This window comes from Felis catus, chromosome B3 (genome assembly GCF_018350175.1).
Source record: "Felis catus isolate Fca126 chromosome B3, F.catus_Fca126_mat1.0, whole genome shotgun sequence".
Taxonomy (NCBI): domain Eukaryota; kingdom Metazoa; phylum Chordata; class Mammalia; order Carnivora; family Felidae; genus Felis; species Felis catus.
This window is the reverse complement of record NC_058373.1, coordinates 55,694,369-55,982,726: the sequence shown is the minus strand read 5'-3', so window position 1 is coordinate 55,982,726 and position 288,358 is coordinate 55,694,369. Positions and strand designations below refer to the sequence as shown.

Here is a 288,358-nt window from a genome sequence, read left to right as displayed (position 1 = left end):
GATACAGAAGGGGAGTGGTCTATGATGAAATAAGTTTGGCACATGATTGCTATGTTAAGCAGGCTGCTTTACAATCAGACATTTTGGAGCCTTCATGCTACTTACGTGTTCCAAGACAAAGCAATGCATGTAGCGATCCAAACGCACACGAACATATAGACCTTTACTTCCAGATCATCTTGCATCTTGGAAAGCACTCCAAGAAAGGATATTCACTGGTGTATATGATACCCACTGTTTGGATATTTGGCTGATTTCTGGTACTGAGGAAGCATGACCTACTGTTCAAATTATTTCTGTCACCAGTAACTTAATGCCTCGGTTTTGTCTGTTTTTTGAGTACGTGCATGCCTATATGCCAGCGAGCCCTACTTTGTTGCAATATCATGAGTGTCATCTCTAGCCCTTTGTCTTTGAAAGCTTTGCCACAGAGGACAGAGAGACGACTCTTGCAGAATTGATTCAGATCTCACAGTCACAAAGGTTGCAGTGGGCTAAAGGGGCCTCCTGATTTCGAACAGTCTGGGCAATCAGGGTACACCACTCCTGAAGCAGCTTGTAGTATCTGAATATTAAACTTTATCCAAGCGGCTTTCCCCCAAGAAGCTCCACAGCCCTCCCAAATAGGTTGACCACCATCTATAACTACAAGCATGTAATTATCCACGTATAATAAAATTCCAAGGACTCTCATCATTGTCTCTATATAGACATATACTTCTTTCAATTAAATAGCCAAGTACCTGTGTTCGACTCAGTTTATGTTCCTCTCCAGATTACTCTGCCCCTCACATCCCTAGGTCTTGGATTTTGCTCAGTGGAGAGTCCTGGCTATTGCCACCCTGCTTTCTATCACCACCAGCAGTAGCTCAGGTGCCCTAGACAGACTTTAGTGGATCCACCAAGGGTCAGTCCCTCTTCATTTTGAGGCATGGATTAAACACCACGACATGAGGCAGGGGGTTGGCCCTCTCTCAGGAGGGCTAACACAACCTGGTAGTGCTTGTGTGTGTTCCTGTCGGGGGGAGGGGGGCGCTGAGGTTGGCGGGATTAACACCCAATAAGGCAACACATGAGCAGGAAGAGGCAGGAGGCAGGAAGAAGCCAACAGGAAAACTCTGCTTCTGTCCCCACCTCAAGAGATTGTTCTAAAATGCAGTCAGTGGTTGCTTTTGACATCTTGAGAGCCCTTTGTAGCAACCAGCTGCGTTTTCTTGTGGAGCTGTGGTCTGTTCAGAAAGCATCACCCTTGACTTGTTCTGCCTGCTTCCCTTGCCTTACTTCCTATGCCCTGCAGTTGTACCCCCCTGATAAAATGTCAGCATTTAAACCCTGCCTTAAGCTCTGTTCTAGGGGACCCAGGCCAGCAGTTCCACATATATCCAAGGGTTTTCCCTATTTTTAAGACAATCATCCTTATAATTGTAGCTCAGGCATACTGAACCTTACTCTATAGAATTTTACACGTAATACCCCTTACTTGCCCATTTGAAAAGGATAAAATTGGGATAGGCCACTACTTACAACCCTTTGTTTACTCTTAAGGGTGCTAAAGTGGATCTCTCCCAAAGCTTCTCCTGCAGAGCACAGATAGATGTAGAAGTTCATTAAGAAAATAATTATGCTCTAGAAAATGCTGCCAGGTTTTATTACTGTTGAATCATGATTGGCCATGATCTTCCACCTCAATTCTGTGCAAGGGATAAAGTGCATTCAGATAACAAGTGGAAATAGCATACACACACATGATGGAGAGGCTGTAGGTTGAACATAGGCCTAGAAAGGAAGACAGATTCACTTAATAGTAAATTTTAACAAAGCCACAGGAAAAAAAAAACTAGTTAATTTTCTATCTTTCCACAGTAACATCACATAAAGCTGAAATTTTTTATAGAACCTTGGTTCTTTCTTGCGGCCCACATAACATATACTTTCTGGACTGGAAGTGAGAAGGGTTTTTTCCAACAGTCATCTACAAACATGTTTTTATGAACTGGAAACATGATTCTTTCTGTTGGCAGCCAGAAGCCCCCCTCTTCCCAGAGCTTAGGAGAGTCAGGTAGAACAGAGCAGGCCATGCTGCCATAACAAGCAAGGCAATTCTCTTACTCTCCCTGTATGTCCATCACGGGTTGGCAGGGGCTCGGTTCCAAGTCATCCTCACTTTGAAACCAGCCATCACCAGACCATTGCCAGTCACCGTGGCAGGTAAGAGAAGAGGTTCAGTAACTTTAAAGCTTCAACAGAAAGTGGCAAAATTATTTCCACTCAAATTTTAGTGAGGAAGGCAAATCAGATGGCCACAGCTCATTTCAAAGGGGCTGGCGGAAAATAGTTCTGCCAAATTTCCTAACGGAGTACTGGAATATTTGCTTTCAGCCCTAATGACTAGCTCTGTGCACTGTCACCAAAGAAAGCAATCACATCCTGGGAAAGGAAAGTCAGTAAACATTTTGTTCTAAGTATAGCTGGCTCTCTTTGAGGTCAGAGTAGATATCCAGGTGTTCTCACGTATTGAAAGGTGCTACCACGCAAGCATAACATTACCGCTATGACAACATACACACGCTCTTCCTCAGATTGCCTCGTGTGTGTGTGTTTACTTAACCCTCCATATAAGAGGGAGGAGAATTGGACACCCCCACTCTGTGTTGAAAAGCTAAGAAGGGGGAAAAGTAGAAGCTTCCCAGTCCCCTTTTGGAGCAGAATGGTGTTCAGAAATCATGCCCTGCTTGTCTTCCGCCGTGGCGAGGACTTCCTCCTCTTCCTGCAGACTTAGCCTTGGCGGTAGAACAAAGTCCCTAATGATCTGACACCCAGAGTCCATTGCATCCAGATGCCTCAGTCTCCTCTGGAAACCTTTGTAAATGCAATCCCCGAGATCTTTATAGACAGCTTCCAGTCAACCTGGGAGTTGGCTTGTTTTCTGTGGTGCTTTCTTAGCAAAAAGCAATTTTCCAGTGGGTTCCTGTGAATGGTTCCCATAAACTGGAGTTAAAAGACACCATGGCCAGAGGTCTTTTAAAGAAATTTCTGTTCTTTCTTCTCCAAGCTTTTAGAAGATCTCATCTTCAGAAGCCATTTTCTCTATCTATCTATGTCTAAGTAGAGAATTCTATAGGACTGAGACAGAAGGAGAATTTTCTTTATAAAAAAGAAAGGAAGAAAGAAAGAAAGAAAGAAAGAAAGAAAGAAAGAAAGAAACAAATCATAAAGCATTTTTAGGTACAGGAACCTGGAAGCTTTGATACTGGGCATATTTTTATCACTCTATAAAAAAAAAAATCTTTGTTTCTTCTTCAACTCCATTAAATGGGACAAAGGAGAAAAGTACATTTCTCATTTTCTCCTCTGAGGTTATCCCCCCATAACGCTGCCCATGTGCCCAGAGGTTAGTGCATTAGCATCACTGAGACCCACAAAGGTCTTGCCTCCCCCTGCTCATCACCTTTCAGATCCTCTCTGGCTGCTTGGAAAGCAGGCAGCAGTTTAATGAGACAAATCCCCCTTGGAGACTCCTCTTCCCTCTAGGAATTCAGTAAGTGCTTTATATAAAACAGTAATAGGATGGCTCAGCCAGACTCTCTGACTCACATACACTAACTGGTGTTCCCTTTGGGAAGAAGGAGCAGGTAGCCGAGTGATAAGGCCATTAGGACTGACTGCACCCTGTGTGCTGCTAGTCCCTGAAGCCACTTTTCTTGCCTGTTGTAAGTATGAAAAGAAGTCGGTGAACGGCTGATCAGAACAGACTTCCTGGTGGGATATAAAGATGTCCATGGGCAAACTCTGGATAATAATGGGCAGAGAGTGATTTAGTACTGTGATTATTGCTCAGCGCAGGCCGGAAGCACTGGGCCCCGGAAGCTCAGAGGAACCGCAGAAGAGTGATGAGTGAGAAAGCAGACGCGCTGGCCCCACACAGGTGAGAGTGTCTGCTCCCATCATTAGAAGAGGGGATCCTCTGGGAGGCCTTAGCCACGCCTCCCAGAACTCCAGGATCACATCTGTGAGAATTTCTCTCCTCCTACATATCACTTCACCTTTTTCCTCTGGATGCATAGGTTTTATGACTCCAGACTTTAGGGGTACCTGGGCCTCTGCCTGTGTCGAGTTCTTTTCCCTAAGGAGCTGAGAGGTCTCCATGTTGTAAGATCTCAGCAACCGTAAGATCGACAACTGGAGTTAAGGAGAAAGCTAGTTAAAGCCAGTAGCAGTGTCAGAGTGGGGTGAGGGCTGGGGATGGAGCTTGAAAGTTAGTGGAGGAGAATAAAGAGTAACATGAATTGGGGCACCTGGGGGGCTCAGTTGGCTAAATGACCAAGTCTGGATTTTGGCTCAGTTCGTCATCTCACGAGTTCAAACGTCTGAGCCCTGTGTCAGCCTCTGTCCTGCTTGGGATTGTCTCTCTCTCTCTCCCTTGCTCTCTCTCTGGCCCACCCCTGCTCATGCTCGCTCTCTCTCTCAAAATAAACAAACAAACAAACAAACAAACAAACAAACAAAAAAGAGTAACGGGAATAGAGCTGTGCTTTTCTTTTTCTTTCTTTTCTTCTTCTTTTTAAAATGTCTGTTGTTTATTGATATCTCCATATCAACTGCACAGATTAGAAATTCTGCTCAACCAGTGAGATGATTTTAAGATATGTCCACAAATTCATTGACACCCCTCCCTTTCAGAGACGGAGACTAATTCCCTTCCGCTTGAGTGTGGACTGGACTTAGTGCTTGTTTCTAACAAATAGAATAAAGCACACGTGTGACTTCAGGGACTAGATCATAGAAGGCCTTGTGGCTTTATGCTTATTCTTTTTCACTCTCTCACTTGGAGCATTTGTTCTGCAGGAAGCCAGTTGCCAGGCCATGAAAACTCTCAGGCAACCTATGGAGAGGTCCCCACTGCAAGGAACTGAACCTTCTGCCAACAGCAATGGGAAGCGCCATCTTGGAAGCAGATCTTCCAGCTCCAGTCAAACCTTCATTGTCTGTAGCCCCAGCCAACATCCTGACTGCAACCTCACAACAGATCCTGAGCTAGACCACCCAGACCGTTCTCAAACTTCTGACCAGCAGAAATTTGAGACAGTATGTTTGCAGGTGTAAGCCACGAAGTGTTAGGATGATGTATTATTCAGCAATTGATATCTCCAGCAACTGGGACTATAGTCACTGTGACACCGACTGTGTCCAAAGTAACAGATGACCATTATAGGGTGTACCAATATTTCTCTACTTAATGCCATAGTTCATTAACACATCAAAAATCTGATGAGGATGAAAATGAGCCAAAACTTTTCCATTCAGTACTTGTTCTGGCAACGTGAACTTGTGACTTAAAACATCTTAAGATTTGTTTCAGTGTAGTTTTCCTTGGGCCAGGTGAAAAAGTCCTCACACCCAAAGCTGTGGTTATTTATTCATGTGATCGTCCTTCAAGTAGTTTGGAAGACGTATTTTCCTATTCTGGGTTTAGAGAGTCTTAAATTGGCAAAATTGGAGCAGAAAGGAAGAAGGGAAGGAGGAAAAGAGGAAAGAGAAATGCGTAAAAGTAAGATCTATAGTTTATATTAGCTTGTCTGTGAAGCACCAAAAAAAAAAAGGAAGGAAATTTCGTATTCCAGCAGCTAGGGAAAAGGTGTCCTCCCGCAGTTCAAGCTTTTATGAATTTTGTCCCTAAGCTTTTCATACCTACCTTGATTTATTAGCCTTTCTCAGCATTATATCTTGTAGACCTGCCAGAAGAACACAGTGGAATGAAACATCTGGCAAATTTTCCCAGATCCTATTATGAAATATCTTCAATTTTCAATTCAGTGAAAAGTAAACAAGTCATTGTCTTTCCCAGAAGTGATTCACTCTGCTGTCAGAACCCATGGGCCGTAGGCGATGGAGGTTTCTGAGTCCCTCTTCGGGCTGATGGGCACGTGGGGCCCTGTCTCTTACAGTCTGGGTTAGCTGCAAGGGTTAGGTAACTCTTGGATGCTTCACCTAAACAAATACATCTGCTTGCTCAGTGAAGTGGTTATTTTTTTATATTTCCAAGTGATTTGCTTTGATGCTATTAAAAGGTCACTTATGAATTGACATTATATCAGCAAATAGTAATTGCTTAATTTCTGCAAAAATGTCTAGTTTCATATCCATTCCAACTTTTCAACCACACACACACACACACACACACAAACACACACATATGCTGCTAGGCTTAAAGAAGGCAACGAAGATAACATGGCCATCTACAGTGGCTTGTGATGGTATCACATAACCAGATTCTTTCTCAAAGGGAAGAATTCCAGCAGACCTTTTCAATGTCGGTCTGTCCTGAAGGCAAATTTAAATGCACAATATTTCTGAAATATTTAAATTCATTAAACAGAAAACAATGCCAGATTACTGGAAAGGAAACTATTATGCTGTATTTCCAGGGATTTTTTTTTCCAATAAGGCATCTTTATAGATATAACACATGCAGATACGAAGCAGATACACCTGACAGGGAGGGCTGAACGATAATGGCTTGAAACGAGCACACCCTAGCTTTCAAGTGTGCCGAGCCCCTGCCAAGACACTGAATGAGTTAAAACTAGATGGTTCTGTAACTACGCACAGGGAAAAACTGAGGTCGAATATGGGAAAGCAATTTGGTCAGTGTTTCATGTGAGTGATGTCACTATGGTGCAAAGAGTTCAGATATAGGATGTTGGGGGAAAAGGCAGAGATACACAGCTCCCAAATTAGAGTGGATGAATGAGGTGGACCTTAAAATCACCACAGCAACCCCACCGCAGAGATGCAGGAATGACTCACACCAGGACACTAGTTAAAATGTTGCTAGCACCTGATCTGTGTGGATCACCGAAGGCTGTCTCAGCAATCCCAGAAGTGGAAGGCCTTCTTTCACAAAGATGAGCTCTAGTTCATTCTCAGAGAGAGTCAATTATAAAGACGCGAAGAGGGGAAGCTTTTTAATAGTTGTCTCATCGAGCACAGGGCTGGGCACATGCTTGGCATTCAATAAATGTTTGTTGAGATGAAAATATAGAATAGTTCCCTTCATTTTGGATCGCATCCTCTCCGTTAGCTACGTCCTTCTTCACTCCTTCTTCTTCTTGATGCTAAATGAAGGCAGAAAGAGGCTCTAGCACTCCCCGAAGTGCTTTTCTTGAAGCAAACAAGCCAGTGGAAACCCTCAAACTCTAGGTCTCTAGGAATATTGTTCATGCTGTTTCTCTGTCTTTCTTTCATTTTGATTTCATCTTAATAAGCACTAAGCCTATTAATGCTTCCACCCAGGGTAGCAAGCAAGGGAAAGAAGAAGGAACACAACCAGCATTTTGTTTTTCCTTGTCTCAGAGTCAAATTATGTAATTTTTGTAAAAGCACCTCTCCTCTTTTCCTATCATGAGCTAAGGTCATCTGGTCATCTGGAAGAATGGCTTGACGTGGGGCTGCTTATCTTGGTAGGGGATCTGGAGGTGGGCCTTTCAAGTTGCCCCAAGCTGAGCTGGATGTCTGCAACTCCTATTGCTACTTATTTTAAATTAAAAAAAAAAAAGAAAAGAAAGAAAAAAATGAAGAGTCATGGCTGTCTCCTCTGGTGCACTGGTGTAGAAAATGCTAGTGAACATTTTCATTTTCAGCTCCGGTTTCTTATTCTTTATAATGGAAGAAAATACAGGTGAGTCAGCTCAGAGCGTCACAAGTCCCATGTTCACGCTGCACTTTTTTGTATTTAAATATTGTTAGAAGCACCTGGAAAGGAGGATAAAGGCATGGGAGAATGTCTAAAGGCAGTCTAAGAGGGCTCCAACTAGTAGTATTTTCTTCTGTCCCGAATACTTATCCTTTTTATGGAGGTTGTTTGAAAATGCTAATCCAGGTTTGTTTATAGATGGCCTCAGCCTGTAGCAAGGCAGCCCCAAGTAACCCTGTTTTCTGTTCCAGCCTCATCTATGGGTCAGAAGTCTTATAGAAAAAGAGTTTGCCACAGTGTAAAACCAAGAGCAGTTGACGCTGGTGCTAACAGCAAATGGCCTTGGTGCTATCTTATTTTCCATGAAAAAAAAAAAGGGCAAAGCTTATTCCCAAACTGCTTTAGGAGACCAGCCTTTGGAAAACAGTGGTCAGGAAAAATCAGATCAGGCTCTATTCAGTAGTAAAGAGAATCTTGGTTCCCTCACCAGGTGCCTCACACAAGGACCAGAGAAGAGAGTCTGCGTGAAAGCCACCGACCAGCTGCCAAGCACTTAATACAGATGCGTGGACTCATTGTATGCTTCTGAGCGGGGGCAGCTTGGCTGCCCATGGTGGCCGCCCCTTCCTTCAGTTCATGTGCCTGGTGCTCCTTGGCCTGGAGGAAAGGCCCCAAGTGACAGAGGCAGACACTGGCTCATCTAATCCCAGTGCTCAGAAAATTGAGAAATTAAGTGCCTCCACAGCCAGGCAAGAGGATAGACGCAGGCAGTGCTCAGAGAAGCTGCCTTCTCCTCCCGGTCATCTAACCCTGTGTTATGCTGTGTTCTATAGGATGCTGAGCTTCTTATACAAACCAAATGGTAATCACAAATCAAAAACCAGTAACAGATATGCAAAAAATAAAGAGGAAGAAATCCAAGTATATCACTAAAGAAAGCCAATTAACCATGAGAGAGGAGAGCGAGTGAAGAAAGGAACAGAGAAGAACTGGGAACACAACCATAAAATGAGCAGCAAAATGGCGCTAGGTATACACTTATCAATACAAGGCAGAGCATCCACCAGCATCTAGCCCAAATGGCACCAGCGTTAGGAAAACTAATTAAAAGCTGAAGACAAAAGAGCTAAAGGGAAGGAAAAAATACTATTTTGTGAAGCTGAAGACAGTTTTTCAGCCTAACAGGTAGAGGGTTTCTATGCATGCAGAAATCATGAGTGAGGTCGGACAGGCACTACTCTTTTATTTAAGGGGTTTTTGTTAAGGAGACAAGGGCAAAGGATGGGCTTGTCAAGACAAAGAACCTAAACTATTATGCACAGTAAGGCAATCGTGAGATTGAGAGCTTGCTTTCGTGTGAAATGAGATTTTCATTTCCTCTGTCCCAGCCTCAGGAGCAGAGCGGGGCAGGGATGGAGGGGTTCAATAAGGCTAATAAGAGGAGGAAGCCGGGCCTGAGGAAACAGCTGCTACGAAAGGTCTCCCCGTGATGGGGAACCCAACACTGAGAGAGAGCTCAGCAACTCAGATGTTCCACAGCCAGTAGCAGTCTATCTCCAGAATGTGCCACAATCCCTTTCTGTGTTCCCACTCGCTAGTTCTAGAGAGCTGGAGGAGCCATTAGGTTTAGGTCCGCCTGATGAAAACACTGCTGCAGTGCACTGTGCTCACAGGTCCCAAGACCCCAGAGGCCGAAAGGGATTGAGACAGTGAGCCAGGTTTGGAGAGAGTGTTCAGGGGGACCACTGAGGAATTCTCTGATATGTCCAGGGGGACACTAAAGGTGTGGCAGTCAAGATGGGGGATGGGCTGGAGCCATCTTCCTTTAATGGTAAAACCAAAGCTAACCTGGAAGTCTAAGACTGGAGGGTATCATGTCCCTTGACCCTGTGTGCTCCTCCTGGAGATGGAAGACACAGAAACCACTTCGTTCTGTGAGCACAGTGGTGGCCTCAACCCCAAGCACAGCAGGGTGGACTAACCACATCTGGTTTCAGACTTGCTGATTTAGCTACCTCTGCCATCATGTAATTCCTAGGCAGACTTCCTCAACTCCCTGACTCCTCTCCTCTAGGCTCTTTCTCAGGTCCCTGTAGCTGTACAGCAATTAGCAGGCCTGTTGGGTGCAGGGCCTGCCAAGCCCAGCGGCTACACCGTCAGTCAGCAACTTACCACCGGCCAAGACGTGTGGGAGGCTGCGATGATTTATTAGATTTATTATTTCCACCAATATGAGTAAACAGGCCAAATGATTTTTTTTTAAGGCCAGGAATGAAACTACTACTCCTGAGGTACCATTAAGCTGAAATAAAATGATTGGTGGAGAGTTTCTTGTAATATCACGCCAAATGTGTAATGGTATGAGGTTAAATTGCGTTCTGCTCTCTGCTCTTTTTGTCTTACAGTCTGATACTCTGTGTGATATCATCTCCTGATACATATTTTCCATCACTAAAAGCAGAGAATATCTGACTTCAGTGTCCTGAGACTTGATGAACGTCAAGTGGTGTTCTTTAAGTTGCTATATTGGGGGCATATTTCTTTCTGTTCTTCATCTTATTGAATTGAATTTACATACAGATGGTGAGTTCTGACAAATGTATATACCTGTGTAACCATTTCCTTAATCGAGGTATAGAAAACCTCCATCATCCCAGGGAGCTGTCTTTTGTCCCTCTCTAATTAGTCCCAACCACCTCTATCCCCTGCCTGGGAAACACTGTTCTTATTCCAAAGGTTTGTATTGTCTGTTCTTGAACTTCATATCAATAGAAACATACTGAACATGGCTTTTGGCGTCTAATTCCCTTACTCAAAAAGTTTTGAATATTCATCCATGTCGTTATATGGCATGTACACATATATGTACATGTATACATAATTTGTTCATTTTTACCTCTGAGTTGTATTCCATTATATAAATGTACTACAATTTGTATATTCCTTCCCCTGTGGATGGAGTGTTGGGTAGTTTCCAGGTTGGGGTTATTGTGAATAGAGCTACTCTAGACATTCTTATGCAAATCATGTGGGTACATTTTCACTTCTCTTGGGTAGAATAGCAAGATCAAAGGCTAGGTATATGTGTAACATTATAAGGAACCGACACGTAGTTTTCCAAAGTGGTATAACATGTTCCATTTCCACCAGCAGTAGTTTGAGGGCTCTGGTTGTGCCACACCCTGGACACATTATTTTCACTTGGACCATTCTAGTCAATGTGGAATGGCATTTCATTGCGGTTTTAATTTTCATTTCCCTAATGATAACAAGGTTGAGGGTTTTTTTCATGTGATTACTGGCCATTTACATATTTCTTTGGAGAAGTGTCTATTCAAATTTTTCCCCATTTCACTATTAAATTGTTTGCCTTTTTATTATCTTATTTATAGAAGTTTTTTATATATTCTAGATACAAGCTCTTTGCTGTATTATGAATATGTTCTCTAGTCCTGTGGCTTACCTTTTCATTTTCTTAGCAGTATTTTAAAATGAGTTTTAAGTTTTTATAAAGTCCAGTTTATCAACTCATTTGTGTTGAGCAATTTTGTTTCCTTTAGAAAATTTTTGTTTCCCTGTTGGGGTGGTTTTTTTTTTTTTTCTGAAACTGTTTAAAGTACATTTTCTAAGTATTCTCAATAATAAAAATTTCCGATCATCTGTGTCCACAAAATATGTCTTTATTTTCATTCTTTTCTTTTTAATATTTTTTATTTTGTTTTTAATTTATGTTTGAGAAAGAGAGAGAGAGGAAAAAAAAAAGCATGAGCAGGGGAGGGGCGGAGAGCGAAGGAGACACAGAATCTGAAGCAGGCTCCAGGCTCTGAGCCGTCAGCACAGAGCCTGACGTGAGGCTTGAACTCATGAATGGTGAGATCATGACCTGAGCCGAAGTAGGATGCTCAACCGACTGAGCCACCCAGGCGCCCCAATTCTCATTATTTTCACTTTAATTACCCAAATGCCATGGTGTCTAGTAACCTGGCTTTTGGGGGTGGGGAGAAGCCCTGATTTGTGTAGCATTTGCTAATTTCCATGGTGGAAACACTCCCACTATGATTTTATTTCACGCTACCAACAGTTTAACAAGTGGCTTACAAAATTCCTGAATAGTTAGCAGTCAGCTCTCACTGGCTATTATGATTCCCTCCAGCACATCACTGCAAATGCCACAGGAAAACCAGTGGTGAGAGATAAACCCTGAGGTAGAGGGCTGTTCCCTGGGACAGTGGAAAGATGCCATGTTTTGAGGGACACCTGGCCACAAAAATAGGAGAGTCAGTGGCCATGACTAACAACCTGACATGACTTTCAACTGTGGCTGATATAAATAAAAGTGCAGATATGAGTGTGTAGGAGTTAAGAAATAAACGTTTCAAATGAGGAACTCACAGTCCAGGAAAATTGGTATAAAAGCAGAGGCTCTGCTGATATTTTTGGAGGGACCTCAAGAGACACCTTCATCCTGAAAATGAGTGGATGAGAATGGAGGTTTATTTAGGCTGTAGACAAAGGGAGCAGAATAGACACCAACAGGGAGTAACTGAAGGAGTGACCCCTGGATACATCTTGTATAGCCTGTTCATTTGGAGTAGGAATTAAACAGTAAATAGCACGAGCCCAGTGAGATGGTAAATGAACACATTTCATCCACAGCTGCTGTGGCCAGGTGGTATGCTTGATGTTGTGACACAGGGAATAGCCAAGGAATCAGGACCTCTGAGTCATAAGAAAGAGTCCCACAGGTGACTTTCTTTTTCCCCAAGAAGGCAAGAAAATTTACAGTAGCGTCCGACCACAGCAGTAAGCAGAAGGAAGCTTTTTGTTGCAATTGTTCTACACAGAATTTTCATATGAGGGTAGAAAAACCTGGATATTTGCAGCTGTGCATGGTTTTCTGTAGGAGCTATAATGGAAATAGAGTAAGGGAAACACATTTTAAAATCTTTATTCTCAAAATTAAGCTTTGGCCAATTTTACATATTAGATATTAAATATATGTATTATATGTATGTTTTATTTATTTTACTAAGTATATCATATATGCAGACACACACATTTAACTTAGTTCAAATGATAATAATAAAATGAATGCACTTATGCTCACCATAAAGCTTATATACTAAAACATCACTGCCAAACATCAATGCCAATACTTGATAGCCATCCCTTGATCCATTTTCCTCACTCCTTCCATCATAAAGGGAACTCTTCTCCATTTCAAGTCGCAGTGGTTTTCCTAACTTTACTGCCTACACAGCCGTTCTTCAGAGAGAATTTAATGCAGGGAATTGGTAACCCAAGTGATGGAGCAGCTGAGTACCAATCAGGAGATAATGAGATAACCCAGAGACTAGCAACAGCAGGGAGCCAGTATCATACCCAGGCAAAAGAGACAAAGGGAGGAGGGGAGGGGTGGTACTAGAGCCTAGGGGTGGGGTCATGTCCAGGGGATCCTATCCAGTGAGAGCTGAAGACAAGGAGGAGGCATAGCTACTGCCAGAGAAACTATCCAAAGCAGAGTGGAATGAGGGGAAGTAGCCTGGTATCTTCTTTCCACATGTCCTGCAACGTTCTGTTACTGTCTTCCACTAGGTGAATTCAGCCCACAGCCAAATGACCCTGGGGCCTGCCATGAGGAGCAGAGCAGAGGGGGATGGACATAAACCTGAGCACAGACCTGGTGTAGTGTGGCAGCAAGGAATGCCTTCCATCTTCAGCAGAGTTAAATAACCATGCGTATCCTGTGTGCAAAGTCTAAATGCTCGACAAGAGATAAATGTTTAATTAATTGTGAAGTATTACGTGGGCTTTGAAAAACACTATTTAAAAGAAATCCAAAATTATATGAGAAAAAAAGTTTAAGTAAAAATATAGAAAAATATTGCACATAAGCTCAAATTATAATTTGAAATAAGTGCACACTAATGTAATAATATGAAATATTGTGCATTATTTCAACTACTTAAACTATACACAGAAAAAAACTGGAAAGATTAATACCAAAAGGTAAGCAATGTTCTGCTTTGAAATAATAGGTATTTGTATTTTCTTATTCATGTATTTTTGTATTGGGCAAATGATCAACACCTATTGCTTTCATAATCAGATCTAAAGATTTTCCTCCTCAGCACCTGGGATATGGAAGCTCCCAGGGGAATTATCTGCCATTTGGGGACATTACTATTAGAGTAGTTATGATGCTTTCATGCTTCTTATCATATTTATATTTTGTAAAGCACTTTTAGTATTTTTTTTGTAATAACCACATGACCTAGGTTTTCCTTCCATACAGATAAAGAAATAGAACAATGCAAGGTAAGACTGGTGGTAAAAGGGAAACCAAAGTCAGAGCATGGGCCTTGATGTCCCTTGTCGAAAGGACACTATGGGAGTCTTTAGTGTTCTTCTCCAAATATTTCATACTTCTTTCAAGACATGTGGTAGAGATTCTCCATCTCCTGGAAAGTATGATTATGTGATTTGCTTTGGCCAGTGACATGTGAGCAGAAAGGATATGTTTCACATCCCGGTAGAAACATTAAAAGCCAGTGTACAATTAACCATAGTCTCTAACCATAATCTCTTCCTACAACTATGGAAATCATGAGAACACATTTTTTAATGTTTATTTTTGGGAGAGAGAAAGAGACAGCACACAAGTGGAGGAGGGGCAGAGAGAGAGGGATACAAAGGAGGATACGAAGTGAGCTCTGTGCTGACAGCAGAGAGCCTGACGTCGGGCTCGAACTCCCCAACCCTGAGATCATGTCCTGAACTGAAGCCGGATGCTCAACTGACTGAGCTACCCAGGTGCCCAACGGGAGTACATTTGGAAATAAAGCCTCTAACAGTCTAGGTCTCCGAGATCTCCATCTTTCCACCTGCTTTGGGCATGCTGCATGAACAAGAACTAAGCTTTTGTTGTGTTAAGCCACTGAGATTTTGGGGATACATGTTTGTACAGCCTAACAACCCATTTTGATCAAAGAGAAAATTATTCTCTTCACAGCCCTAAACGGGGTGTCTTATATTCCCATCTATTTTCAAAGACAATTGACTAGTAACTATTTGTAAAAAGAGCAACACACATCGACAAAATAAAAATATTGGAGCAAAATAGTCAAAGATACATTTTTAAATTATTTAAGATTGTTCCACAAATAGTAAAGAAGTAATTGTCTAAGTTCAAAGAGACATGGAAATAACACACGTGGTTTGGATACAAGCTCTTAGCACTGTGCTTTTGCTTTTTCTCTTCCCTTCTTAAAAAATATTTCTTGGTTTATTTATTTCCTTTATCAAAAAGATACTAAGGCATTCACAAGTATGTAGGTTATCTGAAGGAGGCAGGCCCAAGAAGGAGCTGGGCTCGCAACAAGCAGCATAGCAGCCCGGTGAGGTCAGGAGATTGGTTACATACAGGGTGATGGAAATCCTGAAGCCAAATTTCTCACTGTCACGAAAGGAAGTACAAGTATAGAAAGGAGGAAAGTTAGAATAAACCCTGTGGTGTTGTACTAGAATCAGAAGAATCAGTGGGTACCCATGGTTTTCAATATAGTTAGAAAGAGAATAAATATAGAATATGTATATATGCATGTATGTACACACATATGCATATATATACACACATGTATATATGCATACATACATATATATACACATATAAACATACACTCGATCTTAGCCAAAAGGCCAAGAAGCGATGTATACACATATAAATATAAATGACTGATTCCCCAGGGTTGGGTCAGGCAAAGAACAAAGTGAGTCTGGAATATCTTTTTAATGACAGAAAGTAAGGAAATTATGGAGGAATGATGAAGACATGCCAAAAGTTCACATATATAAGGACTTCCAATGGCCAAACTTGGACATTTTGAGCATGAACAAATAGATAATAATACGGGAGTGCATTACAACATGTTGAATAAACTAGGAAGCCATGAGCCCACACTGATATAAATAAATGAATGAATAAATTAATGAGTTGAGAGACAAAGTCTTTTTTTTGGGGGGGGGGATAGGAAATCAAATATTGCATGTAGACGGAATGATAGTATTGGATAAATGCAATTTCCATCACAGTAATAATCAATTCAGGCAAAAAACATACCCAAAGGATGCCAAAACTTGTGGGCAAAAATTGGATGAGAAACAGCTTTTTACATAATCTCTTACATCTATGATATTCCCTCCACAAAATATATCATTGTGGCCTAAGCTTGAGGAAGCACTGGAAAACTAAATTGATGAAAAGTCCATAAAATGACTAGACTACAGTTTTAAGAATGTGAAGGTCATGGAGATTAGGGAAGGCTAAGGAACATTCCAGGTTAAAAGACTGGGACACTGATAACTGGCTCAGTTGATACTCCTTTTATGGACCTTCTGCTAATAAGGGATGTTGATGAGACAGTTAGCAAAACTTGAATGGGGCTCTGAGTCAAGAGGCTATGGGAAGTTCTTCTACTGTTTATGTAACTTTTCTGTAAGTTGAAACTGTCAAAATAAAATATTACCCAAATCTCTTTGCATAGTAGGTTCCCTGTAGCCAATAAAGAGATGATGAGAAGCAGGGAGAAGAGAGGGGACACTGTACCCGGGAGAGGCCATGAGGCATTTCCAGTATTGCTCACAGTATTGTCCAGCTAAGTCAATCTCTTGTGAGCAACCACTGTTTCACTGCAATGAGCGGTGATGGGCACTGGGGTTGGGGGAGGGTGGGTACAGAGACTTTCTAATTTCTGGCGATCGTGTTTTGCACAATCAGGTAAGAGAAATTTAGTGAGCATAGGCAAGAGAAGGAGGAGGGTAAGGGCACAGCGGTAAATGAACAGCATCTGAGAAAAGCTGTGACCCAGGCAGCTCATCAGCACACAGACCCCTGGTGAGCAAGGGCAGGATCAGTAAGCAGCAGAACAAGAGCCTGGGGGTGGAGGGGCCTCTACAAAAGAGATGAAGGGGAAGGTGAGGGTCTGAACAGCCAAAATTAGGTAGCCATGGTACTGAACTGGGTGAAAAGAAGCCACACCAGAGAACTGAGGCAAAAATATGTAAAAACCGAAGACAAAAAATAAAAATGTATCAAGTTGATAAGAAGCAATAGGTCAGCAAGTCCTCAAAGTGATAGGTGGACTATTTATTGATGTTAGAAGCTGAGATTCCAGAAAATTGAAAGAAATTCTCTGCCCAAGCATTCATGGGAAAGGCTGGCAGATAGGAGACAGAAATACATTTTAGGAGGGGAGAAGGCACAGTCAAAAAAAGTAAGGGATATGATAAGACCTAAGATTTGGAATGACCACAGCCTAGTGTTCAAAAGTGGCAGAGAGAAAAAAAAAAAAAACAAGAAACAAAAACAAAAAACACAGATATTTCCCTTTGAAATTGCATCCCAATAGAAAGGAAACCTGTTCAATATCTCGCTCAGTAACTAGATGAACACCAAGTACTCAAAACATCATTCTGGAGTTGCCTGGGTGGCTCAGTCAGTTAAGCGTCTGACTCTTGATTTCAGGCCAGGTCATGATCTCATGGTTTGTGAGCTCCAGCCCCACATCCAGCTCTTGCTGACAGAGTGGAGCCTGCTTGGGATTGTCTCTCTGCCCCTCTCCCACTCACATGCACACACACTCTCTCTCTCTCTCAAAATAAATAAATAAACATTTTTTTGAAAGTTACATTAAAGCTACCTTTTAGCTTTCATTTTAAAACATTTTGAAACAAATGGCTGTGAAGATTTTAGCCAGTAATTTATCGCTCTAAATTGCAGGTCTGGTAACCATTTCTAGCCTGTCTTAAGAGAGTGCTATATAAAATTTCAAATAGACCCTGACTATGGAAAAGAAAATAAATGATTTTGGAAAGATATATATATTTTTTTTTTCAAAGGCAAAAGTGGAAAGCTGTCCTTTTCTGATAGGAAAGACTAAGTTGCAAGGAAATCAGGAAAGATAGAATCTTGAAAGTCATAAAGAATAGTAGACCATCCTGAAAGGTAAAAAGGCAGACAGGGCTATCAATTTGATTACTTCTGTTGACCTCTGTTGATGGGGAAATGCTGGAGGTCGAAGATAAATGGCCAGAAGGGACCAGATATCAAGTTGTCCTAAAGTCACAAAGCCACAGTCACATCATGATAAGGGACTGTAATAGTCAGTATTCTCCAGAGAAACAGAATCAAATGGATGTATATAAAGAAATTTGTTACCAGGAATTGGCTCACGTAGTTGTGGAGGCTGGAAGATTCCACAACTTGCCATCTGTAATCTGGGGACATAGCAAAGCTGGTGGTTGTAAATTCCAATCTGAGTCCAGAGACCTGAGACTCTGGTGTAAGTCTCAGTCTAAGGGCAAAAGGCCAATGTTTCAGCTCCAGCGGTCAGGCAGAGAGAGAGAGTGAATTCTGCCTTTGACCACTTTTTTGTTCTGTTCAGGAACTCAACAGATTGGATAATGCCTACCAGCACTGAGGAGGAAACTGGCTTTACTCAGTCTACAGATCCCAATGCTAATCTCATCTGGAAGCACTTTCACAGACACCCAGAAATCATCTTCAGCCAAATATCTGGGCACCCTGTGAACCAGTCAGTTGACACATAAAATTAGCCATCACAGGGACGGATTCAAAGAAAGTGAGTCAGAGAGAATCTGAAAGATACATTGCGCTATAAACTGAAGTTAAACATACTAACCTTTAACTAACAATAAAGGGTGCAGAATTATAGATTAAATAATGCTTCCTTTAAAAAAATATTCCCTAAGTGAAAGAAAAAAAAAAAACAGCTTCTTATTTCTCATTGATTTGGCTGGGGAATCAAACCAAAACAAAAAACTATGAGGGCATATACTGATTATAAAAGACCTTTAATACTGAATTCTACAAAACCAGAACTCAAATCAATGGTGACAGGAAAAGTCATGGTGAGAACAAGTTTCATTAAAAACCTAAAATATTAATTGAATTCCATTCTGCAGAGTGGAGAGCTCTCAAGATGAATGAATCAATATAGAACTCAATCTTCTCTTTCTCTTCCAAGCAGAGTTCACTCCTTGCCACCCCCTCACTGGATTAGCTTTGTCTTCTGAAAATCCAACTCTGGCCCATAGGCTGGATGGAAGATCCAAGCAGATAGGAACTTAGTGTGTTCTAAATGGCTGAGGTGGACTGACTCCTTTGGTAGCCATACTTCAGGAAGGAAGTCAAGGAAGACACCAGGGAGCCAGAATTCCCTGCAGGATCCTATAGCAATTCTCATGGAAAAGCCTTGATTAGATACGACTTTGAGACACTGAGGTGGAAGGAATCTCTTGCCTCCATAGCAGTTATGGAGCACCTACTATGTGCGAAGCACTCTTCTTGACACTAGGGCTCTGTTTCTAACTTGGAATGCCAAGTGGATGTCATTGTCACCAATGAAGTATATAACTGGATCATAGGGAGAAGACAGCAGACAGTGAAGGCTAAGGTGAAAATGGGAAAATAGCTGTTCTCTCTCTGCTAAGAACTAGGAAAATTAAAACTGGAGTGTTAGGGTACATAGATGTGTGCAACATGCATTGATTAGGTGAGAGACTTCTCTGCATTTTGAGACCAGTTTTTTATTGGCTTTCTATTAGAGTAACTTGCATACCACTACAAGACAGAATGATGGGGTGAAATTTTGAGGTCATTCCAGATTAAAAATTCTGTGTGCTTATATTTTCTATCTTGCTTTATTTGTAGACTGTTTCTATGCTTAAATATGCATAATACTTATGAGGGACAAGTCACTGAGCTAAGCAACTTGAGGCCCAAAGAATGAATGAGTCATGGCCTCTGACTTTAGGGTCTTAAAGGAAGACAAAAGCAAGTGCCCAAATAATATTCTGTTTTTAAATTGCTATCAAAGCAATAAAAATAAATCAAAGACCACTTCAGACCAGGCAATCAGAAAAGTTGTGGTTGAGTGATTAAAAAAAATTTTTCCAATTTTTCATTCTTTCTCTCCACGCCCATGACAATGTGATTTTGCAGTCCCTTCCAAAAGGGGTAGAGTCTAGTTCCCCACCCCTTCGAATTGAATTGACCTTGTGACTTGCTTTGGCCAACAGAAAGTGGCAGAAGTGACTGTGTGCCAGTTTTGAGCCTATACCTCAGGGTACCTTGCACATTTCCTCTGTCTCTCAGATGCTGTCACAATCACGAGACCAAGCGCAAGGTAAGTTTCTGGACGATGAGAGGTCATATGGAGGAAAGCACAATTGTCCCAGAAAGGCTATCCTAAGCCACCTCGCAGACAGCTAACCACCTCATTCATATGTGAGAGAGCCCAGCCAAGATGACCAGACCTTTCTGTCATCACATAACTTCCTGCAGATACCTGGGTGAACCTAACTGAGACCATAAGAACCATGCCGTTGACCTCTACTTACAAGGAACAATGTTTACTGTAGTTTGCTATTCCTATATGATTATTTGTTTGTTTCTCAGCTTTATCATGGCAGTAGATACCAAAGTCTTCATGAGGTGCAGTCTTTCAACAAAGCCATAAAGAATGAAGAGGATTGTGACAGGCAGTGTAGATAGGGAGGATTGCAGGCCAAAGGAATAGCGTCAATAAAACCAATGAAAGAGAAAGCCCAAGATATGGTCCCAAGATATGGCAACGACCCAGTTTAATGAAAAGGGCTCAGAATTTCAAAATGACCACTATCATAATATCAACTACAAGAACTGATCCGGAAGCGGTGGCTAGCCTATGGAGAAGTCGTTCTGTCAAAAGAGGGTTCATTCTGACACAAGCCCCCTTCGATGCTGGGGGCTGTGGGATATACTTTGCACTCCTTGTTGAGCTGGGCCAAGGAGGCGCAAGAAATGGAAAGCTTCAAATCTGGTAGGTGCACCTGTTTTGACACATGCATCTGAGCAGGGCAGGAAAGCAAACACTTTCTTGAAATGAAGATAACATGACTGGATGGTGGAACAGAGAACTGGAACAAGCGAATACAGATGTTTTCCCTGAGACAAATTTTTTATTTCCCTGGAACTTAAAAGCACACAAATCATATTCTTGTATTGGCTCGTTGTTATTTTGCCACGAGATTAAATTTAGGAGCATGCAGGTGTTACTGAGATGCTCTCACATTGGACTGCCTCAAAAATCTGTGGGGAAGTAGGCGGCAGGTGAATAATCAATACATAACTAATCCCTTTGTAGAGAAACTGGAAGAAAACACAAAAACACAGTGTTGACTTTCTCATAGTGATTGTTTGTTTTTACTTTATGTTTCCTCCCTCCCATTTCCTGTACTTGCCAGGATGCTAGGTGACCTTTCTGTGTTTAATTACCCAAAAGAAACATGCAAGAAATGAATGCCAGAGGAAGAGGGAGGTCCTTATTCCTGAGTGTTTTGTCAGAATAACCACCCTTAATCTTTTTCTGTGGGACATGTGATGCTTATTTGAAATGAAGAGAAAATGAAATGGATAAAGCGTAGGGCTGGGAGCCTAGAGAAGGTGGAATAGGGTGGGGGACAGCTAAGCAAAAACATGTCTCCGCAAGTAAGAGTCTCAGTGTCATTCTTTGGAATACAGTGGCTCCTAAATAGAACATTCCTGGGAATTCTTAAAACAGAATTCTCAACTCAGATACTTCTATCAGAGAGCTCTCAGTAATTAGATCCAGTTATCTTGCCCAACCACATGACCCTTTGAACCTGGTTATTGCATACACAGAGACTCTTGCATAAACAGTGCTGAAGAGAATAAGGAAGATGTTTCAAAGATATTGCTTCTCAGTCAAGTGTCACACACCACTGTTTCCAACAAGCACATAGACAATAATATTAATTTCCTCTGTCATTACTTTATTTGCATCTGATGCCTTAGGTGCCTAATAAAAGCTACTTTACTGCCCTGGATTATTTCTTGACTTAGTGACTATTTTATTTCAGTATTACGGGGCTTGATAAGGAGTGCAGGGAGTGACACAGGAGAACTTCAATTTGAATTGTAAGATTTCTCATCTGCAGTTTGGGCACTGAGACAGAACAGCTCGGCTCCATTTCACAGCCCTCCAGCCAGAGTCCACACGGGCAGGGAGACAGTTCAGGCTCCTTGAGCGTGTGGCTTCCAGGGGGCAGTAAGTCTGTAGGAAACAACTCAAGAATCAGGAATGTTTAGTGGGAGTTAAAAGAACAAAGGAGTTTGGGGAGCAGGTGAAGGGACAATGGAAAGAATTATGTCTGTGTTAAGGAATCCAATACTTGTTTGAGCAGGCTGGAGACTTTGCCTCGTATCCACTCAGAGTGCCAGAGCTAAACGGGTCTTAGGGATTATAACCTCCAAACTCCTCATTCCACCAAAGAGGAACTGAGGCCAATAGAGGAAAAGATGTATGCCAAATGTCGATCTCCCATCTCCTATTTCAGGACACCTCTACACAGTGAGCTTTGTCTGGAGTCATTTATGTTCCAGCCTAAGGATGTGCCTTTCACTATCTACCTCCACATACACACACACACACACACACACACACACACACACACACACCAGGTCCCACTGGCCTTAGATTTCTGAGCACTGACATATTCATCCCCATCATGCCATTCCCGAAGCCAACAACCCAAAAGGGCACACCTCAGTTTATGTGTTTGATTTGCCACCTCAGTGACTAATCTAGATTGATAGGCTCCACCAAATGGATGCCCATCACAGCCAGGCTCCTTGGATCAGAAGGCTCTTAAACTCAGACCCAGAACACTGCTTGACCTACTTCACATTGCTTTCCCTTTATCTCAGCAGATTGCCTGTTGATTGAAAGGAAATAAATATCCTCATCCTTTCTGTATTGGACACTTTCTTCAGGCTCCTGTCCACTGGCGGGATGATGGCCATAGGGTTTCCTCACGAAACTCGTAATCCCAGCTGTCTGATCAAAAGGCCTGGAAGTTCAGTCTTCAGGTTCTAGCTTGAAGAAGGAACAAGTTCCAAGACTTCTCATGAAATAAGGCTTCTTCTTTTGCTCACAAAAGGGGCCTCATAAAGCTAGTTGACAATATGGTTTTTGGGTTAGTGATTCTTCACCTGTACAAGGGAGCAACTACTTTTTCCCCCAATCTTCTTTTGCCAATAATCATTTGACTTCACCTATGGAGGACAGATTCATAGCAACCTTCTTTGGACACGTTAGAAGCAGTATTGGGAATAAGCTTCATAGTATCTACCTTCTCGTCATATCCTCTTTGACAAATGCCTCCTTGTCTCCAATTTCCATGTGTAAGAATATCCATTTTCATGTCTCAGCTTGATTTAAATCCCTGATTTATTTTTACTCCCATCCCCAGTGCCAGTGTGAGAGAGTTCAGACGTGTTTTCAAATGCACTGAGATGTCAAAGAAATTAAAGAAGAGGCAGATTTTTCATATCAGTCAAAGACTAATTACAACTGTGCTTTCCAGCAAACCAGTGATTGTAGGCTAATTTTCAGTTATGAAACAGAAACGGAGGTTAATGAGGCTAATTGTGTTTACCAGAAATTTTGAACAAAAGAAAAGAAGCCAACTCAATTTTGAAGAGAGTTCTTTGTCAGGAACAAATTGGGGGAAATTGCTACAGTTGTATCAGCATTTCCTAAAACTGCTTAGTGCCTTGCTTGAGAAACGAACATCCTTGAACACAAGCTAGCAGTCCAGAAAGTCAAGTCCTTCCTTCGTCAGTGAGTCTTCCGCGATCCAAAGAGCATTGCTGCATGACAGTGATAACTGAAATCTTGAAAACAATGTCATGAAGATTCAAGTGGCCAGCCGTCCGTTCTGTTCCATTGTGCAAGGGGGGAGAGGCATAGGAATCTCCATTTGCTGATGTCTGATAAACCAAGATCTGCTTTTGCTGACTTCTAAAGGTTGAGGGAGGTGACCCAGGCCAGGAGTCACGTGGAAGAATACTGCATCCAATTCGAGACTAACGTGGCCCTGACATCAGTGTGAAGTGATGACAGTACTGACTGCCTAATGTCTGGGGTTGCCCATGAATGAAAGGTTCATCCATCCTTTCCAACAATTCTATCGAGCAAGAAGACTGGCTATAACAACTCCTAGGAAATATCGTTAGCCAAGAAGCCTGAGCTCCCCCAAGTGCATGAACAGTTGTGCCATGTAACAGAACAAGCATCGGCTGAATGCCAGGTTCATGGAAGAAGGAAAAATGCTTCTGTGATAAAATTTTGCTTCAGTCTGGAATTGGAGGCAGTGGGACTGCCCCTATTTCCCACATGGGCTTTGCCCACTTGCTCTGAAGGCTCCTCCCCTTTGATCATAATGGACCACTGGGCAGAGTTAGCTGTGGTCTAGACAAGGCTGATATGCTCCCACCAACATCAGGTTACTTAGGTTCTAAATTTAGGTTCTAAGACCTCGGTATCTCTAAAGAGGCCTCTATAGAGGGTTCCTGGGGAGAATCAGGCAGGCTCTAGTGGTGCAACAGCTTTAAAGAGGACAGTAGTATTTTGAAACACTCAACTGGCCTATTATGATTCGAATTTTTTTAAACGTTTATTTATTTTTGGGAGAGGAAGAGAGAGCATGAGCGGGGGAGGGGCAGAGAGAGGGGGACACAGAATCTGAAGCAGGCTCCAGGCTGCTTCAGCACAGAACCCGATGTGGAGCTCGAACTCAGAAACTGTGAGATCATGACCTGAGCCCAAGTCAGATGCTTAACAGAGTGAGCCGCCCAGGCGCTCCTGGCCTTTTGTGATTCTAAACAACATACCCTGTTTTAAAGGAGGTCTTGGGTTCTTAACTCAGATTGTTTGAAGTAACCCAATCTATTGATACTCATCATGAGGATGATGCTGTGTCTATGACCAGGCCAGGGCTAATTGAGCACATGCTGTGTCCCTGAGGAATAAAAGTGAAAACAATGACAGGGCTTGCACCAAGGGGGTTTACTCCCTGCCTGGGAGAGAGCCATCCATGGGTGACAATATTGGGCATGAAACAGATCCTATATTTTAAAAGACTGTCACATTATGTTTAATGAAATACATTGTATTAATTAAATTCTCTGGTGGAAGTTACCGCAGGTAGTGAAAGCGATCAGAAATCAAAGATTTTCACATTCAGCAAGGCTGAGTTCAAACGCAACCTGTGTGGTGTCCCTCATCTCCAGTCTCAGCCCCATTTTCCCTAGGGTCCCCAAAGTACAGGGTTGCAACTTTGTTTTGGCATTTACTTCACCACACCTTATTGGTATACTTGTCTACCTCACTGATTTCTTCTTTAAATTGAAGCTCTTTAGGACAGGGACCCTAGCCTACCTTCATGTTCTTCACAGCACACAATACTGACATAGAGTAGGCACTCGATAAATATTTACTAAAATGAAAATGACAGAAGGGGAGTTATTCGTGTTTTCTGGAGATTGTGGGGGAAAAGAGTTCCAGATAATATGAAAAACAAGGCAGAGCCACAAGAGTTAGAGGGAGAAGGATTTAGGGAAGAGAAGGAGAGGCTGACTTTTTAAGCAAGGGGGACTAGATTGAGCAAACAAAGTAACAAAGTGAGGATGAATGGAGGGGGTGGGGGAGGGGGCAATAATGGGAGATCTGATGATAGACACAGATGGACAAAAGCTGAGACTGGTTTTGGAGACTTTGGAGAAATTAGTTTAAGTATAAGAAGCTTAAGTTTGCCAAAATTCAATTCATTGATCTCTTACATCCCTTTCTGAAGTGCATGAAGGTGATACTGGGGTGGGCTTATGTGAGCTCAGAAAAATGTTTGTAGCTGTGAGCTTACAAGTCTGTATGCCTGCAACCCTGGTCCTTTAGAGGTTGGAGGAGTAGGGTGCTGAGGTCAGCAACAAAGGCTTAGAATTAACCCTATGTACAATGAAGTGCTTTATCAAAAGTCAGGCCAAGATAGTATTTATTGTTGGAACCCAGGCTGTGTCTGTATGCACAAAATAACTTGGCCACTCTGATTAGTTTAGTCTGACTGCATACTAATGTGGGTTTGGCTCTTAAGATCCGAGTAGCAGCTCAGCAGTCAACAAAATTAATCAGTCATTTTCCATCGTGGTGGCTTTTCAGATACAACCTGTATAGAGCACAAATTTCACATTCGATTTTTCTACTTTCCCATGGGATTTACAGCCTCAGTTCGGGAGAAAACACGCCTATGATTAGGCTGGATTGCAAAGACTACATAATCATCTAGGGACAGTGGATCAGCTCCTTTTTCTGTGGCCACAGACCGGAGTGTGAACATCCCCATTCATGCTAAGGGCCATTTGGTCACAATGGGGCTTTGAGGTCACTTGAATTCTGACATTCTACTCAGCAATCTCTAGAGCTCTCCATGGCAGAGCTGGCCCATGGGTGGCTCCCAGTGGGCACAGAAACTCAGCTCATTAACATTTTATGTCTATGAGATAACAGCATTTTGTTTTTGAATAGAAAACCAGTACAGAGTGGTACCCGAATTTCCGTATGTCTAGGCATTCTATGCACTATTGTTTGCAAAATTATTACAAAAAGATGCATTCTTACTATTTTATAGAGAGAGGAGGAGGAAGAAGCCACCCCTGCTGCCACCGCCACCAAAATGAGCCATGCTTGTTTCTCATATTTTCCAGTCTAGAATTCTGGAAGGCTGTCTAGTCTCCATCTTTGGACCTAGATTTAAAAGCATTCCAAAGGTCAAGAGAAAAGGATGCAAGTTCCCAGGGCAGGTCCAGCCCTGAGGCACTTCACAACCTGCCCACTCTTGGCTCTGTGGCCTTGACTCCCAACTAGCCAGTCAGTGCACACCACCTGTTGCTCCCCACACATGCCCTGCGCTTTCCTGCTTTGTTCACTCTGGCCGGGCTGCAGCCCCCACCCCCTCTGCCAAGTGCCAGAAGTGCACAGCATTCTTGAAAGCCTGGCCCAAATACCATCTCTTCTGGGAGGTGGGTAGAGTTCGTCCCTCCCTCCCCCGAACGCCCATGGCATGGTATCTTGAACACTTGTCCATTACCTAATTTGTCATGTGGCAGTCAAGTCAGTGTTTCGATAAATGTGTCCCCTTGCTCACTTGTGAGTTCAATAAGTATGGAATGGGTTTACTCTCCTCTACAGTGGCTGGCATGAAGCATGTGTTGAGAAATAATGTTTGCTAAATGAGCGAATGAATAGGTAAATTAATTAAACAGTAAGGTTTAAAGAGAAAAGAGCTCTCCATTTTTACCTGAGTAAAACCCTTTCTAAATGAGACAAGGATACCATTTAGCACTCTGTGGATTCTTCTAAGGCCTAAACTACTCTTTGACCATAGAACTAATGTCTTTGAACTGGCTTCGGAGGAATCTGGTAACTGATAGGACGGAAAGAACCCAAGAAGAGAAAACAAGTTCTAGAGGCACTCTGTTGCCTCACCTGGGAATGTAGACAGCACATCTGTTAGAAGAGTGGATTCTGCTATTGCTGTGTGTGTGTGTGTGTGTGTGTGTGTGTGCATGCATTTATGTGCACATGAGGCCATGAGGCATGTGTGAGGGAAATGTGTGTATATGGGGTAGGAGGCAGGCATGAATGAGGGGTGTAGAGCACACAGAGGACAGATTTGAGTAGACAGAGTTAGTAAGAGAAGATCCGTAAGTATAGAAAGTACTTACACATCAAAAATAATCATAACACAAATATCAAAATTAAACCTTGCAAATTTCTAGAAACAGCCTTAACCTTAGTAATTTAAAAAAATAAATAAAAATGAATGCTTGTTATTACAAAATACATTATCTCACTCTTCTCTATCAGCTTTATTTCTTTATATGCTTATATGTGTTTATTTATGTATTTTAATTCTAGTTAGTTAACATACAGTGTTATATTAGTTTCATGTGTACAATATAGTGATTCAACACTTCCATATATCACCCTCTGCTCATCTCAACAAGTACACTCCTTCATCCCTATTTAACCAACCTCCCCAACCCCCCACCCCTGCAGCAACCTCCCCTCTGGTAACTAACCATCTATATATAATTTTATTTTTTAAAAATGTTAATATTTGTCTCCCAGACTAAAATCAGGGAGAATTGCCAGCTGTCTGGCTGAACTGAGTTCTGTTTTGCCAGCATTATGGAGGTGAGTGTTCAGCACCAAGCAGGCCCAGACTTCATGAAAGTTTATTTATTCCTGGCAATAAACAGGAAGCAAAGTGTATTGATTTAGTATTTATGGAGAAGTGATTATCATAAGTCAGCATTTTCCAGGTCCACTGAGTTCCACAGTATAGAAAATCTGTCTATTTGCAATTTGTAATTTCATACATAAGAGTTATAATTTCATTTAAAAAAATGAGCTACCATTACTAACATATATCATTCAGTCAAAAAAGATCATAGATGAGTCTTACATGCTTATAGAGGGTGAAAATTTATTTAGCCTAATTTATACTAACAAATAGTTATACCATTAAGCCTTACTTCTAGTCAAGAAATAAGGGATTAAAGAGATTATTTCTTCTTCACTGCCCCTCAAAAATATTTTCATCACTTTTTCTCTAAAATTATTTGAATGGTTGCCTAAATTCCTTAATTCTCTCTGTATGTGTAGCTATAGAGGAAAACTTGTTTCTCTGAAAATAAAATGCTTCCTAAAGCATTTTTTAATTCTTTCTAAATAAAGGCCAAAAAAGAAAAAATACTATGCTTTGTTGGAAGAATGTCTCAAGTTTAATTCAATTACAGAATCACATGATTCAAAGGAACTTGAGAGATCATCTGATAGAAGCCTTCATTGAATTATTGAATCCTAGAGCAAGGAGACATTAGCCTGCACTTGGCTCTTCTAATGACAAGATGTACAAGACAGGGCATCTCATGTGTTTCCAGAAAGTTCTTATTGTTTCAAGTTTTGAGTACAATCTGCCTCCTTGAAATTCAGTTCTTGGGGCGCCTGGGTGGCGCAGTCGGTTAAGCGTCCGACTTCAGCCAGGTCACGATCTAGCGGTCCGGAGTTCGAGCCCCGCGTCAGGCTCTGGGCTGACGGCTCAGAGCCTGGAGCCTGTTTCAGATTCTGTGCCTCCCTCTCTCTGACCCTCCCCTGTTCATGCTCTGTCTCTCTCTGTCTCAAAAATAAATAAACGTTAAAGAAAAATAAAAAAAAAAGACGTGTAAAATAAGGAAAATATTAATTTTTCACCCATACTGATTACATGTTGGAAAGTAGTATTTTTGATATGCATAAATAAAAAATAAACATATTTTTATTAAAATTAATTTCACCAGTTTTTCCACATTTTTACATGTTATTAGAGAATTTAAGATCCTCCAGTCATAAAACTTTCACCATAGAATTTACCACAACTTATACCAGACGTTATTATACATGCAGGTATGCATGTGTGTGTGTGTGTGTGTTTATGTATTTGCTTAATACCTGTCTCCCTTGTCAAGTATGAGCTCCATGAAGGAGGAGATTCCACCTCATTCACTTTTCTATTCCCAATAATCAGCACAGTACCTAGCATATCATACCTACAAAAAAATTTTATTGTATGTTTGAGCAAACAGAGCTTAGCAGATCTAAGGCCAGTTTGTGCATCATTAGAGTTCTCATACAGGTAGTTCTGAGTTCTGAGTATTCAGCTGAGGAGCCATATAAAAATTTGAGACTTTGTTGGACAATAGTGAGGATAAAGACAAGACATGCTACCAAATGCACAGAACAAGGGACATGGGCTGGTAGGATTGAGGAAAGACAGAAGCAGGCAAAGACAAAGCAGAAACTAGGCTAGTATTGCATTTGCCACCCCCTTATAGCTTTGTTTCCTATAAAAATACAATGTTAGGGACCCCTGGGTTGCTCAGTCAGTTGAGCATCGGACTCTTGATTTCAGCTCAGGTCATGGTTCAAGGTTTGTAAGATTGAGCTCACATCGGGGTCTATGCTGACAGCACAGAGCCTGCTTGGAATCCTCTTTCTCCTTCTCTCTGCCCCTCCCCTGCTCATTCTCTCTCTCTCTCTCTCTCTCTCTCTCTCTCTCTGAAAATAAATAAATAAATACACATTAAAAAATACAATGTTAGCCACATATGTGAGCTTATAGAGGAACTCATAAGAGGACTTTTAAGAAGTGCCATTAAAGGGAAGATCTGGAAGTAGGAAGGAGTCATTCAGGTAGAAACAAAGAAGGAATTTTTCAGCAGTGTGAAAGCCTTACAGTGAGAAAGAGTGGTCACATTTAACTAATTGCAAGAAGGTCAGCATAACTGGAGTGTGGGAATCAGGAGGAGAATGGGCCACATTCTGGAGACTGAAGAAGGAATCAAGGGCCATATCAAAAAGCCTTATAAAATACATTAAGAAACTTGGACCTTAAGCTCAACAGTGACATGGTGAAATCTATGGGTTAGGGTTTTTTAAAGATCATTCTAACAGCCATGTGCAAAATGAACTGCAAAGGTACAAGAAAGGGATCAGGGAGACCAATGAGATTATCATTGTCCAGGAAAGAGATGTGGGTGGGCATTCAGACCTGAGGGAATGGGAGTGTAGACTGTGAATGAACTCAAAATAAGGTTTATAGAATTTGGAACAGACTGGATAGCATGTGTGATAAAAATATAAAGATGAAGGACTGCTCACTGGTTTCTGATTTCTGCACTTGGAAAGATGAAGATACATTCACTGAGTGGAAGAGGCAGATGAAGGAGCAGTGGACAGAAAGGTCAAGAGTTACGTTTACAAAGTCCAAGAACTCTGTTATTAGCAAGTTGCACACACTACGGTGAAGAGGTGTTGGGGACGGGGTGGAAGTCAAGGGTATGTGAAAAATGGTCAGTAATAGTCACCACCCTCACAGGTGAGAATGAACAATCCTCTGGACCAATCCTGCAGTTCTGAGAAGATTGCCTAATTTTATGACCAAGGGAACATCTGCTCATCTGATTGTAACAGGATTGGTGGCACTGAGACCATCCAGCAAGCTTTGTATTTGCTTTCAGATCTTTTTCTCAAATGTTTATAAAAATGATTTAAAAATTCTGTGAGGCATCTAGGTGGCTCAGTCGGTTGAGCATCTGACTCGTGATTTTGGCTCAAGTTGTGATCCCAGGGTCATGGGATTGAGGCCCACGTTGGGCTCCTTGCTGAGGGTGGAGCCTGCTTAAGATTCTCTCTCTCCCTCTGTCTGCTTCTCTCCCCTGCTCATGCTCTTTCTCTCTCTAAAATAAAAAAAAAAATTTTCAATGATTTTCTGAATGTAAGGGCACCTGGGTGGCACAGTTGGTTAAGCAACCAACTCTTGGTTTCAGCTCAGGTCATGATCTCACAGTTCCTGAGTTGCAGCCCGATATGGGTCTGACAGTGTGGAGTCTGCTTGGGATTCTCTCCCTCTTTCTCTCTCTCTCTCTCTCTCCTTCTCTGCCTCCCTACTTGTGCTCTCTCTCTCTCTTTCTCTAAATAAGTTAAATAAACTTAAAAAAAAGAATTCTTAATGTAACATTGAAGACACAGTATTAGGTAAAAGTAAAAATATTAGAAGCATGAGCCTCCCAGGAAGCTTATAAAAACCAGATCATTGTGTGTTTTCTGGTTGGTAACAGGAGTAAATGTCTGCCTAACATACCTAGAGGGCTTCCTAATCACCACACTGCTGTACATACAGGAGATCCAGTGAAAACAGAGCAAGTCCACTAACCTCCCAGGAAATCAAATATAGCTAAGCCTGTTCTGTCTTTCTTAGAGCCACAAAGAATGCCCCATGGGAAGAAAGAAGCAGCATAAAAACTCAATCAGATGGAAGGTGATGGAAGACTTTTAATGATGAAAAAGGCAGGTACCACCCTGTATGCATAAGGAGAGCCTCTCTGTGGGTCCATTGCCTGCCAAATCCTAAGTTCCTATTGGAAAGATGCCCCATCACTTAGGTTCCTCTCTGCTTTTGTTCTTTCTCAAATTCTTCAGTGAGATACTCACCAGATTCTCATGTCTTTTGGAGAGAGAATGCTGCCCCACCCCCATACTTTCAGTTACCAGTTCCCCTCCCCACATGCCCTGCCACCCACCTCATATTCTAGCCATATTATTCTAGAATCTCCGAATATGAATGCTGTTGTTTCTTATGCTGTGTTAACTCCTTGAGTTAACTATGCTATCCATGTTCTACACATTCACATCTCTTAAGTAAACATTTTTTAAATAAGCAAAGATTATTTAAAATTGTCTATGAACAATTAAGAAAGATGTCAAGCACACAATAAGGGCTTGTCAAGATTGAAATAGTACCAAGGAAAAGTGTTTCAAGGCAGACAAACTGACCTAAATTCATAGTCAATTGTTCTGTATTGTTAGGATTTCACTAATGATTGTATTTGTTCCATCTTGTCAAGGTTGATCCGCCATTTATGCAATGCATTGATCTACAGACAAGAATTAATTATGGAATTCAACAACTTCTGTCAAAGTAAGGTTCTTTGTTTGAAAATATAGTTTTCTTTGGCAGATCTTTATTGGTGGCTTCTAAAATTGAAATTCAGGAGATAACAACATGAAAGAAGAAAGAAAGAAAGAAAGAAAGAAAGAAAGAAAGAAAGAAAGAAAGAAAGAAAGAAAGAAAGAAAGAAAGAAAGAGAAAAGGAGAGAGGGAAAGGGGGAGGAAGGAAGAAAGAAAGAAAATCACTCTATGCAAATCTATATTTGCCAAAAGGAATTTGAAAACTTATTTGTCCTATATTTCACAATGATCTCACATATATTACATACCTAAAATGTCTCTTTAACATCTTTATGGGAATAATTTTCAGTAAAATTAAAATAAACCATTGCTCTTTAGTTGTGTACCTGACAGAAATAAAAAAGGGGACATGCCATAAGCTATTTTTTAAATAATCCTGGTTTTGAATCTGTTTTTAATATCATGTTTTTCTTCTGATAAAACAAAGGAAATAAATGAATGTCATTTTGGTAATTTTTCCATCAAAGATGCTTATTTATTTAGTTTTAATTTAATGTTTATCCAAGTTACATATACACATAATAACAACTCAAGAGATAACGATAGAAAGCAGGACTCCTTATCTTACGTCCCTTTACTCCAGTCCCACTCCCCAAAAGCAATCCCAAATCTAGTTGGTTTTCAGTTGTTCTGAGGTCATCATCATACCTCTAGAGAGAGGCTTGTCACACCATGTCTCAATTTGTTAAATTTAGAAACTTTTCTATTGACTTCCAAATATGAAAGATGAGGATCGGAGTCACTTACCCTGTCCCCTTCTCTTCTTCTGTTCCCAAAATCTGATAGTTAAATTTGTTTTAAAAAATGTCTAGTGTTGCGGTGCCTGGGTGGCTCAGTCAGTTAAGCGTCTGACTCTTGATCTTGACTCAGGTCATGATCTCAGCAGTTCATGGGATCAAGCCCTGTGTCAGGCTCCGTGCCTACAGCATGAAACCTGCTTGGGATTCTCTCTCTTCTTGTCTCTCTGCCCCTCCCTTGCTTGTGCATATGCTCTCCCTTTCTCTCTCTCTCTCTCTCAAAATAAATAAATAAACACCTTTAAAAATTTTTCTAGTGTCTCTCTTTGTAGCTTTAAATGTTCTCCTATTTCTTGTCCCACTGACTTCCAGTATATTACTTATAAGGTTGAGGATATTTGTGTCCCACCTTTTCCCCCACCCTTTCTCCTACTCTCTACACCTCTCTTTCATTCACCCACACTTTGGCATTTACATTTGCATTCTGTGGTACAATCACAAGCAAGTGTACTTTATTCATAAACTGATGGTAAACATCAAATGTAACAACAAGGAACAAACAAGATTTTCTTCCTCCCTGTGTCACATAGTACTGGAGGATTATGTTATTTCTTTGCTGATCTCACCTCCTGATCCCTGAGTCATTGGTAGGAAAATTTCTAACATCGTAGTTTAAAAGCACTTTATTCCATTATACGCAATCAATTACATAACATCAAATATTCTACTTTGCTTTATAGTGCGACCTTTATGTTCCTTTGCTTTTGTTTGTTTTCTTGAAGTTTTCAATTTTAGTTTTTATTTTAGTTTGCATTTTGGCCTTTAAGATATCACCAAATTATCTTGGGAATTTTTTAAACTCAGAATATAACCTCTCTTTTTATGTATGGGGAATTTTCTAATGGTTGAGGCTTTGGGGAGTCAAAGCCCAAGTTCCTCTAATGGACCTCAAAATGCCTGCAACCCACTTTTCTAATCTCCTCGGCATGGACAAGTTACCTATGATTTACCTTCAGATTTCCCTACTCAGCACTTTCAATTGAAAGCTAGTGACTCAAAGAAACAGAGACCCTGGAGAATTTGCTCTGGATGGGATGGTGGTATTGGTGGCAGTGGCCAGTGTACTGGATTCCAGTACTCTACAGTATTCTGTGGATTCCAAGATAGAGAGTGAGGGTCCAGGGTCCAGCGCCAGCAGCAGCAGTAAGACAAGCCATGTGGTCAGTGTCCCATGATGTCCTACCTAACTAACTTAGTTGTCATCTAATTCGGGCAACTCTCTGGTTGCTGTGGAGTGCCTCCTTCCCCTCTAATTTTCTCAGGATGATGCTTCAAACTTGCCAGTCACAAGATATACATTTTCTGAGTCTTTGATACCTGAAAAGGTTTCTGTTTAGACCTCCCACTTGAGTGGGCATAAAATTCTAGGTTGAACATTATTTTCCTCAAAACTTTGAAGTTGCTTGCTCCATTGTCTTCTTCCATCCAAAGTTGCTTTTGAGAAGAGTGATGTCAATCAGATTCTTTTGTTTTGTTTTGTTTTGTTTCGTTTCGTCTTGTAGGTTTAACAAAAATTCTGAAATGCGTAAGGGTCTTCTTTTTATCCTTGGTGTTCTGGATTCACAAGGCTATTTGTAGATAAGGATTTCTTTCCATTATTTGGTCAGATCTTTGTGTGCTTCCAATTTAATTGGAAGATCCCAGTATTTTGACTCTGGGAAAATCTCTTTTCTTATTATGTACTTCCCTTTGTTTTCTCAATTCTTCCTTTCTAGGAAGCTTATTGATCCAATGAACTCTCTGGATGTTTCCTTTCCCTATGTCTCTTACCTTTCCTTGTATTTTTCTCCCTCTGTCTTTTTCCTCTATTTTCTGAGAAATTTCTTAGGCTTAATCCTTTTATTGATTTTTCCTTTACTTTAGGCAATGTGTTTTAATTAGTAGGAACCTTTTCCTTTTTCTTATTCTCTGAGTGTTTCTTTTTCATAGGATTCAAATCTTTTTAAAGTATATTTTCAAATCTCCCTGAGTTTATTAGCTAGGACATTTTTAAGCTATTCTCTTTCATTTCATGACTTATTTCTTTTCTCTGTAGATTTTCGATGGTTTGGTTTCTGGTTGTTCTCTGTTGCTTTGTGCTTTTTAGCTGTCTAGTTACTCATTACACAAAAGATTGGGTAACAGCAATGGTGTTCTTCTGATATAGTGAAAGTAAAACCATGACTTGCCAAGATACAACACAATTTAAATTTGCAAGACTATCTCATTTTCTCCCATGAGAAATCTGTGAAATTATAATTTACATATGATGAAAGTGAGGTGCTTCTCTGGACAAATCTTTTTCATAAGAAACACAACACAGGATGGAAGGGTGAAGACTTTATGAAGCCGAAACACAGACACAAAAACCAAAATACATTCTCTCTGAGCCAGGTTCATGTTATAATGTTCATACTTGCAAGTGGTCTGAGAATCACCCCTTACTGCTGACAGATCTTCCCCTTCTCTCTCTCTCTTTCTCTGTCGCTGTCTCTCTCTCTCTCATTACAATTGACCTCTAATCTCTATCAGTCACCTATCAGCTACCAAATTTAAGAAAACTTTGTCTAGATCAGTGGGTTTTAATATGTTCTGGGACACTGACTGCTTTGAGAATCTGATAAGAACATCAGTTCTTTTTCCTAGAAAAATATACGTATCCAAAATTTCTCACATATAATTATAAGGATTTCAGCCCATTCACTGAAAGTTAAAAGTTGTTTTCTATGTTCTGTAAAGTCCAAGTTAGAACACTAATACAGAGGCATCACAAATATTAAACTATATCAGAAAGGCACTACCAACATTACTCTGCGAAAAATGAGCAAAGAAGTCTGATATAGCACTTTATCAAAAGATCTTCTGATAAGGATAGCTAAAAAATAAACTAAATGTCTGGAGCACAAGGGTTAGAAATTCCAGGCCTTCCCTGTCAAGGAAATTTAGACTATGTGAAATGTGCTTCAGAATTAGTTCCCAGTCTGATTTTGTGCCTCTGGCCTGAGAATAAACCAGCTATCTGGTCCAGTGACACAGGGACATCTTTCTGGAATTGGTGTGAACACAGGGCTGAATTTGGTTCACAGAAGAAGCTACGCAGGGTGGGAAGCCAATTCCACAGAATTGCTGTGGGTCTGACCCAGATCACTGTTCTCTATGAACTCTTGTCCCTTGGCTTGTCCTTCTGAAAAGAACATTCCACCCAGTCTGCCTTCTACTCTGGGTGCTGGGAGATAGTCTTGTAGTCCAGAAGATAGAGTTTCATGATAGAAAATTGCATCTAGGTCAAGAGTCACTATTATCCTTACAGGTAATGTTAGGGGATATAATTTCTCTTCTTGAAGTTTGTGTGAAGGCAGCAAGATAAACAGGTACTTGATACTGAATATCCTTGCCCACTTCCCCTTCTACCTGGAGGAATGAGTTCTCTACAAGCCACCTAATATTGCTCTAACTAATACACCTTAACTTCTGTTAAGTACTTGGAGAAGTACATGACCTTTGAAACTGATTCATTTAGAAGTAACCACTAACTAGCTATGAAAACACATTTTGAATTGCTAATAAAAATGCCCACGCAACTTACTTATATTAAGATATAAGTGATAATTTCCCGGCACACACCTTGCACGTTAGAGCTACTTAACCATTATGTTACAAAGGTGTCTGATAGCCTTGGGTCACTGCTGAATGGCGAAAGCAAAGGACCTCCATGGGGTTATTTTGGCTATAATTTACCACCTTGCTCAGGACTTGCTTGTGCCAGAATCAGGAGATGTTGACCTTTTATAATTGAGGCAATCTCCTCAAAGGTCAATCCTGACAGAAAATGCTGTAATTGCTGTGGTTGGAATTGCTGAATCCCAGGGCTATGTCTACTTACAGGGTGTTTGCTGTTTCCTTTTACTGCTCCACAGACAGCAAATCTACTTAGGCCACCTGGGGTTTTTATATCACCAACTAGGGGGAAAAATGGGTCAAACACAATAGCCACCACTCCTTGAGGGCAGGGATTGTGTCCTTTTCCATCATGGTGTCTATAGTATTTAGTCCAGTGCCCAAGGTTTATTAAATATTTGTTCTCTCCCTGACTGAATGAACAAATGAGCACATGTTCTTATAATACCTAGCTATGAAATGTCGGTACTTCCCTGGAATTTTCCTGGAGGGATTTCACCATTTCCTGAAACACCAATGACTCTAAGTTACCTGTGCCTAAAAGCAAAACAGGGAGATAAATTTTCTCACGGTCTCATCCTGTGCTCCCTTTCATGAGGAAGAGCCTGCTTTGTACCTTCATAACCACCCCCTCAATATATGTCATGGTTCTCATTTTACAGATGAGGAAAGATAGGCTCAGGAAGATGAAAGAACTTCCGAAGAACATACGGATAAGTACGTGCAGATCTGGGATTTCAAATTCCAGTCTATCAGAATCTGACATCTCAAGATTTCTTGAACAAAACGCAATACTGAGGTAGCCTTCTGAGTGGTTCTACTTGTCCCCAAATGCCTTTAACTTCATCCTAAATTCCTATCACCAACAAAGATGGAAATGATATCTCCACTAGGCTACAGGTCAGATACAGCATAACGTTTACCTAATGGTGGGCCTGTAGCCTTTTACCACTGGCTCTTTATTAAGTCAAATTTCAGTTAGGATGAACTCAAGTGTGCCATGCTCCAGATTAGAACGAAGACTGAGGGTGCAGAGCATGAAATAAATGCCTGCACTCACAGACAGCTTCTTAGATGGACAACACCATAGACAATCTTCCATTGCTAGGGCAATCATAGAGCCCAATCCAGTGCATCTTCAGCAACCCGATCCTAAATGCATCCAATATCCTTCAGAGGAAGAGGTCCTGTGTAATAGGGAGTGTTCTTGACTCTACCAACAGAAGTCCATGAACTGCCATGAGAACATCAGAAACCAAGATCAACAAAATGCCTAGGAAGAGGCACCATGCGCAGAAGCTCATCCAGGAGGCTGCACAGCTCCAGGGACAGTGGGGCACCCAGGTCAGCTGTGGGTCCCGAAGGCTGCTGAGTGGCCCAGATACTCAGTGAACTCTTTCCCAAGGTATGGGTGCAGGTATTTCACTCCGAGGGACCTCTTACCTCCCCTGGCATTCAGCAACGTGTAACAGGAAGTCAGGTGCTCCTGGGAATGACTCATTAGCTCTCTTGCTACCAGACCGGGATGATTTTGTCTGGTTCCAGTTCAACCCAAATACACTTCAGTAAACAGTGTTTTTTACTGAAGATTGCCTATTCCTGTCTTTTACCTCTCTTGCATGTGGCAAGGAGAAATAAGATAATATATGTGCAATGCTTTGAGCTCCTTGGGAAAGGAGCTCTCTCTAAGTGCACGATATTAATAATAGCAATATTTCTGTTACCACGAAGACAGGCTGAGTCCATCTTTCATGTGTCCTTTCAAGTCATTTTCCCTGCGGCTGCCTCTTCTGGTAAAATGGTTCTGAATGAGCCATACAAATCTCTAGTTTTAAAATACTCATTGGGGAAAACACTAGTTAGGCTCTGTATTACCTGGAAGGGGAATATTTAGATATTTGTTTCTTGAAATGATAGGGCTTTAGTAGGTCAGGAATGTGAGCACAGTCAACCCCTAGGTAACAGAGCTGTGAAAGAGGCAAGTGGTGGTGAGGGAAATAGAAATCCATGGAAGCCCTTTCCACCGTGGTCAGAATCCCAGGCCCACTCTCTGCAGAACAATGTGGTCGAGGGACAAGAAAGTCTTTTCTTGGGAGTCATGAAACACAAGTGTTCTTGCCTTAAGAAAATACGCCCAGGTTCCTACTGAAAGAGGACTTCAGTTACCTCCATTTTGACCTAGGTCAGTACTTTCCAACTGATTAAGATATTCTTTCCAGCTTATCTCTTTAACTCAGGCAAAGGACCCTGCGGGCAAAGCATTCTGCGGTGGGTGCAGGAACTACCTCCTCAAAGCAATAGGGACTGGTGTTACCAGATTGACCCCAAGGCAATGATCCACCTGACCTTTCTTGCTCACCTGCACGTACCCATGGACCTTTGTCCCACATTGTCCTTATGTAAACCTACAAGTATTTTCAGAATTTGGAGATAGTCTTTGAGATGTTGGGCCACTGTCTTCCCAGTATTGGACTCACTGAAATAAATCTCTTTCTTGTTTCAACACCACCTTCAGATTGTGTTGGTGGTGAGACACCCTTGTCTGTTTAGGACCCTTGGGAGCCAGGTGCTCTTGCGCCTTTGGGCTCATTACACCACAACTGGTTAGCCAAGAGCCTCATTCTATTACAAACCTGCCTGAAATTACCATTGCCAACATTGGGAAAATACCATGATGGTGACAATAATGATAGCCACCATTTATCAAAAGCCTGCCCCATCCAGAGACTGAGCTAAACTTTTTATACTCATTGTCTCATTTTATTTAATTATCTCAAGAAAATTGCGTGATCATATGGTTATTTTTAAAAGTCATAGACATTTAGTACCTTGCTCAATGCCACACAGCAACAACTTACAATTTGAGGTTCAAGCTAAAAGAACTAAGCTACGGTAATTCTTCTAAAAAAAGTGGGACCTACTCCTTTGCAGTGATCCCCACCCCTCCCCATCACTGCCTTCCATCCATGCAAATGCATTTGATGCTTTTTGCACATATGTTAGGTAGTGTTAATTTCAGGGAATACAGTGATGAATCCATAGATGTCTGCATCCTGGAGGAGCAGGAAGCAACCCCAAATAATAATGTGAGGGCTTAAAGTGAAGTCTGTGAGCTTGAACACAGAAGCGAAGTCTGCGTTTCTTGGTTCGCTTCTGGGAAAACCCCCTGAAGGGCAGTCTGTAAGCCTGTGGCTTCCAAGCATTCAGCTTCTGTGCCTGGACTCTGCTCTTCTAATGCCTTCCTTCCTTAGGAGGCTGCAAACATATCACACACACACACACACACACACACACACACACACACACACCAGGGTGGAGCCTTGGGCAGTGAAAAGCACAGGCTTCAGTGTAAATTAAAGTTGAATTTGAACTCTGGGTCTGCCACCTACTTGCTGTGTATCTGTGAGCAAGTCACAACCTGAGTCTCATCGGCTCATATTTTAAATGGTGATAATACTACACATTGCAAAGGATTATTGAAAGCATTAAATGAGCTATTGCTTACAAAGGGCTTGGCAGCCACAGGCTCCTCAATTATAATAAATGTTCTTTCTGTTGTAAAATCCAAGAAGACAACGTTCAAAAACAACCGGGCTTTAAGAGCAAAAACCTACTGGCAACTGGCAAAGTGCCAGTGTGATCATTCTAAGGCCCTGTGAAGTTTGTAACATAACCTCCTTCCAGCATCCACACTTGTCCGAAACTCCTCTGCGCAGGGAGATTGCTAATAAAATGGGAACAAAAGAAATCATGAGGAAACCATCCATTCAGGCACTAAATAAAGCCAGTGTAAAACCACCCACTGTCCCCTACCACAACAGACTGGTGGGCCACAAGGCAGGGGGCCAGGGGTGGCTGGAGAGCCCCTTATTAAACAGAGCCCTGAAGAGAGGGCATCCATTCACTGGCTGCAGCCCCTGGGGTCTCAGGATTTTTCCCCCTTTCCTAACAAACATCACGTCATCCATAGAGGATTGACACAGCACTGGGAATAATTAACCATCTTCTAATTCACCCCAGTCCTGGGCCCTGTTCTTAGGAAGCTGAGAACAACTTTGATATTTTGCCTTTCATGGAGGAAAACAAGCTCAAGTGTGAAAAAAACCCTCCGAGTTTCTTGTGTCACTTGCAAGTGTATCTGGACTTACTCTTTCACACTGACCACAAACTCTATTTTTCTTTCCTTGCCGAAGGATGTCATTGTGAGGCAGACCAAGTATGACAATTTAAATGTGTACCCCGGGGCTTAAGTAGCACAATGTCAAAAATTCTCGTGATCCTGGTTGATACAGACAGTCTGACCCCCAGCTGCAGCCCTTGGAAAAGGAAACTCTGCTGCCCAGAACACAGAACAAATAAGACCTTTTTTATAAAGGGTTCTGTCAAGTGTCTTTTTTATTTATTTTGCCTTTTGTCACACTCAATCAGAAGTCTGAGTATTAAAATTCTTTCCTGCTGTTCTTGGTCTATTTTCCTTTTCTCATTAAAAATATTCAGGAGCCTGGGTGGCTCAGTCGGTTAAGCGTCCCAACTTTGTCTCAGGTCATGATCTCGCGGTTCACGAGTTTGAGCCCCGAGTCGGGCTCTGTGCTGACAGCTCAGAGCCTGGAGCCTGCTTTGGATTCTGTGTCTCCCTCTCTCTCTGACCCTCCCCCACTCATATTCTGTCTCTGTCTCTCTGTCTCTCTCTCTCTCTTAAAAATAAATAAAACATTAAAAAATAAATAAATAAAATACAATAAAAATTTTCCATGCTTCCTTGGGAAAAAAAGATACACAAACAAATAAAGTTAATTATTTTAAGGGAGAGCTTTAAAATGACGACTGATTAAAAGGAAATGGATCATACTGACCTACGTACTGGCAAAAATAGTAGCAATCTTAGGAAGTTCCACAAATACACCAAAGATGCTGAAGCGGATCTCTAGGTATTAATGGCCTTTCCTCCCCACTGACAGGGATGTAATTTGGTTTTGGCATCTACTCTTTCCTCTCATGAGTCATGGACACATCCTGAATTGCATAAACCAGTGATGGAGATACCATTTTCCTTCATTTAGAGGTGGGCAAGGACGCCAGTCCTGGTCAATGAAATGTGCAGAGAGGCCTGCTGGTTGTCTTCATGGGAAGGTTTTAAAAAAGAATTAGCAAGCCTAAGAACCATCTTACTTTCATTTTCTTATGTAAGATAATTTTTTCCCATTCTTTAAGCTTGTAGAGTTGGAGGTCTCTTATCTGTCACTGAAAACATTCAAACTGATAAACTATAACTACTCAACTCATATGTGATCTCCTCCATGGAAAACGCTGTCAGAATCAATGTAACACCATCACAAGGAAATTTGTGTAACAGTTACCTGTTGTCACTGTTCAGCATCCATTCCCCTTTCTTAGCTATCAGTGCTTCTCAAAATCGAATGTGCAGATGAGTCATCTGGGGGTCTTGTGAAAACAGATTCTGATTCAGTAGGTCTGGGTGGGACCTAAGACTCTGCTTTTCTTCCTGGTGAGGCCCACACACCACCAATCTTTTGTTCAGCTAGAGTCTGTGTTTCCTTCTCCACAGACGCATGAGCTCTGACATGTTTGCCTAACTCACGTTTTCCAGGTCCAGCGGTCTGCAGATACACCTCGTTAACAGAAGCTCAACACAAAATTTTTTCTGGCTCCACCTTGCCACATTTATTCCACGGGAAATTTGTCCCTCTTCAAATCCTCAAAGGGTTCTTATAGCTATAACCTCTGTGGGCTCTGGATATTAGTCCTTGTGGTTACATTTCCAAAAGTTCTTGCCTCTGCTTCTCTAGATTTCTGTGGTAATAACAAAGATGACAGCTAGGCCATGTCAAGGGACCATCATGGAAGCACATGGTTCTACCACTGTCTTCTAAGTTCAGGTACTGAGTCTGAGGTCAATGGCACTGATATTACAGCCATCAGCACTATATCACGTGCATCAGTGACTAATGACGACACACTGAAGCTTTGCTGCTGCCTCACTTTTGCTCCTGGGTGCTTATTCTAGTCTACCGCCATCTCCACTTGGATAAAATGGCTTGGACTTTTCAAGGTAATTTCCTCCTTGACAATCTTATCACAGCTTCCTTGACCTACAATTTAGGCATGAGATTTTTGCAGTTGGGCCTAATGGTAGGCCAAACAATGATCCCCCAAAGATAGACAGGCCCCAATCCCTGGCCTCTGTGAGTGTTGCCTTGAATGGCAAAAGAGACTTTGTGGCTATGATTAAGTTCAGGATTTTGAGATGGAGGAAGTATTCTGAGTTATGTTGCCAGGCCCTAAATATAATTACACATGTCCTTAAAAGAGGGGACAGGGGGCACCTGGGTGGCTCAGTTGGTTAAGCGTCCCACTCCTGGTTTTGGCTCAGGTCATGATCTCACGGTTTTGTGAGTTCAAGCCCCGAGGTGGGCTCTGCACTGACACCACAGAGCCTGCTTGGGATTCTCTCGCTCTCTCTCTCTCTCTCTCCCTCTCTTTCTGCCTGTCCCTCACTTGTGCTATCGCTGTCTCTCTCAAAATAAATAAATAAAATAAAATAAAAACCGGTATTAAAAAAAATAGGGGGCAAAGGGAGATTTGTTTAAAGAAGAGAAATTGATGTGACAGAGATTAGAGTGATGTGGCCACAGACCAAGGAATGCCTGCAGCCACCAAATGCTGGAAGAGACAAAAATGGGATTTTCCCTGAAAGCCTCTAGAAGGAACCACCCTTAACTTGCTCTTGACTTTAGCCCCACAAATTTCAATTAGAACTTTGGACCTCCAAATTCTCAGAAATATACAGTACGTTGTTATTTTAAGCCCCTAAATTGTGGTAATTTCCTACAGTGGCAACAAGAAACAATACAGGCCTAGAGATGGTCATCCTTGTATTCAGAACTTTCCATTCCTTCCAACATCCTTGGATCAGATGTTTCCTTAGGTCGCTTTTATTAGGATACCCCTGGCAGGCCCATCCTACCCTTCCTCTGAACATAACCACATATACCTAAATCCAAGCTTATGCAAATGCAAGGAAATCTTGATACTTATTTCTTTATAAGTTACTCCTATTACTTTTATAAATGGCCCTAGGATGGTAGCATTTTGAAATATCCTATCATTATTTTTCTCCTCAGTTCACTCACACTCAAGTTAAATTATATTAGTGAGAATAAGGAGAGAGATTGTCCACCCACATTCTAAAGTTCTCTGTAGGTCAATGTTGCTATGGTTCTTTCATAAAGAGAATGCAAAACAATAAATGTCATACGCCTCAAGGGGGGTCATCTATACCATGCAATGCAGAGTGGTCTTCTAGGAAGAGGCACCCTGCTGTTACAGAGAAGGACCCCTAGTCAATTTGGCAGAATGTATCAAAAGACTTTAATAAATATGTGTAGATTTTCACCCAAAAAGGTACTCCTAGGAATATATTATAATCAGATTAACCCAGATGTGCATGAAGAAGTGTCTGCAAGGATGTTTATCACAATTTAGTTTGACATTACAAACGGGAAGAATGAAAAAAAAATAGGCAAACATCTTACAACAGGAGATCCATTAAATAGATCATGCTACCACTTTATATGCAGCCATTAAGATGATGTTATAAAAAATTAATGACATGGGAAATCTTCACATGAAATTATAAAGAGAAAAAAACAGGCTGTAAAACAATGTTTATATTAGGTTACCATGTATACACACACACACACACACAAACAAAAAGACTGGGATGACATACATTAAAATATTAAAAGTGTTTATTCCTTGGTCATGGGATTAAAGGTAATTTTCATTTTCTTGTACATGTCTGCATTTTTTTAGGTTTTCTACAGTGACGATGTTATTTATGTGATCTAAATGAAAAACGTGAATTAAAAAATAAAAATATCCCTAATCTGAGTCAGAATCCTAAATTCCATTCCTATCTCCATCAAAAACCAGTTGGGTGACCTTAGATAAGTCATTTAATTTCTCTGGAATTTAATGCCTCATCAAAAAGAGCCCCAGGGTTGCACTCAGGTGTCTGAGGGGAGGTTGAGTATATAGACACTTTGGAACCCCCATCCCTGCTTCATCAGATCAGTTGTCCTTTTACCTGCTCTCCACTTGGGTCTTGGATCTTATATTTTCTTTCCTTTCTTTTTTTCTTTCTTTCTTTCTTTCTTTTTTTTTTTTTTTTTTTGGATCTCATGTTTTCTTTGAGAAAAACAGGTTAAGATAATTTTTTTAATGTTAAGAATTACTGCTTGAGATAGCTTCCAAGATTCCTCTCAGCGATAATACACTTTGGCGTAGTGAGATACTTGTAAGAATTTCCCAAAGTATGCAATGATGATCGGGAATTCAGACCATGTCCTCCTTGACTTGGAGGCAGCTACCAAGTGGACCTGAGATAAGGTAAAAGTCCCAGAAAGAAGAGTAAGAAAGTTCATCCGCAGGGTTCGGGCATGGGGATGCAGCATGGCAAGACCATTTTGAGTGTGGATTTGATCATCCATCCTATAAGCCCACCTCCGCTTGGCACCCTCCATGAGTGAGGTCTGTAGCTCACTTTTGGCTCACTCTGCCAACAGTCTATGTGTTCTGCGGATGGATGATCATCTTGGGTCTTTTTCGTCCTTCTTAATGACAACCAACATCAACAGCCGGACATGTGAGTGAAGATGCTTCCAGATGATTTCAGCCTCCAGCTGTCAAGTCACTGTCAACCTTTGATTTCCCCAGCTGAGGCCCCACACACTACGTCTCTGCTGCTGTCTCTCCACATTCCTGACCCATAGAATATGTAAGCAAAATACAGTGGTCGTGTTATGCCACTAACTGTTAAGGTGATGTGTTGTTCAGCAACACTAACTAGTGTGTCTGTAGGCCTCATCAGCTATGGATTCCGATGAAATTGTATTACCTTTAATAAACCAGCTCCCCTGCTTTTGCACTCACCTGTTTAACACAGGCCCTCCAACCCCTGTCAAATCCCCTTGGAGTCTCCAGAGGAGCGTCAGGTGTCTTTTACTGGCCTCTTCCCAGGGCTCGGATGATGATCAATCCTGTCCTCTGGGCATTCACAGTGTCTGGAGAGTATCCACCATCTCCTCCAGATGCCCTGCCACCTCTGCTCCCCGTGCAGGTGACTGCTGTCCTGTTCTGCGCGCCCTCTTATCTTCTGGACAGGAACTGAAGGTGCACCTGGGTGGCCCAGTCAGTTAAATGTCCGACTTTGTTTGAGGCTGCGATCTCGTGGTTCTTGGGTTTGAGCCCCGCATTGGGCTCTGTGCTGTCAGCCCGGAGCCTGCTTGGGATTCTGGCTCCATGCTGAGCCCCCAGAAGCTAAAATTGTAACCACAGTGCCTACTACCTGTGTTTTAGCTCAGGAGAAATCAGTGGCTGGTAGTTGACAATGTGTCCCAGGCTGGCTCACCAGAAGAGGGGTGGGGGAAACTTTGACCCTCAGTTTTTGTTTATGATTGAAACTGTCCTCTGGAACCTCTGCTTACAAGCTCCTCAGCCTCTGCCTAACAAATACAAAGCCACCATCTGCTAACTCAGAGAGAGCCCAAAGACAGGAAGTTGGCATTTGGGTTTGGCCTCAGGTTTGCCGTGTGATTTTGAGAAGGCTCTTTCTTCTCATCTGTACTTGGGACTGATACCACCTACCTTAGGTTTGTTGGGAGAAGCAACGTACTATGAATCTCTGCAATGTCTGAAAATGTAACACCATTATGTATTACCAGAAAGAAAACTTTCATTCAACAGTCACACATACACATGGAATCCAGAGGATGATGTGAAATGTGTTTTGTTATCTCTCACCCAGTTGACTTCTGGCCCAAACAGACCCAAACCTGGATAACATCTGGGAGCCTTTTCTCTCCACGGTCTCCCCCTCTTCCCTTTTCTTCCTGTCTGCCCTCACCCAGAAATTCCTGGCCCCAGCAGGGGTATCTGCTGTTTGCTGAGAGCCACACAATCAAACCATGGTGACCATTTTCCTAACTCCAGCCTGGTAGGATGTGTGAATGCAAGTTCCCTCTGTCTCAGGATGACCGTAACATGCCAGCAAGTGCTATAAGCAACCTCGGATCATTCTGTCACTCTCTGTGGTCCCCTGAAGTGTTCCCTCCTGGCGTCTCTGACTCTTTTTCTTTGCAGGGATTGCTCCTCTCCTTGTTTAGCTGTCCGGTGCATGACCCCACTTCACCCCAACACACTGGCATGTGAGTCAGAGTGGTCAAAGAGAACCTATCTTAAGGGATTGTTAAAATGCTTAAGAGAAAGGGAGAGGAGCTCTCCTCATGTAGGGAGACCATGTACAACTGGAGCTCCTGGGGCTCATTTTGATGCCACATGGAAAGAATCAGTCTGAAGACAAAACCAAGACAGAGAAGCATGGAGAAGCTGATGGGAAGTATCTGAGATTGGACTGGCTAGAAGAAGAGCCTGAGAAGAGGATCCTTGTCCAAGTTCTTTATTAAGGAACTGCCCTCAAAAAAAGGAAGGTAGGTGGTGAGGAAAGGAGACCAGGACAAGGAAATAAAGGTAAGCAAAGATGTTATCTCAACTGAGACCTGGTTCTGCAAACAACTCTGGAGCAGGAATTGCATGTGACAGGTGGTTATAACTTGCGACAAGGGGGGCTTTCGTACTCCCAAGCTGGCCAATTAGTGCTACGAGCTACTCCTGGAATTGAAGAGGCAGGGAGGGGGTTATTACCTCCCGGGGGTTGAGAAGGCCATGAACTGTTAACAGTCAATACTGACAGTACTTAGTGGGTGGTGCACTGCCTGCTAAAGGGGTATCTGCTGTAGAGAGGGAGAGAGAGAGCAAATGTTGGTAAAAAGGGCAGGGATGAAGGGCGTGAGCTTTAGGGCCCATATGCCTGGATTTGCATCACACCTCCTATACTTGCTCTCTGTATCACCTTGGGAAATCACTTAACTTTTTGTGCCGTGGTTTCTTTACTTGCCAGACGGGAATACTAGTGATACCTATATAATGAGAAAATGTGAATCAAACACAAAGGCCTGTGCTTGCCACTCAGAACAGATGTGTATCCCTGCACTGGTGCAAGGCAGCCCCTAAGACAGCCAGTTCCCAGAACATCTGATGAACTCCTAATGGGCCCCCGAGCCTCCCCCTTTCTTCCTATCCATGGAAAGGGAGGAAAGAAGTAAACAACAAAAATATCCAGGAGTCTCCTGCATTACTGGGGTTTGATAATACCAGGAACAAGTGTCTCTAGAGAGGCGCTTTTCGGAGACACTTAGCGGAATGAGAGGGAGGGGGGGAAAGAAAGAAGAATTGTTCATCGGGCATTCCCTTGAGTGATTTCTGAGGGTTCATTTCTAAAGGCAAATACAATAAACTGTCCCCCTAAGGAGTGACCCAGTGTACCAGAGGCTCAGAAAATATGCAGATGGAATTTCTGGGATTCGCAATGTTGCAATCGTTGTTTTCCCTTTTTTCAAGAGGCAGCCCCAGGGGAGCTGGGAGCAAGCTCTTCTCAATACCAGAGATAAGCAAAAAGCAGCCGAAAGAGACTCTCTTGCCAGTCCCCAAGGTACAGACAGGCTAGTGACGCAGCAGAGCACACAAAGGGACACAATTGGCATTGACTCTAACGAGCCACGCAGCTCTAATCCTGTGCCCTTTGACCCTGCACTATATTCCAATAGGTCAGAACATCCTTGCTCGGCTTCCCTAATGCATATTATCCTCTCTGGTCAATAAAATTCCCCTCTGTCTCTGCGCTGACAATAGATGTGAAGGTCAGCTTGCCCCTCCAGCTGCAACAGTGTCTGAGCTGTCAGTGGGAATTTACATTAAGGACATAGGTAATCATTTCCTTGCTTTTACGTAAAAACGGAAGAGTCTGTTGCTTTGGTTGCAATCAGATTCTCGAGAGAGAACTGAAAAGATCTCTAGGCTCCGGAGGGAAAAGTGCCTGAAGGGGTCTTAAGCACACAGTGGCCTTAAGTGGTAAATTTCCTACGAGAGAGACTAGCCGTTTCATACTGAAAGCTGCGACCAGAAAAGGAAGGCGAGCGGAAAGGAAGACATGGCTGGAGAAGTGGGAAGGGGCGGGACAGGATGCAGATCTGGGGGCCTAGGCTCCAGGCCCCCTGCAACTGACCATTTGTGGGACCTTGAGCAGATCTATTAACCTCCCTGGAATTCTGTCCTTACCAGCAAAATGATTCGACTGAGGTTAAAAGTTCTCAAGGATCCTTTAGGGTCCCAGTATTTCTTAAGCTTAAAACTCATTTCAGCTTAGAGTTGTGTAGTGTGCACTCATCTTTTTTAGAAAGACAGGATGAGAGATGTGGTTTGCCCTCCAAATCCTCAAATCCCATAAAACTGAGCTGGAACGGAGCTCCACAGATTATCCTGTCCAGCCTGCTCATTTAGAAGATGGAGAAACCAAAGTGACTTTTCTACTTAGCTTTTTAAACCAAAAATTTCCCCTTGATCTCCCTTTTCTCTCTTCCATGTCTCCCTAGCTCTCTTTTCTTGACCTCTACTGATGGAAGATCTTCAAACTCAGTTTAGATTTTCTCAAGAAGTCAGTGAGAAATAGAGTAAAACGACACAGAGAGAAGGAAGTCAGTTCCCACTTCTTTAAAAAGAATCAGAAGAAGATTTCTATTGCACACTTTATATAGAGAATTTCCAGGATGACTAAACATTTAATTGCAAAAATCAAACAGCAAAATACTAGATTAAAACGCAGAACAAAAAAATATTAACCTTGCAATATGGGTAAGGATTTTTGAACATGACACTAAAGGCAGAAACCAAATATATTCATATAGTGTAGTCATATAAAAATTAAAAAGAATTGCACATCAAAACACCTACACACAATTAAACGTGAAAAGAAAGTCATGGGGAAAAAGGTGCAATTTGGCTGATCATGTCAGTCTTCTCAATACATAAAGATTTCTTACAACTTAACAAGAAACACACGAGCACAGAGCAAAAGGAACAAAAGGTATAAATTGTAAGTTACAGAAGAAATGTAGATGACCATGAAAATATAAAAATGCCCCACCCTAATAATTTCCAAATAGATAAAAACTTTAAAAGCTGTCAGGTGTGCTTTGCTGATGAAGTTAACAAGGTTTATTTTGCTTTCATCTTTTATGGTAATAATAGCCAACATTGGTAAATGTGGTCAAATGAGTACTTTAAAAAACTCTTAGAAGTGTAAATGGGCATAGTTGGTATACTGGACAACACATATAAACAGTCTTTAAAACTGAATATACCCCTTAACCCAGAAATTCTACGTGAAGGAGTAGGACTCTGTACTTCTCAGGGACTCTGTACTTCTACATCAAGGAGTTAATTCCAAGGGAATGATCAGAGATGCATTACGAAAGCCCCTTTCCACACCTACTGCAGGAGGACATCACATCTCAGCCTAAGGATAAATGAGCTCTGACCTACGCAAACCCACAGGGGCTCCCAGAATAGACAAAGTTTTCTCTCCATCCCCTTATCATAACCTCCTCAACAAGGCCATGGAAGAGAGACCAGTCTATTCACCTGCTTAAAGAAGCTGGAAGTCCAAGACTGAGGTGCTAGGGTTGGTTTCTGGTGAGAGCACTCTTCTGGTGGTGTAGATGGTAACCTTCTCACTATGCCTTCCTTCAAAAGGCCTTTCCTCTGTGTGTGCATGTGAAAAGAGAAGGAGATCACTGGGGTCTTTCCTCTTTCTTATAAAGACACCAGTCCTATCAGATTAGGGGCCCAACTTTATGACCTTGTTTCACTTTAATTATGTCCTTCAAGGCCCTGTCTCCAAAGGCAATAACATTGGAGTTAAGGCGTTAATGTATGAATTTTGAAAGGACAAGATTCAGTCCGTAACGCCCCAAGGGGGCCTCATTATTAGGTCATTCAGTTGTTCGTTTTGCCATTATTTACCAACCAGCAATAATTTCCCAGCAGGGTGCTACATCTGGGGTGTGCAGTTAATACTCTTGTCTTTCTTCCTTGGTCTGTGAGGTGTGGGAATTCCGGTGGAGTTTACCTAACCCCAATTTTCAAAGTTCCATGCTAAAAAATAGTGTTGACACAAAAACCTGCACATGGATGCTTACAGCAGCTTTTTTCATAGTTGACAAAACTTGGAAGTAACCAAGATGCCCTTCACTAGGTGAATGGATAAATGAACTGTGGCACATCCAGACAATGGAATATTAGTGGGCAATAGAAAGAAATGAGCTATCAAGCCATGAAAATACATAAAGGAGCCAACTGGATATTACAAAGTGAAAGAAGCTAATCTGAAAAGGCTGCATTCTGTATGATTCCAATTATATCACGTGCTGGAAAAGGAAAAACTATGGAGACAGTAAAGAGATCAATGGTTGCTAGAGAAGGGAGGGACACACAGGCAGGGCACAGAAGATTTTGAGGGAAATGAAACTATTCTGTATAATATTGCAGTGGAGGATCCATGTCATTATACATTTGCCCAAACCCACAGAATATACAAGAACAAGAGCGAACCCTCCTTAAACCATGGGCTTGAATTCATACTTGGGTATGGCTCATCTGTGTGGCCAAAAACACGACACTAATGCAAGATGGTCATAATAAGGAAAACTGTGGGGGAAGGTGAGGGAGTATATGGGAGTTCTCTATACTTCCCACGTATTTTTCTGGAAACCTAAACCCCCCTAAAAATGAGTCTATTAATTTATTTTTAAAAGGGAGGAAAACAGACTGTCAGAAAGAATTCCTCTCTGTACCCTTTCTCGAACTCTCCATGTGCACTTATATATGTTCATTCAGTGTTCAATGTTAAGTGAGAAGGCTTAAAATCTGAGTATCTTCACACTTGGGACCCTGTCCCAGCCTGCCTGTCCGGGTTGCTCTTCCTTCAGTCTGGCACTGTGTACACTCATTTGTCTACATGCTAGAGAGAAATTCAGCCACAGCTACTTTGTTCACTATTCTCCAAGTTCAGTCTGGGAATGCCAAAACAACTCCATGACGCCCCTGGCGTGGTAGGTCAGCCCAGGAAACTTGTCCGGAAAGGATGACCCCTCTTCCCTACTGCTGCCTTTTGGTTCTCAAAATCACTTACAGGCAGGAGAGCTCTGTCAAGGCACAGTGGAGTTAAGCTCAGAGGTCAGTGGTCAGGAGGAAAAAACTGAAAAGGAGATTGCTGAGGATTTGGGGTTAGCCGATCTTGGGATTTTTTTTCAACTCATGCAATAGAAGCCCCTTGTCTTTTAAGAATAGTGAAATCTGCATCTGAAGCTTGATGGTTTATGAATGGGTTCAGAAATCTGTTACATAACACAAAAATTAGCATGTCAAAGAGTTTTCTATCCAACTCCAATGCCCACTGCTCTGCCTGGTCATCAGACCTTCACATGGATATCTCAAGGCATGGCTCATTTCCTCATGTCCTGTTGGCAGCAGTGGGCGCTGACCACTGGCTGGCTCTCTACCCCATCCCCCATGTTCCATGGTTGGTCCTGTGGACAGTGGGTGAGAAAATACTTAGTCTTATCTGAAAGAACAGAGGACAAGGAGCATGGTCCCACTTCCAAATCTCTCTTCCCCAGAGAGATAAGGGCATTTGATTGCCAATGCAATTCTGGCCTTAAAGGAAAGAAATACACCTGATGACAAGCAAAAGGAGCAAGTGATGCTTTCAGATACTGTGTCCAAAGTGGTTTTTAATTACTAGAAATTTACTGTCAGTATTTGGGACTTTAAAAAAATACTATAATTATAAAAGCCCAAATTTATGTCTTAGTTAAGTGCAAGTTGCCTCCCCTGCCCCACAGTTGACAATAATATATGGAGCTACTCTCCCTGGAATTGGCATGACTAGAGATGGTTAGGAGGATGTCAGAGGCCAAGTTTAACTGACATTTCTCCACCTCCCACAGAAAGGGCCATTCTGCTCCCTTGCAAGGGTAAGAGTGCATTACTGTGGCAATAATGGCAATAATGCATTAAATCATATTCTGCATGGCCTTAAATAGTTAATAGGCCTCTTTAAGCACCTAACTTGTTCTTGGGGAGGGATTCAGACAGAGGGGATGATGGCGCTTATAGCTTATTATCTGTACCGCACAGGCTTCAGATGACCAATGAGAGCTCACGTTCTAGCCCCTTAGTAATATCACTGCAAATTGGAATGCATTGAGCATCTCTGTCTGTAAACTACTTAAAATTGAAGCTGTGTCTAATCAGCTGGAACGAAAAGACCATAGAGCAATAGAACCCGTCACTTTGGATCACTGTGGCCTGTCTACTCAATCCAGATGGATGTGTCTCATGTGCCCCGACCACTCAGAGAGTGATGCCCTGTTAAGATGGTGCCGTGGCTGGCTCGGTGATGCTTCCGGATGGTTGTTTCACTGCCCAGAGGCATGACCTTGAATCAAGCCATTCATTCTAACTGTCTGGCAAATAGTGTTCAAAGATATAAGTATTTAAAATTTTAAACTGATGGCTCTTCTCCCCTCCAAACGATATGCCAGAAAAAAATAATTATGTCTGAAAACTAACATTCATCTATCCTAAGGGCTGCTAAGTTAATGTCTTTATGTGAAGGTTTGCTTAGGGAAAAGGGAAAGAGCTTTCTGTCCCTTCCACAGGCCCATCCAGGCCTGCTGGATAAATTGGCCCTAACTGGCCCCCACCAGAGCCATGGCCTTTTTCTTTTTTCAGTCTCCAGCATCCATTGTCCATTTGTCCAGTTGTGCTAGTGGGTAACAGACTGGAAGGAGAATGAGGTTCTGCCAAATGTCCTGGTTTTACGGGTCTGGCTTCTTGTGCCAGTCGATTTTATTGACATAATTGTTTGTCCCAGTTTCAGTATATAATTGGCTAATTTTTTATCTGTGACTGTGAGTCACTCATTTCTCTTTGATGTTAATTGTATGGAAAGCAGTTGAAAGGAGAGTTCTGTGTTTCTCCTCTATCTAATAGGAAGCAGGGCTGAAAGTCAGAAGAGAGGAAAATGAGAGGATCTGATTAGTCAAATGTGCCTTTGGAAGATAAATGGCAGTCATTGATTGTGTTAGAAGATTCGATTTCTGAATGGTCCCCAACGCTCAGAAGTGCAGCACAGGGCTAACGCCATTTGACGTCACATTGCAAGTCAGCGATTGATCAGCTTTCAGACAAAAACCAACTCCAGATTCTAGTCTGCTGAATTTCAGCAGGAATGTCTGCTGAAAATGTGACTCAAAGTGCATTCTGCTTTAACCAAAGGCCATCTCTTACTTCAGTGTTCACAGAGGGCCTATTCTGATTTGGGAACTATCCAAATGAGGAGTACCAAGTGTACAGAACATAAGACATTTTCCACTTTCCATTCAGATAAATAAGTGTCATTGAAAACTGATATTTCAGAGACCATACAGAAAAGCCTGGAGAAATGGGCAGTCAAACTGCTTAAAAGACATTTGTCTTTGATTATTACTATGCTTATCTAAAAAAAATATTTCCTAGCCTACAGAATTCAGGTCTTTGACTTTTAAACATGTTCCATGATCTCTGGCTTGTCAGTTATGTCAGTCTTTTCCTGAAGTCTGTCTGACAATACCCTCAGAAGAATCCTGTAAAGATAATTCCACCATTCCCTGGCAACCATTTCAGGAAATTTTCAACTGAGAAAATGGTGATTGGAAATTGAAATAAGTAAATCTGTGGATTTAAAAAAAAAAAAATCTAAGCCCAAGTCATAATATTCTTCATGTTTCAGATGCAAAGATTTAACCTGAGTTCAAGTATATATTAATGCTTTTACAGGGAATCTTTAATTGTTTTTTAACGTTTATTTATTTTTGAAGAGAGAGAGAGAGAGAGAGAGAGAGAGAGACAGAGCATGAGCAGGGGAGGGGCAGAGGGAGAGGGAGACACAGAATCTGAAGCAGGCTCCAGGTTCTGAGCTGTCAGCACACAGCCCCACATGGGATTTGAGTCCACGAACCTTGAGATCATGACCTGAGCTGATGTTGGACACTTAATAGACTCAGCCACACAGGTGTCTCTACAGGGAATCTTAAAGTAATAGAATAACTGTTACAGTATATGAGGACCAAGATAACTATACATAACCACAAAATTGATATAAGCCTCATGTTCATTGTCATGTAACGATCACACTTTTGCCTAATTATCATATCTAGTCTATTTTTGTTTGAGCTCACATGGTATATTGAGTGCTTGATTGACTAATGATTTACACTATACAATTGCTAAGGATCATGATAGTAGCAATTTAGAAGCATATCAGTGCAATTTGTTTGTTGTACTACATCAATCAAAATATTGTTCCCAGTTTCTTTTTAATGGTTTTACTGAAGTAATTTAAAACATTCTAGCTATCCATCTTTGACACTTTAATTTTTGAAGTTACCAAAGAATTTCAGATTTAGGGTGTGGGTAGAGATCTATGGAGCTCCATACACAGAAATCTGTTCTTATTTTCATTTAAAGCATTTCTATTAACTTTGTTCTATAGACAATTTCCTTACAGTATTGCTTTGAAATAGGAAGTGACTTGATGAAGTATAACAGGGCGTTTGGCTGGGCTGGACTTAGGGGTCAGATATTTCTGATCACTAACTTGTCAAGTTAACACTTTTTACTCCCTAATATAGATATTATATATATATATATATATATATATATATAGATAGATAGATAGATAGATATATATATAGATAGATAGATAGATAGATAGATATATATAGAGAGAGAGAGAGATACAGATATAGATATAGATACAGATATAGATATGTATTTATCCCCTGCCTCATGTAGGGAATAGAGATAGTCCTGGCAGTGGGCGGGTGGTGGCGGGGGGGAGGAGGCAATGAGCAAAAACATAGTGTAGGAAAGACACATTTAATCAGGGTCACAAAATGAATTTATAATTATAGACTATGATTAGTGCCCTTACATTGAGAACACACTAAAAGAGGTCAAGAAAAACTTTCTGGAGAAGTGATGTTTCAGTTCACATCTAAAAAAGAAATAGAAACAGGTGAAGAGGGGCAGTTTGGAAATAGAGGTATGTGGACAGAAAAAACTATGTGAGCAAAGGCCATGTTTTAGGAAGGAGTAGGCGGCATCTAGAAACATGGAGAAGTCTGGTATGGTTGGCTCACAGAGAGTGCCGGGAGGGCATTGATGAGTGAGGCTAAGGAAGTAGGTAGAGGCTGGATTATATACTGCCTTTTCAGGGATTCTGGTCTTAAAGACAAGAAAAAGCCACTAAAAGTGTCCTTTAAGCACTGTCATATTTGCATTAGATTATTCTGGCTCTATGTAGGAGTAAAGTAGAGGAAGCCAGTTAACATAGTAAGCTGTTTAGGTGAAAGACAATGTAGCTGGAACCAGTATAGGAGATAGATGGAGACAAGTTGACAGTTTCAAGGAATTTAGGGGACAGAATATCAGGCTTAGTGATAAAACCATATGGTAGGGAGATAGGTGAAGCAGGTGGTTTCTAGTTTGTCACTTGCATAACTGGATGGTTGTGATATTTGCTAACTAGATAACCCTCAAAGAGGACCAATTAGGGAGGTGGTGTGAATTTGTTTTTGGATAAATTAAACTTGAGATGCCCTTGAGACATCCAAGACATCCAAATCAAGATGTCGTATAGACAGTGGACTGCATAGTCTAGGGCCCAAAGAAAATGTATGGGCGATAAATATATTTTCTATCACTGGCATATAAATAGTAATTAAAGGACATGAGTATGTTTCTTAGGAGGAATGTATAGAATGAGAAGAAAAGAAGAGCAGTGTTCAGCCTTGAAGAACTCAAGTATTAATCACCAGGTGAAAGGAGATATCAAGGAGAGTCTTTGGACAAAGAGAAGCCAGATAGCCACCAGGAATATATGGAAAATATGGTACCACAGTGACCAAAGGATAAAATACCTTCACGAAAAAGGGATCGTGGTCAATTGTAAAAGAATTGCCAATCAATTGGATATAAAGGACACTGAAAAATATTCCATGGTGACATGAAAGCCATTATCAGAACTGCCCCTAGCACCTAGCAGGATGGAATCAGAGACCAGGCTGGAGCAAGTTAAGAAAAGTGAGGAAATAGAGACCTCAGGTAGAGAAAACCTTGTCAACTTACGAGTCCCTGTGTGGATTCCTAGGAGTGTATAAGGAGAACTATAAAAATATGTCACCCTACTAGAAACTCAGACCAATAAGTACTAGGTGTTAGTGTCTACATTAGTTTATCTGTACGGACTTCAGGCTGAAACTTTATTAGTATTCCACAAAGCTACTAATCCTTAAACAATTAACCAAAATATGATCAGATCACATTTTGCCACCTTAAAAGCTAAATTACATCACTGAGCACAGCAAACCAGTTGATTACCAGTTGACCTCTAAAAGATCTATCTAGGCAAACATAGTCTTTGGTTCTGAATTGCATCTACCATAAGCACAGTTACACATCTATTCATGGGGGCATTTGGTCCTGACCAATGTGGAAGAAGGTAAACAAATGGTATCTCCATGAGAAAGATGTCCACGGAGGACACACAGGTAATACAAATAATAGAAAAACAATTGTGGGAAACTGGAGAGAAAAACTAAACTAAAGGGTCAGCTGCCATTCTTTTCAAGGTGCTTATAGCCATGGGAAATTGCCAGACGTCCAGGGTTTTACGTGAAATCTGCCAGTAGGCGACTGTGTCAAAAATTTAGGTATTTCTGGCCTGTGGCTGGCCAGTTTGTAACTTCTGTTGCAGGACTACAAATATGAATTTCATGGCTGTTTCATGAGTACCTGCTATTTGCAACCCTAGTGCAAGAGATGGCATGGCCCCTGTCCTCCCAGAGACCATTATCTAGTGAGAAGATGGCATGAAACAGCTATCATATGAGGCAGAGGGACAGAAATGCTAGAAGGAGGTACAAATTACAAGTTTCCAGAATGTGGAGAATTGAGCTGTTAATTTTGGATGGAGAGAGGGCTGTCAGAAGACTCCATGAAGGTGACATTTGTGCTTGGCTTTGAAAGATGCAGTGGGGAGGAAGGGCATGGGAGGAATAAATAAAACTTCTCAGCAGTACCCCAAACCTCCTTTATAATATGAAATGTAACCTTCAGAATCAAAACAAGTGCCAGCACAATGTATAACTTTAATAGTTGCAAAAAGCTATGCTTTGACATGGTAATAGTGCCAAAGCAGGTAGAATCCTTCCATCAAGAGATGATTAATTAGCAAGTGACATCACCTAGTAATTTGCTGATTGCTGTTAATGATAAGAGTAGCAACTAACACACGTACTGCTTTATAATTTATCTACAGCTTTCACCTCCTTTTACTCATTCAGATACAATTTAGCCAAGACCATCCCAAGCCATGATGGCTACCTCAGTACCCAACTTATCTTAATTGTTCCTGGCCAGCACACCCTGCTCTCTGGTTATGTTAATGGAACAGTGTGATTTGCAATGCCTTGCAAGAGCTCACCTCCTGGTAAACAGTTCCCAGGGCTTGTCCAGTTTGGTTCCTTGTACTCTTTCTAGGTCCTTTTCCGTGGGAGGGGCCAGGTATTTTTTCATGTACGGAACAAATTCTTTATCCAAGTAAAATTCAGTGTGTGCCTGGATGGTGCAGGAGGGCTGACCTACGTGCAGGTTTTTAGGAACAGCATATTCTCATTGGCCCTAAATCTCTGAACTCCCATCTCACTCCTGGGGAAGTTTAGCCTATGAAGTCTCGGAGTTGAGCCTGAGACAGAATGTATAGAGTGGGGTCGGTCTGGGATGGTATAGTCCTGCCCTGCTACCCTTCCTTCATCTCCCTGGTGGGCCCTGTTTTTAATAGTTCTCTGGAGCCCTGTCCAGAAGAGAGAGACATATTTCCTTCAAGGTAGTGGCTCAAGACCCCACCAGCAAGGAAACGTCAGGAGCTTCTTGGGCCCAGAGTATCTGCTTCACGTGTTTCATCATAAGAGCAAGACCAGCTTGGTTTAAAAAAAAAGTTTGGATTTAAGACTGGTCAAAATGTCCCTAGTGGTTCCCAATCCAGTGAATGATTCAGATGGTCCCAAGCATAGAAGGTAAGTAATAAAAATATGGCCATTATAACGTAGTATTTCCACAGAGAATATGGGTGACAACCCTTAATCCCAACTCATAGCTCGGTGGTTCTCAAACATTGCTGTGCCCCCACATTCACATAAGCCTTGTAATAAAAGCAAACTCTGGAGTCTCACCCAAGGAATGTTGACTCAGAGGTCTTAAGTGGAACTTAAGAATCTGAATTTCTAATGGGAATTCTAGATTTATTCTGAAGCAAGTGATAGTTCAGGGACTTACCTTTGAGAACCACTGGTAAGAATCACCTATTTCCTCCAGTCGCTCCCACTCTCAGACCTTACTCATCATCATGAACAGGTAGAAATGAAGCCAGGTGATAGACTATCAGGAATGTGCAAGCAACAGAGGTCCTTGTGGCCGGGGTCTCCCATTCCATGGTTGCCTGAAATTTAGATTTCTGACATTATCTCCAAATGAAGTTATTTGTATATGTAATTACAGAGATGAGCTAACAGGATTGGAAAAGATGACATTCATCGAATAATTTTAAACTTTTGTTCCATTACCAGATTATACTACTTATAGGCGACAATAATTTAAGTTTTAAAATAAATCCTCTAATTATGTTTGAAATAGTACAATTATATTAAGCTCTATTTTCTGTGTTCAAAGTGCTAATATCTTAAATGCAAATATTTAAATTGTATCAGCTTTTGTAATTTTTATTTTGGCATTTTTTAAATTGTATAATTCACCAAGGGCTCCCCACCCCCGACCTCTGCCCAAAATGTGGTAGTGACCTGGATATCTCTCAATGCCTGTATAGAAGCCATCTTAGGAGAGCAGAAAATAAACGATAAACTTTCAAAAATGCTGCTTGGTAGGATTTTAAACATGCACCACTAAATTGTTGTCATTTATTTCATCTCAGAGTTTCAGCCTTAGTGTGGCCAAATTCCTTCTCAACTGTACCACAGTACAATAGGAATGTATCTACATTAAGATGAAGAAAACAACTTATCATTTTCAAAAACTGAACCAAAAGAAACCTTTCCATAGCGATTACTAAGCTGACCTATCCCTTGACACCTTGTAGTAAAATATTTATTCACAATTAGAAGATCCAGAATGTTTGCCTACTCTTACTGCGTGTTTACCATCTATGTATGGTCTTGTGCTCTCTTGCCTACTCTCTCTCTGTCTCTGTCTCTCTCTTTCTCAATCACACATACACATAGCCCACACCCAAACATGAAAACAAGTCCTTCAGTTGGTAGAACTGGTGTGTCGATGGTATATAAGCCATTTCCCACTTCTTATTTTATGACTTCCAGAATTCTGATGGGGAGTTCATTCCACTCTCAGTTTTCTTAGCACATTCCAGAGAGGTGCCCATGGTGGATATTTAGCAGAGCTGTACAGTTAATGAGCTGCTGGGCAATTTTGTCAAACTGGTTGTTTTCTGGTGACTTATCTGTAATACTGAGGGAGCTACACAATGTTATCTGTTTGTAAATAATTGGAAATCCTTCCTGAGTTTGCAGAGGGAAATGCTTTATGGCTAAATGGAGTTGATTCCCCTGGTAGTTTAGTTTTCTCACATAAATCTCCTTGCTGACCTCAAACCAATACTTACCTTTTCTCATCTTTTTTTCACCCTGGAGGAGGAAAAAAAAAAAAAAAAAGTCAGACTTGTTAGAATACAATACTTTGTTAAGAGTGAGCTAGATTAGTAGGCGATTAGTGTTGTTTTAATTAAATAGGATACAAAGATGGAGCCCATGGGAGGTTATCTACCTTTTGAGGAAATAAATTTGGAGTGAGAGATTATTATTGAGCTTCTACTGGGGAAGAGTTTTTGTTTTGCAGTTTGGTGGTCACTGGTTTTTTAGGATTACACTGGATCTGGAGACCAAGAGCGTTTAGATAATTTTTAAACATTTAATTCCTGGAGGTCATTTAAAATAACAGTGTTTTACATTTGTGCCATGTTTTACAATTAATAGTATGCCTTTAAATAGACACGTTTTTCTTTCTCAATACCCTATCTTGAAGCATCAAACTGGGTGGCCTTTATCCCATCCAGAGCAATTACATCAAATAATAGTCCCTAGTTGAAATCTTAAAGTTCTTTTTTTTTTTTTTTTTCAACGTTTATTTATTTTTGGGACAGAGAGAGACAGAGCATGAACAGGGGAGGGGCAGAGAGAGAGAGGGAGACACAGAATCGGAAACAGGCTCCAGGCTCTGAGCCATCAGCCCAGAGCCCGACGCGGGGCTCGAACTCACGGACCGCGAGATCGTGACCTGGCTGAAGTCGGACGCTCAACCGACTGCGCCACCCAGGCGCCCCTTAAAGTTCTTTTAAATGAGTTTCAATGGAGTAGTAATCTTCAAAAAATATTTTTAATTTTTAATTAAAATGCTCTCTTTAGGTTGGTGTATATTTTCCATTGTGTGACTTAAAAGTAATCTACCACCTGAGGGGCACCTGGGTGGCTCAGTCAGTTAAGCATCCGACTTCGGCTCAGGTCATGATCTCACGACTTGTTGGTTCAAGCCCTGCATAGGGCTCTGTGCTGACAGCTCAGAGCCTGGAGCCTACTTCAGATTCTGTGTCTCCCTTTCTCTCTGCCCCTCTCCAGCTCACACTGTCTCTCTCCCCTAAAATTAAATAAACATTTTTAAAAAACTTAAAATAATAATCCACCACCTGAAAACTGTATCTGTCTATGTTCTGGACACAACCCAGTGGAGACAGAAATAAAGACACCCTTCTCAGAAGCCCTCTGCTTCTTCATGACTCTGAAGAGCAGGCAGCCAGAAATTGTGAACACACTGGTAATTTTCAGTCAGGAAGAAGGGGGTTGGTATGAAAATATGCATCCAGATAATCATCAAATGAATTCAGCCCACAGTGTTAAATAACAGCTGGAAAGAGGAGCCTCCTTCAATGGGTCCAGACTGCAAAAGGACTGTCGTGTGTGTGTGTGTGTGTGTGTGTGTGTGTGTGTGTGTGTGTGTGTGATAGAGCTGCGATTGAACAGAGGCCATCGAGGAGGGGAGTGAAGCAGAATCTAGCAGCCCACTTGATTCTCCTGCCTTGAAGAAAGGCTGGGAGCCCAATCAGGAGTTTCTTTTGCATGAAGAACATTTTAGAGAAAAGTAAGAATTAATGAAGGCTTTTTAAAATTGTAAAATAGAGGCACCTGGATGGCACTGTCAGTTGAGCATCTGACTCAATTTCTGTTTGGGTCATGATCCCAGAGTTGTAGGATTGAGCCCTGCATCAGGCTGCACACCGAGTGTGGAGTCTGTTTAGAATTCTCTCTCTCTCCCTCTGCCCCTCTCCCCCACTCTTGTGCTCTCTCTCTCTCTTTCAAATTAAAAAATAATAATAATAAATAAATAAATAATCAATAAAATTGTAAAGTACCCAAGAAGATGTAAATAAGCTAGAAAGGGGGTCATGGAAGGGGAACCCAGACCTAGAAATACATGTATTTAGTTGAGGACACCCAGAAAGTAAATAATCCTCCTTCAGAGAAAATTAGCTTCAAAATCACAATATCAAGAACTCATCAACATCCATCTCCCAGCACCCTCCTTTCATGTATCTCTCTGCCTCTTTCTTGCACCAGAGGTTGGCAGTCAACCCAAGGCCAGCAGTTATGGCGGCAGACACATTCCAGATGGAAAGATCATTTCATTTCTAGACACTGTAACAAAGAACTTGGCAGTTGGTGAGTAACCCTCCTGCTGGGAGCAGGTGTCTTCCCTTTGACAAGATTGCATTTTATACAGAAGAGCTTAAAATGGACTGTAACTAGGAGCAGGTCAAACAAGTTGGGATTTTTGAAGAGGCTTGGCTAGCCAGCTTGAGGTAAAAAGCAATGACATGGGAAATGAATTACCTGCTTACTAACTAATGTCACAATAATTCACCCATTCATTTTGACTGGAGTATGCAGTGTTAAGGCTCCTTACTGTCGTGCTCAGGTTCCAACCACTGAAGGACTCAACAGAAACTGTTGGTCAGGAGGACGGTATGTCCAAACACACATGCACGCACATACACACAGAAAAATATAACCTAGATTTTGGAAAATAATTCCTTAATTCTAAAGCTCCCACACTTTTCAAAGGTGAATTTATTATCTTTGAGTTAATGTTTTCTGCAACCAATTCAACACAATCAAAAATCATTAGGGTTACTATCCAAACACCCAACAAGAACAGAACATTAAATACATGTGATATATTTGCACCATGGATGAATTACAAATAAAGGCAATGCTGTGGGTGATCCCCACAAGCACAAGATTTAGCAAAAGAATTCAGACCTTCTAAATACATACTGCATCATTCCACTTATATGTACATAACAGGAAATATTAGTGTAAGTAGTTACAAGAAAGGAGGGCGGGTACTCTGGGGACAAGGGTGGGGTTGTTAGGGACTGAAAGGGGGGCTGCAGGGGATGCTTATATTGGGTTGCTTCTTCACCTGGGTGTTGCTGAAATAAGTGTGCTCAGTTTGTGATGATTCATCAAACCAAAACCTTATATGCACTTTCTTTTATGTATATTGTACCTTAATTCAAACTTAGAACATGACATTTTCCTATTACATAAGATGTTCTGATTAATAAAATCTAAACAACCTATTGAACTGCTTGGCAAAATAAGTCAGCCATCAGATTTCACTCTTGACGTGTGATGGCTGTGTCTATGGCTCAGAGAGTCCTGGATCATGAATGGACTTGAGTCATGGGGCATCTGAAACAAGCAATGAGTATATTGTAGTTAACTTCAAACATGTGTTTTCAATTCCCTTACCAACAAAGCTATAACCGTGACCTATCTTGAGTTAACCTTAAATTGGTAACTCACTCTACTTCTGTCTCATGTTGAATGTAAAATTGTGCCCAACATATAAAAGTGAATTATTTCAAAAAAGTATATATATGAACTTGGAGAAGAAAGTCGAATTGAGCCTTTTTCCCCCTGGATTCTTCTACTCCCTATTACATGAATAGCCATCTACCAAATCTTTTTCCCATTCCATGGATTGGAAGTTGCTACTGTAACTTGAGTTTTATTAAATGGTGAATTGCATCGCAGAGATGGGATCATAATGAACTCAGACAGGTACCGAGAATTGATGTTCAATCCCAGCTTTTCCACATTCTCACACTGGAATCTTAGTAAACCACTTCCTCTCTCAGAGTCCTCAGTTTCTTCATCTGTAGAATGAGCTAGTTGAACTGCAAAACCTCTTTCTTTTTTAAAAAATTTTTTAATGTTTATTTATTTTTGAAAGAGAGAGAGACAGAGCAAGTGGGGAGGGGAAGAGAGAGAGGGAGACACTGAATCCGAAGCAGGCTCCAGATTCTGAGCTGTCAGCACAGAGCCTGATGTGAGATCAAACCCATGAACTGCGACATTACGACCCGATCCAAAGTCGGATGCTTAACCAACTGAGCAACGCAGGTGTCCCAAACTGAACAACCTCTTGAAGATTCACGAATCAACACAAATAAACAGACAAAGGTTTGATTAAGGTAGGTATAATGCACTAAAACTATCCCACTGAAAGGATTTCTCAGATTCTTTTACTGGATGATTTTTAGGGGTTGAGGGGAAGAAAGACCCTAAGATTGATTGGATTATGACAGAGTTTTCTTGCCTATCCTAGAATAGAAATTATTTTAAATTGTCTTGGGGTGGCAGTGGAAGGTTCAGAAGTGATGACTAGATTTTTTCTTGTGCCTCAATTCTGTCTTTATCCCTGTCCATTATTCATTATTGTCCTTACTTAAAACACTGCGGTTCTAATAAAGAGAGAAGAAAATAGCCCCCAAGAATGGAATATGTCAAGCCAGAATGACCTTTGTCCTTCAAAGTCAAGGAAGTAAGTCTTAACCTGAAGCTCGGGTACCCTATAGTTATAGTAAATCCACCCCATCAGCTTATAACCAGGATCATAGTATTGGGTTGGGCCATACTCTCATCCCCTAGAGGAGAAGTGGTTTATGATGGACTGGCATGTTTGAGGTTAAGGGAATGCTCTTGGCTCAAATAGATATTGAACTGAGCAATACCATTGTCACAAAGGGGCCATTTTCAACACTGTAAATTTTCCTTATTTCTTCTAAGACTTAGAGTTGGTATAAGGTACAAGGCTATCAGAGGAGAGGACCTAAGTCCTTCTGGGCATATAATTCAGGCATAACATGAAAAATGTCAAGTTTTGGATGTGAGAAGAGCTGCCATGTCAAATTGGTTCAAACCTATTTCCATCTGGCAACATTGACAATTGGCTGCCGCTTATCATTTATTCAAAGAAAACCAGAAACAAACAAAAAGCAGAATTTCTTGGGGCCATTTTAATCAGAAAAGCTACCTCTCATCTCCCTGCAGTTTGATACTTGGAAGCAATTTCAAGGCATCCCATTCAGCTCATTTATTACAGTTTAAAAAAAGTGAGGGTGACTGGCTCTGATTTTTCTCAAGGTGGTAGCATGTCCATGAGATTAGCCTCCTTACTTCTTGGAGTTTTCTTCTTAGAATTAGAAATATCTCCAGAAGAATTGCCTGTGTGACTCTTGGAATTAACCCAGAATCCTGTCTGCTGCAGGACCTCATAGAATGTCCATAATGCATCTTTTCTGATATGTGAAGGGAACACAACTGAAAACAGTCCCCTGAGTAGTCATGGTTGTTTTTTCAAAACTCTTGTCAGGTTAGGATTTTGAACTCCCTACTGATGATACTTACAAGGCCTAAAAAGTAGGCGTTTTACTTTGTCCAAGTTACAATGGCTTATTCGGTTTGGGGGAGAAGAAGGGCTGTTATTGGTTTATATCAGGGTGAAATTAAGTCAATTCTCCCACTTGTATAATATGAATCTTATACACAAAAGATGATGACAACATTGGGCTTGAAATCCCAATTTGTGTTCAGTTTTGTTTTAGTTGTTCCTAAGGCAGTTAGCTTCCCCCTTAGGGTGAATTATTTGCATTCAGTAACATATTTAAGTCAGTGCACGTGTTTAAAATGTTGGATGGTAATTTCAGCTTTACATCTGTATACGCCCTATTCATTCTTTCATTCTGATCTCATTAAATGAACTCTTTTTGTAAACAACTTCTACATTTGATTCCCACATTATTTCACTTAGGCTCTATTTAGAGTATAGCTGGACTCTACTGGATTGTTAAACAGACCTTATACTTTTTAAATACAAAATGAGATGCTGTCTGGCTCCCAGCACACATTCTTCCTTTTTAATAATAATCCTTGAAAATGAGCTATACGTGTAAACTTCATTGTCTGAACTAATCTCATCTGAACCAACATCTGAACTAATTTCACATATAGGCTCCAAAGATACCCCATGTAGGTATTGTTTGCTTCTAAAGTAAACATGACAATTAGTACAAATGGTACATTACTGAAATGGTGTTGTATGTATTGGATAAGAGGTGTTATAACTGGCGCCTTTATTTGTGGTTAGAGGAAACAGGACTTTCAATTAAGGAAAAGTAAACAGAATTTGAGTCCTGTGAGGTATGCATACATATTCAAAGGGTTGTAACGTGTCACTGGGGACTACCCATTATTAAAATATTGAAATACTTCCTCCTTACCAATTGAAACACAGCCACTCCCCCCCAGCGCCAAGGAGGCTGCCCCCGCTCTTTCCTAAGATTCCAGAACTTGCCTGTGATCTAGCAATTAAAGGGGTTTAACTGGCACAGCAAGAGGCCTACAGGGCTCAGTGGAGCATTATCACCTTATCTGATTGAATTAGGGATTGCTGATAAGCGAGAGCTAGCAAGAATGTATGAATGTGCTATCAATTAATAGCATGGGCCTTGAGCCAGCATTCTGGCTCCTCAAATTATTAGCTGAGTGACCTTGGGCAGGTAACTTAACCTTTCTTCTGTTCTTCAGTTTCCTTACCTATAAAATGAGGATAATAATAGCGTCTACCTCATGGAGTTGTGGATACAATTAAACTGAGTTTATGCAGGTAAAATGCTTATAACAGGGTCTACAATAAGTGTTGGGATGATTATGCTGGTAAAGTTAATGAAAATGGTGACTGGTCTGGACACAAACAAAGCCACCTGACCATGAGGCAATCTCTGATTTAGTGATGTGTTTGACACTGAAAAGTGAAAGCTAACTCAATCATATCTTCTCTCTTGGGAGTTATGATTATTCATTTGCACTGAGCCTAAGCATTCTTTGTTTGAGCAATATTCCAAACAGTAGAGAGCTACCATTCTTATTCTCCATGAGACTGAGTGGATATACCACAGGGATTGCAAGAAACCCCCATTTTCATATTCTGGAATTGTACCCATGTTGCCTTAAAAGAACAAACATGGTACAAGTAGATGAAGGATAGTTCTGACTGATAAATTACATACCTATGCAAAATGCTTATTACTGGAATCTTTCAAGATAACAGAAATTCCTAGAGCAATGGTCTCACTCTTTAGAATGTCTGCTGGTTTTCTAGAGTCCTCCAGACTACCTATAGAGAAGTATAGGGTGATAGCTTTGGTCTGGTTGAAATTCATGGACAGTCTAAGTTTTAAAAAAGAAGAAGAAAGGAGAAGGGTAGAAAAGAAAAGAAAAGAAAAGAAAAGAAAAGAAAAGAAAAGAAAAGAAAAGAAAAGAAAAGAAAAGAAAAGAAAAGAAAAGGAAGAGATTGTGTAACTTGTGTGTTTATAGCAATTTGTTCCCAATAGATGGAGAGTGCTCTGGATAGATTCGCAGTGATGTCCCGATTATTACTGGTTTGTACACCATAAGGTCCTTTGAGACTAAGGCAAGGAATACTGTCCAGAGGTTAGGAGTAAGTGTGGATGAAAGAAAGTACATCTGATGGGCTAGCCTAAGCCCACTTTATATTTAATTCCCATTCACTGTTCCCCTCCTCTGCATCCCCTTTTCCTTTTCAGTGCTCCACCAGTAGACACAAGCCAAAAATACAGTAACAGAGCATGACCCCAATAAGCATGACTGGAGTGGACTGTCTTTGGGACGGAGACTACTGAAGAAATCACCTGCCCCATGACTGTTTTTATGCCCTCGGTCCATTTCCTCTACAGTACTAAGCAGGTTCACAAAAGAATACAAGAACTTTGTCTCAAAGAAGTCCATGTAGTCCAAAAACTGGAGAAGGACTCTTCTTGAAAAATCAAAGGGTATTTTATGGCTCAGTGCCATCCCAGATAGCTAGATAGGGAAAACGCCCACAGGGAATAAAGAACAACAAACGTGTGTCATTCAGATGTTCTACCTACACTGTATTGCCTGCTCTAGTCATATTCCTCATATGCAGTGAGATTACATCTGAAAGATGAAAAACAGTGGTGCAAATGCACTCAGAATATTAATAGCATTTTCCCCTTTGCTCTGTACCTCTGTTTGCAAGAGAGTTCTTTGCCAAATTGTCAGGGAGCATGTGATTCTGCCATTGATCTTGCTTATATTTTTAAAGACTTAACCCACAAAGAGAAAATAAGTTTACTTTTGGTGTGAACAAGAATTCTATTTACTAAATAGTCTAACAGTACAAGTTCAAATGGGAGAAAAATGCAGGTGCCCTGGAAGATTCTGATCAAGAGACTCGCTTGTTGCCGCACACAGCTTTTCTCATTTATCAGAGCAGAGTAAGAACATAGTTTTCTTATTTTCCCAATTCCCAAAATATGTCAAGGGTAGGGAGCCCACAGAGCAATATGAATGGCGAAGGAAATACAGTTAGCAGATCTCTAATTCAATACGTAGTCTTGAGAGCCCTGAACATATTATGGAACGTTGGTCACCAAGCTCAGAACGCTGAAAAGCAGCAGAACTGATCCTTAGGCAAGGTAAAGATCCTTATCCCTAAATGTTTTGTCCATGTTGGAGTCTTTGTTTCATCAAGGGGCTAAGGAATGAGGCAAAGCTGTCAAGAGGACATAAAGATTACCCCCAATTGCTGACAACAGATGGTGGCTAATGGCAAGTGTTTTTAACGGAGCTTTATTGTTCCAGGTTGAGGCGTTTACGTGTCTCCGTGGGGTTTTTCTGGCTTTATTTATTTATTTTCTATTTTAAAAAGTCACTTTGTAAAATGACAGTGTGACATGCATTGTAATTTCTGCCTGCACCGGGCTCCCGTGTCAAATTTGTCTTCTCATTTTCCTGATGTGGGGGTGGTATTTGGGATCCAACCAAAAGCAAATTTGTGTTATCTTGGGCCTTGACAATTAGTAAGGAAAGCATCAGTTCTTCCAAATCAGAGCGAGGAACTGTTTCCGGTTTTCAGAGCAATTGCAAGAGCTTTGAAATCAAAGTAAATATAGCTTGTTTCCACACGTGAAGTGGGCTTTATATCACTCAATGCAGCCCCAAACCTGTTAGTACCAACTACAACTGTTTAGTAGCCTTAGAAGAAAAAGCTTCTTAACACTTTTATTTCCTTAACAAAGCAACTTTATTCACTGCAGATTTAAATCTGATTTCTGGGTGGTTATCTTTTTGTTTGATTTTAAATCCCAACTCTTTGGTTGGACTCCAGCAAGTTGTAACTAAAGCAAAGGGCAGTTGATTAACATAGACACAAAAGAAAGCTGAAAATGGAGAGTGTCTGAGACTCTTAGACCCTTTTTCACACTTTCCTCCCCTACGGGAGCCCATCCCAATTACCAACAGAAGAAAATCATAACAAGTGAGAGAGAGCCTCCCTTCCACCCTCCCTGCTCCAGTCCAGAGACCCTGCAAGTCTCCGACTCAGCAGCCCAACTGCAGATGTAGAACACTAGTGGCAAGTTAGGGACCGCAGTGATACTAAGGGAGCATTTTCCGAATCTCTCATAAATAATTCCTGGGCACAATCTGATACATGTTGCTCAGTTCTAGAATATTCCTTCCCTTCTCCCCCTACCTCCTACTCCTGACCCTTCCCCTCACTCCCCCTCCTCTACCAAAAACTTAAGACATGTCTTCATGTCTGAAAAACTAGACGCAGCAGAGTTGTGATAACAAGTACTCTGGGATCCTACCTACAACCAGGTGTCTCTGGTTGTTACAACTGATTGGAGGGAGTAAGGGAAGGAAGGATGGCTATCTGTCGCTCCTGGGGTATTTTTCTGTTTGGGCATGAACATTTAGAGCATGGCCTTCCTAGGAAGGAAATTCTGGCATGAATCCTTCATTCTCGGGTAGATATCTTCCCTGCTGCACGGGAATTTGGGCAGCCCCAAGGACCTGCCTCAGTCTGTCCAGGAAGGTTCCACAGTTGGAAGCCTGAGATCTCCCTGGCTGTCAACCGATTCCAATTTTAAGAGGAAATACCAAGCAAACAAAACAAAACAAAAGATAAGGTTCTTATTTGGCAGTCATCAGCTGCTTAGAACTGTTGTATTCACTCAGGAGAAGTTGGAGAAAGTCGCCCGCTCTTTTCAAACTGCAAAACAAGCGTCTCACCCTCTTAGACTTCAATATTGCCCCAGTGTGAGGGTGCCAGATAAACAGATTTTCCGCATCCCTCTTTCCTCCCTGCAGTGTCAGGCATCTTGGACAGTGTTTGTACCACAGGAGAAAAGAAAGAAATGGAGAATTTTGTACTTTTGATGCAGGCAAGAGCCCCATTACTAATTAAACCACAGCAGCCTGAACATGGAATGATCAGCTAGTGGGTACCTCCAGCAGAGTTAGAAGGTTCTGTTGAAATGGGTAATGGAGTTTTTGCACCTCAGATAGAATTCTAGAAATAGCCTTGATGTTACACCCTACAGCCTCATCATTTCACATCTATCATCCCTCCCCACACTAGGCTGTCTGGGAAGGAAAAAGATCTCTCAATGCCTTTCTGCCCCTGTCCTCCAAATCTTACAAGGGCCAGTTGATTGGTGATTAAGCCAAGACCTTTCAAGATTGCTATTGTCTCAATTAGGATGACTTGGGCTATAAATATTAGAAAATCCTACCTCATCTGGCTTAAACAGTAAGGACAACTACAACCTTATATAACAAGAAATCCTAGCATAAGTTGGCTCTATGGTGGCTCAATAAAGCTGCTCAAGGACATCAAGACCCTGGTTCATTCTTCTTTCTACTATTTCAACCTCAGTTTGCCTTTGACAAACTCCTCCTCAAACTTGCAAGACGACTTCCAAAACTACAAACATTATCGGCAAACAATAATGTCTGGTCAAAGGAGAGTGTTATTTAGTATCATTTGTCCTTTTTAAAGAAAGATTCCTTTGCTAGAAAATGCCCACCAGATTTCCTCTTAATTCTCACTGGCTGAGTCACATTCCCTAACTACCTCTACCCATTTACTGGCTGGGATAATGGGACTGGAGTGATTAAGATGAAGCAGGATTTTTACCAGAGTCACATGGGGAAAAGGTAGGAACCTGAATGAGATTAGAGATTTGTGAACAAAGAAGAGTAAATGGCTGTGGGTTGTGTAACCACCATACTTCAAGAGCCAAATAACCTCCTGAATGCCATTTAACCACTATTCCAGTAAGTCTTTTAGGAGGAAGGCCCTCTCTGCCAAGGGTAGGGATAAAAGAAAGAAATGCTTACCTATTCACGTTATGTGGCTCCAGTGCTCAAAATTTCAAGATGTAAGAATATGTAGAATGATTAAGACTAGAACAGAAACACATACGGTACATATTATTTATTTCTCTAGGTTTATCTTTTTTCACATTGAAACCTTTGCGGTTTCAGAGACATGCTTTTGATGCTATTATCTTGTTTTCAAGATTTTTTTTCCTTTCTTCAAGTTTCTAGAGAAGCAAGTTGTTCTTTCTGTCTACTGAATAAATGCATTTAGTGTATAGATGGGAGCCTCTATTCTTTTCAACGAGGATGTGTGGATCTTGCCTGGTAGAACTTTTCTATACCATTAAGGTCCACACACTTCGCATCCATCTTTTCTTCTAGGTGGTCACCAATTCCTGAATTAACAATTCAGAATGGGGCACAATTTTGACTCAGCTACAGGGCATTGTCATAGTGATGGGAGACAAAATACACATGGAGCTGTGAACTGATCAATATTAGTATTTTTAATAAATCCCATAGCTTATAAGTCCCATGCCAAACGGGATGATTTTTCTTGACTACCAAGGCCATACAGAAGAATTTCTTGTGTCTGTTTTACTAAACAATAATTATATTTTCTACTGCATGGCATAGTTTTAAAAATAATGTATAGAAATGGTGAATCATGCTGTGATGGTTAATTTTATATGTCAACTTGTCCGAGCTAAGGGATGCCCAGATAGCAGGTAGAATATTATTTCTGGGTTTGTCTGTGAGGGTGTTTCCAGACGAGATTAGCATGTGAATTGGCATACTGAGTTAAAAAGATTGCCCTTATCAATGCAAGTAGGCGTCATCCAATCTGTTAAGGCCCTGAATAGAACAGAAGGCAGAGGAAGGGGGAATTCGCTCTCCTTGGTTGAGCTGGAAATCCATTTTACTCTGTTCTGGGACAGTTTCTTGGGCCTTTACATTCTGACCTGGACTTACACCACTGGTGCTCTGTTCTCAGGTCTTTGGACTTAGACTGAATTACACCACTGGTTTTCTTGGTTCTCCAGCTTACAGAGAGCAGATGTGGGACTTCTTGGCCTCCATAATTGTGTGAGTCAATTCCCATAAAATATCCCTTAAAATTTTTTTTTAATGTCTATTTATTTTTGAGAGAGAGACAGAGACAGAGAAAGAGAAGCGGAGGGGCAGAGACAGAGGGAGATACAGAATCTGAAGCAAGCTCCAGGCTCTAAGCTGTCAGCACAGAGCCCGATGTAGGGCTCAAACTCACAAGCTGTGAGATCATGACCTGAGCCAAAGCTGGATGCCCAACCGACTGAGCCACCCAGGCATCCCTAAATCCCTGTATGTATGTGTGTGTGTGTGTATATATATATGTATATGTATATATATATATATATCCTGTTGGCTCTGTTTCTCTGGAGAATCCTTGCCAACAGATACAAATTTTCCAGTGTCTGTTGTTTGGCAAATCCATCTACCAGAATCGTTTAGAACTCTCTGTACTTATGGACTTTATAGACTATGTTGCTACCCGGCCAGGCAGGCTGGTAAAAACTTGTAATGGGAGGAGTTCTGGTCTTGGCAAGATGGTTGATGAAGATAATATGACCATCCCCCCAGCTGTAAAGAAAGAAAATGCTGCAAAAATATAACAACACAAAATGTTTAAATGCACAGTGAACTCACACGTAAGAACACCCAAGTTGCCTAAAATAAAGGAGGAGCTAAAACAACATTTGGAAGCACACAAGCTAAAGGATCAGGAGTATCCTCCTGTGCAGGGACAGGAGACAGAGCCTTGGAACCAGGTGAGAAGGGAGTAGGAACCAAGACTCTAGAAAAGAGGTGGGAGCTCCCAAGGGTGGCAGCTTCATTGGAAGAGTGCACTTGAAGATGATATCCTTGTTAGGGGCTTAACATAGAAGCTTATCTGTCTCTGCCTGAGGTTTTGGTGGGAAAACAGTTCTTCCCTGGGACAGAAAAATTGAAAGCAGCCCTTTACTTAGGATTATCAGTTATCACAGATTGCCTGGGACTGTCCAGGCTTTGCATTTGAAAGCCCTGCATCCTTGAAACCTCCTCAGTTCTAGGCCAACCCTTACCCTACCTGTACCTTGTGCTGTCTAGGCATCCAAATTCACACTAGCCCATTTCCAAGATCCCCTGCACCAAGTAATTAACATAGCATAGTCTGAAACCTGGTACTTAGCAGAAGCAAATGCACCTCTCAGGTCTCACAGCCCGAGCATTGGGGGTTGCTGGGGAGGGGACAGTGTCCGTTTAAGATGAGTCTACAATGAAAATCATTATAAATACACAAGGAGTCAATCTACCATGTGCAAGAGTCATCAGATAAAACAGGACTAAAGCCCCAGAAACTAGAATAACAGGACAAGAACATGGAAGAGAATATAGGTAAGAATGTTCAAAAACCACTAAAGATAATGTGTATGTGTATATGTGTGTGCACGCATACCCTAAGAAAATCACTAGGTGCTAAGTAACAGCACAGGTAGATTTGAAAAGGAAAAATATGGTTGTCTACGTTTTATTTTCACTTTGTAACTTTGTCAGTTTTCTTTTGTATATTTTGACAACATGTTGGGATTACAAATCAGTAATATATATATATATATATATATATATATATATATATATATATATATATATATAACTCCTGGTAAATAATTCCTTTTATCATAAAATTATGGCTTTCTTTAGGAATTCTTTGTGCCTTGCCATCTTTTGCTAACATCAACATAGTATAACAGGTCTGTTTTTTTGTCATTTGATAATGTTTCATGTTTGATAATGTAGGGAGGTACAGCCTACAAGCCCAGGCCCTGCATACCTCCAAGATGCTATTAAACATGCAAGAAATTTATTTTTGTCAGAGAAAATGTTGAGAGAACTGGGAGAAGCTGAAAGCCTACAATACAACCCTGACCCTGAGTGGAGGAAGAGGAAGGAAGGAAGGGAGTGGAAGCATCTTAGATTGCAGTCCAGCCTAAAAAAGGTTTGACAAGGCCATTAGAGGGTCCTCCAGCAAGTCACCTGTCAGAGGACACCCATGTCTCCAGGGAATTGGCCTGTTGATGTATACCTGCCATATGGAGCCAGTGGCTGGGAGTAGCCTTTGGGATGCTTGGATCCGGAGCACAGCTGCCCTTGCCCTTGATCAACTACTCCCCCTACAGTGAGAGATCTGACAGGTGCACTCTCATGTCTGCCAAGGTTAGTATTGCACCAGTATTTTTGTATTTATCATCCCTTTATTTTCACTTTTTCACAGCATTTGGAATGTGTCAGTTGTAAACAGTTTATAGCTGGACTTTTAAATTTCCAGTCTGAAAGTCTCTATTTTACAACTAGTGAGTTTAGTTCATTTACAATAATTATAATTTCTGATATAATTGACTTTGTTTCTTCTATGACATTTGTTCTTCTAATTTACTATATTTTTTTCTTTGCCTCTGTTTCCTTCCTAACTGCATTCAAATGATGATTTTCAGGGTCTGTAAAATAAAGGTACTAATAAAATAGTAAAATAGAGGCGCCTGGGTGGCTCAGTTGGTTAAGCATCTGACTTCGGCTTAGGTCATGATCTTACAGTTCATATAGGCACTGTTGTCTGTTGTCTGTTGTCGGCACAGAGCCTGCTTTGGATCCTCTGTGCTCCTCTCTCTCTCTCTCTGACCCTCCCCCACTTGCATGCTCTTTCTGTCTCTATCAAAATAAATAAATATTTTTTTAATTAAAAAAACATAGTAAACATAACATGTAAAAAAAACAGTGTATAATTGTGAAGATGTCAATTTACAAGACTGTGCTTTCTTTCTTTCCTTTTTGCTTTGGATTGGTTTAGAAGTTACATGTTCCATTTCTAGTTTTTAACGGTTACTCTTGGAATTTTAGATTGTATTCTTATCTCAACAAAGTCTAAAGTTAATCAATTTTCTCCAAATTAATCTTAATTCAATGCAATTATGAGAAAAACACCAGCAGGCTTTTTCTGGAACTTAACAAGTGTGCATTAGCAATTGTGATATGATTCTAAAATATATATGGAAAAATTAAAAGACTGTGAATAGCCTAGATAACTTTAAAGATAAAGAAGAGGAAGCAGGGAGAGAGGAAGTATTCACCTTCTCAGATAAGAATTTCTATAGAACTAAAATAAAGTGGTATTACCACAGTGATACACAAACAGAACAGAATAGAGAGCCCAGAAATAGTCTCTCCCTTACTCCCCTCTCCCTCCCTTCCCCCACCACAGGTACACACACATGTACACACACACACACACACACACACACACACACACGCTTGCACACAACACACACACATACACGGCACACATATACACACAATATTGGGTTTTGACAAAAATGGCATTTGAAGACAATGAGGAAAAAATAGTCTATTTAATATATGATGTTAAGACAATTAGATGTCTAAATAGATATCTTTATAGAAAAAAGGTGAAATTTAATTTTTTTAATGTTTAGGTATTTTTGAGAGAGAGAGAGAGAGAGAGACAGAGTGTGAGCGGGAGAGAGAGAGGAAGACACAGAATCCGAAACAGCATCCAGGCTCTGAGCTGTCAGCACAGAGACCGATGCAGGGCTCCAACCCATGAACTGTGAGATCATGACCTAAGCCAAAGTTGGATGCTTAACCCACTGAGCCACCCAGGCACCCCAGTGAAATTGAATTTTTAACTCATCCCATGACAACATACACACACACACACAATTCCAAATGAATTAGACTTAAATGTGAAAAAAGCAAAACTTAGCACTTCAGAAAAAAGTACAGGAGACTAATGTAAGATTGTGAAAGGAAACAATTTTTCTAACTAAGATAAAAAATATATAAGTTATGAGGGAAAACTGATAAATTTGATATGAAAAACTAAAACCAATGTGTCATGAAAAGCATTTTAAAAGTTGGGAAGCATTTGTGGCAACATGGATGGCCTTTGAGGGCATTACACTAAGTGAAATACGTCTAACAGTGAAAGACAAATACATATGATCTCACTTATATGTGAAGCCTATAAAAGTTAAACTCAGAGAGTAGAATGATGGTTGTCAGGAGCTGTGGGGTGAGGGGAAAAAGGGAGATGTCAGTCAAAGGTACAAACTCTCAGTTGTAAGATAAACAGGTTTTGGGGACCTAATGCAGAGCATGATGACTATAATTAATAATATTGTATTATGTACTTGAAAGGTGCCAAGAGAGTAGATCTTAAATGTTCTCACCAAAAGCAAAAGTTAAATATTTTCCACCAAAAGCAAAGTGGAAATGATGAGAGGGGATGGATGCATGCACTAACTCCACTGTGGTGATTATTTTACACTATGTAAATGGATCAAATTATCACATTCTATACCTTCAGTTTATACAATGTTTTTTCAATTACATTTCAATTAAGCTGGAACAATTTTAAATTAAAAAAAATTAAGTTTATTTATTTTTGAGAGACAGAGAGAGAGACAGAGCGTGAGCAGGGGAGGGGCAGAGAGAGAGGGAGACACAGAATCTGAAGCAGGCTCCAGGCTCTGAGCTGTCAGCACAGAGCCCGATGCGGGGCTTGAACCCATGAACCACAAGATCATGACCTGAGCCAGACGCTCAACCGACTGAGCCACCTATGTGTCTCAATCTGGAAAAAATTTAATTTTTTTTTAAGTTGGGAAAACACTTTAGACCAGAAGATATCTGCAATCTTGTTTAACAGATATAAAATTAATATCTGAAAGGGCTCTTACAAATTAATAAGAGAGAAACTATAACCCAATCAAGAGCATACAAAAACAATAAAAAGGCAATTCACCACATAGCAAATGGTAAGAACCAGTAAACACAAGAATATGCTCAAATTCACTAATAACAGAAAAATGCACATTGGACCAAACCAATGAAATACCAATTCACCCTTATCACACTGGCAAAAAATGGTTGCCAGATAACACTGCATTTTGGGAAAATGTGGAGAAATAAGAATGCTTATCTCACTGGTAAATGTAAATATGTTTGCCTCAATATTGATGAGAAATCTCACAGTATCTAGAAAGATTCCAGATGTGTTCACCCTCCACCTACAGGGGTCTTCTCTTGAGAGTCCCTGTGTTTTCACAAAGAAGCACATATAAGGACACCACTGCAGCACTGCGAGCCAAAGACAAGGAGAACAAATCACCAAACTGTCCATTAGTAGGAGAAGAGGGAAATAAAATGAGGCCTATTAATGCAATGTAGCACTATAAGGCAGTTCCATCAACTGGATCTACATGTATCAAAACCTAGTGCTGTGTCCTAGGAATATACCCAAGAGAAATGAGAACAGCTGTCCACAAAACAGTATGTACCTGAATGTTGATAGCAGCATTGTTTATAATAGCCAAAAGATAGAAACAACCCATATGCCCATCAACTCATGAATGGATCATTGTGGTATGTCCACATAAGGAGATTTTACAACATGGAAAACCATGAAAATGTTATGCTAAGTAGAAGTGGCCCGTCACAAAAACTAGAAACTAGCTTAATGGCTGCTTACAACTGGGGACAGGGGAAAGATTGACAAAAGAACAGGGGTGGTAGCTAAAGGGTACAGGATTTCTTTTTGAGGTGATTAAAATATTATAAAATTGACTGTGGTGACAGTTGCAAATATCTGTAAAGATGCTAAAAGCCATTAAAATGTACACTTTGAATGAATTATGTGTTATGTGAATTGTATCTCAATAATTTTTTTTAAAAAAATACATTTAGGGAAGAAAACAAAAGTAGATGTATAAAACTTTACAACACATATTGCAGTGATGTACATCAAATTCAACATAAAAGGTGCTATTGTGGAGGGCAGGAGGAGACAGATGGGAGAACGCTTGAAACTATCTATAACATAGCATTTCTTTTAAAAAGGTATATCAAAAAAGGGGTGCCTGGTGGCTCAGTCAGTTCAGCTTATTAACCAATAGTCACTACTGGTTTTGACTCATAACATGATCTCAGGATTCATGGGATTGAGCCCTGGGTTAGACTCTGAGCTGACAGCATAGAGCCTGCTTGGGATTCTGTCTCCCTCTCTCTCAGCCCCTCTGCACCCTGTCTCTTAAAATAAATAAATAAACTTAAAAAAGTATATACCAGAAAAAATGTAGAAAAATGTAATACAAGTTTACTCTTGACTATTCATACGTAGATGCTATTAGATTATTCTCTGGGTTTGAAATCTTTCATAATTAATTTTATAAAATTTAAAACAAAAACCAATTTCTTATAGCCTACTGAACTCATTGAAATGAAACTTGAACCTTTAAGAATGAAACAAAATATTTTATCTCCTTGCTCTAATCTTGTAGACAATAAATCCATCTTCTTTCTCCCTTTGACTATGTTTTAAATTTTTATTATTTTTTAAAAAGTTTTTAAGTTTATTTATTTATTCTGAGAGAGAGAAAGAGCATGTGCAAGCAGGGGACAGGGATATATAGAGAGAAAGAGAGAACCCCAAGCAGGCTCCGTGCTGTCAGCACAAAGTCTGAGGGCTCCATCCCACAAATCGTGAGGTCATGACCTGAACTGAAACCAAGAGTTGGACGCTTAACCAACTGAGCCACCCAGGTGCCCCTACGTTTTATAATTTTAGAGGGTGGTCTCAGATTATAGACATTTCAGCCCATAGAGTGATTTTTATATGTATCACAGACCTTTGGGGTGAATGTGGTGTAATTCCAGCAATAGAAAACTACAGAATGATGCTTTTTGTCCATTTGGAACAGATTTTTGTTATCCCTTCAGGAACAATATTAATTAAATCATTCTTTCCCATGATAATATGGTAGCAAACTTTAGCCTCCTCTTAGAAAGGAATCACATTGGATTGTTTTTCCAAAATGTAGATTATTAAAAGGTGGTGATAAGAAAAAAAATCAGGCATGTGGACATTTTTGTAAACGGAAGAAGAGTCAGGAGTCTCTTTGCATTCAATCTGTCAAAACGGGAACTTGTTGGTTGTGAAAAATGTAAATATTTTGTAGTCCAACTGAATCCAAGTTTGAAATGTGAAAGGCACATAAAAATCAGTATCGTGCTCTCTTCTCAGAAAGGACTTCTTTTATTGCAAACTGTAAAACAGATTCAGCTACTCTAGTCCTTCTGAAATGGCATCTTAAACTGATATCTGCGCTGTTCTGAGGATTTCATGAATACAGGAAAGAAAATGATATAAATCTGTGCAGTGTAATAAAAGAAAACTAATTGTAAAATGTACACCATTCAGAATTATTTTTGTCAGAAGAGTCACTGGGTAGATCTTGTTGGGGGAAGTATTTATGGCCAGTCCCTAGAGCCTCTGGATTCACTGTGTAAGATGCTGGCAAAATCCACTGTGCTTACTGGCTTAGCTGACCATCACACCCAAGAGGAAAGATTTTTATGGAGAGAAGTCTTTTAAATATGTGGCTGACTGCTAATAGACGGAACCAATTACCCAAGAAATTAAAATGAATAGATGGTTAGTCATCACTGCTTGGATTACTATAATAGTCTGTTTGTGACTAAGACTTCTTTCTGCATAGACAATGATATCCCCTCTTAGGACAAATACCAAAGTCCTAAAGATCATTGATAGCTCATAATTTCCTTCTGGAAATCACTCATGGTAGACTCTTTTGCACCTCTGTAATCCACCAACATGTTGGTTTATAATGAACTTCAGCATACTCTGTATATACCCCTTGAACCAACCAGCATAAAGTCTATTCTTTTTTACTGGACCATTTTCAAAAGAAGTTTTTGAGCAATTGGCTCAACCTTATAATCAATATGATGTGTTCTTAAGGCAGCCTAAAACACTGGATCAAGTATACTTGGAGCTAATGTTTAAAGCACATAAACATTCCCCTGATCAACGAATTAATAGAGCAGTCCCAAGAGTGTGAATAATTCGCTTCAGATGCAGTACATGAAGGTATTGGATTCATTCATGCTTTCATGATTGACATCAAATTCATATTATATCAGTGAAAAAGCAGAGAGGAATGCAATTTCTTAATGCATGTGGGAAGTTTCTGAAAATGTTCTCTAGGCTGGCAACTTGAGAATAGAAGCCAATAATATCCTATCAAAATAACTACGAGTTAATTATCCAGTTAATAATTCAGAAATTATTTGGATCATCTTTTCTCAAAACATGCTCAATATCATGCAATCCCCAGGAAATTCTACTAAAGTGGGGGGAGGATCAAAGGAGAGGGGCTCTGTGATCAAATTTTTTCAGAAATCAGCATATTCTGGTCTTTGTGGAGAGTTCCGGTATATATTAGGAGATCAAGGACTCTGAGAAGTCTTGTAACAAAAACGGTAACCCTATCTCAGCATTATCCATATTTATTTGATCAATGAATCCTATTTTCCCCTAACACTTATTCCACACAGTACACAATGGAAAATATCAATACAGGCCAATCTATCTCTTAGGGATAAAGGCCTAGAAAAGTTCAACCTACTTACCCAAGACCATGAGCACTTTGTTGAGTCAGGAGTCCTGGCTCTCAATCAGGACTACTTCCTTGGATGAGCCAGGTAAGGTAAGGTTATCTAAAAGACACTCCTAAATTATATGAACATTTTGAACAACAAATCAGAGTGGTTTAGGAGTTATTAAGAAATCAAAGAATATTTTGGTATTGTCCTCTCTGGTTTAGGATTAGCTTGGTAATAGGTAAGACAAATGGAGTAGAAATCCTACATTATAGAGCAGATAATACCATCTCACTCTGAAGCATATCTCTCTCCCTGCTTTCCTCTACTTTTTCATCATCCATATGAATACTGCAGATCCAAACACAGTTCTCAACTGAAAAAAATTTTTTTTTTTAAATTAAAGAGCTGCCTCAGATCGCAGAAACAGTGACGGTACTGAGACCTTGATAACCCAGAGGCTGAGCATGGCTCTGGTTCTCTTTCTTACATCATGCTTCCATTTATACATCAGTATTGTAGGAGACCCTCAGGAAAGTCCCCTTCTGTGCCTGAGACCCTCTGACTTCACCATGTAACCATTTTTCCTTCCCGTCAGAAGCAGATGGAATTAATGGACTGTGACAATTGTCTATTGTTCTAAGCAAGTTACGCCACGATCTGTATGCCTCTTTCCCAGAAGATGGACAGCGGAATGTAACGAGGAATGAGAATGTGTCACGTCTGCAACTTTCTTGTTAAATGTCCTTCTTTGTTTGGAGATTATACTACTTTGGCTTTCTGTGTTCTATCAGATAACAAGAATCGCGATCCTCAGTGTCCCAGATGAAATTAGACTCATGATTGGGTGTCACCAAAGTCTCATGTTTTTTGGCCTTGAGGAAGAATAAAACGGGTCAGAACATCTCCTCCCTGGAAAGGAGGTCTGCAGACCACCCTCATCCCACCACAGAGCCAGGTACCCCATCTGTCATTCTGTCTGCCCCCTACAGAGAGAGCCAAGTCAGCTGGGGCTCAGAATCACTCAGATAATTGAAGAACCCACCTTCAGGCAGAGGGCTAGAAGCTGTGTAGGTAACATCTGCATGTTCTCACCTTCGTCTTTGATAGCTTAATCTTTGGTGAGGAATAAAGATTGGTGAGGCCCTTTGCCTTTGGGTTTCTTTGAAATCTTGATCTCATTTTAGACGGCCTGGATTCAAAAGGATGTCACCCCCAATTCATGCAGTTTCTAAGTCTGCATGATTACATTTTTTCCACAGTGATTAGTTTGTATAGTTCATGCTTCTGTTTTAATAAATAGTGCATATTTTAATGGGAGAAGTCTGGCTAGGGAATATCTGCTCATATCAATTATTAATGCCTGTTTACCCCTTGCACTTACAAAAATTGCCTGCCTAGAGCTCCATAAGAAACCTAGGAAGGTGGAATAAAATAAACTAGTATTTATTTAGCATCTACTGATGTCAGGCACATGTGCTAGGTCTTCCACATAACACCATTAATGTTAATTTTCAATCCAACATTGGAAAAGGAAACTTCATTGCCATCACTACTATAAATGATACAACTAAGAATCAGAAAGTGTCATTCATTCAATCAGCATTTGTTACCCACTAATTTGGAGGAGGAGGAGAAATAAGAGGGGAATTTAAAGAAGCAGAGAGGCTATGGGGAGCCTGGGTGGCTCAGTCGGTTAAGTGTCTGATTTCGGCTCAGGTCACGATCTCACCGTTCATGAGTTCGAGCTCTGCGTTGGGTTCTGTGCTGACAGCTCAGAGCCTGGAGCCTGCTTCGATTCTGTGCCTCCCTCTCTCTCTGCCCCTCCCCACTCATGCTCTGTCTCTCCCTGTCTCAGAAATAAACATTAAAAAAAAATTTTAAAAAAAAGAAGAAGAAGCAGAGAGGCTTAAGTAATCTACATTCTTGCTCCCCAGAGTGTAGCACACATCAACGTCACCTGGACACTTAGAAATGCAGACTCTGGGGCACCTGAGTGGCTCAGGCAGTTAAGCGTCTGACTCTTGATTTCAGCTCAGGTCATGATCCGATGGTTTATGAGTTCCAGGCTCAGGTCATGATCTCATGGTTCGTGAGTTCAAGCTCCACATTGGGCTCTGTGCTGACAATGGGGAGCCTGCTTGGGATTCTCTCTCTCCCTCTTTCTCTGCCTCTCCCCCACCTTGCATGCATGTGCACATGCTCACTCACTTGTGCACTTTCTCTCTCTCTCTCTCAAAATAAACTTAAAAAAAGAAATGCAGATTCAGGGTGCCTGGGTGGCTCAGTCGGTTAGGCATCCAACTCTTGATCTCAGCTCAAGTCTTGATCTCAGAGTCATTAGTTCAAGCACCACGTTGGGCTCTGTGCCAGGCATGAAGCCTACTTAGAAAGAAAGAAAGAAAGAAAGAAAGAAAGAAAGAAAGAAAGAAAGAAAGAAAGAAAGAAAGAAAGAAAGAAAGAAAGAAAGAAAGAAAGAAAGAAAGAAAGAAAGAAAGAAAGAAAGAAAGAAAGAAAAGAAATGCAGATTCTTGGGCCACTCTTCATCTGTGTCAGAGTGTAGTTTAACAAGATCCCAGGTGATTCATATGCCTTTAAAGTCTGAGAAGCGGTGTCTACCCAACTAAAACTGATATAGAGGGAAGGGTGGAGAGAGGAAAAAGAAAGTCTCCATGGGCAAGACTGGGAGAGGCACAGAGTTGTGAGAAATGTGAGATCAAAGATCTTGAAGGCTGTTGTGTTATGTCTAGGAGACTGAGAGGTGGTTGGGAAAGTACCATTCTAATATTTTTTTTTCTGTGCTGTTTAAATTAGATTCCCTTTTAATGTTTCTCATTAGAAAATAATACAATTTTGAATTTTATTTTCAATTATTCTTCATTTCTGGTCTGACCCTGGCCTTTCACTGCACCAGGAAGCTGACTGACTTTCAAATAGGTTGTCACTTAATCAAGCTTGTTGAGCTGACTGGAATTGAAACACCAGATGAGGGGCACCTGGCTGGCTCTCTTCAAAGAGAGTGCAACTCTTGATCTCCAGGTCATGAGTTTGAGCCCCATGTTGGGTGTAGAAATTAAATAAAACTTGAAAGAAAGAGAGGAAGGAAGGAAGGAAGGAAGGAAGGAAGGAAGGAAGGAAGGAAGGAAGGAAGGAAGGAAGGAAGGAAGGAAGGAAGGAAGGAAGGAAGGAAAAGGAAAGAAGGGAGGAAGAAAAGAAGGCCCAATGAGATTTGCTGATTCTGCAAGAGGAGAACGAAGGTTATGATGCTCATGTCCTCCTTATCTTCCCTCAGTTTATTAGATGTGGGACGTTTGGCCCTATAAGCTTGATTTCACCTAGAAAACCACAGAGGAGTCCAATTTGGGGCAGCAAATTGACATCCATGAACTGCTCAGAGTCTAGGGAGCCATGTCACTTAGCATGTCCTCTGGCTGCCCCGGGACTCCACAGAGCCTTGTTATTTGATGTATGAGTCAATGGACAAGCAGCACTGGCATCACCAAGGACTCTGTTAGGAACGCAGCATCTAAGCCTCTTCTTAAACCTACTGAATCAGAATACCCATTTTACCAATATACACTCAGGTAATCCATGTGCATGTCAGTCTGACAACCCTGCCCTAGCAGTAATTGTATTATTTTTCTTAACCTCTTCCCTTAAATTAACCCCCTTCCCATCTTAGTTCAGGCTGCTATAACAAAACACTCATACCAGTAAACAACAGAAATTTACTTCTCCCAGTTCTGGAGGCTGGAAGTCTAGGGTCAGGGTGCAGCGGGATGGGTGAGCATTGTCTTCTGTCTCAGACATCTCCTTGTGTCCTCACCTGGTAGAGCCCTCTGGAGCATCTTTTACCAGAACACCAATCCCGCTCAGGAGGGCTCTGCCTTAGAGACCTAATCACCTCTTACGGGCTTCACCTCCTGGTACCATCTCCTTGCTGTGGGTTTCAGTATGTGAATTGGGTGGGAAGGTACATTTAGACCACACCACCTCCCAAAGCTCTCTCTCTCCCAAACCTGTCCTAGGCACATACATGGGAACATGGTTATTTTTTTTTTCTACAACTATTTATACAAATTTTCTATAATTATCTCCCAGGCCAGATCTCTCAAAGTGCCTCAGGAGAGATTGTGATTCTGAACACATGCCAAATGCAATTTTTGGCAGAGGTAGAGCAAAAATCCTGGATTATCTACTCTGTGCCGGAGGGCAAAGGGATGTTACTGTTCCTGGGTTTTGTTTACTTAATTATAAAGCCATTTATGCTGTGGCTATTCCAGCAAATCTGACTCCAAGTTCTGAATCTAAATATAAAAGATTTTGCCACTATCTAATTTGGAGGCTTGGGGATTTTCATATTCAATGTCTGCTTTGGTTTGAGTGATGTTGATAACAGGGACTTCTTTTTGTAGTGATGCAGACAAATGACTGGCTTTACCATATGACCCAGAAACTCCATTTCTAAGTATATGCCCAAGAAAAACGAAAACATAGAACCTCACAAAACTTTGCGCGTGAATGTTCTTAGCGGCGTTATTCATAATAGCCCCCAAATGGAAACAACTCAAGTGTCCATCAACTGATGAGTGGATAAATTAAATGCAGTATATACATTCAATGGAAGGTTATTTAGCCATAAAAAGGAATGAAGTACAAATGCATGATACGAAATGGATGAGCCTTAAATACATTATGCTAAGTAAAATAAGCTGGACATTAAAGGACAAATATTGTATGATCCCATTTATTTGAAATATCTAGAATAGACACATCCATAGAGACAGAAAGTAGATTAGTGGTTGTCGGGGGTGATATGGGGGGGGCACTGGAGAATGACTGCTAATGGGTATGGGATTTTTTTCAGGGGCGCTGAAAAATTGACCATAGTGATGACTGTGCAACTCTATGACTATATTAAAGAGGTACCAATTTGTACACTTTGAATTTTATAGTATGTGAATTATAGTACAATGAAGTTGTTTTAAGAAATTACTAGCAATGAAACAAGAGCAGCTCCACCTCGGAGGGGCAGTCTGCTGGAGGAGGGTGTACAGGCCCCACCCAGAACAAGGGATGTGGAGAGGAGCAGCTCACATGGCCATCAGCTTGTATCCTACAGGCCCCAGCACCGGCCACTGAACATGGGAGAAGCTTCTTAGCACCCAAGATCCCAAGATCCCAGAGATGGGGGCGTTCTCAGTATAACCTCCTCCTCCCTGATTGAGGCAGGTGTTTCTGACACTGATTCCTTTTCTTTCCACAAAATTGAACCTCACTTAGTTTTTCACTAAGTCGCTTTGCCAGGATGTAGATGTCTGATGCGGTAATAGTAAAGAAGATAATCTTTACTGGAAATGTGCTATTAATTCTCCTCTATTCTAAGTGTAGCTTAAGCCCCATTGTGGAGAGTTATTAGACCCTGCAGAGAAATTGCTCCCCAAATGAATCAACTCTGCATCGTGAGGTAGGTCCCATCACAGACTGAAGACAGGCACAGCATAATTTGTGGGTCCTCGTGAAAAATGAAAACGCAGGATCCCGTGTGCATAAATTAATAATTTCAAAACAGTGACAGCAGAGCCAGCAGAGAGACCTTCAAGTATATGATTATACAAATCTACCACGAAGCTGGCCCTAGATATTTATACAGATGAGAGAGAGAGAGAGGAAGTTCCTGTTCTTCTGTACTTGAGAATAATTCCATGTCCTTTATTGGGCATGCTATTTCTTGTTAATAAAAGCAACTTCAAATGGTATATTTCTAGGGAGTGCCTGGAGGTAATAGTATGAAATATAATCTGCTTTTTAAGGAACTCTCCCAATATTTTATTAAAATAGTCTTTTCGAGGGTTTTAATTTGCAAATTATTTTATTTTACCTCCCAACAGTACTGTGATGTTGAAAGAGACAAAATTTCAGCATCCATTTTACATATAGAGAAATTGTGATGGAAAGCATTTTAGGGGGATATCCAAAGGCAAGGGAACACAGAGGAAGGGGAAGCATTTAACATTTCTCCCCTATCTTTTTATGATAAGCTACTCTGTCCGTGAGAGTACTATGGAGATATTTCATATTAATTCATAATACTGACGTGTGAGATATTAATAATTAATTAATAACATGTTATCTAATGTTCATCATGCACTGTGTTAATCCCTTTATATATTTTATAGTGTTCATTTTTCAATTTGAAACTCTTGCCCAAGTCGATCATTTGTGAACTGAGACGTTAAGTAGTTGTCTGTGTCAATTTGTATGTGGGTTTGCATGTGTGTTGTTGTGTGTCAGCAGAGTGCAAGCCTAAATGAGCTTTAGTTAGGAGTAATTCTAACAGAAATATTTTATGGAAACGGTTCCAAAAATTATCCTAAAAGTCGACCACTGATAATATTGTGAACCTAAAGTGGCCTCCTGAGTCAGAGAGGCAGCATAGCATGATGGTGAAGAATGTGGACTCAGGGGTCAGAATATCTGGGCTTCAAACTCAGCCATCGCTCACGAGCTGCGTGACCTTGAGCACGCCAATTACCCTCTCTGTGAAGGGATTTGCCTCCTTATAAGAATTACAATAGTACTCAGCATAGGGTTGTTATGAGGACCAAATGAGTGTATATCTAAGGTAGAGTATATCTGCGTTAACTGTTGTTGCTGCTGCTATAATTTTTGTTACATAGAAAATCAGATATTAACATCACAAGTTATCAGTTGATATTGTCTACCAGCATTGTTCTTATGTACAAAGTATGTCTCGATAATTGATTAAATTGTATTTAAGTGCAATGTATGAGGATTCTCCAAGAAGCAAGATAACCAACTGCCAGGGCAAAATGAGTGCTGGGAGAATAATGGGGCTGAGTGCTGGACTAGGAAGAACACGTAAAGAACAGTACCAAGCCTTTTTAAACAGTGTTTAAACCAGCACCCATCTTGGTCACAGTTTAAGGGACAGTTGGTTACCAACTGGGGCTCCCAATCAGCAAGGGACAGTGGCCCAAAATCCAGACAGCAGAGCATTAGTGAGACAGAGGACCATCTTGCAAAGCTTCTCTGGGAAATAAAATCCCAGCAACTGGGCAGGGGTCAGGGGTAAAACTTCCCATCTCACAGAGGAGGAGTGATCGTCAAGAGTGAGGCGCAGCCATGAGCCCTGAGTCCAGGGACCTGAAAATAGCAGGACTCTGGACCTAGAAGAGCAGGGAACTGAGCAGGAAGTAGGTTGTAACTTGAAGGCTGTGATTTCAGGCATCGCTCCACACCAAGTGGTCTGTAACTGGTTCGTGGATAAAGTACAATGTTAGGGTCCTACAGGTGTGTCTGGGTCAGGTCTGTAATGGTGACATAAATCTAGGTGGACAACTCCTGTGGGAGAAAGAGAGCATGGCTATAGACATACTTTCAGTCTCCATAAGGACTGACAAAGAACAGGACGAAGATGGAAACTACAAAAGAGGAAATCAGTGGTCTAGTTATGACCAAATGGGGAGCCAGAGGCAGAGGAAACAAGATAGAAGCAGCACTACCAGCCTGCCCTTTCTTGTCACCTGTGCCCACCTGACCTCTGGTCTCCACTCATATCCTTGTGACTCTGTGAGCCCTGTGTGTTGTGGTCCCCCTGGACAAGAGCAACCTCTCTATTCCTCTCCTTTAAGAAGAAGAGCACTTGCTTTCAAGGCCAACCTAAGACTCCACACACATATGTGTTGACCTTCCCTGCTTTCCCTTTTCTTTGGGGAAGCTCTGCTGAGTACCAGCTAGTGACTTAGACAGGATGCAGGTGAGGAATGATGTGGGGGCCGTACAGTGGATGCCAAACTCCTGAGTTCTATCGGTCATCATAGAACCTCCTTTCCTCTGTTCCCCATAAAACCCAAAGCACACATGGGTAATGTGAGTCAGTCCTTCATCTTTACATTTGCTTTGCAGTCTGCAAGCTGTCTTTATGCTACTCTTTTTTATGTCCCACATTGAAATTAAGATGAGCTTAATATTGCCTAAATAAAAATATTGGAGAGAGGAGGGTACAATTGGAAGAAAACAATGTAATTTGCTTTGGACCTGAGTCTCTGAAATGGCCTGAGCTAGATCTTTGTACCGCAGGCACATAGTAGGAACTCCAAAATGCTTCTTAATAAGTACATGGATAAATAATTCTTATTAATATTCTGAGTTCATAGTAGGCTGTCTAATGTCTAAGGGCTCTGTTGAACAAGAGAAGAATCAGTGTATTAGGGTAATGCATTTACATAATGAGGTTTAAAAAATGCTTAGAACATCTTCGAGCAGAAATCACCTTTTCCTTAGATGCTGTGTCATCATGCCCACGCTTCAGCTTAAGTCTAACGGGAAAGGCAGTGGTGGGGGGTGGGGGGGGAGATTCAAGGCCCCGATCTAGGATGGAATCAGGAGAATGGGAGCCCTTGGGTAAAGCACATGTGATGTATATAAATGTGTATTTTTAATTCCCCAAATTGCTTAGACAGTGTGCCCACATGTCTCATGCCAGCTTATGTAAAGCTCACGCCCCACACCACAAAGGGCAGATGATCCTGAGCACATCCACTAACTTCACAGTGACAGAAATGAAAAGTGACAGCAGCTTCCTGAGAGCTTTGTGAACTGACACATTAAAACCTGCCTATTGGCAACAACTGAAGTGGGGGGTGGCAGTAAGCAATCTGAGTGTGATGTTTTGTGAGCAACAGTTTTAGCAGGCTGCTTCTCAAAAGCAGAATGTGCTAAAAATGCCCATGCCTGAGGTTTACCTCAAACAGCCAAACCTGAGGTCATGAAGACTAACTTTCAGAGAAGTTGGGGAACTTCTGCAATATCAGCAATTTAACCTTATAGCCTAGGAACTCGCAATGAACATTTGGGGTTCAATAAAATGATGACATAACGAAAAACACACATACTGTTTTTAATGAACTATGGTCAGCCTGGGGTGTGTTTCTGTCAGTCAATAGGTCAGAAGTGATATTGGCTCCTGCTCTCCAAGGGAAAGACTTGAGACTTTTATGAGATGCAGAGACTCTATCTGGTGTGTAATGAATTCAGATGGGAATTACACCAGGCTATGAGTTGAAATCAGCTGTGTAAATTCAGCTGGACTCTCTTTTGCTGATTCCCATAATTATGGTCCTAATGGTTTCTGTTTTCCTTTCACCTCCTAAAGCAGAGAAACATTGGCACGTTCTATGACATTCAGAGGGGAAAGCTTTTGAACTAGCCGATGTCATCGCCCTCCATGTGTGCTGCTGAGATTTTAGGAGTTACACAGAAATGAACTATTCATGATTTCTCCTGAAGTCTCTAACTTAGTATGGTTTTCCAGGAGCAGCAGTTTAGAATCATTTCTGTGTTCCAGAAGGGTATGATGTACCCTAATAAATGACCCCAATGTGTCCCATGAAATTACTAAATCATTGACAATGGAGATATTTGTGCCTAAGAATATATAATGTGTTAATTAATCTAGTCAATAAATATCTAGCCATTAAGAGAGGCATAATGAAATCCCCATGCTTTAAATCCCTAGACACATCTGTGCAAAACCAGAATATATAAACATCATCTTAAATGCTCATCAGCAAAACCAAACACCCACATATGTGAAAGCAAGGTGAACAGAGTTCTGTGAGCAAAAACATCAACAACAAAAAGTCTATAGACAGTTTGTATAAGTAGAGTAAATATGCTAAGAAATAGCCCAGTTTCCCTGATCCAGGCAATTCCAGGTGGATTCAGTTTGCTTGAACTTCACTGGAAAAATTCCAGCTAATTCCAGCAGTTATATTTTCATCATCTCTTTTTGCAGCAGCCATTGGTCATTCTTGTTAGTCAATGACATCAGGGTTGGCCAGAGCTACTGGCATAGAAATCCCTCTCTTATATAATACACAGCAAGCACGCACAAGCCTTGTAACATAATCTGAAGAAGACCACTGGTCTCCCATTCTCTAGTTACCCATCAACATTACAGCTCCTTGCTTCTCTCTCCAAAGCATTCACAATGAATCAGGACATCCCTAAATGCAAATATACACTAAGGCCTAGAGTATCACAATCCCCTGGTAGTTTTACAGAAAAGAAAGAGACCCAAGTAAAAATCCAGGCTGACAGAGTCCTTGTCTTTTGGAGACAGTCCACATTTGGATCACTTGGAGCTGGACCTGGACAGCCAGCTGTCGATAGAAGAAGCTTAGAAATTCACTCCAACTCTGCTTTCTTGAGGGAATAGATTGTCATCTAATATCTTAGCCTAGGCTCCCTTATTGCACAAAACAGAACTCCACGTAAAATAGGTTAGGCCAAGCAGTCAATTTCATTGATAGCAGCCTCTCCTAAGACAAAACAGTGAGGGTCAAGAACTGAGGCTGCTTGTCTGCCTGTCTCTAAATGAACCCCATGGATTTTGACTTGTTTTCTACTCTTCTTTTTGCAGATTGAGAAGCTTCTCTGTTTCCCCCAAAGTTTCAGCTTGCATAAGATTTTGCTTGGCCCCAAAATGACATGACTTCAGTCCACATTTCCTCCGTGACATAATTCTGGCCCCCTCAAATTGTGTCCACAGACCATCTGTGAAAGATTTTTACCATTCCGTATAAGAAAAGAAAAAGCACAGAAATTGAGAATAAATGTTAAGAAACTCTCATAGCAATTTGATCTTGGCCCCCCATCCAATCTGGGGCATGATGAGTGGATCTGCCTTTTTGGGTAAGATCGAGACTAGTGTGGGTGTTAACAAACTGAAGTTGGGAGTTGTCTGAGACACACATCATCTGCAGCAGAACCATGTTACAACATGTGACAGTATAAGGTGATTTTGTCAACTGTAACCCGAAAATGTACAAAATCCCAAATTCCTTTAACTCATGCAAAATTATATTTAATTGTAACTTAGTAGGTTTAAGTTTTGCGAAACGGGCTACTGAATCAAACTGAAGGTAACACTTAAAACTACACTACCATCTCCTTCATTTGGGATAAAATTAATATCTTGAGCTTGTGAAAATCACTTTGAAACATCTTCCATTTCCATCCACCTACTTTTATAAGGCTTATTTCTCTACTATAAGCACTATTAAAACAAAACATGGAAGCAACTGAGACATATCATCTTTTGTAAATGGTGTCGTCATCAACGCAACCCAGGTTACATTAGTTAACAAGCAAGAAGTAGGCTCATTTGTTACATTAAAAACTTTAAGTGTTGATATGCATGGTGTTTATTAAAACAGGTATGCACTATGGAGCATTACTATTACAATCATAACCTTTAGTTTATCTAAGATTCTGAAACACCCAGAAATTACAAGTATAACAATGACTGTCTATATTAATTGCATATATGTGTATTTCTAATGAATCATGAGCACAATTTTTATAATTATTTTTCCCTATATGTTATGTTTGTTCTATTTATATTTGTTGAAAAGTAATTTTATGTCTGCTGAATCTAATAATAAAAATTGAGGTCTTGGGGCACCTGGGTGGCTGTCGGTTAAGTGTCAGACTTTGGTTCAGGTCACGATCTCACCATCCCAGAGTTCAAGCCCCGCATCAGGCTCTGTGCTGACAACTCAGAGCCTGGAGCCTGCTTTGGGTCCTGTGTCTCCCTCTCTGTCTCTGCCCCTCTCCCACTCATGCTTTGTCTCTCTCTCTCTCTCTCTCTCTCTCTCTGAAAAATAAATAAACAATAATTTTTTTAAAAAAATTGGGGGCTTATGGTCTGCATATCATTCAATTGATTTTTTTTTTGGTAATTCATGTTTACCATATTTTATAATAATATTGGTCCACAGTGCTTCAGAAATTAAGGAAATCTCTGAGGATGTCCACGGAACTTAAGAAAGTATATATGTATTATCCCCCCTGTCATACATAGTGTGAGGGTAGGTCTCCATAACAAGGGACAGGGCTCAAAAAGCAACTTAATCATTTAGGAAACATGTGCATATTAATTAGCTGCTATAGACCATTCTCTATGCTATGTTCTTTTTAAAAAAACAAAAAGGAAAATAATAATGGCTTTTTTTTCCCTTCAAGGAGCTCAAGATCCACTTGGAAAACAACACAATATGTAAGTGCCTAAGGTACACACGGTGATGCAATACCTTGATTCCCCTTCGAGGAAAATCTTATGGCCCAGTTGCAGATTATGTGCTCCCAGATGGCTTCCAGCTGTCAGCTTCTACAGGGTCAACCTCAGCTGCAAAGAGCTGCCTTGCCCAAAGTCACACCCTTCCTGGGGCACCCACATCCAGTGATTGACTCAGACAAGGATATAAAATCTTGGCCATTTTGGCCCCCAAATAGACATTCTGATGGGCAATGCCCTTTCCAGAGTTCCCACTGGGTTGGCCAAGGCTTTATCAGATCTGAGTCATAGCTTAATGTCTTTCTCTACCCCATTTGCTTCCTCCGTCTTCCATTCACAAATGTTGACCTTGAATAAATATGTTGTACCCCAAACTCTGTATCAGTGTCTGCTCCCAGAGAATTGACCTGCACAATGTCACTTCAGCCTGACATATAAGGGGCATGTAAGTCCAGAGAAAGAAATATGAACCAGAGCAGCTCAGAAAAGACTCTCTAGGAAGGAATAACATTTCAGCTGAATCTGGAAAAATAAGTACAACATTGAGGCAGGGAGCAGCATGAAGTAACCACATTCCTCTGGGTATACAGGTAATGGTAATGGTACAAGGAGGCATGGTTTGGGCCAGTGGGCTTTTGCCACTTGGGTCTCAGCTGAACAACCTCCTCTAGAAGTCTTTCTTCTCTGACCTTCTAATTTAGAGTAGCTATTCCTGTCCCTGACTAAATCACTCTCACATCCCATGGAGATGTTAAGAAGCATATCTGGAATTATACATGAGGAGTAGACCAGAAAGGGCTGAGAAGTCAGGACTCAGTTCTGAGGGCCACAGGAAAACCTTGGAGGATTGGAAGTGCCCTTCCTGTACCGTCTGAGTTTTGCCTTAGAAATGCACACGGTAGCCAAATGAAGACAGAAATAAGTGGAGTAAGAGTGGTGACAGGAGATCAATTAGTTCAAAGGCTTTTTCTGTGACACAGATTTACAAGATAGAGCCCAAAGGAAGGTGTAACAGACCACAAAAGCAATAGACCCCAAATGTTAAAGTATATTTGAGTCATGTTAAATATGACTCATGTTAAAATACACGTTCTGATGCAGGAGGTCCAGTTTCAAGATTCTGCATTTCCAACAAGCCTCCCAGTGATGATACCACCACTGGTCTACAAGGACACCAAAGATCTCTTTGGGAAGTTGTTAACCAGTAGGTTATGTGGACTGAACTCACATGGAGAGAACTACAGATGTTCATAATTCTGTAAGGCCTGACCACCCTCTCTGATACCAAATGACCAGGATAGATATGCACAGGTCTTTGATGCATAGATGGTTGGAGACATACCAGTCAAAGAGATATCTATCTCATCTCAAATGACATAACTCCCCAAGGGTGATATTCTGCTATGTTGTTCATTTAACTATGGCTTCATGTTGCCCGCTATTGACCAGGGATTAGATCATTTAACTACGAATGGATTGAGTCAGCTTTTGGCTTCTGGTAGAGCCCTAGATTCATTACAGTTTCAGCTGTTGTTAGTTCATCAAAATGGTTTTCACAGAAAAAGAGAAAACAAAAAAAACAAAAAAAAAAAACACTGCTAGCTGAATTGTTGTCTCAGTTACTATAACACAACATTATTTTTTTTAATTTTTTTAATGTTTATTTATTTTTGAGAGGGAGAGAGAGACAGAATGTGAGTGGGGAAGGGGCAGAGAGAGGGAGACACAGAATCCAAAGCAGGCTCCAGGCCATGAGCTGTCAGCACAGAGCCAGATGCGGGGCTCGAACTCACGAACCACAAGATCATGACCTGAGTCAAAGTTGGACGCTTAACTGACTGAACCACCCAGGTGCCCCTAAAACTTCTTAATTCTAGGGGCACCTGGGTAGCTCAGTCGATTAAGTGTCCAACTATTGATTTCAGCTCAGGTCCTGATCTCACGGTTCGTGAGTTCGAGCCCCACATTGGGCTCCGCGCTTACAGCACGGAGTCTGCTTGGGATTTCTCTCTCCCTCTCTCTCTGCCCCTCCCCTGCTTGCTCTCTATCTCTTTCTCAAAATAAATAAAATAAACTTTAAAAAAATAAATAAAAGTCCTTAATTCTATACACACGTGTGTGTTCATATGCACATATATTGCTGTAATAGGATTTGGATTCACACACATCAAAATATTTTAACTTTAAAAATAAGACTTTTTAAACTAGGGACTTTGAGGTAAGGATCAATATATTTACATGCAATTATGCAGGTATTGTTTGGGTTTTATTTTTTCATCGTCTCTTTGGGGAAAAATGAAAAGCACATCTTGCTATTTTCAGTTCACATATAGCAACATAAATCTGTAAAGAATAAACACTTGCAAGTACTGTGAAGTACCACTAGGACTGACAATTTCACACAGGGAGGAAGGACAGGAAATATTAATTATAAGGTTCTGATTCAATTCGGAAGACTCTAAGGATATTGTCTAAATTTAGAATGAATGTGCCATAGAGTGTTAGTAATCTGCCCCTCGCTGCTAGTCATTTCCGCTTGTATCCTGAACTTGGTTTAATTAAGATTGAACCTTGTGAACTGAACAACATATAACATTGTTAAAAGAGCAAACTGGAAGGATCACGGGGTTTTAGGATGAAATTAGAAATTCTATACAGAGCTAATAGCTATTTCTGAGGCAAAAATAATAGTCCAAGCAAATGAATGTATATGAAAACTGCTTTGAAAGGTACACAGTCCTATAAATGTAGAGGATTATCACCATTATTACTTAAAGGAAGGCTGTGAGAGGGAAACAAGCCTCTTGGTGGGAGAATCACAAATCTTCAGGCTGGGAAAATAAAATAAGTGCATACCTCTGGCACAAGAAACAATACTAAATGTGAAAAGCAAACAGCAGCCAAGTGATACCCGTTCACATACCCATGGCTGGAGTGTTTTCACGAGTACCAGTTGAATGTTGTAGGCCACTGGAGCTCAGCCCTGCTGTGGCTATCACCAAGGGATTTTTCATTCCCACAGAATATTTCCAGAGGACCCAGGAACAAAGACACAGAGTGCTGCAAAGACACAATTGCGCAATCAGCTGGGATTTTCATACTGTGATTAGTGGCGGATTGAGCCCGGGGTTAATAAAGTTGATGTTTCAAGGCTCTTCATTGGCATGGGCCCCCCAGGATGCTGGGAGTTGTAGAGTGTTCTAGGTAGCAAGGGGAAGGCAGACAGACGGCATTAGGTACTATTTCTATGTAAGCATTCCTAGTAAACTCTCTGAAGAGATCACAGGAAAAAGGGTCCCTCATTGCCAGAGCTCCAGGCATTTGCTGTGATTTCATTTCTCATTCTAAGTAAATATTTACAGCCATACCTGTTTTTGTATTTGAAACAGAAATGAGGCATCTGACTTGATTTCTTTCCTTTGATTCATATATTTCCACATTACCTGAAGTTTAGTAAAAGTGGACGTGTCTCAGCTCTTCAATAAAAACTCTAAAATGCCCACATGTCTAATTTATCAGTCAGTCACCAAGTCTTTATAGAGAAAATACAATTGTCAACAGACCATTTAGAATGGTCTAGATGTTTTGCTCAGGGCACCTAGTATGAGGCACACACCACACTGACCCTGCTGTAAGGCTTGCCTCTTTTCTCGTCGCACAACAAACATCTACCCTTTTGCCAAGCCCTGCTCTCAGTGCTTTATAGATATTATTTGATGACAACCCCAAAAGATAGGTATTTACATCACCCCCCATTTTAGAAAACCCAAGGGAAGCCACACAGCTGGTAAGTGGTTTGGTCTTCACTTAAGACAAGGGGTCTACCTCCAGAGGACAGTGTAACCACTAGTTGCACTGGCTCAGTGACTTGAAACCTTCCTGACCTCCTGTTGGCTTTCTTTCTCCAGGACATCTTGGTTCTAATCTATCCATTAAACCCATGTTTCTCAACTAGAGGCCATTTTTTCTCCAGTGGACACTTGGCAAGGTTGGAGACACTTTTTTTTAAGTAAGCTCTGTCCCCAACATGGGGCTCGATCTCATGACCCTGAGATCAAGAGTCATGCACTCTACCGAGTGAACCAACCAGGCGTCCCTATTGGAGACATTTTCATAGTCCTAACTGGGGAGGTGCTACGCATCTAGCAGGAGAGGCCAGGGAGACTGCTATACATCCTACAGTGCACAGGGAAACCCCACAAGAAAGAATTGTCCAGCCCAAACATCAATAGTACCACAGTTGAGAAACCCTGAGTTAAATCAATACCAAATAATGCACCTCAAACACATCATCTCTTTTTTGTGACTCCTCATTCCTTTCCAAATCAAACTGATAAGTTTTGCACATAAATCCTCTGCCTTCCATAAGATATTTTTTCTATTTTTCCATTTTTATGTTTTCAATTCTGCCGCCACCATCTGTAACCCAAGGTAGCCTGTATCGTTACACCGAACCGAGAGACTGAAAGCTGGGCTTTGCTCGTGGCTCTATCACCAGTGGGCTCTGTAACCACTAGAATATCACACAACCTCTGTAAGCCTCAGTTTCCTCATCTGTGAAATGATGGAATTGGGCTATGTGCTCCCGTGGACCTCTTCCAGAAGAGCCGTTTGTCCTGGTTTTCCTCGGCAGGAAGACGCACTCCCAACAGGAAGGCTGATCTCTTTGACTAGCACCTGACTGATGACCAGATGTGTTTCTAGAGCAAGGAGGAACAGAAGTACACCAAAGGAGGAGACTAAGGCTGCAGGTGGGAGGCGAGGCAAAAGATCAAGAGCCATGGGGAGGAAGAGAATGTGAACTAGAGTTGTTGCAGTGTAGGCCATGTGCAAAGAAAGAATGAGTAAAATAGGAATTATGGAGGCTCATTCCCTTCAGGTGTCAGATACCTGCATGGCAGGACATGTGTCAAGATTGTGAGTGGACTCGGTGTGCTCTGCACTGCACCTAGAACAGCCCAGGGTGCCAAGGATGAGGGAGCCTGCTCCCCGACCCCCCCATGGACTGGGACATGATGACCAACAGTGACAGGACATTGGTTTAGCCATCAGAACCATCACAGACAACTCCACCAATCTGACCCAATGGGCTTCACTAGCTGGAACCAAGGCCCCACCCACTTCCCAGTTCTATGTTGTCTCATCATTCCAGAGACCCCCTAACAAATGGGAGCTCTATGCTAGCTGTGGCTAACAGAGCTAGGCTAAAACAGCTGTGTGTGTGTGTGTGTGTGTGTGTGTGTGTGTGTGTGTGTGTGTGTGAGAGAGAGAGAGAGAGAGAGAGAGAGAGAGAGAGAGAGAGAGAAAGAAGCAATCTCACATGTACAAAAAAATTGCAAGAATAGTACAAGAACATTTTTTCTGAACCACTGAAGAGTAACTTGTTAACATGGTGCCCCATCACTCCTGAATGCTTTCATGTGCTGTTCCTACAAACAAGGACTGATTCTCCCATATAACTCACTACAACCATCAAAACAGGGAAAGTAACATTGATGCACATTTAATTCTGAGGCCCATTCAAGTCTCACCTGCTGTGACAATAATGTCCTTTATAGCAAAATAAACTAGTTTCTAAAATCACAAGTTGCATTTAGTTATCCTGTCTCATTAGTGTTCTTTAACATGAAAGAGGCTTTCAGTCTTTCATAACCTGGACATTTTTTAATTACAGACCAGTTTTTTATAGATTGTCCCTCAATGTGGAGTTGTCAGATGATTCCTCATGATTATATTTATATTATGCATCTTTGGCAGGAATGCCACTGAGGTGCTGCTGTGTTCTTTTTACTGTGTCCTATTAGGTGGCACATGATTTCAATTTGTCCCATCACTGATGATGCTGACTTTGATCAGTTGATTAAGGTGGCATCTGCCAACTTCTCCACTGTAAAGTTTCTTCTTTGTATTACTGAGTGTTTTGTAGAGAGGTACTTTGAAACTTGATAAAATGTTCCATTTCTCATCAAACTTTCAACCTATTTATTTGCTTATTGATATCCACATGGAGTAATGGATGCTGATTCTATTCAACGGTTTAGAATCCATTACAATCGTTATTTGTTTTGATGCTCAAATTGTCCCAGATTTGGTCAATGGGATTTCCTCAAGCTAGTTTCTTTGACATGCCCTCATCATTCAAAGACCACATCACTACTTTCTGGCACTATGCAATGTTCCAGGATTACCTGTGTTTTCTTTGCCCCATCTCTGGGGATTCTTCAGGGATCTTTTTGCGTGGAGAATGGCATTTAGTTACTAAGATCCGGTGTTTGATGTGTTTATTGCTATTGGAGTGTCACTGCTCCCAGACTGTCTCCAGGGATACAGTTAGAGAATATATGCTTGCCATACAGACATTTACATCCATATCTATCAATTGATTGATCTATGTATCAAAAACTATGACTTCACATCATTATCTCCAATTCCAACTTATTACCATAGGGTTCATTCTAGTTTTCTTCCTTTTCAGATTTTAACTCCCTGACAGTGAGAAATCTTGCTTCCATCACCTTTAAAATATTTACTTCTTTGCTTCACATCTCTGTGTCCAACATTCTGTCGCTGCTGGATTTATTCTCCCCTGCTTCACAGATGCCCTCTTTATCCCATTCAGGCTCTGAAACCGTATAGGTGGCTGCCCACCCCTCTCCCCCCACACATACATTCACGTACACTCTCACAGATGTCCTTCTCATCTTTTCATGCTCCAATCACCCCACATCAGGCCACTGCCAATTCTGTTGGCCTCCATGGATGCTCTTCTCACTCTGGGCTCCAGTACCTTGCCCTGGCTCCTCACACCCTAGCCGTGTGCACACAGAGACAATATCTTCACCGTTCTCGGGGTGTGTGCCTTCGTCACCTCATTGAAGCTCTGATGGCGTCTCCATGCTTGGACACACTCCTCATTTTGCTTGGCTTTGATGGCCCACACCCAACCACCAATGCCACTATCCTCCTCACCCCACATGAGCTCTAATGCCACTCCAGGATACCTCCTATCCCATGGATGTTTATCTTGCTCTGTCCACATAATGACTTCTGGATTGACACTCTTTTATCAGTAGGTATCTATTTGAGGTAATTGGATGCTTACATGTTCACTGGAAAAAAGAAGCAAGTCCAGACTGAGCCTTTGGAAATGATTTCTGAACAAAATGCAGGCCTGGGGCTGCTGTTGGAACCATACTGGCTGGAGCTCAGAGCTGCAGCCCCTTCCACAGCAGCTTCTAGACACCTTGACACCTAGAGAGGACACCTAAAAATTTTACCCAAGTGTCAGATAGTCAAAGCAAGAGAGCTGCTGCTAGCACCAAGATGCTTGACACCCTGGAAGCTGGAAAGTAAATTCCAGAAGTTGCTGCAGAAAAACTACAATCTTCCTAACACACAATCTGAAGCCAGTCTGGTGGTTCTAAGTCACACAATGGCATCTCATCAGAGCAAATGCATTATCTAGGGCTCCGGTTCAAAAGATCCCAGTAGGTGTTTTGGGTTCTGGTAGATGCATTTTGTTTTGTTCCATAGACTTCGTTATTTTAGATTTCCAATCTATTCAAACAGAAGGAGGGTGAAGTGGAGTTTGAGTGGCTGATCTCAAGAACTCCCCTCTCCCTTGCTTTCCCTCCCTGCTATCATATCCAGTTATTTACTATGTTAGGGGATCTATCTCTTACAGTAAATCTAACAAAATATCAGCATTTGAATACTCAAAATATTCAAATATTTTCATAGATGTTCCAAATATACACATTATTTGGTGTCTTAAGTCAATGTCTATATTTTTCTTTCAAAGTCGGACAGTATCACCTACAGAGATCTCCAAACCCTGGCACGGCCCTGGCCCTGCCATGGCATGGCCCTGGCATGGCCTATGCCAAATTCCTATGCAGCTGCTCTACCTGAAATTCTCTACCACCCAGCATCCGGATCCATCCCTCAGTCAATCCCCTTCAGATCCTGCTTCTTTTTTTGCAGCCAGCTTTCCCCTCCTTTCAGTTTTCCCTCCACCCCCCTTAGAGTCTTCTTTCACTTTTTTTTTTTTTACATTTTCAAGTTACCCCCACCCCCAACACACACACAGATAAGAACAAGATTTTCCCTCATTGCTTCTTGTCCACCTTTTAGGAGTCACTATTCCATGAAAACATAGGTCCATTTGCATTGAACAGGCAGTGACGGACTTTGCCTAAGGTGGTGATGGGAGTTGTTATCCGTAACATTTAGTCCCAGGATGCCCGGTGTGGGGATGCTGCCGGTGCTCCCCCCACACCCTCAAGTCCTTCTAACATTCTGCACACAACTGCTTTCAGTGTGTTTCCACTTCCAGTAGCCAGAACCTGAGTCTCTTTGTCAGAAGGCTGCCCTCCAGCTGCTGGAACCCACTTTGCCTGCATGTACGGAGGGTGGAAAGTAAGCAGTGCCTGGAAGAGTCCATGTGCTCTTTATGAGCACCTTAAACAACAACTGACGATGGGGAGGAATAAATAAATGCTCCAGCTCCCTAGGTCCCTGACTGGGTGACGCTGAGTATGACTCCAGGGCAATCCTGAAAGCCCCTGCCATGGTTACCTTCCCTTTGACCTAGCTCGATATCTCACACTAGCTTTGCTTCTTTCCTGTCCCAAGCCCACTTCCCTGCTGCCCCCCTGCATTTTCTTGGAAACATTTCCTAATAAATCACTTTCACATTAATCCTCTGGGGTTGATTCTGGAGAACTGACTTAAGACACATGGAGAGACTGAACCCATTCTTCAGTTTCATCCCAAGCAGGGCATTTCTTAAGCATAAATACTCTTGCTAATGCTTCTACTTCTATCAGTGTAGGTTTACTTAACAGTTACTGTTTCTATTTGAAAGACCTTTCCATTATCCATTGACACCATTATCAACACTTGCAGAACATTAAGAGAGGCTAACAAGATTCTCAATATGCACATGATTTTCTAAGAAAAAAAATCTTGTTTGCTATCTTGAAGGTAAAGATGAAAAAACCTTAAATTTCCCTAGAAATAAAGTAATACAAGTAAAGTCAAAAAGAAATGCCATTTCTTACTGATCCAATTAGCAAAGATTTTGAAAATTAGCTTATTCATTCCTGGTGAGGTGAGATACATTCAGACACCACTGACGGGAGTGTAAATTGGTACCACCCTCTGGAAAAGCAATTTGTCAAAATATGTCAAGAGTCTTACAAATGTTCCAGCCCTTTGGCTCAGTTTACACACCTTTAGGAATCTATCCTGAGGAAAATAATTTGAAATTTTATGTGAAGATTTATGCACAAAGATGCTTATCATTCTGCTTTGGAAATAAGTTAAGTGTTCCGAAGAGTATAGTGATTGAGTAAATGAAGGCACAGTTGTTTGATGGAAGAATTTTATGCAGCTGTTATAGATATGAGAATGTTTAATAATAGAATAGGTTTTTAAAAATGGATTAATGAGGCACACCTGGGTGGCTCAGTTGGTTAAGCGCCCGACGTGGCTCAGGTCACGATCTCACAGTTTGTGAGTTTGAACCCCACGTTGGGCTCTGTGCTGACAGCTTCGGATTCTGTGTCTCCCTCTCTCTCTGCCCCTCACCTGCTCACAGTCTCTCTCTCTCTCTCTCTCTCTCTCTCTCTCTCTCTCAAAAATAAATAAACATTAAAAAAATTTAATGGATTAATGAGCTGCATAAACCATTTAGAAACAGTTTTTTAACCACACAAAAATTTATCCTCAGAAAAAAAGATAGGAAGAAAATACAGCAAATTCCAAAATGAAAATAGGCATATTTTTTGTCTACTTTTAGAGGAAGTATAGATTCTGGATGATTATTTTTCTTTCTTTCCTTACTCTCAATATTTTCTGTAATAGGCATATATTAGCTGTCTATTTAAAAATATATACTTCAGGGGCACCTGGGTGGCTCAGTCGGTTAAGTGTACAACTTTGGCTCAGGTCATGATCTCACAGTTTGTGGATTCAAGCCCCATGTCGGGCTTTGTGCTGATAGCTCGGAGCTGGAGCTTGCTTCGGATTCTGTGTCTCCCTCTTTCTCTGCCCCTCCCCTACTCGCACTCTGTCTCTATCTCTCAAAAATGAATAAACGTTAAAAAAATTTTTTTTAAATATATGCTTTAAATCATCACAAGTTTTTCATTCTCTGAATGTGTCCAGGACGCACACTCTTGAACCATGCTTGTTTTCCTATTTTTTCTTCATCTCCATAATACCACTTTTAAGGTTTACTTCAAGAGGAAGCTTTCTTGTAAACAGTTCATCAAAAGGCAGGTGACAGTCTATATTAAGCACTAAGGAAACATCTTAGATACAACTCTGGGCACACAGCTCTCTTTGTATAAGAGACTCTCTTTCACTCTTCCTTCATTATACATTTATATGGAAAAAAAGTTTGTGGAATTTTTTTTTTTTTTAAATTTTTTTTTAACATTTATTTTTGAGACAGAGAGAGACAGAGCATGAATGGGGGAGGGGCAGAGAGAGAAGGAGACACAGAATCCGAAGCAGGCTCCAGGCTCTGAGCCATCAGCCCAGAGCCTGACGCGGGGCTCGAACTCACAGACCGCGAGACCATGACCTGGCTTTACTGACTGCGCCACCCAGGCGCCCCTAAGTTTGTGGAATTTTAAGAGTATTCCTCCATTTAGTGCCTATCTTGTCACAAAAACCATAGGAGGTATTACATAAGTCATGCAATCCGCTGATAATGGCTTCTCAACCTTTACATCTGCCAAGAAGGAAATGACAGAGACAAGACAAGGAGGCAGGAAACACAAAGCTTAGTTTAAAAAAAAAAGTAATAAAACAACAAATATGGAAAAAATAATTCATGCAAAATAAAATCGGAACATTATTCCATTATGTGGTTTATCAAATTTTCTCATGGAGTCAGAGCATTGTAAGGAAATCTATGGTTTTCTCCTATTTAACACTTACTAATCATAAATTAAATTATATCTGAATATAATGAAAAACAGACTTTTCTGTATTACAATTCCCATGCCCTGCTAAACTACCTCAGAAAAGGATCAAATAGTACAAGGCAAACTTTTAAAAACAACAACAAAAGATTATAATGAAAATCACCATCTTTTCCAATTCTATACTCATTGGAAATATACTCTGATTCTCTCGGCTGACAAAAAGAACTGACTTTAAAGTCTTTAGACAAGACAATAGATGTGATGTGTCATCAGTGGTTGAAGCCAGGGGACAAAAAGCAAGGAAATGGCAATCGGATATACTTGGGTAGTGAGTCCCTAAAGGGGGAGAGATCCTTAAAAGAAAGCGGATCAAGGAAAAGGATGAGATAAACCTAGGAAAATGAGCTGTGGTGGGTGGCCAGGAAGTCAGCAGCTGGCGTTTAAAAGTGGCCAAGAGAGAGAAGAGGAGAGAGAGTACTGAAGAGGGACTTGAGAGATTGAGGGGGCCCAGGGAGAGAAGTGTGTTCAAAAGGTCCTGGGAAGTAATCCAAGGAACGATGCACCAGTTTAACAAGGCCCCAGCGGTTGCTAAGAGCGTGGATTTGGCCCAGACTTGCGGGTTGGGCTTGGAACCCTATAGAAAAGAACAAATAATCCCAGTAAAGGCCACTGCTAAGATTCAATTGTCTGACCCAGAGGGGAGAGACAAGAGAGGGAGAGAGGGCGGGAGAGAGACAGAGAGAAGAGAGAAGGACAGAGACAGAGAGGCTCCTTGTGAGACTAATCTCAATCAGTCTAAGTGAGCAGGCTGGGTCCGTGTGCTTTGCTTTTTCTCTAGGAGCCTTTGGTGGCCAATATTTCTTTGGCCTCCTTTGGTCTGGGGGTATCTTGGAACAATAGATGATGCACAATGAGAAGGAGAAGTGATTACAAAGTTTTCTGGAACTTTGAAGCCCGGCATCACAGAGAGAGAGTGATGAGTTCCTTGTGCAACACCCTGGGAAGGTGCCCAGAAGTGGTATAAATGATCGCTAGCAGCCTGCGGTGTGTGAGCAGGCAGAAGGGGCCTTGAGTGAACTGGGGGTGATGCTCAGCGCCTCGTGTGCTGCCTCTCCCGGCTGCTCCAACGGCCTTATCTATAACCCGGAAGCTGTTCTTTCCTGATGGAAACACTGACGCCCAGAATTTTTATTCTTCTGGTTATAATGAGAAAGGAAAATTCTCTATGCCTTGAGTAATTCCTGTTTGAGAGTGCCTTACCGACTCTCCTTTCAGAATCCTCCCCCCTAGGACGAAGGCAGCAAAAGTTAGAGCTATGAGCAGAGATGCACCCACCTTGAACTTGGACCTGGCTTTGTTGTCTATTTAAAGGAGAATTACTGCTAGTGCTCCATCTCCTCTACCAGGTCCCTCCATAATCTCCCTGCATCTGTCAGAGGGAATTAAGAACATCTGCCCTAGGGACAGTGCTTGGGCGGAGTTCATTCAAGCTTTTGCAACTAAGGTGTGACTCCTTGGAGCGTGAGGCTGACAGCTCACCCGGGCGGCTGTCGTGTCAATGCCAGACAGAGGTGTGGACCTGCACGGAGATGAAAAGATACAGGCCCTACCTAAGAGATCTGTGAATGCAGTGAGAAAACACAGAAGTTGAGATTCCTCTATTTTTATCTGGCAGTCAGGGGGCTCATCCTGAGGCAAGCTCCCTGGCAGGGAGAGTCCCAGCATCTCCCTGGGAGTGTTTTTAGCTTCCTGGTATCATTATCTATTAGAGGGGGAAATGTTGGAGGTGCCTTGCTGAGAAGACCCGCTATGCATGGGGACTTTGCGTGCCAGTCAAGAAAGGGGGAAGGTTGTATTGATACTTTCTCTCAGAATCTGGGCTTGGCTTCTTCTATGAATTTCAAGACCCAAGTGTGAAGTAAGCCAAGTTCACTATCAGTATTTTCCCATTATCCTTGTCTCCCTATTCTCTTACTGTCCATGTCACTCAGGACTTCCAGGCTGGCTTGGCTGCCCAGGATCTCTTCATGCATTGTCCTCTCCTTCGTCATTCAGACATGTACTAAACACCTAATACAACCAAAGCATTTTAGCCAACTGCTAGATATATGGAGATGAATAAGAAGCAACCCATGCCATTGGGAGCCCAGAGTCTTGTATTGAGATAAACATAGAGATAAACAAGGGTGCTAACCCTTAAACCCTAGGATAAAGGTAATCGACATACTACAGGATCAAAAGGGAGGGGAACCAAAGTTTGCATATCCAAGAAACAGAGCCTAGGGTTGGGGAGTAAAGAGTGCAAGTGGGTCTTGCTTTTCAAAAGAGATGACATTTCAGTCAGGGAAGAAATAGACCCAGAGAACAGCATGAGCAAAGGTCTGGGGTTAGTGTACAAGGCACTCCAGGAAGGCAGAGGGCAGAGGAAGCCAGGGAGGTTAAAGCATGGTATAACCGAGGCTGGGAGGAGGGGCAGAGTGGCCAGGAGGAAGCCTAACTGGAAGGTTTGAGTGTTTTGAAAGCCATATTAAAAAGTTTGGACTTTCTAGATAGTGGTGCATCCCTGAATGCTTAAAGCAGAATAATGTATTTTTTTAGAAAGAGCACTGTGATAGCAGGATGGAAAATGAATAGTAGGAGGAGAAATATGGTTAGGTGGTTAATTCAATGGATAGGAATGATGAGAATCTAAAATAGGGAAGAGGCAGTGAAGAAGAGGGGAGAGGGCTGTTTGGAAAGACAGTTAAGAAAATATTAACAGCACTGGTCGATCATGAAATGTGAGTGTTGAGAAGTATTGAAATACAAGATAATGTTGGTTTCTGGCACTGGTGGTGGCTAGAGTGTTTGTCCAAAGACTGAGACTGGGGTTTGGAGGAAATGCACACAGGAACTGATGAGCTCAGATGGAGAATGTGCAGTTGCAGGTATCTACAAGATGGCCAGATGTGTTGAGGTCCAAAGCTGAGGGAAGGGCCAAGGCTGTAGACATCATTTAGAGAATCACTGAGCACATTGTTGAGAGGTGCATGAAGAAAACAGAAAACATCAACCAGGGAAGGCCTTTAAGTCTTATTTTGAGCAATGCTTTCTATTTCAAAATGACTTCTCTCTATCTGTCCTATGAATTAAAACTTTCAGTCCTTCCGTGATACAATCTCCACACACACTTACGAGGAAACTGGATGTCTATGTTATTTCTAACTAAAGGGTAAATGATGATTGTTAGTTTGTTGAGGAGAATTTGCCTTTGAGGTCAAATCTAAAATCCAGTGGATAAGAGTGAATAAAGGTTTAGAAAGAAGAAGAATACAATGCACATATTACCTGAACTAACATGACCATCATGTAACTTTATAATACCCTCAGGAGGCAGCTGGAACTAATACTATTAGTTGTAGTCCATAGATGAATAATCTGAGATTCAATATTTCAATGACAGTCTAAGTTTTAGAGTAACTTCATGACTAGTCTGAGGTTAAATATGACAAAAATGGGATTTGAATTCTGTTTTCCTAAATCCTAGTCCTGTATTTTTCTCACTTACACCAGTCTGCTCTTCAAAAACAATAGGTAGCTGTTGGGAATTAGGAAACAACTTTCTTTCTTATTGTGAAGGAGGAAGGTGAGGTCAGTGGAAAGTTTATGATGTCAAAAAATGCCCAAGAAGTCACATTTTGGAAGTATTTCTCCAGCTTTACTTTCTTACAGAATTTCAAAGGTATGTTGTAACACAAATGGGGCTCCTAGGTCACAACATCCAAATGCCCACTCTGTAGCTTTCTCTCCAAAATCTGCCCTGTCATTCAATTCTCAAAAGAACTGCAATATATTTATGCATATTTTCAACCCAAATCACTCAAATATCAATGCTAAAACAAAAACTAGTACTTTTAGTGTTATGTGTGTTGGAAATATTCCCCGGTTTTCAATCCCATAGTAAAGAGATTAATCTTAAAACTTTTTCGTTCTAATACACTATTGTTCACCCAACTTGATTTGAAAAAGAGAAAGAGAAAGACCTTGACCTTTTGCAGTTTTTAAAAAGTGTATTTTATAGTCTGCATAATAAGGCGGTGGTTGTTTCGGCTATATTTTGTCCTGTAATCAATGTTAGAGATGGCTTCACCAGAGACTCGCAATGGGATTTTTATTTGATTTACATTCTTACATTTACAATGCAATTTTCTCTGGCATGTGATTTCTCTTGTAAGTTGCACTAAAACATGATGTAAAATAAGTAGATTACATTGCTAGAGAACAGAAAGAAAAACATTAAAAATGAACTATTAAAAATGAAACAGAATAATTAGACATTTTTAAGAAGCATCAGTATACACATTTGATTATGCTTAGAAGCCAGCAAAGTTAAAAAGATGTAAAACACTAATAATTCTGAAATGGCCTTACAAACTAGAAAGACATAATAGTACAAAATATACATCAGTTTTACCATGACTTCATTGGCATTTTACATTCAACAGATATTTATTAAACACTTAGTAAGTTACAATCACTGAGCTGAGTGCTCAGGATAAAAGCAGTCAATCACACAGAAGTAGTTTCATCCCTCATGAAACTTTTATAACCTAGTAGGGTAGAGTATACATGTGTGTATGTGTATTCAGATATACATGTATATACATGCTTATACTTAAACACATATGTACATGTTACCTAATTACACTTATATTCTTCCAATATACTAATTTAATGAGGAGATAACATTATTGTAATTTTAGCTGACATTTGATTTCTAGTAAGCTTTAATATTCTTTCATGATTTTTTCCAGTTATGTTTCCTCTTAAAAAATTGGCTATTCATATGTGTTACTTACTTCTGGCTTAGTGCTTTTCTTATCTAATTTGAATGATATATTTATATAATCATGTCATATTTACTGAAAATGTTTCCCAGTTTCATATACATATACATGAAACTGCTATCTAGATGAACATAGAGAAGTTTATATATAATCAGCCCTATCAATCTTTTCCTTTCTTATTTGTGTTCTTATTTCCAAACTTAGTTCTCACCCAGAACCCCTACTTTCACTGCTTCTACCAACCTGAATCCCAGAAAGAAGAATCTTAAAATATATCACATTTTAAGACCCTACCTCTATGTAAACTGATTTATATGTATACGCTACTTAATATGTATAATTTCATAGACAGTAAAAATGGGATAATAACATACTTACTATCTTTTAACCTGGGATTTTTTTTTACCTTTCTTAAAATAATAAATACTTTCCTATGCGAATAACTACATATCTAGGGGCACCTGTGTGGCTCAGTAGGTTAAGTGTCTGACTTCAGCTCAGGTCATGATCTTGCAGTTCATGAGTTCAATCCCCTCATCGGGTTCTGTGCTGACAGCTCAGAGCCTGGAACCTGCTTCGGATTCTGTGTCTCCCTCCTCTCTGACCCTCACCCACTCACACTCTGTCTCCCTCTCAAAAATAAACATTAATAACTACATATCTAATCATGTTTATTGACTATATTTAATACCCTTCAATTAATAAATATATGTGTATTTGTTTCTAATTAAAATTTGAGATGGACAGATTTGCATATGTTTTTTTCTCTTTTTCTCAGATTCTTTTCTTAAAACATACTTTTATAAAGAGAATTTAAGGGTCAATTTATTTTAGATTTCTTTACATGTGCTGCCAAAATGCTCTCCAAAAAGGTTATGCACCTGGAAAGAGAGAAAGATTTAAAGACAGAGAGAACTGTGAGAATAAGAGGTCATGGACTCTAAGACAGAGCAAGTTGGCAAGTGGTGACTGAAGCTGAGTCAGGTGACAGCCATGGAGTTCAAGAGACCCAGGCAAAGCATCGAATGGGCCACTTAGATGTATACTGAGTCCATCCAGGAGGATTCAATCATTTACTCACTTAGATATTTGTTAAACAAATATACCAGGGCTTATATGAAGTACAAGTGTTATATAAGTTCATATAAGCTTATATGAAGTAGGACTGTTTTAAAGAAAGAATACAGACAAAATTACTGTCTCCATGGAGCTTATATTTTTGTTCTAATGAGAGAAACAGACAATAAGCAAATAAATAAAAGATTTATTATGTCAGATGGAAGAAGAGTTTTGAAAAAAAACAAAGAATAGATAAGAGATAGAGAATGTTAAATTGGGAAGCTTATAGTTTAAAAATGAATGTCAGAGAAGGCCTCACTGAGAAGATGGAAATTAACTGAAAGCCATGTAGAAATCTAGGTGGATGGTGATTCAGGAAAAGGGAACCGCATTAGCAAAGGCCCTGACGCAGTTTGCCTGTGAATTGGAAAAGTAGCAAGAAGACAAGTTAAAGAGAGTTTGATACCAATGAAGGAGGGTGAGACACCTGGAGGATGATAGAGAGCAAAAATGAGAGTGGTAAGGTAAGAGTGATCTTCAATGAAGGATATTTTACAAAGTATGGGGAAAGCAGTGGTCTGAAAGCAGCAATGACAAACTAAAAGAATGCTACTATTCCCTCTCCATCCTGAAGTACACACAGGGTGTGCAAAATAGCTACAAATAAAATGACATCTTTAGAGGGAAATCAGATTTCATTTGGGGCTGAAAAAATGTCTTCTGTTACAACACTGAGAATGAAGAGGAGTTTCTGAAAAAAAGAAAAAGAAAGGTCATTATACATGTCACAGAGTGCCTATGCCAGCTTGTGTGCTGATGGTGGGGAAATGGGGTGCAGGAGGGCTAAGAACGATGAGGGAATGGCACCTTGAAAGTTTCCATGGGCTGGTGGGAGAAAGAAAATGAAGAATGAAAATGAACTGGCCAGTGACCTAGCCAATTAAGTAGGATAAAAACCTACCTCAGTGGTTTATGAGAAAAAAAAGCCAAGAGGAAATTTTTTTAAAAAGCACTTTATGAAAAATAGAGTGATCAGCTGTGGCAAATGAGATTGAGAAGATGAGTAATTCAAGTGTTGAGAATTGTCCATCGGACTTAGCAGGATGTAAGTTGCTAGTGGTCTTGACAGAATTTTAGTGGTATGTTGGAATTGAACGTCTGAAGAGGTAAGAGGAAGAAAGGACAAGTTGACAATGAATTAGAGCAAGTTCCTTGGGATGTTTGACTTTAATGGAGGACGTTTCTAATAATCAGGCGGAGATGGAGAAAGACAAGTTCTAGGGAATATCAGGAAGGGGAATATCCCCCTTCATATCTGCCCAAATTCTGAATCTGTGAGAGATAGGAAACAGGAAAACATCAAAATATTACTTCTTTACTGACAAAACTATTGGAATAGGTGGACTTAAATCAATTAGCCAAATATTATTGATAATATTTTACAGAGAATTAAGCAGACTTACCTGCCCAGGTCCTGGCGGCACTGAGCAACTGGTAGACCTTCCCTGCTGGGGAACTTGTAATTTTATAGGAAGGAATTAAATGTGGGCTTTCTTTAGGCAGGTGGAGCTTAAAGAGGAAAGGAGAAGAAGGGACTCAGCTGAGCTCCTCTATTCACCAATCAGATCCTTTGTCTTCCTTTCCTGGAGGATGAATGAGGCATTCTCCCTAACCAGAGATCTCCCACCATCACCATATCTGTTTATTGATAGAAATGACCCAGTAGAAAGGATAAAACTGATGATTCAGGAGAGAAGAGGAAGACCAGACTTCTTGAGTAGGTTAAAGGAGATGAGACCCAGTACCTAAGCATTTGATAGGAACGATGAGACCCAGTACATAAGCATTTGATAGGAACAAGTAAGATTATCCCACTTACCAGGAGAGAAGGCAGAAGATACATGGGTGTTGGAAGATACATTTTTCTCTTCTGATTGTTCCTACTCCTCAGTGAAACAAAGAGTGAGATCATCAGTTATGAGTGAGAAGGGAAGAACGGGACTGAAGAGACAGAAGGTGAGAAATAAGCCTCTCAAAGAGTAGGAAAGGAAATTGACTAGAGACAGGAAGAAGATTGGCTGAGCAGAGCGGAGGATCCACTTCAGCTTTATAAATTCAGGTTGTAAATTTCAGGTTGTAAATTTAGAGTGACTCCATGCAAGATGGTGATAGATTTTTTTTCCCCCTGGCCACTCTGCTCAGATGCAGGAAAAGAGGACACAGAAATTTTCATTTAACCAGGGTTGTGATTTTGCCAGGTGATTCTTATAGAAAGAGTAAAAGGATGATTGGGGTGTATGCAAGGGAGTTATGGAGCATGGAAGTTGGTCTAGTCAAAGAGGATAGGAATATGAAAAAGTACAATATAAATGAAAGAGAGGTGTGGGCAATGAACTGAAGTTCCCAATGGAGTCAAATAAATGTGATTAGAGCACTGGAAGTAAACATGCTGGAAAGCTAGGAGTAATTGTTAAAAGAAAATGCTTGAAATTAAGATTTGGAGATGATGAAGGTAATGAGGCCTAGAGTTTAATTATGAAAGTAAGTAGCCAAAGTGGATTGGTGGAAGATATCATTTCAAGTAAAGATGTCTGGTTGTTGAATGGATCATCTACATAATTGTTGAAATCACCAAGAACGGTAACAGTAATAGTGACAGAGAGAGATTGTAAGCCAAGTCCTAAAAGCTTCAATGAGCTGTATGACTGAAAGATCATGAAACAATTGCAAGAAGAAGAGAAGGTAGTTCTGTCCAATGGTATATGCTCAAAATATTTGGGGTTTTGAGAGAAGATCTAAAATAAAAGATCTGGGAAAACAATGATGAATAAGGAGGGCACCAACTGAGACGTCTTGAGTCCACAGCATGGGCACTGTTTAAGTAAAAGTAGGTACAATGTCAGAGGGCTTTAGGGAAAATAGTTGGAATCTACTGTCCTTGACTTTTTTAAAGATCATGATATAAAGGGTAGAATCAGGTTTTAGATAAGTTATAAGACAATGGGATGAGTGTTCAGAAGACAGACTAAGGATGTCAAAGATTATGCCAGAGACAGAACATAAGTGAGTGGAAAGATTTAGATCATAAGGAGATGCAAATCCTTATATATGAAGGCATTCCTTTGTGTTCTTTGATGACATGGGTTCTTGGACTTCTGGAAGAGATTAAGGTAAATGAAGCACACTGGCATTAGTTCCATTGGTTTCTTAGGGGAAGGTGGGTCATTGATTCGATTTACATCTTTTTTCTTGGGTTATCATAGGATAGAACCCTATGTCATCTGATGATGAGAGTGGTGTTCTTACCATGGGTCCATGAAAATCTGGAAAGTTCCTTAAGTCCTGCTGAGGGGAATATTACAGCACATTGCACTACCTACTTTGCTCATTTCTTTCAAGAATTTTCTTTGATATTGTGGTATGTTTATTGTATTGCATTTAATGTAATATTATATTGCAAATTTCCCCAAAACTCCATCTTGGTTTTTGATATTGATTAACTCTTAAGATCGATTTGGAGCTTAGTAGAAAAATATTATATCCTAATCTTCCTTCCACCAAAATAACTTCTCTCCCTCCTCTAAATTTCTCAAAACTCTTTACTTGAATCTCCCTTGTAGCATTTTATCATAATTGTTTTATTGATGTCTCATATTTATGATTTATACAATGTTCTATTATACTACAGTGCCCAACACAGTACCTTACATATAGTGGGTCTTAAATAAACATATGTGGGAGGCATGAATAAAAAAGTAATGAACAAGCTGGGAATCAGAAATCCTGCATTAGAGAATCATTCTGCCTCTCACTCTGTATGTAACCTCGAGCAAGTTATTTAACTTCTCATATTTGCCTCTGTAGGGGGGGAATAAAAATGGTCCTGTCTACCTACAGGCTGTTGAAGATGTAAGAAGTGTGAGAACTAGATGCAGCATTTGAAAATGCTTTGAGAACTGCTTCTAAACAAGTGATTTAAAAACTGACATTTAAAACAATATTATCATTCATTACAGGACACTATGATAATTTACAGGAAGCACTCCATTATATGTCTGGCTATTTTTTTGGCTCAGGCACATCTGGAAATAAAATGCCTTGATAGGGCTCAGATAGTAAGTAGGCTGTCTCACTCTGCTGCTGTTAGCATACAAGTACTGCTGAAGGAAACAGCCATGAACAACTATAGCTTTCAATTCCAAATTCAACAAAAATTTTCTGTGGCTTCGCATCATACCTGAAATTTCAACGCTTACTAATTTATTCCCTGGAGTTAAACATTGTCTTTATTCTTTGAATTCTACTTCAAAGAAAACGGAGGAATAACAGTATATGTGGCTTGGATTTGAATCCCAGTTTTGTGATTTAGTGGCTCTATGACTTTTATAGAATTTCCTAATTTGTAATATATATATATATATATATATATATATATATATATATATATATATGATAATATCTTCCTCCTAAAGTCATCATAAGGACAAAATGAAATTATATAGGAGATATGTATGTAAGCATTTTGATATGGTACCTGGTCAATGACAATTTGTCAATAAATTTTAGGTATATTTTAAGTTATAAAATCTCTAATAACATAATGATGATGATAGAGGAAATAAAAAACAAAGATGTAATACAGAGTCAACATATCCAAAGACTTTTCTTGGGAAAAGATTAATAAAATAACCAAACCTAGGGGGAAATTGATCAAAAAAAACTAGAGGAAGAACACACAATAAATGCTACAAATTAAAGAGGGATATAACTGTGGATACAGCATAGATTAAAATTTAATAAGAGAATATTGTTAATAATTAATTCCAATAAATCTGAAAACTGAGACAAAATAGATATATTTCTAGAAAAATTCTAAATTACCAAACTTGAGAAGAAATTGAAAGTTAGAATATTCCTATAACTATTAAAGAGATTGAATCAGTAGTTTCAAATCTCATAACAGGTCCAGATAATTTTATAAATGAGTTATACCTAAGTTTCAGGGAACTAATAATACCTGTCTTATTCAACCTAGAGAATAGAGGTAATACTCCCCCAACTCATTTTATAAGATGACTATAACTTTGATATCAGAACCAGCAAGAAGATGAAAAAATAAAACTGCAGAATAATCTCATTAATAAACATAGATTCAATAATCTTACCTGAACCAAACAGTAGAAACCAAGTCCATCAAAACAGAAAAATATGTATAAAATATTTTTATCCAAGAGATAAAGGATTAGAAAATTTTAAATCTATTACTATAATTTAACAAATTAATATATTTTAAGAAAAATCATATGGTCATCTTAATAGATGCAGATAAAGTGGTTGATAAAATCTGACAACCTTAGCAAAACAAGAATTGAAGGAATCTTCCTTAACTTAATACAGTGTGCCTGATAGAAACATATAGAAAGCATGGTGGTAACGGTAAAAAGTTAAAAGTGTTTCTTTTAAATTCAGGAATAAAGTGAAGGTACCTATCATTACTAGTTTCAGTCAACAATGTCCTAGAGATCTAGCTGAACACTATGGCAAGAGAAAAGATGTGATTATATGGAAAGGAAGTTTATTAGTCTGCTCAGGCTGCTATAACAACATATCATAAACTGGGTGGCTTCAACATCAGACCAATGTACTGGCCTATTCGGTTCCTGGTGACGTCTCACTTCCTGGCTTGCAAACAGCCATCATCCTGCTACCTCTTCATATGGCAGAGAGAAAGCAAGCTCTCTGGTCAGTCCTTATATAGGTACTAATCCCATTGTGAGGACCCCACCCTCATGACCTCATCTAAACCCAATTATCTCCCAAAGATCCCACCCCCAAATATTATCACACTGGGGGTTAGGGTTTCAACATATGAATTGGGGATGGGGGACAACAATTTAGTTCATAATAAAAAAAAAATACAAAAATGTCTGCAAATGATAGATCCATTTTTGATGGATCTATAGTCAAATACTGCCAATAACTGTGATTGGCAAAATGACTAATATAGGATTAATATACAAAAATTGTTCACATTTTCTTCCACCAGACACAAACCAACTATAAATATTTTGAAATATAGAACTTACAGTAGCAATAAAAAAAACATAGGTTATCTAAGAATAAATCTTAGAAAGTATGGGTAAAAATTCATACAGCAAATTGGAAAACTTTTAAAAAATAACATTAAAGAAGACTTAAATAAAGGGAGAGAAGACAAATGACCAGCCACATGGAATAGAGTGCCCAGGACACAGGAGAACTTACATATATGACAAAGTGGCACCATAAATCAGTGTGGAAAGAATGTATTATTTAGTAGATAGTGCTAGAAAAACTGACTTACTATAGGAAAACAATGAATGTGGATCCTGTATGATAGTTATAAAGGTGAACTATAGATGGATTAAAAATCTAACTAAAAACTTCACTATAAAATTCTTAAATGGAAACACAGGAAAATAACTTTATGATTTAGTACATTGGTTTTATATTGCTGTTATAACAAATTACCACAAACTGAGTGGCTGAAACAATTCAAATTTATTGTCAAAAGTTTTAAAAACTAAGGTTCCAGCAGGACTGGCTTCCTTCTGAAGGCTCTAGAAAAGAACCCTGTTTCTTGTCTCTTCCAGCTTCTAGAGGCAACATGAATTCCTTGGCTTGTGGCCCCTTCTTTCATCATCAAAGCCAACAGCATAGTGCCTTCAAATCTCTCTCCCTGACCTATGCTTCTGCCATTACATCTCCTTCTTTAACTCTTAATCTCCTGCTTCCCTCTTCCTTTATAAGGACCCTGTGATTACAGTGGGCCCACCCACATAATCAAATATCTTCTTCCCATGGCAAGATTCTTAACTTAATCACATCTGCAAAGTCTCTTTTTCCATGTAAAGTAATCTATTCATACATTCTGGGGATTAAGATAGAGATATCTTTGGGATCATTATTCTGTGCACCACACTGAGGAATAGGAAGGGACTTCCTGGCAATATTTCAAAAAGTCAAACCATAAGGAAAAATAGGATTGATTTGATTATATCACAGTAAAGAACTCCTGAAAGAAATTAAAGAAGACATGAATCACTGGAAACTTATTCCATGCTCATGGACTGGAAGAACGAATATTGTTGAAAAGTCCATTCCACCCATAGTGATCTAAAGATTCAAAGAAATCCCTATGAAAATTCCAATAGCATTTTTCATAAAAATAGAATGAACAATCCTAAAATTTGTATGGAACCACAAAAGACCCCAAATGTTAAGTATATGCATACTCTGTGACACAGCACTCCTGCCTCTGAGTAACACCCGCAAAGAAATTCACCTACACCCACCCGCATGAAGTTGCTCATGGTACTATTATTTGTGTGTAAGGAGGGAAGAATGAGTTGAAGTTAATCTGTATACTGATAACTTGGGGAGTGAACAGGCAAAATAAGGTAGTTTCATGTGTTGGATTCTATTCAGCAGTTAGCAAGAACTGCCTTCTAGCAAGAAATGCCTAGACATTTAACATATAAACACTTAAGTGTATCTGAAAAACAGGACTAAGAAGGAAAACATTATAAATAATATTATACAATAACATTTACAGAAACTAGAATACATGCAAAAGCATATGCTATAAAAACATATACATACAAAAAAATTCACAAGAAACAAATTAAAATGTTTGCCTATGATGGGGAAAATGGGGAAGGGAAGGAAGGAGAAAGAAAAGGTGGGAGGGAGAGAGGGAGGAAGGAAGGGAAGAAGGAAAGGAGGAAAGGAAAGGAGAGAGGAAGGAGGGGCAGAGGAATGAAGGAAGCATGTTCTAGGATTCAAACACTCAATGTTGTAATACTTAGACTCTCTCCAAATTGAGTTACAGATTGGATAAAATTCTAATAAAAATTCTTACAGGGTTTCTAGTGAAACATGACAAGTTGATTCTAAAATTTACGTTGAAGAACAAAAGGTTAAGAATAGTCACTATATTCCTAGGGAAGAATAATAAGGCAAGGAGATGACAAAAATCAAGACTTACTGCAAAGCTTTAATAGTTAAGAATGTGATCTTGGCACAGGTAGCAAACAGACCCATGGAATATAATATAGAACCCTGAGTGGAGTATAGTATAGATCCCCACGTATATGGAAATCTGAGCTATAACAGAAGTGGGATGGAGGGTATATGCACCACACGGTAAACAGTAATGCGGTAAGGCACTTGGTTATCCATTTTTTAAAAAATGGATTCCTTCCTATGCCACACATAAAAACTAGTTACAAATGTAGTAAAAGCTTAAGTGTGAAAACAAAACTGGAAAAATTTTAGAAGACAAAATAGAGTATATTTATGATCTTGATGTAGGGCATGATTCCTCAAACAAGATGAACAAGGTAACTATAACTTAAAAAACTGGTAATTCTGACTGTGTTAAAATTAAAAACATCTGTTTATCAAAGGGGTTTATACAGAAAGTTAAAAAAATTATCAATAACTAAAGAACAAAAAAATCCTAGAGCAAAATAGCCAAAAGACATAATTTTTAAGAGAGTATGAATGGCCAATAAACATACGGAAAGGTGTTTAGGCTCATCAGTATTCAGAGAAGCACAAATTAAAATCCTAACAATGTACTATTTCATACACATCAAATTGGCACGCATTCTAAAGTCTGGCAGCACCAAATGTCGGTAAGGATGTAGAACAGCCTGAACTTTCATGTATTGCTGGTGGGAACGTACATTTTGCACAACCCCTTTGGAAAGCAATTTGGCATTAGGCGGTAAAAAAGATGGTGGCCTACCCCATGACACAACTCCCTCACACACATTGTGTTGCCTAGAGAAACATACACATGTGTACACGAGGAGTCAGGGAAGAGAATGTTCACAGAAGCACAGCCTCTGTGAGCCAAGAAATCAGAGTACGATGTTCACAAATGATAGAACGGGTAATACAGTGGGATGCAGTCATAACATAAAATGGTGGGAATGAATGAACTACATTCATTCATTCATTCATTCCTACACGTTCAACATATGCTATGTAGATTGGCATGAATGAATCTCACAGTATTATTGAGTGGAAAAAGCAAGGTGCAGGCAACCACATTATCTATTTATGTAAATTCTTAAAACACATGCACGTAACAATGCTTGTTCAGGGACACTTGTATATGTAACCAAGTACAAGGAAATGAAAGAGAACTGTAAACATTGGAAAGAATGAATAAGAATTCAACTGGGATACATCAAAGGTATAGAGAAACTTCTATTTTTTTCTTTTATTTCTTAAGCAGCATATTTGATGCGATGTACATGGGTGTTGATTTTTTGCTATGTATTATATACATATATAGACATAGAATTACGTAAATATGTTATGTTCATTCACATATTTATATTCATTATATTCACTGTGTAGTATGTATGTACTATTTCATAGTAAAACTACAAAGAAAGAAAGAAAAAAGTGAAGGTTCCTGCTAGCATATAAAAGGTTTCCAATATATAAGTCATGACAATTGATGTTCAGGCTCTATTTCTTCTCTGAGACTAGAAGTCACCTTACCCTGTGGCTTTATGCTGAAATAATTCAAAAAAGCCTGTGGCTGGGAATATACACACTTATATGGGTCCAGAAACACACACACACACACACACACACACACACACACACACACACACACTCACACAGTGCAGCTACAATGGTCACAACTGTCTTTCCCCCATCTAGGTCCACGGCCGAGACTAGCAAATTAGCAGTCCTCCATCATGAATGGAAGAACAAAGCCGGCCGAAATGCTGGCCATGTAGATTTCCTTCTAGACTTGAAGGAGGAGAAGGCTTGGGTACTAGGAAGGGAAACTTGGCAGAGCCTAAGGGGTTTTAATGCAGGAGGGAGCTGTTTGAAGAGGCCTAGGGAATGTTGGCCTGTGGGGAAGGCATGTGTGGAGTTGACCTTCTGACCAGTATCAGGCGTATCAAATGCACTCACCATTCTGAGATTCTTTTTTCCCCTTGACTGTTGCTAAAAATGGAATCAGCTGCAAACAGTATGTGACTGTGTATGGTAATTTACGTAAAGCTTGTCAAGTGTAACATTTTGCTGGAAACATGGTAGGGTCTGGGATCAAAATATTATTTTTAAGATGGAATGGAGTAGCATTCTGGCAAAGCCAGTGCAACCTCAGAAGAGTATCTGACCCTTTCAAAACTTTGCTTTCTCCCAAGATACCTCTCCAAACCCTGGCAGTGGCTGGGCATGCCTTTCCAGTAGCTGGCTGTGCTGGAGGTAAAAACACGTCACTCACTTTGTGTACAGTCCCAGGTGACCACCTCTTACTAACACGTCAGTCCCAAAGCAGAGTGCAGTGAAATTCAGGAGAACTGAGTAGATTTTTAAAGCGGTTACAGCTTGTGAAGTCACCATGTTCTTTCTATAACTTTTTTTCTTGTGAATTGAGACCACATGGCAGAACAAGTTACATTTAGACCTTTGACTAAAACATAATCTTTGACATGATGTGTCTGCCTTTGGTTCACAGTAAGTCTATCTCTGCTCACAAATACACTTAACTTTAGATGTTTTAAATTATAGGAACTGGAAAACCTAGGAGTACTGCCCATCAGACGTAATAAATTTGTATGAACTCTAAGAACTGAGAAGCTTTTAAAGAAAGAAGAGCTCCTTGGGTTTTCTCCTAATCAGTCAAGTATGTCACCGGATGTAGTAAAATTATACCACATTGTGTTTTATTTTGTCACAATGAAGACTGACCTTGAGGGACATGCCGTGACGTGCCTAAGTAATGGGATTAGCTTGAGTGGAATCTGTATTTAATGTCAACCTGGTGAATGGGTAGCATGGCTTGGATCTCCAGGTGCCTTGATGGCCCAATCTGTTCGGGCTGCTGTAACAAAATACCACAGACTGGGTAGCTTGTAAGCAACATACATTTATTTCTCACAGTTCTCAAGTCTGAAAGTCCAAGATCGGGATGCCGGCATGGTTGAGTGAAGGCTCTCCTCTGGATTCATTTGCTGAATCCTCACATGTTGGAAGAGAGGAAAGCTAGCTTTCCAGGGGCTCTTTGTGAGAACATTCATCCCACTCATAAGGGCTCCACTCTGACCAAGTCACCTCCCCAGATTCCCCACCTTCTAACACCCTCACCTGGGGCATTAGGTTTTCAACATACGAACTTCAGGGAGACACAAACATACATAGCCCTTGGGTTACTTCTCCAACCTCTGATTGGTTCCCCTGGATGCAGTAGTACAAAATAGGGAATATTTGAGAAGTAAGAAAAAGAAGAAAGGAAAGGTGGAAAGAAAAAACTACACATGTTCTTATGCTATATGTATGCATTACTGATGTCTGACCATAAAAGGGGAGGAAGGAGAGAGAAGAGAAAGAAGAAAGGTGGAAAGAAAGAGAAGACCAAGATCAAGGGAGAGAAGGAGAGTATGAAGGAGGAAAAAAAGCAGCTGAAAGAAACAGGACAGGAGAAATCAGAGGTGAAGCACCTATTTAACACCTCGAACTGAGCAAGTTCCCCGCAAGGCTCAGGAGGCTCCCCGTGACACCTCCTCCTCCCCTTGGTAGAAGCATCAAATCAAAGGTTTTACTGCAAAGTATTTTTACTTGTTTTGTCCCTAAGAGAAAGTGCTCTATTAGATTAACAAGTAATTTGAGCTTGGAGCCTGCCTGGACTAGTCTAATTAAGATCTAGTTCCCAGCAAGTAAGGCCAAGGTGCACTGTATTCTGAGCCCACATGCTCCTGCTTGACCGTCTGACCTGTTCAGCAATGCTCAGAGTGACACAAAATAGACAGCTCACAATCGAGGTTTGCAAAAACAGAATTTAATCTGGAAGATATGGGTTTTTTTTTTCCCACTGAGTTTTGTTTATGTAACTTAAACACATGCGTGTGTACACACACACACACACACACACACACACACACAGTGCTTGAAACTAAGGCTTTTCAAGTAATTAAGCAGAGGCGTATTATACATCATTGTGTCTTTCCATAGCACAATAACATACCAGTGTTTTCAGGCCAATGGTGATGTCCCCTCAATGATTTCTGTAAATAAGACCATCCCTCCACATAATCACTGTCTAGTTGACTTTGGTGCCCCATCTTCTCTTGTGTCAGCAGCCCTGAATGACAATGTCACTCTTTCTTATGGTTCTAAGGACACTCAGATAGGGAGTCTGTTATTTACTTGCTCAACAAAAAGAAAAGCTCATTTCAAAAGCACACAGTGAAGGGGAGCTGGGCTGTACTAGCTAAATCCTACTTTTGTATTTTGTGAGTCTTATTGAGGATTTGCATACTCAAAAAGGAAAATTGAGAGACACTCACTCTGCTTCATGTTATTTCCTATCCTATCACTGCCCAGTTTGAACTTCTGGAATGTTCCTCTTAATTTTTAAGGTTTTGCCATGCCCACAGGGGTACAACCTTAGCAATGTCACCAAAATGAAATGGTGGGGGATAGGTAATGTCTTTTACAAGTGATATTGGAAAGGAGAAAAAGATTCATAGTTCCATAGCTAAAAATCTAACATTTGTTTAATAGTAAATTATTTACTATTAGATTTTTAGAACATTATTAGGTTGTTATTGAAAGGGATACATGCAGGGGCACCTGGGTGGCTCAGTTGGTTGAGTGTCTGACTTCAGCTCAGGTCATCAGTTCAGGGTTTGTGAGTTCAAGCCCCATGTTGAGTTCATTACTGTCAGTGTGGAGCCTGCTTTGGATCCTCTGTCACCCTCTCTCTTTCTGCCTCTTCCCTGCTTGTGCTCTCTCTCTCTCTCAGAAAAAAAGGGGGGGGGGGTTGCATGCAGAGTATAGCTTTATTTCTCTCACTCTTAAATGGTGCCAATCACTGTCTACACAGCTTTACACATTATCTCTTATAGTCTTCATTACAAACCTGAGAGGCAAGGATCATTATCCCCATTTTACAGATGAATAACCTGAAGCTTAAAAAGTGAAGTGATTTGCCAAGGTCATTGGCCAGTCAGTGGAAGAACAGGGGTTCAAACTCTGGCTGATGAACTCTAAAACAAGGACCTCTCCTCTGCCTGACCCATGCCTTGGATTAGACTGTCTGCATTCAAATCCTGGCTCAGCTATGCTGTATGCATGCATCACTGATGTATGACCATGAGCTGGTCACTAACCTCTTTGTCATGATATGCAAATAATAATAGGAGCTACCAGCACAGAGTTGCAAGAGTCACATGAAATGATACAAGTTAAGTGCTTAGAACAGTGCACTTAACCATGTGAATGATAAGCTCCCATAATGTAGCTATTGTTAAAAATGCTTATAATTAATAGATATAATCACCCTTCATTGTATGGCACTTGTTCCTTTATCCTGGTTCTAACAGTTCTATTGTACATGTGCCTTTTATTGTAAACTTACTCAAATCTGTTTTGGAAGCAAAATGGGTATAAGTAACAAATGCATGAATTAATCTCAAATTTTGTTTCACTGAAGGGACAGTTGTAGACATCTTTCCCCTGTCCCCTTTCAGGGGACCTGAGTAGGAACTGTCCATCCACATGAGGACACCATCTGGTGGTACTGAAACAGTGCCCTTACTACATCCCATCACCAGAAAGATGGACAACAGATGATTAGTGAAAATAAAATTTTAGTTGGAAACTATTCGGGAAGGGTTCTATTTTCACATATGGACGCAGCCTGACTGGAGCTGGGGAGATCTTCTCTTTTTGGTTCCTTTTCAAGGTCTTGAGAGGAGCTCTGAAAAATATCTCAGGCCATCTGGCCTGTTTTTTCATAATTGTGACTCCTAAAAGTAAATGTGGTCAGATAAGATATTTGGAATAAAAGAAACTGATGAAACTCTTACAACTTCATGAGGCTGGTCTGAGTCCCAGTCACTTATTCACTTACTTTTTCTCTTTATTCTCCTAATCAGCAATTTTGAAGCGTCTATTATGTACAAAGAAGTGTGAGGATGTAGGAAATTCAAAGATGAAGCTGTTGCTAGTGACCATGTATTGAATCTGTTTATTTAGCACACTGTGAGGAACAGAAAACCCTACTCAAACTAGCTTAGGCAAAATAAGAAATTTATGGGGGGGGGGGGCGCGGTGCCTGGATGGCTCAGTCTGTTAAGCATCCAACCCTTGATTACAGCTCAGGTCATGATTTCATGGTTTGTGAGTTCAAGCCCCAGGTCAGGCTCCGTGCTGGCAGTGCAGAGCCTGCTTCGGATTCTCTCTTCTTGTCTCTTTCTCTGCCCCTTTTCTGCTCTCTCTATCTCTCAAAATGAATAAATAAACTTTTAAGAAATTTTTTTTTTTTTTAATTTATGAGAACATGTAAGTAAAACATTTGGGGCAGATCCTAGCCTTAAGTGGGGATTGATCTGGGGCCTCGAGTGATATCATCAGGATACTTCCTCTCTGCCTCTCAGCTCTGCTTCTTTTCTTCCCTCCACAATGGCTCTGGAGTCTACAGCCTCCAATTTACCCCCTCATGGCTTCAAGGCTGCAGTGGCAGAGAGGACACGCCTCTTTGTCACTTGCTCCAGCAAAGTTTCAGGATTCACTCTGAATAGGGCTGCACCACATAGGGCCTGACACCACATCCCACACCCATTTCTGTCTCATAGGTCCTGGTGCATTTGTCCTCCCCTGGAGTCTGGAATAAGATTCACCTGAAGCTCATAGATCATGATGGACAAGGATGGCGCCCAGGGGAAGAACAAGATATTATAATGAGAAAAAGAGAAATGCAGGGGAAAAAACAATAGATGTCCATTATGATTCGATGGTAGAGAAAGCTCTGCCAAACACATTCTCCTCTAATTTTTAGTTGGGCTCAAGGCCACATAGACTAAAAGAAACAAGCTTGAAGTTCCCTTGAAGATAGGTTGGCTACAGGGCTAAGTTAGCAGAAGGGTGTTAGCAGAAGGGTAGGTGGAAGTTTCCAGGCCATCTTCCTTAAAAGACAGGACACCTTTGCCTTGCCTTTACATCTTTCATCCTCATCCCCCCTCCTTTAGTGTCTGGCTGCATTCTGGATAAGAGACAGATGGCCATACCCTAGGGCCAGCTCGAAGAAGCCAAAACTGCCAAGGCCAGAATTCAAGCAGTGATTGAGTCCAATGCTCTTTCCACAGAGCTATCTTATCAAGGTCTGTACACAAAAGTTTCTTTAGTAAAAGACCTAAGACAAGTGGACAAAGAGCCATCAGAGTGAAATCTGAGCAGGATCACAGCTCAATATTGACTTTGTGAACTTTGGAGTGAGAAGCTTCCCTACTTACTAAGTGTAATCATGGGCAAGTAAATCAACCTTTCTAAGCCCCCATATCACATCTATAAAGTGAATAATGGTATTTCAAAGATTGAATGAAATAAGAAATGTAAAGTGCCTGGAACAGTCCTTGACACAAATATTGTGGCCACCCTCTGCCTTCATCACCTCCTCCTCCTCCAAGTTAGAATATGATAAGTACCAGAACAAAAAGCACTCAGTGTTTTAGTGAGACAAGATAGTTTGAGTGAAATATTAAGAATAATGATATTTCTGTTTTTTAGATAATAAGGCCTACCCCTATTTCTAGGGAATTAGTCCTAAAAATCTGCATTGAAAACAGAACCTTTGTTGGGGCACTTGTGTGGCTCAGTTGGTTAAGCAACCAACCTCAGCTCAGGTCATGTCTTGCAGTTTGTGAGCTTGAGCCCTGTGTCAGACTCTGTGCTGACAGCTCAGAGCCTGGAGCCTGCTTCAGATTCTGTGTCTCCCTCTCTCTCTGCACTGTCTCCCACCATTTGCTCTCTCTCTCCCTCTCAAAAATATATAAACATTAAAAAAAAAACCTGAATCATTGTTGATTCTTCTTCAGGTGAACCATGGACCATATTTTGAGAAACACTTAATTAGGAGATAACATTGGAGTAATGGGTGGAAGGAAGGAAGGAAGGAAGGAAGGACAGAAAACGAGAGAGAAAATACAGACCAAAGGTGAGTACTGGAAAGCTCTACATGCTGAGCTACAAAATTGAACTCAATAGTTCATGGAGCCATTTCATGTTTTTAAATAGAGCTTGTAATCCAATCTTTGATTTTGGAACTATAATCTGGTAATTGTGTGTTGGAAGGTTCGAAGGAAGGTAACTGAATTAGGCACCTCATGATGATTGTTGCAAGGCTAGGTAACAGAAGAAACTAACTAAAATTGGTAAGTTTTTAAAAATGTTGTTTGGAAAGTGAATGATGATAAACGGGCTCAGATGTGGTCTGCTTAAGATGCCATCAGGACACATAAGCCAGTGAAAAGGCATATCTATAGATGTTAAAGGAGAAGTCAATAAAATCTATTCATCCCCAAGTTTGGGAATTTTTCCTTTTTAAAATGATGACTATGATGATGATGATGGAAGCAACAACAAATATAATAATTGGGGCAAAAAGTGACTATGGTTAACTCTACTTAGCACATTCAACTACTTTGGGGTCACACGGTCGGTTTGAACTTGAACTGTCATCACTCAGCACGTACGTGAGCTGCCTTCAAGCAGTTGAAGAGCAGAGCAAAGTGGAATGTGTGTAACCCAATCCCACCAGTGGAGCCAACCCACAGAGAGCATACAGTTGCCTATAGCTGAGACCACATGCCTGAGCCTGTAACTCAATAATATTGTCAAAGTAATTGGCCACAGGTGGTCCACAGTTGGGTGAACAGCTGAGCCCGTTCACTATTTTTGAGGTCGTCTTAACAAGTTGCTCAAAGTTGTGTGTGTATGATCTCTCTACTGTAGTGGTTCTCACCTAGGAGCAACTTTGCCCCTCAGGGAACATTTGGCAATAGCTGAAGACCTATTTTATCGCCATGACTAGAGGAGATGTTGCTACTGGCATCTATAGGGCAGAGGCAGAGATGTTGCTGAACAGCTTACAATGCTTAGGACAGTCCCCACATAACAAATAATTACTCATCCCAAAATGTCAATAGAGCCAAAGTGGAGAAACCGTGCTCTCTTAAAGCACAGACATGGGCTCTGTGTCTTCCTGTAATTTATTTTGTTTAACAGAACACAATGGCTGTGTGATGATCAGCAACCAAAATGAAGAAGACCTATCCCAGCCATGAACTTGGAAAAGGTATTAATGGTCCTGAACTTGGCAACAGAAAAATGTATTTAACCTCATTCGTGCGTGCGTGTGTGTGTGTGTGTGTGTGTGTGAGAGAGAGAGAGAGAGAGAGAGAGAGAGAGAGAGAAGAGAAGAGGAGTCTTTGTGAAAAAAGAATTTGCAAGCAGAGACCTCAGTCTAAATCTGAACGAAGAAAATCATTTAATGTTAAGCCCCAGCAGCGCATGCACAGCAATGTCAGGATAGTGAATGATTGGGATGAATCTAATCCAATAACCTCCCATAAAATGCATATGAACTGTGTGCAAAAGGCAGAATCCCCCCTCCTCCTCAACAATAATGAGTAAGAAACAACTATGCAAATTCAGTCCTTCACAAAAATTCATCCTGTAATTTTCTACAGATTAGCAGTGATAGCAGGAATAAGGTAACAAGAATATTGAAAGAGCAGAGAAGAAATGACTCTTATCAGAAGCAATCAGTGCTGACAGCACTTGGTCTCTAAGGTAGGCATTGGGAGCTTCCTGATGGGTCACATAGTATCTGCCCAGTGGGTGGTGCTGGAGTAGCCAAGCAGGTAGGGCTCAACAGAACACAAAATAATAGGAATGGTAGGCTGTAGGATAATCCTGTTGTAGTCTGACCCCAGGAAGTCTGTAGATAGAAAGGCTCTGGAACTATGGTTTGGAAAGAGCAGACAGATAAACAAGTCTGGAGGCAATGTGATGGGATTATGAAGAAAAAACATTGTTCTTCCCACTTTACATTGGTCCCCTTCCCACCAATCTTACCCCTTAATGCTGTGTCAAGAAAATGACCCTACCTTCCTTGAAAGCTGGCTAGAATAGTCCTGGAAAGACTATAGAAGCTATCACCTCTAGAATCTGTCACTTTGGGATTGGTAACAATGGGTGAGGAAGACTTTCTTAAGAAATTCAGACTGAGGGGACGCCTGGGTGGCTCAGTTGGTTAAGTGTTCAACTTCGGCTCAAGTCATGATCTCGTGGTTCGTGAGTTCGAGCTCCTTGTCAGGCTCTGTGCTGACAACTCAGAGCCTGGATCCTGCTTCAAATTCTGTGTCTCCCTCTCTCTCTGCCCCTTCATCACTTGCTTTCTCTCTCTCTCGCACTCTCTCAAAAATGAATAAACATTAAAAAAAGTTTTTTTAAAAAAGTTCAGACTGAGGTTGCCAGTGAATTTTCCTTTACAAAAGAAACATTGGCTTCTCCTAGGACATCTTCTGCTCCTCTCATTGCTGTGATTTCAGGGTGCTTTCCTGTCCACTGCCTTGATATCTGTATTAGCTTCCTATGGCTGCTCCCATAACAAATTACTACAAACTTAGTGGCTTAAAATAACACAAATTTATTATCTTGCAGTTCTGGAGGTGAGAAGTCCAACATGGGTCTCTCTGGGCTAAAATCAAGGTGTCAACAGAACTGCATTCCCTCTGGAGGATCTATAGGAGAATCTGTTTCCTTGCTTTTTCCAAGTTCCACAGGTCACCTGCATTCTTACTCATGTCCCTTTCCATCTTTAAAGCTAGCAGTGGCCAGTTGAGTTTTTCTCACATGGCATCTCTTTGACAGTGACTCCTTTGCCTCCTTTCATTTTTTAAGAACACTTGTGATTATATTGAGTCCAAAAAAATAATCCAAGATAACATTCTAACACTCCTATTTTAAAGTCACCTGATCACCAACACAAATTCCATCTGCAGACCTTAATTCTGCCCCCACCATGTGTATATATATATATATATATATATATATATATATATATATGTAATATATGTAAATATGTCATATTTATATGTATATATAAATTATATATATGGGTGTGTATATATTTATACATTCATTTATTTTTGTATGTTAAAATGTAGACATTTTTGGAGGGTCCATTATTCTATTAACCACAGGTTCCCTGTTTGACCTCTCCTTTGCAATTTTGGGTTGGCAGCTGACTGAGGGCCTGTGCAGTGCCAATAGCTGTCTATAAATAAATATGTGCTAAATGAATAAATTAAGCACTGGGTGGGGAAATGAAGTGTTAACATTCATCTTCCTGACTCAGCTTTATAAATCCTGAAAATAAATGTAATTACTAGAGGCTCTAAATTCTCACCCATACCACTGGCAAAAACCCTTCAGAGACCCTGTGTCCCATCCTGTGGACAGCTTAGCCATGTTTCCAGCTTCACTTCTGACCTTTGTGACTCTGCCTCTTGGCCTTTCCCGGATCTAGTAGTTTGCAGCCCAAATGGGCAAGATGGCCTTCCCAGCTTCCCCACATAATCAAGACTCAATTATGCAAACCTTGTCCTCCCACAGCTCTACCCTTTATCCATTTGTATGGTTTTAATCACCTTGATTCAGGGTGTTTCTTAAAAAAAAAATCCCATGAATTTATTCTAACTAATTAACCTCTTTTCCATTCATTCCAGTGTTTGGGCTTAGGAGTAGTGACTTGAATGAGGTTGGCAGGTCACTGTAGACTTTTTATTTACTAGACTCCTTTGGAAAGTATTGAGCCATTCTGGACTCAGATTTATTTTCCTATTAAGTTGTAGGAAATTCTGACAGCTGCAAAAATAATTATGATGCTAAAATAGAACATAAATACATGTGTAGAGAAAAACATTTTATCCTTCCTCAATTAAAAGAAATGATTTGCCCTTTCATACTGGAGGCTCTTGAAGACATCTTTAACTCTCTGTGTTCTGCAGGGGACAATTTGATCAATGGAGATTTTGCTGGAAGCATGCACTCCCAAGCTTGTTTTATTCACTAGTCATTTATGTCCAAAACTACCTCATTTAGGTAACTGGTTTATGGATGTTAATTTCGAATATTAGTTTAAGTAAAATACATACCACAAATACTGTACTTATTTGCCTAATTCTATGATTCACCCCCTTTCTCTGAAATGTTTGCTCTAAAACAGAGGGAATATGTAAACATCTGGCTACAAGCTGTGACAGTCACTAATCTTAATACGTTTCGCACCCCCATTCATTAAAGAATTGCAGTTGGCCCAAAGTTACCAAAAATCAGTGACGATGTTAATTGGAAGTTACATATTCCCACACCTTCCTTTCTCAGTTCCCAACCCGCGTATCAGCATCCACCTCCCAGAAGTGACATTGATTGTGGGTAGTAACAGCCGCCACTGGTTCGGCTTGAGCCTTTTCTGGAGATCAAGCCTTCTCTGACACCTTGAGTACATTTTCACTGAATTCCCTACATTCATAGGAGGAATATATTATTGCCCCATTTTATAGATAAGGAAACTAGAGCTTAGAGACAATAGGTAATTTGCTGTCATACCACTGAAAAGTGGCAGACTAGAAACTTAATATTTTTTTTTTGAGAGTGAGAGGAGAGGAGAGGAGTAGAGAGAGAAAGACAGAGAGAATCTTAAGCAGTCTCCACACACCTAGTGAAGCCCAATGCAGGGCTTGATCTCATGACTGTGAGATCATGACCTGAGCCGAAATCAAGAGTCAGAAGCATCACTGACTGAACCACCCAAGCACCCCTAGAAATTTAACACTGTAGAAATGAGTGACCACAAAACCCAGATTCTTAACCTCTTTTCTAATTCTTAAAGATATGTTTACCTGTCTTAAATTAAAATAAGAAATGAATAAAGATTATAATAGGAATTATTTTTCATAATGGAATGGGAAAATATTTTTGTGGGATAAAATTTTTAAACATTATTTTAAAATGTCCTTTACGTTATTCCCTGCTTTGTAGTATTATCTATAGCCTTTTTGCTATTAGAATGGCTAGTTAGGACATGCCCCATGTGATTTGCCTTCATCTTGGACTTTCCAACTCAATGCCCTCACTTCACAGTGCTGTTCTGTGCTGATTAAACCTGTACTTACATTATTGGGGGATGGGAGCTCCCTATACATTTAGTGTTTCCCATCTATCACTGGTGGCAGTATTCAGTTCTAGCTCTTTGCTCTCTGGCCTGCTCACAGCACACTTCCTGCTTCTTACAAACCCGTACCCCATTCCCAGGCTTCTTTGTCATCCCATTTTCTCCTACATTTTCTTTTCATTTGTCTACTTGCATCCCATCTTTTATGGTCAAGACCCAGTTAGCTGTTACTCTCTGTTCTCTCTTGTCTTAATTCAGCAGGCATCCGTTCAGGGCCTGTTGTATTTGCAACTCTATGTTCCACGTGCTGTGCTCCAATCTTTCTTCTTTCTTTTCTTCTATTTTTCTTACTTTTCTGTGGTTGCACTATTCTTTTTTAGTCAGGCCCCAATACATAGCAAGTAGGGGTAAGGGACCAGCTCGTGTGTGTATATATGTGTGGGAAGCAGGAATTGTGGTCCATGATTGCTTAGGCATTCACATGGCTTGTGGGTCACCCAAGGGCCCTCTCCATACCTCTGTCTTCTTCCTTCAAGTTCATAGTATACCTTTCAGAATGGGGTCCAGGATTATTGCCAACAAGACTCATTCCAACCCAGAATACTAAACCACTGTAATGTTCTCACAGACAACATCATCACTTAAAATCAAAGATGTTAATATTGGCAGGAAATCTAATGTGGGGAGTACCTTTTTTCCTCTCAACAAGAAAATCCACAGTATCTCATAAGGTAGAACAAATTTTATATAACTGTGTGCAGACCTTTCTTTCACAAACTTCAGTAATACCTGACCATACCTTGTTCCGGGATTCTGTTATTTCATAAAAGAATTGCATTAAAAAATAATACTCTTTTTAAAAAATTTGTATTCATTTATTTTTAATTCCAGTATAATTAAAATTCAGTATATCAGTTTCAGATGTACAATACAGTGATTCAACAATTGTACCCATTACTCAGTGCTCATCAAGATAAGTGTACTCTTAATCCCTTTTATCTATTTCATCCATCCCCCCCACCCACCCACCTTTCCTCTGGCAGCCACCAGTTTGTTCTCTATAAAAAATATTGCTCTTTCATAAAAATGTAATGGCTCTAAAATGAGATGTTCTATTCATTCATTTATCCAACAGATATTTATTATGCCCCTTTTATGCACAAGACAAGGTGTTAGGCTTTATTGATAATACAGAAATATACACCACCTACTTCACTATTTTCCTCGGAAACATCCCTACTTATAAAACCCACTGAGAGGTAGATGGTCTAAGTGCTTGCCCAATATTACTGTAGATATTCCATTTGCTACTGGCTGGTCCTTTCTTCTTCACGTTTACCCTTTGGTTCAGAGTAATCTAAGTGGCCAGCTATTCCTTGAAAGTGACTCTACTCCCATAAAGTGACTTCTTCCACAGAGCAAATTATGGTTTAGGAGACAGAGGATAGTAATACCTGTTCCTTTCTTAGGGGCCCAAATTATGGCTCTGCTATTCTTGTAGGAGTGGCAACTAATACAAAGCTTCCCTGGCACCTCCCAAAGCTGGCCCATAGAAGAAATGAAGGATGGATGAGCCCTTCAGGGTGTTCTCCAAGATTAGGAAAGGCATCATTTCAGAAAAATCAAAAAGGCCCTAACAATGCAGGAGGAAGAGACCTTTGTGAGACTAAATGGAGGTAGAATAGTTTGGGAAAAGCTACTCACAAATAATTTTTTTAATGTTTATTTCTGAGACAGAGCATTAGCAGGGGAGGGCAGAGAGAGAGGGAGACAAAGAATCTGAAGCAGGCTCCAGGCTCTGAGCTGTCAGTACAGAGCCTGATGTGGGGCTCGAACTCACAAACCGTGAGATCATGACCTGAGCTAAAGTCAGTCACTCAACTGACTGAGCCACCCAGGCACCCCTGCACAAATAATTTGAAAAGCCTTCTTTCTCTCTGGTGAGTGGCCCACTCAGAGGACACTTGAGCCTGTTACAAACCCCGGGAAGGACCTACTGACTGCAGGTTGTAAGCACAGCTCCCCTGTGACCCAAGGGCCAAGACCTCTGGGAAAGATCAGAAGTCCTTCTCCCCAAATCTTCATCTTCATTGGCAACTACCATGCTCAGTAATTCTGAAAGCCAAAACAACTCTTCCTCCTCAGCTCAAGCACAGGGGTCCCCGTCTGCCCCCTCCATCTGAGCTGACCTTTCATTTTCCTGAACTCCTTCAGACCTCATAATTTACCACTCACCAATACACAATTAAAAATAGCCTTATTCTTCATCTCAAATACTTTTTGGGAATAAGTCAAAGTATTGTTTAATGTGTCATGTTGTCTGTTGTTTCATATGTGCTAATCTTCTTTCTCCAGATTAGTAACTCTTCGAAGGCAGAACAAATACTTTGCAAATCTCAAAAGCTGGTGTGAATCTTATTTCCTAAATTAAAATTTAGCTCATTATGGGTTTACAAATACCAGTTCATGTATGAGAAAAATTGGACAGAATATTCTTTTTTTTTTTCAGACAGAATATTCTACATTTGAAATGTCTCTGAATATCCGTGTGGTCACTATGCTCATGTTTCCTGGTGTCATATTCTTACATTGGAGCCAGCACATTGCTGGGGCCTACAATGGTCTATTGGGGATGCAAACCATCTTAAAAAAATATCGTTCAGGGAATTTCTATTTTCCGGTTCCACAGTAAGGAGCTTAGAAGTCACACTCCATCCTAACAATAAATAACAACTTTTCTTAGATCCATAAGAGAAGGGAGGACACAGGACAAAGCACCGCCAAAGATTGGAGAGACAGGTGAATACAGGAGTCATAGTTTACCAGAGCAGACTCATGAGTGGAGACTGCTTGGGAAACCTGTACCAGGTTAGAAAAATCTGAAATGTAATTGATGAATTGCTGAGGGTAGAGTATAGACAAGCCTGAAAGTTAAACATTTTAAAGAAACCAAGTCTTTTGTGAGTTTTACTTCTAGAAGCCTAATCAGGTTCTCACAGTAATTACAGAGAAAATTCCCTTCTTGCTTCTGGTAGGGCCAGGAGAAAAGGAACTATTTTAAAATATGCCAAAACAGTCTGTCCTTAACAAGGTCAGCCCTCAGCAGAAACTAACTAGAACCTAATCTGCTGGGATATTATCAGAGCTTAACTCATCTGGGGGAAGGAAAATACCCAGCTCTGGCTCACTCTAGCCTTTCCTGTGGGAGAAGGGAAATAATCAACTATGGTCTACTCTGGCCATCTTGTCCCACCTAAAGAGAGAGGGAAAAAATAAAAACTAAGAAATAGTTGTAAAATTCACAGTCCAAGGGATCACTGAAAAAATTAGACCTAATCATAGGACTACAGACCACTTCCTCTCTCCCCACACCTGACAACCACATTACTAAATGTCTATTTACAAAACTTCCTTTTACCTGATATTTCATAGTTGACTATCAAGGAAAAGTTACAAGGCATACTAAAAGAAAAAAATCCCACAATTTGAAGAGACAGAGCAAACACTGGAACCAGTACATGGCAAGAAAGTTGGGATTATCTTACTGGGAATTTAAAACAATTGGGAATTGAAAAGCATGCAAGAACAGATAAGCAATGTAAGTAGAGACATAAGAATTCTAGGAAAGAACAAAAAATAAATGCTAGAGACCAAAAATATTGTAACAAAAATGAAGAATATCTTTGATGAACTTATTAGTAAAATAGACATGGCTGAGGAAAGAATCTCTGAGCTCAAGGATACATCAATAACACCTCCAGAACTGTAAAGCAAAGAGAACAAAGACTGACAAAACAAAACAAAAGAAAACAAAACAAAACAGAACAGTTCTGGAGAGTGGGAAGTCCAAATAAAGGCATCAACATGGTCACATTCTGATGAGAATGCTGTTCCTATTTCATAGCCAATGCCTTCTCACTGTGTCCACACATGATGGAAAGGGCAAGGTATCTCTGTGGTATCTTCTTCTTATAAGAACACTAATCCCATTCATGAAGCTTCCACCCTCATGACCTAAGCACCATCCAAAGATCCCACCTGCAAAACCATCATCTTTGGGGATTTCAATATATGAATTTATAGGGGACACAAACATTCAGACCATAGAAGAGATTAACTAGGAACAAAAGAGAGAGGATACTAATGACTAATATCAAAATGAAAGAGACACCACTACAGATTTTGTGGACATTAAAAGGATAATAAAGGAATATTATGAACAACTCTATGTCCACAGAATTTGATGGCAAATTTGACAACCTAGATGAAATAGACCAATTCTTTGACAGACAATCTACCAAAATTCACACAAGAAGAAAGAGACCTTCTGAGGAGAACTACATTTATTAAGGAACTAAATATATAATTAATAACCTTTCAAAATAAAGAGCACCACCCAAATGGGTTCACAGGTGAACTTGACAAAACATTTAAAAAATAAATTATACTAATTTTCTTCAATCTGTTTCAGAGACTAGAAACAAAGGGAATACCTCCTAACTTACTCTATGAGGCCAGCCTTACCCTAATACCAAAACGAGACAAAGACATTCCATTAAAAAAAAAAACAAAAAAACTACAGACTACTACTATATCTCATGAACATAGATATAAAAATGCTCAACTAAATATTAGCAAATTGAATCCACAATATATAAAAAGAATCATACTACACAACCAAGTGGGATTTATCCCAGGTATGCAAGATTGATTCAACATTCAAAAATCAATTAATGTTATTCATCATACCAACAAGCTATAAAAGAAAAATCACATGACAGGACCTTGGGTGACTCAGTTGGTTAAGCATCCAACTCTTGATTTCAGCTCTGATCATGATCTTGCGGTTCACAGGTTTGAGCCCTGCATTGGGCTGTCAGTGCAGAGCTTACTTGGGATTCTGTCTCCCTCTCTCTCTGTTCCTCCTCCACTTGCACTTGCTCTCTCTCTCTCAAAAATAAATAAACATAAAAATAGGAAAAATCACGTGGCCATCTAAATAGATTGAAAAAAAAGCATTTGACAAAATCCAACACCAATTCATGATAAAAACTCTCAGTAAACTAGGAATTCTTCCACAATGTGACAACGATTATCTATCATTTACATCTACAGCTTACATAATATTTAATGGTAAGAAACTGAACACTTTCGGGGCGCCTGGGTGGCGCAGTCGGTTAAGCGACCGACTTCAGCCAGGTCACGATCTCGCGGTCCGTGAGTTTGAGCCCCGCGTCAGGCTCTGGGCTGATGGCTCAGAGCCTGGAGCGTGTTTCCGATTCTGTGTCTCCCTCTGTCTCTGCCCCTCCCCCGTTCATGCTCTGTCTCTCTCTGTCCCAAAAATAAAAAAATAAAAAATAAAAAAAAATAAATAAAAAAAAAAGAAACTGAACACTTTCCTGCTAAGATCAGCAACAAGACCAGGAGGTCTTCTCCCATCACTTCTTTTCCACTTCATACTGAAAATTCTTGCTAATGCAATAAGATAAGAAGAGGAAATAAAAGTATACAGATTGCAAAGAAAGAAACAAAATTATCTTTGTTCACAGATGACATGGTTGTCTATGTGAAAAATTCAAATATTTGACAAAAAACTTCTGAAACTAAACAGTGATTATGGCAAGGGTATACAGTTAATACACAAAAGTCATTTACTTTCTTAAATACCAGCAATGAACAAGTAAAATTTGAAATTCAAAACACAATGTCATTTATATTAACACCTCAAAAATTAAGTACTTAGGTCTAAATCTAACAAAATATGTACAAGATCTGTATGACAGAAGCTACAAAATTCCAAGGAACAAAATTAAAGAATTGAAGAAATGGAGAGGTATTTCATGTTCATGATTAGGAAGACTCAATATTGTCAAGTTATACTGATAACTTCCCAACCTGATCCACAGATTCAGTGAAATCCCAATCAAAATCTCAGCAAGTGGGACTCCTAGGTGGCTCATTCAGTTAAGCATCCAACTCTTGGTTTTGTGTCAGGTCATGATCTCATGATTTTGTGGGTTTGAGCCCTGCTTCAGGCTCTGTAGTGGCAGCACAGAGCCTCCTTGGAATTTTCTCTCTCTCCCTCTCTCTCTGCCCCTTCCCTGCTCACACAGTCTATATCTCTTTCAAAATAAATAAATAAACTTTAAAAAAAATCTCAGCAAGCTATTTTTGTGGATATTGGCAAACTGGTGCTAAAGTTTCTGTGGAGAAGCAAAGATCCAGAATAGCCAACACAACGTTGAAGAACAAAGTTGGAGGACTGACACTACTCAACTTGAAGTCTTACTATAAAGCAACAGTAATCAACACCGTGTGATATTGGCAAAAGAGTAGAGAAGTATATCAGTAGAGCAATAGAAAGTTAAGAAATAGACCTACATAAATATAGTCAATTGATTTTTGACAAAGGAACAAAGGCAACACAGTAGAGAGAAGACAGTCTTTTCAGCAAACAGGAAGGGAACAACGGTTCATCCACGTGCCAAAAAAAAGTAATCTAGACACAGACAGAATTAGCTCTTCACAAAAATTAACACAAGTGATCATAGACTTCAGTGTAAAACGCAGAACTACAAAACTCCTAAAAGATAATAACACAGGAGAAAACCTAAATGACCTTGGGTATGGCAATGACTTTTTAGATACGACACCAACAGCACAGTGGTTGTCCAAAACTACAAAAAAACTTTGAAAACTCAACAATAAGAAAGCAAGCAACCCAATTTAAAAATGGGCCAAACACCTTAACAGATAGCTCAGCAAAGAAGAACATGTGGAACACAACGTTCCACATCACATATTTTCAGGAAAACACAAAGCAAAACAATGAGATACTACTACACACCTATGACAATGGCCAAAATTTGGACCACTGGAAACACCAAGTGCTAGTGAACCCTGGTGAGAATGCAAAATGGTTACAGCCACTTGGGAGGACAGTTTAGCGGTTTCTTACTTAAACTAGATATACTTTTATTACACCAGCCAGCAATCACACTTTTTGGTATTTACCTAAAGAAGTTGAAAACTTGTGTCCACAAAAACCTGCAAACAAACGTTTATAGCAACTTCATTCATAATTGCCAAACCCAGAAACAACCAAGACATCCTCCCAGAGGTGAATGAGTTAAACTAGTACAAGCAGACAATGGAATACTATTCAACACTAAAAAGAAATGAGCTATCCAGCCATGAAAAGACATGGAGCAAATTTAAATGCATATTATTAAGTGAAAGAAGTCAATCTGAAAAGGTTACATTCTATATGATTCCACATTCTGGAAAAGGCAAAACTATGGAGACGGTTAAAAATCAGTGGTTGGTGGGGCAGGGAGGGATGAATAGGCAGAACGGAAATGATATTTAGGGCAGTAAAACTATTCTGTATGATACCATAATGATAAATACCTATCATTAATACATTTGTCCAAACCCATAGAATCTACAACGCCAAGAGTGAACCCTAAGGTAAACTATGAATTTCAGGTGTAAATGGTGTGTCCATGTAAATTTGTCAGTTATAACAAATGTACCACCTTGGTGGGGGATATTGACAACAGGAAGGCTATCCATGTGTAGAGACAGGTTATACAGAAAATCTCCTTGTCTCTTTACTTTCCTCTTAATTTAGCTGTGAATCTGAAGCTGTTTAAAAAAAAAAAAAAAAGAAGACTTTTAGGGGCACCTGGATGGCTTAGTCGGTTAAGCGTTTGACTTCAACTCAGGTCATGATCTCGCAACTCTTGAGTTCCAGCGCTGCTTTGAACTCTGTGCTGATAACTCAGAGCCTGGAGCCTGCTTTGAATTCCGTGTCTCCCTCCATCTCTGGCCCTCCCTTGTTTGTGCTCGCTCTCGCTTTCTCTCTCTCTCTCTCTCTCTCAAAAAAATGAATAAACGTTAAAAAAATTTTTTAAATAAAAAAGACTTCTAAATATACAAGCAGGAAAAAAAAAACCGTCCAGCAGCATTGCTTTTATTCTACGGTAAATAATCTAAACACTCTTAATATTATTTTTAAAAGTAGCATATTCATACTATTTCCTAAGGTAAAACTTGATTTGGTTGAAATTTTATATTTGCTGAAGGCCTCTCAGCTTATACCAACACCCCTGCCCCATGCCTGCACCAAGCTCTCCACAGAGTCCACATTCTTCTGCTCTTGGTAATACTTATATTCATATTTGCGAAGCTCTGCTCTTCCACTCCTATGACAAGAGGGTACAGAATAGAGGCTTGATAAGTATTTATTGACAAATTGATTTATTTGTTTTTCAAAATTCAGAGAAGCTACAGGAAGTTGAAGTCAAATCTTTTAGGTGAAGGTGGAAAGAGTAATAATGGCCTTTCTGGCACTGGAGAAGCATCCTACTAGAAAAATGTTCTGCTTGGCTACCATGTGATGGTTTCCCCACCAGTGAGATGGTTTTAAGAATGTGGACACGGTTCAAGGGAAGAAGGAATCTTGGAGAGTTGGAACAGGAGGAATGATGAGGCACCTATAACAAAAAGGAGCACAGCTCAGAGAGGCTAGCCTCAGAAGAAGCAAACACCCTCAAGCAAAGGAACAAGCAAGTCTTGTTTTCCCTCCAAACTCAAATCTTCAAGAAACAAACAGTTGGCTTTTGTTGTCTTTGGGCTTTGTTTTTGTTTTGCTTTTGTGCCTCAGAAAGAACCGGAAAAACACACTGGCTCAGGTGAAAACTTTGTGTCAGCAGGAAAGACAAAAACCAAATTAACCACCTTGGCAGCCCTTCCCTCAGCAACTCCCAACCATAGAGCAAGCACCCTCTAGTGCTTCAAGAAATCCCAGCCAAACACAAAATTGCTTAGCCAAATTTGCCAAGTGGAACTTGAGTTAACACAATTGTTTTAAACCTCATAATTCAGTAATTTGCAAGTTACCACAACTTCCCACATAAAAATGAGCCCGTGACCTTGTTTCAGGTGTGATATGAAGAAACTTATTGGTGGCACCTATTTGTGCAACACCGCCCTGAGCTCCCTACACTGTCTCTAAGTAGAATTACAGTGTCTGGGGAAAGGGGCATGGCCCATCTGGGTTCTCTATATTAGCAGCCAAGGATGCCAGTGGACCTGTGTTCTCAAAGCTGCCATCGGGAGTGTGTTAGTATCCCTGACTGCTATGGATTTCACCCAGTTTGTCAACTTGCCTGGCAGAAATTGGTCCTTTAAGGAATAGTACTAGGAACAGTCCTGCCAGGCCTGGCTTCCAGAAACAGGTGACAGAGTGCTGTGAAGGGAGAATGCAGTGGCCTGAGAAGCACAAGGGTGGGATGGGGGCTGCGAGTGAGACAGTAGCCACCCCAGTCTGTGCTCTGCTTGCACACGGGGGCATTTTACAGTTATGTCCTGGGAGGATTTTAGGGATCATCTAATCCCTAGCTCTCATTAGGAGTTAAAGCCGAATCCCAAAGAGGTCGAATGATATACTAAAGGTTAGACAACAAGCTATTTGTGGGGAATAAGAATAGAATTAACTTTGCTTTTGCTTTTGGAGGGAAGTACTCTCAATATGCCAGACACTTTTCTAGATGATTTGCATAATTTGTCTTTTTAAACTTCACAAACATGTATGCTAGGTAATCTCATCATTGTTATGATCCTGTTTTAGAGAGAAGGATACAGGTTCTGAAAGGCAAGTTAAATTTGAATCTGCATCTGTCTACAAAGCCCATGCTTTTTCCTCTATGCACCAGATGTTCATCTCCAGCTTAGCAGAATCTGGTGACATCTTCCCCAAAAGCGAATGCAAGGGCAGAGAACTGGGCTCCTGCTGGCATGTGGAAGGCAGTGAAGGGGCAGGATGCTATCCCTAGGGTTGCAAGTTGTATCTAAGAATATGTTAATGGGGAGAAATAATATAAGTTGATGTGTAAGTTTCCACTGTGGTGACTAGGACCATCATGCATTAAATAAATAACCTTATCAACCTTCTTTGAGTGTAAAGACATACTCTGAGTTCCTGATAACTGATTTCCTTTTGTGTGCCTATTAGATATGTTATTAAAAGGTAGATTCAGGCTCAGTAGATCTGCACGGAGTTCAGAAATTCTTTATTTGTACAAGCTCCCAGCTGTTGCTGATGCTGCCAGTCCATGGACCACAATGAGTAGCAAAACTTTGCACCACATCCAATACATGAATAGAGTACTCACTCTACATTGCAAGAGCTAATTAGGCTGAAGCACTTTTTTGTTTTGTTTTGTTTTTCAATGGGGCTAACCCTAAAACAGGTTCTAGTCTTCTGTTTGGAAAAATTGTCCAGCTTCCAATTCAATAAGCCACTGCCCACACCTAATATTCCACCTTCAAGACACATGTAAACTCTGCAAAAAAATTTACCTTCCAAAGCTTAACAAGGAAATTCCATTTCTATGCTTTTGGGCACAGGTGTGCCAGCTGGTGACAGTCCTTCTTCTCTTTCCAACAATCAAGCCAAAGTTTAACAAGTTCCATTTTTAAAGTCTCTGAATGAGCAGTGCATCCCCTTCTAGAAGCTTCCCCCTTCTCCTCCTACAGGATGAGGGCCTTTCAGCCCCATCTTCTCAATGAACCCCTCATTCGAACATGCTGCAGCAAGCATGTTCCCTTTTTAACTTGTATCTGCTTTACACATTTGACCTATAACGTCCTTTTACTGAATCATCTTTCCTTATTCGTTCATCTTGTCTTCCCAACCAAATCCCAAGCTCTTTGAGGACAGAGGCTCTAATGTCATTTTGTATCTTGCTTCAATGCCTAGGCCAGTGTTTTACTCAAATAATGGGCTGAGTAATTATCTCTTAATTCCCTGAAAGTTTTTTTTTCCAATTGTATGAGAATGTAAGTTCCCAATGGGTCTATAAAGAGTGTCTATGAGGACTACAGGATGGAATCTTCAATTATTACTGGGTCAACAAATTAATATCTTACCTCTAATAAGGATGGGATTCTATAAACTCACATCAGAATTCACCTCAGTAGTGTGCAAGGACCACATGAGATAATGCATGTGAAAGCACTGGATAAAGTATAAAGCCCTCTTCAAATGTAAGGTATAATCCTGTTGTGGTTATGATTTAGGGCATATGTTTCTACCAGAAATGAACAACCATGGTATCACCAAGAAATGATAGACAGGCTTTAACTATACTCCAAACCCAATCCATCTGAAAAGGGCTTTTCTTTTTTCATTCATTCATCCTTGAATTATAAGTCAATAAACTGAGACTCTCTCCTGGGCCAGGAAATGGGGGAAAGAGGAAAATGTGGGGATGGATGTGTAAACTGAATGCTAATATCACATGGCAACTCCCATTTCCTGAAGTTCAGGGGTAGTCAGGTACAATTTAATATGGTCAGGGGAGCTATTTCATGGACTGAGAGAGGCAGTGAGAATGGATGTCTTCCCAGCAGGACAGCATAATAGCATCCATGTGTTTGTCTGAATATTCACAGACATTCCATATGTCCAACTCTTTCACCTTCTTGAATAAGTCAGGCTACCTCTCGCTTTCCGCCTGCTTGGCATTCTTCCCCTGCCCCTACTTTCCCTCTCACTACAGTTTCTTTATTTTCAATGACTTGGAGTCATCTGGGGCTATGTCTCCTATGCACCCTGCTGATATTCTGGAATATCAGTGGCTTCTACCTGCTTTCCTGCCTTTGAAGATCCATATCCCGGATACACTTCCTGTTTGGTTCCATCAGGCTGTTACGACCAGCACTCCCTCTCAGATTTATCAAAGTTACCTTAAACTTGGTGTGCCCTAAACAGACACCATGTTTCCTGCCAGACCCTCTCCATTCCTAACTATCCCTTGCTCAGAGAATGGCACCACCAGCCACTCAGAAAACTGAGAGTGACTAGGACAGGATGACATTGGCAGCCCCTCAAAGCAGCATTTGTTCAATGACTATCTGACATTTGGGAGGAGTCCTTCAGAGCTTTCTGTGGGAAGAGAGCCGGAGGACCACTTGTGGCTGTGACATTGACTCCTCAATGTCCTGAGCGGTTCAGTTCTGACCTCACACCTTCAAGCCACAGTTAAGCAGACCCACTCCCTTAGGGTGACCAACTCATCCCAGTTTACTCTGGACTTCCCTCATTTTATCATTGGAAATCTTCTGTCCTGAGAAACCCTGCAGTCTCAGGCAAATCTGGACAGTTGGTCACTCTGAGTTCCCTTAGAAGGCAGTTTGGAGACCATCTGTGCTTATGTGGTATGTTAGCTTCCTAAGGCTGAATGACAAATACCATCGACTGAGTGGCTGAAAACAATACAAAATTATTCTCATAGTACTGGCGGCTATAAGTTCAAAATCAAGATGTCAGCAGGGTTGATACCTTCTGGGATCAGTAAGGAAGACTATTCCAGGCCTCTCTCCTAGCTTTCAGTGGTTTGCTGCCAGTCTTTGGCATTATTTGCCTTGTAGAGACATAACCCTGATCTCTGCCTTCATCTTCACATGGCATTGTCCCTGTGCATGTGTCTGGGTCCAAATTTCCCCTTTATGAAAGAATACCAGTCAAATTGTGTTAAGGGACCACCACCTCCTATATGACCTCATCTTAGCTTAACTAATTACATCAGCAGTGATCCTATTTCCAAATAAGTTCACATTCTTATTTGAGAGGGGATTAATATTTCTACATATGAATGGGGGGCATAATTCAACCCATAACATTCGATGTCCGTTACTTGGGCTTCGAAGCCTCCCAACCCCATTTCATCCATGTCAAATAGTACCTGGAGGCTATGCACCATGAACTACAGTCAGGAATATCTCTAAATGAAACTGGGCAATATAATTTTCACCATTTCATCTCATTTTCTGTGTTTTTTTTTTTTATCAACCTTTCTATTTTGGCTTCCAGGCAACTGACAAACCAGGCCCCAGACTTTGCCTGGGAGTCTCCCAGACTCTCCCACTCACTACTATTTTTGGTTTTATCTCTTAAATATCTCTCAAATTAATCTCTACCACCAGGAGCACCTGGGTGGCTCAGTTGGTTAAACACCCAACTCTTGATTTCAACTCAGGTCATGATCTTATGGTTCATAGGATCCAGCCCCATGATAGGCTCTGTGCTGACAGTGAGGCACCTGCGTGGTATTCTCTCTCCCTCTCTCTCTGCCCTTCCCTTGTCTCAAAATAAATAAATAAACATTTAAAAAATATTCTCTAGTACCAGTGTCTTAACTCAGACTCTCATCACATCTAGCATTGATCACAATAACCTAACTCACTTTTTTCTATTTCCGGTCCAGTGGTCCCCCTGCTAGCCTCCCTGCACCCTGCTGCTGGGATCATCCTGCTAGGATGCACAAACAAGACACCGCCACACATAAAGCCCATAGTGGCTCCCCAAAGGGCAGGTAAAGTTCAAATGTCTTTGCTTAACACCTGGGCCCCGCGAGACCTCACTCCTGTCTGCCTTCTCAGACTCACTCATCCTTGCCCTGCCCACAAGCACAGCAAACACCAGAAACACTCAGTCTGGGGTTTACCAGGTCACATTATTGTCTCCTGTTCCTGCCTTTTGCATGCACTCTTTCCTCTGCCCTCAATGCCCTTCTCCCCATGGCATCCCATGTATGTTCCTACTTATCCTTTAAACTCAGCTAAGGTATGCCTTCTTCTGGGAAACCTCTCCTGATCCTGTAGAGTGATTTATGCTAGTCCCATAGAACTTCCCACTGCACTACCACAAATCAATATATTTCTCATCTATCTCTTCCTCTTGGCCAGAGGACAAGAAGTTCATGAACCATCAAAAACTGTACCAATGGGGCGCCTGGGTGGCGCAGTCGGTTAAGCGTCCGACTTCAGCCAGGTCACGATCTCGCGGTCCGTGAGTTCGAGCCCCGCGTCAGGCTCTGGGCTGATGGCTCGGAGCCTGGAGCCTGTTTCCGATTCTGTGTCTCCCTCTCTCTCTGCCCCTCCCCCGTTCATGCTCTGTCTCTCTCTGTCCCAAAAATAAAAAAAAAAAAAAAAAAAAAAAAAAAAAAAACTGTACCAAAATTTCACTTTGTACCCTCTCTCCCCTCATTATTAGAGTGTACCTTGGAACATGTTATTTAACTCCTTTAAGCCAAGGGGGTTTCTACTGAAATGTGTAGATAGCGAAAGTACCCACTCATGACGTTGTTAGTAAATGAGATAATTAACACAGGGAGCTTAGTACAAGACATCGATTCTCAAAAACCGTTGTTGTTACCATTTGTTTTTATTGTTGATTTCAGAAACACCATTATCCTGGATGAAAAACGTGGGCTTCAGGTTTGTACTGCCTGGGAGTGAACTGTGCGTCCCACCACTTAATTAGCCATGTGTCCTCATGCATGGTTCTTTATTTCTTCATCTGTATATGCAGGTAATAACAATTACCTCATAGATATTTGAGGACAAAATACACTACTTGTGAAACACTTGGAAAAGAACTTGGCACATATTAAGTGCTTAGTAAATACGGGTCCATAGTATAATCGATTTTCATCAGATTCCTAAAGGGTTCCATGGCTGCAGACAAGATTGGAAATCCATGCTCTAGTCTGTGAACTCCTTGAGGGAGGGATCTTGTATTACTCTTTGTATTCTAATTATACAGTACAGCACTGAGCACGCAGTAGATGCTTGATAATTTTTTTTAATGAATGGATGAATTGTGAATTGAGCAAAAAACACCAAGTTAAATAATGTTACTTTTCAAGAGGTCACAGCTGAGCAACTTCATCCCTTGAGAACATGGCTAGGAATCAGGAAATGGGGAAAGTACATGTTCCAAAACGGCACATAAAAGCTCACACACTTTATTCAGAGGAATCATAAAATGTTAGAGCTGGACTGGACCTCAGCAACGATCTGTTACAACTCTCTTACATTGTAGGTGAGGAAAAGGAGCCGACTCTCAGAACTTATCTCCTTTCCCTTTATGTATAATTCTAAGAAGCTTCGTTATCTGGCTTCTTGGCCAAAGAACATAAAGGAGAGCAAATTTGGACAGGAAAAGAGAGAGCTAGAACTATGTATTCCCATGATAAGTATTGAGAAGCAAAAGCTCCACTAAGGACAGGAAAACTATGTAAAAAGCAGACACAAAAACTGAAAAATCACCAAAGCCTTTAACACTGCAGTGGCTGGGGTAGGGTGAAGTGCTTCCTCCTCAACAGACCTTCTGGACCTGACCTGGAGCCAGTCCCAACTGTGTAGTAAATTGCATGATGCTTCACAAAAGCAAAATTTGCAAGAAAGTGAACTTATTTTAGTTCATAATCATTTCTATCCAGGGCCCCTATCCTACTGACCAGATTGGGAATGCAAACCACAAGCTTTCATGGCACCCCTCCACCTCATTCTGAGGTTATGTCAGAGACCCCAAGAGATGTCAATAATATCAAAACATTGATGAAGTGGTCCCTGAGTCACCTGCACACACAGGTGAGGTCTCTGTTCCTGTCAGCATGACTGTTCCCCACCCTAGCCTTGGTCCACTGCTTCTTTTGATCCAGTCTTGGAGAACAAAGATCTTTCTGGCACTTCTCCCTGGATGTACCACTCAAGCATTCCTTTCTAGGCCCAGATGTTTGTGCTCTGTCTCCACTCCTCTCTTCTCTTCCCAAGCCTTCCCCCTTCTCTCCTTCCCTCTGCCTCTTCTCTGCTCTTCCCCCTTTTACTCCCTTTGCTTGGGGGTACATTTATTCTTAGTCTGGGGAATTATCTTTATCTTCTCATGTTTCTATGTCCTGAAGACTGTTTCTTTCACCCCCTCTGCAAATCCTTTAAGTTTTTCTAAGAGCCTGACCCTTTGGAACACAAAAGTCAGATGGCTGTACAGGCTAATTCTGCCTTCCACCCTGCTATATTCCCTCTCTGAGGCAGTGAACCAAAGAAGGCTGACCCTGTTTGGATCTGGGAAAGGGAAAAGGATAAATGCAGAGAAGAAAAAAATATAGTGAACATCTCAGAATGGTATCCCATCATGTATGTGATATATTCCAGAAAAATTGTTGGCCAAATGTTATTCAAAAGAGAGTTAATTTTTAGTCATCCAGAAAATTCATAGCTGCACAATAACTTATTCTCTTACGTGCTAAGTAAATAAGTACCATGCTACTGTATGGTCATACTAGCATTAAGCAGCATCTCCCAAAACCTTTTGCATGGAGTGCTTAAACTCTAATTTTGGGCCACGTAGAAAAGTCTTCTATAGTCATAGGAATTTTTTAAATGCCACTCTTCTTGGAGATTTAGAAAACATCTTAGCATATTAAAGACTCCGTGAAACTGAACCTGATCCTGCACTATCTGACCATGGAAACCTGATTTGATTGATCTCCTGTGGAGTGAGTATTGTGTGGAACACACTTCAGAAAGATGTGGCTGATATTCACGCTGATGACCAATTCAAGGTGAAGAAAGGCAGAAGTTTTCATGGCATGTATGCTCAGGACAGAAATGGGATTGGGTAAATCACCACTTCCAAGGAAGGATTAGACAAGCAATAACACCTGGAGCACTGAACCCTTATTTCCCCCTCAGCCTGAAGGGTTCCATAGCCCCAGACTGTACCTGCCAAAGCTGTCAGGTCCACTGTTCAATGAATCACATGGGGGCTACTGAGGTGTAGAGCATGGATCTTGGTTTCATGCTGCCCTTTCCCCACCCAGGATGATAGCTATTTGGATCTTCAAAGCCATTACAGCACACACTCTTTTGGATGCTCAAGAAATCAAAAAAGAAAGAATTATTTCAGATGTTTCTATCTCTGGCCTTATTTCCAAACAGAACAAGCAGTTATTTGGATTACCTCATCTTTCCTTTGTACAGGGAGGACAAAACTCAAACCAGACAAGAAATGATAGAATCGTTCTCTGAAAAGATGGAAGGCACCGAAACTATGTAATAATAGGTCAAGAAAGGTGCTAAAATACTCTGGCTGCTGAAACAGTGAGCTCATCAGAAAGCCGTAGGCGCAAGTTCGGGAATTATGACTCACATTCAATATACTTGCAAAGTAGTTTCAATTTGAAGAAGATTATTTGGACAACTCATAAATGTTACCACTCTGCTAGGCACTATGGGAATCATAAAATGTAAAATTCAATTTGCTGTTGTTATTACTATCACAATTATCAGAGAAGCTTTGTGGATATTAGAACATGTTTAGACTAGCCATAATGGGAAGTGCCCAGGAAAATCAATAGGAAATTGATATTGTACAGCACATGAACTTCAGTGGGCATAGTCAGTGTGGCCCTGTGTCTTTTTTCAGGAAGCAGAGAATAGAGAGGCAGGGAGCAGAGAAAGTTGGAATTTACCCCAGGGGTTGGGGGCAAAGCAATGTAACAAAACACAAAATTAAGATGACAAAACTCCGGAATAGTTATAGAAACAACACTAAAGTTGCCAAATACAGAGTTCTAGCCAGGCAAGGAGTCAAGAGAAGCTAGGCATAGGCTCATGATGGGCCAATTACAGGCCAAGAGAGTAACTCTTAACAATTTATTAAGGCTAGAGTTATTGGCTTCCAAGACATTCTCTACTGGAAGTGTCTATTAGATTTGGCAGTGAGAACCAGGAGTTATTTGGCCTAGAGTAAGTATAAGATATTCTTCTAAGTAAAGGAATGGATCTAGAAATAGGATATAATTGTTCCAGACTTCCTTCTCATCCATGTTCTGTTCTTTCCTTCTCAACACTATCCCAGATACCCAAAGACCCAAAGCAAGTGAAGACCGTTGAGGGGAGTGGAAGATACAGAAATGCTAAAGAATAAGTTCAGTCCCTGATGGAGTGGAAAGAGGGCCAAAGGAAGGCTCTGTCGGGAAGGAGGAGAAATCAAGGTGAAGATCTTCACTGTCACCTGAGGTTCATTTGACTCTTTTTTAATGCCAATTTCTTACCAAAAAAGTAGCATTTCTTTATCATTTTGTTTTTCATTTCTTTGGTTGGTAGTAAAATTGAATGTTTAATTCATATGTGAATTGTCTGCATTTTTTTTTTACCAATTTTCCAATGGAGATCTTATAGTTTTTATATTGATTTGGAAAAGCTCTTTATACATTTATGATATCAGTCCTGTGCCATATTTATCACAAGTTCCCCAATTTGACATTTACTATTTAATAGTGTTTATAGTCAATTCCAACAAATTGAATTCTTGAATTATTATGTAGTCAAACCTACTTTTTTCCTTCATATTTTTCCCATTGCTTTAGAGAGGCTTTTCTGGCATGGAATAAGTAAATATTTATCTATATTCTTCCTATATTTTGAGGATCTCATGTTTTTTGTTTTGTTTTGTTTTTATATTTAAGTATTATGTTAGACTAGAATTTTTTTTTATTTTGGTTTATGGAGCTGCTAAGGGAGAATTACATTATTTTCCAAATATGAAAATAATTGTGAATAATCTTTTTTTTCTCCTGTCTATAAGATACTGTTTTTTTTAACTAAAGACTTTAAGAGTTAAGATACCTTGATACTCAAAAAACCTTAACATACAATTTCAGGTTATTTGGTTAGTGGTGGTTTATATTTCAGTTTTTGAAGGAGATAAGAGGAGATAAGTAGGGAAGATTGTTCAATATTTCTCAGATCATCCCAAGCAAGCTCTAAATAAGCTTCCTTGGGTTGGACACTCACTCTATCATTATTCTTGCATTTAAAACCAAACATCATAAAGGAGAGTAGGACAGGTGAATTGTGATATTTTAAAGTACAACCTCTACACGGAATAAGGTCCAGAGCATGTTGGTCTAGTTCAGGAAAGCATACGTGGGTCCTCAACAAATAATCAATAATCAATTCTGTGCCCACAGGAGTGTAAGCTCCCCAAAGACAGAGACTCTTTGTTCTATTTCTACCCTCTAGTTCCTCTTACATAATTCCCTACACGCCAAACCTGCCCTCTTGACCAGTAAGTGTTCAGGAACTGGTGACCAAATCTGAACACTACTCCCGGGCCCCAGACACAAGTTGCCTCAATCTCTTTTCTCAACCCCTTACACTTTCTTTCTTCCCTTGGTTCCAGTCCCTGATGCCCTGCCTCCACCTAGAAGAAGGAGGCTCATTTGTTATCATTTGTTTTTCTAGGAAGAGCCTCTGAGGCTCAGATGAAGTAATAGGCAGGGGAAAGAACAGCTAAGCCTATGGGTCAAGGAGCCAGGGTGTGGCTCCAAGATGAAAGCCCAATTATTTTTTCCATGTTTATTTAATTTTTTTTTAATTTTTTTTTTAACATTTATTTATTTTTGAGACAGAGAGAGACAGAGCATGAACGGGGGAGGGTCAGAGAGAGAGGGAGACACAGAATCCGAAACAGGATCCAGGCTCTGAGCTGTCAGCACAGAGCCCGATGCGGGGCTTGAACTCACGGACCGCGAGATCATGACCTGAGCTGAAGTCGGACACTTAACCGACTGAGCCACCCAGGTGCCCCTATGTTTATTTATTTTTGAGAGAGAGAGAGAGAGAGAGCAAGTGGGGGGGGGGGCGGGGCAGAGAGAAGGAGACACAGAATCTGAGGCAGGCTCCAGGCTCTGAGCTGTCAGCACAGAGCCTGACTCAGGGCTCGAACCCATGAACTGCGAGATCATGACCTGAGCCAAAGGCAGACTCTCAACCAACTGAGCCACTCGGGTGTCCCGTGAAAGTCCAATTCTGACCTCATCAACAGGGCAAGATGACCACTGCAGTCTTATAGCTGCCAGCAGAAAACAAAACAGAGGAGAAGTCTGGCTTCTCCCCAGTCATTTTCCTGGGTGGCAGCTGTGATTTCTCAGAGCTGAACACATCAGACATCAATGATCAGAAGTAACAATTTAAATCCCTGCCTTTCTTAGTGATGTAATTTAGTGACCTAGAAGGGTTGGAACTTGGAGGGAAGGGAAGAAGAATGTCCTGAAGCCGGGAGGAGCCAAGATGGCAGAACAGCATGGAAGTTTTTTGTGTGTCTCGCATCCATGAAATACAGCCAGACCAACACTAAACCATCCTGCACACCTAGAAAACTGATTGGAGGATTAACACAGCAATCTGCACAACCTGAACCACAGAAGTTAGCAGGCACACGGTGCGGAGGGGTGAACTTGGGGAGCTAGAAGGTGCGGGAAGGGAAGTGCTTTTGTGAGTGGAGAGAGGATGGAGACTGGGGCGGGGGGGGGGGGGAATGGGAAAAGCACCCCTCCCCAAAAGCAGCTGGAGAGAAACTGAAAAATTCGAAACAGCCACAAGGTCTAAACTAATAAGGGAGAAAGAAGAAAGGAGAAAGGAGACGGTTTAAATTCCATTAAGACTGTAAATAAGGGGAGCGCAAAGTCTGCAGCTCCTCAGCTCAATACCTGGCAGTGCTCTGGTGGGAAGGGCAAATCTCCAGGAGCAGAGTGAGGTCCGGGAGGTTCTTGGGCCACAGGGGGAAAAGCAGTTCCACTGCTGGGAGGACATTTGGTAGAGACTGTTGAAGCCACTGGGTCCCAGCAGATCCCAGAAAACGGCTACATTCGCTGGTGCTGGAACAAGGACATTAAGGGTGAAGCCTGGTGCCAGATGTGTGTTGTGATTTTTCATAATCCCTGAAAAGCTGCTGCCACACTATCTCACAAACTTTTTCTGGGGCGGGCTGGCACCTGGCCACAGTTGGGGCACCGGCAGCAGCAGGGTCCAGCAAGCATTCCTGGGTGCAGCTGACATTTGGCTATTGCTCAGTGAGACCCTCCTGCAAAGGGGTGGAATGGGTCAAAGCCACAGTCCTTCAGAAGTAAGGGATCAAGGAAAACAGCCGCATCTAAGACAAAACTCGGGAGAGAGGTACTGCCTGGGGCCTGGTGACCGAGAGTGAAAACGTGGGGAGTGAACAAAAGCTGAAGACAGAGAACGGGGCACAATTGCTGATCCGGGAGAACAGACTGGGTGGCTGGGTGGCGCCATTTTCACTGCTTTCGCGCATGCGCATACGCACCTACGAGCGTCACAGCAATCCACCCCAGTAGGCTAGCAGCGCCATCTAGTGGAGAACGGAGCCATTACACTGAGCCCTGCCCAACTGGGCCAACCTCGCCCTTCAGAACACAAGTCTCACCACCTACTTAGTTTATGGACTATAAAGCACTACATAGTATGACTTCTAGGGGAAAACGAAGTAATTTCAGTCCTATTTCAATCTGCTAGCAGGTCCATCTTTTCAATTTTCTTTCTTTTTTTTCCTTCTCTTTTACACTTTTTCTTGAATACAGAAAGAGAAAAAATTCATTTTTATTTTCAATTTTTATTAAAAATATTTTTCTTTAATATGTTTACTATATTGTTTTTACTTTTGTGTAAATTTTTTCAAATTCTATTTTAATTTCATCATTTTATTTTAGTCTACTTCAGTGTATTCACCTTTCAAATTTTCAAATGATTTCCTTTTGTTTCTTTTTCTTTTTTCTCTTTTTTGTTTCTTTCCTTTTTCTTGAATGCAGAAAGAGAAAAACTTCATTTTTACTTGCAATTTCTTTTTTTTTTTTTTAATTTTTTTTTTTTTACTTTTATTTATTTTTGAGACAGAGAGAGACAGAGCATGAACGGGGGAGGGGCAGAGAGAGAGGGAGACACAGAATCAGAAACAGGCTCCAGGCTCTGAGCCATCAGCCCAGAGCCTGATGCGGGGCTCGAACTCACGGACCGCGAGATCGTGACCTGGCTGAAGTCGGACTCTTAACCGACTGCACCACCCAGGCGCCCCTTTACTTGCAATTTCTATTAAAAACATTTTCTTTATTTTTTTACTATATTTTTTGCTTTTATGTATATGTTTTCAAATTCTATTTTATTTCCATCATTTTATTTTAGTCTACTACAGTGTATTCACTTTTTCAAATTTTAAAAAAATTTCTTTTTTCTCTTTTTTCTTTTTCATTTATTTTCTTTTCTTTGAATACAGAAAGAGAAAAAATTAATTTTTATTTTTAATTTTTATTTAAAATATTTTTCTTTAATTTTTTTCTACTATATTCTTTACTTTTGTGTAATTTTTTTCAAACTCTATTTTACTCCCATCATCTCATTTTAGTCTACTTCAGTGTATTCATTTCTTCAAATTCTCAAACAATTTGCCCCCCCCCTTTTTTTCTTCAATCTGTCAAACCACTTTCAACACCCAGACCAAAACACACCTAGGATCTAGCATCATTTATTTGATTTGTGTGTGTGTGTGTGTGTGTGTGTGTGTATGTGTGTTTTATTTTTTAATTTTAATTTTTTTAATTTTAATTTTTTTAACTCATTAATTCCTTCTCTCCCTTCAAAATGACAAAAAGAAGGAATTCACCACAAAAGAAAGAGCACGAAGAAACAACAGCCAGGGATTTAACCAACACAGATACAAGTAAGATGTCTGAACCAGAATTTAGAATCACGATAATAAGAATACTAGCTGGAATCAAAAATAGATTAGAAGCCCTTTCTGCAGAGATAAAAGAAGTAAAAAATAGTCAGAATGAAATTAAAAATGCTATAACTGAGCTGCAATCGTGAATGCATGCAGCGGCAGCAAGGATGGATAAGGCAGAACAGAGAATTAGTGATATAGAGGACAAACTTATAGAGAATAATGAAGCAGAAAAAAAAAGGGAGATTAAGGCAAAAGAGCACGATTTAAGAATTAGAGAAATCAGTGACTCATTAAAAAGGAACAACATCAGAATCATAGGGGTCCCAGAAGAGGAAGAGAGAGAAATAGGGGTAGAAGGGTTATGTGAGCAAATCATAGAGGAAAACTTTCCTAACTTGGGAAAGACACAGACATCAAAATCCAGGAAACACAGAGGACCCCCATGAGATTCAACAAAAACTGACCATCAACAAGGCATATCATAATCAAATTCACAAAATACTCAGGTAAGGAGAGAATCATGAAAGTAGCAAGGGAAAAAAGTCCTTAACCTACAAGGGAAGATAGATCAAGTTTGCAGCAGACACATCCACAGAAATTTGGCAGGCCATAAACAAGTGGCAGGATATATTCAATGTGCTAAATCAAGAAAATATGCAACCAATAATTCTTTATCCAGCAAGACTGTCATTCAAAAAGAAAGAGAGATAAAAAGTTTCCCAGACAAACAAAGATTAAAGGAGTTTGTGACCACTAAACCATCCCTGCAAGAAATTTTAAGGAGGACTCTCTGAGGGGAGAAAAGATGAAATATATATATATGTATATGTATATATATATGTGTGTGTGTGTGTATATATATATATATATATATATATATATATATATATACCAGAGAACACCACCAGAAAGTCCAACAACATCATAATGGCAATAAATTCGTATTTTTCAGTACTCACTCTAAATGTCAATGGACTCAATGCTCCAATCAAAAGACATAGGGTAACAGAATAGATAAGAAAACAAGATCCGTATATATGCTGTTTACAAGAGAACCACATTAGACCTAAAGACACCTTCAGACTGAAAATAAGAGGATGGAGAACGATCTGTCATGTTAATGGTCAATGAAAGAAAACCAGAGTAGCCGTACTTATATCAGACATCCAGACTTTAAAATAAAGATTGTATCAAGAGACAAAGAAGGGCATCATATCATAATCAAGTGGTCTATCCACCAAGAAGACGTAACAATTGTAAATATTTATGGGCCAAATGTGGAGGCACCCAAATATACAAATCAATTAATCACAAACATAAAGAAATTCATCAAGAGTAATACCATAATAGTAGGAGACTTCAACACCCTACTCACAGCAGTGGACAGATCATCTAATCAAAAAATCAACAAGGAAACAATGGCTTTGAATGACACATGTGACTAGATGTACTTAACAGATATATTCAGAACATTTCATCCTAAAGCAGCAGAATATACATTCTTCTCCAGTGCACATGGAACGTTCTCCAGAATAGACCATATACTGGGACACAAATCAGCCCTAGGTAAGTACAAAAAGATCAAGACCATACCGTGCATATTTTCAGACCACAACACTATGAAACTTGAAATCAACCACAAGAAAAAATTTGGAAAAGTAACAAATACTTGGAGACTGAAGAACATCCTACTAAAGAATGAATGGGCTAACTGAGAAGTTAAAGAGGAAATTAAAAGGTATGTGGAAGTCAATGAAAATGATAACACCACAACCCAAAACCTCTGGGACGCAGCAAAGGCAGTCATAAAAGGAAAGTATATAGCAATCCAGGCCTTCCTAAAGAAGGAAGAAAGATCTAAGATACACAACCTAACCTTACACCTTAAGGAGCTGGAAAAAGAACAGCAAATAAGACCCAAAACCAGCAGAAGACAGGAAATAATAAAGATTAGAGCAGAAATTAATGCTATCGAAACAAACAAACAAACAAACAAACAAACAGTAGAACAGATCAATGAAACCAGAAGCTGGTTCTTTGAAAGAATTAACAAAATTGATAAACCACTAGCCAGTTTGATCAAAAAGAAAAAGGACCAAAATAAATAAAATCAAGAATGAAAGATGGGAGATCACAGCCAACACAGCAGAAATAAAAACAACAATAAGAGAATATTATGAGCAATTATATGCCAACAAAATGGGCAATCTGGAAGAAATGGACAAATTCCTAGAAACTACACACTACTAAAACTGAAACAGGAAGAAATAGAAAATTTGAACAGACCCATAACCAGTAAGGAAATTGAATTAGTAATACAAAATCTAATTCCAAAAAAACAAGATTCCAGGGCCAGATGGTTTTCCAGGGGAATCTACCAAACATTTAAGGAAGAGTTAACACCTATTCTCTTGAAGCTGTTCCAAAAAATAGAAATGGAAGGAAAACTGCCAAACTCTTTCTATGAAGCCAGCATTACCTTGATTCCAAAACCAGACAGGGACCCCACTAAAAAGGAGAACTATAGACCAATTTCCCTGATGAACATGGATGCAAAAATCCTCAACAAGATATTAGCCAACCAGATCCAACAATACATTAAAAAAATTATTCACCATGACCAAGTGAGATTTATACCTGGGATGCAGGGCTGGTTCAATATCCACAAAACAATCAATGTGATTCATCACACCAATAAAAGAAAGGACAAGAACCACATGATCGTCTCTATAGATGCAGAGAAAGCATTTGACAAAATACAGCAGCCTTTCTTGATAAAAACCCTCAAGAAAGTAGGGATAGAAGGATCATACCTCAAGATCATAAAAGCCATATAGGAAAGACCCAACACTAATAACATCTTTAATGGGGAAAAACTGAGAGCTTTTCCCCTAGCGTCAAGAATAAGACAGGGATGTCCACTCTCACCACTGTTATTCAACATAGGATTGGAAGTCTTAGCCTCAGCAATCAGACAACACAAAGAAATAAAAGGCATCCAAATCAGCCAAGAGGAGGTCAAACTTTCACTCTTCAGAGATGACATGGTACTCTATATGGAAAACCCAAAAGATTCCACCAAGAAACTGCTAGAACTGATCCATGAGTTCTGCAAAGTTGCAGGATATAAAATCAACACACAGAAATTGGTTGAATTCCTATACACCAACAATGAAGCAACAGAAAGAGAAATCAAGGAATAGATCCCATTTACAATTGCCCCCAAAACCATAAAATACCTAGGAATAAATCTAACCAAAGAGGTGAAAAATCTATACACTGAAAGCTTATGAAAAAAAACTTGAAGAAGGCCCCCAAAATTGAAAAATATTCCATGCTCCTAGATAGTAAGAACAAATATTGTTAAAATGTCGATACTACCCAAAGCAATCTACATATTCAATGCAATCCCTATCAAAATAACACCAGCATTCTTCACAGAGCTAGAACAAATAATCCTAAAATTTGTATGGAACCAGAAAAGACCCTGAATAGCCAAAGCAATCTTGAAAAAGAAAACCAAAGCAGGAGGCATCACAATCCCAGACTTCAAGCTATCCTACAAAGCTGTAATCATCAAGACAGTATGTACTGGCACAAGAACAGATACTCAGATCAATGGAACAGGATAGAGAACCCAGACATGGACCCACAAACGTATGGCCAACTAATCTTTGACAAAGCAGGAAAGAATATCCAATAGAATAAAGACAGTCTCTTCAGCAAGTGGTGCTGGGAAAACTGGACAGCGACATGCAGAAGAATGAACCTGGACCACTTTCTTACACCATACACAAAAATAAACTCAAAATGGATGAAAGACCTCAGTGTAAGACAGGAAGCCATCAAAATCCTCGAGGAGAAAACAGGCAAAAACCTCTTTGATCTTGGCCACAGCAACTTCTTACTGAACACGTCCCTGGAGGCAAGCGAAACAAAAGCCAAAATGAACTATTGGGACCTCATCAAAATAAAAAGCTTCTGCACAGTGAAGGAAACAATCAGCAAAACTAAAAGGCAACTGACAGAATGGGAGAAGATATTTGCAAATGACATATCAGATAAAGGGTTAGTATCCAAAATCTGTAAAGAACTTATCAAACTCAACACCCAAAAAACAAATAATCCAGTGAAGAAATGGGCAAAAGACATGAACAGACATTTCTCCAAAGAAGAAATCCAGATGGCCAACCGACACATGAAAAAAATGTTCAACATCACTCATCATCAGAGAAATACAAATCAAAACCATAATGAGATACCACCTCACACCTGTCAGAATGGCTAACATTAACAACTCAGGCAACAACAGATATTGGCAAGGATGCAGGGAAAGAGGATGTCGTTTGCACTGTTGGTGGGAATGCAAGCTGACTCAGTCACTCTGGAAAACAGTACGGAGGTTCCTCAAAAAACTAAAAATAGAACTACCCTAGGACTGAGCAATTGCACTATTAGGCATGTACCCAAGGGATACAGGTGTGCTGTTTCGAAGGGAGATAGCATCCCCATGTTTATAACAGCACTATCAACAATAGCCAAAGTATAGAAAGAGCCCAAATGTCCCATCGATGGATGAATGGATAAATAAGATGTGGTACATATATACAATGGAGTATTACTCGGCAATCAAAAAGAATGAAATCTTGCCATTTGCAACTACATGGATGGAAGTGGAGGGTATTATGCTAATGATATAAGTCAGTCAGAGAAAGACAAAAATCATATGACTTCACTCATATGAGGACTTTAAGAGACAAAACAGATGAACATAAGGGAAGGGAAACAAAATAATATAAAAACAGGGAGGGAGGACAAAACAGAAGAGACTCATAAATATGGAGAACAAACTGAGGGTTACTGGAGGGGTTGTAGGAGGGGGCATGGGCTAAATGGGTAAGAAGCACTAAGGAATCAACTCCTGAAATCATTGTTGCACTATATGCTAACTAATTTGGATGTACACTTTTAAAAATAAAAAATAAAATAAAAAAAAAGAATGGCCTGAAGCCAGCACTGGACCCTGAAGCTAAGATCTTTGCTTGATGCCTAGAAGGGAGCCTGTGTGTATAGGGGCTCAGCTGCCCCTCTGAGCTAAGGGCCTGCCTTGCCCTACCTCTCCCACGTGGAGTGGGAACATAGAACGAGGCCTGGTTGACTAGAGTTGCCATCCAGCCAAGAATCCTGGATCCCCAAAGAAGAGTGAAAAGAGCCAGACATCATGTTTTATCACAATAGAGAGGGTTCTGAGGATGGAACCAGGGTCTGTGTGAAGAATGTATCATACACATAACTCCATGCCTGAAGGGCACCTCTTCCAGCACCCACTCACAGGTTTTCGCCTGTGCCTTCAGCTACACATGGTTTCCCAGCTGCAGTGCATATACCTTTTTGGAGAGATGCCACACTCCCACCTGGGAGGGGAATACGAGTGGATGAGGACAAGGAGGCTGAGGACATGGTTCCCTGGCAACAGGGCCAGCCCAGCAGGAGGGGCAGGCTCCAGGGACGGGTCAGCTTTGGGGTATGTTTAAGAGGGAATCAGAAATGCTTCTATTGATCCTATCCAAGTTTCTAAAGTTATGTTTCTCTTCAGTTAAACTGGTGGATGCCCAAGTTAACATTTTAATGGCATGGCTTTCTATATTCACCAAGATCATCCAGAAACTCTGTAGAATTAGTTCATCAAGTCAAAGCAACTTTTTACATTTACACTGTTTGGGACTCTGTATAATATGCAAAAACATATAAAATCCAAGCTTTATTTTTTTTTTTTATTTTTTTTAATTTTTTTTAACATTTATTTATTTTTGAGACAGAGAGAGACAGAGCATGAACGGGGGAGGGTCAGAGAAAGGGAGACACAGAATCTGAAACAGGCTCCAGGCTCTGAGCTGTCAGCACAGAGCCCGACGCGGGGCTTGAACTCACTGACTGTGAGATCATGACCTGAGCCGAAGTCGGACGCTCAACCGACTGAGCCACCCAAGCGCCCCAAAAAATCCAAACTTTAACTTCAAGGAAACTTTGTAACAGGAGAACCCACATATCAAGTCTTAAAGAGCTGAATATACGTTTTAAATGACAATGGAAGGCAGCAATAGAAAAGTGATATCACAGCAGCAAATGATTGTCAATGGATAGTAGAGACAATCACTTACTGAGGGACTCATATAGGGGAAGTATAAATCTTGGAAGGCTTTACAAAGGAGGCAGGATCTGAGGTGGGCTTAGGATGGGTAAAACCTGCCTAGCTACAAAGAATGCAAGAGAAGGAGCAGTCCAGAAGAAAGCTAAAGCATAGAGCAGAAAGCAGAAGACCTGCTCAGGGAATAGTGAGTTGACCTCTCTGGCTTAAGTCAGATGTTCAGGTGGGGCTATGTGAGCTTATTGCAATGGCTCCAGTCTCAGGGTAAAGGCAAAGAATGACACATATTTGATAGCCAGAAGGAGGGTGAGCATGGGAACGAGAGTGGGGGTGATCAGGACCATCAGGGAGAAGCAGGCACTGGGTCCTCAAGGGATGGGACACCAACCGCGTCAGTGAGCCCATAAATTTACCCAGTTTTGTAGCTATGCTGCAGACCAGTGCTAGGGATGAGAAACCAGTAACACATTCATTCCAGAACCAGTTTATTGGCATGTAGGAAGCAATTACTTCTGACTGCCCTGGGAGCTTAACTGGTGCTTAGTGAAGGCTAAATGTTGCCTTTAATAATATTACAAACATGAAAACCATCCTGATTGATAATAAGATCATATGTGCATGTAAGTATTGCATGTATGTCTATGCTATTTTAACTTTCCATACGTATGTGCGTGTATAATATTGAACTCCAGCAGCAGCTTAACACCATTGTTTCTTGGCTAAGCACCCTCATACCTTTTTGCCAGAAGCCATTTCAAGCATCTTTAAATGCATGAATCCACAGAATCTTACAAAAGACAAACCATTCCCACCCACTCACCCACCCCCCACCCCGTTAAGAATGTGGTATGCTCGCTTCGCTTCCTTACCAACAGTGGAAAGAATCTCAAGCTGAATCATGTCCCATCTTCCATTTTCTGGCCCACAGTGATTTATTTGGATATTCAAGGATATCTAGTTTTTCCTGATCTCTGCCTCTGATGTGTATGATTTATACTATAGGGATCGTGCCATCTGCGGTATCAGCATCTCTTAGAGGTTGTTGGAAATGCAGAATCTCAGGCTTCACCTCAGACTAACTGAATCATAATCTGCCACTTGACAAGACCTGGGAGATTTGTGTGCCTGCTAATATTTGAGAAGCATTTTCTCTGGAAGACAAGAACTTTATTTTGTATTTCACTTATATTTGCATTTCCTTGTAATTAAATGGAACCATGGTGGCCATGAAGTAGATTTAACATATTCTTATTGAACTTAGTTGATGTGGTCCTCAATGGCCAACCATTCTTCCAAAGGAGAATATGCCCTAACCATTTTATATAATTCAAACAACCACCTAGGGAGACATGCAAAACACTTTTTCATTCGCATTTTACAAATAAAGAAATGGAGACTCAGAGGGCTTCATAAATTTTTAAGTTCAAACAACTGAAATGTAGAAAATAGTTAGAAAAAATTATTTTTAATTTGGAAAAAGGACTTTCAAAGGAAATTGAGTTAAGTTATAATTAAAGACAGATGGTGACTAGCAAAAAATGAAGAAAGGAAAATTTGGAAATGAATCGAAAACATATTAACATTTAAGAAAATTTTTACTCTGGTTTATCTTTTAATCTTAATTTCAAACTTTTGATCTCCTTTACATGCTGCACACACTCGGGAAAAAAATGCTGAAGAAACAGTGTAGAATTTCCAAATAGTATCTTTGAGTAAATATACTCCTGGGCCCTGGACTACACATGCAGACATTGATTGAACCCATGGCAGTACTAAATTATCTTTGGTCAAGTATTGACTAAAAAGATTTATAACTTGTGTTGGTATTTCTAACTGCCTCATCCCAAAATAACCTTACCTAAAATGTGAAGCATCCTTTACTCAAGATATCTTTGAGGAAGGAAAAGGAGGAGCTAAAATTTTTCTTATTTGGGTTTTCTCCAGGATGAATGCAAACTATTTTCAAACCAAAAATATCTAGTTGAGTTTTTTTAACCCACTTTTTAAAAACATAACACTAGAAATGCTAGTGGTATGAACTGGAGAAAAGTAGAATAAATTTTCCTGGAAGGATGATAATAACTTCTTAGGAAAAAAAACAAAAAACAAATATAACACTCAATTGCATTCTTTTAGACCCATGACAAATAGCTAGAGACACAATAAAAAAGATTCTATTACAACTGAAATCATTAAATGCATATTTATATAATTCAAGACATAAATGATTTAATTATTCAAATAAAATTTAAAATTCCTAATGGGAGAAATAAAAGATGAGAAGAATAATTGGAGAGATATATATTGCTTCTTATTGGAAAAACCAAATACAGTAGCAATGACAATAATTCCTAAGCAAATATTTATAGATTTTATGCAAAACCAAGATCCCAAATGAATACATTATAGACTCTGACAAACTCACAGTGTAATTCATTTAGAAGAATAAACTATCAAGAATATCGAAGTGTTCTTTTAACCAACATAATTATAATGGCTTGCTATACCAGATTTTAAAACATGATTTATAGCTACTATTATCAAAATAATTAGTTATTGGGTTAAAAATAAGAAAAGTTGGCCAGTGGTTTGGAATAGTGATTCTAAACTAAGTACTTGATAAACTTAAAAGAACTAAAGCAATAGCCATATTACACTAATGACTTGTATTGAATTTATTGTCAACTAAGAGCTCAAATCTTTTTTGCATATTGTATCCTACCCAAGTTATTCTCATTCTTTCTTTTATTAAAGATAACTCTCAAAATAAGGTAAATTGCAATTCTTGCATACAAATAAAGTGGACATGTGTTAAATACTTATTTAAATCACTAATGAGGGAACCAAGATCAAAGGAGAGTCCAAAGAACACACTGATAGATTGGGAATATTGAAATGAATTTGCAAATGGACACAAGACTTGTCAATCCACAGAGTCCATTGAAACTCCACCAGACAAACTCATTTGCAGATGTATAGAAAAGAATTATTTTGCACTGCTATAGCTTATCTGCAATGTACATAATTGTAAAATATCTCAAAAGCAAGGAAAATCTCCATAGAATCTACAAAATCTCCATAGAATCAGATACTCCAGAAGATAATCCAGAAGACTGTGCTGTAAACAATGCATAGTTAGCCACTGAAGCACATATTTTTCCTTGAATTGTGGACAGTTTTCTTTTTTGTACTCAACTGAAGAGTTTAACATTTGTGTTTACTAGATCCCATATTGATAGATTTAGCTTATCACAACCTCCTTCCCTCCCAGCTTTATGCATATGTGTCCTCTATCAGGATGTTATCAGTGCCATCATCCAGAGCACTGATATTTTGGGTTTTTTTTTTTAAGTTTAAATTTTTTAATGTATATGTATATTTGAGAGAGAGAGAGAGAGAGAGAGAGAGAGAGAGGGAGAGAAGCAGAGGAATCAGAGACAGAAACCAAAGCAGGTTGTCAGAACACAGCCGGACGCAGGTCTCAAACCCATAAGTTGTGAGATCATGACCTGAGCTGAAGTTGGGTGCTCAACCAACTGAGCCAACCAGGTGCCCCAGCACTGATGTTTTGAAAGCAAGTTGAACAGGACAGAAAATCAAAGCATACCTCTGAGATGAGAAATCTTTTTTTTTCTTCCTTTCTTCTTTTAAATTTTATTTAAATCCAAGTTAGTTAACATATAGTTAACATATAGTATAATGATGGTTTCAGAAGTAGAATTTAGTGATTCATTACTTACATATAACACTCATCCCAACACGTGCTCTCCTTAATGCCCATCATTCATTTAGCCCATCCCCCCACCTATCTCCCCTCCAGTAATCTTCAGATTGTTCTCTGTAATTAAGACTTTCTTATAGTTTGCCTCCCTCTCTGTTTTTATCTTATTTTTCCTTCCCTTCCCTTCCCTTATGTTCATCTGTTGTGTTTCTTAAATTCCATACAAGTGAAATCATACGATATTTATCTTCCTCTGACTGACTTATTTCACTTAGTATAATACATTCTAGTTCCATTCACATTGTTGGATTTCATTCTGACTGAGCCACCCAGGTGCCCCAAAACATGATTTATAGTAAATATTATCAAAACAATTAGTTATCGGGTTAAAAATGCGAAAAGTTGACCAGGGGTTTGGAACAGTGATTCTAAACTAAGTACTTAATATCCAAAGAACCAAAGCAACAGCCATGTTATATTGAACTTACTGTCAACTAAGACCTCAAATCTTTTTCACATATTGTATTTTTCTGAGAACCACTGAGTGCCAGGCACTGTGCTAGGTGCTGAGGGCACTGTGACAAATGGAAGACAAAGCCTTGCAGTCAGAGAGAGTTATAGTCTGGGGTGAAATGGGACAAACAGACATTAAACAATCTCTCCATTAGAATACTCTATAGTAAGTGATGTGCCTAATGTGGTGAGGGATATCAGGAAGAATTTCAGGCTGCTAAGCAAGGGTAGAGAGGGTGGATATGAACATATTAATCATCCTCATTTGTTTCAACCTTGTAGCTATTAGGTCTCTATCCTTTACTTTCTCTGTCTTTGGGGGAATGTAAGGATGTTGGAAGTACAGACAAAAAGAAAGAGTTGTGAGATGAGAGAGACTGCTACTTAATTTCATAATGACAATGCCCAGTGGCTTGCCTGGTTTTCTCCTCTTTCAGAGCAACCAAATCGCACTGGTCAAGTGCTTCGTTTAGGTAGGAGGTACCTGATGAAGACAAAGCCTTAGCTGTTCAGATTCTAATGTAGTCAATCATATAAAACACTACCAGCCCTACACTAGGATAGAAAATAGTTTTGTTATACTGCAACAGAAATTTACTTTTCCCATGACGATAGAGCTATCTATGTATACGTATGTGATGAACATTGAAAATATTAGCATAACTTTATAAAGAAATTAAAATTTGACTCACATTTGCCACACTAATGGCAAAGGATTAATATATAAGCTATTTAAATAATCGATACAAGTAATAATCAATCCCATAAAAAACTAGACAGTTCATGGAGGAAGTACTTATGGCCAATAACCATATGAAAATATGTTCGACCTCATCAAAAGAGAGAATTTATATTAAAACCACAACTATTTTGCTTCCACCAGATGGCAAAAATGCAGAAGTCTGGCAACAGCAAGGGCTGAAGAGACTGTGGAGCAATGAGAATTCCTATATACTGCTGGCACAGTGTTAGGAAAACCATTTGTCACTACCTAATCAAATGGAAGATGTGCATTTCCTACTACATAACTATTCTGATCTTGGGAGGCACTTGCACATGTGTTCCAGTAAACACGGACAAGAATGTTCATATCAGCTTTTTTGGAATTGTAATATCCAGAAAGAGCCTAAGTGTCCTTTAACAAGAGTCTGGACAAATAAACTGTGGTATTCTTAAAATGAAATACCACACAGCAATAAAAGACAGAATTCTCAAAGCACAAAAATGAGAGGGGAAAGTTTCCAGGAGAATATACATACGGTATTATCTTCCACTTGTATAAAGTTTAAAACTAAACTATTAGGGGTTTGGATGTGGTAAAAATTCAAAATAGTGGTTAGCTCTAGAAGGCAGGTAGAGGGATCAGAGGAGGATGAACATACAGGGGCATCAGATGTTGTATTTTTTAAGCTTACCGATTAATCCATTAGTGTTCATTTCATTATTAGCCTTTAAACTTTACATATAAATTATACATATTATTTTTATATATATTATTTCTAATAAAAATAAATGTGGATGTATGTATGTGTATATATATATGTATACATATATGCATGTATATATATGTATGTATGTATATATATCGTCAATGCAGTTACTAATGCTTAGAGGTCAGCCTTCAAACAACGTGGGGTTTACCTGTTTGTGGTTGTTTTTAATGTATTTCTCTTGCTCTAGGCATTTTGGTTACTCGTTTCCTATTTCATACATATGCAAAGCTGAAATTCTCCAGGTCTATTTTACTCCAATACGAAAATGTTTCTGCAAAATAATTGCTATAAAATGCCTTCTCCTCTGCATTGCTGTGGTGGGAAGGTGTTATGAATTATCTTAAATTCTGGATGAAAAGAAAATAATTTCTAACATGAGTGCTATCTGGAAAGCTCTTCCTGCACACTCTGAAGTTCTTTATGGTGATTTCTCGCGTCATACATTCAAACATACCACCTGGCTGCAGCAGCTGTGGATAAAACCTATCCACTTGCATTCTCATGGGGCTTGTGTTCTTTAATATTTTAATTCCTACTCCAAATGGGTCTTACCAGGAGAAGTTGTGTCTACGGGTCCGGGGTCTCTCCCTGAGTTATTGTTGAGATCTCCTCTCCCGTTGTCTCCCTCCAACCTGAACGCTCCTCTTCCAGCCTGACCAAGTCCTGCCGGCCACCTCATGGTATTCACTGCCCCATCAGAGTCTACATCTGGAAATTTGAAGACAAATTAATCCCCTGACATCTCAAATAAGCAGTGTCTCTGCTTGTGTACTAAATAACAAAGCGGTTGGCTCTTTCTTTAAAGCTTTTTTTTTTCACTTTTACATCACTTATTTCCATGGTTAATTGCACTGACCAACCTCAGTGAGGCAGCTCTGTCAGTCATTGTCACTGATTCTCGAGTTGGATTACCAAGCCTCACACATGTTATGACACCTTTTCAACACCCTTCCCATGGGGCTGGACAGCCCTTTCCTAAGGAATCACCTCCTGTTTACCCCAGTTTTATCCGATTTTATCCCCATTATTACAGCAAACACAAAGATACGTCACTGGAGATTATTAAGGATACATGTTCCTAGGAGTCATAAGAGATTTTCCAGCACATTGTCAGGTATACATGTCTTTGGCCCCATGGTCTGCTCTGTGACATAATGGAAGAATTGACCACTCTTGCAATTGATATCAAATGTATGCAGGGCCAAGTTTCTCACATTAAAACATAGGACATGTTCAAGAAGTTCATTTTTAGGTCAGTCACTGAAATGTGAAACTCATTTTCTTCTAAAAACAGTTTTTGTAGTGTTGGAGCTGACCACATATTTGGCTGCAATACCCTCTCTAACCCACAAAGTATCAGAAATAGCACACTATTGTAATGAAAATAAGTAGAACGCAAGATTGTTTCAAAACCGATAACAAAACATATAACAGTCACAAACAAATCATGTTTACTTACTTAATTCTGGTGCTTGAGGAAAGGTCAGTTCATCTAGGAGAGATAAAGAGGTAGATGAAAACGTCTGTGAATATTCTGGAAGGGAATTCAGACAACTTTCCAGGATTTGGAGACACTGAAGATGCTGGTTTTGTGGTGGTAGGAGGAGAATCGCCCCTCAGGCTCTTCACTTCAACATTGTTGTCTTGTCCTTGATACAAACCCATTACTTGTAGAACTCAAGTTATTTTTGTTGGTTCACAAGGAAATAATAGAGGGGGGAAAGGCTGAAGTTGGGAAAGGAGGGGCTTCCCAGAAGAAACGACAGAAGCATCTTTTTTATTTTTTTTATTTTAGAGAGAGAGTGAGAGAGAAGGAGCATATAAGCAGGGAGGAAGAGGAAGAGAGAGAGAGAGAGAGAGAGAGAGAGAGAGAGAGAGAGAGAGAGAGAGAGAGAATCCTAAGCAGGCTCCATGCTCCATGCAGAGCCAGATGTGAGGCTCAATCCCACAACCCTGGGATCACAACTTGAGCTGAAATCAAGAGTCAGATGCTCAACTGACTGAGCGACCCAGTGCTTGAAAGAAGCATCCTGAATAGGATTCATTGATTAAAAACCCACACGTTTTTACTCAGCATCTACTATCTACCCAGCTTTAGGCCAGGTCTCAGGGATATGAAGACGAATGAGACAGTCACTACTATCACATCACTGACCTATTGTGGAGGAGGGTGCAGGGGGGAAAGGAACAAAATGAGGCGAGGGGCTGGGAGAAAGACACATCAACATATGCATTACCTATAACGTTCTCTATGAAAGGAAGACCATGGTGCTGGCCTGGGGGTTCTGGAAATGATTCCCCCAAATGACAGTTAATCCTCAAAAATGAACAGGAATTTTTCAGAAGGAACAAAATGTACAAAACCACAGGCATGAAATCATTTTGGAAATGATGGGAGGTTCAGAGTGAGTGCAGAGAAGGAGGGTAGGAAATAGAAGGAGATGAGGCTGAAGAAATAAGATGGAAACTAACATCCTTGAATGCCAAATGAGAGGTTAAGGTCAACTCTGGGTAACCTGGGGATGACAGCTTCAGTTTGTAACAGTATGGTAGTATGTAACAGTATGTTAGTAGTTAGTAATAGTAACATACTAGGAAATTAACTGAGATGGAATTAATTGAGCTTTGCATGACCTGAAAGAGAGAAATCAGTACTGGGGAATCATGATTCCCTTTGTGGAGGCAGAAAGGAGGGAATGTTCAAAAGGCATCAGATCAGAGTGTTTCTCTGGCATGGAAGCAGCAGGGACAGTTCAGTGACTTTCAAGGGAAGGTGGGAAAGGGACGACCTTGGGGTCTTTGAGAGGCAGAGCACACAAGTATGCAGGGCTAGGTGTTTGCAAGCACACACCTCAGACTCTTACAATGTGACTTCATTTTCACCTTGGGGTCTTTGAGAGGCAGAGCACACAAGTATGCAGGGCTAGGTGTTTGCAAGCACACACCTCAGACTCTTACAATGTGACTTCATTTTCATTTTGACCGCACAGGGAATGTTACATTTCATGTCACTGACTGCTGACGAAATGGAAATCACATACCAACAGGTCATCTGCAAGTCCCAGGGTCATATGGAAATGGGGAATTCATGTTTAATCATTGACTGTAGCTAATGAACAATCACTCACTTGTTTGAACCTCCCTTCGGCATCTCTGCAATGTGGCTTCTAGAATCATACTTTCCTTTTTTCTCCCTCCCCGCCCCCAACTTGCACCAATAAAAGGGTGCTTTGGTGGACAGAAACCTCTCCCATGAAGAATGCTCTCTTACAATAAATAAATTTGTGGCATTTCAGTAGCTCCACGTCTCTATGTCTCTGATTCCAGCATTTTCACAGAGTTTAAGTTGTAATACCTTGTGCAAAGAATAAGAATGGAACTAGTTAAACAAAAAAAATCAGAAAATAATAACATTAAAATTAAAAAATTAAAAAAAAAACTCACGTAGGATCAAGAACAACACAGTTCTCAGCATATTAAATCCTGTTATCTGATTCCGCTGTCCCTGGAGGAGCTGTCGTGGGCCAGGTAGGTGGCCTAATCTCTCCTGCTGTAGGTGGTGCAGCCTTCCCAGAGCCTCTAGAAATGAAAGTGGTCGAGCCTCTAGCTGCACATACAGAAGGAAGGCACTGCCACCTACAGGCTGTAAGATCAAGGACGTAAGAAATTAGTAGTTTAAAGAAAAATATTGTTTTATTAATGTAACATTTTCATAGCCTTAAGACCCTCAAAGTTAGCTGGTTTGTCCTGACTGGGGGAAGATCTGTTCCTAAATATGCAAGAACTTTTGCTGAGATTAGAGGCACTCAGTTCTCCAACAATTAAAATCTCAGACTGGGGAGGGGATGGTGGGTGATGGGTAGTGAGGAGGGCACCTTTTGGGATGAGCACTGGGTGTTGTATGGAAACCAGTTTGGCAATAAATTTCATATATTGAAAAAAATTTTTAAAAATAAAATAAAATCTCAGACTGGACTCGGCACAGAGTGAGCGGGGAGGGCCTTCCAATACACTTTTTAAACTCAGAATTCTCTGGGCCTCAGGTTCCTCATTTGTAAACAGAGATAATGGATTCGATGGGTCGTTCTCAAAGTGTGGCCCCTGGACCAATATCATCAGCATCACCTGGGATTTCTTAAATATGCAAGTCTCTCTGGTTCTGTCTCAAGCCCCAGACCTACTGAATTGGATACCCTGTGGGTAGGATCCAGCAATCTGTGTAACAAGACCTCCAAATAATCGTGATGTACACCCAAGTGGGAGAATCACTGGATTAGACGATGTAGAAATACCCGTTGTGTAATTTCCCACCACTGGACTGATGTCACTTGCAGTTCAACTTCCAGCCTATGACGGCGCTGTCTCCCTGGGAAGACTGCCCTTAGGGGAAGAGAAGGTAAAAGTTGGAGCTACAGAAGCAAGTTGATGACTCCATGGAATGACCATGTGGCCACTGATGGATCATCTTGATGGTCAGTCAACTGAGTGTTTAAAAACTATTGTTCCAACAAAAAGTTTTTCAACCTAGCTCATCAATACATAATTGTACCTGGCCATCACTCTGATTTGTCTACCTTTGTGTCAATTAATGCCTCCTCTCAGCTGAACTCCAACTTCCAGCTCCCAACTGAGCCCTGAAGTCCACAGCAGAAAATGTAGTACTTAATGACATATCATCATGGACTATTCTCACATTATTTCCCATGTTTATCTCATCTTGCTCCCCAGATCTCCCTAAGGATTTTTCCTTATATAGCTCATATACTATCCCTAGACTTCTGACAAGTCCCCACCATATCTCTGGCACAAATTGGTGTTTAAGAAATCATAGATGATTGGTTTTAGATGGTTCTGTGGAAAACACAAATTTGAGTCTTTTTTAATGTTTATTTATTTTTTGAGAGGAGAGAGAGAGCAGGGGAGGGGCAGAGAGAGAGAGACACACACAAAATCTGAAGCAGGCTCCAGGCTCCGAGCTGTCAGCACAGTGCCTGATGCAGGGCTCGAACCCACAAACCATGAGATCATTAACTGAGCCAAAGTCGGATGCTTAACCAACTGAGTCACCCAGGCACCCCCAAATTTGAGTCTTTGAGCAGACTTTAAGCCATCACAATGTTCCTCCTCCTTCTCCCACTGTGCTCCTGAGGGATTCTGTGAAGGGATTCTGTGAACTTTAAAAGTAGCCAACACCCACAAAGGCAGCAGGAATTAAAGAGCTAAGGGGGTGGATGTTCTAAGCACTATATTAGACCCACATACACAGATCCCTGGAATAGTCACAATGCAAACTTCCTTTGTTATTGGACATTTATTTGGGCAGTTAAAGAAATAAAATCTAAACAACACAATAAAAATCTGAATCATCCCTTTGAAGAAAACTTAATAAAAATTATGCTTGGCTGTAGTTAGCACTAGAAAAGAAACCCAAATGCCAGCAGTCATTTCTGGTATCATAACTATAAGGTTTTTATGTAATAATTATTGAAAAGCTCCCCAAACTTGCTCTGGATTTCCTCTGAATAGAGGGAAACTGAGGGTGGGCTCAAGTAGCCTTTGGCTGTCAGGGCTATTCTAGTTGGCTGTCTGGCCTGGAGAGGCCCATCTGTTGTGAACAAGAGTCAGGGGTCTGAAATTACCCCAAGCCCTTTCCTTTAACATCAGGAAGCCCTTTCCTTTAACATCTGAATGTGCTTGACTTAAGTTCAGAAACTGTCCTCTTCATGTTAGCCTCTCAGCTCCCAGCCAGCTCTGGCACATGGCAAACCTTTTGTGGAAACGCATTAGGCAAAACACACTGATATCCATAGTTCTTTGGAGACAGGACCAAGTAAAGCTAATTATACCACTCTCACATTTTATTTATACAATTCCCATTGTAAGAGGCCCAATTGTTTATAATGGAGACCACTTTGAATAGGGCAAAAATGAACAGGGTCAAAGTTTGGATCTTCATTCCAAAACAAACCAACATCATATTATTGAATTCAGTCTGGGCTCTCTTAGAATTGTTTGGGAGGTTGCTTTAAGTGTGTGTGTGTGTGTGTGTGTGTGTGTGTGTGTGTGTGTGTGTGTTACGAAGCTCTAAGCTTTCCTATAACCTGCAGGCCTTGGTGCTGTCCCAGGCCCTCATCAGAGTATGACATTCTAAATGACCTACAATTGAGAGATGTTTTCTGTACAGTTCAGAACAGCTGTGTGGCAGCTGCCCAGCGGAGGTGGTGGCATTTCAACAGCACTGGTCAATGAAAGACCCTTTATTATCTAGTGGCAGAGGACCAGGCTATAAAGTGTATTGTGTGCTCAGGAATCCTTTGAGATAAAAGGTGCAGAAGAAGGAGAATGGACTCTATTCAGCTTCATGGAGGACAGAACAGAGACTGTCTTCATAGGGTTGGATTCTATGCTTTGGTGGAAGAGGGCACTGGCAGAGCCTCGTGGGCAAAGAGGGGTGAGGGACCCTCTTGGGGCTCCTCTGGGTGGCCCTGAGTCCAGGCATACAAAAGCATTGCTGAAGAATCACTGCCCTGTTGCAAGAAGCTTCTGTGATCCCCCTGAAAGGCATTTTCTATCCTCCCACGGGAGAGGAAAGGCAGAGGTCTCCCTGAGGGGCAGAGCAGTGGGGACCACACAGCACAAGGAATCGTGCGGAATGCCCAGCACTTCACTTTGGAGAGCACTGCCCAAGCTATGGTTCCTTTCCGAGGCAGACCTCAGTAAGTCCTGCAACACCTCTGGGAAACATGCAGGCAGGTATTTATCCTTCCATTTAATAGGTGTGGAAAGAGGGGTCCAAGAGCTTAAGTGATTTGCCCAAACTCACAGAGCAAATGAATCAGGAGAACTGGGACCAGAACCCAAATCTTCCCATCCTAGTTAAACATTCTTCCTGCACCACCAGGTAGCTTCTCAGAGACTGCTTTTCAGGCATAGCCCGGAGCCAGAAGCTACATGGTCCCATTGTCTGTGGAGGGGTACCTTCTGATGGGTCCTATCTTCCTGCCCACTCACCTCCTTTCCCCCCGTGCTTTCCACTCCTGGTCCAATATGCATTGATCACAATACACCCTTAGGTATGCTGGGAAGTAGACAGGACATGCAACTACCGTGGCAGTAGCAAACCCACACTAATGTCCCCAAAGGGCAAGCAGTCTTGCCTTTTAAAGTAGAGCTTCCAGCCCCTAACCCCAACATCTGGGCCTTGTGGAAGCTGTCAAATTTTAAGCAAAGGCAAACAGGAAATCAGCCTCAGGTTGTTGACCCCTTCTATGGAAGGGACTGGAAAGGCGCTAGCTCTAGTGAACATAACAAAAAGGAACTTTGCAAATAAAGCAAAAGTAGTCCAAGATTCTCCACATCTCCAGTCACTCCAAGAGGCCTCCAAAAAGATTTACAGAACTTCAGAATGCATGAGAGAAAATAGCCTCATCAATGGAGACATGTCCATTCCTGAATGAGACCTTACAGAATTTGTGCATTGGATGTTTCCTGAAAATTCAAAACCAAAATCACTCTGACTCCTGGGGATCAAACAGCTGTGTGGTTGGGGACAGTTTCCTTACCCATTAAAATGGAGAATATGATTGGACACCTGCTCTGTTGGTTTCACAAAGGTGGGGTGTGTGTGTGTGTGTGTGTGTGTGTGTGTGTGTGTGTGTGTGTGTGTTAGAGAGAGATAGGGAGAGACAGAGAGAGAGAATGAGAGGACAGGTAACACTACTTGCAAAAGTTCTCTTTAAAATATCAAGAACTTAGGGCTCCTGGGTGGCTCAGTCGGTTAAGCATTCGACTTCAGCTCAGGACATGGTCTCGTGGTTCGTGAGTTCGGGTCCCATGTCAGGCTCTGTGCTGACAGCCCAGAGCCTGGAGCCTGCTTCAGATTCTGTGTCTCCCTCTCTCTCTGCCCCTCCCCCACTCGTTCTCTCCCTCCCTCCTCCCCCCAAAATAAATTAACATTTAAAAAAATAAAAGTAAAAGTAAGTAGGTCATTTGTTTGCAAACTTCAGCTGGCATCAGAAACTCCCAGGAATTTGTTTCTGATTGCTACCCCAACCCCAGAGTTTCTGATTCAGTAGATCTGGGGTGGGACCCAAGAATTTTACATTTCTGACGTTCCTAGGTGATGCGGAGGTTACTGGTCTGAGGGTCATGCTTTCAGAACCTCTAAAATAGGGAATTACAAAACAAACTGAAGAAGAAGCTGTATTTAGAAAGTTACTCTAGGAGGGCCCAAAAGTCCGGCCAGAGTGGCCCAGGGATGTTAGAATCCACTTTTAATCTGGGTGACTTTGGAGAGGGGAACAAGGCAGTCACCACCTTCTCAATGACACTGCCTACGGCGCTGCAATCTGTTTCCAATTTAAAGGAAGAGGGCAAGTGTTCTGCACGCGCTGAGCTCAATAAACCTGTCGTCGACAGCAGCCCTGCACCTGGAGCGGAGCTGACGTGACGCTTCCGGCTTTCAGAGAACTTTGTGAAGACTGTTACTGCTGCCTTCTACCTTGCAAGAGATTTTGTTATGAGTCACTGGTCTAAACACCTCTCAGAAGCCCAGAAGCTCCAGACACAATTATGAGTGAGACCTGCATTCTGCTTCCACCTTCCCAGTGCCTCATCCTTCTGTCTTCCATAAAACTGATCTCTCTATACCCACCCCTCCCTCCTGCCTTCAGCCAGCACTTTTCAAAAGCAGTGATCCCCCAGATTACCTGGGGATCTTGTTGAAATGCAGATTCTGATTTAGCTGGTCTGATTCGGTGGGGCCCAAAGCCCTGCATGTCTACCAGGCTCCCAAGGGATGCCAATGCTTCTGGTTTCTGGAATACACTTTCGGCAGCAAGGCATCATATAAATGGGAGCTTCTTAAGATTATCCTTAAATCCTATCTTTCATTCCTCAGTTACCCTTCTGTCAGGTGAGACTGGATGGTAATGGAAATTCACATCTACTTCTGTTAGATATAAGCCTGGCAACCATTACCTCTCCTGGCAATAAGAGGCTAGAATGTGCGGGCTTTCAGGGACCCCCATGAGGAATGACACTGTACAGGGACTGACCTTTCAGTGAGGTCAGTCTCAAGTTTGGGACCAGTTCTTATTCCCCTTGTCTAGGTCTGACCTCCATTTGCCGAGAAAGGAACTAATTCTTAAGGGGATGAGTTGACCTGATTATTTATTTATTTGCAATTTATATCCTGTCTCCTTCTCACATGGATTTAAAGCAAAGAGTTCTGATTAAGGATCAGTTTATCTGACTGGTAAAGTCAGGCGAAAACCCTTCCTCTATGTTCTCAAGCATCCTCTTTTGATGGAGAAGGTGGAAGAGGGGGAGGAGGAGGGGATGGTGCCCTTTTCCTCGCTTGCCTATGGGTTTGTGCTCAGACATTCTTTCACTTCTCGGGTAATACATTCTATCAGATCAAATTCTCAATTGTTCTCTTCCTGTTATTTTATCTGAAAAACGCCAGCCCAAATCAAAACAACCCGATGCCAAGAACCAAATGAGAGAGATGATTTATCAATAATTTATGGAGTCTTCTCTGACCCTTTATTCTCCCCTGCGCCCTTGCCCCCATCTGTCACAATGCCCCGTCTGTGCTGCCTTTCACATCCCCCCCACGTTCACCCTCCCTGCCTCACTTCCATGCCTCCCAAACAGGCCAGCCTCACGACCTCACGTCAGAATATCATTATTAATACACAGCATTTATTGGCAATCTGGCTGGGGCAGCCACTCTGCCAGTTCTTTGTGCACAAGTCCTTCTGGTTGTCACTGCACGTTATAGACGCTGTCAGTATCCCCTTTTTACAGTTGGCAAGTCTGAGGCTTACAGGCGAATTAACTGACCCCAGTTTCCATAGCTAGCAAGGCATCCAGTAGTGGGCTGGAGTCTTCACCTCGGGCTCTGGAGCTGAAGCACACCTCCACGACTAGACGGTACCACCTCCTGCGCTCCGGATGAATCTGCCTGTCCGTGTATCTGCCTGTGTGCTTATTGGTCTGTCTGTCTCAGCTTATGCCCCTCAAGATTGAGACTGCTTAGAGAGAATCTATATGAGGGGTGCCTGGATGGTTCAGTCAGTTAAGCATCTGACTTCGGCCCAGGTCATGATCTCATGGTTCATGAGTTTGAGCCCCACATGGGGCTCTGTGCTGACGGCTCGGAGCCTGCAGCCTGCTTCAGATTCTGTGTCTCCCTCTCTTTCTGCCCCTCCCCTGCTCACGGTCTGTCTGTCTCTGTCTCTCTCTTTCTCAAAAATAAATAAACATTAAAAAAATTAAAGAATACTTTTAAAAAGAAAGAAATTATCTACATGAGACTAGAGTTCTCCTCCCTTGGTGAGACACCACCACAAGGTAATCAGATCATTCCTATACCACTCCTTATGTAGTCCCTCCCTTTCAATCTCTCTCGTACAATCTGTCCTAAAAACTCCGCCAGGCCTATTTCCCCAAAACGGTGTGTTTAGTCAGCTCCAACTGCTATAACAAGATACCATGGACCAGGGGGACTTAACCAAAAGACAATTCTTTCTCACGGTTGTGGAGGCTGGAAGTCCAAGGTCAAGGTGCTGGCAGATTCCATTCTTGGTAAGGGCCCTCTTCCTTCTGTGCAGCTGACCATCTTCTGGTTTTATCTTCACATGGAAAGCAGAGAGAGGAGCATGTTCTCTTGTGTGTTTTCTTATAAGGGCTGTAATCCCATCATGAGGACTCTACCCTTAGGGTCTAACTGCTCACAAAAGTCCCATCTCCAAATACCATCATATTAGAGGGTAGGGCTTTTATACATGAATTTGGGGAGAAGACAAACATGTAGTACACGAACACATGGTTTTCCTCACATTGCTCTCCTGTTTTAGAATGGACAAGGCCCCAGGGGATAATCTTTGTCATTTGTCTTACTGCCTAGTACTTGAATGCTATTTCCATGTTTGAGGAACCCTCTACCTTAAAAAGCAGAGACCACTGCTGCAAGGTGCATTGCTAACTTTCCTTGCAACTAGGGCCTGGACATGTAACCTAGGACCCACCATCAGACAGCAAGCACCCCCTCTGTTTTAAATTGGGAAAAGCCTGGGCCTTGGAGAGCTCATTCTGGCAAAGGCTGGTGGTGGCTATGCCTGCTTTCCAGAAGCAAGTGTGGCTGCTGTTTAAGCAGCAGAGTCTAGGACTGTGGTGCAGGGAAACAAGCTGAGCCCCGATACCCAATGGCAGTTAGAGAGGTGTCTTCAGGGGCGCCTGGGTAGCTCAGTCGGTTGAGTATCCGACCTTGGCTCAGGTCATGTTCTCACAGTTCGTGGGTTCAAACCCTGCGTTGGGCTCTGTGTTGACAGCTCAGAGCCTAGAGCCTGCTTCAAACTCAGCATCTCCGTCTCTCACTACCCTCCCCCTCAAAAATAAATAAAACATTAAAAAAAAATCTAGAGAGATGCCTGGGTGGCTCATTTGATTAAGTGTCCGACTTCACCTCAGGTCATGATCTGGCAGTCCGTGAGTTTGAGCCCCACCTCAGACTCTGTGCTGACAGCTCAGAGCCTGGAGCCTGCTTTGGATTGTGTGTGTGTCTCTCTCTTTGCCCCTCCCCCACTCACACTCTATCTCTCAAAATGAATAAATATTAAAAACAAAATTTAAAGAGGTGTCTTCAATGACCAAGTGGGTTATACCTGGTAATACAGCTTCCAAACCCTCCTGGAGAATCTCAGAGCTCCCCGCTATTGTCTGATCATACCTCTCCTGAATGAAATAAGCTGGATTTGGGTTTTGACCTTGCTGCTAAGGATGCTGCCTGCTACAGACTCCTTACCTCATCAGTGAGAGGGCAGCCCCTCCTATCTGCCACATGAGGCTCTCACACACAGAAGTGGAGACACAAAGGGAGCCCCACAAGAGACAAATCTTGACTTCTCTTTTGTTTTAGCATTTTCAGTGAGAGACTCACTTACATTGATCTGTCATGCCCTGACCTAGTATAGGGGGATTGCTGTGGACTCTGGCACAGGCTTATGCTATGACCACAGCAGGACAGGCAGAAAGAATGCCAGGGCCTTCTGTGCCCATCACCCCAGGAACTGGAGTCTCAGACCCCCAACCTACCTACCACCTAGAAGAAAGGCTAGGGAAACTAGTAGGCATGAGAGCATGGCAAAATGTGCCACTCACAGTACCTACCCTGCCCCAGCTCCTGCTGAAAGACACTCCTGTGCTAACCACATGGGCCTGACGCCTTCTGGTCTCCCACAGGGACCACAGCTGTGATTGGCTGCACATACTCCATGGGAGCCAATCAACTGACTCACCAGTGACCCATACTTTGTTGTTTTTTTTTTGTTTTATTCTCTTTTTTAATGTTTATTTATTTATTTATTTTACCCTGTTGTTCCAATAGATTTTTTTTCCTTTTTTTTCAATATGTGAAGTTTATTGTCAAATTGGTTTCCATACAATACCCAGTGCTCATCCCAAAAGGTGCCCTCCTCAATACCCATCACCCACCCTCCCCTCCCTCCCACCCCCCATCAACCCTCAGTTTGTTCTCAGTTTTTAAGAGTCTCTTAGGCTTTGGCTCTCTCCCACTCTAACCTCTTTTTTTTTCCTTCCCCTCCCCCATGGGTTTCTGTTAAGTTTCTCAGGATCCACGTAAGAGTGAAACCATATGGTATCTGTCTTTCTCTGTATGGCTTATTTCACTTAGCATCACACTCTCCTGTTCCATCCACGTTGCTACAAAGGGCCATATTTCGTTCTTTCTCATTGCCATGTAGTACTCCATTGTGTATATAAACCACAATTTCTTATTCCATTCATCAGTTTATGGACATTTAGGTTCTTTCCATAATTTGGCTATTGTTGAAAGTGCTGCTATAAACATTGGGGTACAAGTGCCCCTATGCATCAGCACTCCTGTATCCCTTGGGTAAATTCCTAGCAGTGCTATTGCTGCAGTGACCCATACTTTGATTGTGGTGATGGTTTCATGAGTGTTTATGTTCAAACTCATCAAATATACACATTACATATTTGCAGTTCTCTGTATCTTAATTATATCTCAATAAAGCTGTTCTTTGAAGAAGAAGAAGAAGAAGAAGAAGAAGAAGAAGAAGAAGAAGAAGAAGAAGAAGAGGAGGAGGAGGAGGAGGAGGAGGAAGAAGAAGAAGAAGTAGTAAAATGGGTTGGCACAAAATAAAACGAGCTGGTCCTTTCAGATTTTCTCTGTGGGAAGCTGAAATTGGAAAATAATAAATAAATGAAATAGATATGAGCAGGCAATTTGCAGTAAGAAACAAGCTGAAAGGCCATGTTGTAAGACAAGAGCAGGGGCCATCGTGGGCTATGAAGAAGCCAAGTAATGAGGAGGCAGACACCCTGAGTGAACAGAGCAGTAAGGCCAAGGAAGAGGGGAGCAAGCATTGGGAATGTAGTGGAATCCCATTAATGGAGAGATCAGGGTGAAGTGCCCAGAACCGTAGCAAGGCTAATGGCCACCTTGGCTCTGGAAGACTGCCCCATCCTGCTTCTCTGTCAGTCTGCTTGCTTTCCTTAAGTGTCCATCGTAGGCGTCCTGACCACACAATGCCCAGGGCTCGAGGTCACTTGAGGTCAGCTACGTTCTTCTGTTTTTTTTTTCTTTTAAAACTCTGTTTATTTGTGATTTGACATTAATTACCATTACATCTAAGAGCAATATCAGATAGCATTTGTACGTTTTCCACAGGACACAGAGTTTTATTGGTTCATTTTTTATGTCAATGCAGGTAAATAGAGGCATTAGCAAAAGATACAAACAGTTCACTGTTGTGTTTAAAAAATATTTATGCACTCTATATTTATTTAAGATGTGTGTGTGTGTGTGTGTGTGTGTGTGTGTGTGTGTGTGTTTTAAGGTTATGGAAAAGGATAATTCATAGGTTACTGTTTCTACATACCTTTTAGTAGAACATAAATGAATATGGAAACACACATCTCTGCCAAAACAAGGCTCTGCTTCCTAAGCATCCTGTCTACAGGGTTGACTTCTTCCTCCCAAGGCACAGAAAGAACACAGAGGCTGGACATTCCAAATGTCAGTGGGGCACACAGAAGCAGAAACACGGGCAGTGTGAAATTAAGGGATGCTTCCTCCTAGGAAAACAATGCTGATGAGAAACTAAATTAGCATGGTTAAAAACAAATACATAGCATCATATTCTCCTCACATCTAGAGTTTCACTTGGTTTCCTTAATTACTTCTGTTTTATTTCCTTTCCATTTCCCGGTACAGTGGTCCGGCGACTTTGCCCTCAGCTTCCACGTGCAGAATGACTGTTGGGACACTAACACACAGCAATGGCCTGCAACTGCATAGAGGCTTGGTCCCTGCCTCTGGACCAGTTGCTAGTCCCTGGCTTCCTGAGCTAGGGCTGAGCTCTTGGACTGCTTCTGAAAGCCCTTCCTAGCCGGACCGCCCTCCTTATCCAACTTTATTTCCCTTGCCAATAATAACCCATTAACTCAGGCCCAAACTTCCATCTTTATAAAAAGGCTCGTGTAGATTTGCTACAAGCAGATAATTTGTCATAACTTCTAAGCCCATTATGCCCCTGGGACAGGGCTAGAAAAATAACGTCTGGGCCCTTGAAGATATTTCTTTGCCTCGCTGTTGTCACAGCTAAACGGAGTGATTCATTAGCCCTTGTGAGAAACGCCTGACTGTCATTCTTAGAAGATATTACTGTTATTATGCCGTAGCAAGTCAATATTCAAAGAAAACTGAAATCTTCCCCTTCTCTGAACTCCCATGGTACTTTGGGTTTACAATTCCCACAGCCCTTACCAACAGAGCCTTGTGCCTTGGCTCTGTCCACACTGGGCTTGGCCATCACCCAACTTCCCTCTGCAACAACCAGGTCAGGACAGCACCTTGTCCCTAAGTGCACCTGGCACTGCCAAGGTAATCACAATTGTTCTTTTTTACTGAAATAAACCATTCCTGAAACCTAGCTTTGAACAAAACTTTTGAAATAAAAAAAATTTATATTACTTTGTAACTTCCTGTTGGAGCTGCCACTGAGCCCTTCCTAGGGTTATACCTGGGCCCCCTTTTCAGGCCAAACTGGTTCTAGCACCCTCCATCCTTTCTCATAGAACCTTCTAGTATGTACACACATGCATTCGTACACACATAGTACATACAAATCTGGTTGAAGCATGGGATGCCATTTCTTATCTGAGGAGACCAAAAAAATAACAAACTTACAGAGCTTGCAAAAGTCCTTTCAAGGTTCTTGTGGAGAACACTGTTCTAGAGTCTCTGGCATCCTCCCGAGATGTAATTGGAAACACAGTTGGCCTCTGTCTTCTGTTCACTGATCCTTTCCTCCATCCAGCTTCTGCTCAGCCAAAGGGCATGTGGTCCCTTCCTCCTGGAGGAGAGAGAGGACAATTCAGGCAGATTAACATATGCCTTTATATGACCTCCATTTTACCAGGCTTTTCCCCAGGACAGGCATTTTCTTATACTTTCTGTCTTCCTTATTATGTTGACCTGTGGCAATTTCTCTTTTGTAACCTGCAAACCAGAGGGCTTGTGTGCTTTCTTCAGGGAGGTGGGAGAGAAGGAGAAACTGTAGATTTGTCTTCTCCATAATAAACCAAGGAGGAGGAAAACTCTTAAGAGATACACATGAGTTTTGTGTCAGAGACCATGACTGTAGTGAGCATTCCTTCACTGGTAAACCTATCTCTTAGTCCTTCTTCTGTTTTTCCAGTGGCTAAGAAAGTAAATGAGGTCTTCAAAGTAAGAGAAAAACACAACTTCAACAGCAAGCAATGCAAATTAACATCTTCAACCTGCCTGCAAGTGTTTCTCCAAGTGTGGACCTCAGGAAATGACAGATTCACAGATTGAACCAGAATTTCTGTGAGTGGTTTAACATACAATTCAAATGCAGATTCGTGGGCCCCTGCCTCAGATATATGCGATCAGAAGCTTTGGGGTGAGCTTTAAAGCACTGAAGGTGGTTTTCATGAAGACATAAGTTTGAGAAATGGTCTGAAACTGAGTCTGTGTATTGGTCAGCATAGGCTTGTTATGCTGCAGTAACAAACAATACCAAAATCTCAGTGGCTTAAGGCAAGAAAAGTTAATATGTCACTCACACAGGTCTGCTATGGGTGTGGGTAACTCTCCAGGGAGTTGTCCTCTATGAGGTAACTCAGTGATCTTGTGACCCTTCCAATCATTCACTGTGTCAAAAGAAAGGAACTTGCCTATAGAGGGAGTGTGAAACAATATTCCACATTCACAATCTTCAGAAAAAAAAAGAACTGAAAAGACTAGTGATTACCAGTAAAATGTACCTTAGATAAGACTGTGTTTAAGTTCCCATGAGCACATCCCACCCTTCCAGGAAGCCCTAATTTGTTCTCTAGTTTATGAAATCCTAGAGTGACGGGTGATAAAGGTATAAGTTAGTATTTGCATCTTCCAGGTCCATTCCAGGAGCATTTCGGACCTCCAGAGAGGAGGGCCAAGGCAAAAGACAATGATCATTTGTCTCACCATCTTCCTTTCTTTGTGTTTCCATGTCAAGAAAATGAACTAGAAGTGGAATTTGCCTCATGTAATGTTCACAAGGAGGACAAGATGCTACTATTGCTAAGGAACTGCAAAGGAAGCTTCCAGATGCTGCATACTTGCCTGGACCTCTTCTAGACCCTGAAGTTGACTCAAGGACAGTTCCCTTGCAGGACTTGTGGTTGGACTACCCACTCGCTGCCTTTGCTCCTTTCCCTCCCTCACCTCAGAGTTTTCCTCCTCCTTGGTTTATTATGGAGAAGACAAATCTACAGTTTCTCCTTCTCTCCCACCTCCCTGAAGAAAGCACACAAGCCCTCTGGTTTGCAGGTTACAAAAGAGAAATTGCCACAGGTCAACATAATAAGGAAGACAGAAAGTATAAGAAAATGCCTGTCCTGGGGAAAAGCCTGGTAAAATGGAGGTCATATAAAGGCATATGTTAATCTGCCTGAATTGTCCTCTCTCTCCTCCAGGAGGAAGGGACCACATGCCCTTTGGCTGAGCAGAAGCTGGATGGAGGAAAGGATCAGTGAACAGAAGACAGAGGCCAACTGTGTTTCCAATTACATCTCGGGAGGATGCCAGAGACTCTAGAACAGTGTTCTCCACAAGAACCTTGAAAGGACTTTTGCAAGCTCTGTAAGTTTGTTATTTTTTTGGTCTCCTCAGATAAGAAATGGCATCCCATGCTTCAACCAGATTTGTATGTACTATGTGTGTACGAATGCATGTGTGTACATACTAGAAGGTTCTATGAGAAAGGATGGAGGGTGCTAGAACCAGTTTGGCCTGAAAAGGGGGCCCAGGTATAACCCTAGGAAGGGCTCAGTGGCAGCTCCAACAGGAAGTTACAAAGTAATATAAATTTTTTTTATTTCAAAAGTTTTGTTCAATAACCCACCCAAAAGTGAAACTGAAATTGACGTACCTCTGATTTTGCTTTTAGGAGATGGTGTAGCTTACACCCTCTACATTTGTTAGATATGAGGACTGAAGGAGACCTTAGAGACTGAGTCCAGAAGCCTCATTTTATGGACGAGGAAACTGAGGCACAGAACTGTTTGTGGTAGATGAGCCAGTCCTTCAGCCCAGGGTTCTTTCCCAACAACCCACTGCCACTCGATCCCAAAGAGACAGTGAAACAATGTGACACTTGAACAGTCCCTGCCCTCTATTCTCAGGATGGGTTTCTGTAAGTGTTCCTCTCTCCACATAGTGTATCTTATTCTTGTCTCTGTAATGGAGTTAAAAATAAAGCTTAATGATGGGCAACTAAACTGATCACATTTCAGCCTCAGGCCCCAGACTCAGGGAGTCTTTTGGTTTCTGGCAGGGAAGTGATCTGCACTGAGTCACTGACAAGGAAATACAATGAGAGGCCAGGCATAGGGTCCACATTTACCTTCTCACTTCCTCCCTAGAAATATTTTTCTGGTACTTCTAATGCTGCACAGCCAGTTTAAGGCTGAATACAAGGGGAAAGTTAGGCCAAAACAATCTCATCTCCCTGTGGTTCCTCCTTTGAACAAGAAGTAATAGTGCTAAATTCCATACTTTTGGGAAGAAGCCTACGACAGATAATCACTCACCACTCTGTTTCCAGGTTGCCAAGATGAAGCTGGCTTACCATGCCTGCAGAGTCCATTAAAACTCTTATTTCACCAAAGAGGGGAGTCCCAGGTACCTTCAGCATCATGCATCCATCCCACCATGTCCCTCATAACCAGGGCAGACCCACACATAACCACTCTGGAGACGCAGAGAGACTTCTCTGAAAACAGAGACTTTGTTCTTGTGTGCGGACTTCCTAAGTTTTCTGTTCAGCTGCTAGAGACCCTTGCTTCTTACCCAAAATAGTTTAATAAGTTGAAGCCAATGCTGGTAGAGGAAATTATGCAAGAACGAAACAAATAGAATATTCATGGGATATTTTTAGCACTAGAATATTTCATCAACTCTTCACCCCAAGCCTGATACCAGATCACACCTAAGATTTTATCCCACCTTTACAGACATGTGGCTATGACTGCCATCAGACGCATTCCATATTCCTTCATGAAGAAGTAAAGCTGTTGACTGGACGTGCTAACCCTGCCTTCTGCCTTGTCTACAGCTCCCTTCAAGGAAGTTCACCACCTACCAGTGATGCAGACCTCTAAGACTTCATTTCCTCACCTATAAACTGAAAATAGTCATAGAACAATCTCATGAATTGATTAAGTGAATGTGAAAGTGAATTAAATGAATACTGATTAAATTAATGTGATGATAAAATAAAATAATACATATAAAATGCTCAGAACAGTACTCAGTAAACCTTAGCTACTCTTATTATATGATATCATTATGCAACTAGGCTCCTCCCCCCAGGCATAGCCAGTTGGACCATTACTGGGCACCTGAACCTAGGACAGCAACTGAACTCATCTATTGCGCAACAACTTATGCTATGGCCCGTCAGTGGGCATCTTCTTGTCCACACAGCTTACCCTGGAAATCTGAAATCAGAAACCTGGTGAGAGAAGGATGTGGGTAGAAATGGAAGCAGACATGGAAAGTAAAGATAGAGAAAAGCAGAAGCTGAGCACCAGGGCCAAGACCCCTGAGTCCGCTTGTTGTGGAACTGTAGGGTTTTTATTTTCTTCAGTTTATGTATTTATTTTGAAAGAGTATGTGTGTGCACATGTAGGGAAGGGAGAGAGAGACAGTGAGGACAGAGAGAGGGAATTCCAAGCAGGTTCCCTACCACCAGCCTGATGTGGGGCTTGAACTCACGAACCCAACCATGAGATCATGACCTGAGCTGAAGTCAGATGCTTAACTGACTGAGCCACCCAGGCACCCCTGGAATTGTAGTTTCTTGAGGTCTGCTCTTCCTGGGGCAAGGCCTTTCCTAAGATTCCTGAGCCTATGTATTGTTACAATAAGCCATCTGTTATTTGAAATACCTCCAGTAGATCTCCTTTTCTTGCACCCAAATTAAAACAAACAAACAAAAAACCCCCCAAAAACCGAGGTACCTGGGTGGCTCAGGTGGTTAAGCATCCGACTTCAGGTAACTCATGATCTCACTCATGGTCTGTGAGTTTGAGCGCCTTGACGAGCTCTGCACTGATAGCTCAGGTCATGATCTCATGGTTTGTGGGTTCGAACACCTTGTTGGGCTCTGTGCTCAGGTCAGTCAGAGCCTGCTTTGGATTCTCTGTCTCCTTCTCTCTCTCCTCCTTCCCCACTTTCGTGTGGCCTCTCTCTCTCTGTCTCTCTCTGTCTCTCTCTCTCTCAAAAATAAATAAACATTAAAAACAAACACAACAACAAAAACAAAAATGCATAATCTGACTCGAGCCTACTTTTCCGCTCCTCCATCACCTTCAGAGCCTTTGTTCATGTGATGACTCAGCCTGGAATGCCCTTTCCATCCACTTCACATCATCCTCATATACCTCGGGTGAGATGGACACTGCTAGTACTTCACCCAGATTCCTATTATTGTTTTTGCACACCTGGCCCCAATTTTCTGTATGCTTTTGTTTATAATGGTCAACACCTGCAATAACCTTCAGAGACCTACCCTCTGGCAACTAGAACAAATCTGCCCTTAAGCTCTTCCCAAACCTGTCCATCATGGCTTTTGGCCAATGACCAACTAACGTGAGATGATGAAAGCCCAGTTCCCTTGCCTGGAAGCCAGGGGCAAACTGAGGTATAAATTATTCCCTAGAGTTCCCTCACAGCATCAGGCTAGCCTACTCTCCATGGGAGTGAGCCAGAAATCTCATCTTTGCTTGGGTCTTCTCCTGACCCTCTCATCCTCTCTCTCTATACTCCCTTGTTAGGTCTTCCCAAGAACACTTCCTTAAGAAATCACTTGCCCACTCACCCTCTTCTGGGAACCCAAGCTAAGACACGGTGAACATGATCTCCCTTCAAAGCTTCCCCTGGCAGTTCCCTTTTGCCCCCATAATTGCACCACAACATTAGTAACAACAATAGTATACTTACTGCTTTCCATGTCTGTCTAGATGGTTGAGTTTCTCAGAGGGGAGGGGTTTGTCTTGCTGATTCTTATTTCCCCAGTGCTTAGCACAATCCTTGAAAACCATTTTTTTTTTAAATGTATGTGTTGTACAACTATCTACAATAGCCCTAGAGCTACAGAAGAGAAAAATTACATAAAGTTACTGACTTCCAAGAGCCTCTGGGCTTCAAATTTCTCATATTTGAGGAAGTGATTATCTCTAAGGCTCCCCCAATCTATGATCTTATATTTAAGCAGGATGATGACAATTTCTCATAATCAGCCCTGCCGTTTAGTGTCCCATATGCAAGGAAGGCTTGCAAACCTGAATAGTTGTCTTTTACCTCTGAATCGAGAGATCTGATTATCCAGCAACAACTTATAAATTTTCAATTTTATAAATGTCTAATCTATGACTTGGAGGGGTACAAAAATACTTTGAAGATTCAGGCTCACAAATTCATTTACTGCTTTATTATCTAACAAATATTTATTGAATGACTACTGTGCCCAAGGCACTGTAAACAACAAGGTGATAAAACAGGCTTGGATATACAACAGTTTAAATATGCCTCACAATTTACTGTTATGCTTTCATACACATTAACTCCATGCATAATAAAACTGTGAGGTCATGAATATGATCTGCATTTTTTCTAGGTCCCATAGCCAGGGCTCACACAAGATCACACGGTCAGTCAACGAAGAGCTTGAGCTTTCTAGGTCTCTGGCTTCAATCCCCTGCCATTTCCACTTCACCACGTTGCTTTCTTTTGCAAAACATCCACGAGTATCAGCCTTTACCATATTTTCTCATTTGTTTCAGCTCTAGAGCTAGAGGTCACCTTGAAATGTCTCAGAACATCATCCTTTAGCATGGGCCTTTTTAAATGATAAATGCTGAAAACACTACTTAATAAGGTAAAAACTGCTCGTGTTCATTTAAGCTCAAAATAATGTGATTTTATTCCTAAGGAAAAGTGACACATTCTTTCTGGGGCACATGTACCAATTGAATAGAAATGTAGAAGCTTATAATAGATCACACGTGTAAATAAAGTTATATCTTTATAGATGAATTCAGTTATAATAATAAGTCATACATAAGGATACATTTAGTTACAGAAATCTAAACATATGTTTATATGAGATGCCAACATATTTCTAGATAATGGTATCTGGCAAGAGCACAAAAAGCTTTAAAGCACTTGTTATTTATTCCCAGGAAACCATGATCAGGTTCAGAGCATTCAAAGAGTAAGGTGGGGAAAAATGACATAAAACATAAGTAACACAAAAACACCAACACAATAATAACCAATGAAACATTTAAATTAGGGTCAAACAACATACAATGGGAATCAGGTCTATCAGCCCCCACTAAGTGTATCCAAGTTTTAATCTCTGTCAGAATAAAAACAAACAAACAAATCTAACATTTCGGAGACTGGGTGGGGAGTGGAGGTATGGAGATACAGAGGGGGAAGAGGGCCAGCTTTGTAAAGGAGAGGGCCAAAGTGTTTAGGGAAATAAGAACTAAGGCTTTTGCAATGAGAAAGTCAAGAAATTCAAATATGAAGTTAGCAAACGGTGCCTCAGTAGCAACAAAGTTGCTTCTTTGGTGACAAAGAAAGGTCCAATTTCAGCAATACCATCATTTAGGGCTCTGCAGAGTGAGGCGCTTAACCACTGATTGGATGGTCTATATGGCACAGATAGAGTTTGCCCACCATGGGCCACCCTACAGGATGAGGTGGATCTGATCATCTATCAGAGGATTCCCCAAATGTCCAAATCTTTAGGTCCTTTCTCTGAGGTCAGTTTCCTTTGAGAGGAATTTTCCAGTTTCTTACCTGGGGTATTGGGTAGAAGCCTAGCTTCCAGAAGGCTGGGAGGCAATCAGGAGAAAGGGGTTTGTGAAATCCTGCCATGCACTACGCAAACTTTAATTTAAACCTCTGCTTCCACCAGTGTCTCTTCCCAGGCTTTGGCTATAGCTGGCATGTCTGACTCCAGAGTTTTTCTGGTTTACATTCTACAGAATATACTTTACTCAGGCAGTCTGCTTAGGTCAGAGAGAAGGGGTCATGCGGCTGGGAGCAGGGAGGTGGCCTCACTTCTTTTTCCTGTACTCAGTAGCACTCAGCACTTTCATCTTTATTCTTTCTGAGATTCTGCAGTGGGACCTGTCTTGCATCTTACTGACTTCCCACTGACATCCCTATATCCCACCCTGTTCCCACTGCACCCGTCCCCACCCCTAGACATTTGGGTTTTAGATTTCTCTGCGATTCCGGGTCATTTATTGTTCATCCATCCAGTTTTCATCTTCCACATTTTGTTTGAGATCCTCACTAGCCTTTTCTTTCTCCCTGTAGGTTTATCCTTCTTTATTCCTCTGCTTTCGTTTCTAGAGAGAAGTAAACATTTGTGTGCAATTCACCATGTTAAATTAGAAGCACAATAATTTAAGAAGGCTCAGTTGCAGATATGTAAAGAGAGATTTGCAAAGGCATAATCAAGTCAATCTGGAAAGATCATAAGCAGCAGCCACAAAAGCAGCTTTGGGTTCAAGGATAGTTTTCATCATGATTATGCCAAATTACAGGAGCTCTCTGAGACAGAGACTTGGGGTAAAAGGTTTTCACATTTTGCTGGTGGTGGGACATGCAGGGGGCATAGCAGGTGTGAGTGGATTCAGACCCAGGCCCAGGCTTCTTACTGACTGTGTGATATTGGGCAAGTTGCTGACTCCTTCAGTTGCTTCTTTGGAAAATAGAATTAATTGTATCTCCTTCACTGGGTTGTGAAAATTAAATGAGATCATGCCTGTGAAAGTGCCCAGCACAGTGCCAGGCACATAGGCACCCAGGGCTCAACAATCGAAGCTGATTCTTTCATGGCCCTTGGAACCAAATGTGGGCCTAGTGGGCATCCATTTGTCTCTGCTTACTGCTCTTTGCCCCAGTAGAAACGGGGTTATAGAGAAAGAAAAATAGAGCAATAAATCACACATGCTGTAACCTTCAAAGTCTGAAGAACACTGCCCCAGGCAACTCCTGCACCGTCCAGTGAAGTGTGCTGGGTTCCTCTCTCATCCACATCACACACCAGAAGGTTGCCTGGCTCTGCTCACTGTAAGTGGAGAGTGAGATTTACTGGGACTTAGATGTTTTCTAAACCCTTCAAGCATGATCTTACCCCTGAGGATATGGGTCAAATGACCTCTGAGGAGAGGAGAAAGGGAAGGGAAATGCATTCCATATTCATGTGACTCTTGACCCACTTAAAGGTCACTCCCCAAGCTACATCACCCCTTCCTGGGAACACTTAGCACCTGACTCTTGATGGGGTGGTTGGCCTCTTCCTTGTGATTTAATTAGTTACCCACAGGGTGGTTGGCTGAAAGCCCACATTCCATACAATCTCATAACTGGGAGGAACCTTCAGGATCACCCATTCAGGGCTTAAGTCTCCTCTACAACATCATCAAGTGGTTGTCTGCCTTGTCTGGAGCCCTAGTAAATGATAGGACATTTAATAGAGGGAGAAGTATGCTGTCTGTGGACAGCTCTGAGAGCTGTAAAGTTCTTATTTAGATGAGTTTATCCTTTCATTGATTTTTTTAAAACACTTCAAAAGGTTATGACCAGCAAAGAACACTGGAGTCACCGCTGCTATCAGGGAGCTGATGAGGGAGGAGATGGACATTAAACGAGCATGGAAAACTCTAGAAGTGGGAAAGATATAATGAATGCTACAGGAGTAAAAACTGGGTGCTCTGGAAACACTAGTCTAGAGCGCTGGTTCTCAACTGCATTAGGGAAAAGGAGAACAATTTAACTCCCAAGGAACCATTAGCACTATCTAGAGACGTTTGTTATTGTCACAACTGAAGGAATGCTACCAGCATCTAGTGGGCAGAGGCCAGGGCTACTAGTAAGCATCCTACAATGCACACCCCCCTACAACAAAGAAATATCCTGCCCAAAATAGTGCCACTTAAAGAAACCTTAAAGAAAACTGATCTGAAGGATTTAAGGAAGGGCCCCCACTCCAGGGAAGTGAAGTATAAGCCTTTACCCAAAGGAGGAGTCAAGGTTATCCAGGGAGAGTGTTCCAGCAAAGGGAATACAGAAGCCATTCAGCATAGCCAGAAATTGGAGACCGAAGGTAATTTGAGAATTGGATTTATGACTCAGCCAAGTTCCACCCATCAGGACCCCACAGGGCAAGTTCAGTCCTCCTTCCTCAGGAGGAAGTATCTGAGTACAGTCCTCCTTCCTCAGGAGGAAGTATCTGAGTATCCGAGGACAGCCATGATGGTCTTGTTGATTTTTTCTTCTCAAAACCCTTTGATGTTTCTCTAATAGAGAGCTTTGCGACTCTCCCAATCTGGGTTACATTTCTGATTGTGTCTCCTTATTCAGGGCCATGCTGATAGTCAAGGCATCCCACCAGGTGTGAGATGATGGACACAGAAACATGTGAGCTCGTCATCACTTCCAGAGGTGCCAACAAGATCATGAGGCTATTTCCCTACAGATGTTTTTCTGGGTAGAAGGAATCAACCCTGTAGGCACGCCATGTTTGTCACACCTGTATGGAAAACGAACCCTGGCTATGGTCGACCTTGAGTGTTCCTGGCCCTGGCCCAAAAAACTTGGCTAGAAATCTGTGCATGCAGAGTGAGCCGGCCAGGTGCAGTTCTTCAAACCTAACTTTAGGGTCAGAAAGGAAGAGGAAGAGACAATGGAAAGAAGGAAGGGCTTTCTTCTTACACCAGGCCTGACCTTCAGCCTTTCCAACCAAGAGTGCACACCCATGTGAAGCCACCACCTCCAGGCTGCACACTTCTGTCAAATGCTTTGTCAGTCCCTTTCCTGACCAAGGGCCAGCCTCCACAGACTCAAAGTAAGGCAGCTTAAGGTAGGTATTAGGAGTCAGTTTACAGAGGTAGGGAGTTGGGGCAAGGAGTAGACTATCAGAAATAGGTTTCTCCTCCCGAGGTGGAAGAGACTAGGCTAAGGTCAGCCCTGGGGTATAGGGGAAGTAGCATGCAGGTCTGCTTGTGAAAAGTACCCAAGACTTAGAGTTACAAGCCGGTTACCCCTGGCTGTGTGGGACAACCTCTGTTCACACAGATAGGTCTAACATGTAATTACATCTGTGATTTAAATTAACTTACCAATGGCCAATGTAATATTTAATCATTGAAACCAGCAATTATTCTTTCTTCAAGTATTTTGAGTTAAATGCATTTTGCTTTTTTTTTATTATTTTTTTAAGCTGTCAAGGGATAGAAATTATTGGTAAGGGATATGACTTCAGTAAGTCAATTTAACTCAACAAACAAATACTGATCATCTCCAATGTGTCAAGCTCTGTTTTAGTTCCTGGGAGGGACAAAGATGAACAGGAAATGTATCCCCAAGGCAGAATATATCCTTATGTAGGATGGCTAAGTAAGACCATAGAAGTATAAAGTGTTAAAGATCATAGAGGAAAGAGAGAATATGAGAAAGGAAAGCAAAGATGTCATGGAAGAGGTAGCATGTGAGCTGGGTCTTGGAGGATGAGTAGGATTTTGATGAAGGAAGGGAATTTTATATGTGGAAGAGAGAAAACAAGGAAGGAAAGAAAAGCCGGAGAGAAAGATCCAGTGTGGATAAAGGGAGTAGGCTTTCTTTTTCCAACCTCTCTCCCTATAGACTCTGAGACCTTCCTGGTGGTGACACCTGTTCACCCATAAATTTCCAGTCTGATTAAGATCATATGTCAGGTTTCATTTCACCTTCCCTGTGCAATCCTAGTTAAGATAAAAGTCTAGTTCTGTGGGCTCCACCCTAACTGGCCCACTGGCTATATGGTTCACCTCAAAAACTTTTAAAATGTATTTGCTGGGGCATATCCCAGACTTATCAAAATGGTAGGCTATGGCCCAGGTAACTGAACTTTTTAACAAGCTTTCCAGATTTTTCAGATGCCTATCAAGGATTCGGAAACAGTGGCCTGATTGGAGGACTGGGGTCCAGTGAAGATGCCTGTTCACTCATGACAGTTCTACCTATGTCCATGGGGCCCAGTCACATTTAGCATTTTAAAAATGGTGTTGAGGCACCTGTGTGACTCAGTCGGTTAAGCATACGACTTCAGCTCAGGTCATGATCTCTTAGTTCGTGAGTTGGAGCCCCACATCAGGCTCTGTTCTGCCAGCTCAGAGGCTGGAACCTGCTTCAGATTCTGTGTCTCCCTAGCTCTCTTCCCATTCCCTGCTCATGCTCTGTCTCTGTCTCAAAAATAAATAAACATTAAAAAAAAATTTAAGAGTGTTGAATGAACACATGTGGGCCTAATTCAACATGAGGAGCAGAAAAGGAGACTGGTCCTCTATATTCGAGTCCTGCTTCTGATTTTCCTATGTGAGCTTGGGCAAATCCCTAAATTCTTTCTCCCTTACTTTCCTCATCTGACAAATGGAGACTACAGTCATTTGCCATACATGGTATGAAAATGCAATGGGATAGTGTTTGAAATAAATGCATTGAAAAGCAAAGGCATTCTATACATATTTTGTTATAAGGCATTATTATGAACTCACCTGCTTCTAGCTCCTTGTGGGCAAGGAGTACTATCTCATTCCTCTAGAAGGAGCCATCAGGCAGGGCTCTACACTCAGTAGTCCATGGTGGGCAGTTCAACAAATGAAAATCCACTGAGCTAAGGCTGTCTTCTGCCAAGACACTAAAATGTCCCCTTTGTCTGAGGGTAATAACTGCAGTTACTATTTAATTAAGAAAGACTTCCAAGGAAGAATAATCAATTTGCAAATTACATTGGGTAAAAAGCAGACGAGGAATTGCTCTACCATCATGGTAGTCGATGCATACTAAGTGAGGGAGGGGAGAGTTCCAGCACACAGACCTGCCTGCCCACTCTCTGCCTTTGCAGATTTACAGTCTCCAAAGTTCATCCAAGTTGTCAGCTTAGGGAATTTTGATGCATTGGTATATTTCTTAGGTCAGGGGCCAAACCCACTGGGTAGAACACTGTCCCTTTATCAGTGGGAGAAATGATCAATCTGGAAAAGAATATATAATTCATGGCCAAATAGAGCAAAGCATTAAATCAGGAAGCCGACACTAGCCCAATTTATGGCATTGCTTTACTAAGTGTATTCCCCACTGTATCATCCAACAGCCCATCTTGATCTAAAAACACCTGCTTTGGAGAATGGGTCTCTCTTCAGTGCTGGGGAGAAAGCAAATCGCCTCCATCAGCAGCCATTTCTGTTGATGGAAAACCTTGTGGCCCTATGCCAACAACATATAAAAGTAAATAAAAATTGAAGTGCAGGTCTGAAAGAAACAGCGACACAGTATGGCTACATTAAAATATTTATGCCCTCAGACTTTTAGACATCCATTATCTACAGTATGTTAATAAGAGTGCTAAACTGACCTTGGCTGGGACACAAAACTTCCAGTGCCCTGCAAAACAACTCTGTCCTCCCACATGCCTTCGTTTACGGAGAAGTACACAAGGGAGCAGGTGAACAGAAAGACTCCCAGCCTGGATGCCTGGGGGCAACTCGTGACTGGGGAGCAGAGTTTGAGTCCCGATAATGAGTGAGGTGACACTGGCAGGTGGCTTTGCCTCTCTAGGCTTCCATCTCTGCTCTTGTGCATTAGGAAAGGGTTCCAGAAGATCAGAGAGTCCCCAACCTGGCTATTTGTTTTCAGATTTGAAATGAGATATTTGAACACACAGATGGCCAGACTCCCCACCCCTGACTTAATCAGCACCCGAAGTGGGTGGGTGGCCCCGCTTCTCACCCACCTTCCACATTCCAGATGGTCCAAGAGTGAAGGGAATCCTGGCATTGAACTCTGAATTGCCCTTCCCTCTGAGGCAGGCTCCTATTCCGTGACATTTCTAGCTCACAAACCCACCTGGGAAAAACTTCAAATGCTTCTGGTTGCTTACAAATCAGCGGCTCTGGATCTGGTTCAGACTCGCAGGTGACATTCACCGCCCTTTGCACTGGAGGCTGCCATTGACTCTCCTGGCTCATTCCTTCACCACCAACTGTGCTCTTGCAACTTATTCCCGACACAAGTCATTTTATTTCAGACCTCCACACACTTACATAAGCAATCCTTACTTCCCCAAATGCTCCCCCCCGCCCCCCGGCCCTCAAAATCGGGAGCCCTTTCTTCAAGACCCAGTTTTAGCATCTGTTTCTATAATTGCTTATCTTCTCCTTGGCATTGTTGTCATGTTGGTCTGGCTGTCCCTCCCACCAGACTTTGAGTTCTCTTCTTGTCTTTCTTGGGATATATCTGTGTGGGGGTGCACAGGCATAGGCAAAGGGACTCAGGATAAGCAGGATATACTTAACTGGGGCAACTGTTTTCTTTTTACAGTGGGTGCCATTTTTAATATTTAAACATTAAATACATCAGAGAGCTACGTGCAAAGCGTACATGGCATTTTAAACTGAGACAGAGGACCTCAAACAAATATCAAGGGGGATTATGGGAAGTTATTCTGCCACAACCACAGCCAAGACTTGCGCCTGCATTATCCCTGGGTCTCTGGGACCGTGGGAGTACTCCAGGGAGGATTTTGAGAAACACTGCCAGGGCTGCTGACAGTCATCCCTCACATCTCCCCCCTTCCTCATCTTCAACACTATTCCTGGCACTTGGGAAATGGCTCAGTAGATTTGTATTCGTTCACTAATTGAATGAAAAAATGGACAGACGTATTAGGAACAGTGAAGTCCATGCAAAAAAAAAAAAAAAAATAGTTTTCTCACACCAAATGTCAAAGTTTTCATCTAATACCAACCTCTCTTTAATACAATAAAAGTAATACACACTGTCACTGTAGGCCACTTGGCCCTAAATAACAATTTGAAACTTGCATGGGCTGGGATGTGGTAGGATTCTGTTAGGACTCGGTTGGATGAGAAAAAATGAAAGCTGCCTGGAGCCAGCTCCCACCCTCCCTGATTCCTGAAGGCACCTCCTGGGTCACAGAGACCATTCAGCCTGGAAGAAGCCCAGCAGATTGCCTGAGGGGAGAATGGCTACTGAGCAGAAAAACAAAAACTGGAAAGGCTTCTAGCAACCTCAGGCTAACTAAACTTGCTCAGTCATTGGTGAAAGTTAGTGAGGAGAAATGGGGCATCTGGGGGAAGACTGCCTTGAAAGCCACATTCCAGAAGAGAGGAAGAAACTCTGGACTGAAGGACCAAGTATCAAGGTCCCCTTTCCTATGTCCGCATTTGTAGACATGGCCATGTGCCTGCAGACCAGAAAAGTAAACTGAAAACTGAACTAAATAACCCCTCACAGTTAAACTCTAAGGCAAAATTGCTTAAAGTTGAAACCAAATCAGACAAATCGGGCTTAGAGTGGCATTTATAAGCAGAAGGAATAAAAATTGAACAAGAGCCTTCCTATCACTTTTTCCCTGCTGCCCGCATTCTGCCTCCTCCAGCTCTGATCTTGTTTCCATTTCTGGCCTCCCTGGCTCACCTGGGCATCCCTCTGTCTCCTTCTCTCTCTCCCTCCCCTTGTTTTTGTTTTTGGGGTTTTTTTTTAAGTTTATTTATTTATTTTGAGAGCAAGAGAGAGAGAGAAAGAAAGAGAGAGAGAGAGAACAAGGATGGGGCAGAGAGAGAGAGGGAGAGAGAGAATCCCAAGTAGACTCCACACTGTCAGCACACAGCCTGATGTAGGAATTGAACCCACAAACCATGAGACCATGACCTGAGCCGAGGTCGGACGCTTAACCGACTGAGCCACCCAGGCACCCTACTCTCTCCCTCCCCTTTTAATAAAACCTTCTCCAAGGCCTTGCCTGCTGGATGTCTCTCAGTCTTCCCACCTCCTGCCTTCCTTGGCCAGTACCCTGCTCCACGGCTGCTTCTCTCTCTCCTAGACTGAGACAATAGCCTACCTGGGGTCCCTGCACCTGTCAGGTACCCCCCTCAATCCTTCTCCAACGTTCAGGGAGAGCTCCTGTGCTTAGCCCTTTTTGTCTTCTCATTGTCCATAGACTTCAGGTCCCAAACCCTGACCCTAATCGCCTCTCCCTCACCAATCGCACCTCACCTTCACTTCTCCTCACCTTCAGTCCTTCAGACATCACCTTCTTTCAGACCACCAGAGTGACAGACCTTGGTGTGCCATGCGCCTTCTGCCTTGAAAGCTCCCCCAGGCCCCATTTTCCTTGTTTTCCTCCTCTCCTCTTTCAGCCCTTCCCTGACCTCTCCCTCTAGACCGAATCCCCTCCCTTCCAGCACTTGTCACAGGCGTGACATGCCCACTGGAGAGACAACCTTCATCCATGTGTTTCTTTCACAATAAATTGGAAACTCCAGGAAAGCAAAGATTATGTGGTTTTGTTCACCATTTTGCCACGAATATTTTGAACTATTCCATAGTAGACACTTAATAAATATTTGTGGAATGAGTGAGTGAATGAATGAGCAAGCTGGAAGAATCCATGCGCCCATGGCAACAGCAGCTGTTACTATGGCCTCATCAGAAGGTGAGTCTGACCTTTCCTTATAAGGTGACACAGAGACCATGTGATGAAGGAGAAAAGGTGGTCCCAACCAGTCAGCAGCTACTGTGGTTGGAGATTATGACTCGGTAGACCCTCCCACAAGAGTGATTCCCTGATGCCAAAGCTGTCCTGCTTTCCACCAATCTACCCTTCTGCCAGACGTACCCAGTAAATTCTATTGTTTGTTCTGGAGATGCCAACTACAGATCTCAGTCCTCCGCAGGCCCAAGCTTTAGGCAGCCAGAAATGCTTCTGGTTGAGTCAGATGATGGAAGCAGTGGGACTCTTTCTTTTAAGATCTCAAAGACACAGTCCCCTTCCAGGAGAGATATAGATGTAGATATAGATACAGATATAGATAACAGGTAACAGAGAGGCAGTACAGCAGAAGAAGGGATTAACTCAATTGTTAACGCCTGATGAGTTCTATAATTTTGCACCTTGCATAACACTTAGGTCCCTGCTTACCTTAGTATCAGTTAAACTGGATTGACTCAAAAGACCTAAAGAGAAGCTATAATGATACTCAGTCAGCTAAAACAACCAAGCAACTATTGTATGTCAAGCCCTGGGCACAGTGTCACCTGTTCCCTAGCTGTTCTCCCTCTCTCTGTGATGTGAATGAATAAGACAATGTCTAAGTTTCATGAGGCCCTTAGATTAATTGCAATTGTTAGTGCTCGAATATTATCATAACAAGACTTTAGGATTGGAAGGATTTTAGAAAGGCATCATCCAGCTGAGTGAAAATTTCTCCCTCAGGGAACCTTCTCCTCCTCCTCCTCCTCATCATCATATAATGGCACCATTGGAAATCTTGACATGAAGCCCTGAGATTTTGCACTATCCTCTGAAATTAGAAGAGCAAGGATCATAGGAAATCTATTGACCAAACCCCCAAAATCAAAATGTACTTTCCAACGACAAAGCAGCTCTAAAGATAAAGGTTCTTGATGATGATCTTTCACTTACATACCACCCCACAATCATATCCATTAGTCATTTGAAATCCCAACCATCCTTATCATGCCCCACTTCACAAAGCAAGAAATTAAGACTTATAAAGGCTAACTGTCTTGCCCAAGGTCATCTAGCTAATTAGCAGGATATCCAGGAGGCAAGCCCAAACCTTTTGATTTCACAACCAGGCCCCTTTCCACAACACTCTGCTTCCCAACAGGACAGAATCATGCTCATTTCATTAATATTTTTAAATTAAGGCCTCATATATGTATTTGTAACCAATGCCCTAAAATTTTAGTATTAAGAAAAATAATAGCAGGGCACCTGGGTGGCTCAGTTGCTTGAGCATCTGACTTCAGCTCAGGTCATGATCTCACAGTTCATGAGTTTGAGCCCCGCATAGGGCTCTGTGCTGACAGCTCAGAGCCTGGAGCCTGCTTCAGATTCTGTGTCTCCCTCTCTCTCTGACCCTCCCCACTTGCATTCTGTCTCTCTCTCAAAAATAAACATTAAAAAATTTAAAATAATTTTTAAAAAGGAAATGAAAAAGAATAGTGATATGTCCTAAAGATATTGCCTCTTCTCCTGCAAAGCAAAAATGTCAGTCGTGTCCCACCAGTTGAAAAATGCTTTCCCGTTGGCACTGGCCAAAAAAGGAGAAAACGTGTTAGCAATGCATCATAAGTATTGAAAGATGTCAGCGTTCCTCAGGTGAATGAAAACTCCTGGTCCTGTAAGGACAGATTTTTCCAGATAGCAAGGCATCATACTAAATGCCAACTCCATTTCACTTAACATGCTGGGCCAGGAGTTCCCCTAAACTGTCAGTCAAATCAAGTCTGCGGCTGCCTTATGTACTTGAACTGACCAACCACTCTGGGTTCTAGAGAAGAAGCAGAGGGCAGGGAAAAATATCCTTGACTGGCTAACATAAGCTGCATTTCAAAACAGATTTAAAGGGAATTTAAGCCAAGCCATAGAAAAGCTCACACTTTAATGAGAACAAGTGTTTTATTTCAGGTTCAAGGGACTTTCAAACTGCAGTATTTAGGCTCCAAAGATGATACTCATGCTATTGTGGTCGTGAAGAAAATTCACTACCAGGTGCAATGAAGGAACAGTGCCACTGAAATCTTTATGAGTAATCTGAAATGAAATGTTTTAAAGCAACTCACTTCTCAGCTGAGGCTCTGTGGATGCGACACAGAGGACATCTTTCTCATCATAAAGATGATGGAAAGTGCACAAAAGCGGTCTTCAAAACCAAAGATTACCAGAGATCGCCTTCGTTTAGAAGTAGCAGCACAGACCTGGGCTCCATCCTGGGAGATGACACTTCCTGTCACTTCACAACCACTTGGTCTAAAACGTCATGAGGATTTTCAAGGTTATGACTATTGAATCAACAATCAGGACTCAGTGAGGTTCAGACACATATAACCTAGTTGCAGACCCTGTGCAGAAAGAACCTGTAGGCCTCCCCAGCAGGACAGAGTGTGGACAACAGGCTCACATCTTTATATTCAAATACATCCACACGTGACAGTTGTCACACATTTTGTCCTCACCCCATCCTGTGCATTGCTAAGATAGGTATTTCCCACATTTTCCACCTTTTTCAGAGAACACAGTCAGGGAACTGGCAGGTTAACCTATTTGCCCCAGGTCATACAAACAGACAGTGTTCGAGTCAGGACTTGAACTCAGCTCCTCCGACTTGAGATACCATTTATTTTCAATACAACGAGATGCCTCTGTGACTGACATAGCACTTGTCTGTAGCACTTTATAATTCACAAGCCCTTATACTGCATTCTCTCATTTGTCTTCCCTGAAACCAGAGTACAAACATGTATTTTCCTCCAAATGAACTCTATCCCCTAAGTAGGATGACTAAGAGTGACCAATTTTCTAGGAAGAAAGAATTGGTGGGATGGGAAACCGGGGTTCCTTCCTGAGCTGTTACCAGAGTATTTATATCTGTGCCTCACGCAGACCATGGGCTAGGTTGGGAAGCATTATAAGAACTTAGAAAGCAGGAAGATTTGCATTTTTTTAAACTAAGACTGCCACTATTTACTACCACACCACAAGAGAATATTCCAGCATCTTTCACTAAGCTAGCCTGTTGACATAGTCCAAATTACTATGAAGTTGGAAACAATAATAATGCACTCTTTGAAGGCACACTGTAATATCTGACCAGCCTCTGGCTTGGTTCATGTAAATAATGAAAGTCAGGTGGTATGTACTCATATCTTACATTAAATGGTGCTTACAGTTTACAAATGCTTTCACATGCATGCTCTTATTTGATTCCTATGACAATATAATTGTTAGTTATTATTATTAGTGTCAGCGAGCCCTCTTGCTCAACCAAAGACCTCAATAGTTAAAACCAGAAATAGACAAGACCACTTAACTCATGCTCTAACTAAAACCCACGGTGCTTATTTCTTACTGTGCTTTCTTGAGGCATCGATGAAGGTGTTTTGCAATGACCAGGAACATTCCAAGACACCAGATCCTGAAAGCCCTGAGAGCCTAGAAGACCACACCCCACATGTCCACTTCTCTTGATAATGGACTAAACACCTAGCAACCCCCATCCACGATCACATGCTCTCTGCCTGCCATCTTGCACCTGAACCCCTCCTGTAAACTCTAGGTGTCCATCTTTCTGGTGGAGAGGGTGGTTGTTAAGCTTGAGCGTGCCACCTCCCTTGACTGCAGACACCCGAAATAAATTTCTCCCCTTCTCTTTTCCAACACTTTCCCCACCATCTCTTGATTGAGTTTGTCTGAGTTTGTTCAGCAACAGTGTTGGCAAACCCAGCCAGGAGCCATGCTTTTAACTTGTCTAGCCCCCTTGAAGTTCCCTGGATAGAGCACGTGATTGGGACAGTGCCAGGGCTCACCCATTCATTTCCTGAGTTAGTGATCTATGACTGATCTGTGATAGATGGGTAACATCAGTGAATGTTTATACTTGAGATGATTGACGTTCAAGGATACGCATGATTTGCCTGTGTTCTTACCACTAGGAAATACCAGAGCCCAGGCGCCTTTGGGTTACCCCCTGAGCAGTATCACTGAAGGTGCCCATGGGTTGAACTTAGCCTTCCATCTGTCATTGACCAAATCTAGAAGATGCCTGACTTGACCTGCCTCTCTGGCATGGCTCTGTTCCATTTTTCACTTATGCACATTACTTTTCTTTCATTTTTTAAATCCCTTTCTTTAGTCCTCAATCCAAGCTATTTCCACCTTACATGCCCTCCACACAACCTTCCTCACCTCTGCAAAAAAACGTATTCAAACCCTAACCGTCCTCCTCGATGGTCTCCCTGACTCAGAAGCAGCCAGAAGTTTGCCTGAACATGAGCACCCATAAATATGAGAAACCAGTGAAAACAGAAATAGTGAGCAAAACACACAAATGCTATCTATCCTTTCCAGCCATGGACAAGGTTTTAAGGGTTGTGTCTGAGGTGTTTCCTGTGATCTTGTCAGCTGGAGTCATTGCCCCTAGGCCTTGTAAATGTGATTTTCCTTTCGCACATTCTCCCTCACTACTGCTTTCTCGTCCTTGTCCTCAAGGTCCAAGGACTCAGAGAGAGGTGAGCCAGCCTGTAGGAGTGAGGCAGGAGCCCTCACTGCTGGGAGTGCACCTCTTGCTGCCAACAGCTACGTGACTTTTCAGAGGACACACTTTGCCCTAAGAAATGAACCCTCACAGTGGGGGTAAGAGTAGAGACTGGAAGGCGGTATTGGAAAATCTCTCCTACCTCAGCCTGGTGTGTTCACACATGCTCCGGCCATGTGCTGAAACACAGACCTTTTCTGTTGGAAAACCATACACACAATATTTCTTTTTCCAATGCTCAGGAAACACAGAAAGATTAGGGTGCATCTAACACCATGCAAGGGAATGGTTACCAGCTGCTAAATGGGATTTAAAAGTGTGAAGACAATTGGCCACAGATATTTCCAGTTTAGGAGTTTGTGGATAGCCTTTATCCAGTCTTTTATTACTTCTAATAGTCATTTGATGGGAAGCAAAGTGACTATAAATTAGTGCCAACTAATTCATTGTAATAGAACAGAGGTCAATTTGTCTTTTGAAAAAAAAAAAAAAAGCACAGGCTTGGAGAACAAATGAGTCAATTCCCAGGGTCCCTGGTGACTTTCTGGGGTTTGGGATGAGTAAGGGAGCTGCTCTGAGTCTTGATTTGAGGTACAAAATGTCACAAAATCCTACGACAAAGAGAAAGTACACCTGAAATTAATGTAATCTTGTTATCCTCCAAACTTTGATTAAAATTGTTTAAAACATTAAAACAAAAATCATAGAGCCTCTGTAAAAAATAAAAAATGCACAGGCAGGTTAAGAGAGAGAGAAATGAAGCCATGCATTCACCCAGGTAAATTCATCTAATCACCAGGGCAGGCAGCTGCTTGGCCTAACTAAGCACAGAGAAGAGTGGTAACACTTTAGATACTGAAAACAACAGAAACAATGACAAACTTTGTGTCTGTCCTTATTCATGGGCCTAGGGGACCCAAGTGAGTGACGACCCTATGGAGAACACAAAGAAGTTGCATCCTCAGGCTCTTTGAGAACAATGAGAGACCAGGCCCTACAGTGTACTCCTCCTTCAGTGTCTGCTTGGCCTGCCCAGTGCTCCTTCAAGACAGCCTGTAAAGACTTTTCCCTAATGTCCTACAGAGAGAGGCTCAGGTCCTGCCTCTGACTGTGCAGCAGGCTCATTGAATAGTAAAATAGCTCCACGAAGCTATGGGTCAAGCTTTGCAACATGCCCACCTCCTTCCCACTGCCTGGCATCCCAGCCCACACACCTGAGTCAAGAGCAACCATTCTGCCTTTGACCTTGAGCCCCAGACCAAGGTTATGGCTCCCATGTGGGGATCTGAGTCTAGCAGGGCTGCCCCCAGCCTCTCTCTTTCCAGTCTAATTTAGTCCAGTCCCTTCCATGTCTCCTAAAGGGCTTTCAACTGATCTCATTGTTAGTCACCATAGAGGCCCCTACATAGTCCTATTTCTGTGCCTTTACTCATTTCATTCTCTCTACCCCAAGTATCGTCTCCTTCGTATCTGTGTATTTTGAATATACCTACCTATTCTTTAGAAGTCTGTTTTCATGCATCTGGCACCATTCCCCAGGTGGCTCTCACACTCCAAAACTATAAAGAAGAGGGCAGAGTCATTTGGGATTTAGTGCCAGGACAAGCTGTGGAGCTGTGGAGTTCACAATAATTCCTGTTTATTGAGCACTTACCACACGCCAGCAGCTTTGCCTGAGGTTTTATGCATGCATATGATTTTAGTTGATCCTCACCGCGGCTCTAGCAGATAGTAATCCTGCTCTATAGGTGAGGAGGCTGAAACTCCAAGCTGTTAAAAGCTTACCTGGGATGCAGAGGTGGTAGGTCACAGAGCCTGAGCTCTTAGGAACCACAGCACATTGCCGTCTCACTTTCTTGTTTTCATAAAATGCCCACTTAAAACACACTTGAGTTTCAATAACCAAATTTAGAATGCACAAGGCTCTGAATAAACATTTCTCCAAAGAAAATATGTAAATGGCCACTAAGCACATGAAAAGATGCTCAACATCGTTAGTCATTCAGGAAATGCAACTCCAAACCATGGTGAAATACAACTTCACACCTACTGGAGTAACTAACTATAAGCAAAAGAGGCACACAATAACAAGTGTTGAAGAGGAGGGGAGCAATTGGGGCCCTCCAACATTTCTGGTAGGGACGTAAAAGGGACCAGCTGCTTTCTAAAATAGTTTGCAAGTTCCTCAAAATGTTAAACAGCGAGTTTTCATATGACCCAGCAACTCCACATCTAGGTATTTTCACACACACACAAAAAAGGGAAAACCTATGTCCACAGAAAAACATGCACACAATCGTTCGTAGCAATATTATTCATTACAGCCAAAATTGGAAGCAAACTTAATGTCTGTCAACAGAAAAATGGATAAATCAGTGTGGGATATAACCATGCAATGGAATATTATTCAGCCATAAAAAGTGCTGACACATTCTTCAACATGGATGAACCTTGAAAACACTATGCTAATTAGAAGAACCCAGACACAAAGGGCCACATTTGATAGGATTTCAGTATATGGAATGTCTAGAACAGGCAAATTCGTAGAGACAGAAAAATAGATTAAGGATTTCCTTGGACCAGGAGGGGTACAAGGGGTGGAGGAATGTATAGTGACAGCTATTGGGTACAGGATTTTTTCTTGGGATAATAAAAATGTTCTAAAATTAGATTTAGGTGATGACTGCACAATTCTGTGAATATACGGAAAAGCACTGAGTGCATTCTTGTTAAGTTTTATTTTGAGGTGCACTATTATATTGTTCTATCAAACTCACATATAAAATTTGATCAGTAGGGGCGCCTGGGTGGCGCAGTCGGTTGAGCGTCCGACTTCAGCCAGGTCACGATCTCACGGTCCGTGAGTTCCAGCCCCACGTCGGGCTCTGGGCTGATGGCTCGGAGCCTGGAGCCTGTTTCCGATTCTGTGTCTCCCTCTCTCTCTGCCCCTCCCCCGTTCATGCTCTGTCTCTCTCTGTCCCAAAAATAAATAAACGTTGAAAAAAAAATTTTTTTTAAATAAAAATAAATAAAATTTGATCAGTAAAAATTATCATGATATTGGCTCAAATGAAAATATCTTCGTTCTCGAGGTCAAAAGAATGCTGTCAAAAAAAAGAAACACTATACATGTTTCATCTTTTTATAGTAAAAGATTATTTTTCATGTTAAATTAATGTTAATTTGAATGTGATGGCTTTTGTGGATTTGTTTGTATGATATTTGTGAATTTGTTTTGGTTTCATAGATAGAAAGGTGGTATGGAAGCATATAAATTTATCCTTAATTTTATATTGAAACACAATGATTTATGTTCATAATACTAGGAACAATTAAAATGATTTTTCCTTTTAAAAGGGTCAAAACTTTATACAAGGCTGAGAAATATTACATTACAATAGTTCCTATTTTCCTTTCACATCCATAAAAAGTAGAAAAGTGTCCCTATATATACCCCTAGATTCTCAAGAGCCAGAGTAACTCTCTGCTCAATCCTAGGTTTTCCATGGATCTGATTTAAAATCAGCTGAAAAGAAAAATTATTCCCCAATAGCCAAGAACTCTGGGAACTATAAGACTTTCCTTCACTGCTTCGAAAATGGTGGACAAGAGCTGGATGCAGAAGGCCACAGGACAGAACACGTGTGCTGCTTACACAGATACTTTATCCACACTGGGCACCCTTAGGCTCTGAGGCCCCTGAACACTTATTCAGATCCACCCACATGTCACCTCCACACTCATGCTCCACCCACTGTAACCTCCAGAAATAGGAAGACCTTCCCCCAGCCTCACCCATAGCTGAAGGCCTTCCTTTTACACATTTCAGGAAAACATCTGAATTTCTCAGAAGCAACAGGAGCATGTTACAGATCCCATCGGGCCTGATGTCCTACCATGTTCAGTCAGCTTATCCACTACAGGAGGGTGTTTATGGAGTTTCAAATAAACTGATGTTGCAGTAACTTCTTTCCAGTATTTCCCACAGCTACCCTCAACAGAAACTATTTCGAAGGGTAGTAATTTGCCAGTAAGTGGAATTGTCACATTGGAATTAGGATAATTCAAATAGGATCTGAAACTCACTTAAAAGAAAGTAAATGAAGTTTGTTATGGACAAAATTGTTGAAGTCCTAACCCCCAGTACCTCAGAATGTGACTGTATCTGGAGATCGGATCATTAAAGAGGTAATTAAGGGTAAAAGAGGCCATTGGGGTGGGCCCTAATCCTGTATCACTGATATCCTTACAAGAAGAGCAGATGGGGACACAGGCCACATCCAGAGGAAAGACCACCGGATGAAGACAGCCACTTACAAGCCAAGGAGAGAGGCCACAGAGGCCACCCCTGTTGACACCATGGTCTTGGACTTCCAGCCTGCAGGCAGAAATAAATTTCTGTTATGACACCCAGTCTGTGGTACTTTGTTATGATAGGCTTAGAAAATGAATACAAGGCTATTCCAAATAAATCCTTTAATTTACAAACTGCTTCTTCATTACAAAAACCTTCCACTTACTTTACCTTGTTTAATCTTAACAATTACCCTCATTTCCAACCCCCCCCCTTACTTTTTTTTTATGTTGAGAAAGTGGAGACTCCGATTTGCACAAATTCATACAGTGAATTAGTGCCAGAGCTAGAAATCAAAGCCAGGCCTCTTTATCCCTACTTCTGGCTCTTACTACCAGGCCTTTAGGACTTTGGGCTATGAATTTGAAATAACGAACAAGATTGCAATAATGCCTGACATACGAAAGAGATCACACTATTTTAAATACATCCACATAAATGAGAGATTTGATCAGTATACCCCTTAGGCTGGGGCAAAAAGGTCTTGTGTCCTGGATGAATTAGAGAAAACACCAGCAGTAAATATGTTAAAGAACACATGGACAGCCTGGTCACTCAAGATTTGGCACTTAGCACTGACACAGCCTGACCCGAAAATTTAAACATCTGCTCTGGTAAACTAACACCGTTTGGGTCTCAGCAAATGCTACTTTGCATCTCTAGCCCTAAGTCCTCATTTTGCAATATAAACAGATATCGAATCATTATGTTGTACACCTGAAACGTATATGGGATATGTCAATTATATGTCAGTGAAAAACAAACAAGAAACAAAAGGCAAGTGTAGCTGAATGCCATGAAGGTTTGTGGATTTTGCCACTTGTCAGACACTTGGAAGCAGACACAGCTTCGGGGTGTGGGGAGGAATTGTGCTTAGCTAAGAGAAAAGACTAATTAAGTTGTCAAATCCTTTCTCTAAGCGTGAACAGTGGAATTCTTCATAATGAAGTACTATTTCCCAGTAGCACTGAGAGTGCTTTTTCCTGCTTCCGTTCACATTTCAGTGTGTAGTTCCACATGGACTCGTGAATTACAAAGGTTTTCACAACAGTTGCATGTGGCAATTGAGGAATGTTTTGTAATGGTTAATGCATATTGCTTTTAAATATATATGTATCATATATATATAAATATATATGCTTTTAAGTATATATATACTTAATATATATATTTTATATATACTTTATATATATTATATATTTTTTATATGTATATATTTTATATATATATTATATATATACTTTATATATATACTTTTATATATATAATGTGTGTGTATGTATATATATATTCATATATATGTATATATATGTGTATATATATGTGTGTGTGTGTGTATATATATATATATATATATATATATAATGCTTCAAGAATGATACTGAGGTTTTATACTAATGCCTAGATGGACATTGAATGCTAGAAATACAAATTTCTTTTAGGAAACATCTAATAAGATTTAGCACACTATTCAAAAATCAAAATTGAAAATGTTAGTTTTATTTCTGATTGCATTAAAACATTTTGAAAATATACATAAAAATAATTCAAATTTTATATTTTGACTTTGATGTTCATTTATCTTTTCATGAAAATACATTAAAATACATTTAAAATATATCTTGAATACAACTATGTTTTTAATCCTTTAGATGATTTCTATGAATAGAACTCAAATTATGTGAAAATCACATAATTAGGAATTTTTGCTCAAGTTAAGTGAAGAGAATAAATTTAATGGAATAAATATATGGTAATTTATGAATTATGTATGTCTTCATTTTATTCTCATGCAAATGTCACCAACTCATCAAGAGAGTTCTCAGACATGTGCATTAATAATTAAATTCAGTCATCTTTGGTATTTTGCCTATTTTCAGTCATTAAAAACAGAACTTGATGCATATTTGGTATTGCCATGATGAGGATATGTTTATCAAGGTAGGAAGAGAGCACTTATTTTACAGAACAGTTTGTTAGCTTGATTTATAATTGTTAAATATTTAGACATATGGTATATGGGCCTTCACTTATACTGTTGCTCTGGGACTCACAAATGTGAGGGTAGGCGTACATTTTACAGCTTTCCAAAGGCATGCTCTGAGCTAGGTTCTAAGAGGCAGAAAGGCCTTCACAAAGACAGAGAATGCATGTGAAGGAAGGAGACATATGGCACCACAGCTCTGACAGGGGCTCAAGCAGCATGTGGCTGGGAGCAAAAGTGGGAACAGCAGGAACCATGGCTGCAGCAGCCTTGTAGACCATGCCGAGGCAACTCAAACATATTCCCTATGGTTGATGGGGACCTCTGAAGTTTTGTCAGCAAGAGAATACAATTAATATATTTGAATTGAGAAAAGAACACACTTGAGGTGCTGTGGAAAACTGATTATAGAGAAAAGGGGTTGGAAGGAGGAAGAACAATTAGGTTTGGGCAGTTATCCGGGGAAGAAAGGAAGGGCCCAGAAAGAGGATGGCAGTAGGGATGGACCCAAAAGAACAGACTTGAGAGGTGCTTTACCTTTTCAAGTTCTATTTGTTAGCCAAATGTGATTTCTTAAATCCATACATATTGGTGGAAGTGTGTGTACGCACATGTGTGTGTGTGGTCAAGCTGTTCGATCAACTCAGAAATCTTCCCTAGAGGATCCCAGATGGCTGACATACAGGTGTAGCAGGAAGGCTTGCAGTAAAAGATGATAGAACTATTTCCAGGGGTCACCCATCCTGCCATTAAACCACCCTGGCTTCTAGAAAATGATCTTCTGCATTGAGTAGAAACCTACCACTATAAAACTTTACTTATTGCCTGATTCTATCCTTTGTAGTAACAGAATTCTAGGTGCTAGAAATTAGAACTGATAGCTTTTCGTGTAATTCGGAAGCTGTGGTATTTCCCCTTAGTTGTCTGTTTCCAGGCTAACCACTGCTGGTCCTTTATTCCTCACAAACTGTGTTCAGGGGCCTTATAGCCCTCACTAAGCACACCCACCTGCCACCGCCAGTGGCCCAGTCACACGGGCCTCAGCTGCATTCTGGCTTGTCAGTGTCTTTCCCAGCATGCAGCACCTAGAAGTAATTCATAATTCATATTTTTTTCCCAAATCGCACTGTCCTTTCTCATAATTAATATAGACGGCTGAGGCTTGAATGCAATTTTTCATCTCCAGGGTATATTTTTATGAGATTTACCACAAAGGTTTCGTTTCTCCACTCAGAATATAGGAAAATTTTTAATTTACTCCACCAACAGGAGACAGAGAGGATGTCTCCTTGGTCAAAGATCTGGGATTACAATTTAAACAGAGCTCCCCAAAGGAGGTAACTTGCCAACAAGGAAGTAGCTGTTGACAATCTTAAGAGACTGTGGGTCTTGCTAATTGGTTTCACTTTTGTTGCACTGAAGTTTCTGTTAAATTGTTTAGAAATATCCCAGGGTGGACTTGCTCTCCTTCATTTTCTTTCTTTTTCTAGGGCTCCAAGGGGTAGGCTCTGCCTGGGTTCTTAGCCTGGCTCCCTCCCTCACCAGCGAGGTGAACTTGAGTCAGTCTTTGTACTGCTTTGAGTCTCAGCTTCCTCATCTAGAAGCAAAGGGCAGTTGTTGTTACCTGACAGCAGTTCTGTGCAGCTTAAATGAGATGATATGTGGAAAATGCTTAGCCTTTGGCTGGGAACATAGTCGGAATGGCCGCATAAAATCCAAGGCACTCAGTTAAACTTGAATTGTGGATAAATGGTGAATAACTTTTAGTGTAAATGTGTCCCGGATATGGCATCACTGTCTCTTTCCTCTTATCATCCTCGCTTTTGTTGTCCTTTCCTCTCCTTTCTCTCCTTCTCCTCCTGTTCCTTTTCTTTCTTTCATCCTCTCTTCCTCCCTAGCACCTAGTTCTAATCTTACAAACATACCAGTAGTAACATAACAACATTCCAAGTTTTATTTTTCTCAGAGCAACTGTACCCATTACCAGTGGTAGGGCCGAGCAGCCTTGGAGGCAGTCAAGGAGACACAAGATGGCGGCAACATATCAGTGGCGCGTGGGCTGGAGGGTGGCTGGAGGGTTGTTTTACCCCGCTTCCTTTTTTAGAGTCTTGCTTAGTGACTAAAAATTCAAGTTTTCTCACATGAACAGCTCATTTCCACCTGCTCAAGCCTTAACCAGAAATGGAAACTTTTGTTTCAAACATCAGCACACTTCAAAAACATGAATGTATTATGGAATACTTTTCGTTTTGCTGCCTTCCTTCATCTTTTCTTAGTTTGCTTCTTCATGAAATCCCCAAACAAAGGCTATGAGGAATATTCAAAACCACTAAAATCATGCACCACACTCAATATTCTCCTGCTCTAGCCAAGAATCGTGAAGCCCAAACCACTCCAAACTCATAGAGTTGGCAGATTCACAGGATCCCCCAACGATGATGATACATCGTTCTATGGATCTTGCTTCCAGACTTTAAATACACCTACATACATACAATATACCATGGGATCTCTGATATACACTTTTTCTTGTCCTTTTTCAAAGGGAAGGAAAGGGTCTCCCAGATTTTCACTTTTATGAAAACAATAAGACTTTATTCCATTCCCAGAAATCCCATTTTTTATCTGAGCATCCTATGACCCAGAAGGGATCTTCTCCCTGCATGTATATGGCAAACCACGAAATGTCAGCCAACAGGAGGACCATACATTCCAATATTAAATTCTCTTTCCATTAGTCAAGAGATCTATAGCACTCTCCTTGAAGGAAGAAAAAAATATTAAAATGCCTCATTTCTTTCCCAGGATATATAAATTAGTATAGTTATTCTCTCAGAATAAAAACATGTTTAGATGGATTCAGGACACTCCATTTAAAATATCCGTTACCCTCAAATCAAATTTTCGCTGCCGTTGAGTGGCAAGGGGCGATGCCCTGGGATCAGCGAGCTGCTAAGATTCCTTCTGCTGGAGTGTTTAATTTCATTTTACTTTCCACAAATAAGCATGCTTGGAGCCGCTGCCTTTCCTTCCTCTAGAGTAATCGAAAAATTTAATTCACATTAAGCCAGAGAGGATGGTGTTTTTCCCTAAGGTCACCCAAGGCAAACATTTTAAACCTCTAACAGCCCATCAGTCAGAGATGCATGTCTCATCCTTTCCTGATGAGGTGCCTCCTGGAGCCAGACAAAGCCTTCTGCCCAGCCCCACACCATCTTCCACACTCCGCCCACTCAGCAGCTGGCTGAAGGTCACCCAGACAAGCCAGTGGGTGCATCTCTAGATTCAGTCCCCACTCTGATTCCTAAGATGCCTACAGTATATGTCCCAGGCATCACCCCCACTTGAAGATATATGAGTTTCTAGGCTTCATTTCTTCTTAAAAGATTAATGTGAGTGGGGACCAAAAGCCTCTTTGCTACTGCAATTTGAACTGCAAGCAGCTTACCCAAGAATGAGTATTTTACCGGGGCTAGGTTATGCTTCCAATCTTATCCCTTCCCTAAAAACTAATAACATTTTGCACCTATAAGATGCCTTTCATCAGCCCCAGGTAATATACCCCACACCACCTTAAGTCAGAGATGAGTAAGTCATTAATTGTTCATAATGCCTCACATAAGCACTTTCAGATCATCATGCATAAAGACTCAATCAAGCACAATGGCATCTAAGCATATTTCTCTTTTATTCAGGTATAAAATGTGTGCAGTGATTTAGAAACTACAAATTCCTCACGGACACGGCCAAAAACATATCACCAAGATGATCAGGAACCACAAAGGTGGAAGATACCTGGATCACAGGACTTTTAATCAGAAAGACTCGAGAAGCTTCTAAGGAAGAAGAAAGGAGTAGGAAATACCTAAGTATTCTTATTTAGAAAAACACCTAAGACGCTAGATTCTCCTTCTGTCAGCAGAGCATAGCATTTCTCAGCCACTTCTTCAAAGATAATACATTTATTTTTTTCTTTTTTTAAGAAAGAAAAGGTAATGTAGTAAAACAGTGACATCTTGTAACAATTCCATCTGATTCTGCTCCTGGATTTCTCTTTACTTCCATTATGCAGTTAGAATTTATGTGGCAGGGGTTAGAACCAGGTGGCCACAGGGGTTGAATCGGAGAATCAGGGGTGAATCCCCCTGGAAGGAAGGTGGAGGGACATTTAGAAAGGATGGGGGTGTGCCTGATTCAGTGTGGGCAGTTATTCCTCCTGGTTTCACATCCCTCACCTGGGCAGAGAAGCTGCAAGTGGAATGACAACGCTTCATGTTCCCAAACCATCTTTGCCAAATTCGAGTCAGGTAGGATGGCTTTGCTAGCTCTTCTCCATTTGAGCCAGATTCACTCTCTACCCTTCTCTACTTGTGTAAGGTTCATTGCTTCAGGCTGCATCAACCCTGGGGGTGCTGTAGCATCTCAGCCATGGTAACCACAGGCCCTCCCACAGATCACAGAAACCCCAAATCCCTCCAAACCCCTTCTCCCACACTTTCCCATGGGGCATGGGCTTCCCCACTCCTGGTGTCCACCATGTCCCCCACAGCTCCAGCTGTGGGCTCCCTGGTAGCTCCTCTGCTCTGGGTCTCCTGCCCATCACCATCCCCTTCTCTATTCTACTCCATATAGAGAGGGAGCAGTGCGTGCATTTTCTTCTCCTTGCCCATAGGGAATTCTATTACTGGACTGTAAACATCCCTGCCCTAAGTCCTCAGTTTTCAGGACTTGATGGAGACTTGGGATGCGTTTGTTTCCTTTGGCTTCTTGTTTATTACAGCCATCCTCATCACCACATCCCCTCCCCTACAGATTCGGGGCTATCATCTAACCTGGGACTGGGCCTTAGACACTGCAGAATTAAGGTCCTTTTGTCCGCCAATGACAGAAATCCACAACATTAATTTAAACAAAAATGGAAATGTGCCATATTTAATGTTTAATATATGATCTCGCTGAGCCCCAGGGCAAAGACACTGAGGGGCCTCCGGAACAGATCAGGACTAGAATGCCTTTCTGTCTGCTTCTCTGAGTTTTTCCTCTCCATGTTTTCAAAAACATACATGCTTTCAAATACTCTTTTTTGCTGCCGGTCATCTTCCCAGGCCCCCCACAGTTCCCTCTGAGGTTGGAACCTCTAAGTCCCAATTCCAGATTACCAGGGGAGGAACCATGACTGACCCAGTGTGGCTTGGGGGCTCAGTCTGGACTAACCAGCTGTGGCAGGGAGGTCAAGATGACGTCATATAATATGGTTGTCATGGGAGTCAGCAGAGTAGAGAGACAGTTTTCAGAAAAAGCAGAAACCGAGCAAACAGCTCCTGAAGTATGTAAAACAGGTCCACCAGTGTTGGTGCACGACTGAGCTTATGTGTTTCAGCTCTCCCTCCCTGTAGGCAGAGCTCCTTCTTCACATTATAAATAGCATGGCATAGAGGTCATTGCTGCCGGCTCTATCCAGGAGAGAAAGACTTCAGCCCCAGAGCCCAGTCAGTGTGGCTCCCATAAAGCATCTTCGCACCCTTCCCCAATTCTGTCAGTTCTCCTCCAACCCCTAGATGGCAGTTATTCCATGATGGGCTCCACAGACTGCTGTACCACACTCCTTGTAGATACACTGGGCCACATGGTCCTCTGGGATCAGGCCAGTTTGCTTCTGATGTTGGTTCCATTACTTACCAGCTGGGGGCCTTTAGGCCAGCTATGTATCCTTTCTGTACCTCAGTTTCATCATCTACAAATGGACACAACAATACCCATTTCAAAGGGTTGAAATGAGCTAACCTATGCCAGCCAGTGAAAACAGTGCCCGGTGAGAGGTGCCTGGGTGGTTCAGTCAGTTGAGCACAGGACTCTTGGTTTCAGTGCAGGTCACAATGTCACAGCTCAGGTCATGATCTCATGGTTGGTGAGATCTAGCTCTGCATAGGGGTCCGTGCTGACAGTACAGAACCTGCTTGGGATTCTTTCTCTCTGCCCTTCCCCTGTGAGCACTCTCTCTTTCTCTCTTAAAAATAGATAAATAGGGGGCACCTGGATGGCTCAATCTGTTAAGCACCCAACTTCAGTTCAGGGCATGATCTCATGGCTCATGAGTTCAAGCCCCGCGTAGGGCTCTGTGCTAACAGCTGGGAGCCCAGAGCCTGCTTCAGATTCTGTCTCCCTGTCTCTGCCCCTCCCCTGCTTGTGCACTTTCTCTCTCTCTCTCTCTCTCTCTCTCTCTCTCAAATATAAACATAAATCAAATATAAATAAACATTTAAATAAATAAATAAACAAACTAAAAAAAAAAAACAAAAACAAAAAAACAAAAAAACTGTGCCTGGTGAATTTCAGGTGCTTAACAGAAGGTTCCTTTTGTTATTGTTGTTATTATTATTATTGTTGTTAATATTAACCTTTATAATGAAAACTACAAATGCCATTTTAAAATAGCCATATGCCTGAAACTAACATAACACCGTACATTAACTACACAGGAATTATAACAAAAAGTAAAACAATAAAATTGGCAAACATTCTTCAGGTTGATTTCGTAACTACAGAGCCTACATCATGTTCTGAAAACACTGGATAGCACATTCTAATAAAGCAAATGGCTACAAAACAGAATGAAAACAGATGGTAAATGTTAAGGCCTTTTTGTCTTGTTTTTTGTTTGTGTTTTCTTTTTTTTTTTTTTTTTCAATGTTTTTTATTTATTTTTGGGACAGAGAGAGACAGAGCATGAACGGGGGAGGGGCAGAGAGAGAGGGAGACACAGAATCGGAAACAGGCTCCAGGCTCCGAGCCATCAGCCCAGAGCCTGATGCGGGGCTCAAACTCACGGACCGTGAGATCGTGACCTGGCTGAAGTCGGACGCTTAACCGACTGCGCCACCCAGGCGCCCCTTTTTTTTTTTTTTAAATTTTTTTTTTCAACGTTTATTTATTTTTGGGACAGAGAGAGACAGAGCATGAACGGGGGAGGGGCAGAGAGAGAGGGAGACACAGAATCGGAAACAGGCTCCAGGCTCTGAGCCATCAGCCCAGAACCCGACGCAGGGCTCGAACTCACGGACCGCGAGATCGTGACCTGGCTGAAGTCGGACGCTTAACCGACTGCGCCACCCAGGCGCCCTGTTTGTGTTTTCTGACACCTGCAGAAAATGTCATCTCCTAATCAGAACTGTAAGAACGAAATAAGAAAAAATGCATAAAGGGCTAAGCACTGTGCCTAGACATCAGACATATTCAACATTCGGTGGCTGCTGCTTTATTACTATAACTAGTATGATTATTATTATTATTATTATTATTAGTCCCTAGGGGAAAGGTGCTTCAATATTCACTGGCAAACTCTTTAAGGTGATCACTTCATTGATTACTGTGCAAAGCCAAGAAGCTTCCCTACCTAGTTAAGTTTGAAATTAATGTATATATGTGGGATTGGATATAAATCAATATATAAAAAAGTGATTTAAAAAATATTTTTTTAGATGCAAAGGGAATCATCGATTAACACAGCACAGAGAAGAATAGTTGCTCTGGGAAGCCGGCAGTTTTTTGGTGGTTATTGCTAGATGTAGCTCCTGCTAAGTTCCATACTGCCTTTTTGCTCAGGCAGCTTCCTAGCTTCTGTTAGAAATAAGTGCCTTAAAACCCCAAGGCAAAATATACAACTTTCCACCACCACACCTTGAACAACTTATCTCCGGTGTCTGTGACCTAGATTCACCATAATGCGAAAGGGAGGCATGAATGTTGGCCTTTAAAACGCAGGATGTCTCCCTCCACTCTGGGCTTCCACCGGGACCTGCAGGCTGATCTGGAGTGAATTCTAAGGTGATCACTGGGCAGGAATTCTGTAAAGGGAGGTGCCCAGCATGAACCATACTGTAAAAATAATTTCTCCTCTACAAAGAAAATCTACTGGCTGGTGGCAGCCATTATGTTTCTTGGCCAAGGCCTGCAAGAGATATCTTCTTCAGGCCAGGCGGGCACAAGGGAAACGCTGCCTCTCTGGTGTTGCTAGATTTGTTCTCTGTGTTCGGTATTGATTTTTCCTTCAGTGGAATAACAAAGGCATGAGAGCATGAAGGAAAGAGGGGTGGGTTCCCTTCCCTCACCACAGGCTCAGAGTGATGACTCAAAGCAAAATGATGACACTGACCCACTCCTTATCTTCCACATGCTAAGAGAACTTGAGCTGGGAGTCTCCTCCAGTTAGAGATAGCTATGAGAATGGGAGTGTGCAATGAGGCTCTCTGAGAAACATGCTTACCCCCGCCTCTTATCATGCTGTCTCTAGTCACATACAGTCTGTTTAGGGTGTTGATAACCATGTGACAATCATCCACATGCAATTTCACTGTGGATGAAAGCATGCTCCATTTAGAGTTGATTTTCCTTCCAATGCAGAAAATTGTTGTCTTCTTTATTTCCTATAGTTTCTCAAGAATTCTGCAAATTGTGAAGCATATTTATTAAAATATTTTTTTCATATCAGAGAGACTGATCCATACAAAGCAAAGGTTTATGCTAGGCAGATCCATAATTCTGCCTCTTTGATAGGGAGAAATTGCTTCTGTGCAAGAACTAATACCCACCTGGTTTCAAACCTCAGCCTCTGGCAAATATGTCATAGTAAGAGACATTTCCTGTTTCATTGACAGATTGGCCCAGGGCTGAAATTTAATCTAACATGTCAAAAGTGGTAGGTGGGAGGGGGGAGAAAGGCAGAGAAACACTAAACCTCCCCAGATTTTTACAGTAGTTTGAGACAAGTGTGGGTATTGGTTGGTGTTGATAAGCAGTAAAAGTAAACACTGCAAGATGAACAATAAAGAACCTAAATAAACCACTGCATTTGTATTTCTTAAATGATAAAAGATTTACACCAAAAGTAAGAAGATGTGGATTTTACATGCAAAAAAAAAAAAAAAAGGATCTAGGAACAGACTTTACATCCTTCACAAAAATTAACTCAAAATAGATCACAGAGCTAAATGTAAAATGCAAAACTATGAAAGTCCTAGAAGATAGAGGAGAAAATCTAGATGACCTTGGGTATGACAACGACTTTTTAGATACAACACCAGAAGCACAATCCATGAAAGAAATAATTGATGAACTGGACTTCATTAAAATTTTAAACTTCTGCCCTGGAAAAGACACTGTTAAGGGAATGAGAAGGACAGCCACAGACTGGGAGAAAATATTTGCAAAGGACACATCTGATAAAGGACTAATGTCCAATTTCTACAAAGAACTCTTAAAACTCAACAAAAAGAAAACAAACAACCCAATTTAAAAGTAGGGAAAAGTACTGAACAGACACCTCACCTAAGAAGGTATACAGATGGCAAACAGCATATGGAAAGATGCTGCATATCGTATGTCATCAGGGAAATGCAAATGGAGTAACAGTAAGCTACCACTACCCTCCCAAATGCGGAACATCCGCCATGTCGCAAATCCACTGCCCCACCCTTGTCTTTTTTGACAAATCTACATGAGATGGCCACATGTTCCCATCTCATCATTGTTCCTTTTTCTTCCCTGGTCTTGCCTTCCGCTCCTGCTGGTTCCTTTTCTGTTTCATCTTCAGATTTGTACTTGTTCCCTGCTGACGGGACACATCTGCATTCCAAATCCCCACAACCTTTCTTGCATTGGCTGCCCTTCAGAGTGTGATTTCTGGACTCTGCACCCCTCTTCCCACACTATAATTAGGAAGTTTAGTCATTTCGCTGACTCGGAAGCAGGCACCCCATGACTTGGATGGGGTGGAATGACACTGGAGGCAGCATCCTTACTATACCTACACACAAATCATCAGAGAGCAATCGGGGTGGGGGAGGGGATAGCAATTTTCGAAAAGAATATCTATGTTGCACTTATTTTTAAATATGACTAACATAAATAGATTGACTTCCATAAATCTTAATTCCATAAATCTCATGGAGGCACTGAGGACATAAGGTTGCTGACTTTGGGGAGAAGAAGATTGTCTTTTAAGATAGACTTATATGCAAATAATTATTGTCTGTTGTGCCCAGTTCCGCATTGGAGGATTATTCAGAGAAAGATGATTATGGAGAACATCATCAACATTGCACAGAAGCGATAAAGAAAAGACAGACTTCCCAAAGGAGGGGGCATTTAAGAGGAAGCTGGAAGGAAACACAAGCATTTCCCAGGCCATCTGGGCAGGGAAAAGACAATACAGCTGAGGATACAGCCAAGGCTCCGAAGCAAGAAAGCATATGCAGTGCTAGAAAATGTACCAGTATTTCTGAAGCAGGGAGGCAGGGGAGGAGGAGGCAGGGGATGAGGCTGGGTAGGGAGGGGTCAGATAAGCAAAGGCCTTTAGGTCATGCTAAGGGAGTTGGCCATCACTCTGGGAGAAGCCTTTGAAGGATTTAAGCAGGAACTAGAGGAAGGGACACTAGGAGGCCACCTCAGAAAGCCAAACAAGAGACAAGACGGCAACAGTGCTGATGGAGAGAAGAATGAGATAAGAAATCTGAAGAAAGGGAGAATGAGTAAGATGTGTTCTTTGGGAAAGGGAAGTGTGGGAAAGCGAGACGCTAAGGATGCACCCAAGTTATCTGGCTCAGGAGGCTCATTACATGGATGGGTTGTTCACTAAGGTATGGACCAGAGGGGCGGAGGGGATGCAGCCTTCCTAAGGAGATGGGAGATGCCAGTTCCTGGCATCAGGAGGTACTCATTAGATGAATGAGTGAGTGTTGAATGGATGAAATGTCAAAGAGCAACAGTTTGGTTAAATGCACTGCTCATCTTTAGTGTTGTGTCCGTATGGCATGAACATAGGAACAACCTAATTTGTAGAATCAATAGACTGACAGCCAACCACCAATGTCATATCTCAAACCCAGGCCTCATTATCTCAGAGCTCAACTTCTTCCCACCCCTGCCCCCCAACCCTGCCACAGTCAAAAGCCCCAGCCTCACCTCCAGCTTGAGCAGGAGGCCATAACCTCTGCAGTTCACATGATTCCATATCCGGCCAGGGAACCATGTGCAAGATGCACCTTCTCTGGCTCAGGTCCTCATTGTTATTAAAGAAACAATAATGCCCACCCCACCCACTGCACACCCTCCCTTTATGGGCATTTTGAAAAGATAAATTATCTAATACAACTGGTTACATTTGCATTGCAAAAGTAACTGCGTTAATGTCAGTCCACTTAAGAGACACTATTCCAGAAGAACTTAGCTTTATATTCCAAATCAGGTTGCTTTTAGTGAAGTTCATTCCTTAATGTCTTATTCTTGCTAAAAGAGCACAACCTCAGCTTTTATCTCCAAAGTACTAGCACCGTGGCCAGTACTTCAGGCTGCTGTTGTTATAAATTGGTAACCATCACTGAGCACTTGTTACTAGGTAAGCAGTAGGCTACATTCCACCCTTACAACAACATCACAGCAATGTTAGATATCTCCATTTTTCAGTTGAGGTCACTGAACCTCCAAACTGTTAATTAGAATGCTGAAGATCCCATGCTAAGTAAATGGAGAAGTGAGGGTTTGCATCAGTTGTCTAAACCTCCCAGTCATAAAGCTGCACTTGAGTCAAATGGGGAATCACTACTTCAGAACTGCCCAAGGAGAAGAATGTCACTTCTCTGGCTAAAGCCTAAAAGTGTGTGGTAGATTTTCCTATTCCCTGCAGCTGCCTGAAGTCTCCCTGCTTAGAAATGCATAGAATATCGAAGCGAAAGGCAAAATGTTTCAAAGAGCTGTCAGATGTGCTTTGTACCTTGTAGACAGTGCAATTTTTACTTTTAAGAAAATAACAAGGACACCTTCATCTAAAACTTCCTCCAGTGCTCACATTTCAGAGTGTGTGTTGTGTGTGTGCGCTCGCACACGTGCACGTGTGTGTGTACGTGAGCATGGATGCACACACACATGATGCAATACTACTCCCAACTTTTTACCTGCAAAGAGCTGCCATTAAATGCAAGCTGACAGGAGAGGAAAGGAGGCATAATCACCAGCTATCTACACAATTTTTTAACCACTCAAACAGGGCCATCATCTGAGCTGAGATTAATCCTGGCACCCAAAAGCTACAAAGGAAAGTTTCTTTCCTCAGGAGACACCTTCATCAAGACCCTGACCAATGTCAGATAGAAATCTCCCCTAGAATATTAGAAAACCATGGCCGTGTGAAGCCTCAAGTTGGTCAAATGCACTGCCCCTCTATTCCCAGCCCCCATTTTGAAACTGGCATTTGTCTTCTGATTTTCTTCCCCTTTCAATTTGTTTTCCTGTCAAAGGGATCGCTCCCCCTTCCCCTACTCCACAGCACCACCTGATTGAATTCCATTCAGGGCTCCTGGTGGTCCTGTTCTCCAAGCCGACTTGATGGAGCCCTTTTGCCTGTTTCATACCATCCATCTCTCTGGGCAACTGAAATTGAGCTACAAAATGTAGAGCTCCTTCGTGGGACCTCATTAACACCAGCTCCAAGGGAATGGACTTCCGCAGAGGAGGCATTAAGCATCTAAACAGCACACTGAGACAGCAAAGACTTCAAGAGCATGGCAGACAAGTGATAGAAATCAAGTCACTGATATAAAAAGCTGGGCGGTACACAAAGGGCCAAGGGAAGCTTTTCAATTTATATGTCGTGTTGATACTACATTTGTTCCCACGTAGCAAGGATAGGTCCTGAAAATAGAGGGGTGGCAGAGAGGTGGTGTGCCTCGTGGGTCCCTAGATTGGCCTGAACTAAAGCCAGAAATAATATCATAAAACTAATTTAGCCATCACACCAATAGGGCTCCTCAGCCATGAGACAGACTGGATAATTATATGTTTCCTGCAATTTCTGACACTTGGCTAGTTTCAGCAAATGGCACTTCTAAATATATACTGCTTTGTCACAGCTACCTGTCTACCTCAGTTTTTCTTCAAGCAAAAGAAACTGAACAGAAAGTTAATTATGAAGACGGAAAACCCAAGTCATTTCATCAGAACAGTCTAAATTAATTAACAGGCCCTAAAGTCAAATGTCTTTGGTGATCAAGGACAGAAGGTAATCAAGCCACAGGTTCTTAACGTGCATGCAGGTGGTGCCACCTCACAGCAATTGCTCTACCCCTGAGACTGCATCTGTAAGACAGGAGATTGGACTAAAGACCCTCTGCAGTTCTGTCCCGTATGATCACTGATGCTCTGTCAGCCACTACCTTGTCCTACCTGATTGTGTTTCTCTATTATCTGTCTTAAGGCAGAACGATTTCCCCAACCTTTTATGCTGCCTGTCCGCTGGTTCCCCCGAATCCTTATGGAAAGATACCCCATTTTCTCAAGTGTCTTTCAAAATAAATTTTGATTTACAGAGCCAGTCACACACACTACAATGAACAAAAGTCAAGAGCTCTCATTTGGCAGAACAGGTGATGTTGTGAAGCTAAGGGCAAAGCTGAACCTTGGATGCCAAAGTTTCTGGCCAGTCTCTGGTCCTTCCTACTCAAAGATGCACGCCCAGCAGAATTTGCCCCATCTTCCACATTAAGCAAAAGCAGGTTACACAGAACCATGGAGAAAAACAGCCAACGGGAGAAATTAACATTTTTCCTATCCAACGACCAAGGGAAAAAAAAAATGTGTCATGAAATATGTTTCTAAATTACAGCTGACCCATAAAAATGATATTTGCTGAGAGCTAATATGCCAACTGCTGTTCTAAGGATTTTATTCCTTAATTCACTAATCCATGATAGCAACTCTGCGAAGAAGGAACTGTTATTACCCCCATTTTATTGATGGGAAAACTAGGATACAGAGAAGTTAAACAAACTGCCTGAGGTCAAACAGCTGGTAAATGGAAGAGGTGAGATTTGAACCAAGACATTCAGATTTCAAAACCTGTACATTACTGCTGCACTATATTAACTGTTATGAAGACTTACTATTATGTGCCTAGGAAACAATGATAACATCCAGAATATAATGTGGAGAGCTTCTCCTGGAGTGCATAAAGCATGTCTATACATGGAGTGCATGTACTGATATTCAGATTCCTGTATATTGATGGCCAGAAGTTAATTAGGGACTGAATAGTAACGAGCACATGTACAGCAAGCAGAGGCAGAATGACTCTGGTCCCAGGCTGAAAGAGGACTATGATGGAGAAGAGTTACTTGAGGAGTAAGGCCTGGGAGAATAAGGATCTGGGACAGTAAAACAGCCTACAGTAGTATAAAGTCATACACTAGTCACAGAGCCTACAGAGGCACAAAGATGGGAGCTTGAATCCCAGATCATCCATAGACTAGCTTAGTTTTTTTTTGTTTTATTGCTATGTCACACATCATCCTAAAACTTAGTATTTAGTACAATGATGTTTACTTTGCTTATGAATCTACAATCAGGTCAAGACTTAGCAGGATCAGCTTGTCTCTGCTACACCCAACTCCAGCTGGGGTGGCTTGAGGTTGCGGGCTGGAATCATTATAAATCTCAGCACTTGGTTGTTGGCTGTGACCTTAGCCAGGGCTATTGGACAGCACGTCCACATGTGACCTCTACATGTAGCCTGGGCTTCCTCAAAACATGGTGGCTGGGTTCCCATGGTAAGTATTCCTAAAGGAAGAGAAAGAGCTAGACAGAACAATGTCACCTTTTATTAAACCAAACTGAGAAGCCATGCAGCATCACTTCTACAACATCCTACGTGTTGAGGCAATCACAAAACCTGCCAAGTTTAAGGGGAGAGAACATGAACTTCCCCTCTGAGTGGGTGAGTGGCAAGACTCTGGATGAGCCATGCCACAGAAAATATTACTAAGACCATATTTTGGAACCATAACCTGCCATACTTGGATTAAGTCAAATAATTCTTTTGAATTCTTCAGTTTCTTTATCTGAAGACTTGGGATAATAACATTTCATAGAGTTCTTATAAAGATTAGAGATAATGTAGGTTATATGCTTACACACACTATATGTTCAATACCAATTTCAGGGCAGATTGGGGGCTGGATGTGGGACAGCAGAAATGATCTCTTGCTTGCCTCTGATAACTGTTGATACACCTGTACCTGGACAAGGAACAGAGCTTATTAAAACTAGAATAAGACTAAAGGCCAAACTATACATCCTTCAGGCTCTTCCTAATTATCCCAGGAACATCTCACAAGGATCTTATCTTCAGGAGGCATCAGCTCAGTTCTGGAATTAAGACAGTTCATTTCTCCCATGACCACATCTATGTTAGGGCTTTTAGGCTGAATGTAAACAAGTAACTAAATATGAATAGTTAAATGATAGGATTTAGAAGGAATCTTGATCTCATTTTTGGATTTTTACTAATGTAAGGAGGAAAACGCTTTACAAATGCTCTGACAGGATAAGCTTCTGGTATTATTCCCAGAATCAAAAATTCTCCCTAAATAAGTTTTGAGCCTGGGATATTCATAGTGGTTCATGGCAGACCAGTTTAAGATATTTAAAATACAAAAATCTGATGTGATGAACTTGATTCAGATTCCAATTTTCAGATGAGAAAACCCATTGATTTTTTTTAATGTTTTTATTTATTTTTGAGACAGAGAGAGACAGAGCATTAGTGGGGAGGGGCAGAGAAAGAGAGAGGGAGACACAGAATCCGAAGCAGGCTCCAGGCTCCAAGCTGTCAGCACAGAGCCTGATGTGGGGCTCAAACTCACGGACTGTGAGATCATGACCTGAGCTGAAGTCGGATGCTTAACCGACTGAGGCACCCAGTCTCACCAAAACCCATTAATTTTTAAAGACAAGTCCACAGCCTTCTGGCTCCATGAGTTTCCAGTAAGGTACAGAAGCAATCTGAGATGCGGCCCCCGGAACAATTCAGCAGATGTGACAAACTTATGTTTCAGGGAAATTACCTCGTTTTTAGCCCAAGTTAGCAGTGCAGTTTCATGGAAGGCTCCCTCTGCTAAGCAGGAATTTTCTCACGGATTCTGACTTTCCACTCCTTCTACAAGGGCTGAGGAAGAAAAGCAAAACAAATGGGTTAAAACACATTCTGTCTCAAGACACCATTTGTGAGGAGACCCCACAAAGAAGTTGTTCAAAAGAGAGAGATGAAAGGGGGTCCAGCTTTCTGCTGGCATTTGGGCTGGCATTTGCAGCATTACCTTATGACTTTGAGCAGGCCTGAGAAGCTCTTTGATTGCCAAAGAACAGTCGCACCTCTGTCAGAGCAGCCCTCATGACTCATGTGGCTTAGCAGCAAAGGAGGGATAAGAGCAGATGTGAGGGGGAAGATCACAGAAGAAGGGAAATAACTTGAATACAAACCAAAAGGCGGTCAGGGCAGGCAGGGGGGTGGAGGGAGAACACAAAAGAGGAGGAACATGAGGAAACAAGGAAAAGAAATGTTTGTTGTACTCTGGCAGAGCACCTGTTGTCTTTAGAGACAACAGCACACCCAGGAGGGAGTGAATTGTTCTTTCTTGATCGTGAAATTGAACAACAATGCCCAGACAATGTCTCAGGGGTAGCACACACCAACTTTGTCTGCTGGTTTTATGCAGCAGAAGCTTGATCTATGTAGGAGAGTGTGGGGAACATATTTATGTATTTTTCTTAAAAAAATCAATACTTTAATAGCACTTACTGTGTGCCAGGTGTTTTGTTAAACTCTTTTTAATCTTCTCAACAATCTAAGAGGCAGATAAGGCAACTGACATCCTTGTCTCTTCCAGGTGATCATCATGGTTATCACCATCTTCATCCATCACCACCACATAAGCAATGATCATTTTTTAGCTTTTACTGTGTATCAGGTGTGTCTTACATCATCTTACAGACCTTATCATTTCAGGTCTTTCACCGACCTTATGATATGGCCTCTATTTTTATTTACATTTTTTAATGGAATGTAAATATTATCACTTTATATGGGCTTAGAAAGGTTATCATACATAAAGTGATAAAACTAATGAGTGGCAGTTCAAGGAAAGGACCCAGTTCAGCCTGTCCTCAAAGCCAGGGCCCAAACCAACATGACTCTCAGCCACAAACCCACAAGGCAATAAACACTCCTTGCTATTTCTCATGCATTAAGCATTTGAGAGACTCTGCTCCTGAGGAATTCAGTCAGAGCCATAAAGTTCCCTGCTATTTCCACTCTCTGGAGGGTAAGTTACCAGAAAACAGGCACTGAGTCATAGAACACTGGAGCCTCCCCTTTCCACTCCACCCCCATTATACCCACACAGAAACTGAGGTCCATGGTATTAAATAAAGTCAAAATCAGGATTCAAATCTCAGAACTTCAGTCTATCACCCTCTTTCAGGAAATCACTGGCTCAGAAAAATGGATCTATATTGATCAAGTCAAATTTCACTGGATGTTTCTATCTTAGCCACACGACAAAGCAGAGGACCCAGGACTGGAACCTGAATTTCACATCCACTTTCATTGCTATCATGTTTAGAGACCTTCTTCTGTCCTGTTTTCTGAGTGGTGTGGAAAGGGAGTCTTGTTTTATCCTCTGCAGACAAAACTCACTTGCTGGAATGACTTCTGCGAGTTCCAGAAATGGACTTAATTTCATTAAAATTCATTCAGGGTTGTCAGAAATGAGTACTTCAAAATGTTTGTTAATTATTTTGTTTCCAGATAACAGATAACCACAAAGCAAATCCAAGATGTACGCTGACATTTTTTAGTAGCAGTCCCAAGTTTGGTCATGATCAATTGACAGTTCTCCTGAAACTTTATTCATTTGTTTATTAAAAACAAAACCAAACTTTTGCTTTGTACATTTGTACCCTGTGTAGTGACAGGCAGCAAGAGACACACAAGGACAAGACAGGTCCTGGCCCTTACGGAGTTCCCTATATCACTGAGGGGACTGACAAGTCTACAGAGGAAATCCAACAGAAGAGCATCCTTAAAGCAAGTTAATCAAAGACCTTTATACAGAGAAGCCTTAAGAATAGGGACAGGAACAAGGATGGAGCTCAAAGATCTCTTTCTAATTCCATCAGCTGGGTAATAATCAAATGACCATTTACCAAAATGATTTGAAATTACAGAATCCCCTGATCTGTCTTCAGAATTAATGCTCAGATAATGAATGCCCAGTTCCTTCAGATATTTAATTACTGAAGAGCCTTACTCTCAAAAGAGAGGCTATACAAACTCGGGAAGTGACATGGAATCTTAATTAGATGTGATCTTGAGAGGTCATATAATTAAGGCTCCATCTTTAGGCAAGACTCTTGTTTTTAAAAACCTCAGGGAGAGAAACTTGAGAACCTTCCTTGTTGACAGTTTTGACAACCCTCAGATGGGTCTGTAATGGTAGTTTTTAGAGTATGTCCCTCCATCATGGCCTCTAGGGTACTTTGCAGAGACTTGACAAGAGAAAGGCCTGTATATATCTTGCATCTGGAACTGAGGTCCTTGGTCCCTTCAGTTATGTAGGAGGATCTGACTCAGCAACTGGAGGGGCTGGAGATTGGGGGGCCAAAGCCAAAGCAGAAGGGCCATCGTGTGTTTCATGGAGAAAGGGAGATGGACCTGGGCCCTGGAGCCCATGACAGTAGCTGAATCGTCACATTCAGTAATAACTCACATCTGGATAAAAGTTTATACTTTTACCAAGTTCTTTGACATACACCATCATTTGGCTTCCAAAGCAAGATTGGGAAAACAGCTTTGTCATATAGATTACTATCCCATTTTATTGAATGGAAAATGAAACATAGATGATTTAATTTAGGTAGATATGAGTCTACCATTACTCCTGTACTACTATTCCTGATAATAGTCACAAGAATGATAATATGTGCACGTTCCAGCCACTTTGCATGGAATGTTTCATCCAATCTTTAGAATGGCCTGGCAAGGTGGATAATTTCTAAAATCCCCAATTTCCACAATGTGAAACTAGGATTTGAAAGTATTAGATAATTTGTCTGTGGTCTCACACCTAACAAGTGAAATGGAATTCAAATCCAGATAATTTGACATCTAACTCCATGCTCCTGCTATATTCATTAGCATTTTATTTATTATCTTTTCATTAACATTTTAGAAAATAACCATTTCTATCAAGAGGGATTCAAAACCCTAATAAATCCCTGCTCATGTTTTCCTGACATGCATTCTAATCAACTGCAACAGTGGAAAACCTCATGTCTCCCAGTGTCCTGAACACTGCCATCTCTACCTGCCTAGTGCATCCTTGCACCCCAACCCAAAATTCCATTACCCTCACTTCTTTATGCATTAAAAATGAGCTGGGTTGATGCTATCCCTCCCCACAAGCAGGACACAAAGGTTTGAACTGAAAGAGTGGGCTGCAATTCTCCTGCCTTGAGGAACAGGCAGGACCCTCAAAGAATAATACAGACCACTGGTAACATTCTTTCCAAAACACTTTCCCATCTAGGATTCCTTTAAATGTTGAGTTTTATAGGGGAGATGCCCGATGATACATGGAAAAGATAAATACTTGCCCAAAGTCACAAAGAAGTTAGAGACAGAGCAGGGACTTAACTCTGGGTCTCCTGACCCATTGACTCTATAATACACTGGCCAACAAATCGATTCAACAAGCATTCGCCGTAGGGCTGCTATGATCCAGGTGTTGCATTCAGTTCCCCAAGGCTCACAAAGAGATCCATTCATTTATTCAAGTAACCCTTATTGAGTACCTATAAGTGACCAGGGACAGCTGGACACTTGAGGTAAAACAGAAGACAAAGCAGTGCTGTTGCTTTCCTGAAGCTAACATGCTGGTGGGGGAAGAGAGACAATAAACACATCAACAAGAAAATAAACATATGTCAGATGCTAGTAAATGCAGGGAGGAAAACAAAGCAAGGTGATGGGGATAGGGAGTATGAAAGTGGGAGTTACTGCTAATGCAGGGTGATGAACTGAATATAGGCAAAGACCTGAGTTGTGCAGACACAGGGGGGCATCCCAGGCAGAGGGAAGAGTGAATGCAAAGGCCTGGAGACAGATGTGTGCTGCCATCTCCAAGCAACAGCAGAAAGGCTACTCTGATGGGAGTAAAATGGAAAGGGAAATATTTGTAGAACATGAAGTTAGATAGGGAGGCCAGACCAGGTGGGGCCTTACTGGCTCTTGCACGGACTTTGGCTTTACTTTGAGTAATCTGAGTAGCTAAAGGAGGGTGAAACAGAGAAATCACATGACCTAATTGATATCTTAAGTACTGGCTCTACAAAGTCAACAGGTGGCTGATGGCCTGCCATTCCACTGCCTCCTTCTCCCTTCTCATTTCCTACAGTATAGACTAGCCAGGATACCCTAATCAAGACCAGTCTCCAGGACATGATGGAGAAAGAAAAAGCTTATTTCTATTCCTAGCCTGAGTAAGTCTGACTCTTAATGATAAGGGCCAAAACTGGATATGATATTCTAATCATGGCTTTACCATGCTTTAGAATTTCTAGATATATCCAATACTGTGCTTGCCTTCTTGGCAAAAACACTGGGTTACATTCTCATGCCTTGTTTGTTCATTATTTATCTTTAGCTCTTTTTTATGTAGTCACAATGGAGTGACCCATCTTGTATTTACAGCCTGTCTCTATTAGATTTTATTGTTCATTTATGGCCACTTGTACAACTAGCCAAGGTCTTGGTCTAAGGTGACTGATTTCTAGAACCATATCTGAAACCCCTACACTGGAGTCATCTGGGAAGTCTATGGGTATGTGCACCCAATAAATCAGCATAATTTTAAAAAATGTATGGTGGATTAAATATGACCACAAATTCTTTCCTGCTCCTTTCAATGAGAGATAAATTTATTTCTCCTTTCCTTTGAATCTGGGTTGGCTCTGTGTCTTGTTTGCCTGGAATACTGCAGAAGTAATTTTCTGGGACTTCTGAACCCAAGCCTTAAACAAAATGTCAGCATCAGATTTTTTCTTTCTTGGGAGTTGGATGCAAAGGTGTTTAAGAAGATTGGGCTAGATTACAAATGATGAGAGAGCACATGGAGAGGTGCTCATAGAAAGACCATCCTGGACATTTCAGCCTCACTGGAGTACCCACCTGAATGCAGCCACCTGAGTCACCATATGGAACAGAAGAACCACCCAGCTGATCCCAGTCAACATACAGAATTGTGAAAAACAATCTATTGTTATTATTGTTTGCTGCTATAAGGCACTAAGTTTGGGAGCAGTTTATTAGGCAGCAATAGAAAACTGGAAAACTATCCTTGACTTGGGTGCTCCCAGAAGGAGGGAAAGGAGAGAGGAGGAGCCAGCTGGCCTGGCATTTACACTGCAGTTTGGTTCCTAGCTTTTTCTTCATGCATCACGAAGCTCTTACCAATGGTTTCCTAACATTGGTCTTCAGATCAGAGCTGACTGCATAGAATTTTCTGAAAAAGTTGATGAAAATTATAATTTCTGAAACTCCCCTTCTTGGCAATTTGATTCAGAATGTCTGAGATGGGGCCTAGAAATCTGTATTCTCACAAGTGATTCTGATGAGCATCATAATTGGCTATCTTGTCTCTAACTGAACTACTTGAGGCTGGAAGTAGGTTTGTCTATCTACCTAGTTGGCCTGGTAGAGTGTCTGAGATGTATAGGAACTACATTCATGTTTGAGGATGGGCGAGTAAATGAAAGAATGAACAAATGAATAGATGAATCTGAAATAAACAGGAATATCCATGGGTATCTTGTTCAGATCATCTCTCCCCTGCCTTTGCCCCCTCAGGGTCCGTGATCATATACTGCTTGTATCTCCTTCTTCCCTCCCTTTGTTACATTGCTCCCCAGTTAGGAATCTTGTGGGAGTGAGAAGGGTATGCAGAGTTTGAGAGAGGGGGTAGTGTGAGGGTAAAGCATCAGGGCAATGCATGTATGCAAAAGTAAACAAAACAAAACAACACACACACACACACACACACACACACACACACACACACACACACAGCTTGGCACAGTCCTTGAGCTATTTGTCTCACTAAAAGTAGCCCCTGAGAACTGGAAAATAAACTCATTTTCTCTCCTTACTTCCCTAGGCGATTCTGCTTTCTTTGGGAAGAAGTCCAAATTCAAGGACAGTGGCAGTTTAGGGAGCTGGGAGGGGGAGGAGTAGAGAAAGGGCAGATGGGTGTTTGACAGAGGAGAAGAGCAGAGAAAGCCCAGGACATGTGGGGAGATGGGAGAGACCACAGGGATAATATCTTCGCCAAGGCGATTTGCTTGCTTTTTGCACCAAATTCTGTTCCTGTCATGCCTAGGAAGCTCAGTCTAAGGCCTTGGAGACCTGCATTTTAAAAACCTGAGAACCTGAAAGCCTTCCTCTCCCACTTGGGCTTTCAATCTTCCCTGAATACAAAAGACTGAAAAAAAGCAAAGATCTTGAAAAACAGTCCCAAATCATTTCCTGCAGCCTGATTCATTCTGATCCACACCTACTCAAATTACATTGGTGGCTTTGTTCTGGCTGCTTTACTTACCAGATGAAAAGGCAAGTTTTCTAGGTGCAGGGAGGAAACAGATACAGAGAGAGGACCCAGTGCAAAAAAAATGATCCAAGTTGAAATTTTAAAAACTGACCCAAATTGAAACCAAAATATGCAACCAGTTGAAACACATTGTACAGAAATTTTAAATACCCAGCTAGGAATGTGGCTGCTGTCTATTTCCAAAATGGCTTCAGATTTAAGAACATCTACTCAAAACTTTGGCATCAAACAACAAAATATATATTTTATTACCCAAGACATATACATTTATGGTATAAAATAAGAATATAAAGATTAGCAAAAAAGGGAAAAACTGTCCATAATCCCACCATCTAAAGATAAGTATTGCTAAAATTCTAGATATAACCATCCAGATAATTATATGTATGGCTATATTTACAAAATGTGACACTATACCTTTTTTCATGCAGTGAAAAAACTAAACAATTTCCTTGGTTAATTTAGATGCATTTACGTCACTAACGACAGTATAGTACAGTGTAAATATATTCTGTTTTTAAAAATTAGCTCTTATTATCATTACAGCATCAGAATGATGTATATATTATTAATTAATATACTATTAACATATATTAACATATATATTTACATATTTTCTCAAGCTAAATTGCTGTCAGCAGCATTGTTGGATCAAAGCTTTTGGTAAATATTGCAAAGTAGCTCTGGAAAATTTGTATTGCTCAGTATTCTCACTAGCTATATGGCAATGACAATTTCCCCATGCTTTTGTCACTTAGGACAGCAGCTTTTCTTACTCTTGGCTTAAGAGTCAGAGGAAAAATGCTTTCTCTTTACTGGAATTCTTCATTTTTCCTTCACTGGTGAGACTGTAAAGTTGAAGGTCTTCTCACTTATCTATCAGTCATTATTTTTCTTCTTTACATTGGGCTCTTGAATGTTCTAATCGAGTGTCCATATATTCATTATCAGTTTGTAACAGACCTTTTTCAAGTAGGGATAGGGACCTTTGCCATTAGTGACACTTTTCCTAGGTTGTCACTGTCTTCCACATTTATTTAAAGAATAGTGGGTTTGAACAAGCTGGATTCAGATCTTTGCTTTTTCATGTCCTGGTTATGTGAACATAGGTAAATAGGTCTCTAGTCCTCAGTTTCCTCATCTATAAAATAGGAAACACAATAGTACCTTGATCATAGGATTAGATGGCAAATCATATCAAGTCCTGATAACAGTATCTGGTACATAATAAGCTTTTAGTCAATTCTAGTTTTATCAAATATAGTAAGTTTGTTGCCATTGTAAGCTGTTAATCATAGTTGGAGTTAATATTTCTTCTTTTATAAATTCTGACTTTAAGATCATGCTTAGGAGGTCCTCTACTCCCTTTATAACATTACATTTTTTACTAGTACTATTAAGTTTTATTTTCTACACTGAGATGGATTTTAATCCATCTAAAATGAAATTTAAGGTATAAGATTGGGAATCTAACTTCATTTTTATTTCAATACCATTTATTGAATAATCATTCATGCCCTACTATACTGAGGGACCACATGTATTATGTACATGCAATGGTCTGGTGCTGGTCTTTCATTTCTGTTTCACTGATCAGTCTCTCAATGTCTATGCCAATAATTTACTCTTTTAATGATTGTAGATAGCTTCACAGTATAACTTATGGGCAAGATTTCTCCCATATTTTAGATGAACTTTACTGATAGAACTTTTGTCCAATTTCCTTCATGGGGTGAATGTTGTGATCCTCCTTCAGGAATAGAAGATTATTCTCTCAGCTGCTGGGAGTGCTGCCAAAGATGACCCTCAGATAAAGAAAATCACCACACCTATGATTAAGCCTCCTTCCAGAAGCAGCCTGCATTTGATGAATGATCAATTGGGGGTTAGAGGAGTCCCAACTTGGTATAACTAAAGACTCAAGCTAGTGCCAGAGCTCACAATGGGGACAGAGGAAGCCTGACACTGTTTTGCAGACCAATTCCTCCTTCTGTCCAGCCCTGCTTCTCCCCACTATCTTTCTTTGGTCCATAAGCACTCCCAAATAAATGCCTTGCATGCTGAACTAAGGCTCAGTCAGCATCCTGGAAAGCCCTATCTGCAAAATATTCCCCTCTAAAGGATAAATTTTTGGGGTCTGAATAAGAAGTACATTATATCTAAAGATTAATTTGGCAACAATCAGCATTTTTATGGTATTGTCTGCTAATCGTGTATTTCCTCATTTGCATCCATTTTTTCTTTTATTTTCAAAAAGATTGTGAAATTTTCTGCACATAAATCCTGGAATTTCTTTTTAAGTTTATTTCTAAGCATTTTGCATTTGCCATTGACACTATAAGTGAGTTCTAGTATTTTTCCCTTGTAGAAAATAAATTTATAATCCCAGACTGCCTTGTTGAAGAAATTACATTCATTTTGTGTGACTTCAAAGGCTAGAACTCATAAACGGAAACAAATCACAGACCCGATCCAGTTCATTATTTACACATTTCCAAGAACTAGGGTGGTCTCCTTATTCCATCTCCAAGGAAGAAACAAGAAGGACTGTCTTTAGAGATTGAGAATCCCATAACCTTGGAAGCACACAAGAAGGTACCAAATAATTTCTTCAGGGATGTAGTACACTGGAATTACATGTATACTTGGACTAGATTCAGCAACCAGGCTGCAGAGTGAAGACAGATTGTGTGTGTTCAACATCTCTCTCCCTGTTCTCTTGGACAGAGACTTGTATATCACTCTTTCAATTCTTTTGCCTCTGAATAATTCATCTATATTAGGATCTGCTAAGCATAAAAACAAAAAAAAACCTGAAGTGTTCTTTATTAGAGAAATAGATCTTAAGTAAGGGAATAGGACACGTGACTGCTTGAAATGTGAATTAAGCTTCATCACGAGCTATGATGGTATGATGACCTGAAATGAACTCGTAAATCAAGAACCAGAGAAATACAGCCGACAGGGGACAAGAACTGAAAAATCTGCCAACGCTTAGAAGCAGGAAACAGAAGCCCACAGGTCAAATCTAATTTTCCACTTGTTTTTCAAATAAAGCTTTATTGGAACAGAAGCACACTTTTTTGTTTATATATTATCAGTGGCTGTTTTGGGGCTCCAGGCAAAATTGAATAGTTTCAAGAGAAATCACATGACCTGCAGAGCCTAAAATATTTATCTGGTCCTTTAGAAAAAATAAGTTTGTTAACTCCTGGATTACACACAAAGTAACCAGAGTAACCTAGTAGTTAAAACATGAATTTTGGAGTCAGGCTAAGCCTTAAATTCTGATTCCATAATTTAGTAGCTATATCATTTTCTAACTGCAGTTACCTCTTCTACTAACTGGTGAAAAGTGATAACAGTGGTGTTTTTGTGGGCCTAAATAGAATTGCATTTGGGATAGTATTTGACACATAATATAATGTAATACATATAATATATTTAAAATGAGTTTCTGGTGATAGCACATGTTTGTTGGTGTTGCTATTATTGTTTTTAAATCTGACAGTATTTGTCTCCATTTGGTGTGCTTAAACCATGAGAACACTAATCAAGAAAAAAAAAGCTAAGGGGAAAAAGAAAACTGGAATCATTTTTAATATCAAAGTAGACTTCAGAACAAGAAAAATTAACAAGCATAAAGAGAGACATTACAAATTAATAAAAGTTCAATTCATCAAGAAGACATAATAGTTCTGAATTAGGGTTGCCGGATAAAATACAAATGTTGCATAGGATGTACTTATATGAACAAATTATTCATTGTGTATCTAAAATTTATGCTAGTCTTTTTTTTTGTTTTGTCCTCATTTTTGCTAAATCTGACAACTGTATTCTTAACATATATTGCATCTAACAACAGAGCTTTAAACTACATGAAGCAAGGGGCATCTGGGTGGTTCAGTTGGTTGAGCATCTGACTTGGGCTCAGGTCATGATCTCACGGCTCACGAGTTCAAGCCCCGCATGGTGCTCTGTGCTGCCAGCTCAGAGCCTGGAGCCTGCTTTGGATTCTGTGTCTCCCTCTCTCTCTGCCCCTCCCCAACTTGTGCATGCTCGCGCGCTCTCTCTCTCTCTCTCAAAAATAAATAAAACATTAAAAATATATAAGTGAAATAAACTATATGAAGCAAAAAGAAGTAGAAGTGAAAGGAGAAATGGACAAATCCACAGATACAGTTGGAAACTTCACACTGTTCTCTCAGTAAGCAATAGAACAAGTGGACAAAGAATCAGCAAGAATATAGAACTGAGCAACACTCTCAACCAAATTGACCTGACATTTCTAGAACAGTCCACCTAATAAGAGCAGGACACAGATTGTTTTCAAGTGCACGTGACACATTCACCAAGGTAGATCATATCCTAGGTCATAAAACAAACTTTAACAAATTTAAAAGAATAATAAAAACCATACAGGGTGTTTCTCTGACTCTAGTAGAATTAAAATAAAAATCAATAACAGAATAATAATTAGAAAGCCTCTAAATAGTTGGGTATTAGACAACATACTTCTAATTAATCTGTGAGTCAAAAAAAGGAAGTCTCAGAGAAAATTAGAAAATATTCGAACTGAACACAAATTAAAATACACATAACAAAGTGTGTGGGATGTAGCTTATGCAGTGCTTACAGGGATATTTATAACATTAAATGTTTATATTAGAAAAGAAAAAGGTTTTAAATCAAAGGTCTAAGATTACATCTTAAGAAAGCAAAAAGAGAGGGGCGCCTGGGTGGCTCAGTCAGTTAAGTGTCCAACTCTTGTTTTCGGCTCAGGTCATGATCTCGCGGTTTCAGGAGTTCAAGCCCCACATTAGGCTCCAAGTTGACAGTAGTGAGCCTGTTTAGGATTCTCTGTCTCCCTATCTCTCTGCCCCTCCCCTACTAGTGCTGTCTCTGTCTCTCTCAAAATAAATAAATAAACCTAAAAAAAAAAAAAGTAAGAAGAGAAGAGCAAAATAAAAAGAAAAAAATAATGAAATTATTCTTTTCTTTTCATAAAGAAAAAAATAATGAAATTTAGAAGAGAAAATCAATGAAACTAAAATCTGCTTCCTTGAAAAAAATAAGTAAAATTGATAAATCTCTAGCCAGACAAAGAAAAAAGAATGAAGATATTAATTACCAATATTAGGAATAAAAGAAAGAACATTTCATCATACCCCTATAGCTATACAAATATCTGTGCACACAATAATTCAACAACTTAGATTAAATGTATCAATTCCTTACAAGATACCAACTATGCAAATTCATCTAAGATGAAATACACAACCCAAAGAATTCTATAACTATTAAGGAAATTTATTAATTTTTAAAACCTTCAGAAAAGGAAATCTCCAGGCCCAGGTGGTTTCATTGGAGAATTCTATCAAACATTTATAGAAGCTATAAAGCGAATTCTACACAATCGTTAGTAGAAAATAGATAAGAAGGGAATATTTCCCAATTCATTTTGAGACCAGACAAAATCAAAACCAAGGACACTAAATACCAAGATAGTACCAAACAACAACAAAAACAACAAAAAACAAACAAAAAACTGTAGATCAGTTTCCTTCATCAATATATGTGTTGGAAGTCCTAGCCAATGCAATAAGTTGAGAAAAATAAAAGGCAGACAGATGGGGAAGGAAAAAAATTAAGTGTGACTTTAAATAGATTACATGATTGTCTACATAGAAAATCTCAAGGTATGTATTTTATTTTTTTTTAATTTTTTTTTTTCAACGTTTATTTATTTTTGGGACAGAGAGAGACAGAGCATGAACGGGGGAGGGTCAGAGAGAGAGGGAGACACAGAATCAGAAACAGGCTCCAGGCTCTGAGCCATCAGCCCAGAGCCTGACGCGGGGCTCAAACTCCCGGACCACGAGATCGTGACCTGGCTGAAGTCGGACGCTTAACCGACTGCGCCACCCAGGCGCCCCTCAAGGTATGTATTTTAAAAAATAACTCTTAGAACTAATAAATGAAATAAGTAAAATCTCAGTATACACAACCACACACAGAAGTCAGGCAATGAACCATATGCAGGCAACGAACAATAACTGGGAATGGAAATTTTTGTAAATAGCATTTTCAATAAGTACTCCTAAAAATGAGATAGTTATGTAAAAATATAATAAAACATGTGCAGCACATGTAAGCTGTAAACTACAAAATGCTGATGTAAGAAATTTTTAAAGACCTAAATAAATGGAGACATACTGTTTTAATGTATTCACAGATTCAAATTATTCTATGGATTTAATGCAATTACAATAAAATCCAAGAAAGATTTTTGCTAGATATATACAAACTGATTCTAAAATTTATATGAAAAGGCAAAGGAGCTAGAGAATAGTCAATTTTGAAGAAAAAAGGAAGCATAAATGTCGATAAATTGCACTGTGTAATTATAAGACTTACTACAAATCTACAGTTATCAGAACCGCGTGGTATTGCTAGACAGCTAGACATCTAAATAAATTGAATAGAGAATCCAGAAATATGACCAATTTACCTTTGAGAAAGGTGCAAAGGTAGTTCATTCAATAGGGAAAGCTCAATCTGTCCAACAATCAGCATTGAAACAATTGGGCATCCACATGTGAAAAACTGGATTTTGACATATCCTTCACAACTTATGCAAAAATAACTCAAAAAGGATCACAGATATAAATGTAAAAGTATAAAGTTTAGAAGAAAATAGTAGAAAATCTTTAGGCAAAAGTTCAAGGATATGACTCCAAAAGCACTACCCATGAAAGAAAAAAAAAGATAAATTGGACCTCACCAAAAAAACACTGGTAAGATAATTAAAGGACAAACTATTAATTGGAAAAAATATTTGTAATATATAACTAACAAAGGACTTGTCAGAACATAAAAACAACCCTCAAAACTCAACAGTAGGAATACAAACAACACAATTTTTATAATGGGCCAAAGAACTGAACAAACACTTCAACAGAGAGAACATACAGATGACAAATAAGCACATGGAAATTTGTTCAACATCATTAACCATTAGAGAAAAGCAAATTAAACCATATGATACCAATACACATCTATTAAAATGGTTCCCCCTCAGGCACCTTGGCAGCTCAGTCAGTTGAGCATAGAACTTCGTCTCAGATCATGATCTCAGGATTCATGAATTCAAGCTCCACATTGGGCTCACGCTGTCAGAGAATCCCAAGCAGGCTCCATAGTTGGTCACGTGGAGCCCAATGTGGGACTCAATCTCACAACATGAGATCATGACCTGAGCTGAAATCAAGAGTTGGATCCTCATCCTACTGAGCCACCTAAGCACCTCTCATTTCCTCTCTTTTTTTTTTGAAGTTTTTTCTTTAACGTCTTATTTATTTTTTGAGAGAGAGAGATGCAGAATGTGAGCAGGGGAGGGGCAGAAAGCGAGGGAGACACAGACTCCAAAGCAGGCTCCAGGCTCTGAGCTGTCAGCACAGAGCCTGATGCGGGGTTCAAATGTACAAGCTGTGAGATCATGAATAGAGCTGAAGTCGGAGGCTTAACCAACTGAGCTATCTGGACGCCCCTCCCCTCGTTTTGAATCGGAATGTCTATAGCCATTATCATATGCCAGTCCCCTCATTGTATGCTGGGTGTGGGGAGAAGACAACTTGTTCCTTTAAGTTTCATAAGTGAAAAGGAACTGTACTTGAGGAATTGCATTTAAGAAACTATACCTGAAAAACCTCTTCCTCTCCTGGACCTGATTTAGATAACAAAATCCTGGATTTCAAGCTGGAACTTTAATGAGATACGTTGGGGGAACTTGTGCAAGAATGAATGTGTACTGCTTGTGGGAATGATGTGAATCATTAGGGACCCAGAGGGTAGAATATGCTAATCAACCCCCAAGATGATTCCCAAGGAACCCATATTCTGTTACTCATACCCTTGTGTAGTCTATACACACATTGTACCAATGTTGATCTGTATGCCCAACACCATACAGAAAGGATAATATACCACTTCTATTATTAGGTTATAAAAGCCCTGGCTTCTGTCTTGAGCACTCTTACTCAGTCACATGGCTCACCCCGTCTGGAGGAACCAGCCAGTTGCCATTCTCTGTAGGTAGCCCTGCAAAGAAGCCAACTCAGCAAGGAAAAGAAACCCCAAGCAAACAGACATGTTCACCGTCTTGGAAGTGGATTCTCCAACCCAATCAAGTCTCAGAAGACTGCAGCCCTGGCCGACCCTTTGATTGCTGCATTGTGAGAAATCTTGAACCATAATAACCCAACCAAGCCACTCCCAGCCTCCTGGCCCACCAAAACTATGAGATTAAATGTTTATTGTTTCAAGCCGCCAAGTTTTACGGTAGTTTGTAGTTTGTTACACAGATATAGATAACTAAAACACTTGCTCACCTTCTGTTAAATCCTAAGTCAGTCCTTTGCAAGCATCTCTCAAATTTAGAGATCAACAGCTGAGTGCAAGGAAAGGGAGGAACCTGAGTCAGTAACAAATCAGTTGGGAACACATATGGAGCCTAGTAAGGATATACTTAAAACAAGAGCCCCAGAAAATTGTGGATAAGGATGATCTTCTTGAAAAATCATAACACATCCCTTATATAAATCAGGAGCCAGAGATTCCAAACTCTGTTTTCCAGAGCAGAACAGTCAAGCAGAAAGTATCAGGTATTTAAATGTAAATAAACAGATACCTGTCCAATTCTTAAGCTCCAGGCTAATTTAATGCAGCAATAAATTTTGGAGAATGGATTTTCATCACTGTCAGAGCAAGAATAGAATTCAGTTCAATCCAACAAATATGTAGTGGTCACCGTTTCTGTGGCTGAGGAAATGACTGATGCTCTAAAACAGAAACTGGATCATCAATGGCATTTCTACAGAGCATTTAATCACTCCACCAGGCTCTCCTCACCCGGATAATAAAAGTAGTGCCTGGGCATATTTGCTAGATTGCTACAGTCGGGATTTAAAAGCTTGAAGTAAGACAAAAAGACAATGGACAATGGAAGAGGCTAGAATTCAGGGGAGGACCTCAGAAAAAAAAAAGAGAGAGAGAAAGGTTCCCTCTCTGAAGATGGAGTGTCGGGAAATACGTTAAGAGTCTAAAAATAGTGTTTAGGATTGACTCTGAATAGGTATTTCCAAGAGAGCAAAGAATAGTAATCATCATCATCACCATCATCATCATCAACATGGCAAATGTTAAGGACTCATCTACATGTCAGGCATTGTTTTAAACGTATTTCATGGATTAATTTATTTAATCTTCAATGACCCTATTTGATAGCTGCTATTTCCTTCCTCCTTTAATGAGCACTGAAGTATAGAAGCTACATAAATTTTCCAGAGTCACAAAGCTGCTGAGAGGCAGAGCTGCTCTTCAAATCCAGACGTCCTAACCCCACAATCAATGCTATGCTGCCTCTCAGTGAGTCAGTGTGGATTACTGGCCTGCGTCACTGACCACTTGTTCCTTAGAGCATGAACTTACACTTTCACCAGAGAAAGCCAAACATGAAAAAGTAAAATGGGAATCACAGCCCCAGATCTGGTTTTGTTTTGTTTTGTTTTGTTTTGTTTTTTCTATTCAGCTCACCTAAGTCAGATATGGAAGAGGTTTTATTTAAAAATGTCTCTGGGGGGGCCTGGGTGGCTCAGTCGGTTAAGCATGTGACTTCAGCTCAGGTCATGATCTGAAGGTTCATGGGTTTGATCCCCATGTCAGGCTCAAGCCTGGAGCCTGCTTCAGATTTTGTGTGTGTGTCTCTCTATGCCTCTCCCCAACTCGTTCTCTCTCTCTCTCTCTCTCTCAAAAAATAAATAAACGTTAAAAAAAAAAGTTTAAAAATGACTTTGAGGTCAGCCATATACACCTGCCACCATTGGTATTGCTGGGACCCAGGTTTGCCCTTTCCCACCCTAGGAAGACCAGTCCAGTGAAAAGGAATGTTGAGGGGCTCCCAAGTGCCTCAGTCGGTTAAGCATACAACTTTGGCTCAGGTTATAATCTCATGGTTCGTGGGTTTGAGCCCTATGTCAGGCTCTGTGCTGATAGCTCAGAGCCTGGAATCAGCTTTGGATTCTGTGTCTATCTCTGTCCCTCCTCTGCTCACACACTCTCTCTCTCAAAATAAATAAATAGACATTTAAATTATTTAAAAAAAAAAAAAAAGGAATGGCTCAGAGGGCACCCATTTCTCAGGCCTTGCTGGGAGGCTTGCCATTTGAACCAATGCAGGGACCTGGCCTTGCCAAGCTGCACCAGATCACAGCTTTCAGACTACTTAAAAATTAAAGAATCTTTTATTTTTTTTTTAACTCTATCCTATGCAGGATATCCTGAAAAAATAATGTTTCAATAATACATATAAGACAATTGGTAATAAAGCAAAATTAATACCTGTGTGTATAAACTGTTTTTTTTTTTTAATTTTTTTTTCAACTTTTTTTTAATTTATTTTTGGGACAGAGAGAGAGAGAGAGAGCATGAACGGGGGAGGGGCAGAGAGAGAGGGAGACACAGAATCAGAAACAGGGTCCAAGCCATCAGCCCAGAGCCTGACGCGGGGCTCGAACTCACAGACCGCGAGATCGTGACCTGGCTGAAGTCGGATGCTTAACCGACTGCGCCACCCAGGCGCCCCTGTATAAACTGTTTTTAAGAGAAAGCTGAAATGTCATTACTACTAATAATAAAATAAGTAAAAACAAAAACAAAAGAGCTAAACTGGAAATATAGTAACATGGTTTTTGTTGTTGGTATTATTGTTCCCTTGATTCCCTGCTTATGTGGTAGCAAAAAAAAAGGATGTAAAAATTCTCTTTGGTTAATTATACATTTGTTCTAGTAACCTTAAGGAAACTGAATATTGTGCTTCTTTTATAATCCCCTGTTCAATGCTCCAGGAATACCCTTGGGTACACCCTTACCTCCATATTCTCCCCAAAGTCATGTGCTGATGTCTGTGCATCTCCTCTGTTCCCCTTCCTAGAACAGGGGTGGGTAAACAGTTCAGTCTTTGTGGCTCATACAACGTCTGTAGTAAGGACTCAACTCTGCCATTGCAGCGGGAAAGCAGCCGCACACAATACATGAATGAATGAGCAAGGCCGTGTTCCAATAACACCTTATTCATACACACTGAAATTTGAACTCATGCAATTTTCACATATCAGGAAATATTGGTCTCTTGATCCCCCCCACAATCATTTAAAAATATAAAAGCCATTGTTAGCTCATAGACCATACAAAAGCAGAAAGTTCATTGGATTTGTCCCAAGGGCTGTACTTTTCTGACCTGTGCTTTAGATTCTAAGCTGTTTAGAGACAAGGAAAAGAACTCACTCATAGTTTATCTCCCATTGCCTAATGCAGAGCCTTCATCAGGGCAGGAGCTCAATATCCATATCTTTAATGGCAGAATAGGCAGAAGTAATAATTCCTCCCAGTGAAGATCTGGGTATATATCATGATGTTCTTTGCCAATCTGATTTGATTTCTGATGCAAATTCCCATGTTTCTAATTACTGCACCTTAACTTCAATCTCATTTCCAGGTGTGGGGCTCATACCCAAATTTGTTTCTTGCCTTCGTAATGGACTCTTGGTTCATCTTCCTACCTGCTCATTTCCACAGAATACTGGCTTTTCTACCTTGAACTTTGTGTCATTCAGTTTGGGCCCAGTGGCTATATTCCTAAGGCCAGCTGCTCCAGATTTTCTCAGGCCATCTTGTTTTCAAAGATGCATGTGTGTGTGTAACAAGATGTCTTGGTTTGGCAGGTCCAGGTCTCAGAGGCCCACGGTGAGTGGAAGGTGCATGCACTAACATCTTTAGATATATATGGGACTAGGAGATGAGTACAGCTTGTGAGGTGGATGCAGAATTGCAAAAGAACCTCTGGTTTGAGAAGAACTGAAAGAATTGACGGGATAAACACTGTAATTCTTAGGGTTCAAGCAACCTGAGCTCAGTGTGCTGGAGAAGGAACACATTCAGTCATGACAGGCCAACATCTCAGAGCACAGGGCTCCATCCCAGGGGCACCAACATCGCATCCAGTTATCCAACTCCAACAGCACTGAGGCTATATACCTGGAGGCAGCCATGGAAATGGAAACAAAATTTTGACTCAGAGTAGCTACTCTGTACATTGAGGCCAAGTCTACAGAACTCTAGCTTAACCAACAGAGCAACAAGTTATGCCCAAGAGTGATCAGCAGACCCATGGGAGACACCTGGGTACTCCCAGGAATTCTTAGGGTCAGACTCAGTAATACCTCATTTCCCAAGTATATGTGATCACAAATGTATATGATCATGAACTGACAGAATATAAACCATAGGCACATGCCTGGTGTGTAGCAGCTCTCAATAAGCCTCTGTTGACAGAACAATTGATTACTATCTCTGGTCAGTATTTTTTCTGTTTAGTCTGCATCATATCCAGCACCTAAAACCATGCCTGGCAAATACTCAATAAGTATTTGTTGAATGAATAAAAGTTGAATTTGTACTTTTTCCGTTCATTTTACTGTTTCCTATAAATGTGATTTACTAATGAGGATACCTTTTAAAGATGTAAATAAATTAATGAATCGGGGGAAAGTCCTTTGTCCTATGTCCTGATTTATGTTTTAAAACATGTGATCACTCTTCCTAATGTCATTCCTGTGATCCACTTTCCTTTGAACCCACAGCTACCATTATCCCCTTGTACAGGAGCTTATAAATTAGACCAGTCCTCCGTGGATAACAGTGCTGACGATGTTTGAATATCCATTTAACAGCAACTAGTGCTGGCGTTTCCTTAATGTGGTTTCTCCTGTAATTCTGACAGCTTTATGAATGCTCCAGTAACTTTCAGCTAAATCATCACGGAGTTTCAATTTCCATCTTTAAGCCCTGCAGATAGATCTGTAACCATATTATGCTAATAAATAACTGCATCGCAGGTGGATGGTGGAAAATGGTCTAAACGAACGTACAAGGTAATAATGCCAGTCCTTAAGCTTGTGCCAGCCCTCATTCACTTATTTCCCCTTCAGTGATCAAAGGCATATAAGCCAATTAAAAGTAAAATTGGTAAATGGTGCTGACATGATTTCATTCTTGCTGTTTACTCTTGAAAGGACAACATTTCCGGTGAGTCAGTGCTCTCTGGGCAATTTCCTACCAACATCACAAAGTACTGGGGGAGAGGAGCAGGAATATGTGGGTGGCTGTGTTTCTCAGCTAGTGGAAGAGAAAAGAGATTCTGCACTTATTGTTTAAGGAGCTGACTGCATTTGTGGACCCAGCTTCTCTATGTCTTAATATTCCCATTTGAAAAATAAGAAACTCTGACCCTGAAAGGATGCCATTAAACATTCCCCCCAAAATCTTAGATGCGTATTATTTGCTGGGTTATCTTCTATTTATTTTAGAGTGACTTGCTTTAAAATGTACTTTTTCATTCCATAACACTTCAGAGTTTCAAAAGTCCAACTAGATTAATTCAAAGCTTTCTATTTGTAACAGAAGGGGGGGGGGGTGGTGGACAAGAAACAACAAAGTGTGCTATGAACAACAAAATGTACCAGGTAGATGACTTTCTTTGGGGATCTCTAATTCCCAGGCATGGAGTCTATCAGGAGAGTTGTTGATACATTTCCAGAATACACTGTGTAATCTCTGTCCAGTAAACTACATTATTCCTCTCGTCCCAAGTGCAACTTACTCAGACTTGCTACACTCTCCACTCTCCTTGCACTGAATTCAATCCTCTGCTGTTCTAAGGATGATCTGCTCATCAACAAAAACTAGTTGAACATCCAGGAGCACATTCTGCACCACCAAAGAATACATATTCAGGGTCATAGGTTCAATGGTGGCCCCAAAAGATATGTCTATACCCTAATCCCTAGAACCTGTGAATGTGACCTTATTTGGGAAAAGAGATTTTGTAAGTGGAATTAAGCTAAAAATCTTGGAGATTATCCTTGATTAGTGTGGGTCCTAAATCCAATGATGGTGTCCTCACAACAAAAGGCAGGGGTAGGTTTCAGATACAGAGACACACACAGAAGGTCATGTGAAGATAGAGGCAGAATAGAGTTATGTAGAATCAAGCTAAGAACACCAGGAGCCTCCAGAAGCTGGAACAGACAAGGAAGTGTTCTCCCTGCGACACCTCAGAAGGAATATGACTCTGAAAACACCTTGGTTTTGAACTTTGGTCTCCAAAACTCTGAGAAAATAAATTTCTCCTGTTTTTAAGCCACCTAGTGTGTGGTCATTTGGTACATCAGGAAAAGCTAAGAAAGCAACGTAGAGTCAGACACCAACTTCAACGTTTCATGCTTGAAGACATGTTTAGGATTTGAATCTCATGGATTTACTAGAATCCTTTCTGTTTTGACAAGCAATTTCCCAACTCTAACCACCATCCCCTACCATGCCCTGCCCCAAAGAAAAACAATCCTTTCTTGTATTTACTTTAAGCATGCTAGCACATAATGTTGCCAAAAGAACATAGCTAAGAATTACTGACAACCTATTGCTGATAATTAAGTTGGTTAATTGTTTCTTTTACCCTTGGGTGGTCCTTCTTGTCCTCTTATTTAGCATGTAAAAGATACTGTTGTCATAATATTTCTAGTTGCTCTTTGATGAATCAACAACTCTAAGAGAAAAGGAAAGTCCAGACTGATGAAGTAAGAACATGCGAAAGACTAATTTCAGCCAATTCCTGGCCTTGAGCATTTGGGTTTCCATGAATATTATTATAGAATTTGGTGATTTCCATATGTTGCCATATATGTCCTGTCACATACATATTTCAATGTCCATCAAGAGACTAGTAAGGAAAGCAAACATGATTCCCACCCCTTTGGGTAGTGAGTGATGAAAGTCTTCTTCCCAAGGATACGTTATTGCCAAAAGCCAAAGCCCAGCAAACACACTTCTGGGCTGGAATGGAGAAATTGCCTGATCAAAGACCTCTTGACAGTTGCTAACAAGTAAGGATGTCTTCTAGGCCCAAGGAGAAACCCAGAACAGTAAAACTGGAAACGACTAAACCACAACTTCTGAACCACTTAATTGGATTTCCAACGGTTACTATTAACTTCAATAACAAAGTAAAGCAGAGCAAAACAAAACTCCCAGTTAAACAGGGATACATTCTGCCTATACATCTTTCAAACAAGACAATGTAGCATTTCTCCAAATATGTCCCACATTCCCTGTCCCTTGCCTTTGCTCTCCCTCTTTTTTTCACCAGAACACCACTGTTACTTCTCATATGTCTACCTATTAAAATCCTACCCCATTCAACATCTGGCTTAAATGCCACCTCTCCCAGAAGGACACCCCTCAGCTCCTGTGTGCCAGTAGCATACAAGACCTGCCTTTCAATCCCAGACCACTTGCTTCTGTCCTCTTCTTTACCTCAGCCCTGCCATTCTTTTCATGCCCCTCTGACTATCCTCAAAAGCTGGGAGATCCTGGGGAAAGGGAAGGAGTCAATCTCTTACTCACCTTTGTGACTCAATACATATCCCATGTTAGAATCAAAAGAAATAGCTACTATGGGGCACCTGGGTGGCTCAGTCAGTTAAGCGTCCCACTTCAACTCAGGTCATGATCTTGCAGTTTGTGGGTTCGAGCCCTGCATCAGGCTCTGTGCTGACAGCTCAGAGCTTGGAGCCTGCTTCTGGTTCTGTGTCTCCCTCTCTCTCTGTCCCTTCCCTGCTCGTGCTCTGTCTCTCTCTGTCTCAAACATAAAATAAACATTTTTTAAAAATTTAAAATTTTTTTCAAAAAAAGAAAGAAATAGCTACCAAATGAAACAAAGCCAAAGGAATCATTACACTACCCAAATCTGTTCACAGAGAATCAATAATCCTGGGTCCTTTCCCCCTCATTCATACTTCATGGAAGATATTAAATACAACATTCAATCATCTCTGATTTCCCTTCAAAGGGAATAGAAGGGATGGCTTGGGTTCTCCTCTAAGTTTCTTCTCCAGTTGGGAAAAAGACTATGTCTGATCACCTTTGTTGTTCCTGTATTGCTTGTCTCACACAAGACAAGAGAGTAAGCACTTATAAATGTTTGTGAATATTGAACTGAGAAGCTTTCCAGCCAATAGGAATCCATATATAGAAACACACAATCGTTTCCTGATACCTCACTACATTTGGTCCCCACAGCATTGCCAGATCCTGCTCAGTCTCCCTCAGGACCATTCTCTACAGCTCATCTTTCCATTTCTATTCACAGTGCCACGGTTCTTTCCCTTGTACACTTTTATGTTGACTATCTTCCCATCCTGGAAGGAAGACTCAGCTTCTTACAGCAAAATTTGCCATGTTCATTCATCTGTCTATTGGAAAATAGCTTCCGGTGGTTACATATCTGACCAAATCAAGTCAAACTTCTCATCTGGTGTCAGAGATGTTACAGCAACTTGTCTTGGCCAACTCTTCCAGGATTTTCACTATTTCCCTTAAGAAACCTGAGGCTTTAGCCAAACTAAGCATTATTCACTTCCCAAATATTCCAGAACTTTCCATCTCCCCATATGTACTCAGGTTGACATCCACCAACAGTGCCCACCACACCTGTATGGTTACAAGTGTCCACTGTGCTTTAAGGCCAGCCCATGTGTTGCCTCTACCTTTACACCTCCCTCAGGCACTGCAGCCAAGAAAGAGTTTCTGACCCTTTTGTATTGTGTTTATAGCACCTAGGTGGCCCTTAATTTCCTTGTATTAGAGTTGCCTGCTTCCATTTATGAGCCATTCTTTGAAGCCGACTCAACCCCAGGCACTGTGCTGTTGGCGTGTCTCATCTACGCTGTCACCCCTAGACTTCTCCCCAGCACCTTTACCCCAAGGGCCCAGGCAGAGTAATGTTCCCAGTGAGTATCTGCTGAATGCAAGAATAAATTAAAGTAGAAGCCATGTATCTGTTCTCTCAAAAAGTCAGCTTTGATTATTAGAGAAGGAATAGACTCTGTACAAAAAGGAGTTAATAAATAGTCCTGGGGTATAGCACCATTGCTTGTGCCTTCTCACTGTCCTCTCCTTGCCGTTGGAGAAATGACCACATGGGAAGACAGAGGACCTTCCTCAGGCATGGCCCCAAGCCTTGGGAGCTTCCCTGCACCATGACTAGGCGCTACAGTCACCTAGAGTCATCATACACCTAAAGTCACAGTGCATCCTTTCCCTCCCCCTCCTACCTCCTCTGGCCTTGCTGCCACCACCCCCCCCCCCCACTCCCTCTGTAGCAAAGGAAGAAGCAGAAGGGAGATGGGATCTGCTAACAAAGCAGGTCAAACATCAGACCTAAAGAGCATGTGGTGAGCCCCAGGGTGTGGCAAAGGCAGCAACAGAAACACCAGGAATGTCTGCCCCCTGGCTGCCACTTGGCCGGTTCCCAAGTCTCCAGGGAGGTCTGTCCCTTGGGGCTGGACTATGGCTCCAAGCCTCCTCTCTGACCTCCTCATCACCGCAGGCTCACAGAACTCACAGATTCCTCCTGGCTGGCAGCAGGGCCACTGTGGCTGGAGTGGAGGGATGTCCTTTCCCTGGGTCAGACCCAGCAGTTCACCCTGGGGCAGACCAGACCAAGGTGGTGGTTACACTGGGTTGTCTCCAGCCCTGAGCAGAGGCCGTGGGGAGGCGACCCACATCCTGTGTGGGCAATGATGGTGGAGAGAAAAGAGGGGCCATAGAGCAGTTCTGGGGACCTGGGCCAGACAGCAGGAAAAGGGCTTAAACAGGCTGTGGAGAGGCCGAGGATTTGGCATGTGATGTGGGACCAGTACCAGCGAGTGTGAGAAAAAGTGCAGGGTCAGACTCCTGAGAGACTAGATCATCTCCTTGTTCATGCCCTGCCATCCCTGGGCTAGGAGACACCAGCTGGTGACAAACGGGTCATAGCACCTTAGCATCTCATGGTTGGAATCCAGTCCCTCTTAAAGAGAACTGCAGGGGAGCCAGTAGACAGAAGACAACCATCTAGCTCTGCTGCATGAGAAATTCTGCCGGATGAGGAAAGGAGGCAGAGAAGCCCTCAAAGAAGGAAAAATGCCCAGCACTGGTATACAGACAACTGGGGACTGCTCAGCAATGGGAGGGAAAGAAAGAGCTTTCCAGGCCGTGGCAGGAGCAGAGTGCAGAGGGAGCTCCACGTGTACTTGGAGGAGAAAGCCTTCCTCAAGCAAAGATAAGAAGACAGAACGCTGCATGGTCCAGAAGAAGATGTGTCCCGGGGACCGGGGAGACGAGGAGAGGCAAAGTGGGCCTAAGTGATGGAAGTTCCATCCTAGATTGGGTCTGGGGTCCGGATGAGGGATTTTCTCGGTGTTTTCCAGACTTGCCTGAGACATTTATTAAAATACAGGTTCCTAGGTTTCTCCCAGAGAGATTCTGATTCTGTAAATCTGGGTTTGGGTCCTGGAACTATAAACCACTAGGAGCTATTGAAACCTAAGCTTTTGGATGAGTGAAACCTGGGTGGGAGGCTATAACAGCAAATACAGCAATAGTGACAATCATAGTAATAACTATATGCCAAGCATGGTTGTAAACTCTGTTACTTGTTTGATCTGCATGTCAGCCTTACTAATTCCATTTTACAAAAGAAGGAAACTGAGGCACCAAGAGGTTAAGGCCCTTGAGTAAGATACAATGGCAGCATCAGATGTGACCCAGGAAATTCTGTCTTGAAAGCCTGTGCTCTGAGCCACTCTGTCATTGAGGCTGGACACAGTCCTCTGTGTTATACCCTCCTCTTACAATGTCTCCTGGGTGTACAGTGTCCCCTTCACATCGGATCACTGCCTCCTCACTCCCACAGTCTAGCGGTTTGTCCAGTTAGGTGGAATGTGATGGAACTATCCAGCACCTCCTTTCAGCTCTACCTTCCCTGCCTGTTAGCTGAGAAAAACTGACACTTCCTCCAGAGCATGTGCCATTTTTTTCTTTCTGATGTTAATCTAAACAGGTCCCTTATCTCCTTAGGCCAATTGATTGTGCAGCTCTGACAGCAAATAGTCTGGGAATTAAGTAACCAGAATCTAAAGATTAAACCAAACCCTACTTATCTGGGTCAGACACTTCCCCAGGTTCTTAGGCTGCAATTTGGGTGGTTTCCCCCTCTGGGGCATCTTTAGGATTCCTTTCCATCCAAATGTATTCTGCTGAAATCCTTGGCTTTCCTCAGGTTTCTTCCCTGTCTTTAATCTGAAAGTTCTCTTTAAACCATAAGCAATTCAAAAGTGGAGTTACCTCTGTTGGGAATTTATGATTCTTGGTTTATCATTAAAGTGGCTCAGGAGTGAAGAGAGCAACACCAGACTTGGGAACAAGTGCCTGTATAGTGGAAAAGTCACTTATAGATGCTTTGGGGTCAAAATGGGAATGCCCTTGGGAAGCTTCAATGAAGCTGCGAGGAGATTCATTCTTTATAAGCAGCAAAGCACCAGCATTTCCTATAGTCTAATAGATCCTCTCTAAGGCCAGGCCAGTTTGTAAAAAAAAAAAAAAAAAAAAAAAAAAAAAAAAAAAAAAAAACAAAAAACAAAAAAACAAAAAAACAAACCCTGGTGCTGGCCCAGGTTTGTGCATAATCTCACCATCTTGCACCTGCTTGGAGAAGGACGCCAGGGTCTAGATTTCAAGACCTCACCTGTGCACAACTGTGAGTCAGAGGCCAGATCAAACAGTAGAGCAGTCCAGGAAACCCTCAAGCACCTTTTCTTCAGAGTTAACCTGTCCTTGAACAGTTACAGGAGGCTGGGAGGAGTGTCATTCTGACCATAAATATAATAAAGTGGACGACAGGTATATTGCTAGGAGGATCCTGGAGACCCTGTCCCCTCCAAGGCAGAGGCAGGACAAATTGGGTCATTTCATTGCAGTGGCATGTGGGATGCAAAGCCAGAGCACAAATTATGGTGGTGCTCATAGTTCTAGTCCACTAAACATCAGCACAGGTGGCAACTGCAAAACACCTGTGCCTGGTGTGGATGATATTTTGAATGTTTATTAGGCTGATCTGGGGCTGTTGACTGTTTCCAAAGAGCAAAATTGTCTCATGAAGTTATCCACAATTGCATACATGAGTTTGGAATATGAATACTAATAAAATAAAGTGATACACCTTCCACTAAAACTTTATTTGTAGATTTTATTTTCTGCTTACAGGAACATTGATGTGAGTGCTTAGGTCTTTGCTGCATTTAAAGTGCCTCTTTAAAAATCTCATCTGGAGCAAATATTCCATTAATGTTTTGTAGTATTTGGCTCTGTTCCTTTGTGTCTTGTTTGTTTGCCTCCCTGCTTCAAGGGAGGGATGGGAAAAGGGGAAAAGGAAGGCAGAGTTCTGGCTATCAAAAAGGCAATGTATACATCACCAGACAACAGAACAGGATGAAACAGAGTCCAGCAAGATAAATTCTTGTAACAGCAAAGGCAAATCTTGAGGGAAAATTTCACTCTTCCCATAGTCCCCAAACACCAATCACCAATTCTTTATTTTGATTATTTTTTTTTATTCATAACCATGTTCCAGAATGGATTTTCAGTGGCTTCAAGGAGTTGTTGTGATTAATTTATTTTGGTAGTTGATGAAACCATCTCTTAGAGTTCCCAAATATTTGGCCAAATGAATCATGCTCCCTGGGATCTGGGTAGAATGGAGCCATCTTTCCAAACCAGTACTGATAACCAGGTGGGACCTGTTCAAGGGCTCCTAAAAATAAAACTGATAATTGGGATGGAGTCATCCCAGAGTTTGGGTGAAATACTCCATCACACAGAAGCCCTGAAGGAAACTCATCACTGATTTGTCTCCTTTCATCAGTGCTATTTGGAAGTTTTCATAGTGTCTCACCACATATATACCTATAGCCCAGGAAGGCAAGGAGCCTTGGCGGGGTTCATACCTTCCCCAAAAGCTCTTTGCAGGAAGCCCAAGCAAAGGGGACCAGAGCTCGCTGCTTCATGAGGCAAAGCATTATCACAGAACTCACAGGGCAGATTAAAACCCTGCTTTACTCTGACCCTAGAAGAAGGTCTTGAGAGACCCAAGACCACAGCCGAGGTCTGGTGCCTCTTAGCTACTATACTACATGGCTCCTTAGAGAGAAGAAAATATTCACACCAGGGCACTCTTGGAGGGCAAGGTAGCAGAATGTTGACCCTAAGTCTTAACCCAAATAGTCCCAGAGAGTATCAGAATCAAGCCATTTGCGCTATGCAACTTCCACTAGGAAAAGGGCCAAGGTGCAAAGGTGGTGCAGTAACAGGCTGGGGGGCAGTCATGGCTTGGAGCACTTCCTCCTACTCTATGTGGCCATTTGCACTAGCAACCTTGGTTAGTCAGGATGTAAAAAATCCTAAAAACCATATAAACACAAAATTAATAAGCCTAAAACTGTGAGGTCCTTGATGCCACCTCTGTTACTTACCCAGACTTAACAGGCATGCTATTGTTTCCTTTCCTACTGCAAAGCCTGCCCAGAGATGGGGTGGGGAGGTGGAGGCCGGTCATGGCAGAGCCCACACCACTGGGGCACTTCTCCCAGCCATCAATATTCAAGTTCTATGAGAAAAAGGACTTGTCTGCGTGGTTTAGGGCTGGATCTACAGTAATAGCAAAGTGCCTGGCACCTCATAAGGGATCAATAATATCAGCTGAATAAATGAATGAATGGAGTCTGCCCTCAAGAGAAACCTAAAAAACTACTTCAGCATACCTTCTATTGTTGTATTTATGGTTTGAAAAAGAAAATTCCAAGGACTGGATCATAGAAGTCAAATGATGTCTGGGCTTCTAGGAGCAGAAATGAATATACTGAGACAGCTCAGCCAGGCCACCAGAGAAGAATGGCAGTGAGCAAGGCAAGGATAAATCACATGGTATCACCAGGAGAACCCTGATGCATCCACAATCCTAGAATCTTGGCTCTTGAAAGGATGGCCGATGTCATCTCCTCCATCTTCCTTGTCAGTGAAAGGACTCCTTTTCTGTAGGTTCCCTCCAAACAGAATAGGATGCAACAAAACCACCCAGGGAAGTTTTTAGGTTGCAAATAGATAATAAATGAGCATCCCTCACCCCACAAAATCAGAATATCAGAGGGATATCAGTATAATCAGAAAGAATAATATCAAAATGGTATTATCTGTAGAATATTTGATTCACTTGTTCAACAAATATTTATGGTGTCCAGGTCTCCTGAGGATAAAACAGTGGTTGAGACCTAAACTCTGGCCCCTGGAGTAAGGTACCACTTGCATATGTAAAGCTTATGCTGTTTACAAGCAATTTGATTTGATTTGATTGTATGGCGACATCAGAAGTTGCCAATAAAACTGTTTTGGAGTATAGTCTGTTGAATAAACGTCTTCATGGTGAGGGTACAGAGAAAGTGGCTTCCTCCTGAGGTCCTAAAAGCTAACCACCCATCATGCCTGGAAGTTTTCAGTCAAAGGGTAGCAAATATTCATCATCCTGTAACCTGGAGTCCCCTCTCTTTGCCTTAATCCTTCAGATCGATAATATAATCATGCTCTAGTCTGCAGGTTTTACATTTTCTATTATTCTTGTTGATTTCCAGTCAATTTTTAAAGTTTATTTTTAACTTAATGGTTTTTGTGGATTTTCTGGTTCATTAAAGATTTTTGGTTTTATGGTAGATTTAAAGGAACAGAAGAATATAATTTTATCTGATTTTCTTTCCTGGCCTACAAATCTTAATTTGACAATATTTGCCAAGGGTGACTTTTTGTAAGTGAGTGTGCTCCAGACACCATTATTTCCATGAAGGTATTATAAGAATATAATTCTCTTTTGTGAAATAGCAATTTGGGAGTCTGAAGAAATTAGGGTGATTCAAGGTGTGAAAATGGAGATGGGCTCAATTTGGGGGAAATCAAGTAGAGAAGGAAAAACTCTGTCTGGTTTGACTGCCATCTCTATGACATTGGGCAGGCCACCTACCCTTCCTGAACTCTGAATTTCCCATCTGCCAAATAAAAATAAGTGATGCCAAGATTCTGGATAGTATGTACAAGCACCCCAAGTCCAGTTAGCAGCGGCTATCACAGTGGGAAGTGTGTGCCATGAACCCACACTCAGGAGCTGCAGGACTGGTGCTTCAGGCTTGTTATCTAGACACTGGCTTTCCATGCAGGGGTGATGGGTATCTCTGCTGCTGCAGCGATGCTAATGTAGACAATCCTCTGGCAGTTCTGAAGACTGAGCTGAGGATACTGAGCAATGGAGCATGAGGTTTGTCTGAGTCTTAGAGAGCTAAAAAGAACCTTCTAGACCAAGGTGCCCATTTGGGGGGCTCCCAGGTGGCTCAGTCAGTTAAGCATCTGACTCTTGACTTTCGCTCAGGTCATGATCTCACAGTTCATGAGTTCGAGCCCCACGTCAGGATCCACAATGACAATGAGAAGCCTGCTTGGGGTTCTTGCTCTCTCCCTCCCTTGTTGCCCCTCCCCTGCTCTCTCTCTCTCTCTCTCTCTCTCTCTCTCTCTCTCTCTCTCTCAAATAAATAAATAAACTTAAAAAAAAAAAAAAGACCAACAGGCCCATATTTGGTAAGCAAGGTCAGCTGCCTGAGGAAGAGCCAACACCCATCTTCTAACTCACCTAACCCGGTGCTATTCTCACTCCACGACAAAACTCCTCATGTCTGCTCCCCTTGTTATCCTCAGCCTCCAAACCAGGTGGTAAAGCCTGATTGCTACCCAGCTTTTTGTTCTTTGAGATTTTAACAGTGCCCCCCTCCATTGTGTGCCCTCAGCTCACACTGCTCACACACACACCTCTTTAGCACGTTTTGGGAGAGTCCAGGGTGTGAGCTCTGGAGTGACGGCCATAATACAGGTTCTACCAACTCCCACACTGGGCTCAGCCCAGCCCAGCACAAATGTCAGTTTGTACTGGGACTTTACTTGTGCTGCCTGCTTCTACTGTCCCATCTATGAAACCAGACCTACGGTCGAGCACAGACCTCACTCCTTCTGGTCCCAACCCCAGTTCACAAACACCCTCTTCACACACTTTCACTCTCAGGTACCCCTTCACTCCCCGGATTCTCCAAAGGAGTCTCTCCTGCTGTCCCCAGATCCTACAGGTCTGAATGTATTTTGGGGAGCCGTTCTCTTTAGACATCCAGGAACCTGGCTTTGCCCCCTTGTAAAGATGCCCCAAGAGAGCCTCTGGTTAACCCAGCTCTACAGTCCCTGTCTTCAGCTTATTCACATGTCCTGACCCAGCCTTTCAGATCATAATCCATGTCATCTTCCAAGAATGACCAGGTCTAGGGTCTTCCAAATAGGTCTGCCTCATTTTAATATCACCCTGGTTCTTCTGTTTTCCTGGTCACTTCTCTTCATCATCTCTCCATCTCAGAACCTCGAAACACAACATGAGGCCACTCAGGCTCAGTTAGGCACAAAACAATCCACTTTACTACAAGAGTGTAGACTCTCTAAGGAACAAAGTCTATTCAACTATATAAAAGTAGACAAATCACAGCCACACATTACCTAAAAGCAGAGGCTTGGAGTCTGTTTCATCCCATGTTCTTCTCTCATTCCCATCCTCTCCCAGACCATGCCCACCCCCCAACACGCAGCCCTCCTCAAAACTCCAGCGAAACGTAGCATCTGTCATAATGGTGTAGGTCAGTATGAATGCACCCTCCTCCCTGTCTGGTTTCTCTGCATCTTATCATCCAGTTGAGGCTAGGCTGCACTCCAAATCACCCTGACATCTGGAAAAGGGCTCCTCTCTCTGCCTCCCACAGACTTCTCCCCAGATTCCTCTCCCCACTGACTCTCAGTCTCCTCCTCCATCTCCTAAACTACTCCAGATTGTCTCCTTTAGACTTGCCTTTGGTCACTCTTGACCATCCTGCAAATACAGGCACATCCTTGGGCTTTCAGGTCCCAGGCTCTCAAAATTGCCTCCCCTTCTCTTCAACTCTGCCCCACATTAGGAAGTGCCTTTGTCCAGGCTCATTATCAGGGTCTCAGCAAGTTTTCCCTTTAGGGAGACAGAATCTTGCCAAGGGGAGCAAAGGCTAGATTTCAACCCTGACTTGCCCCCAGAGTGGGTTTCTTAAGCTCCATAACTGTAAACAGATTCTCTGCCCAAGACATATACTTTGACTATTAAACAAGGAAGAGACCATAGGAAGGGGAGTCCCCAGGAGATTGAGTTACCCTCCCAAAATCATACATCAGTTAGGATCCAACTCACAACTATACCCTATGTCTCCTGAGTCCTAGGCATGGGCTCCTTGCACTATTCCACAAATGCTGGCGATCACTGGTCTTCCCTGACATCATTACCACACTATACTCACATGTAAATCCAGAGAGGTTTCTGCCTCAATCAGATTCAAGTCACAGAGCAGCACAAGATGAGGGGTGGCATTTCCAAGATTGCCATTTATGGATTAAATCCAGGGTAGTGCTGGTTCCAGCTTACCTGAGCATGCTGTTATTTTGACATGTGAAATTCTTAAGAAGAAGGAGATTTATTGTATTGGAGGAAGAGAAGAAAAAAGAAAGAAAGAAAAGAGGGAAAATAGAGTAGAGAGGTTTCAATTTTCATTGATCTTCCTTTTTGGGTTAATTTTGATGTAAATATAAAACATCTTTTGATTTATTTTAAACCAATTAAGTATCTATTTGCTGTTAGGAAAACAAATCTCTAAATGGCTCTTAATGCTTTTGTCCTAAGTCAAAACATCTGTCTTTGTTTTGGGGCCTGGGATTTTTTTTTCTTGTTTTTCCTTCTTTCTCTCTTTTTGATAGTCCTCAAGACAGCCACCCCAATGCCACAGTGTCATTAACTCAGTTACAGCTTGGATTCTGCTGGCTCTTTCCCGTGGTTCCCGCAGCTGTCGCCAGCCCACTGTCTTACCCTGAGAGGGGTCAACAGAAGCTGCAGCTCATGGGCTGTGGCATATGAAGAGATACCAGGGAGCCATCATCCAGGCTTTCAGAATTGGCAAGAGATCTCACTGCTGAGAGCTTTGATGTGGCAAGGAATCAGTAAAGAGCAAGGCTTCTGCCACCTCTGTCGCTCTGTTCGAGGCATGGTCTCACCAATGGCCCGAGAGAATGAAAAAGCCTCAGTCTTGACAGCTGAAATGAGCCTTAGCTTCTCCTAAGATGCTACAGGAGCACCTACCAGGTGTCCAGTCCTGTGCTGGTCACTCTTTTATATCATCTTTCATTTTCCTTCCATTTTTTTTCAGATGAGGATACTCAAGCTAAAAGAAAGTGATGTCACATCATCAAGAGATAAGTTCACAGAAGGCAAAATTGTTACAGATAAATTAAGACTGAAATGGGCCCAGGAAGCAGGACGAGGCCATTAGAAAATGAAGGAGGAGAGGAGCCTGGGTGGCCACAGCCAGTTAAGTGTCTGACTCTTGACTTGGGCTCAGGTCATCATCTCATGGTTTCTTGAGTTTGACTCCCACATCAGGCTCTATGCTGACAGCATGGAGTGTGCTTAGGATTCTCTCTCCCTCTCTCTGCCCCTCCCCTGCTCATGCTGTCTCTGTCTCTGTCTCTCTCAAAATTAAATAAACTTTAAAAAAGAAAGAAAGAAAGAAAGAAAGAAAGAAAGAAAGAAAGAGAAAATGAAAGAAGGGAGGAAAAGAATAAAAATGACTCTATTCACCATTAGGCCAGAATTTAGGTGCCAGGGCATCTGGTAACTTGAACCTGAACTCATATTGTGAGCTGGTGCTCAGATGATATTTAAACGTCCCATGGCCCTGCTCTTAACCTAGGCCTGGGTGAAGCATCAAGCAGCTACCTTCCTAACCCCCTATAATCTGGTTTGCTCACTTGTGTGCACATGGCTTGCTCCTTAGAAACAAGAACGTTTACATCTACTTTGTCCAATGGTACACAATGTCTCAACTCTTTCTCCAGACTCCTCAGGGAAGAGATAAAATTTCCCATTTGGGGGCCATTGGCTTCTAGCCTGAAGCCTTTATCCCAAATGGATTTGCATCTGGCTAACCACCTAGGACAGACAGGTGATATCCATATTTTCAGTTCACCCAGACCATCTGCTCACTTTGCAATAACATTGTCCTCTAGTCTGTGCTAAGGGACCATTTAAGAAAATGCTGCTTTAGTAACTAAGCCCTTTGGTGAGAATTTAAGGTGGATCCTTATTACAATTAACTTGATCTGATAGCCCATAAAACTATGGTGGGTTTCCAATAAAGTCCTAATTCTCTCCATGAAATGGAGACAAAAAAGGAATTAGTAAAAGAAGATTTTTTTGCCTCCTAGACACCAACTGAGTCACTGCTTAAGTCCAGCATCAGAACAGCATTGTTGCCCAGTTTATTGATTTCCACAAGCACATATTGACTATCATACACAAAGGTTCCTGATAAACACACCAAGGGAAACAGCCTTGATAAGATGAACTAAAACCCTCAAGGAAGTTTGAAAAACAACAACAACAACAAAAAAAAAACACGTGACCCTCATCAGGCTAACATGGCAGGTTTTATTTTGCTGACTAGTTGTTTTTACTGTGACTAGAGACTGCTTGTAGAAGGGGGAGGAGACAAAGTGGACAAATATGCTGCCTGATATAGACATTTGATTGTCATGCTGTGTGACTTATGATGGATTCTCACTTCCAATAAATACCTCACAAAACTTTTAACAAAATCTACATTTTTGTCAATGTTTAGAGTTTGAGTTCCTTCCATGAATAGATGCTTTGGAATGCTACATTGGCAGAGACTTCTAAGGAGGACCCAGCTACGTGGGTATTATGCAAAAGGAGATGAATGTGATTCCTGCCCTCGAGGAATCCATGATCTGGTAGGACTGATAAAACAATTAAAGAATACCATGGATATGGGGAGGCTTTGGTCAGTACCCAACTTAGGTGCAAAGTCAAAGCAGTTCAGAGCAGAGTATGCTGTTATTTTGACATTGCTTATATCATAAGCATCACCTCAGTACTGATTTTTATCATCCCATCTGGTGAAGTCAAGGATGAAGCAAATAAGGAAGGGTGAAGATGTCTGTTTTTCATCTTACTTGATATAACCTGAAAATGTGTGGTTGTAAAAGTAATATGAGACAACTCACATAAATAGTTCTATCCATTGGGATGGAGGGACTTCTAAGCACTATGCCAAAACCATAAAATGAAGGAAAAGATGGTGATTTGACAATGATATCTCACATAAGCATATATATGTGTGTATATATATATGTATATACATATATATGTGTATGTATATACATATATATATACACACATATATATATACACAAACACCCAAACTTATATATATATATACACATACATATATACAAACACCCAAACTTAAATCTAGTTTTAAATAAAACTGAATAAATATTTGCAATGTATATCACACACTGTCATTTTATTTTCAATTTGTTTAAGTTTACCTTGATTTTATACTTGGATTCTTACCAAGCTCTGCCCTGAATCAATATAACAATGGTTTCTTCAAATCATTAATAGAAATATATGCACCTGAGAAACTTTCATTGACCAGAGAAGACAACGGGGAAATGAACACTAAATACAATGTGGAATCCTGGACTGGATCCTGGAACAGAAGAAGCGTATGTACCCCAATAAGAAAATGAACAAAGGATAGGTACAGATAATTCAAAAGAAGAAATAAATAAAAGTGAATATAGCCAATGAAATACAAAAAATGTTTCACCTCACTAATAATCAAAGGAAAATTATTTAAGTTATACATATAATCCATATTATATGTGTAATATATATGTCATATATATATTACACACGCATTGGATTGGCAAAGACAGATCAGTGACATCCACTATGATTCTGGTATTGGTCAAATTATAAAATCATCCACTTTTCTGTATTTCTGCCTTGATCACATTATTGTCTGTAATTCACACTAGTTTAACCTAGTGTCATCTGTCACTTGAATGACTACAATAGCCTCCTAACTTGTCAACCGTGTTCATTCATGTGTGTTGATCAGTTCTCTACTCAACCAAAGTTATCTTTTTAAAATACAAATATGACCCCTAAACCCTGTTTATATCTCCCCTTGCTGACGGAACAACAATAAGTCCTTAGCAAAACCTACAAATGCATCTGTGCCCTGCTCCCTATCCATATCTCCAGCCTCACCTCACACTGGGCTGCCCTTCACTTTCCACATCAGCTATGCAAACTTTCTGCAAATGCCCTGCAGCCACATTTGCACAGGCTGTGGTTGAAGAACTCTTATGGCCCCCACTAGTCTACTTAACTACCATTTAAGCTTTAGGCCTTATCTGAAATGTCTCTTCCTCCAGAAAGCCATCCTTGAACTTCCCAAATCTGCCAAATCCTCTCTATCGCCGTCTCTAACAGGACTATGTGTCTTTCCTTAGTAACACGAACATCAAACTCCACGAGTCTAGGCAGGGATCACATCTGTCATTACTCACCATTGTATCCTAAATATCTAGCACGTGGCACTTGGCACACACTCGCACCTCAATAACTATTGTTGAATGAAATATAAATTTTTCTGAAGATCAGTTTGGCAACATATGCCAAAATTTTAAATATGTATATCTTTGACCTAGGAATCTGCTTCAGAAATTTATCTTTCCTTTATTCTCTCTCTCTCTCTCTCTCTCTCTCTCTCTCTCTCTCTCTCACACACACACACACACACACGGAGTAAGTCCTGAGATTTTCCACTTTTTTAAGTATGTGCATATTACTTACATAATCAAAAACAATGAAAATGTTTTCATTCTTGGAGAAAATGTAAGTTAATAGTGTCTTCTGTAGGTCGTATCAAAGTGTCCCTAGGTTAAAATAGCTGCATCAAAAAGAGGAAATCAAAATATCATTGCCATTCCAGAAATAACCTCAGAATGCTGTGGCAAAAGTCATAGCAGGTAGAGATTTTCAAGTAGGGATGGGGGATTGTCGAGGGCTCAAGGATGTCATCAGAAAAGGTAGCATGCAAGTCAGGTTATAAAGGAGAGTTAGGACTCACATAGATGAAGAGGGGAGTGGTGGGAAAGAGTGCAAGAGCATCAGCACCAAGAGAGGTATGGAGATAGGACCTGCAGGGCAGCAATACAGTCATTTGGTTGAGTATAACAAGTGTAGAAAGAAGCAAGATGCAAGACAGAAAAGGCAGGCTGAGGCCAGATCACAAAACCTTCAACACCCAAAGAGAAAACAATCAGTGGGTTGTGTAGAGGGTAAACATGGCAGGTCCCATGCTTCACTGTTTTCTCATTTCTTTTTTTGAGATGGTAAAATACGCTGTTGCACTCAGTGCTACAGTGAATATCCTTAGACATTTCTTCAGGCACAAGCTTAAACATAATTGTAGGAGACATTTTTAAACATGGAATTGATGTATGGAAGGGTATGCACATTTCAAATGTTGATAAATATTCTGAAATTGCTTTCTTTAGAGTCGTATCAATTTACATACCTTAAAAACGTACAGATGTCTGTTTTTCTATACTGTTATCAAAAACAAGTTGTAGGGGCGCCTGGGTGGCGCAGTCGGTTAAGCGTCCGACTTCAGCCAGGTCACGATCTCACGGTCCGTGAGTTTGAGCCCCGCATCAGGCTCTGGGCTGATGGCTCGGAGCCTGGAGCCTGCTTCCGATTCTGTGTCTCCCTCTCTCTCTGCCCCTCCCCCATTCATGCTCTGTCTCTCTCTGTCCCAAAAATAAATAAAAAACGTTGAAAAAAAAATTAAAAAAAAAAAAACAAGTTGTAAAAATGCATTTTAAGAAACTTTGGATATTAGGTGAAAATTGTAGTTTTAGTGTACATTTGTTTATTGTGTAGGAACATAGGCATCTTTTCAAGTATCTTAGTACCATTTGTATTTCTTTTTGTGAGTTATTTGTTCATGTTCTTTACCAATTTTTCTAGTAGACTGTTGATCTTTTTTCTTATTGATTTGTAGAAGTCCTTTATGTTTTAACAAATTTAGCCTTTTGTCTGACATGGTTGTTGTAAATATTTTCCCCTGATTTTGATTAGTCTTTTGACTTTATTTATAGTGTTTCCTATCATGCAGAAATCTTTGATTTTTAGAGGCAAATTTATCAGTCTCTTCTTTATGTCTCCTGAATTTTATCATGCTTCGAAAGTTCTTTTCCACTCCCAGATTACAAAAATGTTTTCCATTTTTTTCCTAGAACCTTGATCATTTAATTTTCATGTTGATAGTCCATCTGGCACTTATTTTTAGCTTAAAGGAGTTAGGAGAATACAACTTTATTAATTTCCAGATGGCTACCCAATTGTCTCAACACCATTTATTGAATTGTAAATTTCTCCCTACTAATTTAGATATGCGGCCTTTATCAAATACTAAGTTTTCATAAAAGTTTTGGGATCAGTTTCTGATTCTATTCTGTCTTTGTTCTCATTTATTACGTACAGTTAAGCTATATTAATTATGGTCACTTTTTAATAATTTTAATATCTTTTAGAATTCATTCCCTCCTTTTATTTCTTTTCATAATTTTCCTACAATATTTTATCATACTTATTTTTCCATAAAAACTCTCAGATCAGCTTATCTGGTTACAGAAAATATTTTAAAAAACCCTCCTATTGGTGTTTTTATTGAAGCCTCATCAAATTTATAGATTAATTTGGGGAGAATTGGAAGCTCTGTAATAATTTATGCTCTTGGCCTTTCCATCTATGAAAACTTTTTCTGTGTGTGTCCCTCATTAGCATTTAAAAGTTTTCCTCACATAGATCTTAGGAGTGCCACTCTCTATGAAGATTATTTGTCAGGTACTAGATAGGAGAGGAATGAAGCTAGAGGTGAGGTGGTCAGTGAAGAGAGAACTCCCCAGGCAAGACATAATGTATAACAGAGCTCTATGAAGTCAGTCAAACTCAAAACAGCAATTTTTTTTTTTTACTTATTGGGAACTAGAAGCAAGGGAGAAAAAAAGGAATCAAAATCTTCCCTAAGGTTTTGTGCTTAAGGAACAAGGGGTTTGGGAGGTAGTGTTATCAGAAAAAGAAAACAAGGAGGATGAGATTGTAAGCAAAAAGATGATATATTTGGCTCAGGAAATACTGGCACTCAGGTTCCAGCAAGATGTCTGGGTGAAATGTCCATTAAGCAAGTCGAAATAAATGTCTGAAGATACAGACACAGACTTAAAAAGTAAACCCATAGGGTGAAGATCAAATCTCTTCTGGGGGAGGGGGTTAGCTAGAGGCGGGAGGACAAGGGCAGGACCTTGGAGACAAAGAGAGACCATGTGTGAGGAGAAGGAAGAAGAGCCAACAAAAAGAGCCAACTCTGCTCTGAGCAGCCAGAGTAGTGGAAGAAACAGTCCAGGAGAAGAGAAGAAACAAAGGTGAATGAAAACACAGCTGTATTTGTCAGACACAAAACATTCTCATAAACTTGCATTAGGGACTGGTCAAATCTTTACCCCATTACCTATGAGTTCTATGACTTGAGGCAAGTTAATTAAGCTTTCCGAGCCTCGATTCCCTCTTCTGTAAAATGGAGATAATAATAGTAGCTGTTTAATTGAGCCATTGTAATGATTAAAAGAAATATTTTTGGGGTGCCTGGGTGGCTCAGTCAGTTAAGTGTTGGACTCTTGGATTCGGCTCAGGTCATGATCTCACCACTTGTGAGTTCAAGCCCCACGTCGGGCTCTGTGCTGACAGCTTGGAGTCTGGAGCCCGCTTCGGATTCTATGTCTCCCTCTCTGTCCCTTCCCCACTCGCACTCTGTCTCTGTCTCTCAAAACTAAATAAAAACATTTAAAAAAATTAAAAAAATAAAATAAAATAAAATAAAATAAAATAAAATAAAATAAAACAAGTAAAGAGATACTTCTGCAAAGATTGCAGGCACTCAGAAATACTAGCTCCCTCCTTCTTCCCTGTCTCTATCTGAGGTTCATAAAGGTTAAGCAGAAGCATTCCCAAGCACACACAGCTAGGGAACAGCAGAATTTGTGACTGTACTATATTAGAAATACTTCATTCTGAAGGGGTGTATGGTCAACAGGAAGCAAAGACATCAAGGAGGTTGAGAGTTTAGCAATTAATTGGGACATTATAGGTGAGCCAGTGTGAAAATTTTCCTTCACAACAGTGGGTACAAAAGCCAGATTCCAAGAAATTAAGAAATGAGTGTCAACTGGGTACGTACCCAGAGGAAATAAAAATTGTATCTCAAACAGATATACACACTCCCATGTTTCCTGAAGTATTATTCACAATAGCCAAGATATGGAAACAACCCAAATGCCGATCAGTGGATGAATGCATAAAAAGATGTGGTATGTGTATATATACATATATATAATGGAATATTATTCAACCACAAGAAAGCAGGATATTTTGCCATTTGCAACAACATGGATGGACTTTGAGCACCTTATGCTAAATGAGATAAGTCAGAGAAAAACAAATAATGCACACTATCACTTATGTACGGAATATGAAAAAGTAGAACTCATAAAAAAAAATAGAGTAAAATGGTAGTTACCAAGGGATCGTGGGCTGGAGGATAAATTGATGTGATTTGAGGTTACAAACTTGCAAAGCATAGTAAATAAGCCATAGTGATAGAATGCACAGTAAAATGAATACAGATAATATTGTACTATAATTATGTAATGTGATATATACCAATACAATGACAATCATACCACAATATATAACTGTATCAAAGTAACACATGATACACCACAAATTTATACAGTGCTATATGTCAAATATATGCAATTAAGAAAAAAAGAAGTGAGTGGCTTATTCCCTCCCGTGATCTCTCTTCTTGCTCTCCCCTCAGCTTGTTTTCTCGTGTATCCTGCCTTTTGTGTATACACATATTACATGAATTAAAATGGAGTACACCACATACTGTGTTCTGACTTTTACTAACAAATGTCTTGGAGCCTTTTCCATCTCTGTATATAGAGAGCATCATCTCTCTTTTATACAGTTGCATCCCAGTGTGTGGATATATTATGACTTAGTCTGGTCTCCATTGATGAACAGTTGGGTTGTTTCCAATCTCCTGCTTTCATAAATAATGCTGAAATGGTTAACTGTGTGCACATGTTGCTTCACACAGCAGTTCTATCTCTGAATAAATTCCCCAAAGTAAAGTTGCTACAGGACAAAATCTTCATCAGACCTACAAAGAGAATCAACATATAAATACAGAAATCATAATTCTTCTGTAGGGTGTCCAGTTTAACACAGGAACAGATAACTAAAAATCCCTACAGGAAAAGTATGTCTTACTTCCTCTCTTTACAAAAACAGAAAACAAACCCAAACACCCGTGATGAATGTGCATTTTACTCCCCATTTAATGTGCTTAGCTCCAGATGTTATAGAAATCATTGGGTTTGATGTACTCTGCTATAATTTTTATTCACAATGCTGTTCGAAATCTTTTGAATAGCATTAGGGAGGTGGCTGAGCTTTGCAGGAATTAATATACAGAAACCTGAGCTGGAGTTTGTTAGAGTGACAACTATAGAGCCCTTTTATGATGACATAACTTCAGCAATCATGTATCCCTACATTGAGTTATTGGGTTAGTGGTTGGCAAGCATGCAAGTTTAAACTCATATTGTTCTCCCACTCCTTTCCTGGTGGTTTCCAGCACACTGACCCCAGAAACAACTGTATAACCCTCAATTTATAACAAGAAGCCTGTTCTTCCATGAGGCTTCGAGCACTAAGCCAGCTATCATGTCCATGGCTGCTGAGAGTGGAGACTTGGCACTTTCAGTGTGTGGGATTGAAGAGCCAGAAGGGACTCAAGAGCCAAGGGGTGGCCTGCTTTACTTATTCCTGACATCAATCATTTCCTTCTAGATGATTCTGACAATAAAAGCTGAATTTTTCCAGAGGAGCTCCATCCCCGGTCATGTCCTCATAAATCAGAATGAACTCCCCTCCCACAGTTCTACTCCAAGGACAGGCTCTGCAGGCTAAGCAGAAGGCCAACTCAGACACCCCAAAAAGAATGCAAGGGGTCCTTACCCAAGAGGATTTGAAAAACAGAAGAAAAACAGCTAAGCTGGCAAAAGTATAAAAGTATTCAAGGGTTGTGCTTTGTAACATTTTCTTATCAAATTAAAAAAAAATTATAACCACAAAGAAGTTAGAAAACAGCCCTCAAGGAAGAAGGAACAGAGAGATTGTCACACAGAGCTGGATGTAACCAGTAGCGTAATTCTGTAGATGGTGCCACCTGGTGAGAACTCAGAGCGAGTGTAGGGTTAAAGAAAACAGCTCAAGAAACTCCAGCGCGCTGGGAAAGCAGGGAAGAAAGGCACCAAAAATCAAAGTGCAGCTGCTCCTTTTGCTGTTTAAATCATTATATATTAGCTGAAATTTTAGTTTGTTGGCCAACACTCAAAAGTGACATATGGCCAATAAAAGGTTTGCTGGAGTGTTCCATCTGCCGTTCAACTTTACCATGGCGTCCACGTGTACAGCTCAGTGTCAGGGCGGGCTGCGCTTCGCAGTCCCTGCATGAGCTGCATGTAGGCTGTTAAATGGGCACAATCCTACGCCAACATATGCCACCCACCCAGCAGAACATTTGACAAGTTGACGTGCGTGTTCCCTGGGATTTGGTCTCCACTCAGATCCAACCAGCATCCGGGAGCCACGGAACAAAAAGTGTGTGAGTGGACCAGCCCTCTGGAGTGGTGCAGGTGCGGATGCCACAAGTTCTACAAGCAGAGTTCTCCTGAGGCATCATCTGGACACTCTGCAAAAAGCTCAGGAGAGACAACTACATGCTGGGTGCTCATTAAACTCCACTCCAAACGCAGAGGAATTGGCAAGTGCCAGTGGCTCAATTTTGGAAACCATATTTATTGGGATTAAAATGCAAAGAGAAGAGGTTTATTTTCCTGGCTCGGGCTTGTTTATCTCACCCACCTCAGAAGCAGAATTGCCTGCAATTGAGCAAATTGGCCCTCTGCCACCAGTATTCAGGGACCCCTCCGTGGTCCTCCTGCACTCCCATTTTTATAGCCACCTGCAGTGCTGGACACATTTTGACTCCAAATCCTGGAATGGGAAATATCTAAGATACTCAAAATCATTCTAATCCTTTTCTCACTGTTGTGCTCTTAAAAGCAGAATTGGAGGGCTACTGATATCCGCAGCAACTTCTTTGTTTAAGTAAAAGAACAAAAGTTGTCCCCAAAGGTGACTTCACTGTAACCCAAAGGAACACCAGCAAGAGGAATGGTGATGCACACTACTCTATCTGCTTGCATTTTGCATGATGCTGTCATTCCTCTTGTCTGCTCTGCACCTGTCAGAAATACACTGCCAGAGGCAGAGTGAGATTCGGGGCTAGACAAAGAAAGCCCTGTCGAGGACTCCTGTTTGGAATCTGTTGGCAGAGACGATGGAAGGGCAGGAGGGAGACAGAGGAGGAAAAAAAAGACCTGTTGAAATACTCCATAGGAATTGATGTAAAAAAATGAAAAGTCCCTGAGTCTGTGAGGAGGTGGCACAAATTACAACAATGAATCATTTGCACAGAAATGGGCTCTCAGTTCTGACAGACAGCGAGGATTTAGGAAGACGGATTCCTCCCGGGTTCAGCAAGAAGCGAAGGCAAGGAAGCCAGTGGCGCTTGGGGTTTGGCAGACAGTCACAGACTCTTTCTCCAACGTGCTGACTTGGCAAAAACTCAGTCCTCAAGGAGCCAGGCTCTCCAGAGACTATAATTTTTTTAACCCATGTGTATTTGAGGGAAAATTTAATCTCTCTGCCTCTGACTCATTTACACTTAACTCATCAAAAAGTTGTTTGCTTTGTGCTATTTGATGGCCGGTAAGTTAGAGTCTAATTTAGAAACAGCCTCTGGTCCTGGAAAAAAACCCAAACCCGGATGAGAGACTCAGATGGAGCATCTGCTTTCATTACAAAGGCTGGGAGGTTACTTGTTTGGGTACCAACACCGCAGGAAAAGGGGTCATCGTGTTTTAACTCCCAGCTCCCATGCTCCCAACACCCAGTACTCACACATACACACAATCAGCTAAGGCACCAGGCCTGGTAGGAAGTCTTTGGAACAGGGGGCCTGAAAGGCACTGTCCCCTAATTAAATCAGGTCATATTAAAGCTGCAAAGAGCAATCATTAAGATACATCATCCTTCACCATTAACTTATAGGCACAGAATCTGGATGCAGACTGCCTTGGGTTCAAGTTGTGCCTCTGCCCTATTACAGTACTTTAGACAGATTACTTCATCCTTATGTGCATCAGTTTCTTCACTTGTGAAATATGGACAATGGTAATAGTGTCTGGGTCACAACGGTGAGGCTTAAATGCATTGATTCACACGTAGTGCTCAGCACAGATTCTGCACAGGGTAAATACTTACTTGGTGGCAGTTTAAAATCAATGAACTGTAACCCTTCTTGCCAGGTGCAGCAGACATCACCCAACACCTGTATGTGTCACCTCAACCTCTCCTGACTTCTGCCCCAGCTGCCACTGCTCCTGGAGCACTGCACAGGTGTCATATGGCAGGACTCACCACATGCCCATGCCATGCAACCCTCACCTACGGGCTTGGGTTAAGTTCTCCTAAAAGCAGATCCAGAGAGAAGAGTTTAGGGTGGATGCTAGGAACACTGATAACAGATGGAAAGAAAGCCAGGGCTAATGGGAGGTGTTAGAGTAGGTACCTAGGCCTCCAGGCCACTGGAAGCCTCTGGAAGAATGCATAGCACATGCCTTATAGTTGACTCACCCGAGGGATGAAGGCACCAGAGAATTTAGCACCAACTCTTAGCTCCCAGGAAAGTTAACTCCCTAGTATGTGGGCCAGATGTGCTTCTGCAACCAGAGAGAGACTCAAGCAGACAGCTGCAAAATAGGGGGTGCTGACGAATACCAGAGAGCAAAGTGTCCACATCTATGGCTGAACCCTGGGGCTTCTCAGGATTCCACTCAGGGCCTATACATGCAACCAGGAAGCACAGGGGAACTACAAACCTGTGGATAAACCTTTCAGGGGATGGTGGGAAGATAAGAGCTGGTGGATAAATTCTTCCTCTTTTCTTGCCTCAGGGTTGACTGTCCTGGCAAAGGACCCGGTTTATACATCTTCTTGGAAAAAGGTGTCACGAGATGGAATGACCCATCTTACTTAGAGGAGGTGAGCTCCACAGCCCATCTTCGCCCCACTCACACCCCTCCTCCTCCCGGCCTCAGTTCCCTCAGCCCTCCCTCTTACTCCCTGGAATCTGTTGTTCCAGTAAGCCTCTAGGGAATCCTGGCTAGACAATGGGGTTACTTATTAATTCCAATCTCCACCACTGCACCAACCTCAAAAAAACTAGATCTTAGTTAAGGTGAACAGAGGTACAATGCGAGATATCAAGTCACATGTGACCTATGAAGAAGGCTTAAGACCTTCTAAGTAATCCAGGAGAAAAGATTAGATCCCAGTACCTGTGTATCCCTAAGAAGGGAGATACAGTTCCTGTAGAGAATCGTCCACCAAATGCAGGTCCCTCGATTTAGGAAAAGTAAAATTAATGTAGCAACCGAGGGGTCACATTTAGTGACTTCTTGGAATGGCTGCATTCTAGCCATTCAGTTCTGTCCACAACAACTGCAAGGCACCTCTGAAGCTAACCAGCAAACAGCAAAGATTGCCTGATGGAAAATGGTCCTTAACAAACGTATAATAAAGCAGATACTGCAGTTAACTTCAAGTTATCTTCACGTTTCAAGACTAGTTTCAGTTTTTGTTATGTTGCAGGTATTTTGAAAGAGAAATGATGTCCCTTCTCCACCCTGGTGAAGGAAACAACTGTCTGGACACATAACTGTTCCGTGTCTGTGGCACCGAAGCACCAACCCCTGCAGTCCTCCTGCTCAGTACTCCTGGCACCAAGATGATGGTCCCATCCCAGGGTCTCCCTGCTGCCTGCCACCCATAAAATACCCTCTTCAATATGAACAGCACATCGCTTTGGTCTACGAGGATGCTTGTCAGTTTCTCACTCACCAAAGTGCAAATGGATATTCAGCGAGGATTGTGGCCTCCGTGGCCCACCTTGAAGGGGCAGGAGAAGCAGTGACCCATGTGATGTGATTTCCGGATGCTCCTCCTGCCCAGAATTCAACATGGGAAGACACCTGGAACCTGCAGGAAAGGAAATTGCCATTTATTGAGAGCCTCTGTGCCAAGTCCTGCAGTGGAACCCTCCCCCACAGGTTAGCCCATGGATGGGCAAAATCTTCCTGTAAAGCCCAGAAAGCAAGTGTTGTAGGCTTGGTGGTCCATACCATCTGGGCAGTAACTACTCTACCCTGCCCCCGGCTCAGCGTCCAAGCAGCCATAGACAGTCAATACACGGAAGGGTGCAGCTGTGTTCCCATTTAGTTACTAAATCAGGATTTGGCCTGCAGGCTGTAGTGTGTTGACCCCCGAGCTAGCAGAAGTCACCTTCAGAAGCACTCACAGTGGTAAGCACTGTGTTCCCAATGGAGTTTCTTGTCCAGTGTAATCACTCTCAAGAGACATCACTCAGCAAATCTCAAATGTCTTGGCATGATTCAATTCACTATCCACGCTTCCAGAGATGAGGAGTGAAGCAGGAAGGAAACACAACTTTTCAGGATAAATGCGAGTATCAGGAGATGAAAAGTCAAAGGGACATCAAAGGACGAAGTAATAAACTCTGAGCTTGGTGAGGGAGGCGGAGGGGATGAATCTGGGCGGGAAGGAGAAGGGGGGCTTTAAGGACACATTGTTGCTGGGTTGGATCATCCCAACTTTTCCCAGGAGGGCTGGCTGTAGGCACTATCCCACCATGGTTCAAACATGGTCTTGAGTGGCTCAGTCAGTTAAGCATCAGACACTTGATTTTGGTTCAGGACATGATGTCACAGTTTGGAAATTTGAGCCCCACATCAGGCTCTGCACTGGCCATGCAGATCCTGCTTGGGATTCTCTCTCTCTCTCTCTCTCTCTCTCTCTCTCTCTCTCTCTCTCTCTCTTAAAATAAATAAATAAACTTAAAACATTTCTGGAAGTCACTTGATATAATGGGCTCTGCTTCTGACAGGTGGTGGGAATTTAGATAAATTGTTAGTCTCAGGCACCAGGCTTCTCATCTGTCAAGTGGGGATTCCTAAGATTGAAGTGAGGATCCAGTTAGATAATTCATGGAAAGGGCTTGGCCATGTGCTTGGTGTGATGTGAGCACTCCATAAAAGCTGGCTGTTATTGCCATTTTTACCTAGAATGAGCCTACGAAAGTAAAGGCTATCCGAATGAAAATACCAACCCTAGGTCTGCAGATGCTCTTTGTGGATGTTCTATAGTTCCTCTCTCCTCATAAGTAAGAAACCTATCAGTGAGTCCGCTGGCCTGTCTGGGCTCATAATAATCATAAATAGAGACACACACTCAGACGGAAGTTCCTCCATAAGGCAGCATCCATCAAACTTTGCCCCAAGAAGTTTCCCTTCCCTGACTATACACTTAAACGTATTACATCTTAGCAGTTGATCACTGATGCCACAGGGAGTGCTTCTGTGGATCCAACCTAAATGCTGGGGCTTGTGTATTCAGTCATTTATTTCGAGCATGCTTTCTGGAGGGCTTACTGGGGCTTGAGTAGAAATACAAGAAAGTATACAAATTAGATAAAATCTAGTGTTTAGAGTACGAAAACTAATTGCTTTTTAATTCTCTTTGCATGAATTCAGATGAAACCCTGTTCATAGTTCTTGAACCAAAGGGGTCAACATGAGACAAGAACATTTAGGACCAAGTTTCTATGAGAAAATGTAGCTACCACCAGAAAAATAGGAAAATGAGAATTGGAAATGGAATGTTTTCCTGGGCTCAAAACACTCATTTATTGTGGAGTCCCACTGGCCTCATCAATCTCTCCCAGCCTTTGAGGACTCACGTGTATTCTGCCTTCTCCGGGAAACCTGAATTCACAGCTCAAGTACAGACTGGTTCCTGACTTCTCTCACTGCCTAAAAGACATATAGCAGTTGCTCTCACTCCTAGGTGTGTATTAAAATGATCTAGGGAGCTTTTAAAAATGCTAATGCCTGAGGCACCTGGGTGGCTCAGTAGGTTAAGCATCCAACTCTTGATTTTGGCTCAGATCATGATCTCACAGTTTGTGAGTTGAGCTCCATGTCAGGCTCTGTGATGACAGCATGGAGCCTGCTTGGTATTCTCTCTCTCCCCCTCTCTCTCTCTCTCTGCCTCTCCCCTGCTTGCGCTCTTTCTCAATAAATAAATAAATTTTAAAAAATTGTTTTAAATACTAATGCCCAAGAAACCTGATTTAGTTAGTCTAGGTAGGAGTAGACATCAGAATAGCTTTTAACTTCTTATTGAAATAAAATATTACTTACAGAAAGTGCATACACGTGTTCAGTTTGATAAATTTTCATAATGAAACATGCCCCTGTAACTAGTATACAGATCAAGACTCAGAACATTACCAATATCCCCACAGTGCCCTCCTGTGCCCACTCCTCCCCGGGAAAACACTTTCCTGACTTCAAACAGCATAAGACAAATTTTGTCTTTTTATTTGACATAAATGGAATCATACAGTATGATGTTTTTATATTTAAATAAAACATTTAAATTTTATAACAATTTATTCTTACAGAAAAGGTGTAGATAGTACAGAGAGTTCCTGTATACCCTGTACAAAGGTTCCCCTCTTGTTAACATCTTACATTACAATGGCACATTGAAATATGATATTTTTTTTTATCTGGTTTCTTTCACTCAACATTATACTGAAGAGATTTATCCACATCGGTGTGTGTAGTTGTCGATCTTTCATTCTCTTTGCTGAATGGCACTCCATTATGTGAATAATCCATAATTATTTATCCAAACTACTGTTGATGTGCATTTGGAGAGTTTCCAGTTTGGAGCTCTTACAAGTTGTGCTACTATGAACATTCCCAGAGGCATCTGCATTTTTTAAAGATCTCTTCAGGGAATACATCCAGAATATATCTGGAACTGGAAACCACTGATACAATCTAGGCCAAACAATTCATCCCTCCTTGGATTGTCGTTCTGTTATTTCTCATCCCTATCTCTTCTCTTCCATGTTAGGGGGCAGGAACATGGTGTTCTCATACTCCTCACAGTGCACAGGATAGTGCTGGAGACAAAATGGGTCTTCAACAAATGCCTGCTTCCTGATGAGTCAATCGATCATGCTTTCATATTTCACATCACCATTTGTTCTGGGTTTGAGGAAAGCATCTCTGTGAGGCAGAACCTGTCCGGCTGATGGGGCAAGCTATGCAGTGCCCACCTTGACTTCATCTGGCCTGCTATTGGCCTGCATCTTCAGGATGCACTTGAAAGACCAAATTTTGAGCACAAGTTTAAGGGGAGGCATGATGCACAATGAGCCCAGGTCATCCTAGTGGTGATTTATCAGATTCTTCTTTTATATATTGATTGTTTCTCAATTTTCCTCACTTTTCCAAAAGGCATTTATCTTTTCTTTACTGATTTTTTGGTAGCTGCTTTTCATATCAAAGGAAATTAACCCATTTTCCTATCAGAGATGTTCCACTTATTTTCAGTGTGTTTGCCTTTGGCTTTCATATTAGTATCCCCTGGAAACGTTGTATCTAAGCCTTTCTTTTCCTTCCATGGTCCTCCCCAAAGCTCTGCCAATGTGCCTGGCACCGTAAACATTCCAAACTACTCCCAGAATGGGACATCAGACCCTAATTCCTCCTGGGAAATGTGGCTCGGACGCCGCTGAGTTTAGGTATATATTAGTTCCCTAGGGTTACTATAACAAACTACCATAAACCAGGTGGCTTAAAAAAACATAAATGTGTCCTCACAGTTCAGGAGGATAGAAGTCCAAAATCAAGATAGTGGCAGGATTGATTCCTTCTCGAATCTGTGGGATAGTCCTAATCTTTGAGGTTTCCAGCCGTCTTGGTGTTTCTTGGCTTGTAGACAGATCACTCCAATCTCCACTTCCATCTTTACATTAATTTCATCCCTGTGTGCCTGATTCTCTGCGATAGTTAATTTTATGTGTCAGTTTGGATGGGCCATGTTGCCCAGATATTTGGGCAAACATTATTCTGGATGTTTCTGTGAGGGTATTTTGAGATAAGGATAACATTTAAATTGACAGGTTTTGAGTAAAGCAGATTGCCCTCTATCAAGGAGATTGAGACTCACTCGGTCAACTGAAGGCCTAGGTACAACAAAAGATTGACCTCCCCATGAACCCAGTTGGACCTCCAATCATCCCTAACCACTTACCAAGAGACAGTTCCACCAGCAGGTAATCTCAAACTGCAATATCAGCTCTTCCTTGGGCCATCAGGCTGATGGCCTATTCTGAAGATTCTGGATTTGCCTGCCTCCATAATCCATAAGCCAGTTCCTTAAAATCTTACCCGTCTCTCTTCTGCAGCATATTCTCTTAGTATTTCTTCTCATCACTCTGTATTACCCACCCATATTCATCATAAAAGAAGCACTCAAACGTGCTGCCATTGTCCACCATCTTCACATGCCTTGCTGAGTGAGGCTGAATCATACCCACACGGCTCTGGACACATGAGTTAGCTATGCCAGAAGGCTCCAGTACTGGAAACTTCATCTTGGCCCTTGTCATTGCTATTGTACCTACATTATTGAACAGGAGTATTTCCATCCTTTTGGGGATATAGAAAATCTACCTATAAAGTGACGATGTCGACCTGCCCAATAATAGAAATTAACTAAGTTCATAACTAAGGGGGAAAAAAAGACATAAACAACTGAGACATGATGGAAGATCCCAAAATGTCTGAATTCCACCCCCCAAACAGATGGCAATGCAAGCAGGTAGTGTCCAAAGCGTAAGCCAGATGGCTAGATAAATTTCTTAGAAAGCCCAAAATATAGGATGAGAACTGGCATTAAAATTCCTTATGCCTCTGATGAGAGGTGCTGCAGGATTTTAAGTATATTCCTGGATTCTCGATGCAGTGACATTTAGCACTGCTAGCCACTAAGCATGGAAGAAACAAGCAACTCTGACTTCTCTCTACAAGCCCTCTCTACATTGCCACCAAAGATGTTGTTCTCTACTCTGATCACACCCCTGTACTGATTCAAATGGCCAAGCGCCCCTCCCTATTTCATACAGGTCTAAGCATAATCCAGGCCCAGACCTTCTCTAGAGCAATAGTCACTCCATGCTCCTCACCCACACCTAACCACGCCACTCTATTCTCCATTACACAAACACACAGGGCTGTCACTCCTCCATGCCTTGGCTCATGCTATTCCCCTGTGTGTATTTCCATCTTCTTTTACTGCTGGAATATATATATATATTTCCACTATACTACATTGTAATAAATCAATCAGAACTAGAAACCACGGTAAACTTTTTTTAGGGGGGGAAGATGGTGTAAAAACAAGTACTACAAAGATACTCACAGCCTATGGGCATGCAAGAGCTTCAGTGAATTTTGGAAGCATGTTCGACAACAGCCTCCTACCTTCCCCCTGTTCACACTGCTTAAAGTGGGGTTGCCACTCAATCCCACTGGTGATAAAGGCTGGAACACATCATAATGCTTTCAGTGCTTTCTCACCGTTAGGGTTTAGTCACGAACTCCTGTTATATTACCTTAGACAACCAAATGTCCTAATCAGATTCCAAGCTCCACTGAGGGCTGTCACTAAAGCTCTGCTTCACATAAAACATGACATTATGAAGCAGCCAATTTGAGTTTTAAAAATTGGATTTAAAAAATTCGTCTGAACAACACACAGTCCTGATTCTTACCTCACCTCTCATCCTACCCAGCCTTGGCTGCCCACCATCCCTGTGCCTCCATGAGCCTGACAAAGCCTTTACTCCCACCTTCTCCCTTATCTCATCCTTAATGGGGTGAGTATCAGAGTTGTAACAGAAGGACTGGTTATAAGGGAAGAGGTGAGGCGTGCAATGATGTATTGTGCACGAGTGTTATTTGATAACTTCTTTAAAGGTGAAAGTTTAATTGGTTATTTTATAGTCAAGTCAAAATACTCTCAGTTTATCTGAACCAAGATGTCATGTGACACAAGGCAAAAAAAACAGTAATTGCTGTGGCTAGGGGATGGGGTTGGAGGGACCTTCACTTTTCAATATATATTATTAACACCTTTTGCATTTTGTATTATATGCATGCATTACTTTTTACCAAAATATAAGTGAATTTTCTTTATGATTGTGTATGCCCTTAAGAGACCCCCTGTGCTGGGATCCTAGCGAATAGTGCTTGATGTCTCCAGGAGGGGACAAGGTCAGTTAAAATTCCTGTTAATTCCATTGTATTTGTACCATTGCTTTGGTGGAGATGTAAATTTGAAAGTTCTCTTAGAAATATTCTCTCAGGGCACCTGGGTGGCTCAGTCGGTTGAGTGGTTGAGCGTCTGAGTTCGGCTCAGGTCATGATCTCACAGTGGTTTCGAGCCCCACATCAGGCTCTGTGCTGACCGCTTGCTCAGAGCCTGGAGCCTGTTTCAGATTCTGTGTCTCCTTCTCTCTCTGCCCCTCCCCTGCTCATGCTTTGTCTCACTCTGTTTCTCAAAAATAAATAAATGTAAAAGAAAAATGTTTTAAAAAAAGAAATGTTCTCTCTTTGTAATATTGGAATTGGAGTCTAGAATTGGCTGTCAACTTGTAAACAGCAACTGAACCTAGGATATAGGTTCAATATCACTCCTCCTAGAGGAAGCTGAAGAATTATACAAATATGTGTCTGAGAAGAAAAGGCATATTGAGGGATGCAAACTCATGTTTCCTGATTGGTGAATAAGTATTACAATCCTGTAACTCAACACACAGCCAGTAACCTCCAGTGGTGGAGTTTATTGGCTTATTTATTTTTCAGAAACTAAACCAGCAAAAACAACATGCTGCAAATACGTTTCATTTGCTCTCTTCAGTCAACCCCAAGTGAGTTATTAAGAATGTTACTCTTTTATAGGCTATCGATACTTTTTCCATCAAAAAGCTATTTTAATTCATTATTGATGCTTTTTAAAAATGCCACTGGCTAGCCACCACCCTATCGATGGCAGAGGATAGAAAGAGAAAACGTCTGAGGAAATGCATGAGTACAACCATTGCTTTTGTTTTAATATGGTTTGTTAAATGATCTCTCCTGATGCATGTAAACTCAGTGACATCTCCATTACCAACCGCAATGCTGGGAGCACTAACAGAAATCCCCTATACACACCCTGCTCTGCTCTCCTAAAACCAGACAGTCAGCATGGCATAAGAATTACACCTTGGAGCTCTAGAGCCACACTTCATTGCTTCACTAGATACTAGCTAATAACCTTGGCTAATTGTCTTAACTTTTCTGCTAAGTTTCCCCATCTATAAAATAGGGATAACAGCTATATCTCCTGCATGGGGTAGTTATGTGCAGTAGATAAGATAATGTGTGTCAAGAGCTAGGCAGCAAGTGAGTGCTCCATAAATATTAGTTATTATGATTATATTATAATAGGACATCCAAACTCAGTACTATTATATCTGGAAATTTTTCTATTCAAATAGTTCTCCATTTCACCACTGCCTCACTGATGATCCAAAACGTGTGGAGAGCACACTTGTATTAGTCACCATGTTCCCATGTTTCATTGCCTCATTCTGCCTCAGGCCTTCCCCGTATTTGGTATTCAGCAATCTATAGCTGAGCAACCTGGAGACATTGATTCTCTTCTACCCTTTCCTCTTCTCTGCTCTGATGCTGTTCTTAAGCACAGGCAGGATGGTGAGGGCCAGTGGCATATCATTCCAAGGCATAAGGGAGCTCTAAACCTCCCTTTGTCTCCAGTCATACCTGATCTCTGGAGAATGCCTGAACTCACACAACTGGCTCCATTAATTCTTCGGTTAAAAAGAATGAAAAGGAAGAAGGAAATGGAATGAAAACTCTCCTAAAGAGAAATCGAGGTCTTACCTTATTCCTGTCTACCTTAAACTCAGGCTTAAGATGTGATGGACAAATATGGTGATTTGGGTTGCCTATGAGTTATCTTAAGAACCAAATCCATAGGCTTTAGTCATAAAACTTCATGAATAATAGAAACATAAGCTACCTTTTGCCTTCACCCACCCAAATCCTCTGCATCATTCAGGACTATTCTACATAATCTGTCCAGGAATAAACCCTGCCTTTTTTTGAATGCCCATCGTGCCTTTTAACTTAACTACAGCCCTTATTAATCCCTGTCTTATTTTAAGGTTATGTGTTATGGGTATTGGTGACGTGTTCTAAGTCTTCCACACTGAGGTCTCAGAAAGCTGAGGTCAGGGCTCCCATCCTTATTTCTCATCCACAGCTTGTAATCCATGTTCATTTTCATAGTGTGTCATCCTAATCATCCAGCCCTGCGCTGATAGCCTCATTTGATCCATAAGCAGTAACTATTAGAGATCCAAACTTATAGTGACTTTATATTCACACAGCCTTGGAAACCATGACATAAACCAAGGAATAATCAATGGCATCGTTTTAAATAGTGCAGCTAAAAATGGATTACCTGCTCCTACACAAAGAGGAACAATTATAGCTCGTGCTGCTACAGAGAGGAGGGATGGTGCTTAATAATGTGATAGAGGAGATCTCATAAAGCTATAGAAATGGGTTATCTATGCTCAGCTCCAACCTGGAAGGCACTTTTCCCACACAAAGGGGTTGCGGACCCCATTAATAACCACAGCCCTTAAAAATTCAGATTCTGGCACCCAAGCCAATAATCCTCACGAAGAGAACAAGGTAGTCCAAACAATCTCATTTTCAATCTATAAAACTCAGAAATTTATACGACCCTTGTCAGCATGTTGGAGGAATATTGAAAGGAAACAAGGTCTTCTCAAAAAAATGAATCTGATGGACTCAGAGCCAGTGACGTCAGAGCCAAAAACAGCATTTTCTTTTCACCAACATAAATCCACCTCAAAGCTCATGCCATCCAGGGCTGGAGATACACGGCCTCTCAGACTTTCATTCCAGTCTCTTTCCCCTTCACTACTTGGAAGATTTACAAGGAGCCCTGGAAGAGGGGCAAGTCCTCATTTCTCCCCACAGCTCCCTCTGACATCTTAGAAGTGTATGTCCACATGGTCCCCTGAAGGGTGACTGCTCCAAAGCAGAGAGTTTCTGCTGGTCTTGCTGGTGCTGCAGTGGCCTTTACCTTTGCAAGACTTGTCTCTCCCAGAGCACTGCTGGGGAGCAGGCTGTGGGTCCCAACCAAGCCCCAGACTGGCTGGCCTCCAGACCCTTCTTAATACCTGGGCCTCCGCTACCCTCAACTTGTCCTCAGAGATGCTCCCTCCGCACCACTTTTCTCCAGAATACCCAATGCTGTCCACAACGAGTTCAAGATTTTATAACATGCCAGAGGGGCTGCTGCCCTCAAGCAGCTTCTCCTCACTGCCCTGCAAACGTTTCCAGGACAAAGAAATGCAACAACCTTGATTCCCATGGTAACCAAGAAGAGGGGTGGGGGGAGGGGGGGCAGGAGAAAAACAAAACAGAGAAAACCTGCACCAATTAATATCTCGTTCCTTTATTCTGCCATAAACAAAGACTCTGTAAATAAAGGGGTAAGCAGGATGCAGACACCCCAGGGTAGACAGGACCTTTTCAGATAAAAGCAACAGGAGACATGCAGAAAAGAAACTAGTTCGTACCAGAACTAATCCAGTGAAAGGTTATCTCCAACTTCTGCAGTGAGGAGGGAAAAGAGAAATGAGCAGAATCTGCTGCATATCTTCCTTTGCAGCTTGAGCTTGATACATAAGAACAGTGAATGGCGTTTCACTTCATTTTGCACAACGTGTTTACGATCTTCATAAAACCCAAGATACAGAATCCTTTCTAAAAGTTTCAGAAATAGACACTAGATTCTGGCGAGGCACACTTGAACACTAGAGTCACAGCAGTGGGTGACAGCAAATAAGCAGCTCCCCCGAGGAAGACCAGCCTAAACCCAGATTATTTCCATCTGTGTGTGCAGAATATGAAAATCACACAGTTTCTGAAAAGGAATCCAGGTGTCCGGGTGAGACTTTTGCACAGCACAGATGACTTGAAAAATAGCAGATGCTTTTATCCAATTTATTACATTGCTCAGTTACTAAGGAAATGGAAATTCTGGAAATTTGCCAGCAATGCTTAATCTAAAGATATGTGCTTTCCAGAAAGGAGCAGAGATAAGCCTGGCTTGTCTTTCAAATCACAGACATGGCCTGCACACGGCAGAAGTTTTCCAACCATAATATATGATCCACAAACTTTTTTTTTTCTGTTTTCCTGAGTTGTTGGCCAAATAGTCCCAAATAGAATGACAGAAGAATCTTAAAAAGGTGTGGTGAACAGTCAACCAGCCAGTGTGCATACATGTGGAGAAATAATGTATAACCTTATATTGCACAAGTCATGGAGTAATACATGTTGTTTTTTTTTAAAGCCAAAACCCTAGAAATTATATAGATAAGCCAATAGTAAGAGTCAAGAATTACTTATTATCCTACCACCCAGCAATAACCACTATTAACATCTTGGTAGAGGGGCACCTGGGTGGCTCAGTCAGTTGAGCTTCTGACTTCAGCTCAGGTCATGATCTCATGGTTCGTGGGTTCAAGCCCCGCATTGGGCTCTGTGCTGACAGCTCAGAGCCTGGAGCCTGCTTCTGATTCTGTGTCTCACTCTCTCTCTCTCTGCCCCTCCCCTGCTCACACTGTCTCTCTCTGTCTCTTGAAAATAAATAAATGTAAAAAAAAAAATCTTGGTAGATATCTTTCTGGACTTTGTTCATACAGACTATACATCACATTTTTACAAGATTAGAGTCATTGTACATATTATTTAGTAAACTAATTTTTCATTTAGGAATAAATTTCCATAAAAACAAATAAACTTCTGTTTATTCCTTTTAACATCTATAAAGCTCCCCATTATACCATTATTATTTTAGGAGAAAATGTAGATGATCTCCAGTTTTTTGACATTATAAAAAATACTCCAATGAATGAATACTTTAGATGCATTTAACGCCATTCCCTTAGGACGAATTCTTTAAAAAAGAATTTGAGGTCAGTGCTGTACAGATGTCATAGGTTGTTTTGATGTACATTACCAAATTGCCCTTCAGAAGGGCTGCTCCAATTTATACTCCCACCTAAGTGGTGTGGCTAAGTGTCCAAAGCATTAGTACCCATGCTGTGCAGTAAACTCACTGTCAGAACCAACTTCTTATGGCTGTAAGAATCTACAGCCCGATGACACATTGTTCATCATTTGCACACAAGCACACCTAAGGAAAAAAACGTGTATGCTGATAAATAATACATACGTGTGCAAACAAAACAAAAATCTCCAGGAATTTCTCATTTGGCAATAACTGAAATCATCTTCTGTTTTCAAATATCTAGTTTAAATTTTTTTTTTAACATTTATTTTTTGAGACAGAGAGAGAGAGAGCATGAACAGGGGAGGGTCAGAGAAAGAGGGAGACACAGAATCTGAAACAGGCTCCAGGCTCTGAGCTGTCAGCACAGAGCCCGACGCGGGGCTCAAACCCACGGACCGTGAGATCATGACCTGAGCCGAAGTCGGATGCTTAATCGACTGAGCCACCCAGGCGCCCCTAAATATCTAGTTTAATCAAGGCACCATCTGGGTGACAGGTTCATTATCCACTAGATGTTCCCAACACCTACGGTTCCATGTCCACAGGGGGAGAGAAAAAGCCTGAGACCCTGTGTCTGGCCCAGCCCCTCTCCAGTCAGCCCTCCCCCAGAACCCCAGTTGCCTGTAGGGGTATCTCATGCCCCAGTGCTGTGTCCTGAACCAACCAGGCCACTTCTGAGTTCTGTCTTTAGATATGCTATCCCCTCTGTTTTAGAAGACTGAGTTTCATTCTTTCCTTCTCTAGCAAATTCTACATCTCCACCAAGGTCCATCCTCAACAGCACCTCCTGTGGAGCTGCTCTGAACCACCCAACAAGTCACTTTTTGTGTTTCTGACATCACCCCTGTGTGTGCCTCTTTTATATGACTTGTAACACTGAATGTGATGGTCTTGTTTACATCTGTCTGTCCCATGAAGCTGCATGTGTTCTACCTTCTGGAATAAGGACTGTGTTGTGCATATTGAAGGTGCCTGATAAGTACTTGAAAAAAGTGCAAATGAGCAAATGAACACAGGTTACAATTCTCCCAAGCCCTTCTGTGACCTCTCCAGAAACTTCAGAGATTTATTCAAAAGTTACTCAACAAGAAGACTGTTATTTTGCATTTTTAGGGGCCAGGCTTTCCTTGGGGGCTTATCCCAGATCCAGGCTCCCACCAATAGTATGCTCTCCCTTCCTTCTTATGAACAAGCACTACCACTGTTCTCATTCCTAGACTAGGAAAGAAGGGGATGAAACCCAGTCCATACATGCAGTGCCATGGGACCAGCCAGAGACTACCCATCTTCTGTATTGAGGGTATCAGGAAGAGAAGAGGAGGTGACAGGAATTCTAGTTCAACAAAGGTGGGCTGTTAAGTGTAAATGGGACAGTCTTTGCACTGCCTTCCAGCAGCAACTATAGCATGACAGGGACAATAAGTGAGAGGAGATTAAAGGGGGTAAATGTGTTTCCATTCTATCAACTTGATCCTGTAGGACTGGACTAAGGATGCGACATGAATTACCCTCAAGCAATGTGAACATTCTGCAGATATATCATCAAGCAATGCTTTAGAAGTGCTGACACTACACCACACAGTCCCTGGAAGACACTCCCCCTCTCACCATTTTCGCACAGCCAAACAGATCCCAGCTGCTTTTCAAATCTGTTTTCATCAAAGACGTGTTTACCTTTTCGCCATGAAATTGCAGCCTGGGCACAGTGCCGTGGCTCCAGCAGGCCTGCCACTGGGCATCAGCGAACAGCAAGCCCTGACTTTAGAAGACAGAATTACTGGGCTTGAATTCCAGCTCTGCCATTTTCTATCTATATGACCCTTCCCAAGTCACTTAGCCTTTTTTGAGTTTGTGTTTATGAAATGACTCACTTTCTCACTGTACGCAGTCACCTCCTCAAATGTCATCTCTTTGGAGAGGCCCTCCCAGACCGCTTTTTGAAATTATAGTCCCTATCCCCCTCTACACTTCTCTTGGCATGTATTACTACTGGTATTCTGTTAGATTCTGTGTCCATTATTCTCCATCAGTAAGGAAACACCAAGAAAGTAAGATCTTTGTCTCACTCACTAAAAAAGTTGCTGGCACGTATTAGGAACTCAATAAATATTTGCCACTTGCATGAGTGGGAATAGTGATGATCCCTCTCATTGGATTACGATGAGGATCAAATGAATAAGCCACAAAAAATGTTTAGCATTTGCTTAGCACATCAGAAGCACACAATGTACAATAGCTACTAGTTCTAATGGTACTAATAATGAACATTCCATTTCCAGAGTCATTTATTTTAAATCAATACTGAAAATATGACCTTATATAGTCTGGATTTTTTTTAATTTTTTTTAACGTTTATTTATTATTGAAAGACAGAGAGACAGAACATGAGCGTGGAAGGGGCAGAGAGAGAGAGACACAGAATTTGAAGCAGGCTCCAGGCTCCGAGCTGTCAGCACACATCCCGACGTGGGGCTTGAACCCACAAAGCGCGAGATCATGACCTGAGCCGAAGTCAGACGTTTAACCAACTAAGCCACCCAGGCGCCCCTTCATTCTTTAACGAATATCCCAGCTTCTCCCAAGAAAGGATTTGAGGTAGCTTACAAAAAGATGTAAAACGTGCTTTGCCAACATATCTTACACCTCTCTGGAATATTTTTACAGTTGTTGATAAAATATTAATGCATTTTCTTTTCCTGTGCATATATTTCATGGCCAACACAATCAACAGTCTCATTCTTCTCATAGGCAACACTTAATTGAGACCAGTGATCAGACTTTGTAGAAAGAAGCTTATAGGCGTCCCCAACTAGATCACCCACAGTGGCCTGGTCACGGCCCCAGTGGTGTGGGCCCCTTTGCTGAGCTGTCCTTGTGTATCACTCTCCATCCTGTGGGTTCCACATTTCCATCTGCAGAAAACAACTCTTGTAAAATATAGTAGGTGTCTCAGCTAGCATTCTGGAATAAACCTTCACATAATGACAGTATTTATGTACTCCCTCAATGTATTTAATGACTCTCCAATACAGTGTGTTGCAAAGCTCACAGCTGTCACACTTTTCCTCTGTTTTTCCTTTTCATTTTCTTTAACAGTGTGTAGATTTTTGTGCCCCGTATTCCTCTGTGATTAGTTCTGTAGAGTCTCCCATGTCCTCTCACTTCTGTTCATCCTTCTTATTCTGCAGTGGCCTCTGTCCAAATTTGTCATCTTGATCTCTGCCTTATTATTGCATTTGCATTTCTAATAAGGCTCCCAAAGTCCTTAGTCATGACTTAGTTCTTTTTATTCTTCTTCAATTATTTGATTAAACCAGCATACGCCCCCCCCAAATTTATAAGATTCTGTAATTAAATGAATAAAGGCTCAGATAGGACCTTTTGATTTAATTGATACATGCTCAAAACTGTGTTTACCTTTTGTAAGCAATTTTGTGCTTGATATTAACTCCAAAATAGGTGACATGTTTAACATTCTATGTTGTATGAATTACAAGCTGAACTCAAAAAGATTAGCTCAATAAATTCTGAGACATATGTATTGTTTACAAATGGTTATAATCTAAATATTCACTACTACAGTTTATGAAATAACAAGCTTGCTTTTCACATGATCACCAGAAACATGCATCAGATGAAGTGGTCAGAATAAAATTCCATCCAGCTGAACCTTGGGAAAACACCTTAGCATTAAATATTCAAGAAATATTCTAGAAGAGAAATGAAACATGAGAAGAAATCACTCAGTTGAGGAAATCAGGAAAAGATAACAAGATAAAGCAAAGGGTAAAATTATTCCTAAGAAATAGATACCATATTTTTCTGCATAATTGCTGAAGGTGAGCCTGAGCCAGAAATCTGGCTGTAATGGGCAAAGCAGAGAGGAATACATATTTGCTTATGAGGCTTACAAAGTGTCTGTTCACTTAAGAGAGCCACAGGTCTTCCTAGCAATGAAATCTTAGAAAAGTTTCCCTTGTGGGTCCTGATTAAGGGAATTCTGTGCAAAGGAGTGAATTACTTCCTCAGTAAGCCCTGTCTTAAATACCAAGGAGAATTAAACAGGAGTGCTTCCATAGCAGCAGTAAATGCCATTACCCACAAGGCAGCTCGCAGAAAGTGGTCCATAAGGAGTCAAGACAATGGTCCTAGGGTGAGCTCTCAATTCAGGAATAACTTCTAGAATTTTTAAAAGAATGGACTTATTTGCTCATTTGGTAAACATTTATTGAGTATTTTATGGGTCAGGTGCTGAGCTGAGCGTTAGGGAGTAAACAGTGACAAGACAAATGTAGTTCCTTCCTTCAGAGAATAACATACTTGTTGGAAAGACCAAAAACCACAAAACATTGAGAGGTGTGCAAAATAAGGCAGCTAAATGCTGAATTTTCAGATCCTTAACGTTCTCCTCTCCAGTTGCTTTACCCTCCACAGTATTACAACTGAGCTCGTCTTATCATCACACACTCCCTTGTTCTTATTACAACCATGCCACCTGTAAATCTGTTTCATTAAAGGCAGTCTCTAACCCACACCTTCTCCCCTAGCTCCGGCTCACCTACATAATTCTTTAACCTCACTGATATCTCCACACCATCAACCACATTCCCATTAGCCACCAATCAGTCCTCTCTTTTTATTTTCCTTCTGAATCCTTTAGATCACCTGATCTATAATTATTTTCACCTCCTTGAAAATTATTATCACCTCCTTTACATTTCTCTCTTGTCCCATCTGCATGTAATAAAACCAAGCCTGGTGGAGTCCAGTTCATCCACACCTATATTTAGAAAATAGAATATTCCTGGAGGAAACACACACATGAAATATAGCTGACTGGTTTCACTCTAAATTCATTACCGGAAGCCTGAACAAAACACTCAACACTCTTATGTTTCCTCAGTAAATTAGCTTTTCCAGACTCATCATGATTAGTTTATACCTTCTATAGTCTCTCTCCTCAAACCTTCTTCAAATGTAAGTTAAACGTGATTTTTAAAATGTTTTTTATGATTAAAAGATAGAAACCATCAGATAATAATTTGTAATCTTCCACCCTACCAAGTCCATAAGTTTGCCTCGTTTATGCCCGTCTTCTCCATTCGTCTTGCTCTAGAGGAGGAAGCAGAGCTCCCCCAACAAAGGCCTGGACACCCTCTGGAGCTCTGGAGCCCTGATCCCTGGCACCTTCTCAAGGTTTCCCTTGTCTTCGCTGCACTTTCACTCTCTTGCTTGTCATTGGATCATCCTCATCAATGCATAAACATGCAATAGAATCCCTGTGGTAAAAACAAGTAAACAAATAAAAACCCAAATCCCTTACCCAATATTTTCCTCCAGCTGCTATTCAATTTCTTTCTCACATAAAACAAACAAACAAAACAAACTGCTTCTTTCCTTCTCAGGGTTTATTCTCGTTTTACTTATCCACAGGACTCTAATGAAACTTCTTGGTTAAGGTCACCCGTGATCTCTGTGCTGCCAAATATAATGCACTGTTTAGTGTTTCACCTTAACTCTAACCAACTCCCTGCTTGAAAACCACCCATTTTCCACTCTGCAATACCACAGTCCTCTGGTTCTCCTCCTACCTCAGTGACTGGCGTGCTGAAATTCATTGGCTGGATCCTCCTCTTCTTTTAGGCTGTACCTCTGATCTGTATGCTCCTATATCAATTGCCTACTTGACACACAAGGATAGTGGGCTTTAGGATGGCAAGAGAGATGACACCCTCATCAGGAGGCTATTCTAGAACTCTGGGCAACAAATGGTGGTAACAATGGACATGGAGAGAAGTGTGTTGACCCAAGAGGTGTTTAGGAGAAAGAAATGTCTGGACTTGGAGACTGAGAGATATGGCAGGGGCTGGGAAAATTAGGAAGAGTCAAGGATGCCAGTCAGGGTGATGGCATTCATTAAGATTGGGAACTTGGAAGGAAAAGGGGCTGCATATAATACATCCTTCAAAAATTTTCCAGAAACCTAGTTTCTCCCAGCTAAGCATTTAAGAAAAATTAGGCAGTAAGCAGAGGGTTTGAAATGTATTCCCCAGCAAAAAAAACTTGGTATGCAGGTACTGGCCCTGAGGAACCATATGTCTTGACCATCTTTAACTTCCAAAAGTTCAGGGAGCAGGTCTGCTTTGTTCAGCACTCTATCCTCCAGTGCTGGCATTGCAGCTGGCATACAGCAGGTGCTTAGTGAATAGTTATTGAGTAAATGAAAAGAAAATGTAGCTATCAATAAAATAAAGATATAACCCACCACTCCAAAAAAAAAAAAAAAAGAAAACAAAGAAAGAAAAAAGGAAAACATAGTTAGCAACTCTTTATGAACACTTAGAGACTGAACCAGGATGGATGCCTGCTTCTTTTGCCTCTCTTTCCTCATGTATAAAATGGTAATATTGGTAGCAACTTTATTTTAGAGTTACTGTAAGAATTAAGTACAGTAATAACTGTAAAGGCTTAGAACAGTGCGTGGATCATAGCAGATGCTCAATAAAAACATTTTTATTATTGACTTTTTTTTAACAAAACCTCTACTCTGCCATGTAGAAGTACCAAATGACTTCCATGATTTTTTTTTTTTTAAAGAAAACCTTAAGTCTTAAAGAAAGAGAGGAAGAATGCTGGCTAGAACTGGTAAGCACTGCTTCAGTCTCCCTGTCACATAAAGACCTGGACTCCATAAAAAATCAGCTGAGAGACTCTACCTGCATGGTAGTCCTTTTCCTATGTCTTTTGGTGACCTCTCCTCAAAGGAAGCCAAGGCTCCTAAGGGGATGCTGAGTGAACGCTCACTGTTGCAGCTAAATTCCTTGTAAAGGGAATCCAAGTTGCTGGTCTTTTAGGGTTCTCCCATGTCATACCTCCCTGTGACACGAGTCCATATGCAGGACAAATTGATGGCTGCACAAGTCACACAAGCCACAGAAAGAGAGGTGACCCTTTAAAAACAAATTCCATTTGTATCTAGGAGAAAAGTCTGAAAACCTCCAGATTAGAAGGATCCACCAGAGCCACAAAATAAGCTCATGAGCAAAAGGAGAGCAGAAAGCAATAGACAGGGGCTGAAATTAACATATTGTAACTAGATTAAGCCATTTCTGCCATCATGGCCACTGCTCCCCTCCTCCCTAAACAGCCTCCCAAAGCATCTGGGAACAAAGTTGGCTGCAGAAGAGATCTAAATGAGGCCAGCTCCATTGTTCAGTGGACCACAACATGGTGGAAGGGACAGCACTCATCCATCAAAAGAGCAACAATTATCATGGTTTGCCTAGCACTCCACAGTTTACAAAGCTCTATAATATAGATACAATGGGTATCATGTTTTTGAAATCTTTCAAACTCTTTTTTCTTCCATTTCCTCTTGCCCTGTGACTGACCACTCATCCATGGAATCAATGGCATGCATGGCTTCAAGGAAAGGATAGACACAGCCTGGACAAAGAAGTGATTCCTCAACTTTGAGTTTCAAATTCAACTCATTTTTTTTTTTCTGCCCTTCAGGGTAGACACAGCCTAGAACAAAGAAGCCATTCCTCAGCTTTGAGTTTCAAATTCAACTTTTTTTTTTCTACCCTTAGACAACAACATTTTTGAAAGCCAAGATGAGTTGAAGGAAAAAAAGCAATTTCTAAAATCTAAAATCCACCGTTATATACCAAGAGTAGATTTCTCCCAAGCTACAAGGCAGGTAAGAGTCTGCATAGATAGGTAGGTGTCTCTGAAGCTGTCACTGAGATGCAGTTGGGGTGTAAGATGTTTACTGGGAGTTAGCATCTGTGAGAGGAAAAGGAGGAAGTAGGATATGGGGGTGAAAGAAGTTAAACTTCGAAGCAGGTGAATGTAGCCACAACCAAACCAGTGAGAAACTCTGAAATGAGCACTAATCGTCAGAGTTGTCTATGCCAGGCTAAAATGTTTAGGCTTCTACATCCCAGCCTTATTTGGATGTGGGCTGTCCTGGGAGTAATGTGATCTCAGGTGAGGTGGCTCTCTGCTGCTCAGGCAGCTCCTCAAGGGGCTAAGAGGTGGAGGCCATCGGCTGGAGGCCACCCACAGTGCTGGGGCAACACTCCTCCCTTGAAGGGGATCTGGGAAACACATGGGAGACCTTCCAGCTTGGAGAAGAACTGGAAAAAGAGGCAGAGAAGGAAAAACAGCGTGATATGTGTGTCCTTAGGTTCTAGAAAACGGTAATATTTTTCGAGTTCCTTGGGAATATCTAGTCAAAGACAGAGCAGAACAAGTGGCCCAGTGGTATGGAAAGCAAGGACCCTTTTCACAGAGACTTGTGCAGACCATGCCTTCTAGAGACTGACTGACAAAGACTGACAACAGCCACAGTCCCAGCAGCAGCCCTGGATGGCATGGGCATGGTTCACTAAGCTACTCTTATTACAGTGGTTGATCT

The 288,358-nt window shown here is 41.1% G+C and overlaps 1 protein-coding gene, 1 long non-coding RNA gene and 1 pseudogene across 3 annotated transcripts; 1 reads left to right on the top strand and 2 right to left on the bottom strand.

The window, feature by feature from the left end:
* Nucleotides 1-15,274: 15,274 nt before the first annotated feature.
* Nucleotides 15,275-15,403, bottom strand: LOC111561261 (annotated as a pseudogene).
* A 41,337-nt stretch (nt 15,404-56,740) lies between these two features.
* LOC123385954 lies at nt 56,741-181,334 on the bottom strand. Of its 2 annotated transcripts, XM_045059370.1 has the most exons (9): nt 178,936-179,381; nt 175,546-175,644; nt 173,716-173,833; nt 168,452-168,650; nt 166,467-166,499; nt 165,560-165,715; nt 71,316-71,381; nt 60,350-60,371; nt 56,741-59,155 (listed from the first exon to the last, which is right to left on the bottom strand). In XM_045059370.1, the coding sequence occupies exons 2-7, from the start codon at nt 175,629-175,631 to the stop codon at nt 71,350-71,352; spliced, it is 624 nt and encodes a 207-aa protein (XP_044915305.1). In that variant the 5' UTR covers nt 175,632-175,644; nt 178,936-179,381; the 3' UTR covers nt 56,741-59,155; nt 60,350-60,371; nt 71,316-71,349. The 2 variants fall into 2 exon arrangements, with proteins under 2 accessions (XP_044915305.1, XP_044915306.1); XM_045059371.1 differs by lacking the exons at nt 56,741-59,155; nt 60,350-60,371; nt 71,316-71,381 and adding an exon at nt 180,246-181,334 and having other exon boundaries at nt 165,308-165,715; nt 178,936-179,131.
* LOC109501162 lies at nt 158,314-160,516 on the top strand. The gene is made up of 2 exons (XR_002159119.3): nt 158,314-158,656; nt 160,283-160,516. It is a non-coding gene; the product is annotated as an uncharacterized LOC109501162 (long non-coding RNA).
* Nucleotides 181,335-288,358: the final 107,024 nt, after the last annotated feature.

Bases quoted from the DNA above. Each gene is read 5' to 3' on its own strand.
- LOC123385954 (XM_045059370.1), bottom strand. From the start codon at position 175,631: ATGGTCAGCTGCACAGAAGGAAGAGGGCCCTTACCAAGAATGGAATCT. The intron at 166,500-168,451 runs GTGAGTTTTTTT...TATCTCTCCTAG, and splicing joins TGTGTTGTTCTTGATCCTAC to ATGAACTGACCTTTCCTCAA. The intron at 71,382-165,559 runs GTAAGACCCATT...TTTCTGTTCTAG, and splicing joins CGTAGACACAACTTCTCCTG to TCTTAATCATTCTACATATT.